This window comes from Emydura macquarii, unplaced genomic scaffold, assembly GCF_026122565.2.
Source record: "Emydura macquarii macquarii isolate MOO-44397 ecotype Brisbane River unplaced genomic scaffold, CSIRO-AGI_Emac_v2 contig_3044, whole genome shotgun sequence".
NCBI lineage: Eukaryota > Metazoa > Chordata > Testudines > Chelidae > Emydura > Emydura macquarii.
This window is the reverse complement of record NW_027133181.1, coordinates 2,759,838-3,048,195: the sequence shown is the minus strand read 5'-3', so window position 1 is coordinate 3,048,195 and position 288,358 is coordinate 2,759,838. Positions and strand designations below refer to the sequence as shown.

The 288,358-nt window shown below is 38.7% G+C and overlaps 2 long non-coding RNA genes across 2 annotated transcripts; both read left to right on the top strand.

The window, feature by feature from the left end:
• The first annotated feature begins 95,767 nt into the window (after positions 1–95,767).
• On the top strand, positions 95,768–224,191 carry LOC137141363 (uncharacterized). Its single transcript, XR_010916605.1, has 3 exons — positions 95,768–95,928; positions 199,383–199,435; positions 223,749–224,191. It is a non-coding gene; the product is annotated as an uncharacterized lncRNA (long non-coding RNA).
• Positions 224,192–273,069: 48,878 nt separating this feature from the next.
• On the top strand, positions 273,070–287,765 carry LOC137141346 (uncharacterized). Its single transcript, XR_010916594.1, has 3 exons — positions 273,070–273,111; positions 282,924–283,094; positions 287,634–287,765. It is a non-coding gene; the product is annotated as an uncharacterized lncRNA (long non-coding RNA).
• The last annotated feature ends 593 nt before the right edge of the window (positions 287,766–288,358 follow it).

Genomic DNA, 288,358 nt, shown 5'->3' with positions numbered 1-288,358 from the left:
ACCAAAAATTACATAAAGCCCACAGAGCAGAACCAGTTAGACTACTTAATAACATGCGCTTGTGGAGTATACTTAAATCACTTCAATAAGAGCCAGCATATAAAACAAATTAATTTTTCCAAACAGAGAAGTACAATACTTTTTGATTCCAAAGAAATTAAATTAACATGGACTGTAATATTTTCTTCTGAAGAAGCTAAGCTGACTGGCTTGACTATAATGTGCATGTTTGCTTTTATAAAATGTGTTTATTATCAAAGATTTGATTTTTCATTTTTACCTGTTTGACTTGTTGCCTTCTTTAGTGAATGACAGCTAGAAAGCAGTTACGAAACTACCAGCTGAAGTTTAATTTATAGCAGATCTTATTTGGAAAGAATCTACTTTTTTCAGAATATTGGGCCTCTTTGAAAACTGGTTTCTGGATCACCAGGTGTTAGTACAATGATATTATGGCCTAGGGGGGAAAAAGCATTGTGAATCCGAATCTGGGTCTGGGCCATTTCCTAGTTTCTTTTGCTCTAATATGTATGATTAACTCCATCAAATCACATCTGTATTTCTGCTTACAATTTTGCAGCAGAAGAAAATAATCTCTTGGATCTCAGCCAAATCAAAATTTTCATATTTGCCATTAATTTCCTCATAAAATATAGAAGACATCAATGAATTACTCCATAGTTTATCAGTAAACAATCTAGAAGAAATTATGACAGGAAGGGGTGGACGTCATGTTGGCTTGTATTTGGACACTCTGGAGAGAGGAACTCATTTAATAGCAAAACCTTTTCATCAGCAACTGATGGTCTTCTGTAAAATCTTGCATTATTTACTTTACTATTTTAACACAATATTTAACATTTTATTATGATCTAAAAGTTAAAATTTGAACAAGGCAGTCAATGTACAAAAGTAAATGCTACAGCTAATAAATACTGTTTAAATAAAATGGGGGGAAGGATGGGGAGAGAAAATTTTAATTTGCCTCATTGAGATACTGAAACTCTTCAAAAGTCCTATGTAATCAGTCAATCCAAAGGATCTTCTTAGCCCTTCGAATCAGAGATACATGATAAAAAAACCCCCAAAGTCTATCAAATGATTAAAGAAAATAATCGTAATTAATTGCAAGATTAAAAAAATTAATCACGATGAATCGCAGTTTTAGTTGCACTGCTAAACAATAATAGAATACCATTTCTTTAAATATTTTTGGAGATTTTCCACATTTTGTTTTCCACACTGAAATATATTGATTTAAATTACAACACAGAATACAAAGTGTACAGTGCTCACTTTATATTATAATTTTTATAACAAATATTTGCACTGTAAAAAAGAAACAAAAATAGTATTTTTCAATTCATCTCACACAAGTACTGTAGGGCAATCTCTTTATCGTGAAAATGAACTTATTAATGTAGATTTTTTTTTTGCTACATAACTGCACTCAAAAAACAAAACAATGTAAAACTTTAGCGCCTACAAGTCCCGTTAGTCCTACTTCTTGTTCAGTCAATTGCTAAGGTAGACAAACTTGTTTATATTTACAGACAAATTTGTTTATATTTGCCTACTTCTTATTTACAATGTCACCTGAAAGTGAGAACAGGTGTTTGCATGGCACTGTTGCAGCCAGTGTAGCAAGGCATTTACATGCCAGATATACTAAACATTCATATACCACCATTCCAGAGGACATGCTTCCATGCTAATGACTGGTTCTGATTGATAACGATCCAAAGCAGCGCAAGCTGATGCACATTCATTTTCATCATCTGAGTCAGATGCCACCAACAGAAAGTTGATTTTCTTTTTTGGTGGTTCAGGTTCTGTAGTTTCCGCATTGGAGTGTTGCTCTTTTAAGACTTCTGACAGCATGGTCCACACCTCACCCTCTCAAATTTTTGGAAGGCACTTCAGATTCTTAAACCTTGGGTCAAGTGCTATAGCTATATCTTTAGAAATTTTGTATTGGTACCTTCTTTGAGTTTTGTCAAATCTGCAGTGATAGAGTTCTTAAATCGAACAACATATGCTGGGTTGTCATCCGAGACTGCTATAAAATGAAATATATGGCAGAAGGTGGGTAAAACCATGGGGCAGGAGACATACAATTCTCCCCCAAAGAGTTCAGTCACAAATTTAATTAATGCATTCTTTTTTAACGAGCTTCATCAGTATGGAGGCATGTCCTCTGGAATGGTGGCCAAAGCATGAAGGGACATACAAATGTTTAGCATATCTCGCACATAAATACCTTGCAACGCCACAACAGAGTTATGTGAATGTCTTTTCTCACTTTCAGGTGATTATAAATAAAAAGTGAACAGCATTAGCTCTTGTAAATGTAAACAAATTTGTTTGTCTTAGTGATTTGCTGAACAAGAAGTAGGACTGAGGGGACTTATAGGCTCTAAAGTTTTACATTGTTTTGTTTTTGAGTGCAGTACTGTAGCAAAAAAAGTTCTATACTAGTAAATTGCACTTTCACGATAAAGGGATTACCCTACATTACACGTATGAGGTGAATTGAAAAATACTATTTATTTTGATTAATTTTTACCGTGTAAAGTTTTGTTATAAAAATAATATCAAGTGAGCACTGTACACTTTGTATTCTGTGTTGTAATTGAAATAAATATATTTGAAAAGGTAGAAAACCATCCAAAAATATGTATAATACATTTAAATTGATATTGTATTATTGTTTAACAGTGCCATTAATTGCGATTAATTTTTTTAATCGAGTTAATTTGTTTTGAGTTAATTGCTTGAGTTACCTGCGATTAATTGACGGTCCTAAAATCCCCCACAATTTTACTATATAGAGAGGAACTGAAAGTCGTCCCATCAATATTTTGGGAACAGAACTAAATAAAAAATTACAAATATTCATTTTGGAGTTCTGATTATTTCCCCCTTAATGACAGGTCTATGTAATGAACAGATTTTAAGTAGAGATGATCATGGATCCATGTACCCAGAGTCTTTGCATGCTTGATAGGTATTCATTCTTCTCTATGACTGCTGTTTTGACAAAGGAAATGTAGATTTCTTTACTTTTCAGAACATGTTCTAAGTGTTCCACCTGAAACGTATCTAGTTCGTGCTTAACCTTCTGGATGCAGACAGCCAAGCTTTATGCTCACCCCTACCCCATTTGATTCCACTGAAGCCACTACAGTTGTACAAGGTGTAAATCAGCACAGATTGGGGGCAGTAATCTGATTTTTTCAGTGCCACGTTAGTGAGACTCGCTTTTAGCAGGGGTTGGATGATATACGTTTGTAAACTGTATTGGTAATCTTAAGGGCTCCTCAGTTTGCTAATGCTTGTTAATAATGGTGGAAAAGATTGGAAAAAATCTCCCTGGTGTAGATAGGGTCTTATAACAGCCCTGCAAATTGTCCTGGAGACCGTCTGAATGCAGCAGCCTCTGCACTGGGTCTGCCCTCTCCTCAGGGACAAAAGCAGCTTCTGGACTTCCCAACCAAGGCAGAGAGAATGGTCTTTATGATGTCACCAAGGGGGCAGCTTCATAAAGCTTTGCTAAATTCTTTTCAGAAGATATTGAGCATTATTATTATTCTTTTATTTCTGATTTTATATTGTTGTAGCTCTTAAAGGCACTTAGCAAGATTGGCTGGGGAGTGGAGGGTTGGGCTCATTATATTAATAGAAAGATATCTATAATCAGAGAAGGGATCTTTCAATTGCTTAATTAAAAAAAAAATTCTGATTTCTCAAGCTAAGCAAACGAACTAGACCTCAATGAGGATTAACTCAGTGTCGTGTTTCAGACTTCAGTCTTTTTTTCCCCCTGTAACCATGTCCTAAACTGTGTTGGTAGAGTATTTTTTATAATGAGAAAAAGAGTATTTTATTTCACTTTCCAATAGCTCAGAAACAGCTGACTTTGCTCAAACTTCCCCTTTGGGTAGAAACCAAGAATGGAAAATCTCAGTCCAAAAGATGAAACTTTCAGAAAAATATGAATGACTATAAAAAGAAGTTACAATGGAGATTATTTTGCAAACTTAACTATAGTGGTTACTGCGAGGTGACAGTTTTCAAAGACACAAATAGGTGTTAGGCACCAAATTCCCAGTGACTTTCAGTGGGGGTTGGACTCCTAACTGCTCTTTGTGCCTTTGAAAATCTCCCCTTATACTTCCTCAATGTAATTTATTTATATTTCGTTTCCCTATTTGAACCATGACATCTAGATTTTCAAGAATCATGATGTTTGAAGAGAGATTCTTTTCCAAAAAGCCATGCAGGATTAAGATTGTTCCTATTGCAGTAATAAGAAATGTATTTCACTGATGAATAGACAGCTGATAATGGAAGCTATAAGTATGTATACAGCGGACTACCTAATTTGGAGCTAAATCTGTCTTGCTTTATTATACATGTGAGCAGTCTCCTTGATGTCAGAGGAAATTAGTGCAAGCTCAGCTTTTTTGATAATCAGATGCCTAACCATAGAATCATAGAATATTAGAGTTGGAAGGGATCTCAGGAGGTCATCTAGTCCAACCCCCTGCTCAAAGCAGGACTAACCTCAGCTATATCATCCCAGTCAGGGCTATGTCAAGCCTCAGCTTAAAAACCTCTAAAGATGGAGATTCCACCACCTCTCTAGGTAGCCCATTCCATTGTTTCACCACCCTCCTAGTAAAAAACCTTTTCCTAATGTCCAACCTAGACCTCCCCAACTGCAACTTGAGACCGTTGCTCCTTGTTCTTTCATCTGCCACCACTGAGAACAGTCTAGCCCCATCCTCCCTGGAACCCCCTTTCAGATAGTTAAAGGCCGCTATCAAATCCCCCCTCATTCTTCTCTTTTGCAGACTAAACAAGCCCAGTTCCCTCAGCCTCTCCTCATAAGTCCTGTGCTCCAGTGCCCTAATCATTTTTGTTGCTCTCCGCTGGACTCTCTCCAACTTTTCCACATCCTTTTTGTAGTGGGGGGCCCAAAACTGGACACAATACTCTAAATGCAGCCTCACCAATGCCGAATAGAGGGGAATAATCACTTCCCGTGACCTGCTGGCAATGCCCCTCCTAATGCAGCCCAATATGCTATTAGCCTTCTTGACAACCAGGGCACACTGCTGACTCCTATCCAGCTTCTTATCCACTGTTACCCCCAGGTCCTTTTCTGCAGAGCTGCTGCCTAGCTCATCGGTCCCCAGTCTATAGCTGTGCATGGGATTCTTCCTTCCTAAGTGGAGGACTCTGCACTTTTCTTTGTTGAACCTCATTAGATTTCTTTTGGCCCAATCCTCCAGTTTGTTTAGGTCACTCTGTATCCTATCCCTACCTTCCAGGGTATCTACCACTCCCCCCAGCTTAGTGTCATCCGCAAACTTGCTGAGGGTGCAATCTACCCCATCCTCCAGATCATTAATAAAGATGTTGAACAAAACTGGACCCAGGACCAACTCTGGGGAACTCCGCTTGTGACCGGTTGCCAGCTAGATATGGAGCCATTGATCACTACTCATTGAGCCCTGTGCTCTAGCCAGTTCTCTATCCATTTTATAGTCCATTCATCGAACCCATACTTCAACTTGCTGATAAGAATACTGTGAGAGGCAAAGCTTTTGATATTGTTAAAGTCAAGGTATATCACATCTACCGCCTTCCCTACATCCACAGAGCCAGTCACCTCATCATAGAAAGCAATCAGGTTTGTCAGGCATGACTTTCCCTTGGTGAATTCGTGTTGACTGTTCCCGATCACCTTCCTCTCTTCCAAGTGCCTTAAAATGGACCTTAAAACCTAACTTTACATACTAAGATTTAAAAATCTGGGCCATTTATTCCACGTTCACCCCACTTTCTCCATTTCACTTCAGTCTAATAAACTGGGACATGAACATTCTCCATTTTTGGTCTGTTAGAGCACTTTTAAGGAGTAAATAATACGACAGCACATAGTTGATATTTTAAAATCAGTAACGTTTTAAAATGTTTGTTTCCAAACAGCTTTTTTTTGGTTAAGGAGAACATAAATCCCAAATAATATTCCCTCTCCTCCCAAATTCTTGTATTTGAAAGTGTCATTTCTGTTAATCTACCAGTGCCTCAGGTATGAAGCAGGAAAGAAAAGGGCACAGATTGATTTGCTCTGATAAAATGATTTAAAATACAAAATGGAAGTATCAGAGGCCTTGTTTTATCATCAAATCTGAATAAAATTATGATAAATATGCAATAGATTCAACAGGGCATGATCATAATAATAGTTTAAATGACTGAACTGTATAAACAGTCTTTACTGTGTTTACTGTGCAGAATTCAGTTTTAGGTATACACTGTACACACGCTATATATGTTGATATTAAGAAGTACTTGGTAAAGGGGCTGGAGGAATACAGTAAGGACTGAAAGGAAAAAGGCCGTATTCCAGAGCCTTAGCGGATGTGAATTGATGTAATCCGTGGAGCTATGCCAATTTACACCAGCTGGGGATCTGGCCTCCTGGCTCTAGAACAGAGATCTGGACTTCGGAATCAAAAAATTATAGTGAATAAAGGAAAAGCACTCTCATGTGAACATAGGTATTTAAGGACCTTTGTAGGAGACAGAAAAAGGGAGGGCCTTGGAAATGCATCTTCTCTTTCTGTGTCAAGAACTCTTGGTTTTAGATTTCATTAATTTTTTTATGTAATACAATTTTTCACTAGAACAATATGCTTTTATTGCACTCTTGTTTTATTCCTTTGAAAAATGTATTTTGCATTTCTAAGTGTTGTGTGGCTTGTTGGATCTTCAGAACCTCTGTGGTTTTTATGACCTTGTAATCACTGCCTGCAACTCTGGTTCTGCCAGCTTCTAAGGGTAAAAAAATTCCTCTCCTTGTACCTTCATCACTCAGACAAAACCGGATATGATGTAGTCTGAGGTGCAAAGGAAAGTGTGTTCTGTTATTATCAGGTAACAGAAGTTTAGCAAGAATTTTTTTTTGAACAGCTAACAGTTAGAAATTCTGTGAAGCCTGTGTCTTGCAATTGGATCTGCACAAGCAGCTCTTTACAACCTTGGGGGAAGCCTCTGAAACACTACTGTATTAAAGCTTTAAATCAAGAGCCAGATTACGATATGTTTACTCATTTTAAGTTGCACCTTAGTCCACAAATAGTCCAGTAGACTTCAGTGAGACTATTTATTAAGGTATTAGTTAGAATGAATAAGGGTATCTAAGAGTCTGGCCTTAGATGCTACGCTTATTATGCTGTACAAATGAACTTCTGGTGAATTGTCTATATCAAATTAAACACAGCTCCTGTCTTACTACTTCCTAACATTCAATATTTTTTGTTTCAATAGCACATTTTTCATTAATAACTTATGAAGCTTAAACTGTTATTTCTTTATCAGTGAATGTATACATTTTCTTCTCAGCACAGAGAGACAAAAACTGTACACTGAATTAGAACTATCTAGGAAGCCCTTATCCCTACATACAACCTTTTGAGGTTTGTTTCCTGCAATGATATTAGCTGGGAGACGACTGGATTTAATCAATGACTGATATTCAGTCTCAATGCTATTTTTGTTCAGTACACTCACTGAATCTTTAAAGAGTCTTCTTTTGTTTTTTATTATAATGATTGTTTCCCTCTTTGGTTGTATGCATACAACCCATTGAAACACAGATGATTTATGGAACTGGGAACCTACCCAGAATGAAAGATCTATCTAGGTGATCTGCTTCCCCATATTCAACCCCAAAACAACTTTCTTGTGAAATGTTTGTTTAAAATATGATCACTATACTATGCACTATTTATCTGGATGAGACTCTTCACATGTCAATATCCCAAGATTAATACATGGATGTGCAGTGCCGTATGAAATAAATACTTGTTGCTATTCTCAAAAAGAAAAGAAAGTCATCTACTGACCTTATGTGAGGAAGAGAAGTGAGGCAAAAAGTACCTGGCCTAGAACAGATTGGGTGTTCCTACACCTTTGGCATTCTCAAAAGATGGTGTGGGTTGAGCTCTGTAGGATCACAGCCTTGAACTTTAGCTTGTGTTGTCCAAGAATTTTGAAATCACATGAGGGAAACTCCATGAAAGCAGGAGATAGGCCCACTGCAAAGAAAGCTCTACATCTATGGAACTCACTTCTACGAGAGCTCAGAGTGACCACAAATCTCAGCGCTAATGTAAAACACTTTGCTTTGACTTAACTTTTCCACACATCAGTAAATGATGATGCAACAGGTGCAGAGAAGGGTTACAAGGATGATTAGAGGCACTGAAAGTCTACCTTATAATCAAATCAAATCTCCCTTCAGCCTTTGTTTGCTTAGGCTAAACAATCCAAGCTCCTTGACTGTTTTCTATAAATACATCAGAGGAAGTGTATTATAAATAATTCCAGAGAGGGAGAGGAATTATTTAAATTAAGTGCCAATGTTGACACAAGAACAAATGGATATAAATTGGCTATCAACAAGTTTAGGCTTGAAATTAGATGAAGGCTTCTAGCTATCAGAGGAGTGAAGTTTTGGAACCTAACTGGTTCAAGACTGAGCTTGATAAGTTTATGAGGGGATGGTATGAGGAAACTGCCTATAATGGCATGGTGCCGATCTGCGACTGCCAGTAGCAAATATCCCCAACAGCCAGTGATGGGACACTAGATGGGGAGGGCTCTACGTTACTTCAGAGAATTCTTTCCCAGGTGCCTGCTGGTGCGTGTTACTGAAATGACCAGGATCTCACTGACCACCATATTTGGAGTTGGGAAGAAATTTTCTCTCAGTCAGATTGGTAGAGACCCTGGTATTTTTTTGCCCTCTGTAGCATGGAGCATGGGTCACTTGCAGGTTTAAACTAATGTAAATGGTGGATTATCTGTAACTCGATGTCTTTAAATCATGATTGGAGCACTTTAGTAAGTCAGCTAGAGGTTATGGGTCTATTACAGGAGTGGGTGGGTGAGTTCTGTGGCCTGCAATGTGCAGGAGGTCAGTCTAGATGATCATAATGGTCCCTTCTGATCTTAAAGTCTGTGAATCTATGATAAATAATAATAAAAGTCTACCTTTTTCAAAGAAGGATGCAGGGAACACTAGACTTTATAATCATGTGAGAAGGCACTCAGATGGCTACAAGCATGAAATAAAGTGCATGCTATTTTGTTTCAGTGTAAGTTGTCTTTCCTAAATATTAAATAAAAGGAAAAAGGCAAGAAAAGCACCTGTAGCTGTAACAGTTATTGGGAGTGTGCAGAAGGTCTGGAAGACATTGCCAGATTGCTAAAAGGGAAGCAAGAAGTGAAAATTGCTTTAGAAAACTTCCCTCTTCTCATTAACTTAAGGCTGAAGGACTCCTTTAACCCCAATTGTCTGACAGGAGTGCAGACTTCATTAGCAGCTGTAACTCTTTTCACCCATGGTAGGGAAATCCCACACTGGCATTGTGAGCACTTCAGTGTGCGCCCATAGGAATCTGGTTACGTTCCTTGGACTGCAAGTGTCAATCTTGATTACACATGCTGGAGGGTAGAGGCAGATTCTATCTCTTTTCTCATATATAAAATCAACATGCATGTATATATTTTAACTGGTGAAGCCATTATTGATGCTTAAAGTATACTCTAGTTTGTGTAGTTTAGAATTACATAGGATGTATGATGAATTTTAGATAGTGTTTTCCTTGAAATCTAGAATTCTGTTATGAGAAACTTTTTGTATTTGTATTCTATAATCTATTTCAAATGTGCTACAGGAAATAGTGTTATTTTAAAAATTGTTGCAGCAGACTGGGAAGTGTTAACATTCTAGTTGGAGATGAAGATGAAAAACTGATGAGACACAATATTTAAGACATTGAATATTTTCAATGTAAGCTAAAAAATCTGAAGGATAAAAACTATAAATTATCTAATGGTTCCAGTAAGTGTGTATAATATTTTTGTATATGGCTTGTTAAAATATTTTACACCGTCACATATAGGCTGTGAGAAAGTAAATGAAGTTATACTGATATACACCAGCTGAGGATCTGGCCTATATTTTCTTGTCTATAGATCATGTTTAGAAAAATGCAGCTTGCATTAGGTGCAGTCCTGCATTTCATAGAATCATAGAATCTTAGGGTTGGAAGGGACCTCAGGAGGTCATCTAGTCCAACCCCCTGCTCAAAGCAGGACTAACCTCAGCTAAATAATCCCAGTGAGGGTTTTGTCAAGCCACAGCTTAAAAACCTCTAAAGATGGAGATTCCACCACCACCTCCCTAGGTAACCCATTCCAGTGCTTCACCACCCTCCTAGTGAAAAACTTTTTCCTAATGTCCAACCTAGATCTCCCCCACTACAACATGAGACCATTGCTCCTTGTTCTGTCATCTGCCACCACCGAGAACAGTCTAGCCCCATCCTCCCTGGAACCTCTTTCAGGTAGTTAAAGGCTGCTATCAAATCTCCCCTCATTCTTCTCTTCTGTAGACTAAACAAGTCTAGTTCCCTCAGCCTCTCCTCATAAGTCTTGTGCTCCAGCCCCCAAATCATTTTTGTTGCCCTCCGCTGGACTCTCTCTAACTTCTCCACATCCTTTTTGTAGTGGGGGGCCCAAAACTTGACACAATATTCCAAATGCGGCCTCACCAATGCCGAATAGAGGGGAATAATCACTTCCCTTGATCTGCTGGCAATGCTCCTACTAATGCAGCCCAATATGCTGTTAGCCTTCTTGGCAACCAGGGCACACTGCTGACTCCTATCCAGCTTCTTATCCACTGTTACCCCCAGTTCCTTTTCTGCAGAACTGCTGCCGAGCTCATCGGTCTGCAGTCTGTAGCTGTGCATGGGATTCCTCCTTCCTAAGTTCAGGACTCTGCTCTTGTCCTTGTTAAACCTCATCAGATTTCTTTTGGCCCAATCCTCCAGTTTGTTTAGGTCCTTCTGTATCCTATCCCTACCTTCCAGGGAATCTACCACTCCCCCTAGCTTAGTGACATCCGCAAACTTGCTGAGGGTGCAATCTACCCCATCATCCAGATCATTAATGAAGATGTTGAACAAAACTGGACCCAGGACCGACCCCTGGGGTACTCCACTTGTGACCGGCTGCAGCTAGACATGAAGCCATGGATCACTACTCCTTGAGTCCTATGCTCTAGCCAGTTCTCTATCCATTTTATAGTCCATTCATCCAACCCATACTTCTTTAACTTGCTGATAAGAATACTGTGAGAGACCATATCAAAAGTTTTGCTAAAGTCAAGGCATTTCTTATCTGCTAGAATTTCTACTGTTTTTTTGGGTATACCGAGGTTGCAGGATCAAGAACACTATTAAACAAATTGGAATTAGGTGGGACCAGATGGTTTGCAAAATGTCTACAAAATGGTTTAGATAGCATGCTGAATTCTATAGGTACTAAAAGTGTCAAACTATCTACTTTCATTGATGAAAAAATTTCAAATATGTTCCTGTGCAAAGAAAAACTGCTTTTTTCTGGGACACAGTGAACCTCCTCTGTGGATAACTGACACTCTCCTCCTCCCATGTTCACGTCTTAGGCATTATAGGACACTGATATGTAATGCTTATTTTCTTGCAAAGACAGCTTATGTGATTTCTATTAATAGAGGATGTGTTTCTAGTTTTGGAATTAGGACTGTGGTTTTGGGGTTTTGTGAACAGGAAAAAAGACTTTGCAATCAAACAGTAAAAGCAGCCATTCTGCAAAGGTGTAAAGGCTGAATGCTGGTTTAGTGGAGACCTTGGAGAAAATGCAAAACTAGTTGGGCACATGAGAATCTTCCCCCTCTCCCCAAAAAAGAAATCACAGTACCAATAAATCATTTTAAAAAAGGGGGCAGATGATGTAAGATTTGGAAAGAATTAAGCTTACTAGACTCCAAAACAAGGATGACTGAAAATTTTCTAGTCCTTCAAAGTCAATGTCTGCCTGCACTGATAAAGCCCAGTACTATGTGTGTTTCTAGTAAAAGAATGTAATCTTTACTGAACTATATTTATAAGATCTTTGCTAGGTCACATTATGTTCTGAAAAGCACTCACTGCAGACACTGAGACAGAGCTGTGTACATTTGGCTTCCTACGTTGAAATTGTTTCAGTATCAGATTACTGCTTTGCAAATGAATAGCATTTTTTTGCTGTGGTCTTGTGGTCTAATATTAATACATTTTCAAAATGTAAACCTGATGGATTAGATCATTTTCCCTTGGTTTGTATCCCTAGGGACGGCTAACCTATGTTGCTTGTTTTAATTAAATTACCACATTTTCCATATGATTAAATGCCTGAATAATGAAGACTTGCAAGACTGAATTTTAATGCACCATAGATGAATATGAGCAACAGGGGGAAACATATGATTTTATTGTAGGTGAAATCTTTTGGTATCAAATATTTCACCTCCTCTTCTCAGATCAAATGAATGTTGCAGAACAGTAGAGTGCAAAACTGAATGTCAGTGGAGTTCAATGGATGGGAACAAATATCTCTGAAGGAAGCATTTTGGTTAACAGGAGAAAAATGGAAAATGTTCGTGTATTCTGGTGTTGTGCCAGGCAGCCTTTTAAATTTTAACATTGAGTGGTATGTGCAGTTGTGCTTTGCCTGTTACTTTCAAAGGCAAAAAATGAATACGTAGAGATTGGAATGGAACACATTAGAAAAACTACTGAACTTTAGTTGTGAAAAAAGTTGACATTGTGAAAATGTTTCCTGGGTATATTTTGTATTAGGTTTGAATGTGGGAGAACAGCTGCAGGTTTCGTTGCAAGAATGTAAGTGATAAGAGGCAGGCTTAGTTACCTGCAGTGAAATACAGCAACAAATACAGACCTGGTTGGTTTTGATGCTGACACAAATTTTTTATTTTATCCTGACTCATTTAAATGACTAGCTGCCTTAAAATTAAAAGGGTGCTAATGTAAACGAAGGATGAAATTAGAATATACAAAGAAAGAGGAATCAAGATGAGTCCCCTGCAGTAGCAGGCAAATGGGTATAGATCTAGTTAGAAACGCCCCTCCCCTCAAAATCACTATAATGTCATATAAGCCTATTCCTTCTGGCAGTTCAAAAATAGTATGGCCTCTCAAGGTCCTTTCCAGTCCTACATTTCTATGATTCTATGGTTATTTTCATTCACTACTTTCTGTTTTCATGACTCTTTACTACAAACAAAAAAACTTGTAGAGGGAAATGTGAATGCCTACTCATGTGTAAAGCAGATTTAAAAGAAAAAAGTTAACAGAAAAGGAGTGCTCAGGTGTTTATGCCATGCCAGATCTATACCTGAATTTATTTTGCAAGGCTCAAAAGTTGAACAATTGGAAAATCCATCAAGTAATGATGATAAAATAAAAATTCACTGTGGAAAACCAGAGTTCGTAGGGGAAATAAGTATTTTTGACAGTAATTTTTTAGCATCAAGCTCCCCATCTAGACCTGGATATCTAGGAGTTTTTTAAAATATTAAATATTAATTTGAAGGCATTTCATCCCATTTGGTTGTTCAGCAACTGCCCCTTTCTCATAACTTGTTTGACTTTGGAAAGTCTCAGGGCTTGATCCTATTACATTCAAGTTAATGGAAGTTTTCCCCAGTGACTTGAATGGAAGGAAGATCAAGTCCTATTTCTCTAACTTTGTAAAAAGTGATTTTTGAAGCTTCTGGGATATGTTGTTTCCTCTTTTTTTTCGTTGTTCTAATAGGATTGCTACAAGCAACATAGGTGCCCCTTGTCCTCCATAGATTCCAAGGCCAGAAAGAACCATTGTGATCATCTAGTCTGACCTCTTGAATAACACAGGCCATAGAATGTCTTCAAAATTATTCCTTTTGAACTAGAATATATTTCTTTAAAAAATTAATCTTAATTTAAAAACTACTGGTGATGGAGAATCCACCACAACTCTTGGTAAATTGTTCCAATCATTATTTGCTCTCACTATTAAAAACTTCTGCCTTATTTCCAGTCTGCATTCAAATTCCAGCTATTGGATCTTATTAAACCTTTATTTGTTAGCCTGAGGAACCCATTATCAAGTATTAGTTACTCATTCAGGTACTTGCAATCTGTGATCAAGTCACCCCTTAACCTTCTCTTTAATATAAATAGATTGAACTCCAGTAATCTAGTCCTTTGAACCCATCCCCTGTTTCCCTTTGCTTGTCTGCTGTGCAGCCTCATAGGTCTATTCTGTCAAGCGTCTCAATAAAGGTTTCCAAACTGAGCCTTTAAAAGTGTTGTTTAAGTGGAGAGCTTAGAGGGTTGGTGAAAACACAGAAGAGATACACAGAGGATGCTGTAATATTTGTCAAACCTGGAAGGCTTCATCATCGGGCAATTCAAATTGCCTCTACTAGCGAGTGAAGCAAGGCAAAACAGTTGAGGAATAGGGATTAGTGAACGAAATTAGTTAAAATAACTGACCCAACTTGTTGGCCAATAATTTGAATCTTACCTGAAGCTGAACTTTGTTTGAGGTTCACAAATTTGTTGAACTTCTCCTCTCACCACTGAAGGGATTGCATACCATCCGCTGGTATCTAATGGTTGTTAGTTATTGGACTAGACATACCAATTTTTGTTCTGTTATGGTATATTCTGTGAACACCACTTCCCATGCAATCTCCTATCGTTGACTATGTAGATGGCATCTGGTCCTGATGAAGCATCACCATCTCAACTCAACAGTGAAAAGCTGAATTTATTGTCTGACACCCTTCCCCGCACAGTAATTCAGGAGGCATGTGTGTGTGCGCAAAGAGGCTCTAGCTTACACAAGTTGTCAATGGTCTCAAGAGGCTAATACGGTTATCTGAGTTTAGTGGGGCACAGAGACACATTGGACATGACCCTCTTCCTTATCACATCTTTTACACCAGTTGTACATAGGGGTGGGCGCGGGGGTGTCCTTTTTTGGCCACTTACATGAGTTTTAGGGCTGCATTTCACAGGTGTTGCTGCACAAAATTGCCATAGCATACTCCAGTATCTGGGCCATTGCCTGTCTTCTCCCATCCTTCTCCATCATTGTAGACACCTCTGTCCACTCGATCACACAGACCTGCAATTTACCCTTCTATCCAGTTTGTCACCAAATCCAGTCTGCCCTCTGTGAAAAATGCTAAATTTGTCTACCCTTTACCACCACCTCAACTAAAACCCTTTTGGTCATGTTTTGCTATTTCACATCTCAGTTAATGTGATCTTCTCTTCAGGACCAGCTTTAGGGACAGGCAAACCAGGCGACCACCTCGTGTACCAGGATCGGGGGCGCTAGGCTCAGGGTGCTGTTTTTGTTAACGACAAAAGGGAAAATAGAATGTTTGAAGTAAAATGTTTCAGGTATTCCATGAAATGGGCTACAAACGCAATAAAATAAGGTATTGAAAAGTTTAACAAATGCAGGGGCACAGCCATTTGGTCTAAGGCCAGCCCTGCTTCTCTTCTCTGGCTTCTTTGATTCATCTTACCCCTGCTCCAGTTCTTAAATGCCTTCCATGGTACTCCCTTTTCTGAATTCCTCTGCCGACTTCCTCTCTCTTGTAGTAATTTCAATGTTTTCATTCTTGATTTTGAGGCAGTGCATAATTCCATGTAGCTCTCATTTACTCCTACCTTTATCTTGCTATCTACACTACCCCTATACCTTCCTCTGGAAAAACTTAATTCAGATCATCCTCTTTGGGCTTTCATCCCTGTTAACCCTTATGCTTTGAACTGAATTTTTCTTCTTCTATGCCAATTAAGCTGAAAAAAATCCCTTCTCAGAACTCACTTCTTCTGTGAGTTCTTTCAGCAATGACCAATATAGATATCCCATTAGCCTAGTATATATCATATATGTCTAATCAATCTGAACTAGTATGTCTGAACTAGTTTGTAAGTTGCTGGGGCAGGTACCAGTGTCTTCCTCCATACCTATACAATGCAATGCACACACAACTGCTATCTATAAATAACTGATACCCAACTTAATCACAACACATAAATGAACTAAAATAAAAAATGTATGCAACTTAAGTCCAAGAAAACAAATGAAAATGTTTGGCCAATAGTCAACAAGCATATTGTCCAGGGCAATATATAGGTGATGGATGATGATATGCAGCAGGTGTCAGGCTGCCTGTGCTGATCACCATTAGAATTATATTCACCTTCTTTGGTACCAGCATAATCAATGCTGCTCTTCTGCCTTTTTCTTTTTTTTAAAATTTGATCTGTGCCTCAGACATTCACTCAAGTCAGGGCTGATGCAGCGTGGAGAGATTCTATATCAGAAATTGGAACATACCAGCAATGAACCCATGCCTGGAACTATATGGTTAACTCTTTTACATGCATTGAAGTGCTGGGGTTGATAGACAAGGACATTTTTCATTTTCTGCATTCTTTTGCTATTATCAGGTTTGTTGGCCTGATTTCCCCCATTTTCTTGCTTTCTGTCTCTCTTTCCTCCTTACAATCTCTCATCCTACTTTCCTATCAAACAGAAAAGAGCTATTTGTTATAACTTTAAAAATAAACGTGAAACATGGAAAAATTACAGCTTATATATGAAAGGTAAATTGACATCATGTTACTGAAGTTGTCTAAGAACAGAATGACTTCCTTTAACATAAGCAACAGCCTAATATACACCATCTTTTTTTCTTTTTTTTTTTTTACTTTTTAAAACTATTGTCTCAGGGGAAAATCCAAAATATAAAGAAAGTTTTCAGTAATGTTCTTTCCTGATTTTTGTCCCACTGCATAAATAAGGGAATAACTAAACTACCACCGTGCTCAGGGGTGAATAAAATGCATATGTGAATTTTTATTAGCTTTCTACTTCAGAGATTTATTCCCTTACTTGTTTAAATATTTTGAGAAACATACTGCAACATTTAAACATGAAATGCATCCACATCACTCACTTCATATAGCTTTCCAGTTTCCGGTCTTCAAGGTTGAAACTGATGAAATTAAAAGTATACTAACTATGTAGTTTCTGCATTTCTGGACCGACCTCTGGATGCCGATTGAGCCATAGCAAAAGAACTTTGAATCAAAAGCGTTGTGCAGTTACATTTAATCAATGGACATGGTGCTACGCCCAGGCTTTCTGCACCTCCACAAAGCATCATGTAGCCCAACTTCAAACACACATTTTAAACATTCCTCTTGTCTTGTTGTTTGGGTTTTTTATGAATCTTGAAAGCAAGGATATTGATGTGTCTGTTCTTTCCCATGATTCATTTCCTGCTCTTGCCATGTTTATATTTATACTATCACTGACTCATTTGTTTTTATTTTGCATCACAGGATATTTTTTCAATATTGGGTGGAGGTGTGGGTATTAATGCACCCTTAACTGGTGACTGCTTCCCAATATATGAATAGCGTGCCAAATATGTACATACTCTGGGAACATAGTCATCCTTAATATGACTCCTGTCCCAAACAGAGGATTCAGTTTTGACCTTTCAGTATAAATATGCAAAAGGACCATAATCTGTTACTATGGTGAAAGCTCTAGTTTACAAACATTTATCCTTAATAATAAACTATCCTGAAGAAAAATAACAGAATATATATATGAAAGGTAAATTAAAGTCATGTTAATGAAGTTGCCTAAGAACAGAATCATTTCCTTTAATATAAGCAACAGCCTAATATATAACATTAGTCATTTTTTTTTTTACTCTTTAAAAGTATTTTGTCTCAGGGGACAGTTAGAAGTTGGTTGCCTAGTTGAGAAGGTCTTTAATTTCATTTAAAGTAAAAATTGTACTAGACCCCTCAGGAAGATGCTTTAAAATGGCTGCCAACTGGAGGGGGAGGTAGCTAGTGTAGGTTTTACTGTATTATATGGAGTAGGCTAGGCACACAAATGTAAATCCATTGATCTCAGTGGAGGGTGTAGCAGAATCTGTATATCTAACTCAACAGCTCTTTAGTTATAGTCAAATACTATACTCGTAAAGAGCCTAAGGCTTTATGCACCTTACATAGCCTTCTGTATGCAGCATTTCTTGGGCTTTTGCATCAGTAAAACTGGAGACCAGGCTGAAACTTTCAAGGACAAGTCAGGTCAATCTTCTATGTTAGAAAAATATCACTGCAATACATTCCTTGCTTTGCAGATAGGCATTGTGGAGTTGCTTGGTTGTGGAGAGAAGGGAGAATATGTACATGAGCTACTTTGTCCCAAACAGCCCTATAACTTACTCTTTCTGTCCCAGTTCCTTTGTCCCACTCCTCGCTGGAGGGGGCAGGAGGAGCTGCAGAGACAAGTTATGGCTGTGTTATCCTCTCTTTGGTTCCAAAGAAAGAAATAAGGGATTTTATTTTTGGTAGAAAAAAACTAACCTCTCCAACCTCTATTTGCTGTAATCTGTGTGAAGATGATGGTGGACAATCACTGAAAGCGGTGTAAAGAGTATGGGATTGGGCCCAAAGAAAGAGAAATGTTATCAAACTGTTCTATGTTAAACTCAACTATGGTCTTCAAACTACATGCACTTTATGCATAGAAAACATATGGTAAAAGAACATTAAGGTTGCATAGTTAAACATTCAAAAGTTAGGAAATGCCAGAATTTAGTTTGCCTGTGGAATCTTAATTTGCTACCTTTGTGAGTATGCATTAGGATAAAGTCTTTAATTATGTGATCACATCCTATTTTTTTCCACAGGACCTCTGCCTCTGGACTCTTGGTGCTCAATTAATGAGCAATTATTCAATATTTTGTTTTATCCTTTTGTTCAATGTGTGGCCCTAGGCCTTATTGACTGCATGCTATTCAAATCCTGCTCTGAAGACAGAATTACTAACTTCCTCTTGGGATTTTCTATGGTACTCATCAATAACTGAGTACTTCACAAATTTCAGTTGATTTATCTTAATGCCCCCTCCCCGTGAGATGAGGGGATATTATCCTCATTTTACGGAGGCGGAGAGAGATTAAGGTCAAAAGTGTCCATGAAGTGCCCAATCTGAGATTCCTAAAACCTGATCTTTCAGAGTTCTAAGCACTTTATATGTTCAAAGCACAGATCCATTGACTTCAGTAGCAGCTGTGAGTGTTTAGCACTTCTGCAAACCAGATCCCAGAGTCTCAAGTCAGGCATCCAGAAAATGGGGAACACACAATTAGTGATCACCTGAGAAAATTTATTTTACTTGACTTATATCACATGGGTTGATGAAGATGATGATGCAGCGTCATATTGGTTTGTCCCATGTGATTTGTTAGCAAGGTTGGAACCTTTAAATCCACTGCACAGACCTCTGCTGGTTGTGCTAATGAAGTAACTGATATCTGTAGTAGCTTGTTATTGTCTGGAGCCAGACCTAGAGGGGGATGAGATCACACTTGGCCAGTGGGTTTCACAGATATCTACTGACAGGAGAGGAATGGTGAGATTCAGGAATTTTGGGTTCTACTGCAGGCCCTGGAGGGCAATGCACTCTAGTGCTCATAGACCCTTCTGCCTCTTCCCCCTGCAGGTCTGCAAGATTGTTTCCTTTGCTCATCTACAGGGAAAGCTGTAAAATTACTTCATTTGATTTAGTATTCTGCCTTGTCTTGTTTTCTGATTTTTAAGTTTTATTTTTAAGCTTTCAGAAGTGGTAGAATTGTTCATGCTGCTTATTACAAGTAGCTTTGCACAGCACATAGTGGGCCAGATCCTCAACTGGTATAAATTGGTGCAGCTCCATTGAAATCAATGGAGCTACATCAACCTACATCAGTTAACAATTATGTCCCCATGTGTTTTAATATTCTATCAGTGCTTAGAAACTATGACTGTGTGCATTTAAAAAATCACTACAACCCTAACCTTCAAAAAAAAAAATTATATGTGGATAATTTTACTCTACAAAAGCAGTCCTGTTGAAGTGAATGGGACTACTTTTGTAATTAAAGCTAAGTATGTTTGTTTAGAAAGATCAGGGCACAAATAAATAGACAAGAAATCATCATATGGGGGCAGTGTAAATTCAGGGCTCAACATCACTGGTGGGAAACAGGTTAAATTAGTCTCTGCAGCGTGCTGTACGAAGTATGATTCCCAAATACATATATAATTTACTGTCTAAAATAAATCTTAACTAGTATTACTTGCTTTAGTGTTTTCTGCTGAAACATATATATTAAGGAGCAATACTTAGGTTATAAATGTTACTAGTTTTCAATAAAAGTTTTAAGTAATTAATTGGTATAATTATTTAATATACAATAACAATTTTATTTAATCTAATTTAAATACTTAGTTGGGAGACCTAATCTAAAGATTAAATTAAAGATTTATCCTAAAAGAGAGAGTGCTCTCTGAGCTTTGCAGATTTAAGAGATTACTGGGTAAGAGAAGATTATATTACTCTGCTCCCTAAGAGAGAGAACCTTACATGGAAAAAAAAACAAAAAACCCCAAGATGTAAAATGTGGCATGTTGTAAATGGGTGTGCTGAGAATACTGCCTTTCATCTTGTTGAAGGGTTCTTTCCATCTTTGCAGAGTACTCATGGAATTATGCATAGCTTTTTCCAAGTAAGCTTGTAAATGTTGGTGTTTGGATTAGCATCACTACGAGCAACTGGGACCCGAAATCTTGATTCAATTCTCAGCTCTGCCTCATGTTGCTTGTGTGACCTTGAACTAGGATTTTCATAGGAGCCTAAGGGAGTAAGGCACCCAATTCTCATTGGATTTTGTTCTAAGAATAAATTCATACCATATAAGTGAGGCATTCATATACTAAAATGATGGATGTTTCATAAGTACACAATTAGTATCTTTCTCATTTTTTGTATGTAAAAGGACCAAAGGAAAATGACAATATGGCATGTGTTGCTGAATGTTTCTTGGATTTTTCAGGGAATGCAGGGAACTTGGACATTAGGCAAGGAGTAATCCTGACGAGGGATTAAATAAAAACAAGAGGAAAGACATTCTGCTGAAACTAAGTGGAGACAATTACCTAAATTGAAACCCTGGAGTATATGCACATTTCCTGTCCCCACTGCCTAACTGAGAGAAGTGTTTGTGTGGTTGAGAATGGTGAAATGTCTCGTTGGCAGCCAGTAACAAATGGAGGGGTCGGTCCTGCGGCTGATTTTGTTCAATATCTTCATTAATAATCTGGAGGATGCAGTGGATTGCATCCTCAGCAAGTTTGCAGATGACAGTAAACTGGCGGCAGTGATAGATATACTGGAGGATAGGGACATGATACAGAGTGACCTAGACAAATTGGAGGATTGGGCCAAAATAAATCTGATAAGGTTCAACAAAGACAAGTGCAGAGTCCTGCAGGTAGGATGGAAGAATCCCATGCACAGCTGCAGGCTGGGGACCTGACTGGCTAGGCAGCAGTTCTGCAGAAAAGGGCCTGGGGGTTACAGAGAACAAGAATCTGGATATGAGTTAAAAGTGTGCCCTTATTTCCAAGAAGGCTAACGGCACATTGGGGTGCATTACTAGGAGCATTGCCAGCAGATAGACGGAAGAGAAGTGATTATTCCCCTCTATTCGGCACTGGTGAAGCCACATCTGGAGTACAGAAAGAATGTGGACAAATTGGAGAGAGTCCAGCGAAGGGTACAAAAATGATAAGGTGGCTGAAGCACATGACTTGTGAGGAAAGGCTGAGGGAACTGGGCTTGTTTAGTTTGCAGAAGAGAAAAATGAGGGGGGATTTGATAGAGGCCTTCAACTAACTAAAGGGGAGTTCCAGGTAGGATGGAACTAGGCTGTTTTCAGTGGTGGCAGATGACAAAATGAGGAGCAACGGTCTCAAATTGCAGTGGGAGAGGTCTAAGTTATATATTAGGAAAAACCTTTTCACTAATACGGTGGTGAAGCACTGAAATGGGTTACCTAAGGAGGTTGTGGAATCTCCATCCTTAGAGGTTTCTAAGGCCCGGCTTGATAAAGCTCTGGCTGGGATGATTTAGTTGGGGTTGACCCTGCTTTAAGCAGGGGGTTGGACTAGTTGACCTCCTGAGGTCCCTTCCAACCCCAATATTCTATGATTCTATGAAATGCCAGCTTTGTGCAGAGGGAAAACTGATCCAGCCAATTATTTTTCTGGTTGACGTGCTGGAGCAAACAAAAGTGGTTGCTGCCCAGTCTGCACGTTTTTTTTTTTTCAACAATGAAAGTGAAAGTTAGCAAATGTTAAGCAGCTGATAGTGTTTAAAAAACAAACAATCCCAATACACCGGCAAAAGTCAGTGATTCCAGACCCTGTTTTTGTTAAAAGTATGGCCTTATAAAAGTAAGGTTTATATTTTGTTGTTGTGTGCATTGCTCCTGGATTCAAGAACAAACATCTCATTGTTTCCTACCACAGTGCCCTCAAAATAATACTAACTGAATTGTAAATTTCTGGATGTTAATTAGAGATAGAAAATTATAATAGTACTCCAAAGATGCCTTCTATGTCCTAGCAGCAAAGGAAAAGATCTTTCCTAATGCCACTAGCCCTAAGCAGGTTGTCTGAAGCTTTAATGTAAAGAATAGGAGAAGCCTGAATTAAACAATAAACTTGAGAGGGAACAGTGACAGACAAAATAACTTGAATTAAATATGGCATATAATAAATACACTGGCTTATGGTATTTGGTTTTTCACTGAAAGACAAAGAACTGAGTGAGTGTGGGACAGCATCCTGAATATGTGCAGTTGGACATCTTTACAAAAGATGAATTGTCCTTTGAAAAATTATAAGGAACTGCAAGAAATCCAAGGGTCTGTAGCAGTTTGTAAGGGAGTAAATAAAGTAGTAATAGTATGGCTTTCTTATCTGATTCCCAAACCCTTCTGCTGGCCAAGACATTATTCAATACCATTACAAGTCATACAGTTTAAGTGTATTCTGAAAGAACTGGTCTTCTGTAGGAGAATCAGTGGATTTCGTGAGTTGGTACTGTTTGCCAGTACCATGCTATGGACAACACAAGAATTTCATTATCCTGGCTGAGTGCATGGGTGAGGGAATATTTGAAACCTGCACTGCTTCCATTATCTTGTTGGGAGATATCTTGGCTTTTTCTTTCTCCTTTTTCTTTTTCTTCCCCCTCCTTTTAAACAGCTGTCATCTTTATTTTTCCCCAGGTTTTCTTTCAACCAGCTTCCCTATCACCCTTCTTTCCAGAAAAAGGAAACGATCTGGAGAAAGAAAATAGCCAGGGATCTTTTTAGATATAGCCACTCAATAGTTTTGAACAGCTGCAATAATTGTCAAGCTATGGATCAGGGCCATGGATTACAACTTTTGCTATTCCATACATTTTTATTTTGGATCTACAGAGTGTTTGGCTCAATTAATTACTTCATCTTAAGGAAACACAGTCACCTTGAAAACCATGGGCAAAATCCAGATGCCCTTGTGGCATAATTGGGGACAGTTATTATGATTTTAATGGCGCTGCCACAAGTAAATTTGGCAAAAATCATTGTCTTTCTCTAATAGTGTTGCTAGCAACTCCTCAGACAGAGAAATTTCTTTTTAATGTTGGATTTGTCACTCTTCAATTTTACCATTTGCTTTCATAAATTAATTCCTATGTGCATTGAAGTGTAGTTTGATGCATCTTGTTACTTCCTGTTCATGCATCATTAGAGCTGGTTGGAAATTTTTCAACAATCCTGGGATGGGCTTCCAGGATGTGTAGATCCAGGGTAGCCCCACCATGTGTGATACCCCAGGTTGGGAACACCAGAGTTTCCAGAATCCTGGACTAGTGGTTTCCTCCTGCTGCCCAAGTCTAGTGTAAATGACAAAAATGTCAGTTGCTGAACCAGGCAACATATTTTGTTTCAGACACTACATGTTGGTGTTGCTGATTTTTTTTTTCTGTTGAGATGTCTAGTTTGTGAGAGATTTTCTTCCAATTCCAAATGAAACCAAATTTAAAAATATTGAAATTTGTTCTTGACCAGAAATCTTGAATTTCTGCTAGCTCTAATCATCATGTTCATGCACTACTTGGAGACAATATACACTCTCTCCCATTCATTCTATAGGAACTGCAGCTCTGGGTTAAGATAGAACTGGAAGAAACTTGCAGTAACTTAGGTGACTGTGTCCCTGAAAATCAGGAGTGTTCCTCTTTTCAAGGTTAGACTTGGGATCCTTGTTGATTTTACAAAAATGGTTATTTTGTATCAGTTATTGTAAATCCTGCAGGCTCCAGCCATTTGAATAAATAACATGCACATTCATGATCCACCCCAACCAGGAACTGTAATGTGTTGCCATTGGGTCCTCTCCCCATCTCCCATGATGAATCCCAGAGAACAATCACACTCCTTTCAGAATAAGTGTCTTCCTCAGCATCCAAATCCATCTGACACACCACCTACGCCATCCCTTTTGTCACCCTTCCTCCTACACCTACTCTTGTCCCAGTTTCATTTTCATTTCTTTTTTTACTGTAAATCTAGTTATCATAATTGTAAGATGCTGGACATTTCTAAACAGTCTGCGTCATTGCACCATCCCCAAAATACTATTGCAGAGTGACTGGCCAACAGCAATATAATGAAACAAAAAACTAATACTTTTATTTACACAGAAATCACTAAAACAGATTAAAGCAGTTGCTTTTGGTCTGTTCTGTTTTCAACAATCAATTTTTAAAAAATTGGGAATCCTAATACTTTTAGGAATTTATTATTTTTTTCTATGCAAAAATATAAAGACATCTTATGAAGCATGAGAAAGCTGAGGAATTTACTATGTGAGTGTTAATTTTAGTGGTCTTTGATGCTATTGAAATAGTTACAAGTTTTTCTTGTAGTGCGCTTATATGCTAAGATTCACATCCTTTAAAGTTAATTCAGTGCTTGCGAATACTACCAGAGTTACAAAACTGATAAAGTTCTTCACTTACACATGGAACAGGTAATGCAGTGGGAACTTCCTTGAACTTCCCTGCCAATAACAATGGACCTGGTAGAATCATCTGTTATGGTCACAGGGCTCACTCTCTATGGCCATTCAGTCCTCTTGCCAAAAGGATAGCTGGCTTGATCTTTCCCCGATACTGATAGAGCTCCCAAGACACTATTATCTCGGGACCTGATTCAAGAAAGTGTTCCTATTAAGAAAAGTACTTAAAGACATTCTTAAATACTCTCCATGTAGACCTAGATGCTGAACATAATAAAATAAGGATATAAGACATTAAAATATGAATCGGTTCTGTTCTTTCCAACTGACAATCAGCTGCTTGCCCTTCTTTGTTTGGATTTTGTTTAGTGTAGAAATCAGGGCTCCTGTTATTGTGAATAAGGTTTTTACTTTGAACTCTAATGTCAGCTGTGATTGTGACATTTGTGATGAGGCTATATATTGGCTAGAAACTTTGCCGGGTCCACTCACTCCATTTAGATATGCCACTAAATAGCTATTAAATGGTAAACACTTTGAGTGACAGCCTACCAGATCTGGTTGTGAACCACTAGAAGGTTCCATATATCCTAAGCTATTTTCTTCTCTCTGAGGAATATTGGATGCCAGATTGGAAAATATTAGAACAGAAAACAAAAAGAATTTTAAAAATTGTATATGGAAAAGACCTCTTGGGACATCTGATCCATCAGCCTTCCAGGGCAGGATTGTTCTCAAATGTAGTTTCTAGTGGCTTATCTAGTTTTGTTTTTACAAAAAGTCTATTAAAATGTTTAAACAGTTTAAACATTTTATTTTACCTTGAGTGCATATATATTGCCTTTATTTTACTTTGAGTGTGTATATATTGTCATGACTTTAGGAGATATTTTTTCCCCCATGCTATGAATAAATTATGAAAAAGACCAGATGCGTGCAAGCCAGAGCTGAACTAAAGAATTTGTGAAACCTAGGTTAACACTCATAACGGTACAACATATGGATGTTCCATTCCCCCTCCTTTTTTTCTAAAACTAAGCAATTTACTGAAAACTTCAGGAATATATTAATAACAGAATTAATACATGACCTTTATTACAAAACCTTTCCTTTTTGACAATCTAGCCATTCAGTGTAAGTCAACAATATACATCCACGCTAAAGTTAGTTTTATATCTTTTATATTTTTGTTCCTCTCCACATCTCCTCTTTTTTTTTTTTTTTCCCATAATCACAAGATGTGGAAAGATGTGAGGAAAACTCAGTATAACCCTTATATGGCTGTATATTTGACAATGATAGCATGCTAAAAATATTTACAAATGGCAATATTCTAATAAAGAAACATTAGGCCACTGTGTGAATATCCTTAATTTTTTAGCAAGGTAATTTGAGAAACTGCTGCTGGTCTTTGTGGCATTTAATAGATAGAAAGCTGTTTTTCAGTTTGAGGACACTTTTTACTAGAAACTCATAACTTACTCTAACAAAGTGGTTTTTTTTTCTTCTAGGCAGTAGAAAATCACAGCATAGTTAATTAAATTTTGTTTGCATTGGGTTCTTCTCTAAAATAAGTATATATGATTGTAGTTAGTTAATGAGTGACTGAACACAGGTGAAATGTAACTAACCATTTTGAAAGCTTGCAGAACACATACTAATTTTATGAAGAGCCAATAATGCAACAGTTTATGATGCTGTGCATGCAACTGTATTTCTCAGTTCGTACAGTATTTCTGTGTTTCTCAGGTACTTATGGCAAATTTCCCAAAAGAAGTCTTGAGTGCAGCTGTGAACATCCTTTTATGATTAATTGTTGGTTTTTTTTAAGTACAAATATAGGGCTAGGTCCTGCCCCTTACCAAGAAAAGATCTACTTAGACTTTTGAAACTTTCTAGTGGTTGTTGGTCCAGTTTTGATAAAAAAGTGAGGGCAATTTATGGTTTTGCAACAATATGTATGGATTTATGTGGTTTTGATGCAAACCCAGGTGATATTCAGCAGTTTTGACTGAAATATATTGAGTTCTTGATTTTTCTTTTAAAGCTTATTTGTTATAAATATGCTTGGATAGAAAGTGACATACCTGTGTGTGTGCCATTTTCAACTGCTGAATACTGACACAGCTCTCATTTGGAGTTTGTGAAAATTTTTACCAAGTGAGGAACTGTATCATCTGTGCTTATAGTCTAATCAAATTTACAATGCTAGGTCATGCTCTAAGTGTATCCACAAGCACCAATCTATGCTCTCTTGGGGAAAAAAAAAAAGAATATTAGGTTGATGCCTGATTTAACAAAATACTAAAATATTTTATGGTACTATAGATTACAGATTATAGATAGTACTTTTAGAAGTTCAGTTAGAAGTTTTTTATTGAAACAAAACTTTCAATGAAAAAATGGAAAACCTTTGTATTTCCCCCCATTTTCCAAACAGCTTTGCTATTTGCTACAAATTGTTTTATTGATTAACAATGCTTTAAGTGACTCGTGCTTCCTTCATCATGTATCTATTTTCTGAGAGAATTTATAATTAGACATAATTAAATTGTGCTGACACCTGGCGCATAGATTCTCAGACTACATACAAGATTATTTTTTAAAATCTAGAAGAAATTATATTTTAAAAATTAGAGTATGAAATGAAAGATACATGTCGGGCAATACAGGAACTGGAAATCCTTTAGCCACGGAATAGGTTCACCTGTTCAGGTGTAGTTTACAGATGTGGAGGAAGCTAAAAATAATACTGTTTCTGAGTCCTTAGCTTCTCTGAGACAGTCATCAATAGTGAGGGAAAACAACTTTATAGCAAAAATGCCTGAAATTCCAGATGTCCAAGACCCAGTCATTGCCAAATAAAACCTGTCATATTTTATTTCTCTAAACTATTTCTAAAATTCATTCTTTCTTTTCCATTTCTTTGGCTAAAGTACTTCTGTAGGGTTTGGTCATCTCCCAACTCATGCACTGCAACCACTTTTTTTTTCTTTAGTCTCCCAGATTCACACCTTACTCTCCTTCACTCTATCAAAAATGTTACCATTAATATAACCTTTCTCGCCTGCCACTTGGACCATGCCATTAGCCTCTAGTTTTCTTCCTCTTGCCTTCTGTAATGAGTTCAGGCTTATTGTTGTGACTTCAAGACCCTGTATATCTCACCTCTTACTTATGGCTCTGCTGTTCCAGCCTCCTCTTGCTCCTTTTGCTCTTTCAATACCTCCTGCTTCATTATTACGTTGGCTTCTTCCACTCTTATCTTTGTTTCTTCTTTTGGGCTGTCTGTTATAGATGCAACAATTTCCCTCCTTGGTTGCTATAAGATTGCATTCTTCATTGAACTCCTCCAAAAGACATAGTTCTTCTGTCACTCTTACCAATCACTATCCATCTCATTGAAAAATACTTGTTACACACTTATTTGATATTTTTTAAGGAGCAACATTATATGATAACTGTCATCCAGGGCATTTTGTTTCTGTATTTTCTTATCTATTCCTTCATTTAGGCACTGATTCAGCAAAGGTCTTATACATCTGCTTAAGGCTCATCCTTATTTAGTAAAGAACTTAACCACATACTTGAATGCTTTGCTAAACTGGGGCCTTAGATACTAACCTCTGTGGAGCAGGGATTCTCTCCCCCTCAACTCTCAGCAAATAACTGTATGCTTGTCATATGCCACCTAGCATTTTGTGGCACAAACACCCCATCAAATCACCAAGGTGAAAAATATTTAATGCTAACACATAAGAGGATGAAATTACCAATCATTTAAATGACCTTCATTAAAAAAAAAAAAAAGGATTAGTGGACCTTGCCTATCTTTTTAATGTGAGCAGATGGACTAACATGTCAATAAAGAGTATTGTTACCATGCAAAAAAAAACAAAAGTAGATGATATTCCCAATCTGAGATCAGTGTAAAACAACAACAACAAAAAAGTCATTCTTTTTCGGGTGTTTTCATACTGCTATTTTAAAAAGGTAACTTTCCTCCCCTCTCCCCCCAACCACATAAAACAAACTCTTCCCTCCTACAAAATAAAAATGGACAATGACAATAATGGCAGGGAATTAACTGACACTGAAGGAAGTAAGGGAATATGGAATTAAGGCTACCATTCTATCCCTACCATTTTGTGCTGGTGTTTCAGGGGCCACAGAACAGTATGCTATCTTCAAAATCACCTGCACTGCAATACTGATAAGTAACGGAATTGTGAGTGTCAGCCTTAAATCTGAATTTCCTTGCTGTGGTAGCCTGTTCTTTTATGTTCTACTTCACATGATGCTTTCTCTATATAGTTTACAAATATGGAGTATGTACTGTAAGTGTCTGTCTGCTTTTCTATATATATATGTATAATATTCTGGGTTGTTAATCTGACTGTACATGATAAATTTTGTAGGTACTTCATCAGCAATGTACTTTACAGTTATGAGAATTTGATGCTTTATAAAATGAAGATTTATCTAGTCAGCTGGATTAAAGAAAAGAGGTGGTTCAGTGCTCCCATGAGATCATTGCTGAAGAGCAGCTGAGAATCAAACATCTGATCAAAGCTGTTCTACAAGCATTTAAAAGTAGCTTTTCTTGGCTGTGTCGAAGAAAAATCTTTAAATGGATTTTTCAAGTTTTTTGCCATTCCCACCTGATCATTCTCAAATCTGGTAATTCATCCTTAACCAATGAGACAACATTATTCACAACAGGGATTTAATCAGAGAAGGCTTTCTCATGGCATTTCCTTTCTGCAGACATTTCCCAGTGCTGAGTATATTAACATTTTCAGAGCCCCTGGAAGCTGATGACTAGAATTTTTTGGTCTGCATGCAAACACTGGGGCAAAGCCTGCTTCAAGTGCTCAGCTGTAAACCTTCTCATGACTTTATTTAAAGTGAACCCAAATAAATGAATACATTAGAGAAATATGTTGAAGGAAAAGAAAAATGTTGTCATGCTTTCTGTGATCTTGTGTCCAGGAATTTGGTTTTAGCAGTGGCTTGCACAAACTATAAATGAGTAACCTAAATACAATCTGGATGTTTGAATAAAATAAACAAATGCTAAAAATAGCGGGGGACAAGTTTGTGAGCGTGGTTCTTTTGTTTTGCATTTTTTACACAATCTATATATGTAAAATTTGCATTTCTTGAATTTCATTGTGTGTATCTCCTTGGATAGTTCATGATTGTGGAATTTTCACTGGTGTTCCTAAATAGTTGTCTTAACATTAGAAGAAATTTGTGGTTGCACTTTAAACAGTCTAATAAATAAGGATTTAATTTAAATTTCATAGGGCAATTGTTGTATGTTCATTAAATTCCAGTGTTTATTAAAAGCACTTTGCTTTAGGTTTAACAGCTATATACTAGGTACAAATAAGTTTTTGTAATGTTTGGTATTTAAATAGCATAAAAGTACTGTAACTAGATATATTCATAAAGATTTAATTATAGGATTGTTTTGTATACCTCTACTACTAAGTGATTACTAAAATATACTTACAGAGGTTTAATAGCTGGGGATGTTTCTGCAAACCACACACCTACTATACAGTTAAGCTTCCATAAGTATTCTTAAAGTTTAAAACACAGTTTATTTCTCAAATAAGAAATATAAAGTCAGTTAGTGCATGATCTCTAAAGAGTAACTCTTCTCTGATGAACTTTACCTCAATACCTTCCTTCATTTTCACTGGTCTTTTCACATGACAGCTTTCTAAAAAACATATTTTTGATACGATTTGATGTAATCTAAACAAAAACTCCTCTGAGCCTTTAGATCTCTGCTGTTGCTTTGTTCACCACTTAGATTCTGATCCAGAAAACATTTAGTTGGGTGCATAACTTTGACACATAACAGTGAAGTTATTTACATGCCGTGAGGCTAGGGAATTGTACTTTTCCTTTTCAGATATTAAAATACTTCTTTTAAATCTTGAGTACCCTCTTCCATTATATTTGAATTCATCTTTATCAAAATGAGTCTTTCTCCTCATCCCCTATATATTCTCCTTGTGCTCTGTTTAACCTCAACTTTCAGAGCAGGGGATTTGAACTCCACTTTTTCACCACCTTTTCCATCACTTTGCCTTCCCAGATCTCCAAACCATCTCTTCCACCCCAGGGACTTAAGTTGTGGCTTCTTTCCAAGTGTTTGGCTTGATACAGAATTCTTAAGTGATGACATGAGATCCTGAGTTACTATAATATTTATAATGATACTCTCCAATATGTCTCAAGATGTCACACTTCAGTTCTACTGAGTGAAATGGAATTGCTGATTGCAGGACATCACATGATATATCACAGTACATTTAAAAGATAAATTGGAAAATAACAAATAATAAACCACTTGTGGGTGGAGGGAGCAGGTGGCAAGTCTGTGACAACAATAACATCTTCATTGCCACAATACATATATGGAAAAGATGGATGAATTGGATGACACTGAATTTATTAATTTTCATATAGATTCCATGTGATAAATTTTACTGATAGCCAGTTAATACATTTTAAAGTGCAACAAATCTTTATTTTATTGACTTGTAGGAGATAAGAACAGCAGGAAAATCAGTAACATTAAGCTAGATCATGGTTTTCTTTAACTTTTCATGTCATATACTTTTAGTTAGTTAAAAAAACACACTTTTATTTCACTTGGATAATTTCCTAAGGGTAAAGCTGTGTGTGCATGTGTGTATGTTTTAAGAAACTTCTAGATGTCTAGAAACCTCACCCTCACACAATTTTTCAAATTTGTTTAATTCGTTTGAAGTATTTTAGCATTTGCACATAGTTGTGGGTAACTTGTGATGTAAGAATATTCCCTTGCATGGTGTACAGCTGAGAGAACCACAAAGCAGAAGTGAACATTTTTGCAGTAGTAGTCAGGATCAGACATTTGAACAAACAAATGCATGGACAAAATATGTTTTGCCTGAGATGAAGTTTCTGTGCATGTACACAATCATTCATTTTGCATGCACAAATGGTGGCTGGTGCTCTACGTGTTGATTTTCAAGTATGAAAAATCTGTGTATTTATGTCAGGTGCCCTCCTTTGAAGATGTTGCCATACAATATGTATTTTAAATTTCTATACTTCATGTTTTTATTGTATTTTAAATTATATCAGAAAGTCTATAGTGAGTAATGCTAATCGACTAGCCCATGCTCCTCCTTCTGCTGTTTACCTGCTTTGACCAATGAAAGTGGTTAGTGAAGCAGTAGCTATTAGCCAAACAGTACACTCTATCATTTTGCACTTTGATCTGTTTTGGACATCCGAGAATATGTGTAACTCCCTTTAATGTTGACATGAGCTACATGTATCTAATAATGATAGGATTAGGGCATAAGCAAAAGAGTTCACTTCCAGTGTGATAATGTTGATTTATAGCCTTAGGAATTTGAGTGTTAGTTTGCAGATGAGGAGGTAAGGATTTAAAATCAATAACTTTTAATATTAAACACTTTCATCACTCTAGTGTTAAGTAATCATTATTTAAATCAGAAGAAGATGGCTATTCTTCTTGGTTTATGGGGGCTTTCCTATTACTGTCCGAGAAAAGAATGGTTAGCCATGAATTCTGTGCTGTTAATATTATCTGATGCTACGAAGTATTCTTATCTAAAATATGTGAAACCTCCACTTTTTGCTTCACTAATTTTGTATGGAAAAAACTGAAATAAAAATATCAAATTTGCAAAAACAAAAATCAGTTTAAAGAAATTTCATCACTAGGAATATGAAAGCAAGTTTGCACCAATATTTCCATTCTTAGGGGAAAAACAATGGGAAGTCTAGAATGGAAGACACAAAAGATAAAACTTCTCCTGAAAAGTGGTTGGAATGATTTGAGGATGTTAGTATTGAAAGACACACTCAAAGAATATGTTCTTTTAAAAGAAACCAAACTGAAGCTTCAAACAGCACTGGTAGTGTGAGAGAGTCTCTGAGAAATAGTAGGTTTGCCTTACAATGTTGCTGAGATACAGCTATGTACAGATTCATGTATCTCTTTCATCATGCTGGTAGAGTGGAATCATCTATAATGATAAGTCTGTTTATGATATTAGTCTTCCATCTCAGTTATTGGGAAGTCTTCAATGGGTACTCAGAGTGTGCCAACAGTTATCCATGCCATCATAATTTCAAGACTAGTTTTACTGCTATGTACTTCACATGTCCCACAGTCTCCGTTGGCCATCTGTTTTTTAATTTGTGTTTTTCAAAGTGTTGGTCACAATATATAAAATAGAGTGATTCATAATGAATAATCTAACTAATTTTACTGTATTGTATAATAGCTTTTGAAAAGATTGTGGAATTCTCAAATTTATGAATTTGAAATTATTTCTGGAATTTCTTTGGAGAACAACTATAGGTTGGCAGATTGTTCATAAATTGTGCATACTCACAATTCACCCTAGCCTTGTATATACTAGGAATTCTTTTTTGCATACATTCCTCGCCATTATTAACAATAGTTCTGGTTCACCAATGTTAGTAATGTTGGGAGCCCTAGTGTAGACAGCTTACCAACTGCTGCTGCTGCTGTTGTATTCAATACAATATTATCTAGCTGTTCAGAACAGGTCTAAATGACAAAGTGCTTTAAATGCCAGTGACACATCTACACTAAGACTGACAACATTGTTAACACCATTGAAATTGAGATGATAGCAACATTAGGAAATTCTTGCAAGATACTTTCTGTTTATTGCTTATTGTAAGCGGGCGGCACAGTCTGGCTGGGGCGTTGTGACCCTTCCTCAGTCCCAGGCTCTGAGGAAGGCCACAGCACCTCTGCTGAGGGGAATTAGCAGCCGGTTTAGGAGCCCACATCTCCAGCCTTCCTACCAGCAGGGTTCTTAGAGCAGTCTATGGGCTTAGGCATAGCAAGGCAATAGCAAACTTAGGCAGGGCAAGGCAGGTAGGCACGATGCCCTCTGGCCAGAAACCTAGAGGATGACTGTTATTCCCTGGGAGGCGATGGAGTCATCAGGGCTCCCGCCGCAACACACTGAAGGGGGGTTTCCCCCCTGACTCAGGCATATAGCCCCCTCCGGGTTGCTGGGGGAGTGGGTGAGAAGGCGTCCGGCGAGTCCCTCACCATCTACCGGCGGCAGGTCCAGAAACACCTAAAGGATCGTCTGCGGATGGTAGCTTCTCCAGGTCACATGGCCCCAGGGGTTCCTCCGGTCTGCTAGGGTCAGACAATGCCGGTGGGTCCTCCACGCCAGGCAGCTCTTCCAGGTCAGGACCGGCCTCAGGGGGTTTTTCCCATCCAGTGGGCGGAGTTGGCTTCTCCCAGTCACTAGGGTCAGGCAGCCCCCTCCAGTCTCTCGGGCCTGGCAGGTTCGGCAAGATCTGGAGGCTCCGGGTTGCAGGGCGTTTACGCCAAATAGCCGCAGGGCCTGGGTCAGGCCTAGGCTGCAGCCTCCGGGAAGACACGTCTGCCTCCAGCAGCAGCTTCCTCCTAACTGAGCTGCTGGGCCCGTCTTTTATACTTTCTGCCCTGGGCCTGACTCCACCCCTCTGCCCCTCTGAGTGGCTGGGCCAGCAGGGCCTGGTTCTGTCCAGCGGGGGCAGAGCGACCTTTTCTCAGGCCAAGGCTCTGAGGAGGGCCACAGGGTCTTGCTACACTTATCTATTATAAATCATATTATATTGATTTTATTCCTTGCCTGGATGACTTATGCAGCTAACCAACACAGAGCCAATTGTGAATTTTACAATCAAATATACAATTTGAATTTTGCAACTGTTCAAGCTAAAAAATTTTTTTGTCACTATTCATGTTAGAAAAGCTCTAACAGTCTAATATTCATGAAAAGTAAACATGAAAGAGTTGTAAATACTGACACAAAGTTCACTTTAACATTCAAATGAATATTTGCAAACTATTTTCCCACTCTTTGCCGATATCTTCCATAAAGTTGTAACTCCTCCAATTTATATCTCATCATGAGAATTATCTGTTGAGTCATGGTTGCTGTAAGTCCATGTGAATGAAATTTTTAAAGCTATCAGGAATCTCTCTGGAACTCTCTGCCTTCAGTACTCCACAATACTATGAGTTTGGCAAAATTCAGGGCAATGGTGTGGTTTTCTTTGATCAAGTTTTTGCATAATCTTGAGTAGTAATAGAAAATGTGGAATACCAGGCCCAGATCCAATAAAGCCCTTAAGCATGTACTTAACTTTATGTACATGAATAGTCTTCATGGTTGGGTTTGCATTCAAGTCATGGGAAAAATTCCCTAATGAGTAACAATAATACATGAATAGTTCCAGTACTCATTTGCATAAAGTTAAGCATGTGTGTAAGTGTTTGCAGAACAGAGAACTTAGTGGGCAAAGTATTATACTTTGTTGTTTTATAATTGACTGTTTCTGCAGATGTAAGGTCCCTAAGTGCTTCTATGATGAGAAAGATGGGGAAATATATATTTCTAAATAATAAAGTTGCAGCACATCAGAATACAGCTCAATACTGAGCAGACTAATAACTGGAAAGGTATCACACAAGGCATAAGCCTTCACCTATCAAATGGGCCCTCTTCCCCCCCCGAAAAAAAAATACAACTGGGGAGGAGGGAGGGAGAAGTAGAACAGAATATTTTCTTTTTTTTAAATTTAAATCCAGCCCATGTTATTCACAAGGCCACGTCTTGCAGAGTGTTCTACTGGGTAGGAAAAATATGCTATAGATGGAGATCAGTTCACAGAAATGGACTCATGCATTATCTCTGATCCACAGTAAAAATGGGGTTTAACTTAACAGAAGGTAATACAAGAAAATAGATAAGAACAATGACCTTTTGACTTTGTACTGTAAAGTTTATTATCTTGGCACTGTGACCTAGAAGTGTTTTTATTAGTACTTCCAATTAGTTTCCTAATATTACTGACAATTCCAGTTATGTTGCATTTTCTGGAACAGAAAACAACTACTTTTTCATATGTCTCCATATTTTTCAAATGGCAACATGAGTTCCAGATCCAGTTAGCATTAGATTTTGGTTGTTGATATTGATGAAATTTGAGGCATATGCTTATGACCCTAAAAAAAAAAAAAAAAAAGATATTTACATCCAGAAATACACAACACCTATATTTGTTCTAGAAAGCAAATAATACAGAATAATTGCCAAAAACAAAAAAACAAACAAACCCCGACCTGTACAGCTAATAAGAAAAAGCGATTTAAGATATTGGTAAGACAATAAAATACAAGATCTATCTGATAAATACCAATATTTTCTTTTTTAAAAAAGCTAAAAAATTACAAATGAGGTTTTTTTTTTGTTTTTTTGTTTACAAAGTTGTTTTCATCATAAGAAATGACTTGGCCATTTTTTAATATAGTCTTTCAAATTTTTTAATATAATCTTGTTACACATCCCTGATAGCTTTCGCTGACATCCAGCAAGTTCTGAAGTCCTGGAATTCTCTTGATGATAGTTTCCATAGTGCAGAGACCAAAAATATGCTAAATGCTTCCAGTGCTCCATCTCTAACGCAACAGTCTGCAACCAGATGATTCATATAAAGTTGCTTCCCAGAAGAGCACAGTCTAGTAGTGAAAAAAATTGTTTTTAATATCAGATGTTTTCATACCAAGCATCTGTTTTGAAATTGTCAATGTGCAGTAAAATGTCATGTTACAGAAAGTGCAAAGTATTTTAAAATAATTAGGAGTGAGTAAGCCAATTTAGAAAAAAGACAAACCCTCATCTCCTGGATCATGAGCCATGTCTCAGTATGAACAGTAAAGAAGAGTTGGAGTTGAAGTAACTACTTCTGTACCCAATGGTACTAAAAACTGATTTGAACTATAGAAATTAGCATGTGGCCTGGTATGTTGGGCCACACGCACAGCTGCATGTGCAATACCTGTCTCATAGGTGTCTGATTTTTCTATTTGCTAGGTAGCCCAGTGTGAGCCATATTTTCTGACTGAGGGAGTAGGGAGGAAGACGTTATACATGACACCATTTATAACATACTTGAGCTACTCCATGACTGAGTTACTTTTACAGTCTCCATTGGTTGGAAGATTGTGTTAGCTGGAATAAACTGGGCAAAGCTAATGCATGAAGGAGAGATACCCACCTCTCCTAGATTAGCCAATGTCCCAGTGATTGGGACACTCATATAGGCTGTGGGGACTCAAATTCAAATCCCTGCTCATAATGAATATTTAATAATTTATACAAAGTGGAACAGGGCCAGTATGAGATACTGAGAGCCCCACTCACCAATAGCTTTGGATATGTGAGTGATAGGTGCTGACTCTGTGGGTGCTCTGGGGCTCAAGCATCCGAGGGGAAAAAATAGGGCTGGCCACCACAAATAAGTTGTTTGGGGCTGGCTGCTGCCACAAATCAGCTATTCGGGCCTGTCTGCCACAAATCAGCTGTTTGGGGGGGGGCACCCCAAAGAACTGATTCATGCAGCAGCACCCAGAACAGCTGATTTGCACGGCAAGCTCTGTGGCCCCACTGTGGCTCTTGCCCTCTGCCTTGCCTCTTCCCCCAAGGTCTCCCCCCCGTCAACTCCCACTGGCAAAACCCAGAGTCACACGGCTGCTCTGCCTGATTCAGATGGGTGTCTCACTCACCAGAAATTCCATTATGGACATGAAAAACTTTTCCCTTGAAAGTTTTGTTAAAACTCACCCTTTCCTGCAAAAAGTTTGAGTTTTGATGAATCCCAATCTAGACGCCATTAATGACTGCTTCTTGGAGCAGCTAGTCCTGGAACCCACAGGAGAAGATGCAATTCTTGGTTTAGTCCTAAGTGGAGCACAGGATCTTGTCCAAGAGGTGAATATAGTTGAACCACTTGGTAATAGTGAGCATAATATAATTAAATGTAATATCCTTGTGGGGGGAAAGAGAATACCAAAGAAGCCCACCACAGTAGCATTTAACTTCAGAAAGGGGACCTACACAAAAATGAGGAAACTAGTTAAATGGAAATTAAAAGGTACAGTCACAAACGTCAAATGCTTGCAAGCTGCATGGAAACGTTTAAAAACACCATAATAGAAGCTCAAATTAAAAGTGCAACCCAAATTAAAAAAATATGGTAAGGTGACCAAAAAAGTGCAACCATGGCTACACAACAAAGTAGAAGAAACGGTAATAGGTAAAATGGTATCCTTTAAAGCCTACTGAGGAAAGTAAAGAGAGGCATAAACTGACAAGTGAAGTGTAAAAGTACAATAAGGCAGCCCTCCTACCCCTACCCCCCCCAAAATGTTTGAAGAGCAACTAGCCAAAGATTCAAAAAATAACAGCAAAAAATTAAAGTACATCAGAAACAGGAAGTCTGCCAAATAATCAGTGGGGCCACTGGATGATCAAGGTACTAAAGGAGCACTCAAGGAAGCTAAATTAGAATTCTTTGAGGGGGCCAACAAACATGCAGACAATGGTGATCCCGTGGATATAGTGTACTTGGACTTTCAGAAAGTCTTTTGACAAGGTCCATCTCCAAAGGCTCTCAAGGAAAATGAGCACTCATGGGATAAGAGGGAAGATCCTCTCATGGATCAATAACTAGTTAAAAGATAGGAGACAAAGGGTAGGAATAAATGGTCAGTTTTCAGAATGGAGAGAGATAAAACAGTGGTGTGCCCCAAGGATCTATCTAGACTGGGACCAGTGCTATTCAATATGCCCATAAATGAGTCTGGAAAAAGGGGAAAACAGTGAGGTGGCAAAATTTGCAGCAGATACAAAATTATTCAAGATAGTTAAGTCCAGAGCAGACAGTGAAGAGTTACAAAGGGATCTCACAAAACTGGGGGACTGGGCAGCAAAACAGCAGATGATAAATGCAAAGTAATGCACATTGGAAAACAATCCCACGTATATGTACAAAATGATGGGGTATCAATTAGCTGTTAACACTCAAGAAAGAGATCTTGTGGTCATAGTGGATAGTTCTCTGACAACATCCGCTCATGTGCAGCAGCAGTCAAAAAAACAAACTGTTATGAACCATTAGGAAAGAGATAGATAATAAGAAAGTAAATATCATATTGTCTCTTTATAAATCCATGGTATGCCCCCACCTCAAAACTGTGTGCAGATCTGATTGCCCCATCTCAAAAAAGATACATTAGAATTGGAAAAGGTACACAGAAGGGCAACAAAAATTATTAGGGGTATGGAACAAACTTCTATCCGTGCAGAGATTAAAAAAGACTGGGACTTTTCAGCTTGGAAAAGAGATGACTGAGGGGGGATATGGTAGAGGTCTATAAAATCATGAATGGTGTGGAAAAGTGAATAAGGAAGGGTTATTTACTCCTTCATGTAACACAAGAATCAGTGAATTCACACAAAGAAATTAATAGGCAACAGGTCTAAAATAAACAAAAGGAAGTACTTCTTCACACAGCGTACAGTTATCCCATGGAAGTCATTGCCAGGGGATGTTGTGAAGGCCAAAAGTATAACTGGGTTAAAAAAAATTAGATAAATTCATAGAAGATAGGTCCATCAATGGTGGGTAACTAAGATGGTCAGGGATGCAACTTTATGCTCTGGGTTGTGCCTAGTCTCTGATTGCCAGAAGGTGGAAGTGGACAACAGGGGAACGATCCCCTAATGATTACTTGTTCTGTTCATTCCCTTTGAAGCACCTGGCATTGGCCACTATTGGAAGACAGGATACTGAGCTAGATTGATCTTTGGTCTGACCCATTATAGCCATTCTTATACTCCAATTTTCTGCTGAAAAGCCATTTTGGTTGAAAAACTTCTGTCCAGCTCTACCAATAACTAAAAAACAAATAATCCCTAACTTTATTTTCTTTAAATATATTTTGTGGAAAAAAACAAACAAACTTTTTTTGGCTTTCGTTGCAGTGTCATATTTGTGGCTGGAATTATTTTAAATCCTCTCAGTTTAATGGCCATATTTTTTGCTGATATAAATTGGTGCAGCTCCATTGGCTTCAATAGAATTTTGCAGTGAATTTAGCTCTAATTGCCAAGAATATTCTTAGAGGGACACTGAAATAAACTCCTTTCAATTCCCAAGGCTGTTATACTCTCATGCTACTATAGCTAGGATGCCTCCAAAAGAAATGTTCAGAGTCAATAAGCCGGCATCTCCGTTTCCTCAATTAATGCCCAAGTAACCCCTCTGACATATTTCCAAATAACTTGCATGTAATTCTGGGATAGTTAATGTTTGTGTTTATGTGAATATCAATTATAGGCTGCCAAAGCTGATACAATTTATGGACTATCCTTCCTTGCTTACCCTTTTGTTTCTTAGATAATAACATAGTTATTATTATCACTTATGGTTTCTTGGGGGGAAAGTCTCATAAACTGCTACCTCCCTAATGAGGAATTTTTGGGAGTGGTGAGTAGGCCATTTTCCCTTCTGGTCTATCTTATGGGGCAGGGAATGCAATATATTTCTATCTCCAGCCAACCCCCCAACCCCACAGTTGCTGAGGTTCTGTTTCCATCACTTCCCTTTCTCCCCTTGTATTTCCCCCATCTTTGCTTTCTCTGTCTCTTACAATATTCTCTCTGCCCCTCTCTGAGTCTCCTCCATCTCTATCACCTATAAACGTACCCTAACTTCCTATTACTATTACCTATTACTTCCGTTGTCTTCTGTTTCCTTTGACTTCTGACCCATTTTTAGAACTCTGGCTTTTTATCCAAGCAGAATGGCTGAGTATATTTGCTAGATTTGATACAGTAGCGCAGAAACTGTGCTCTGTGGGAAGCTTGGCTGTTCACATGTTGTTGGCTCTCCTTCTTCATCTGCAGCTGCTAAATTGCATTAAAGGCAGCTAAAAATACATTAAATGTTTTCCTAATGGTACTTTCCTTGTAAGCAATTTCTGTAATTGGCAGTGGGATGTTATGTGATTGTATTTTGGGTGAATGGGAACAATTGTTAAAGTAGATTGCAACAGCAGGGAGAGCACTCTCTGCACCAGCCAATGAAGACAGTGCGTTGAGGGGGAACACTGCATACCCAAGACAGGGATAGGAGGGAGACCTTTTCCTCCTTTAAGATATGCTCCCTCCTGTTCTACCTTATCCTGGAATAGGAGGGAATATCATATAGTCTTGCCTGACAGGTCAGGTGGGAAACAAGACATTAGCTCCTATAATATATGATCGGCATTAGTAACATTTGAGACCTCCTGCAGGTGCATATTCAGAAATAGTTAGCAAGCATTGTCTTTTAGAATGACAGAATTAACAGCCTGCTGAGGAGAATTAAGGCAACCTTCTTTGAGCTGTTGTTCCATGCTGCCTGTTTGCAAACTCTGGAATATGCTCAGTGTCAGGAATTCTGAAAGTTTTCTTTGGAACCATAAATTCTAGATTTTAAAACATGAAAACTTAAAATCAACTTCAGATATAGATAGGGTTTGGATGGCTCATTTTCTTCCTCCCCATTGCCAAATTAAGCTCTGCTGAAACATACAATGTAGAAATAGGGATTGAATGGACAAATTAATCCAGAATAAAAAATGGCCTGAACTTTCGTCCCTGTTTTGAACTATCCAGTGTGCACTTTCTTTTTTTTATGTCTGAAGTCTATTTAGTTAGTTAATGTTCCACTCTTCTTCTCTCCTTACTTATTTTTGTGGCAGTCTGAAATTTCCTTGGTTCCTTGTTCCTGGGGAACATTGAAAACTGTTAAAATTACAAGCTATCACTTTAAGAGCAAGGGGATTCCAGACCCTGCTTGGTCCCAAGGGACTCTGTAGGGAAGCATGCAATCTCAGACTTCAGCAGCCTACAGCAAGAAGGGTAGAGTTGTGCCTCTCTGCCTGCTTTGTGTCTCTGTGTTTGTTAGTTTTTGTGTATTAGGCTTCTAGATTCTAAGAAATAAGGTAGTGTTGTGTTGAAAGATTCTTTTTATGCTTTTAACAAATGTACCTGTATATATGCTATGAACATAGCTTGCCTGGGAAATGTTATCTGTTCTAGACTGTTGCTAAAGTGATTGCCCCACTGTATGGAAAACTCAAAATGGATAGCAGTAGGCCCACTGCTGCCTACTCCTTCTGGAGGGAGGGTCACAAACTCATTATAGCTAGTCAGAATTTTTTTTTCAGCTTTCAACTGAAAAATAAAAAAAAACATTTTTCCAGCTCCTTCCCTCTTTTTCCCCTCCCCCTGAAGTGTTGGGGAAGTTTTGATTTTTTCCAATGAGAAATCAAAAACTTTGAGAAAAGTAGACACTTTCTGTGAAAATTTTTTGTTGAGTTAAACCACAGTTTTCCATCAGAAAAAAGTTTTGATGAAAAATTTTGAACTAGCCTTTCCTCTCCCTCCTAGCACAGTGAGAGTGAAACACTTTTGAACTCATGTTGCTGGGAGACTGTGGAGTCTTTCGCCTCCAAAGACTTCTGTGGACAATGGAATCTTGAAGGTTAGAGTTTGAATTTGACATGAAAGTTGATGTGGGGCCAGTGAAGGGACTTAGTGGGAGACTACATGGTTAAAGAAGTAGGACAAAGATGACAGAGCTACATTAATCCATAGTGTATCTTTGCTGGTTTCATATTGCTGACTTTCTTCACTTTCAGGCTTCAGTGATGTTCCTTCAAGGATAAATTTGGCCCTTTCGGATCTTGTTTTACCAAATGCCACTGAATAATCTTAATTAAGTCCTTGTTCTTCCAGCTGCTACTCCAAATCAGTGTCTGTCCTGGATAGCATTGTTGATGTCAAAGTAGTATATCAGGTTATAGAGAGAAATAAGCATCTTTATAAAGAAACACTCACTCTTCTCAAATGTTTTCTTGGGTAAAGTTATATGAGTACCTATTAAAGAGCAAGCATTTCCAGTGCCAGATGCAGGGTATATAAATAGCCAAACTCCACCTGGTGGGGGGCCTAAATATCTCCCTTGTTTTGTAGCAACAGCACAGGACCAAGGGTCAGGAAAGCTGGATTTTGTGCCCAGCTCTGCTGCTGACTTGTTGTGTGACCCTGGGTGTGTCACTTAACAGCTGTGTTGAAGTCAGTCACATGGAAGTTGTAATACTTCCTTTGCTCACAAGGGCATGAAGCTAAACTCACTAATGTTTGTAAAGTACTTTGAAATTCTTGAATGAAAGGTGCTATCAGTGCAGAATGACATATTATGTATTCCTACATAGCCAAACATGAATTAATCTGGACCTATTCAATCCACTTCTATTAGTAATCATTTAAGTACAGAAATCTATACTCAACATGAATCATAATCTCCCAGGCAGAACAATGTATAAACCAGTACCGGGGAGGTATAACTAGCTTGCATACCAGTTGATCTAGCTGGTTGTCTGTCAAGGTAGGAATGCATATTTATTTCTGTAAGAATCCACAAATCCTATGTCAGCAAACCTGACAGGTCGTCCTTGGATTTGCAATCTACAGCATGGCCTTACTCATATTAAATTCTCCTTATATTACAAGATACGAGTTCAGAGTGAGATCTGAACATTCTTACCACATGGAAAACATTTGAATGGAGAGATGGGAACCATTACTTTGTGAATGTATTTATTAACATGATAGCAAAAACCAGAACAATTGAACACATCGGGTCTCAGTTAAAGCTGCAATACACAGTTACATGGATTCATTGGTGTTGGTTTAATTATGGCCAAAAAGCTCATGAAGCTCGGTACTTTTGTTTCACTCTCTTGAAGGCACTTCTTCTTGTTCACTTGCTTCACTGTATTTTGAATAGTTGATTTTGTGCCAGCTGGATTTTTCTCTTTGCTTTCCTGCATCCAGGATGTAAACTACTTTGTTTGGCTGCTTAACACCAGGATTTGTAATAATAAATTGGTTTGTTGCACCAATAGGATTGAATCTGAAACTGAGCAAGATTTTCCAGGCTTTTCTTATGAATTTTGGTGAGAGCTGCCTTTCTTTGCAGAGTTTACAGGGCTCATCCATCATGAAAACGGAATTTTAGTTAACGCCTCCCTCAAACAATCTTATTTCTTTCATTAAGAATATTTTTAAAAATGGGATATTTACAACTTGCCGGCAGACCCCTTCCTGTAAGATATAAAACTATCTGCAGATGGGATTGTGAAATTATGCACACAAGCCCACTTGCTTCTGTTGATGTGTGATTACTTCTTTTCCCAGTTAAACAGAACAGAAATTGTTCCATGAAACCCAGATTGACCAAATTGCATGTTTCTAATAATAAAACTGAATTAACAAACAAAAACCTCATGTAGAGAAAGTATGCACCTGTAAAAAGAAATCACTTTTTATCCTGGCTAACATTAACCGTCCAGTTGGTAAAGCACTGAAAGCTCACTAGCTGCTTTCGCTGCAATATTTGCATATTGATTCTACAGGAATGTCACACATGGTATACATCTTAGTAAACGTCACTAGGACACACATTGAAGGCAATGGCTTTGACTAAGGTACAGAAAGAGAACTAGTCTTCTCAATAAGGCAGTATCGTTACCAGAGCCTGCCTGCCTTAGATTTTTGAAGGTGGCAGATACAATCATCACCCATTTTCTGCAGTAGGTTTTGGTGCTAGTTCAAATCTTTTATTATGTTCTGCTGCCTGGTGTCCCCCTTAGTGGTCTCAGCTACCTTTTATTTAGCTACTCGATACTCCATACATGAAGAAACATTTAAACAAACTAACAAACTTGCCCAATGAATTTTTACAGGGGAAAAAATGGTTTTCCAAAGGAAGGTAGTTATCAAAAAAAGTATGTTTGAGGAATTTATCGTAAACCAATGTATTCTTTGTGCATATTAGGTGCATTTTTAGTCGATGGCTCTTGCAACGTTTTTTATTTAGAGAATGTTAATAAAAATTTCAATACTTCAGAGACTGAAAAACTTACCAGTTTTCAAGGGTTTTTTTTGGTATACTTTGTGTTGCAAATCATTCCTACTTAGAGAATCCTTAATGAGTGATAATTCTCAAATGTATATATTAAGCACTCATGTTTCTACTGCATCAAAAGAAAACATTTTGGTTGAGATTAATTCAGTGTATCAATATAACAATGGATTGAAGTCAGATGACAGGTGTCAGTCAGTTCAGTTCTGTTTCTCTTCAGCGTGAAAATTTAAAAGGTTTTGCTAATGATTAATTGGGGTGGGCTTTGTCCACACTATGTCATAACACAGTGACATTACATCGCTATGTCACTGTACACATGATGTGTCCCTTACTTAGTGGTGTTAATTTTGACATTAAAGATTTTCTCTTGCTGCCTTTTTGGAGCATAGCTTTTACAAATGAAAGATGAGCGGAAAAAAGGTGGAATTAATTATTATTAAAACAAAGCAATTTTGGAAAAGTCATTTATAGAAAACATAAGCACTGACCACTCAGTTTAGTTAGGAACCTTCACTTAAACGAGTTATAAGGTGAAGCTAAGTAAAGTTAGCATATTCCATAGTTCAGCTGCAAGCATCAGTATTTATGAATGTGTCTTCAGCATGCTAAGTAGAAGCTTGAGAGATTTTCTGGCTTTTTATAGATTTTTTTGGTCTCACCCTAGTTATAGTCTAGGGCTTATTTCCAATAAATATACTTTGCAAATGTGGGCCAAATCTTCAAAAGTGCACATGCACAAATGCCCCTATGTTTGCACACATCAGGTGTTTGGGGTATGCATAGGTGTGCATGTGCCAAACTGGGACTTCCATATACACACCAGGGGATTTGTGTGCCTAAGTTGGGTGAATTCAAAACAGCATGTGCAATTTTGAAGATTGGTCCACAGAATCTTTAACACAATACACATAGACTTCATTGAGACTGTTCACATGAATGTGTTTGCAGGATTGGGCACTTCACAGTTCAGGCCAAATTCTGCCCTCAGATGTACATGGGCAGAAACTGCTGATTTCAGTGAAAACCATGTACGTATATCCAAGGGCAGAATTTGGCTCATAACCTTACATTGACTTCCTAAATCCTCTTCTGTATGCCATCTCCACTACACTGCAATGATGGAAAATGCGTAGCTGTTGACGCAGTGCTATGCTTTTTGGGGAGGTGGTTTTACTAAATTGACTTCCAGATCGATTGAGTGGGTCTTCACTTCCGCTCAATCGATCTGGATAAATTGATCGGACGGTGGCCAATTTGCCACCATCAGTGTATACATACCCTAGGTTAGACCACCTGAAAATGCCAAGGTCAGGGCAGGCTGCAAAAGGAGAGCAAATTCTCCCAGAACTAGTGGGCGACACTGAAGTCAGACTTCCCACCCAGTCACAAACAGTGCTTCTGATTCCCCACATTGGTTATCAAGAAGGTAAAACAAAATATACACTGCCCCCTTTACTGCCTTTCAGTCTCTAGCTCCCAATCAGCCACTATGTCCAGTAAAGAGAGAAGTTATTTAAAACTCTATACTCTTTACTAAAAAGGTTCTTCTGACCCTAGAGGGTCAGCCACAGTACCAGATCAATATAAGTTTGGATTTTACCCAAAATACCACACTGCCAGCAAATCCTTTATTAACTAAAATTAAAGGTTTATTACAAAAGGAAAGAAACAAACTATAAGAAAAATGTTAAATGATTAAAGCAATCACATAGATACAAATGATTTGAAAGCCCACATACATCAGGTTTTCAGTAGAACTGTAGAGTTTGAAGGCTTATATAGTCCCTCTACTGTACATCCAATACCTGGATGGGTCTCAGTCCTTTGTTTCACAACTACAGTTGCAGATGAGTTGATCCAGAGGTAGGTGATGACTGAAGACTAAAGACAATATGGATGTGGTGCAACTGCCTTTTATGTTTCTTGGCTTTTGCCATGCTGCTTGTGGAAATTTACAGAAATAAGATGAGGTCCAGGATCACATGAGTAAGTTCTGATGACTCATAATGTGTAGCCCCTGGGATCTTTCCCTGGTCTTATTGTACATTTGAGTTCCCTTAGTGGGCCATCAAGCAGCTTGTGCTGCAGCCATCCTATCTGGGATGTCACCCAGAAACACAGCAGAAGTTGAAATACAGATACATCAAACATATCCATAACTTTCAGTGCAAATATGACACATACACATAAGTAATATCATCATACTTAGCAAATTATAACCTTTCTAAGTACCGGACATGGCCTATCTTATATGAATTATTGTAATTTTGACATACTGATGTTAAATAATATCATAAATGGCCTTCCTAATTTAGCCAGAGTCACACATTTTCCGTAGAGAATATTTTTCTTAAAGGAATGATCTATTCCTTCTCAGATGAACTCATGGTATTCCTAATTTTTTTTAGAAAACATTTCAAATAGCTTATCTCCATCTGTTTAGCTGACTGGAAATTACTGTGGAATATATGGAATTATTTTTGCTAAAATGCCATTAATCAAGGAACATGTGAGAGACTGTATTCTTAATGCTACTGTGGAGCTGGAGCACAGCATGAAGGTGTGCAGTACGACTCAGATCTCAGGGACAGCAACCTTAGACTGGATAATTTAACAAGAATGAAGTAGCATTTGAACTGTGAGATGAAAGGATAGTTTTGTCACCATTCCCTTCTTGGATGCTTTCCTAGGACTCCCATCAAGGCCTCCAATTAATGCTATAAGTGTGTTTGGTTTTATGTGGTGTACCAAGACCTGCACTGGCCATTACCAACTTTCAGAAGTTAACAATTTGAGAAGAACAGAATAAGACAGTTACTAAAGATCAAAGTCAAAGATGAGTCCAAACCAGGATCCAGACTATAAGCAACGTCAAACTTTAACCAGGGATTGGGATGAGGGCAGCAGTGAGCGGGAGGTGGAGGACTGAAATCAAGAACCCAGCCAGGATCCAAATTTGGCAAGTAGGACCTAAGTATACAAAGGGCTGAACCAAAACTTGAACCACCACTTTCCACGTCTTGGGAGCTGAAATTTGTACATTAACTCAAATCCAAATTTGAGTTGGCTTGGTCCACCTCTAATTTCAATAAGGATTTCTGCAAGCTGGCAACAAATTCTTTACTACAATCAATAACTGTGGGAGACTTTTTATTAAATTTGCCAGAAAATAGAAAATATGCTTTTTATCAACGGATACCTTAGTTCTGGCATTAGAATAACTGCACAATTACAAACTGTCAGGAACTATATCACCGATTAATTGACTTCAAGATGGTTTGGTTTTTGTCTCATGTTCTCACTGCTGCCCTTCACATTTAATTTTATTTGGGATTAGAAATAAAGCATGGCATGCTGTCCATCTTCAAGGCTGTAGCTTTCTCTTTTCTATTAGTTTAATCTTTCAGCTTTGATTACCGTTTTTATATGAAATGCCATGGTGTGCAATTGTTTTTCTTCTAATCTTGTGCCTCTGCATTATAAATAGCTAATTTCTCCCTATATTTTTATACTTCACACATTGGAATCTTCTTTTTTGTTCATTAATGGTCCCAGGAATAGTCACAATTGAATTCATTTTTGTACAATCATTAACACAAGTAGTTTGATTGTGTCTATCACTCCATCAACCTGAAGTTGTCAATGAACTAAGATCTGACTCTACTACAGACGACTCAGATAAATGTTTAAATCTTTCTTTTCACCCACAATAAACCTGATGTATTGGCACCTGATGGCTGTGGTGTGAAGATATTCATCCTTATCTAATGATACTGTATTTTCCTACAAGGTGTTTTCATTTCATTGTGAGCCTAGTACTGCTTCAACTGAAGCCAATGACAAAGGTCCTGAAAGAGCTGAATGCAAAACAAGGCAACATTAACATATGTAGCACAGGTCTAGAAGCATTACTATAATGGTCAATTCCATCACCTTGTTGTGATTTCATATAATTTTGATCCTTTCTTTTAAGAAAGAAAAATCTAAGTAGGGTCTAGTGTAGTTTATATCATAGGATTACCTCTGAGATCTTGAATAAATAGCACTAGAGTCTGTATTTCAATTTTAAGTGTTTAACAAAGGATTAAGGGATTGTCTTATAAGCATGAGCTAAAGTATGTGAATTTACGTTTTCCTTTTTGTAGGCTAGTCCCTCTTAAAATTATACTCTGAACAATGGCTTAGTTTCTTGTGCCAATACTCTATTCCAAATACTGCGGCTTGGCAGCAGGCAGGTCTCAGATTTCAACCACATGTATTTCAAAAAAATCAAAAGATCCTTATTTGGCACTTCAATCACATATCTTTAAAAGCAGTGTTTGTGCGTCAGATTTAAATATAATTGAAACCAGGGAGTGCAAAAACTGAAACTTTTCTTCCAGGATGTTTCAACTTCAATTGATTCCAAAAACATTGAAGGCAACAGAATGGAAAACCGCATGCAGAATACTGCATTGACAATGCACATAGAACTTTAAATGGTATACATACACACAGTAACAGTGAATGGTAATAATACAATGGCCGGCAGGAAACTATACATATTTTTATCTTTCATTATCTTCTTGACCCTTTCATTTCAAAGTACTTTACAAATTATACAGGAATGACTTCACTCACCAATGAAGTGCAGCTGTCTATGGAGTGAAGTGAAGTGCAGTAGTTGTATAACAGTGCACAGCAATACTGCACAACAGTTTAGAGCAGGAAGTGGAATATGTATTCAATTGAAACTGCAGGGGAAATTTAGCTAGATAGGATGTACTTCAGACATATTACACCAGGAGGACAATGAGGTTAACATTTTTATTCTTGCAAAATGTCCCATTGCAACTTAATGCCATCAAGTCAAATTAGCTTTCATTTATATATGTATATGACATAAAGCATACAATATACAAGAAAGCACCTACATGTTACTCTAGACACCTTTCATAGATATTTGGAGAAAACAGTCTCACATCAGCAGTTAACCCTCTGCCGACACCTAACTAAAAACTTCCTCCTCCCAAGAAAAACTAAATATCATCCCTCCCTGTGTGGGATATAGTTCAAAAGAACTATATTCCCATCTTTTTGTTTGCATAAATACTAGAGCAGCAAGTGATGGGCTCTGAGAGTCTCACTGCATTCTTTGGTATTTCCGCAAGAAAGAGGGAGGCAAAGAGCAGCAGAAGTTACTGAAGGCCAAGCCAAATGACTTGGAAGGGCTGTTGAATACCCCCAAAGAATGAATATATTGGTTTTTTGAACAAATGAATGAGAACATCAGTAAGGGGCCTGTAGGAGACCAGACCAACCAACCAACACAGTCCTCTGCTAGGAATAAAGGGACTCTTTACTCACATACTCATGAGAATTTTTTAATGAAAACCTAAAATGGAAAGAAAAAAATTTCCCACTCGTTCACCCACCCATCCCTATGTAACTGAAATAAGCCAAATAATAAAAAACAAATTGGCAGATGTCACTTCAGGGATTGAGCTGATGCCAGTATAGGCCTTCCAAAATGTTCTTTTAAATGTTAATTTATTTTTATTGAAGCTTTCACTTGTCTGAAAAAAAAATTTAAAGCAATTGCAACTTCCAGAAAAGAAATGGTCGTGGCTGAATAAAAAAGAAAAAAATATTGTTGTGTAATAAATTCCTTGTCTTTATTTTGAACATAACTTCCTAATTAATGTATAGAGTGTTCCTCGTATTATTTAGGTATTGTTATAGATTGACTAGATCAGTAAAATCTCTCTTGATAGGTTTAATGTTGTCAGATAAAAAGTTCTTAATTCTTTCTGTGGAGATTTGGTACAAGTTCAGTATGGGTTTTTGACAAAGAGTTGCCTGTCTTCATATGAATCAGTTTTAGAATCAGAGAAGATTAGAGTTGGAAGGGATCTCAGGAGGTCATCTAGTCCAACCCCCCTGGTCAAAGCAGGACTAACCTCAGCTAAATCACCCCAGCTAGGGCTTTGTCAAGCCGCAGCTTAAAAACCTCTAAAGATGGAGATTCCACCACCTCCTTAGGTAACCCATTCCAGTGCTTCACCACCCTCCTAGTAAAAAATGTTTTCCTAATATCCAACCTAGACCTCTCCCACTACAACTTGAGACCTTTGCTTCTTGTTTTGTCATCTACTACCACCGAGAACAGCCTATCTCCATCCTCCCTGGAACCCCCTTTCAGGTAGTTAAAGGCTGCTATCAAATCCCCCCTCATTCTTCTCTTCTGAAGGCTAAACAAGCCTAATTCCCTCAGCCTCTCCTCATAAGTCTTGTGCTCCAGTCCCCTAATCATTTTTGTTGCTCTCTGCTGGACTCTCTCCAACTTGTTCTCTCCCACTGAATTCACCAAAATCGAACCGTCTGTCTTAACTTATAGAGCATGTGATAAAGTGAGAACACCTTCCAGTATTGCAAGAGAAATTGTCCATGTGATTAAAATAGGACCATGCATATCATTGTTGCTACCACTGTTATATAATTGCAACAAATCTTATACAAAGTATGACATAGCAATGGAAAAATTATGATTTGCTGAGTATGATTATCCTGTTTATATGAATGTATCATCTTTGTATCTTAAGTTATATGGTTAATCTTCCTGTGGAAGTTTTAGCCAGAATATGGGCAATGGCTGGTCCTTGAACTCAACAAAGCATGCAAGGACATGTGACTTGGTCATGTGACCCTGGACTCCATCTTGTTCCTGAAAATTTCCACAAGCAAAGACAAAGATCATCCACCCACATGGCAGAAAATATATAAGGCCCTGAAAAACCTCTCCATTTTGTCTTAATTTCCTGCTTCCCTTCTCTGGACTGGATTTCTAACAAGGAAGCTCTAAACAAGGATTGCTGACCCCCATGCTGTTTGGGTTACTTCTAGAGACTTTTACAAATTAACAGTTTTTTCCATTACTGCTACCAAACTGATCTTGAAAGAACTTTGCAATTTAGTTTATCATCTCTACTTTGAAACTGATTTAAGGACTTCATTCTCATTTGTATGTACGATAATCTTTTAAACAATATTCTCTCTTTTCTTTTTTAATAAATCTTAGTTTAGTTAATAAGCACTGGCTTTAAGCATATATTTGGGAAAGATCTGAAATATTTATTGACCTGGTTGATAATGTGTCCAGTCCTTTGGGATTAGTAGAACTTTTTTACATATGATGGACAAAGATTTTCAGTAATCTCTATCATATTTGATTTGGCTGTCTGGGTAGAATGGCTGTAAGGGAACTGTGCTTCTAAATAATCTGTGAGTTGATCAGAAGTTTTTTGTTGCTGACTTGGTATATCTTATGGAAGAAAAACAACCAGTATTGGGGGTCTTCCTGCCTTATTCTTTGCAGTTTTGCCTTGTTTAAGCTCTCAGTGTGGCTCCCCTAGAGGCTAACATCACACTAGGAAAAAGTGTTCAAGTCCTCTGAAGAGGTCAGGTGAAAAAAATCAGCAGCAATTCTCAGATAAGTCACAGGGAGCACACAGGTCTTTACACATGAACAGCAGGTCTGCATTACTACACCTGACATCAAATTAGAGGTCAAGGTGAATACCCCCAAGTGAGAAATATGTCTTTACTTCCAAATGGACAAGTCTCCTGTATTTCTCACTTTTTCTCATTGCAATCACTTCTTAGTTCCCACTATGTTGTACTTTATTTCTTTTTGTTACGTGTTCTTATATGTTTAAAAGCAGAGATAGGACCAAGCCACATTGGATCTGGGTCCCAAATTTGGGGATGGCGAGGGGGGAAAGAGTTTGTTTCATTTTGCATCCATCTTTAGCTAGATGCAGAGCTAGTACTGAGACACCACTGTAATGGGTATACTATAAATGCCAACAAGGAAATGGGGAGAATCTTCATTTTTATTTATGTAATGTGGTTAGGGGAGATCAGGTTTGACTTAGGTTTAGGTAAATATGAACTACTATACTCCTAATTTTCTCATCTTCCTGAGCAAAATTGTAGCGGTAAATATGGAATCCAGAGCACACAACTGGAACATAATAGCAGTTGTTTTTGTCAGAGCTGAATTGGATGACAAACTATTACTCAAGGCAAAGCAGCTCCCAAACAAAAAACAAGAAAACCAATGCATAACATGTAGATCTGGAGTTATCGATGAAAGGTATTAACGTGATCCTATCCCCACTGAAGTCAGTGGCAGAATTCACATTGCTTTCAAAGGAATAGGATCCAGGTCATTTATATTTCTGTCACATAATGGCTCCTAACAGTCATTTGATAACATTAAAGTTTATAGTTCAATAAACTGTGAAAATAGGATATTGCACTGTGGATTAAATTATATGAAGTATTACATAGCATTGATGCCATAGTCTATGAAATAATTTTGGTTAGACTATAATTATTCACTGTGAATTTATCACCACATGTTAGCTATTGGTACTCTATGCCAAGTTCCATAGGCAAGCTAATTGCTGTATCAGTAGCTATGCACACAAATGTTTGGTCTGGTTTTATTCTCAGTTCTTTCTTTGCATTTCTCATGTATATTGTTGTTTCTGTTCTATTACCCACAGTGGCAGCCTAGACAATACTCTGTCAGTAAGGGCAGACTTCCTTACAGCATGTGTGGGATCGGAAACCTGTTGCTGATCATTGTGTTTAAAGTTTTCCACTTGTGCTAGTCAGGCCCAATCCTGAAATCCAGAGATGAAGCTGTCATTGAAGTGGATGGGAGTTTTGACACTCTGTGACAGAAAGAGAGGTCTAGGATTTTTGGATTGAGCCATGGCAGAGTTATTTCTCCCAGGCTTTGTGTAATGACAGACCTATAGTTTGCTTATGAGACATACTGAAAGAGGGAGAAGAGTATGTTTGTTCCAGGGCATAAGACAACATTTAACCTTTGAGAATTAGAAGCAAATTTTCCATGTGGACAAATTCTCCCTTAACTGCCTACTGAAGAGTTTCTTGCACCTTTCTCTAAAGAAGCAGTACTGGCCACTGTTAGAGACAGAATATTGGATTAGTTGGACCACTGGTGTGATCTAGTATGGAAATTCCTATTGAAATGGAAGTGAAAGTAGGGTCATCCAATGCAGTGGAGGACATTTATCCTCTTGTGTGTCTTTGAGATTTTAATTTGGTAAAAAAGAATTAGAAATCTCTTGAAACTGGAATGGAAGAACTATATTATTGTGCTGGATCAGAGTTTAACTTTTTGCCCTATGACTCCTGCTTGGCTACAGATATCAGAAATCAGCACTCTTCCATTTGTACCTGGATTTAGTAATTTAGAGAATAATAATATAGGGATAGGTTATGACTAAGACATTGACATGTACATTTTCCAAGGTCAATACATGAAAAAGAATAGTAGAATACACTGTAAAGAATAAATTACCTGATAAAGAACTTCTCCTTTTTATGGATGTCACCTTGATTTTAGAAATTATGGCTAAACAACATTGCTTTCTGAATGCTGAAGAAGATGGCGGACCAATCTGACTGTTTTCTCTCTCTCTCTCTCTCTCTCTCTCTCTCTCTCACACACACACACACACACACACACACACACACACACACACGCACACACACACTTTCTCTCTCTACCATATCCACCGAGTGACTGAAACAACTGAGAAAAAAAATTGAAACCGTTCTGCAATTAATTTTATTTTAGCACAGAGCCAGGGACTAATAAAAACACTGTGAACCTCAGCCCAAGCCTTTTGGCATATTTCTATGCCCTTAGAGCATCTAGTATTATAAGATTGTCCAAAAACTCATTTTGGGTTCATTATGAATTCAGTTTGAAGAACTCCAAGACTCTCTAGATGAGACAAGTTATCCATTGACTCGTCCCAAAAGTCTCAGGTATTTGTAGTAAAAGCAAAATCTGTTGTTCAGTTCCTGATTTTAAAATGCCTCACAAAGAGCTTTTTTACTGCCTTTTTTATTACTGATAGGTGGAATAATATGGGCTCAGCATGTCCATGTATAAATGTAAAAGGTGGGTGAAAACTAAATTAGCTAAAAGGAGCTTACTAACTATACCTCCCTTCCTTTCCTTCTTACTGTTCAGTACTTAGTACCATGAATATCTAAATGCCATTTTTCAATTTCTATTAATTTCTTGCCGATTAATATGGCAACTCTGCTGACATGTAACTTATTCTAATAATAATAGATGCACCTCCAAAGACCATAATAGATGTATCATGTAACACTATTCTATTAATAGGCTATCCAGAATAAAAGCCTTAGTATGTGTGTATTTTGACAGAACTGTTTTAGTGAAACTATACTGGTAATTGCAACCTAGCCAAGAATTGAGTTCAAGTTATTTTTTGGAACAGGAAGTCTCTTTACATAGGGCCTCCTCTATTCTCCTCTATTACACCAATGCGATCTCAATGCAGTAAACGGGACACATTTCATAAGAACTGAACCTGGCTTAGAGTATCCAGATTTCTATGCAGTGCAATGATGATGAACTATATATCTTTCTTGTGAATACAGTGTATCAACTATAGGGGTTAGGAAAGCATTTACCTTAATCTGGTGAATCTTTGGTTGTGGAAAAATAAAGCTCAGTCATTTCAAAGCATGGAGCTATTAGGGAAAGAAAGAGAGGGGATTGCTACATAAAATAAGACATAAAGAAGTGGGCTGAAGCTCACGAAAGCTTATGCCTGCTGAAATTAAATTTGTTAGTCTTTAAAGTGCTACAGAACTCTCGTTGTTTTTGCTGTATACAGACTAACATGGCTACCCCTCTGGAACTCTTCTACATAAAATAAGTCTACACAGCATAGTAAATCCTGGGCTGACTGGGGTTTAATCCCAAATCCCCTATTGTCCATAAGCATATCTGACTCAGTTGGGCCAGAAAGCCCTCAAGACACAGAGTTATGGGTCCGATCTTGAGTCCGGCTGTGTCATGGGTCCAAGTCCAGGCATTTTACTCAGTATGGACTCAGCTCAAGGCCAGGCCACCAGACTCATGGCCGGAGAGTCTGACAGTGCTATTCCACAATCCCCTGGGCCGGTGCTTCGCCGTCCTTCCATCCCAAAACATGCCACCAATTCCCAGGAACTGGAAGCCATCTCCTGGTTCAAATGTAGCTGCTCAGCATTTAACCCTTCATTTCCACACAGACTGCTCAAAAAGAAACACAGTTAGCCCTTGTGTGTTAGCTATGGCCAATACTAACAAGAAATCCTACATCAAGCAAATTTGTAGCTGGTCAGATGAAGACAGCCAGATTCTGGTTAATCTCTGGTGCAAGCCAAGCAAGGCATTCAATACCACCAAGAGCTCAAGAAATAATCATGTCTACAAAGCTATATCAGAGTGGCTGGTGGCACTGGGGCTTGACCAGACCAGTGATCAATGCATAGAGTGAATTAAGCGGCTGAAAACTGACAACTGTAAAGTCAAGGATGCTAACAGCACCTCTGGGAGCTGCCTATATTCCTGCCTCTTTTATGAGGTATTCGACAATTGCTGAGAACTTTGTCGTACAACACAGAAGTAGTGCCGAGGTAGTCCTAGGCCCACAGGATTACTTCACTTTCCCACTGCCCTAAAAAGCTTTATGGTAGTGAAGCCTGTTGGTTGGTGAGATCCCCTGGCATGATATATTAGCATAAAGTGGTTCCCAGTTCTCCTGTGTGACTATCTGTACTAAGAAAAAACAACAAGAGTCATGTAGCAACTTAAAGATTAACAAATTTCTGCAGGCATAAGCTTTCATGGGCTACAACCCACTTCGTCAGATGCATGAAGTGGAAATCACAGATAGGAAGTGTGTATATATATACATCCAAGGGTAAGAAACAACAATGGGGAGGGCAAGTGCTAACAAAGTCAGTTCAGTTACAGTAGATCAGGCCTATTCACAACTGTTGATTAGAGGGTGAGAATGTATGAACAATGACAATTACTTCTTGTAATGAGATAACCATTCCAAGTCCCTATTCAGACCCAGTCTGATTGTGTCAAGTTTGCATATGAGTTCCAGCTCTGCAGTTTCTCGCTGAAGTCTGTTTTTGAAGTTTTTTTGTTGAAGTATGGCATCTTTCAAGTCAGCTACAGAGTTTCCTGGGAGATTGAAGTGCTCTCCTTCTGGCTTATGGATGTTACCATTTTTTATGTCTGATTTGTGTCCATTTATTCTTTTGCGTAGTGACAGTCCGGTTTGGCCAATGTACATGGCAGAGGGGCATTGCTGGCACATGATGGCATATATTATTATATTAGTAGATGTGCAGGTGAATGAGCTCCTGATAGTGTGGCTGATGTGGTTAGGACCTATGATGGTGTCACTAGAGTTGATGTGTGGGCAGAGTTGGCAATGGGGTTTATTGCAGGGATAAGTTTCTGTGTTAGTGTTCTTGTTGTATGGTGTATGGTTGCTGGTGAGTATTTGTACCTGCAACAAATACTGCTCAATCTTTACCATTGGCTCAGTGTGATACGGGTAATTTCTGTATAAAATTTTCATAAAAGTTTTGGTATTGTGCTGGAATGTGCTCCTAACAATGGGGTGCTGGAACAATTTATATATTGGGGGTGCTTAGAGTCATTGAACCAAACTGTAAACTCTGTGTATGATGGAAACTAGTCTGGGGGTCCATCACCTATGCCTGACATCCACTTCTTATGAATTTACCTTCTGATCGGTCTGATGCAATCTGTGTCTCTGAAGACATTGGTGTTTCTGATTGTTGGTTTTTTGGTACAGGTTCCTCTTGCTGCTCATGTGATTCTTCTGATTTAGATGTCTCTAGTGTATCTGTTGTTGGCATTGAACAGTCAGTCTCTGGTGTCATATATTATGTCTGTACCTTTCTCCTGTAAGTGTCTCAATACTACATGACTGTGGCTCTGGGTCTGTATCTTCCACCCTTGATAGTTGCCAATCTTATATTGTTTCCATGCATATTGAATCTCAATGATACAGATAGTGGCTTAGCTATCCAATCATAGTATTTCTTCTGTCTTTGCTATAGCTGCTTTAATCTGAGGTGAGCCCTCTGAGGTATTTTGGGTAGTAGTAGTATGTGAGGATGGAAGAGTAGTTTTCATCATCCTCCCCATAAGCAACTGTACAGGACAGTATTCCAGACATATCAATGGCTTGTTTCTCAACTCCAAAAGAGCTAAGTAGAGGTCTCTTCCTGATGCAGCTGTTTTTTGAAACATTGATTTTTATTGTCTGAATGGTCTTCTTGGCCATTCCATTAAATTGTGGATATCTAGAACTGGAGTGAGCGAATTTCACTCTCTAAGATCTCATGAAGTTACCTATTTCTCTGCTTGCAAATGGAACATGGTCACTCATTATGCCTTTAGAGATGCTATGTCTTGCAAATATAGTTTTCCATTTAGCAATAACAGGATGTGCTGACTTGTCTAGCAGATGCAGAATTTCTTGAAATTTGGAAAACTAGTCCCCTAGGAGTAGATATGAGTGGTTGCCGAAGTAACAAATGTCTGCAGCTATCTTGTGCCGTAGTAGATCAGGAATCTCAAAAGACCATAATGATTCATGTTGGTTACTTGGCCTTTGTTCCTGACTTACTCTGCATCCTTGTGTAATCTGTTCTATGTGGTGGGTTATACCTGGCTGGTGCACTATCTACCTAGCTCTTGCTTTGGTTCTCTGAATGACTTGGTGTGATTCCTGCAAATGGTTAAGCATTTCCTGCCTTCTATTGTTAGGAGTAATTATCTTGTCACCAGTCACTTACAAACCCTGTTGTAATGAAATAGTGTCTCTCACAGCCCAGTATGGCTGCCATCTGGGATTCACTTTTCGTCTTCTGTGTGGCCAGCCCTCACATACAATTTTGTGTAAGTCTTGCATTACAGGATCTTTCTGTGCATCCTCCAGTTTGCTTAACAAATCTGCATTAAGTATAGAGGTGGCCTCAACTACATGATGGCCTTTTTATCAGTGATTTCATCATCAGGGTCTATAATATGTTCCACTACAGCTCTTGATAATGTGTCTGCAATTAACGTCTTTACCAGGGATATGTGTGACTTTAAGATCATATTTCTGTAACTGAAGTAGCATGCGTTGTAGTCTGTCAGGTGCTTTTCCAAGAAGTTGGAGGATATTATCTCCAGGGGTTTATGATCAGACTACATCAATCTGTATTCCATATATATACACACAAGAATTAAATCTCTTTGTGGGAAACACAATAATGAGTAGTTCCTTTTGGTTTGGCCATAATTTTTTTCTACCTCTGTTAGAATTCATGATGTATATAAAACAGGGCCTTTGCTTTGTAGTAGATAAGCTGCTAAGCCATCTTTGGATACATCTGCTTGAGTAGTGGCTCTCTTGTTGGGATCATAGATTCTGAGTACCGCTACTTTCCCGAGCACTGTCTTTAGTTATTGAAGTGCCCTGTTATGTTCCCATGACTATTGCCAATTTAAGTATCATGTAGCAATTGTCTCAGTGGAACAATCAAAGATGCTTCACCTGGGATGTACAGTGCAAGGAATCTAATCATCCACAAGATCCTCTGTAATATCTTCTTGTCATGCAGAGGTTTCATGCTAGCTACGGCTTCAAACTTACTGTTATTTGGCCTGATTCCTTCCAATGAGAGAATGTCTCCCATGTATGTGATGTCTTTTACTTTGAATTAGATTTTATCTGGGTTGAACTTGCTCTGCTCTGCTTTAGCCCTTGCCATTACTTTCTTCAGTGTCTGATTGGGTTCTGCCTGAGCTGATGCTGCTGTTAACGTATTGGGTGCCATTATGTTGATACATGCAATACCCTCAAATATTTCATTATTTTGTTGCAGCACTTCGCTAACTGACTTGATTCCGAAAGGTAGACAGAGAAACTTATATCTATCTCGGAGTATATTGAAAGTGTGCCGTTCAGATGACCACCTCATCTAAGGTGACTTATCCATTTAAGATAGTGAATACGCTTTTACTGAATGTTTGCTGGTGTGAGGATGGAGCAGTGCTCTTATTATAGCCTTATTAAAGTTTCTGGGATCCAAACAAATTCTAATCTTGCCATTTTTCTTCTCAGTTATAGCCAACCCCACCTTTTCTTCTCTAACTGTCTCAGTGCATCTCTGACTCTGTCATTGCAAAGGGTATATTTCTGCAACTGCATATATGTGATGCTGCTTCCCAGAGAACTCTCTTAGTCCCCTGAAAACTTCTGGGTACTGTATGGTCAAGTCTTTTTTAGTGCGGGGTGCCATCATGTGCAGCATACCTATCCTGCACATTAGGTTTCGCTGGGTGAAAACTTCTCTACCTAACTTATAGATGCTTTAGTAACAAAGAATTGAAGACTGACATTAGCCTTGGCTGATGCTGCTGTTAAGTCGATTGTCCTTCAGAGTCTCTTCTGGAAGTGCCATATGCATCAGACTGTTTTGTCTGGATGGGAGCTGGTATCTTTTTCAAAAAGTGAAGTGGGTAAAACATTTCCTTCAGACCCAGTATCAAACTTAAACTTTTTATGTACATTCCTTATATATGGGGTAGAACATTAAGGTTCTGTTGAGTATACTATACTGTTTCTATTACCATGTGATGCTTTATCTACAAGAAGAGGTTGCTCATATTCTAGTTCAGCCAGAGACTTCTGGCTTTGTCTTCTGGGTAAGTTTGTTGCTCTGCACATAGAAGAAGTTTGTTGCTCTGCACATAATTTTCTGCATTTGACATGTTCCTCCAAAGGCTGGGCAGGCTCTGTGGGGGGCTCTTTCCATAGCACATGAACAGTTCTGTCGTGTGAGCAGTTCCCTGTAGGCTTTTCTGTGATTCTCGGGTACCTGGGCCCTCCCCATGCTGCTCTGAGTACTCTTTTGTGCAAGAGCCTGTATGAACTTGATCTCTATTTGTGTCTTTATGGCTTGTGAGGCTCTGCAAATGTCTACTACTTTTTGCAAGCCCAAATCAGGTTCTCTCAATAACCTTTCCTTTAGTCCTTTATCAGTGACTCTGAACATAATTTTGTCTCTGAGCGTGCCGTTTTCAGTATTTCTAACTCACAATTTTTTGCTTTTTGCCTTAGCTCTGTGACATATGAGTCTATCTGCTCTTCTCCCAGGTGTGAGTGAGACCACAACTGGTATTGTTCAAGGACCACATCTTTCTTAGAGCTGCAATAGTTTTTAAGTATTGTTAAGACCTCATCCAAAGTAGGTGCATTTTCAGTTGTTGCTATAAGAATGTGTTATACACACCCAGAGTGTCCTATCCCAGTACGTGCGATAAAATAGTTACTTTTATATTATCATCTTTTTTATCCTGAGGCTTTCATATAGTTCCTGAGGCTTTCATATAGATATAGAAGCATTGTTCCCATTGTGACACTGGTAAACTAGGTGCCAGCTCTTGCCAAGTCTGCAGGCATCAGCTGAGCATTGACAGATTCATGGCTGGAAACCAGACCAGCTCACTTGTATGTTAATATTGTTTGAGATAGATGCTGAAGTTGTAAGAATGTGTTTAGACTGTATAAAATGCTTGCAAGTTGCTGCATGCATTAATCTGATTTGTTATATCTGTATCCCATGCTATAAGGTAAATGTAAGTTGTGCTTTATAATTGTAAAAATTGTATAAATGCCAATTCTGAACTTGTGAACCTAGGCAGAAAAAGTGGTTCTCCAGCCTATCCAGAAGAACTATTGAGACTAAATGGATCATTGTGGAACATATCAACACAAAGGCTGGCTTAATGGCCCTTTTACATGCTTGAAGGTGCTATATGTGAGAAAGCACGTCCCACCAGCTTGAATTTTGTAAGAAGGAAATAAAGATAACTGACATGAAGATTTTTCATCTCTTTGCTCTTTGGCTCTCCAGGGTCAACCTGGGTTAGCTCCAAAAAACATTCTGCGCTGACAGATAACTATATCTCTGTCACCTTTTGAACCATAGACTGAACTCATATGTATATATGTTGTTGCCAGCTTTAAACTGTAAATAACTCTCATTTCTTTTTCCTAGTTAATAAATCCTTAATTAGTTTACCATAGGATTGGCTACCAGAATTGTCTTTAGTGTGAGATTTAAGGTACAAACTGATCTGGGGTAAGTGACTGGTCTCTTGGGACTGGGAACAATCTGAATATTTTGTGGTTTTTTGGTGTAAGTGGTCATTTATCACTAAGTCCAGCTTGCCTGGGTGGCAAGATAGACTGCAGTGCCCACGGGGACTATCTGTGATTCCATGGTAAGCCTCTGACAGGAGTTCACATTTGTTACAGGGTTGGTGAAATCTAATTATAGAACATACTGCCAGTTGGGGTGTCTGCCCTGCTTTTGACAGTCTGCCCTGAGGCAAGTACTCATGGTCGACACCCATCTCCTCCAATTCTCAGCAATACTACCAAGTAAAGATAAAGATAGGGTGTTCACATTTTTAAAAATACTGTTTTACTTTTGGTTTCACTTTTGTGCACTCACTGTGTCTCAGGAACTCCGTATCTTCTGTTGTTTCTTGTTGGTCTCTGAATTGCAGTTTCTTGTCTGTACATAACAGTTTGCACCATTTACTGATGAACTGTTCCCCTCACAAAAACAGCCACTTTCTTGCTTCATGTAGAACATGGTCACTTCTCATGCTGTGCTTTCTAGCACAGTCAGGCAGCTAAGAATCTTCTTTATGAGAGTACAGCAGCCTTTGTACTTTTCAAGAATCCAGAGTGAGAGCAGGGATAAACGTTTGAACCGCAACTCACTTTGTTTGAACCTCAACACACTCTGAGTGTGCCTGTATCACATGAGAGATTCCTGACACTGGGAAACCCACTAATGATTATGGATGACTAATTTTAAAGAGAGAGTACCTCAATATATTACAGTTACTAGTTAAAATAAGAGGCACAAAGTTTTCAGACAGGAATGTTATTTTCAAGTTGTGTCCCTTTAAATATTCTTCATTTTCTGTTATGTTTCAAGTCTCTTGTCTGCCTCAACTGAGTTTAATCAGTTACCACTCATACCACACATCCAGGACCTTCCAATCCTGCCAAACCATTCACATTCTGATACCACTGGAGCTCCTGAGGGTGTGAAGGAGCCACCCCCTGGTGCTGCTAGACAGGGATGAGAAGTGAGTATGTGCTGGGCCATGTGCCCTCAAAGAGATCTGGCTACTCTCTGATTCTGTTGAGTCTGTTCTTATAGAATGCTGGGGCATTCTTGAAGAGCATCTTAGCCAGGCTATCAAGCATTTTCATATATTCTCATGTCTTTGGTTTTGCACACCTAATTTACAGGACCTCTGACCTTCTAGAAAACCATAGTGTCTTTTACCAGTTGTAATGGTAGTGTGGTTCCTGGCGGCGATCACAATATCTGTGTGTACGTAGACGTCAGTGACTGGGCTAACTGCATCTGGTCCTTCTGGTCTCTTGTGTGCATCCCCCCACTCAGCCCTCAAACCAGCCACTTTCTCTTGGAATTGAATCACATGATACTCCCACTCCCAGACCGGTCCCTGGACTTCAGTACCGTGTGACCAACCAGGATTACTTCAGCAGACTCTCTTATCTTCAGTATCCACAGTTCTCTTCCCTTCCTGAGCAATAACAGTAATACCCAGTAATACCCTTCTTAAAGCAAAGTATTTAGAACCAAATCATTTTGGAGAAAACAGATTTTTAAAACAATAATCCAGTTTATATTCATGCCTGCCTCTCCCTAGGATTTATTTCAGACTCTGGCCTTATAGCCTTGCTCTGTGTCACTGTCCCCCTGAACAGACCTTGACAGTAGATTCTCCCCCTGCATCTCCTGAGAAAGATATTTTAACTGTTCATAATCCTTTGATCTGTTAGTTCCCAGCAGAACAGCTGCCATTGTAGCATGAGGCTTGGAATTACACCATTTGTCCTGTAACTGCCCCCTAATGTTCACTTGGAGATTGTTTATCTATAGTTATTGTGATGTTTTCCTGTTCGCCCCCCCACAGTCCCTAATTAAACGAGATCAATACATTCATGCAGAAATGTCTTAACCCAGCATACAATAACTTCACCTCATTGACCAGGTCACATACGGTGTTGATAAAATGATTACAGCTCCATATTCTTAGGGTTTACGAAGCCGCTCCATGTCCTTCATAATGGCATTTTATAAACACATATGAAAATGAGATCCCTGCCATGAGGAGTTGATAATCTGATTTTGAAAGACATTGTACAAAGATAAAGTAACAGATGGAAGAGTGAGTACACACTGTGCTAGAAGAGAGATGAGTATTGGCAGGCTTGGTGGAAGATAAGAGAATTAAAGAGGGATTTGCAAGTGGGTTGCTTGGAAAAATAATGTTGTAAACAACAACAACAACAAAAAGTGTTCTGACTTATTTTCGGAGATTTTTTCCAGAAGTATCCTCCTTTTGGAGCTGGTAGTTCAGGGAATTCCATAAAAGCAGAATGAGTCACACTTTTTTGGAGGAATGTAGCACTTTTGCATGTTTTTAGATTGCTTGGATGTGAATGGGTATCTGGGGATACAAGGTATTTGAGTACCATTCATTTCTAGTGTTGACTAAAATGTCTTGGTACAGTCAACATTAAAACAGAATGCAGAGAAATGAAAATAGATCTCTTTTCAAGCTGGATTCTCTCTAAATTTTAACTGTGCTCCATGCCATGGAAGCCTGTGCCAGCATGGGGGATCGCTGAAAACTTTGCTTCCACTTCACAGAAGACAAACATACTTTTGACTGAATGCAACCCTAAGCCCAATGTTTATACTGGAAATTAGGAAGGGAATTTAAATGGGAAATTTGGTAGAACTCCTACGTTTTTGTAGAGTAGTCCTTAGTGTCACTGTTTGAGAAACATATCTAGGGAAATGTGTTTTTGTAGTAACTAATATCTGTATTTAATTTTTATTGTGCTGTACCTGCGCACCTCTACTCTTGTTGCCTTTTTTGTCCCTCAATAGATATCATGAAAATGTAAGTGATTGGCTTCATGTCATACCTCCATTGAAGCTATTTGTTACTTGAAAAAATACAAGTTCAAAGGCAAATAAAAGTGACCAACTGCTGTGTTTTCTTTAGGGGGATGTAGATGGGTAGAGTGTTGAAACACATCTTAATTTACTAATTGTTACTACTGAATATTGCTTTGTGGTGTTGTGAGACATGAATGTGGCCTGTTTATTCCCTATGGAAATAGATTAGAGGATTGTGGATTATTCAATTTACCTCTCCATCTTTAGATGTTACTGTGGATATTGTCTGTGTGTGTTTATTGTAATTTACCTTATATATTATTAGAAACATTCTGTTTAGGCATCACATCATCCTGTGCTATGCTGAGGTAACATGAGAACATGATAGCACTTGCTATCTGGATCTGTACCACTATCTTCTGAAAAACAAACAAAAGACAAAGCAAGGTTTTGGTATCTCCTAGTTAAAACTTAGTGGAATTGAAAAAGAAACAAGAATTTGACGTGCTTTTAAGAAACAATACAAAGGCCAAATGCAGTCAAATGATACACAATAAACACTGGCCAAATGTCTGCCCACACTACAAAAGGTACCAAAAAAAAATAAAAAATTGCTATTTTCAGCTCAGTACAAATTTGAGGTGCCAAAAATCCCATTAAATAGACAGAAAGGAAAAAGTAATTATAACTGGATCTGAGCCCAGCAGACTAAAGGAACAAAAGCACTTATAACTGGAGATGGGCAGAAGAGGTGGTGTTCCAATCTGGATTAGATTTCAGGATAGAGTTCATGTCTGAGTCTTAATCAGGACTAGAGTTTTGCTTTGGGATTTACAGTACCTGAAATTCACAATCTATTCTTGCAAGGTTTCTGAACAAAATGGTGGACTATCACAAAATCAGTTTTTGAAATTTTTCAGCTACGTTTGAGGCAGCAATGGAAAGTAATACTGTTCTGTTTGCTGTAATCTGAACCAGAATCAAAACCATAAATCAGTTCAGTCTGGGGAGGAGAATCCAACCCTCCTCCCCCACTTGAAATATAAAGCATGGCTGAAAATAGCAGTATGGGTGTGGCACCATAGGCCTCAGCATAGGCAGTACAAGCACATCAGGGACGCTCAGTATTCACTCACATTGCTGAAGCCTGTGCTGCCTTAGACTGTTGTCTGGTACTGGGCATTTTGAAGTCCAAGAGCTAGCATGTATATTGGTACCAAGAGTGGTGTCATGAATTATCCCCAGAATCAAATATGAACCAACTGAGATTTACTGCAACATTGATATGAAATTTTCCCCTTATATTTGAGACAAAATGCTTGACCTTCTCTGATGTAAAAGCTTGGAATCCAGAACATTCTTCATGGATCTTTCGATGTCTGTAATGAAGAAGCACATTTCATTATGTAATGTTATTAGTAGCACCAGAAATGCCATATTAAAAATGTTGAATGACTCAGGAAAAGCATGAGGAAGTTACTTCACCATGTATAAGACACTTGGATATGTGTTTTTGGTTTTGCTTTCTTAATATCTAAACTGGCTTATAAACTGAGCCATTCAGTGCTTCAGTTTATTGAGTCAATTAGGCTTGTAAGACCCATTTTTCTTTTACTTTTATTAAATGACTACAAACAATAGTATGTTTGTTTATTTACAAATGTCTTAAATGGGTGGATAATTTTAACATATGTTAGAATAGACAAAATAAGACAAGTGGTTTTCTTTAATGTGAAATCCGGTGCTTGTGACAATATTGACGTATACTTGTATATTCACACAATACATGAGCAGTAGCAAAGTAGTATAGTTTTCCTCATTCTGCACCAGTTCCTGCACTAATTCCTGTACCTCCACCCTTACCTTCTCATCTTTAAAGACAATCTTTCAGGTATGTGAGGCTTGATGGCCTTTCTGATGACTTCCCGCAGGAGTGTTAATTCTGGTGAATTGGTCACCTGCCCACTAGGAATTGGACTAAAACTCATTTCACACAGACAACTGAACAGCTATTAGACTATTGCACTTATTCTTTATTTATACAGCACTTGTGCTAAGCGTTTTACAGAACAAATAAAATAAATGGTCTCAGCCCTGAGGAGTTGAAGGGCTAACTTTAGATATGACTCAGAGTGAGAGCAACAATGTGTATGTGTATGCGTGGGGAGGGAAGGAACGGAGAAAGGGAGGCTTGGGGTTACAATAATAATGAGATTATGTGGTTACTTAGATTCATTATGTGCATGTCTTGTTGGTACTGCTGCTTCATTTTAAAAAAAAACCCAACCATTTCTCAGTATTTCCGCCCCATATAATGAGTAGAGAGGGCATTTGACTTATGAGGGTTAGCATTAATGGGTCTTGTTTCAGAAAGTCTATTTGTGAAGATGAAAGTTGAAATGGAAAAGAGAGACAGGCCAGTGGTTGCAGAGGCATATTGGATCAGGGATTGGCAACTAGAATGTACTTGTATGCTGCAAGGAAGGAGTGAGAGGAGAGGGGATGGGATGGGCAGGACACATGGAGGGGTAATGGTAGATGATGATTGTGAAAATGTAAATTTCACTTCAAAAGTGACTAGTCATTTATGGGTGCTCAACCTGAGAGACCTTGAAAGAGTCTGACTTTGAGAAAGTCCTGAGCACATGCTCTCTGAAAACTGAGGCTCCACTAAGATGTTGCTTATTGGGTACCTAAAAAGTGAGGTACCCAAAATTGTCATTTAAAAAAATTAGCTTTAAAAGTTTCTTTAAAAGTGTAGTAGGAAACCAATCAAAAGAGCATGGGGAGGCATCTAGGCAAGACCTCAACAGTGAAACAGAGAAAATAGCTTTAGGTTTAGCTTTAGCTCTTTTCTTTATTATAGGAGGCACAGTTATTGTTAAGGTTGCCTGAAACTTTCCATTATAAGACATTGTTTCAGTTGCTTATAATTTTGCCAAATTTAAACTAATTGGGCTGACATTTTCCACGCTTGGTGTCTGTCTCAACTAGACAAGTTTTGGAAAATTTCAGCAAAAATGATTCGGCTGTTTTTCAGAAAAAGGTTATGGAATAAAAACAATAGATTATTTTGCTCCGGTTAAAAGGTTTGTACAATCATTTTCCCTCACGTTCTAAGTGCCGCCATATTTGGAGCAGGACCTTGAAATTTGATAAGGGGGTGTCCTGGTATCAGGGATATGTCTTTTATGAAAATCTGTCCAAATTTGGTTAAGTTATAAGCCTTTGATAATCTCAGCTCACACGTAATCAGTGGAGACTTTCTAGCTGCCAAACTATGATTCCATCTGTACTGAGCATGCACAATCCTCCACACACGACTAACCATGCTCCATCCCAGGGTTGCAGGGCCTGAGGAAGACGTTTCCTATAACTGCTCCTCCCAGCAGTCATGAGCAGTGTTAGGGTTGGGCACAAGAACTGCGAGCAGGAAGGCTGTCTCTTCTGTTCTCTCAGTGCGCCTGCTCTCAGCCCCCAGACAGTGAATAGGAGGAGGAAACAGCCTGATTGAAATGAACAGTGGGAAAGAGATGGTTTCCCCTCATCTTCTGTTCTATGGTGTTCATAACTAGACCATCTGAGTGTTTCACAGACATTAGCCAGTTTATCCCCATGAAGAGAGTGGTTTACAGACAGGGAACTGAGGCATGGTAGCATTATTGTCAAAAGTATACAGTAATTTTGGGTGCCCAATCTGAGATGCCTTTGGCCTGAATTTTGAGAGCACTTAGCATTTTATAGCACTTCATTTGGTCAGAGAATAGCTCTTGTTGACTTTAGTTGCAGTTGTTAGTTCTCAGCACTCCTACAAATCAGAACCCATGTGCCAAGTTGGGCACTCAGAAAATGAGAACGCAGTTAGTAGCCACCTGTGACAAGTTTGTTTTTAAGTGACTTGCCCAGCATCACATAACATGTTCTTTGTAATGCTTTTTAAAAATCTAATTCAAATAAAATTCCTACAGCATTTAACGAAAGTGACTCTCTGACTTTTGTTATATGATTGTCACATGACAGCAGTTATGTTAGGTCACTAATGTTTTGATCCTACTTACACTTGCAAAGAAAAGAGGTAAAAAGCCTTTATAACCCAGTATCAATCCTTTCCAGTCACATACATATTAAGGCTTTCTCACAGAAATACTTCTAGTGATGTGCCTGGATGGTTTGATTAAGCTTTTTTTTGTTTTCTTTTGTTCTGCAAATATTTCAATAAGTTTATACTTACCCTTCAAAATCAGGACATTTAAAACAATATATCTTTACTTGTTTGTAGTAATGTATCCGATTTATACGTGCAATTGCAATTGTGGGGAACTGAAACCTGTTTGCACTTATAAACCATGTTGCACGACATCCAGCATTAATATACGTATATGCAGGCTGTTTAAATTAAAACATGATAGTTGTTGATACTCTAGGCAGGACACAATATAAACAATATAACATTATATGGGATGAACAGCTCTGTTTTGTTCTGGCCAAAAAGAAAACAACTTGGGGATGGACTGTCGTTTTGCTGATTAGTTGCTGGCCATGTGTTGACTTCGTTGACACATTTTATAGAATGGTTGGTTTAATGAAGGACGGAATTGGGGGATAATTTATTCCGTGCCATGAGGTTAACCACAAGACTCTCAGAAATCACAGAGCTCACTGCTCCTGCAGATGTGCTGGAACTCTATTCTGTGACTGAATATTTTTCAGCGCTCTTTTTTTTCTCTCTTTTAATGCGAAGCATGCACCTATTCTATTGCCAAAAGGTTTAATAAAAAATAGATTTACTTTTGCCATTTCCAGAATCTTTATCCACCTTCCAGCAATTTAGATCAGCCAAAGTCAGAGTAATAAACCCAGAAAGCATGTAAACGTATGCTTTGCACATGACTGAGGGCAGGTCTACATTTAAAAGGCTGCAGCAGCACAGCTGCACCACTTTAGCACTTCAGTGAAGATGCTAATACACCGACAGGAGAGCTGCTCCCTACACCATAGCTAATGCCTCTCACAGAGGTGGATTAACTATGTTGATAGGAGAAGCCCTCCCATCAACATAGCGCTGTTTACCCAAGAGGTTAGTATAGTTAGTATAGTTTTTCACACCCCTGAGTGATATAGTTATAACCAATGTAAGTTTATAGTATAGACCTGGCCTGAGTTTTGATTTTGGGATATCTTCTAGGGCAACGGCTCCCAAACTTTTTGCAATGATGTGCTGCAGGGCGCTTCTGGCAGCCCTCTATTGTTAGAAAGTTTCACTGGTTCTACTTGGTTTTTAAACTGATTTTGGTTAAACGGATGTAAACCCCTCTGTTGACAGTCTTATTTCAGTTGAAGAGTGCCTTATTTTGGTATAACTTAAATCTGTTTCCAATTGAAACAAGCCTGGTTTAAATAAAAATAAGTGTATTCACACAGGGATTTGTGCAAGTTTAATTAAAGGGATTTGTATTCACACCTTTAGTTTCAACCAGTTCAACTTTTTTGTGTGGACAAGATGTAAGTATAATTTTCAGAAATAAAGTATGAATATTTCCAGCAAATGCACTATATAAACTTTCATTTTTCCCTACCTTGATTAGTTATTACAAAATATTTTAGTTTAAATGAAAAAATAAATGAACACATTTCCCTGTCCTTCACTCCTTCCTGGGGATACTTTCATCACTAGTTCTAGGGAAACTTTTATGGGAACCCTATATTAAAATATTGGAAGCCCATCACTGACTGCCCTTTTTGGGCAACTATACATGTTTGCCAGACTGAAGGCCATGATCCCAAGAGATGCTAAGCCTCCACAGTTCTTACTGAAGTCCCTAGGAACTTTGGATGCTTAGCAGAGCCTGAGATCGGGCTGTGCTTGCTACCTTTCATTCAACCCTGACAAGCTCACAGTTGACCTTAGGATGCTCCAACCACCAAGTAGCCTAAGCTTTGGGTTAGAGCCTACCAGCTCAGTGGAAAAGGGGGTGCAGGAGCTAGACTGCTACAGTAAGACCCTATATAAAGATTCAACATTAAAACAGGGAGGAGAACTTAGAGAACTTAGAGCTTGAAGTACTTGTTCTAATACTAAGGAGAACTTAGAGCAATGGTTCTCAAGCTTTCCAGACTACTGTACCCCTTTCAGGAGTCTGATTTGTCCTGTGTACCCCAAGTTTCACCTCACTTAAAGACTACTTGTTTACAAAAATCAGACATAAAAATACAAGTGTCATAGCACACTATTATTGAAAAATTGCTTTTTCTCATTTTTACCATATAATTATAAAATAAATCAATTGGAATATAAATATTGTACTTACATTTCAAAGTATTGTATGTAAAGGGGTATAAACAAGTCATTGTCTGTGTGAAATTTTAGTTTGTACTGACTTCACTAGTGCTTTTCACATTGCCTCTTGTAAAACTAGGTGAATATCTAAGTGAGTTGATGTACCCCCTGGAAGACCTCTGCGTGCCCCCAGGGGGTTGAGAATCACTGACTTAGAGAACTTAGAGCTTGAAGTACTAGTTCTAGCACAAATATCAGTTGTTCAAAACCAACTGTTCTAAGGCACGCTGATGTTTTGAAGATCTGCTCCAGTCTAACCTGAGAACAGAGGAGAAATGTGGTTCTACCACTTTTCGTGTCAAATTGTGAATGCAGATGTACAAATGCAATTCAAAGCTGGAAAAGGTGCTTTTTTCTTCTTATCTCTAATATACAGATGTAATGGACTCTCCCCTGCTGAGTTGGTATTTGCATGAACAGCCACCCTGCTTAGGTACTCAGCATGATAGAACTGCTTTGCCCAAATGATCCTTTGGCTGGTGTTGGGTTACAAAGCACTTTCGTGTTAAATGCGGGGTAACAAAATGTTGTTCCTCTTGTTGTATGAGGGCAGCAGAACTGTGCTTAGCCTGTTCTGATTGAAGGGTCACTGTCATCTGAACTGAACTGAACTGGTTAAGCAACGGGCTTGGATGCCAGAGTCCTGTGAAGGTTGATGGGGATTGGAACAGGTATTTCTGTCTGGAAGTGTGGGCTCTGCCTAAGAGACCAGGGCATGGTTTAAACCTCCCACTGTTCAAAGATAGAGCTAGTTAAGATTCCATTTTGTTTTGTTAAGTGCTCACTTAGAGCTGAACTCATCTACCGTGGGATAGCGCTCCTACCTGGCTCCAGCACGAGGTTCACCTACTAAGAGCTTACACTCACTAAGAGCTGAGAATCAGAGAGCTGGGTAGAATCTCAAGAGACCAACCCGCAGAGGTCATAGTGGAGAAACAGGTGCTGGCAAAAAGTGATGGTGTGCAGCAGCATGGCTGGCAGATCGGTTAGTAGAGTGACTGGCTGTCAGGACAACTAATGGAGCAACAAGTGGCCAGCAAGGTGGAGGGGTGAGCAGGGTGGTTGGCAGGGTGTCTGGACGGCAGAGAGAGCCAGGTGCCTTCTTTTTGCTTCCCCCCAACCAGGGTGGGAGGTGAACTCTGCAGCTGCATCTCTAGACTCTGGGTCTGCCTTGACTAAGGACAACACTTATGAGTGGTGTGCTGTGAAGGGAGGGGCCCATTAAAGGAACTTTTTGTTGGTGGATTTAAGAACCTGAAGCTGCCCCATTACTCTGGGGTTGTGTTTTGTTCATGGTTTTATGTGTGTGAATCCTGCTTGTGGCGTTTTCCCAAGTTAATGCCTGGTTATTTCCCCCTTTTCTTAAACGCCTCTTTTCTATACTCAGTCTCTGTGCTTGCAAGAGGGGAAGTATTGCCTCTAGAGGAGCCCAAAGGGTGGTGTATAATTGCCCCAGGTTACTGGGTGGGGGCTCAAGCTGCTTTTATGTTGTACTATTGAAAAGGAATCTCTAGGTATTGAACCCAGCCCTTGTTGCTGCCAACTCTGACTGGGAGAAGGCTTGCACATGTATATCATCAGTGCTATGAAATCCTTTTAAATTCATTGTTAGTCATATCACTATCAAGGCCAAAGACTCTTGGGTTTACAAAATTGGATCCTATTTGGGCACCTATATAATAAATCTCCTGCTTTTCAGAGGTCCTGGGAACTACATGGCACTTCTGAAAGTTAGGTAACTTATTTAGGAGTCTACTTTTGAACACCCAGGTTTGAAAATATTGATCTGGATCTCCTTTTGAATACTCTATCTTTGTCTGTTTTGGAATTATCCCAGGTGGCAAAAGTAATTCTATTGCCAGTTATGATTTGATTATGTTTAGAACATCTCCAAGTTTCCAGGAAAGAAATCATGAGTGGTTATAGAGTAGTTATGGTGGTACTATAATAAAATAAGAACCAATATATTAGAGTATTTCACTCAAAGAAATTAACAAAGGTATAGTAAAGGAAAATAAAACTTCCACTCTCTTAAAGTGTTCATGCCCAATGGAGAGAAGCCAGTGTGGTATCAAAGTGAAATAAGTTTTTTTTTAAATTAATCTTTCATTTGACTTTTAAAAATATTTAGTTTTAAAAAAACTATGGCCTGATTCTGCTTTCACTTATACCAGTGTAAATCCAGAGACGTAATCCAGTAACTCCAGATAAATCAATGGAATTACAGTGGTATAAAACCATTATGAGATCAGAATCAGACTCTGATTCCACAGAAGGTTAATAGTTCCATCTGGATGTGCAACCCACAAATAATGATTTAGGAATGTGCAGAAGGAAGCTTTGAATTTCGGAAGGCCAGTACAGTCAGATGATAGTACACTGCAAAGAAGGAGGAATTCCGAAGGATATTTTATTCAACTAAACTGACATTAAAATTGTGGTTATCTGACCAAAAGGTTAAAATGGAGTTGCATACTGCTAACTATAAAGAATGCCAACTGCCTGATTGTTGGTAAGATATTGTGTGCAGGAATGGAAACAAAATAAGGCTGCATCTGGATGCTCCGTCTGGTTACAAGCTGGATCTTGTAACACATTCAGCCAGGCAACCTTGTCTGTGCCCTTAACTTATTCAGCTTCACATTTCTTCTCTGCCTCATTGCTAGTCATTCCTGACCCAGCAGCTCAAGACATGCTCCCCATCAATACTTCCTGTTAGCAGTATTCAAAATGATCTATTAGCCCCTTCCAAAACACTCATGCTACTACATGCAGTGGTTCCGCTACTGGGGCATAAAGAAGAAATAAAATCAATTAAATAAACTTTCAGATCAAATCTATATGCCTTTCATTGCTTTTTAACAAGATACCTCTTCTGTGAATGATGTATGTTGGGTCACTTTCCATGAAGGGAATCTGCAATCACAACTACCTTACACAACACTGGTGTACTTTCAAATGTGTCCTTGATAAAATTGAAATAAAGCCATATTTTTCTTGTGTATGGGTGTTTGCCTTGCCCTTTAAATCTAATCAGGTGAGATGAAGCAACATTTTTACACCCAAAAGTTTATCAGTGGTCACTGAGCTTTCTTTCATAAATGTCTCATTCACAATAGGCATCCATCCTCACATATATGGATAAAGGTTCTACAATTGGCCCACTGTAGATATTCATCAGGAAAATCAGGAACCTTCAATATATTTCAAGAGGGACACTGAAAACCACTATTTAGTTTTGAAAATGTAAGTAGAGATATTTATGTAAAGGGAGACTTTTACAGCAGAAATCTGGGGCCAGAATGAAAGGGAAGTCTTCTGTTAAGATCTTGGCTGTTGTCTTCCATAATTCCATTTTAGAGCACCATGAGAAAAAACTCGTGGAATAGTGGGAACCTCTAAACTGGATTATTTTATCTCAAATCTAGGAGAGACTTTTATATTTCAAATATGGAAGAAAGTTGTCAAAGCATTACTTTTACTTGAGTACAATGTGGGGACAGCCTCTGATCCAAAGAGGAAAGTTGCTCAAAAGTAAGACTGTCAAGTTTACAGACAAAACAAAGAAACAATCATTGCCTTGGAGGGCATAATTTTGATTTGGATTTGGCACTGATATTATTTCTCCTAGCCCCACACTCCTGGGAAAAACATTCTACGGAAAGTCTATGGGGGTAAGTTCTGATTCAGCAAGGTGCTTAAGCATGTGAGCAGTCCCAGTGATTTCAAAGGGACATATATTCTTTCTTCTTTTCTTTATATTTAAATGAACATTTGCTATATGCACGAATTCTTTGTTATTCAGACATGGATCTGAATGCCTTTGAATTTTGGAAGAAGTTCTGGTCCAAATTCAAATTTTGTGGCTCAGGCCAGCCTCTTATTCTAAAATGATGTGATATTTCAGTGCTGTTTTGCAGAGGATTTAAAACCCTAACTCTAGATAGAGTTGGGAGTGCCAAATGTTTTGCATGATCAGTTCTCTTTACAAAATTTCTTCACCTTAATTCCAACACATTTAACATAGGTCAGAGGTATGACTCTGATTTCAGGCACAATGAAGGGCACACAAAACTCAGATAGAAGTGCTATAACGGTGGAATACACCATTCCATGTCAAACTGAAAACATATGGAGATGCATGGATATATATATTTTCCCCTTTTTCTTCTCAGTGAAGTGAAATGGTAGATGAAAAGGAAATGGAGTTAGACCTCATAGAGAACTTGAATCTGTTCCCACTGAAGTGAATGGGAGTTTTGCCTTTGACTTCAATGGGAGCAGGATCAACCCTGGAGTCTCCCTAAGAGAATGAATCACATTGACATTTGCATGGTACTGAGTAAATAGATTATGTCCAATGTCAGTTCTTTCCATATAATGTTATTTCCTTTTTGATCATCCCAGCAGGTGGTTTCAAGAAAGGAGAACTGCAGTTAAGACACTAATAGCCCAGAAATTGGTGTCTTGGCTTGATTAGAGGAAAAGGTTTTCCAAAGGTTGTGTGAGAGTTTCTAAAGTAGAAACTTTAATGGACCTTAACACACTTGATTCTTAATTGTTTCTGGCACAGGCCATCCATGATTGTTTTAATGTTGGAAATCAGTTACTTTAGTAATGTCCTAGCCTTAATCAAAACTCAGATTTTTTTACTCTATTTTGAGACTTTACAAGCAAAATGTTGCTTTGTGGTTACTTTTTATGACTGGTCTGTCCCCTATATATCCCATTCAGAAGTTCAGTGAAACAATAAATATATTTTGTTTGTGAAGTCAGCTGACCATGGTTAGGCAGGTAATGAGCTATGATTGTCATTTGGACTGTACCATTTTTCTCCCACCCTTTACTCTTAAAACCTCCCCATTCCTGCTATTCCTGCCAGCCTACCTCTATCCCTAATTTTAAAACTACAAGACACATAACTAACAAAACTATTCCAATAATCACCATGTTAATTTACTTGCATGTTATATTCATCCCCCCTTTCATCTGTTCCTCGTGTCTTTTAGTTTTAGTTTTCTGGGACAGGCACCATGATCTCTTCTGTGTTTACACTTTGCCCAGTGCAATGGGGTCCCAATCCTGATTCATTCCTTTAGGTGCTACTATATATACATGATTAATAATAACTAAAGTTCAGTGCAATATTGCTTATTATGTCTAAAAGAGGCCAAACTCCACACCAAATTACGTCCTGATTTAGAACACTGCGCAACTCCAATAAAATCATTGAGATTATGTGGGGGGTGTATAGTGGTCATAATTTGACCTAGGAGCCTTATTTTATTTTATTTTTACCTCCATATATAGTCCAAACCTACAGTTTTTCAATTCTGTTCAGAAAATGGCACTTTCTTTCTTAATAGATTTGCTCCTTGTGTGTACTCACTCATATCTATTTGCTTTGAGTCTAAAATAAGTTTTTACTTCCTTTTATTTCTCTTAGAACAGCAGAGGCAAAATAGCTGTGGGAGAGTGACTTGTATTCTATTCCTCCTTGTGCATTGTTTACAGAATTGTTTCATATGTGACCAGTAAGCACCATCAGTGCAAAACCAGGCATAAGGTGATGGAATTGCACAGATGGGACCAAGGTGTAATTTGTCCTGCAAACCCTTTATTACTATTGCTGATTCATGAGAAGAAAAGAACCTGCTTGATTTTAGTCAGAAAACACATCATAGAACACATTTGATATGGAAATCTTTGAGAGACAATAAATGCAGAACTCCACAATCCCTTTATTACACAACCACTTTTCAGAGTATAATTACATTTTGAGGCACACCTACGTACATTATTATTAGGGTTGAGTGTATGTATTGCCAAGATGTGAAATTAATTCCTACCATCCTCCTTTTCATTTCTGTTTGAGCAATGACAATTTTCCTTCACAGCTCTTCAGGCCCTAACTGAGATAGCTGTGCTGACAAAAACCACTAGCGTAGATGCATCTTATACCAGCAAAACTGTTTAGCTCCAGGAGGCTGGTATAAGGTCTACCAGCAAAAGCAAAATTTTACCAGTATAGGCTGCATCCACACCGTGAACACTTTGCCGGTAGAGTATACTAGGGTAGACATGGCTTCCCTTTCCTTCATTAGGAACTATGTTTCTGAACTACATGATCTTGTCTAAAGTTGGAAAATCTTTCAAAAATTTCCCACTGTTGCTAATAATATTGGAAGTTCTAATGTAGCCAGGGTTCCTTCAGCTGCCACTGTTATAAACACCCCATCATCTGTCCCTACTCAGAGCTGCTCTGGCTGACATAATGACGAACATGGTGACAGTAGCAGAAGCCTTGTTTACACTAGATCTCCCATCATTGCTAACACTGATGGAGCTTAACTGCTGTAAACCAAGGTAGGAAAGTTTTGAAAATGTTTTGAAAAAATTCCCTCGTGTAGTCAGGGCTTTTGTCTTTATTAGAACTATATAGCAAATTGTTTAAAGAACTTCAGCTTCAATCACTATGGGTGATTATTTTCCATAGTCTTTCATTCTTCTGAAAGTAATCCAGGCTATTTTGGCTCTATTTTCTCTCTTTTACATATGACTTCTTTTTATCTCAACTGTGCAGCTATTTGGGCTGATTGCATTCTCTCTTCCATTCCCACCCTCTTCCTTGCACTAAGCCAATATATTTTTAGTATGTGTCTGAGTACAGCTTTTGTTTTACTCACTACACTTTTAGCTCCACATTCTAGCTTTTACGGCTAAGTGCTTCTTTGACTTTGTAGGTCATGTCACATTTCACAAGGATATCTACAAATTGGAGGTGATTCAATTCCTCTCTGTTTAGGTTAACTCCCTTTTAATTTCATGCTAATGTCTGGAACATGTTATCTAGACTAGCCATGCTGAAGAGAGGCATTTCCCTTACCTAATACTTTTTAATTACTTGTTTTTGGCCATTCCACTGTTTCTTGGCATATTATGTCGGTCTCAGTTTTACAGATACGTATCAGGAGCTGAAGTATGACCTGGACAGATAAATTATTACCCATTCAATGTGGGTTCAAATGCTACCCTGCATTGTCTGAAATGACAGGTTTCTTAAATATGACAACTGTCCAGTCCATTGTATGGACACAGTAACTGAGACTATGTACATTTCTGTGAAATTCCTTGACACAAATTTTAAATGCCTGACTATTACACATTTTGTCCAAGCTACGTTTAACCTGAGATCTTCAGAGGAGATATTTTAATGCATTTCATTTCACTCACTGGTATCTAGCTCCTACCTTATATGCTTTTTATTGTGCATAATATTTAATTTAATTTAAGGGAAGAGAGGTCAGAAGGGAATACACATTATATATATTCAGTAACCCTGTATACAGTATATAACCATATAATTTAAAGTTATGATGGAAAAAATTTAAATGCGTATGTCATGGACATCTCCTGCAGGTGCAAAATCTGTCCAGAATAAAAGGTCCTTAAGAGATTTTTAGTAATGAATATAATGCCATTTCTCTTTTATGGTTGCAGATGTTAAGGGTGCAGTAAATTCACCAATCTCATGTGAATTTTTTAAAACATAGCATGATGTGTGTGTAGGCCAATTTAACCAATATATTTTTCTATTTCTTTTATCTTTATGTAATGGTCCACATGGGCAACATGAAATAAAAGATAATTGTACATTGTTGTAGTTCTGTGTAAACAAAGTTAAGAGAACAATGTGCAATACTATTTAAATTGTGTGTGTGTGTGTGGGGGGGGGGGGGGGGGGGGGTGGATCGGGGGCGGGAGGGTGCCAGGAATGCTTGACACCTTAAATCAATGCAGAAACTGAAATGGGTGTGCAATGGGGCAGCCCATTTATTCTGTGATGCATCTTTCCTAGAGCATACTGTATCTGTGTTAGGATCTGCCATCACCGCCAGCTAGAGCTGAGTGAATTTTTTTCAGTTTGGAGACTGAACCATAAAAGACAAGTGCAAAATACTAAACTTAAGAAGGAAAAATCAAATGCACAACTACAAAAGGGAGAATAACTGCCAAGGTAATAGTGCTGCTGAAAAGGATCTGGAGGTTATAGGGATTCACAGATTGAATATGAGTCAACAATGTGACGCAGCTGCAAAAGAGGCAAATATCATTCTGGGGTGTATTAACAGGAATGTCATATATAAGACATGGGAGGTAATTGTTCTGCTCTACTTGGCACTGGTGAGGCCTCAGCTGGAGGAGTATTGTGTCCTGTTTTGAGCACCTCACTTTAAGAAAGATGTGGATAAATTGGAGAGAATCCAGAGGAGAGCAACAAAAAATGGTAAAAAGGTTTAGAAAACCTGACCTATGAGGTTTTTCAACGGTTGAAAAACAATTAGGCATGTTTAGTCTTGAGAAAAGAAGGGAGTGGACATAAGTCCTTTAAAGAGGATGGTGATCAATTGTTCTTCGTGTCCACTGAGGATAGGACAAGAGGTAATGGGCTGATTGTGCAGCAAGAGAAATTTAGGTTAGATATTAGGAAAAACTTTCTAACTCTAAGGGAAGTTAAGTTTTGGAGCAGGCTTGCGAGGGATATAGTGGAATCCCCATTATTGGAGCTTTCTGAAGAATAAGTTGGACAAACACCTCTCAGGGGTGGCCTAGGTATAGTTAATCCTGCTTCAGGTGAATGGATGGACTAGATGACCTCTCAAGGTCGCTTCCAGCTCTATATTTCTATGATTTCTTCAAATGTACACATCAGAAGAATTGGTTATCATACTGTGTCAACTATTTTAAATAGGTAGCAATAGAAAATATTTTTAGTATGTCCTCAACTATGATAATTTTGGGACGAGGAAATGGTAAAGAATACTGAACTCAATGGGATATAAGTACTACTTATGTGAGTAAGTGTTAATCATTTGAGTAATTCATCTGTAAAAAAGGGGCCTGTTCCTTCATTTCCTTCAGTGGAAGCTGGATCAGGTAGAATATTAGCATTGCGTTGATGAAACAGTAAAATCCAAATTCTACCATTTCAGAATTGTGCTCCATAAACAGTAAATAACTCCAGACAGGTGTTCTATATTTCTCAGTAGTAAAGATGTGCTTGAAATCTGAAGTTAATGTGAAAGTAACTTGAAAATTTCATGCAGATTGTAACCAATTACAAACCTATCCAGAAAGAGATATAAAAGCTCCAAATGTTTTATTAAATACAATTAGCTAAGGCTACAAGTACACTAATAAAAATCCAGTTATGCATTTGAGTCTGAAGAATTTTTGAAGACTTTGTGAAAATAAGACAGGTGTCATTGATCCTTACAGCCCTATATGAATCTCTAACTTTATAGGCAATACTAAAACTTCACCAGTTAAAATAAAAATCTCAGAATGTGAAATACACGTGGTTTCAGTAATATTATAACTGTGAACTCATAAAAATGCAAGGTGATTGTTCAATAAAATCAATCATCATTCTTCATAAATTTTGCCAAGCTAAATTTAAAAAAGGGTATGTTCCTGAATATTGGCATATGTGAACAAAAGTCCCTTCATTTAAAAAAAAGTGAGGAAGAGATCTGGCAAACTATAAAACAATTATATTAATGTGGCATAATGCAAGTTTGGTGCTGTGGAAAGTCAGGCTAGATTGTGTGAAGGTCAATGTGAAATCAGATGTAGTTATTGAACAAGCAGGATTAGGAAAGAATAGACTATCAAAGAAGACACATTCAAAAAGAGGTTTTTGATTGAAAAGATGAGGACATTTGACTAGTTGCTGTGCAGTGATCTATTGATTACTGCAGTACATGTGGCTCTTTCTCTCTGATATGCAGTATGTATGGTTGATCCTTTTATGTGGGTTCCCAACTCATTAATAAAATTACGTTATAATCCAAAGCACAAAAGTCAGGAGTTAAAACTGCAAATAGAACCACCAACTGTTTGAGGATCAGAAAGAGTCATTAGTGAGGTCTGAATTTTTTTTTGTTTTTTTGCTGTTTACATTTAAATATATATTTTCCCCATGATGATAATGATTCTAGAATTAAATAACTGCTGTTAAGATTGTTGGCAAAATGAGGTACTGTGAAAGGAATCAGAAACGGGTAGTATTGGCTTAAATTTTCAAAAGTGATTATTGGTTTTAGGTAGCTAACTTGAGGCACATTACATGGCTCTAATTTTCAGAGGGCAGGTTCTCAGAGGACATTCAGTGAGCCTATGAAGCATAGGCTTCATTAGTCACTGGTATAGGCTAGCTTATTATAGGCAGAGCTGGTAGCCAGTTGGGGGAAAGGAAGATAGATCAAATGAGGACATGAGGGAGGGGGGGGGGGGGGGCAGAAAAGACTGGTACTAGCTGGGCAAACAGTTTGGGACAGTGGATGGGAGTAGGAGCTTATGTGTGTTTGGGAGACATTGAGATAGGATGAGGAGTTAGGGTAATGATACTGGAGGTTGGCTGACCAAGGGGACTGGAAACTAGGGTGCGGGGAAGACAGGGACTGACTAGGCAAAAAGACTGAGACTTGAATGATGATCTGGAGGTGGAGGGAGAGACAGGACTGACCCAGAAACAGCCTGAAGAGGATATGGGCAGAAGGAGTCATGCTTGAGGGGAGTTCAGGGACTAAGGGGTCTATATCCATTACAGCAGAATGTGGCCTTCAGAATCTGGAATGGAACTAAAGATTCTTGAATCTTGACATTCCTTTGCTTTGCAAACATCTGTGAAACCCACTGGCAAAATGTGTCTCATCCCCCTCCAGTGGTTGGTCTACACAGAGGCTGGCACTCTGCTACTGTTATCAATTACTCTGTTAGCTCTAGTAGCAGAGGTTTTGAGATGCTTGAGCTGAGCACCCACATCTATAACTGAAGTCAATTGGACCAGGGCTTTGAACAGATAATATGCTGTAAAATACTAAGTGTTCTGAAAAATCAGGCCCAAATTGGGCACCTAAAATTAGTGGATACTTGTCACCCTAATATAATCCCAATGCCAGAAGGCAAAGGGATCTCTACTATGTAACAGGGAGTCTCAGGTGGTCTGAACAGCTCAGTGCACCCTACATACTTTTGTCATGATATTTATTTAAAAGGTGACTTGTAGTATATCACTGGAAAACTAATAATTCACTGAGCATTAGTATTCTTGCATGATGTATGTTTGGTTAACATAAAGAATTATAAATATATGCTGGAAAAGTGTTCTTAAAATGTGTTTCAGAGCTAGGACTTAAGGCACCCTGCCCTAGACAAAGGAATGTGGTTCCTCCTGCTTGAATGTGTCTCCTGTGTAAACTAAGCAAGGAGAGACAATGGAAGTATATTTACATAACAGGTAAAGAAAGTCATCAAACTAGCAAGTAGGGGAGATAGCCACTTAATTATCACACCTGGGGGAGGAGACGGCAAAAATTAACATGGCATCAGCTCCCTGATAGACCTAGCAAGATGAGCTACTAGAAGGGTTTCCTGACTTTGAAAACAAAGATAATCTTTGGAGAATATGAGCAGGGAGAGCAAGCCATTTTGGCATCCTTCATCTGAGGAGATAAAGAAACCAAGAGCTTTGGGCTTGGTGTTGGATCCTGGCTCGGGACTAGCCAGCCAGGCTGAAAGAATGATTGAGGTGAGAAAACTACTTTAAACAAAATATTTTAGTTTGTTAAGTTAGATTTTAGTCTTAGAAGCATATTTTTACTTTTGTTTGTTTGTAACCATTTTTATCTCTGTGAGCAGACTGCAGGTGTGAGGTCTCTGAGCCAAAGCAGCACAGCACAGAAGCACCCAAGGTTACAGGGCAGGTGATGGCATAACTACTTACTGGTCTGGGTGAACTCCTAAAGTGTCACAATACTTTTGAGATTATTCTCTCTGTTATACTCTCAGTTCCCCATCTGTAAAATGTGAATCATAGCTCCTCACCTCACAGCAATGTGGTGAAGATAAATTAATTAATGTTTGTGAAGCACTTCTGTTATAGTGATGAGCCCCATAGAAAAGCCCATAAGGAAACTAATAATTCTGACTTCAGAGCAGGATTTGATTAGTGTAAGTAAGGTCTGGGGCTACACATTGAACAAAGAGAAGAAAACAAAATATTGAATAGCTGCTCATTAATTGAGCACGGAATCAGGCAGGGGTCCTGTGGAAAACTAGTATGTGATTGTGTCAGTAAAGATATATCTTAATGCATAAACGTAAGGGGGGGATAATAAAAGTTTCACAGGCAAACTTAATTCTGGCATACCTTAGTTTTGAGTGCTTGGCTTTGCAACCTTAATGGTTTTTAATGTAGTTTTTTGTGTGTACATTTTATGAAGGCCACATAATCAGAAAATCAGATTGATATTGTTGCAATCTTTTAAAACATGGTGCTGTCAGAGGAAGATGGTGATAACGTTATTAATACAAAAACCACAGAAGCGGTGTATCATTAACTGGTGATACAGTGAACATTCTTCAAAAGGGCAGCAATAAGAATCAGCAATATTCTCGCTTTGCCTTTGCTGTCCTTGAGAATCTTAAAAGTCAATTTACATTAGTTGTAGAGTAACAACCTCAAGTGGAGAGATGTGAGGAGGGGCAGAACTGAATAGTTTTTAAGCTTATTGGAAACTGAGGCAATTATATACATTTCCAAATCAATTTACTATCTCAGAAGATTTGAAAATGACATTGATAACAATGAAAGAGACAAAGAAATCCAAACTTTATATACTGATGATTAGAATCAGAGTTATTATTGGTTTCAGATCTTGGACAATAAACGAGGAGCATTTTCTTCAAATCCATTGTTTTGAGGTTTTTTGTTGTTTATATGTTTTGTATTTTTTAGAGCTATACCATCCAAGTAGAATATTCCAGAGGTTTGATATCTAGGAGGAATTAAATTGGTTAATATATATTAAGAAGCAATTTAATATGGAACCATAGCACTTAATTGAATAATAAACTCCTAAAATAATGAGCTCGCCTGCTGTTATTTAAATTTTCTACTATTTAATAACTCATCATTCTTAAAGTAAAGCATTTATAGAATATGTTTTTGATTATGAAAAATAAAATGGCAAAAAATAACAGATCTTAATGCATTGCTTTGCTTTATTTTTTCTGTATAGCCAATAGAGACGCTGAGCAACTGCAATGAAGGATTTAATTTCCCTACAGATAAAGGAGATGTTCAAAAGCACAGAGATGAGATGGGAATTTCTGTTATCTACTCATGTTGCAATATTATTTTTTGTAACTGCTGCTTCCAGAATGCAGTCCCTATGGAAATAATGTTATGCTGCAAAACAACTCTAATATGCCAGGGCTATTCTGACTTGCATAAAATTATCCCTTTCTGGAGATGGTATTCTTGGTAATTATATCAGAGCACGTTTGGCTAGTTACTAGTAAAACTGAGGGTGGGGAGAGGAGAGGGGGTTGGATGAGTGATTGTTTTACCAGAACTATGATGTGTGATAGATACATTGTACATTCCCAAAGAATTATATTTCCATTTGATTCTGGTGACCATTCTGTGCAACTCATTAAAAACCCCTTACATTTCCTTAAAGGAAAATCATGTCTCACCAATCTACTAGAATTCTTTGAGGGGGTCAATAAGAATGTGGACAAGGGTGATCCAGTCAATGTAGTGTATTTAGATTTTCAGAAAGCCTTTGACAAGGTCCCTCACCAAAGGCTCTTAAATGAAGTAAGCTGTCATGGGATAAGAGGGAAGGTCCTTTCATGGATCAGTAACTGGTTAAAAGATAGGAAACAAAAGGTAGGAATAAATGGTCAGTTTTCAGACTGGAGAGAGGTAAATAGTGGTGTCTCCCAGGGGTTTGTACTGGGACCAGGGCTGTTCAACATATTCATAAATGACCTGGAAAAAGGAGCAAACAGTGGGTGGCAAAATTTTTAGATGATAAAAAAACTACTCAAGATAGTTAAGTCCAAAGCAGACTGTAAAGAATTACAAAGGAATCTTACAAAACTGGATGACTGGGCAACAAAATGGCAGATGAAATTCAATGTTGATAAATGCAAAGTAATGCACATTGGAAAACATAATCCCAACTATTCATATAAAATTATGGGTTCTAAACTATCCGTTACCACTTAAGAAAGAGATCTTGGAGTCACTGTGGATAGTTCTCTGATAACAGCCACTCAATGTGCAGCAGCAGTAAAAAAAAATAACAGAATGTTGGGAATCATTAGAAAAAGGATAGATGATAAGACAGAAAATATTGTATTGTCTTTTTATAAATCCATGGTATGCCCACATTTTGAATGCTACATGCAGAGCTGGTTGCTCCATCTAAAAATGATATATTGGAATTGGAAAAGATACAGAAAATGGCAACAAAAATTATTAGGGGTATGGAACAGCTTCCATATGAGGAGAGAATAATAAAACCAGGACTTTTCAGCTTGGAAAAGAGAAGACTAAGGGGCGATATGACAGAGGTCTATAAAATCATGAATGGTGTGGAGAAAGTAAATAAGGAAGTATTATTTGCTTCTTCTCATAACACAAGAATTAGGGGTCACCAAATGAAATTATTTGGCAGCAGGTTTAAAGTGAACATAAGGAAGTATTTCTTCACACAATGCACAGTCAACCTGTGGAACTCTTTGCCAGAGGATGTTGTGAAAGCCAAGACTATAACAAGGTTAAAAAAGAACTGGATAAGTTCAAGAAGGATAGGCTATTAGCCAGGATGCTCTGAAGTGTCCTTAGCTTCTGTTTGCCAGAAGCTGGGAATGGACAACAGGGGATGGATCATTTGATGATTTGTTCATTCTCTCTGAAGTATCTGGCACTGGCCATTGGCAGAAGATAGGATACTAGTATAACCTAGTATGGTCGTTCTTATAGTCTTATGTAGCTTCTCACCTCTACTTAAATGATGGATTTCTGTGTAGGTCAGGTGCCTCATAGTGAAGAATGAGTGAAAATTGTGAAGTGGAAAGACAATAGAAGCACAGAAAAGATAATGTTGCTGTAATAGAATATTAAACTGTATTATACTCTTCAGCCACTAAGTGGTGTTGTGTGTAACGTACCTTATTTAAGCTAACTCCAGCCATACCTAGCCAAACATGACAGAATCTTATAATGTACACATCTGGTTTATCTCTCTGAGAAGAAAGCTCTTTGGCCAGTTCAACTCTGCTATAGAAGCCTGACCTGAGAGTAGCAGCCCTGCAATCTACTGTATACTAGGTATACATGACATGGTGTCAGAAGTAAATGAGTGCAAGAAGAGAACTGAAATAGAAGAAAAACAACAACAAAGGTTGCAAACAGAAGGAACAAAGGAACAAAATGGACAAGAGGGGAATAAAGCAACAAAGGTTGAAGAATCTCATCAACTGTTTATTGCCCAGAGAACTTTAGCTTTGACAAACTTTCACAATGGATAGACTACTGGAAGCAGTATTTTTCAAGATTTCAAATTGCTACACACTTCCATAAGGAAGCTGGAGATATACAGGTATGCTCTTTAATTCATGCTATGGGGAAAAAGTCAGAGCATATCTTTAAATGTTTTGACTGTATGGAAAACAGTCACAAAGATGACTATGAAAGAGGCCTAGCTATCTGATGCATATGTTATACATCAGAGAAATGTGATTTATGAAAAAGAATGTTTTCACCAACGAATTCAAGGGCCAGGGGTAAATCTCTAATGTTTTATAAAATCTCTGTATGCATTGGCTGAAAATTGTGATTTCTGGGAAAATGTGAAAATATCAGAGACAGGCTGGTTAACAGATAAAAATCTTTCACAGCAGATTTTAAAACAGACTTAATCCTAGGCACACCTTTTGAAATAGTAAAGCAGTCTGACCTGGTGAGACAGCAAAACCTAGAACAACTTGCCAAACCTGAAAAACAAGAAACTAGCCTAGCAGCTGTTAGCAGATGCAGCATGAGTGGTACAAGTAATTATCATAAGACCCCTGAGGCTAAAAGGGATAAATTTGATGTAAACACCATAGCTTTTCCACCTAAAAGCACAAGATGTGGAAAAATTCATAGCCCAAGAGGAGATGCACATCTAGCCAATGGCACAAGGTGTAATAAATTCACAAAATATGGACATTTTGCAGCTGTTTGTCATGCCTAGACTGTCAGGTAGTTGACTAATACTACAGACCATCAAGAGCCATTGTTTCTGGGGTCTATCAGGTGTGATGACAAGAGCCTGCCTGTAGAGTGAAACTGAATGTTCATGGAAAAACTATTCACTTTAAAATTGATTCAGGTGCAGATGTCACAGTCATCTCAGAAAGGATTTACAATTACCTTTAACTCATCCCAGAATTGAAGTAATCTGACACAGCTCTGACTAGCCCTGAAGGTGTTCTGAACAATCTATAAAGACAAAAGCTATGCATTCAGAGAGTTTGTGATCAAAGGATCAAAGACCAACAGCCTTCTCAGCTGCAGCATGGCAGCCATGATGGGACTAGTGAGAAAGGTTGAAAAACTCGATGGAATATTTGATGATATTGGACTTTTGAAAGGAGATCCAGTACAAGTAAACTCGGGACAATGGCAAACTATACAGTGTACAAACACCTCTACCAACCTACTGTGTACAAGGTGTACATGACAGTTCTGCATCTCAGGGAAAACTCCCACTGAATTCAATATGTGTATTATAAAACTTTAAAAAGCTGATGAGCTGCATAAAGTGATATTACCAATGAGTAGGCAGAGAGAAAGAACCCTCTTTAACAGACTGAGCAATTGCATGTGCTGGGGATAATGAAGGCCTGGTAGATGGCCTGTTCTGCTAACATAGGTCAACATAATCTCTTCTGCAATTCAGACGACTCAATGTTTTCATGTGTTTTCTATATTTAGTTAGCATAACCTTAGAAACAGCCTTAGCAGCACAGCCTTAGGAAATGTCATTGTTCAAGACTGAACAAATTTAATAAAGAAAAAATCTTTAGACAATACATCCCCCCTTTGTGATCAACATGTCTCTTTACTCTCTCTCTCTTTATAAAAACAAAGCTCAGTAGAAAACAAAATGTATCAAATTTCTACAGTTCTATTACCAGCTAGCCTGAGGGAACAGAGAATTCTTAAACTATCCCAGCCAGTCATTTCATCATAGCCCTCTGTGGAATAAGGGTCCTAGCTCCCATCCAGAGTATTGTCTGCAGATGCCCCAGGGATTAATATTTTTGGGGAGGTCACCCAGGACAATATTCAGTAACAAATGGGAAGGAAAAGATACCATTGTATCAGCCAGTAGCTGGTTGCTGCGTGAAGAGGCATCCTTAAGAAGGAAAACAAGTCCTCTCTCTTGGATAGTTTTGGAAGCTGGAGATAGATAGTTACATACTGCACCTTAAATGTGAGAAAAGTCTCTGATCATTTCAGTCTTGACCTTTGCTTGAATGTGGATGATGTTTCAGTAGATTTCAAGGTTGTTCTCAACCTTCTAAGGATACTGTTTATTTTCTCTGAAATACCATAGACAACAATTGGTGTTTTGGCTTGACCATGACACTCTGGTTCCTTGATCTGTATATGTGGGGGCATGACCTCTTATTAGCAAAATGAAAGGAAAAAATCTCCTTTTATAAGTGAGCCCTGAGCCTAGTGAAGGGTGAGTTTGATGGCTTTCGTGGTGGGAGATGGCAAAAAGGACTGGAGAGATTGAATTCTGCAAGATTTCCAGCATCCACAGGATATTGGGGGTGTGCTGGAGGTCTTGTGTGATTTGGCATTAGATTTGGAGCTGTGATAGGAGCCCTGGGCCACTTCCCATTTGTTAGTTTCCAGTTGCTGCTATGTAGGTGGACTGGCAGCTAAGTGAGCCAGTGGGACCATGCCTGGATGGCTTTACCTTGGAGCAATTCACTTTCATGGTGTCCCATGTGGAGCTGCTCATGAAAAATTCTGGGCCAAGATAATGTTGCTTCCCCTTCCTTGTGGGCCCTGGGACACTATAGTGGTGGGTATTAGGAATTCCTAGGGAGGAGAGGGCTGAACCCTATGGCCTGGACAGAGGCCTGCTGGGGAGTCCTGACTGCCTTGAGCTGTGGGCCCTGCCCAGGGGGCGCAGCTCACTGCCCTGCAAGATTTGAATTGGCAGTGGCAGCAGCTGTTGCATATGTGCACGGCTGGATTCAGCACAGCCAAACACTTCCCCAGGGGTGAGCCCAGTCTGTTCCCACTACCTGTGAGGCAGATTTTACCTGGTCAATTTGCCTTGTTGTACTAGTCTAGTCAGTTTGTGCTCTGTGCCCATCACTGCTCCAGTATGGAGGTGTGGAGACTGGCTGATCACCGTGGTCTGGGACTAGGTGTGACGCTCCCTGGCTTGGCTCTTGGTCCTGGTACAGAACCTTTTTTTATTTGAGCAAAGCACCAAATGCACATATCTTGCCTTGCTGGCTCTCAGTTCCTAGCTCCAAACCTAGGCACAACATAGAAACTGATTCTTCTGGAAGTGAAAATGGAAACCTTCGATGACTGGCAATAAGTAGTATGTCCAGTATTGATGGCCTGTTGGTAACTTTGTCCCTCTAGATGCGGTCAGCAAGACTGATATAATCAGAAACCTATTGAGGAGTGTTCATTCCACTCCAAATATAGACTCAAGGTCCTTTCTTCCAGCAGTTTAATTGTTTAAAGCCCTGCTTAGACTGATCTACTTTAGTTAGAGGTTTGCATACTTATGTAGTTACATTAGTGCAAACTTCCTTAATGTATTTAGGACTTTAGATTGTAGAGACTGCATCATGGTAGTTCTGTCTTGAAGATGGGAAATTTCCACTCCTAAGTATACTATGTTCATAACTTTCTATTGAGTTCTTAGGAACTCATCCATCAGTGTGCATAAATCCCACAGTTCCTAGGACACTTACATGGTAAAGGTTATAAAAGCTGCTTCCCGGTCCCTCCCACCTGGTGAAAAAATAGTGGGCCTGTCTCCTCTCTGTCTCTGCTCCCTCTCTAGAGTGCAGGAGTTTTTTGTCCATGATAATTCAGCCTTTGAAATGCTAATGTACAAGCTGTAGGAAGACTATTATCTGTGATTGGAAGACAGATGACTACTCCCACACCTTGCTGAGCCCCACCCCTCTCTAGGGAAGCCAAGACAATAGATCATCTTGCAGAAGGTGCTTGAAAAGCCAAAACATCCCTGTGAACTGTGCATTGAGAAAACACTGGTATGGGCTGTGAGGAGTAGGTTTGTATGTGATGCTGTGCAGAACTGAACTGGTTGTTAGCTTATTTTGGCTGGTGTAAGGTCTCAACAGAGATATTCTCACTCCTTCCCCTCCAGTGAACCCTTGCTTATAAAGCTAAACCTACTCTGCTTGTCGAGTAAGGCACCCTCTCTGCTCTAGAATCTCTGCCATGCTGGGAATGTGGATAAACACAGTAGTCTTTGATATACTTCTGTCCCTCAATGGACATGAGACTGAACCTTGTATCCAAAGCATGATGCAGCCTTCAGCTTTGCATGGCTGCAATCTGGTCTTGGGTAAATGGGAGACTCTGATGGTAGCTCCCCCGAATTCCATGTTCTAACTGGGGCCTGATTGCAAGGCAAGGCAAGCCAAAGTCTGGATTACAAGACTCTGCCTTAAATGGCTTTCAGTGTGTACATCTCCATCCTTACATACCAATCCTGCTTGAGTATATCAGTCAGTGCCAGTGCAAAATTATTCTAGGGGGATGGGTGTTTCATGGATCCACAGACTTGCTGCTCTGTGATTGCACCAGTCACTTGCTGGGTGAACTGAACACTCATTACCAGATTCCTGAATGGAGGAAAATGGCTCAACTTTGGAATTTCTTCCCTATCCCTCCTTGTGTGCCCTCAACTGGGCAGAAGGTGTGCAAATCAGGTGCAGAGATGAGCAGAGCCAGTCCAGGGATGGACTCCTACCTATTCCAGATGGTCCAAGCTTGGTGCAATGTGCACATTGTGCTCTGAACAGAGGCTTGTCTATCTCTTCCATTCTTCCTGAGAGGAACTGGAGTGCATTTAATTCCACTCTTGCTGAAATGATTTAAGGGTGGAACACCAGAGCTTATTCTGTCTCACATCTCACTCACTGCCCTGTGAAAGAGAGAGATTTCCCTTCATAACAAAGAGTACAGCTGCCCTTTACAGAGAAGGGAAGGAGTGACTCCTCCTACATGGAATCCTTAATATGACTAAGGCCATGCCTATGTCTAGAGATGTTAAACAATTAACACTTCTGAACAGAAATGGGCATGCGATGTTCATTTCACTGTCAAGCATGTGCCTGGGCTGTACAATGGAATAGCTGAAGCTCTCTCTACTGCAGGTCAACAGATTCCGAGCAGTAGCACCGGAGGCTAAAGAAATTCCTGAGCAGATGCCAGCTGTCCTGTGGAATCTTGGTTGCTAGAAGCAGTTTCCTCAGCCCGGAGAGCGCTTGCACCACTTACCTTTTTATCTGACAGAATGTGGGACTACTGAGGGCTTTGACCTATATCTGAACCCCAGATTGGTATCACTACTGCTAATCAGCTAGCCAGGGTGGCCTTTTAATGTAGGTCTGTGGGTCATCTGGACCCCTTTTAGGGATTCATAGTCCACAGGATGCTGGAGGGTTGGGGCCAGGCTGCCAGGACACAGAATGATGTCAGGAAGTCAATAATCTTGCAGGATCTTAGGCAATTAATTGAAGTTCTTCCTTGGGTCAGCTGTTTGGTTGGTGAGCTGTACTCATCAAAGCAGCCTTTCATCAAGAAGGCTTTCTTCAAGGCCTTCTGAGTCAGTGAGATGGTCCCTTCAGCCAAGGGAGACTCTCTGAGGCAGGTTCTTGAACTCCAGGAAGTGCAATGGGAAGGTGACTCTCTTCGGCTTATGGTCCTCAGATCAGAGACCAATCAAATTGGGGTTAGCAAGACTGTTGCTCTGCAAGGCTCTGGTGGGAAGGACATGTGTCCTGTATGGGCACTGCTGCCCTACATGGCTCAATAGCCACCCAGTGAGGTTCCATTGTTCCTGCATGGGTTCCTTCTGAACCAAATTTCAATTTCTGGGAGTTTTTAGGAAGGGGCTGTGTAGTGGTGCACCGCAGGGGCTTCTCTGCTCCCACCTCTTCTCTGCTCACAAACCACTCAGAGACCCCCCAGTTGAGCAATCATCAGTGCAGTTTATTTACAGCATGAATTTCCACCACCTTCTTACTATACGTGGGTTGGCCTAGTCTCAGGGACTTCTCAGCTTCTGCCAGCAGGCAGGAAGAGCCTCTGCTTGCCTTCCACTCTTTGGCTACCTCCCCTTACTTCCTTCGCCTGGGCCTGTATATAGCCTCTGGCTAATTAGGCTGACAGCTGCTTCCCATTCATCAATCAAGTACAGATTTCTCTAGCCAGCTCCTATTTACCTCGCTTAATTAGGGCTGGCGTGACAGAGGGTTGGCTAAGGAGTTGCTGCCCAGCACCCTGTCATAGGCTGTCATTCTTGGACTTGCCAATGGGAAAGTATGGCTCCCACATATAGGGGCTGCAATAGTAGCTACCCAGTTGGGTCTGGGGGCAGCAGAGGTCCAGACTATAGGACGCTGGTGACACGGGGCTTATAAATCCTAAATGTGGCTGCCTGAAGGGAGGCCAATACAGGTGGGGGTCTGCAGGGTTTGGCAAACTGTAGTCCACCCACAAGAAGTGGATAGGGCCTGGAGGAAGGCCAGCTGGCAAGTATTGACATGTCTGGAATTCTGAGGTGGCTTGGTTATTGGACACGGCTGCATAGCTCAGAGTATGGCTGAGCTTTATTGATAGGATGGAGTTCACCCCTCTGACATAGGTGTCAGTTTGTTCCTGGATTGTCATGGTTGGCTGAACTCCAAGGTGAACCACGTGAGGTGGGTTGGAGGCAGCCAAACTGATGCTGGTGCCTCCTTGTTGCAGATTCCCAGTGCAGAAACTTCTTGATTTAGGTTTCAGAGCCAAAAAGGTAACACAGTGGGCATCCTTATGAGAGCATTTCCTTATGAGATGAGGGCAACATGTGCACACCTCTTGGGGCAAATGGTGGGATGCTATCCTGGGGGAACTGTTCCACCAATGTGCTGTATGGCAGTGCTAGTTGCGGGTCGAGGTTCCCTCTTGCCTCAACTCCCAAAAGGGGGGGGGGGGTGTTAGCAGGCAGGTGGAGGTACCCAGAAAACCTCCTCATGTGATAGTTGGCTTCCCCTTGGAATACCCCAAGAACTGGCAAAGGATCAATGAGGTGTGACTGACTGCACTGGACTGTCCCCAGTGGGAACCTTGGATGCAATTTGACTAATAAAGACATAGCCTGGTTAAAACCCATGCTGCATAGCCTTGTCTTCTTCCATGCAGTGAGCATACCAAACATAATCCACAGCAACTGGTAAATCTCACTGGGATAATCATTTGCTTTTGTATTTAATGAAAAAACTTGTTCAGTTGCACACAGAATCAGTCTGAAAATAATATAGGCATGGGTGCTATTAGCTAAAATCTTTTTTTAAGTCATCCTCATTTCATTTGGTGAAAAACAAGGAGAGCAAATAGACATGTGGCCACCACTTGGTTGTGCAAATTGTAAGAAGTGAAAATAACTTGACAGAATGCCTGAAGGTTTTGTTTAGCCCATCACACATGGTCTCAATAACACTGTGAAACAACATTTCCCCCGCACCTCCCACTTCCCTATGAAATCTGCAAAGCATTTTTCAGATTAAACGTGCACTATTTTTCTTTCAAGTTTCAGGAGCAAGTGGCTGAGGAAAAAGTCATACTGAGCAATTTGGAAACAATCTGTGTCATCAACAAAAAGAGATGCTTGCTGCTTTGCAAGGGCACAGAAAGTATGCCAGCCATGCAGAGCTCTCCATAGCAAAAACTTCAGAGGAGCTAGATGTTTATTTGTGCTATACATTAGTCTTTTCCAGATCATTAAAGGGAGGAGGTTGGGTTTAAAAGTGCACTTGGAAGAGTGTAACAGTTTAGGTCATATTTTTTTAGAACATTGTCTGGGATTTGGAAATGACATTTGTCTGTTGATCCTAGATACTGAGCTTTCAGGAAGCAATGTGTAACACAGTGGGCATCTCCTTATGAGATAAGGGCAACTTGTCCATACCTTTGGGGGGCAAATACAAACTAGACGTTGGGACACTACCCTGGGGACAGACGTCCCACCAATGCGCCTTATGGCAATGCTGGCTTGGGGGTCGAGGTCCCCTCTTGCCTCAACTCCGAAAAGGGGGAGAGATTGTTAATAGGCAGAACCCCTGCACTATGTATGTGTAAAGAAAATAGATACATGACCTGTCTCCTATGCAGCTCTGTGAAGTCTCAGGGGTTTACTGCTTCATGCATAATCATAGAAGCTGTCAGTCTGTCACACTGGAGGAAAGTAAGTGGGCCTGTTTATTTTTTCTGATGGAGAATTGATGGTGACATGATAATCTTGGCAATCATTTTCATTTGTGGCTGAGAAATGAGTTACTCATCTTAAGCAAGGTTCCAGCACTGTACTGCGTCAGGGGCTGCCAGTAGAATTATGATTACACAGACAGAGCAGTGACTAAATAATCTTAGAAAAATGAACCAACAAAAATACCTCCAAACAAACAATACTTTATGGGTACCAAGCATCAAAAATATTTAAGAAGATACATACCATGTGGGCTGCACCTTCCTCTGACAGACACACATTGTATTTGAAATGAGACATATGATAAGCGTGATATGTTTGTTTATGCAAGACGGGCAGGCTTGTATGGGAGTGTCAGTTGCTTCTGTGTCTGTATTTAGCAAATCTGGTCAGTTTCCCCCTCTTCAGAAAGCATACACAAACACATACGCTATCTCAAGCATGAAGGACCCTGAGCACAACAGAACTGGTGTAGTGGGATGTGGATGGCCCACACATACGCTCTGTGATCCTCTGCATGCAAAAGAGTACGACTCTGCAAGGATTACCGATACTAAACCAGATTGGAAGGTCAGGGGACCAGGGTAGGAGAGGGTCAAGGAGGAGGAGCAGGGGTAATGCTAGCAGACACATTGCTGTATATGTTCTCTGGTCAAAACTCAGCACAGGAGGAACAGTAGGAGCAGTAGCTCCTCTTGACTTCAGGCTATAGTTGTGACTACAGAGTGGCTGTGCTATCAATCCCCAGACAGGAGTGGAGGGATTATTCTTTCTTCCAAACCCTGCAGAATTACCCAACATGTTCCATAGTTACTCAGAATATGCTCCGGGTTAAGGATTTTGCCCTTAGTGAGTGAATGAGAAGGTAATATGGCAGTAATTAGAAAGTTTGCTTATTAGCATCTGTTTTAGTGAGAGCTGTTTATTCTCTTTCCCAGCCAGGGAGAAAAGGGTAAGGAAGAGATTTAAAATGTAGAAGTTGTGACCAGAAAGAGAAGAAAGGGCAAAATTCCAACAAGGTGCTTTGACCTCAATCTGTTCTGAGTCTCTGTGTTGTGTTGAAGTTTGTTAGTATCCACTTATATTAGAGCACATTGTAATAGGGCAGCCTGCCACCCAGCCCTGTTCAATTAGGCCCACCCCTTTATACCTATACAGGTTGTTGGATTTAAGAGAAAGAAAGCTGAGCAGTTCAAAAGCTGTCGGTGAAGGAGAGCAGACAGGCTGCTTCTGCTTGGGGCGAGGAGCTGGGCTTGGTCCTGAGATAAAGGAGGACTATAGCCTGCTTGAGCCCTTGAGGGGAAAGTAGGCCTGACCCAGATGGCTGATTAGAAAAGAGCCATGGAGCCAGTTGCTAAGCAGGAAGACAAACCATTGTAGCTGGAATCCTACCTGAGAGGAAAGGGACTGAAGGATGAATCTGCTGGGCTTGGGATTCTTTTGTTAGGTATGCTTGTTGGCTTTGGACTAAGTGACTTTGTTATTTTTTAAAGTGGTTTACAGCCTGTAAATATCACACTCACCACAAGAGGACAAGGAAAATCTGTGATCTCTCTCTGTCTCTCACTCACACACTTTTAGGTGAAAGAAAAGGGTGAACCTTTAATACAACATTTGAGTAGGTACTAGGAACAGAACTGTGATGATATATCTCATTACACTAAAATTGAATATTTCTGCTATGGAACAGCTAAACAGTAAGACATTACATAATTGTTTTAACAGTTTATGGATTTTTTTTTATTGTGCCATTAGCATTTGGTTTTGTTATTACAATCAAATTTTTCATTACATGAATGATTATTGTAATTAAAAAAAATTACATAAACTAAATTTCCACAAAGCATCAGTTCATTTGCATCAGCAAAAATGAACTCAGGCTTGCTATATAGATCTGTAGGTGGTAGAAAAACCCAAACACTATATATTTATTTGAACCTTTGAAGAAATCCAGTTCAGAATCACTGAACTTCTCTCGAAGCATAGTCATAGCAGTCAGAATACACTGCTATGAAACCTTGTCACAAACATGCTTTGGCAGATGGGCAAAATAAGACTTCTTCAAATAGCACACATCTGATCTGAAAAAAGCTTTTTTGGTAAGAGAGGTGAATATAAAATACCAAGACAAATACTATGCTGAGTGCAGATCTTAGAAGCAAGGATTTAAAGTTGACTGGAGGACCACAGTTCTATTTCACAGCAACTTTTGAGATTTCAAAATTGTTTTTATTCTGTGTTGGAACAAAACCAAACTGTTTGAACATTTTCAGAAACATAGAATTGTGTCTGTTCAGAAAGGGTGTGTGTGAAGAATTCTTAGATAAGTGAATTGTGGAACAAATCAAATAAGTAACACATGAGCCAATCAGACTTCATAGCTGGAATGCATTAAATCAGAAACTCCTAGAACCAGAGAATACAGAGGCTTTAGATTCTTTGCTTGGTACTTTTTTGATATGCCATTCCTGAATATACCAATTTGTATTACCATTGATTTTAAAAAAACTGGAAGAATACAAGTGAGGCCAAAATGTAATTCGTTTTTCCTTATAACTCAGTATTGCCAACCCTAAACATTCAGAAATTGTAAGGAGGACTTAAAATGAGATCATAAAAAAATAATTATTGGGTTTCCTCTTCTGTTTTATATTTGAGCTATAGGATATACTCAGGTCACATTTTCAGGCTTTTGTTTGCAATCATCAGTGTTGAAAATTATTTTTGTACATTTTTTTTTCCGATTTTTTTCACATAAGCAGTTGACTCCCAGAGCTGGGGCTCTAAGGAAAACACCAAATGTTCAGACTTGTGATAAAATTGTGAGAGTTGGCAACACTGTGACTTAATGAATAAATATTAATATTTAAATGGTGTCAAGGTAGCACAACAGATGAAGCTGCAGAGGTTTATATTAGAACACCGTGAAGTATTCAAAATAAATAGAAGATCTTGATTTCTGCAGATCTCAAACTCCTTCTGACATATGGCAAAAGTCTGGTCTGCCTACTCAAAGCACTCTTTGGCAGAGACTGGTTATCCAATCTGAAAATATTTGCACACAATATGCTGATAACTTGGTTGTCATAACCAGGTTGTGTGGGGTCAGACCTAGTGGTCAGAGCAGCAGGTACTAAGGGGGGGTCAGAGTCCAAGACAGGCCAGAAGAAAAACAAAGAGTCAGGAGGCTGACAGGTCAGCAGCTGGAGTCTGAGATCTCTCACATGCAGGGTCTGAAGCAAGACAGATAGGGAGTCTGTACTGTTGTTTAGACAACTACTTGGCATGACTTTCTGGTTGGCTGGCAGCAGTACTTAAATTAGTGGGCTGTGAGAAGTTGCCACTGAGGTCTTGCTAGGTGGTACTTCCTGCTGGGCCTACCCTCACATGGTCCTCCTGCAGACACCTTATCTAACTCTCCGTGGTGATATGGCGGTAGCAGTAGTCCAGAATGCCTATGGTTCCAGGTTCTAGCCTTGTAGTTCTTACACAGGTGGATTCTGAATGCTTTCATGTATTCCTAAACAACACCATTTCATGTGCATCACGAAAATGAAACTCCTAGGAAAATAAATAGATCAAGAAAGAAGTAACTGCTGTAAGAACATGTAAAAACATTTTTCCTTCAGAGAAAGCATGTACAGAGTTTTGCCTCAATATGTCAGCAAACCAAATGTAGATCAAAAGTGATTCAAATACCCCAGAAGATTAACTTCACATGAAGCTAAATTATCCAACATCACACTAAAAATTATATATAACTACATCTTAGGCCAATTGTGATTGTTCGTATTAAAATAATGTCCTGCTGTTTCATGCTTCTTTCATTAAAACGTGACTTATTCATTGTGCTCCATATCCATATGTCACTTTGCAAAATGAATTTTTTCATAGAATCCAAGGTTCAGCATACATTTTTACCACTGAAGCCCGGAGATTTGAAGGCGTAGTCATAGACTTCCTAAATATTTCAAAGCAACATAGACAATGACAGAACTATGGGGAAAAAAGGACGCCTAAATGTTCTGTGAAATGGTTTCTGTGATTTCCATATCAATTGTCAGAAGCAATCAGTGTCCTAGACATGACTTTGAAATTAGTAAAGATGTTGATATTGCACTTCTAGAAATAGTTGCTGTGCTAGTTAAATTCCACATCTGGATTGCAATGTCACACGCTGTCTTGGACTAGACATTTCCAGTTAGAATAGTTTGTGACTGAATAAGCATTGTGGTTACTGTGACATTTCCCTCTAAAAGATTAATTTAAAACACTATGTACATGCTCCACAGGTCCACTTATTTTGTGGATTATAGCTATGATTTATTAGTGACATTGCCAGAAAGGGGGAAAGCTATGCAAAACTCTGAGTTGTGGACTGAAGTAAATAATATGTCATACTATTTAAACATCTGATAATGCAACCACAGAGAATATATAGAGGAAAGGAACTGGTAGATTGCTGAACATTTAGAAGCAGAAACCAAATAGTTTGGAGTGAGAAGAGGGTGGCAGATTTCTCTTCTCATCTTCTAATTCCACCCAGGTAAACAATTAAATCTTTGATCTAAAGCTCCACTTACCCTATGACTGTGTCTTCTCTACTATCTTATGAATAATTAGTGTACATAAAATGAAATTCACCTGGGATCTCTGCTGAAAATGACCAATGATACACCCATTGCCTACATATGCAGATACTCAAGTATCAGCATATTGACTTTTTTAGGACACGGTTTCTGTCCTCCTTATGTTGCAGCCACATACACCGAAACTGGTAAGAGATAGGGTAGCCAATCAGCTACTGGTGGAATGATGGAAAGTAAAAATGACTTTTGACTGAGAATCAAAAGCCACAAGGATTAACTGTTGCTCCTGGCTCTGCTTAGTGACTGCAGGAAAAGCTGCAGGTCCTGTGACATTTCCTTTTGCTGCATTTAGAGTTGCAGTCATGGCTCTAGATTTTTCTTTGCTGTTGCTATTTGCCCTTAATATTTATGATTTCATAGTGCATTTTAATTAAAGTTTGCCCCAATCATGACTATAACTACAGCTTGTCAAAAATACTAAAAAATTCACAAAGTGATTGAAGTTGTTCCCATTTTGCAGACCTTGAAATATAATATTTCCCCATATTTTTTTATTTCAAATGTTTGAAAGTTTTAATTTTGAGGATTTCTCCCCCTTTCTCTCTTTTTCCTCTTTTAGTATTTACAAGCAGTAAAATGAATAATGTCCATTTGGTTGGTTCCTCCTTCCCTACCCCCACATCTATTTTTTTCCATTTTTCACTTTGCAACTTATTAAAAATAGTTGAAGTTTTGAAAAATTAGAGTGGAAAAAGGAAAAACAAAAATGGACTCTTTCTTCCTTCCCCAAACTCTTATTCATTATTCATTCTACTGCATGTAATAGCAAAAAGGGAAAGAGGAGGAGAAATGGGAGGGAAAACAAACTTGTAGTTTTATCTTCTAAATTTTGGTTTTGGTGAAAAGACCAAACCTTGTCATGAACATTGTTTTTGATTTTGAAATCAAATGTTTTAAATGAAATGTTTTGCCCTGCTCTAATTACAATAGCATCTACTCCTGCCTGTTGGAGATTACATAGGGTTTTAGGGCAGTAATAGTTTGAGAACTCTTACTCTAATCCAGCAAAGCATTTAACCTGTGATCAGTCTAACAGGACTACGCACATGATTAAAATTAAGTATGTGTTCAAGTGCTTTGCTGGAATGGGGCTAAATTACTTAACATTTTGCAGGATCCAGCTCTTCCTCTGCTCAGACATGAGTGTCATGGAAAATTGTCCCTTTCTCACCAGGAGAGAAGGGACAATTCCAGCAGACTATTATAACTTATTTTTCCTAGTTTTTCTCAGTTGTTGCTTTTGGTCCCTGAATTTACATTCTTTCCAAACATATCTCTCCTTGAACTCTCCCTCTAAACATATAGCTAACTGCAAAACATATGCTCATTTATTTTTGACTGTGCACAGGTGAATGAATTTCTCTCTCTCCAGCTGTGCAGAAACCAAATGTCAGACTCAGTAACTTGATTTTATTTCTAATTGATATTCCAAAATGGCTTTTCCATAAGACTCTTCATTAAAAAGGAATAGCTGGAATGAAAAAAACCCCACTCATGTCTTTTCTATTAGGAACATTTTTTCACAGTTAACTCCAGCATATGTGTTGCTTTCCTGGAGCTCTGATAGGTTGCCTAGGTGTTTAAAGTGTGATAATGCTGGTCTGCATTTATAGGGGCTCATAAGAGGGATCCAGGAATAGATAAACATGACTGGGGATTTCCATCCCCTTAGCCAGCCGTTCAGAAAGCAGGAGAATTAAACAATAGTTTCAGTGTGTTTTAACAATAAAAAATTCCTGGACAACTGGACTTCAAATCTGCTTAGCCTGCAGTTAATTTTGGATATGGAAGATCCAAGCAATTTTTGGCTCTCTTGTTAGGTGGAACGCTGCAATCAATTATTGTTCAGTAATCAAGTTTTCTGATAGGAAAGATTGTGATGGAAAAAATGATTATTTTTTTAAAAAAGCTCAGAGTTTTTGTTTGCAAGATTCCATTGGGAAGTCTTTGCTCATCCTTGGCCAGTTAGGTAGGGTCTATGTTTTCAGCAAAACTTGCTTGCTCTCTTTGCCATATCCTTGCCTCATCATCTGGGAGGTGCAACTGCAAACCATTATTTTATACTTTCATGACTTCATGATAGTTGTTTGGCACATGATAGAAAAACAATAAATTTAAAGCTTTTAAATTTAAAAGCATTTTGCTTTTCTTAATCTTTGGTAGTTAGAACTATAGCAAAGTTTCTGAGGTTTTGGAGGATTTCTCCTTCTTTATGTTACTAGATGAGTTTTATATTTAAGGCCAAACATTTCAAATGTGGGTGCCAAAATCTAGAGGTACTGAGCTGATTTCAGTGGGAGAGAGGGGTGCTTACTGCCTGTGAAAATCATTTGCTGTAGGCTTTTGAAGGGCATTGGATTAGGTCCTTACTATGGATTTAGTTGCCTAAATTTAGGCACCCAAGTCTATGCCTTAAATAACTTGCCCAATACAATCTGAGTCTGAGAATAAAACAGTCTGACAATAAAGCTCAGGTCTGCTGATTCCCAGTCTTGTGCCTTAATTGCATGACCATCCTTCTCTCTCTCTCTCTCTCTCTCTCTAAAATGTAGTGGACCACATACAATATTTATGCCCATTGATCCATTGACTTCAAGTTGTCTTAAATATGTGTGAGAAAGCACAGTTTGGCCAAGTATGTACTTTCATGTTAAAGGAAAAATGTATTTGCTCTGGAATATATTCATGTTTACAAAGATGGGGCAGTAAAACACATAAAAATACTATTAGCAGCTTGAAATATTTGTCTTTTTTTTATTGTCCAGCAGCTCATCTAGAAAAGCACTCTGAGCTGGGTGGAATTTTATACTGACATTTGGAGCATTTGCCTCTTTCAAAATTAGTTGAAAGCATTGTGGGGAGGTGAAGGGTAGTAATAGGGAAAGAATGAGATTCTTCACATAAATATATGCCCCATATTCTAAAAGACCTCTTTACATTCCACACTTATACACTGTGCTTGATTAATAAGTGAAACTCCTAGGGACATCACATCAACACTGGTAGGGATTACTCTAGGGTGCCACTTATATAAAGAGGAAATGGAGGGCCCTTTCCTACCTGAGCCAAATCTCCCCTTGAATTAAATGTGAAACTTGGACAAGCAAGGAGACAGAATTGGGGGTAGGGAGGGACCTCTTTCTAACACTCTTGTTAAAGAAAAATTAACTCACAGGCAAGACTAATTCCTGACCCTCACTATCGCTTGTTCATGAAGAGATCCAAAGCTGCTCCTCATCCTCCAATATCAACTGGTTGTACAGATAAAACTGTGCAGTGCCAGATGTTTCTTTTCCTCAGTCCTTTTATCATCAATGTACCTGCTCTTCCTGGAACACGAGCCCAGGGTGAGAACTGAATGCTGATCAGGAGAACCCACTTCACTCTGTTTGACATAGGAGAGAATCATTCTGCTCAGGGTTTGGCATCCTACTCTGGTCATGTGTTTCAGGAAGATGAGGGAGTGCTGATAGTAAGAGGGATTAAAGGAAAGAAGCAGGCCAGTGGGGTGAAGTGCTCCCAGGTTGCCAGCAAGCAGTGAGGTGAAAGGGAAAAGGAACAACAGGGAATATGGGAAGGATGTGTCAAAGGCACAGAAAAACAAAGGGCAGGGGAAAGAAAATGAAAATGGGACAGTAATACAGCAGAAAGAACAGACTGAATACAGAACAAGCAGGAGGGAACAGAATTGGGGATGGTAGAGATCAAATCTGAAAAGAGAGTACTACAATGGAGAAATGAAGAAGAGCTTAAGCCCCTTTGGTATGTAAAAGAATATTATATTTTGGTCACACAGAAAGAAAAAGAGACTAAATTTAAAGGGAGAGAAGACAAGAAGTGGAGAGAGTGAGAACTGGAGTTGGAACCAGAGCAATGTAGAAGGGAATAAAGAAATGTAACCAGGGAAATAAACAACAGGAAAGGATGCCAATGACTTATAAGGGTAGTGGCTGTTATTTATTAATGTTTCCAGCTTTTATTATAATTCCCTGGAAGACATCCTATAACTCTACATTTTGGGAAGCATAGAGTGCAATATTCTGTGGGGAATTGAAGTATTATTGCTTTGTAGTGTTGCCGTTTGCTAAGAGGGATATGTGAAATTCCCAATTCAGTATATACACACATCCACTGAAGATATTTGCAATCATACAGATAGTCTGGAGAGCAGTATGGGTCTTTCATAGTTATATAATCCAATCCCAGAATTCACAGATGCAAAAAGGAATGGACAGTCAACGTTCAAATATAGCCATTCAGACAGTTTTCCACAAGAAGACTACTATCAGACTTTATATGGGACAGAATGAGTGACTAAAACTACAGTAATCTATTTCTTTTTCAGTGTGTGACATTAATTTAGCCAAAGCTTGGAGTGAAAAGCTGCAATCTTTTGCGGTAACACAATTTTAAACTATTGAACATCTGCCATAAGAAAGAATATGGACATTGGACATTTTGGGGTTTACTAAGCGTCCTGCAAAGGGCTAACAGGGAACACTGTACATTTTGAACTGGAATCCAGCCAGAAATATCTTTATCATAATGAACTGTTAAAGATGGTGCATCTCGGTTGAGGCCATTTGAAAAGCAACTTTCTGGAGGATGAAAGATAGAGTGAATCATAATGCTAACAAAGGATAAACTGATACTCACTACTGATAGACAGAAGCAGAACACTGACATTCTTGTCCAGGATTAACAGCTATCATCATGAAGAGCAATAGAAACATTTTGTTTTGCATTTGCAGCTTTCAGCATCAAACACAGAGGTTATATCTTCATGGACGAAACAGTGAGGGAGAGGTTTCAGTCAAGTTTGTGGAGTCTAGGCTACAATCTGGCCAGCAAACACATCTTCCGATGTGTTAGCCTACATCTTAATGGTGCTTCTCAGCCGTGTTAAACTAACTAGAGGAAGTAACATGACTGAAAAACAGAGAGAGACATAAAAACAGCCACTTAACTGCATGCTTGAAAAATGGTAGGTTGTCAAAGATGTCTCCTGTAATACTATTGAGACTCAGGAGTCACCTGATGGTTTACATTTATAGTCTTGCAAGTTCTGCTTAATTAACTATATAGGCAATTGGATTTTGGAGAAGTGCTCATTGCCAGTTGGGATGCAAATATTTGTAGAAGTTAAGTTTTACCTGCCAAGTTTGTTTCACTGCCTGAATATGCATGTTTGACTAGAATAATTTCTTATGACCAGCTGCTATGTGGAAAGATGTGTTTTATTAAAAATGTGTTTTTTCTGTGCTAAAATTGAAAGGTTAACATAGCTGAATTGATTTATTTTAATCCAAGATGTAAGGCTGCAGTATATGTTGAATGATAGTACTCTCTGTATCTTAGAACTGTATACTTTGAGAGATGATATTAAAGCTACAGTGCCTTGGTGCACCTGTGGCAGGTGATGAAGCCTCTGGAGAATGGTGATTTTGACTACCCCCTAAGCTCTATGGGTATGTCTAGACTGCAGTTAGACACCTGTGGCTGGCCCATGACATCTGGCTTGGGCTCACGGGGCTTGGGCTGCAGGGCTGTTTAGTTGTGGGGTAGATGTTTCGACTTCGGCTGTAGCGTGATCTCTGGGAACCTCCCACAGTCCTAGAGCCTGGGCTCCAGCCTGAGCCTGGATGTCTACACTGCAATTAAACAGATCCTTATCCTGAACCCCACGAGCCTGAGTCAGCTGGCATGTGCCAGTCGTGGATTTTTAATTGCAGTGTAGACATACCCTAAGTGAGCATATTCTCTGGCTACAATTAGCACACCTTTTTAAAGGACTCAGCATGCACCTCTAGCCAGTGGGCCTCTGTGTAGTGTGAAGCACAAGTAATAGAGCTAATCCTCCCTTTGTATTCAGAATATACAAACTCTAGGTCTCTTAATCAGTCCCTGCTGATTTATCCTCATAGTATTTTTAAAGCTTGTGTTTAATATATTTTGATTATAGTGCATGTCAATAAAATGGATTTTTTTTAAATGAAATCACTGGCCCTGATACGTTACTCTGTGTAAAATTCTTTTAAATGGGATGGATTTGTCCCTTTACCTGGACTGGTATTCAATGTCCAATGAATTTTGATAATTATTTGGTGTCTGATTATGCTTTTAAAAATGGATTTAAAGATGGATGCCATAAATGTTTAAAAATGCCATGCCACAGTAGCAGGTTTATATATTCATTTGATTGTTCATTTCTGATTTTTGGGAAAAATCTTCAAAATAATTTCCTATAAATCTCAGGAAATTGAAAAAAGAGGAAAATGGAAAGTGGGTTGCAATTTCTCCCAGTTGGCCATCGGTCAGTCTGGAGTGAGGCAGCTTTTTTGCCAGTCAGAATGCTGATAGTCAGTGAGCAAATTATCATACAAGCTATCCAGATGCCAGATGGAATAAAGTAAAGGTAACAATTATGCTGTTGATATTTAATATGTGATACATTTGATTATTTTAGATATATTGCATTAATATTGCTGTCCATAAATTGGGAACAGCTGTGGTTAAAATATCCTAGATTGCCAACACCAACTATCTGACTATGGAATTTCTGTGGTTAAATATTTGTTAGATAATATTTTGTTTCTCATGGTTAGTTATGCCTCCATAGCCAACATTGTGTGACTGTCACTTGGTCATGTCCGGTGGTATTGCAACAATTTTTATAGTGGAAATGCTGAAAGCCATTGAACAAAACAGTAAACCCTGTATATGATGGAAATCACTTTAAGCAAGGAGTGCTGCTTCACTCCCAGCACCCCTGGTCAGGTCTCTTATTTTCAATTTTAAAAACGGCTGTTCAGAAAGGGTTCACAGAGGTTCAGAAAGGGTTCAGAGAGCAACAATAATGATTTGCAGTCTGGAATACCTGACGTATAGTGAGAGACTAAAGAAAATAAATCTATTTATTTTAACAAAGAGAAGATTAAGAGGTAACTTTAACATGGTCTATAAGTACTTCCACAGGGAGAATATATAGAGTGCAAACTCAGGGAGCCTCTTTCAAACTTCTTAAAAACACTTTATTGCAAAATATAGCTTACCATTTACTGTTTTCACCTGAGAAAGCCCAATATATGCCCATGAAAGTCAACTGCTTTTAATTTCTGTTTTGTAAAATATGCCAATTTAAAAAACAAACAAACTAAATGAACAAAAAGAGCCAAAAAACCAAACAAAAACAAAAAAACCCCAACACCACAGAACTATCACTGTATAACACAACTATTTCCAGGGCAAGATTTCCCAAACCTCTTACTGATTTTTTTCATTTCTCTGCACACATGACTTTTGTCCTGGTTTGTTATGGTAAAACGTAAATGGGCAGATAATAATTTCAATGAAATCAGTCCCCATCCTTTTTTCCTCCACCGTTCTGAAGCACTTCAGTGTGTCTGTTAATAGATGAATATGCTATCTGAGTATGCAAACTGCATACGTAAAGGTTTTCCTATCCTTAAAATTTTTTTCTGGTCTCCAATCAAGAGGGAAAACTCAAAATATCTCAAGATTTTCATGAACTGGAAATGAAGAGAAAATTCAGGCCAATCAAAATGTTCTGTTTCAATAATTTCCAAATGAATTTTTGTATTTAAATTTTTTAAAATTGTTTTAGTTTAATTAGTTACATTTCAAAATGAAAAGACTTTCACAGTAAAAAAACTGGAATTTTTCATTTTGTAATTATTTTTCATCACTTTTGGAGTTATAGAATGATAGATGATTGGGAATGGAAGGGACCTCAGGAGGTCATCTAATGCAACCCCCTGCTCAAAGCAGGACCAACCTCAATTGAATCATTCCAGCTGGGGCTTTGTGAAGCTGCACCTTAAAAACCTCTAATAATGGAGATTCCATCACCTCCCTAGGTAACCCATTTCAGTGCTTCACCATGCTTCTAGTGAAAAAGTTTTTCCTAATATCTAACCTAGCCCCATTGCAACTTGAGACCATTGCTTCTTGTTCTGTCATCTGAGAACAGCCTAGCTCCATCCTCCCTGGAACCCCCTTTCATGTAGTTAAAGGCTGCTATCAAATCCCCCCTCACTCTTCTTTTCTGCAAACTAAACAAGCCCAGTTCCCTCAGCCTCTCCTCATAAGTCATGTGCTCCAGCCCCCTAATCATTTTCGTTGCCCTCTGCGAGACTCTCTCCAATTTGTCCACATCCTTCCTGCAGTGGGAAGCCCAAAACTGGACACACTACTCCAAATGTAGTGGAGTACTCACCAGTACCATATAGAGGGGAATAATTGTTTCCCTCGATCTCCTAGCAATGGTCCTCCTAATGCAGCCCAATATTACGTTAACCTTTTTGGCAACAAGGACACTCTGTTGACTCATATCCAGCATCTTGTCCACTGTAACTCCCAGGTCTTTTTCTGCAGAACTGTTGCCTAGTCAGTCCATCCCCAGTCCATAGCAGTGCATGGATTCTTCTGTCCCAAGTGCAAACTTGTCCTTGTTGAACCTCATCAGATTTCTTTTGGTTCAATCCTCCAATTTGTCTAGATCACTCTGTAACCTATCCCTACCTACCAGCGTATCTACCACTCCCCCTAGCTTAGCAAACTTGCTGAGGGTGCAATCCACCCCATCCTTCAGATCATTAATGAATATGTTGAACAAAACCAGCCCCAAGGCCAACCCCTGGGGCACTCTGCTTAATAACAGCTGCTAACTAGACATTGAGCCATTTATCACCACCATTTTAGCCTGATGATGTAGCCAGCTTTTTATCTACCATATAGTTCATTCATCCAACCCATACTTCTGTAACTTCCTGGCAACAATACTGTGGGAGACCAAATCAAAAGTTTTGCTAAAGTCAAGGTATATCATGTCCACCACTTTCCTCACATCCACAGAGCCAGTCATCTCATCATAGAAGACAATCAGGTTGGTCAGACATGACTTGCCCTTGGTGAATCCATGCTGACTGTTCCGGATCACCTTCCTCTCTTCCAAGTGCTTCAAAATGGATTCCTTGAGGACCTGCTTCATGATTCTTCCAGGGACTGAGATGAGGCTGATTGGTCTGTAATTCCCCATCTTCTCCTCTTTCCCTTTTTTTAAGATGGGCAATATATTTGCCTTTTTCCAATTGTCCAGGACTTCCCCAATCGCCATGAGTTTTCAAAGATAATGATCAATAGCTCTGCAATCACATCAGTCAACTCCCTCAGCATCCTTGGATGCATTGCATCTGGCCCCATGGACATTGTGCATGTCCAACCTTTCTAAATAGTCCTGAACCAGTTTGTTCACCACTGGGGGCTGCTCATCTCCTCATATTGTGCTGCACTGTTAGGAGGTTCATCAAAACAGAACTTATTTTGCAAACAGTTTTCGTTCAGAAGAATTGGCATTTTTTGACAAAAAATGTTTTTTCAAAAAATTCCCAAGCAGCTCTGTATCTGAGAACATTGAGATACCAAATTTCCATCCCCAGCTTTTAAGATGAGAATAAGCACAGGTGAATCTCTTTTATTTCCATCCCCAGCTTTTAAGATGAGAATAAGCACAGGTGAATCTCTTTTATGCTTAATGAAATTAGACTTGAGGTTCCAGTAGAAAGGGGGAAGAAGAGGATGACCCACAGCTTGTTACTGTGCCCTTCTCCTTGATGGGAGGGAGTGTGAAGAAAAAGAAAGTAGCATTTACCCAGACATCTCTCATTGGCCCTATGGGAGGAATGTGTGTAATATTTCCATCTCCAAGTATTTAAAATCATGATTCAGGCCTTGCAAAACCCTGAGATTTAAAATAATAATCATTAATAGTAAATGCGATGTTCTTTTTAATTACTTTCTGGGTTTTGAGCACTTAAAATTTATTTTTTTCTAGGGTTTTCTCTGCAACTGTGTGGTCTAGAAATTCAGTTTTTGAACTTCTTAAGTAATTATCTGATGCCAGGAGTGGCAGCATTAAGGAAAACATCAAATGTCAGAGAGGTGAAATAAAATGTTCAGAGCAGGCAACACAGTCAGCTTGGACATCTACTCCCTCCCTGACATCTCTGCACTGCAAGTGAAACCTGACTCCCCTCTTACTCTTGATGTGTTTAAAAGTGAAGGATTTGTAGTCTGTCTTTCACCCTTCACATCATCTTTAGAGTGACACGCAGTGTCCTGTTGCATGTTCTGATTTTGGGGGCGGAGGGTAGTAGAGGCAGAAAGTAAGTCCTCCATCCAAGGAACCCTAATCTCAAGGAAAATTCTCCTGAAAAAAGAACCTCATTGCATTAAGCAACAATGAAAGTGCAGAATTATTTATTGTATTCCTACTGTTTTGCATAGAGGAGCCCAGTGTATGTGTCTCAGGGGAAACTCCACCCTAGAGTTGAACTGCAAAAGGAGAATTTTAACTAACTAATGGTTTTTAAGGAGAGAAAATACAATAGAAACAGGATTTAATTCCACTTTGGCTGAACTCAGTAGCAAAATTCCTATTGACTTCAATTGGATCTGGAACTTTGCCTGAGAGAGAAACATCAGAGGAATGGGCACAGCCTCAGGGAAGAAAGAATATCAGACAGAAAATTAGGAAAGGCAGGGCAGAGAACAGTAGAGAACAAATGAGAGAAACTCAACAAAAGGTTTGGAAAATGCTTTTAATAGGAATAAAAGCTTGTATTTTAAAATATTGTTCGTATTACATGTAGATTGGTGGAATTGCTGATTCCACCAGCACTAATGAGAACACAAGCTTGTGTCCAGGGTCTCTTTAAATAAGGGAGTGAGTCTTTTCAGGATCTCCCTCCTTTACCTCCTGATGCTTTTCTTTTTTGAAATTCCCACATGTCCTTCCATACTGCGTTACTATTCCACCCCTTCAATCTGTGATAACAAGGCATTCTGGCTTCTCCTGGACTACTTTAGAGTTCTCAAACGAGAGTTAGCACTTTGTATACAGTTCTTTTCATCTTCAAAATCCTTTCCAGACATTAATTCATCCTCATTACACTCCTGTCAAATAGGTAAGTTAGTATAATGATGTATTTTACAAACAGGAAATCAGAGGCAGAAAGGTTAAGTGAGTTGTTCAGGCACAAAGACAGTAGGTATCAAGAGTTAGGGTTAGAACTCAATGGTATCTGATTCCCCCACCTGCATTCAGGTCACTAGACTATGCCCTTTACTCATCTAATGTTTACAATTTATTGTGATCAATTGCTCCCCAAATTCATTTTTCTCTCACTTTTAAATTCTCAATTGGTTTTAAACAAGTATGAATAGGCTTATGAGTAATTTGGCAAGGTTTTAAAAACTTCTCATTAAAGACAACCTTATTCATTTGAAGGGTTTTCTGGAAGTTCTCCCAGCTCTACTGAGACTATTTTAAGATTCTCATATAATATAAAGGATCGTGTAATTCTAATACTATACATCTTGCAATAGAACATACAGTGAGACTATGTTAAATTTAATAACCCCACCTGGAATCTCATGGGGAAATAATAAGGCAACAGTTACAAAAGACATATACTGAACTTTTAATTAATCTACATGCATATTAAGTAAAGCTCAATAAATTCAGATCTAATAAATGAAATATGGGGCTGGATGTATGAATAGTTATAGATTTACTGTAGTCTACTATTCTGTATAATTAGGGTCAACATTACGTTGTCATATACTGTACATACAGGAAAGATCTTCACTAATCTTTATAGAAAGAATGAAAATTCCTACCAGGGCAATGCATCAGGCAGCGGCACTCTTATTTCATTTTGTGTTTTTCAGTCTCACGCTTAATATTCAATATGTTTTAAGAGTTTGTCAAGGGGTGCCCAAAGATTGTGATGAACATTCTTTTATATCGTGGAGCTAAATCTAAAAAAATAATTAATGTTGAACCACTTGCAGAGCCTCAGTAAGTCTGTATTGGACATACACAAATGCCTACTGAATAATCACATCCATTGTTCTAAGACATCCGTTTCATTCCTACCCGAGAAGTGCTTAAGTTAGTACTGTAGTACCAATGCAGATCTTGCCTTACACAACAGAGAGAGAGACCACCAAAACTCCAGTAAGTTTTTAGAAGATTTCTTTTCTTTCTATGCATGCTTCAGATTTCACATATTTTAAGATTTTATTGCTTGTAAAGAGTAATCTGTAAAGCCTTTCCCCTTCTCCTCTCAGAAAAAAGTCTCTCTTGGTTACAAAGCCATTCTGCTATCTCAAACAACCCTTCATCCCCAGCAACTCCCCCCAACACACTTTAAATATAGCCTTGAATATCTGCCAGCTGCATACCCAGCCCTCACAGAGCAGTCTGCAGGGGAATTATCTTTCTGCCTTCACTTGGAAGCAGTGAGGAATAATCATGGGGCAGCAGAGGAAATTTCATATTTTGAGTTCTAACATTTAATTCAATCTCCGCTTTGCTCACTTGGCCCGATAGCTGATCCACCAAGAATTGCTCATGTAAGATATTTTGTAACTCTCTGTGGTTACCAGGAATCAAAATTGTATCTCAAGAGGCACAAGCTGAAGGTGGTTTATTCTATAAACTTCTCTAGGTCTCCAAATCAAACAACAACAAAAATTCTGGACTTATATACGGTAGTTTTGCTAGATCAGTAAAAAGGGTTTGGAGTGAGGAAACTGTTTTCCTTTCAGGATGTGGGGGAATTGAGTCATGGGGTGTGAAGGCAAAACAATTCCATGATACAGGCTATTAAGGAAAATTCATCTTAATGGAGGGAGACGATTCTAAACTGAACAGATATGTTGGTAATAATGGTGCTAGGTGAACTATACATAGGTAATAATGAACTTGAAAAGTATTGGCTTTTTTCCTGCTTGCAAATTATCTGTGAACAAACTATGATTTTAATTAATTTGTTTGTGGTTCAAAATGGTTCAACAAATATTTTATGAACATATTTCTGCCTCTGGGTTACTTGTGAATGATTTGCCATGGCACAATTTTTCTCCATTTAAATGAATAGAAATAAGCAAGCAGAGAGTTGATCCTTATATCTTCAACTGCTCAGCTATTCACTGTTTGATATTTGTGGTTTGTGACTGATATCCACCATAGGACCCATGCTACGATTTCTGTGCTGAATCACAGGAGGAGGCGGGAAATCAATGAGAATTCAAGATAGCCACCCTAGCAGTTTTGGTGACACCTCTCTTGTGAACACATTTGCACAAATATTCAGAAGCCTTATACTTTCCACAAACATTCTGGTGGGAAAAAAGGGTTTACAAACTATTCGTAGAATGTGGCAAAGACTGTTGACATGAATTTGATTTCTTTTTAATTATTCATCCACTTCTACTTATAACCTATTTTGAGTGTGGAGCTTGGGGAAAGGGAAAATCTTAGAATCATAGAAATGTAGGGCTGGAAAGGATCTTGAGAGTCCAGCCTGCTGCACTGAGGCAGTAAACCTACACCATCCCTGACAGATATTTGTCCAACCTGTTCTTAAAGACCTCCAATAATGGAGATTCCACAACCTCCTTGGGAAGCCTATATGAGAATGTAACTACCCTTATAGTTAGTTTTTCCTAACATCTAACCTAAATCTAACCTAAATCTTTGGTGCAAATTAAGTCCATTACTTCTGCCCGACTTTCATTGGACACGAAGAGCAGTTGATCACCATCCTCTTTATAACAGCCTTTAACATATCTGAAGACTGGTATCAGGTCCCCCCTTAGTCTTTTCTCAAGACTAAGCATGCTCAGGTTTTTTAACTTTTCTTCATAGGTCAGGCTTTCTAAACCTTTTATCATGTTTGTTGCACTCATCTGGATTTTCTCCAGTTTGTCCCCATCTTTCCTAAAGTATAACACCCAGAACTGGACACAGTTCTCTAGCTGAGACCTCAGCAGTGCTGAGTAGAGTGGAACAATTACACCTTGTGTCTTACATACAGCACTTCTGTTAATAAATCTCAGAAGGATATTAGCCTTTTTCACAACTGCATCACATTGTTGACTCATATTCATTTTCTGATCCGCTATGGTGCCCAATTTTCAGCAGTACTACCAGCTAGCCAGTTATTCCCCATTTTGTAGTTGTACATTTGATTTTTTCCTTCCTAAGTATAATGCTTGGCACTTGTCTTTATTGTCTAGTTGATTTCAACCAGTTCTTGAATTTGTCAAGGTCATTTTTATTATTGTATTCTTTTGAAAAAGATACATTGATTGTCAGTCCTGAGCTGAAAAATGTTTCTCTCCAATTTAGGGTGTCAATTGCCACTGTTGTCAAAGTTTGCATGAATAAGGTCTGCAGGATCCTTTGTTTTGAATGTATCTTCCTTACTTAAAACAAATGTGTGCAAAAATACTGATGAGATGAGTCACTCCTGGAACTCTCAGATGTGATTAGGGAGTATACACACACCTCAGGCCTATCAGGAACCTCCTGGGGAGAAGACACTTTGGTCCTGTGTACATTTGTATTAGCCCTGGTATTCGCTCCAGATGAATAATGCTCTGCAGTCTGGAGGTGCAGCCAACATACTCAGTTTGTTAACACCGAGCTGAATTAGGACACTCCTATTACCAGCAGCTGCTTGAATTATACACCAACCTCCAGTTTGTATGTGCAAGTGCACATAACTCTGCCAGGCCTTTGACAAGATGCCGTTATTGTTAAGTCTGCCTGGAGAGCTGTGACAAATGCAACCAACCTATTATATCTTCAGTTGAGTGATATCACATTTTCAGATAGGAAACAACATGCAGCACATACTCTTTTTGTATTCAGGGAAAGAATCCCACTTCTGTGGAATGCGGTGTGACACCATTGCTGATCACTCAACATCCCTTTATTATGGCAACTCATGCACTCCTGGACAAGAATGCTACTGGCTTTTTACCTTGTATGGATAATCAGTGCCACCAGGGAGCTGAGAACTATGTTCTGATAGAGTGGAATCATTGGTGGGAAAGAGAGTCTAACTTAGTCAGTAAATTCAGGAATCCATCACTGCACTTGCCTCCTTTTCCACTTTGAATGTAGATCCTCAGTCAGGCTCAACAAGCTACTCTCTGGCTTGTCCAGAGTTCCTGGAACTATTCACTGGCTTGGTTTCCTCCCCATGCTGTGACTGTCGGGCAGCATTACAGGCAATAACTCATATGATGGAAGAGTGCTTAATTGGACATCTGGAGGACGGTTTACAATACCTAGTCTCCCTTGATACAGAGGCCATAATCTGGTTATGGAACCTGGACGTTGAGCTCTGCACCTGCATATGAAAGGAACAGGAGGATCAGTCCTTTGGATAGTGCGGTATGCTTCACTTTCTGTGGGCAGTCAGATATTATGATGTGGGAGGGGAGGCATGACCTCACCATAGTCCCTTTCTGTGCTCTTTGAGACAAAGTGAATCCTTGGGGATCAGTTCCTGTGCTGCTTTGAATGCAAGGAGTGAGTTTGTTCCTGGATCTTGTGAGAAGTATAGAAGGGTTGGGAGAAAGATCTTTGCCCCTACAACAAGGGAAAGGAACAAACTGCCTAATACTACCTCCCTCCTATTACTGCTGTGAAAATCTGAACGTAACTAAAAGCAATTGAATGCTCTTCAGACTACCCAAATAGCAGCAGACACACAGTTTACTAGTAAGGTCTAATCTGTACTAATAGCCTTATAGAAATTAATGGAAAAGACTTATTAGGTCATCCAGTCCATCTTCCTGCCAGTGCAGGATTGTTCCCTACAGAGTAATTTCTACTGCTTTGTTCAGACTGCTTAAAGGACTCATGAGGTTTATGGCTTTGGCCTTTTGACAGTACATACTATGTTGAGCTTTCTGATTGTTTCAGGAGTATGAGTAAGAAGTAGATGGATTCCACATTCTCTAAGTGTCTGAAATTGGAACAGAAATGTAGCAAAATTACTTAGAATTAGGATTATGTAACATTTTAATTAAAACTGCTAACATATACAAGGACAAGGCTGAGCTCTAGCAGATGAAATTTTGCAGCTGACATTTTTTTGAACCACAGACTAGTGTTTGGCTTTTCTAGTAAATTGTACATAATTTTTAAGATAATGTAATCGTTAGTATTTCCTTGGTCTCTCTCATGTCTGTCTGTCTGTCCTGTCTCTCATCACTTTTTTGCCTTTCTTTCCATTTGGTCTTTAGATTATGACATATTTATATCTATCCCTCCTTTTGGACAGTATTATTATTTGATTTTCTTATCAACTCCCTTCTGGCCACCATAAACACATTTTCTTTCTCCCCACCCTCATCTTAGTTTTCTTCCATGTCTTTCTCTCTCTGACCATTTTACCCTCTGGATTCTTTTCCCTCCTACTTATTTCTCTGTGCCATCACTTTCTCTTCCTCAGGTTCAGCAAGGAATGGGTGTCTTTAAGGTTTACTACTCCATGTCCCAAGTGATGGACTCCCAGGAATGATGGGGTCTTCAAGGCTGCCTAGCTCATTCTTCCACCCCTTTGCTCTTTGGAACTGGCTTCCAGGGAGTATTGAAACCTTCAAGGTTAGCCAATTCACTCATCTGTTCCCACACCCTTTCATTTTCCCACTGCATGTTTCCTATAGTCCTCTCTCTCCACAATTACCCAACTTCTCCTCTCCCCATTCCAATCTCTTTCCCATCTTTTCCTGTATTCCTGGATCCTATTTCCCTGCACTCCTCCTTTTATTCTTTCTGATCTCTTTTCCCCATCCCACATTGCTCTCTGATATTTTGAAAATGACTTATTTATCCAATATTCATGTTTTTGAGGAGATTTACAGTTAGTGAATGTAAATGCTTAACATGTGAATGGATTACTGTACTGAATTGGGGAACACTTGCATCATTAGGCTGGAAAATTTGTGATTTTTTTCCCATTTTTCCTTGTTTTAAGCAAAGATTCCATTAATAAAGACAATAAATATAATAGTTAGGTTTTTTTTCCCCACTTAACATTTTTGGTGTTCGGTGCAATTTTCTTTTGGACTAACACACTATCTTCTCATTCTAACAAAGAAAACGATCTCACTGCAAATGAAATGACAGTATTCCAAGTCATGACAAAGAAGAGTCTGGCAGAAAAAACTAGGTGTTAACTGCTGCCAGGAAAGGGCTACTTAACTTGGCTATTGATACAGAGGCTTTTTCTTTCACAGCAATGTGAATAACTTGATAAATTAGTCAAAAAAAAAAAATCTTTCCTAATCTAGAGAGAGAGCACATCCATATGAAAAGAGGGGCATGAAAGAACAAAAAAGGAAACAATACCATAAAATATAAAATGAGAGATTCCAAGGCAGGACGTAAATATGGTGAAATATGTTGTAGCCACCTAGTTTACAAGTAACATCTGGAATGGAAACATTTGTTGATGTTCGTGTCCACTGTACTTACCGCCTGACCCTGCACCAATCAGGTTGAGCGAGAATGTTGTCCTTCTGCAGCAATAGAACCAAATACAGTGCCCACAGCCATAATTTCCATTATAATTACATATTATGATGTTACAGTGTGACATAAGCAGAAGTGAAGTAATTAAAATATAAGTTCTAAGGCCTTAGTCCTGCAATTTGCAATGCATGGATGGACTGCTGCACTCACAAGGTACCCCAGTGAAGTCACTGCAGCAGTCTGTCTGCATGGTGTAAATTGCGGGGCCTAAATTAGTTCCTTAAAGAGGGCCAAATTCACCCCCAGTGAAACTCTCCTGAAATCAAGCAACTTGGTGTATCCTAAACCTCTGAAACACAAAAACCAAAAGCAAGTTGTGATTATTCAGGTATTGGAGACCAGATATTTCTCTGCAGGTAAAATATCTCAATGTTGCAGTAGTTGTTTTTTCTGGAAACTAATTGGAGAGTCTGAGGTCTTTTTATTTTTAGCTCAGTTGACATGAAGCCCTAAAACCTTTTAAGAAACAACAAGCAGTGCTAATAAAATCTAAAGTTCTGGAAGCTGGCAAGATTTTAAGGTCCCCAAATGCCTATCCCAAAACAGTGTATAAACATACTGCTTTCTCCCTCCACCCCCTTCTTCTAAGCCCACAGGAAAAATTCCCCTCTTACCGAATGGGAATGAACAGATTGTATTACCAACAAAACACTATCATGCAAAATGGGTGCAAACTGTTGCCTATGTGGAAGGAGTTAAAGCAACACTCACATCCTGTCTTTGGTAAATGAAAAGATTATACTGGTTAATCCCACTATAAAGCATCTGTGCCTTCAGCAAAATATTTTCAAAACTGGTTGTAATTAGAGCCATAAGTCATTTTTAGTTTTGATGCTTATAGCAAAGAGGTAATCATGCTGCTGGATTACTACGTTTGAAAAAAATTAAGTATGAAAAAGCTTTATGGTTTGGCATGAATACTCCTAATTCTTGAGCATATAGGGTTTTATTACCTCACAGATTAATGAAATTTAATGTGACGAATGCCATACTGTGGTGACAGTGTAGCCTCTGTGTTCATGAAATGGCAATTTTTTCAGTAAAAACCCTAGCTTGGGCCTTTTGCTTTGTGTTTGCTGCAGATTTAAGCCAAAATGGCTTTTAAGGGGGAGTGGGGGGATATTGTTTTGATTAAAAGAAGCCAGAGATTAAATTAAAGGCGCAGTTCAGAAGTAGCTATTATATTTTTGGCAGAGACATTTCCTTCAAATTTTAGCTCTTATTTAGAAACTGCTACAATTTTTAATACTTGTATTCTTATCTGTAGGGAAAACGAGAGACATACTGGAAATGCACAAAAGCAGTGTTTAGGACCTATCGAAAGAAAAGAGCTTTCCTCTTAGGAATGTGGGAACATAGGCATTACTACAATGGATCAAACCAAGATGCATGTGGTTCTGTATTCTGTCTCTGACATTGGTCAGTACCAACTACACCAGAGGAAAGTGGAATAAGGGTTTCATCTTTGTTTCTAATAATTAGAGATTGATTTAAATCCTGAATCATGATGTTCATTCAATATCCCTTCTGCAAATGTTTTATTATGATAAATTATAACTATGAATACTCTTTATATCTATAAATATCCATTCTCTTTTTTAATCTCGTTAATCTTGGCTTCAGTGATGTCCTGTGGCAATGAGTTCCTCAGTCTAAATACGCATTTTGTAAAAATATTGTCTTTTATTAGTTTTCAATTCTCCATTTTTTATTTTAATTTAATGCCCCCTGTCTCTGGTGTTCTGTCGCAGGAAAAAATAGAAGTTCCTGATCTATTTTTCCTATAAAATTCTTTATATTATATATTTTAAGCATGTACCCTCTTATGTTTTGTCATAGCATTAGTAAAAATCAGCTCTTGATATTTCTTTATGTTACATGTACCATTAGTTATTGGTTTGATGGTAAAAAGATGTAAGTAGATACAATTTGAAGTGAACTAGTGAGCACATACATAGATGAGCAATGTGTGGTAATGAACCAGCTTTTGCTTTGAAGAACTTTTGGTAGCTTCATGGCTTCCTTAACTTTTCTGTATAGATAAATTTTATATTCTCAATTCAGGGAAAAGTCGGGAGTTCACAAGTACTATTTATACCTGTGTTTCTCCTGTCTCTAACTCAGGGTTAGAGTGTGCCTTTAGGATCAACTCTGGAACAGGACAGCAGCAGAGAAAGAACTGTGCATCAGAAGGATGATTCTGAAGCACCTAGGGGCATTGTATTACTGAGACATCTCCCTGAGGCACAATTCTGCCCATTTTGCCCTCGTTTTCCAGGGGAAAAGTAAGTTAGTTCACTCCTTGAAAGGGTAAAGCTCACCTTTGTGCCTGCCCAGCCATTCTGAGAAGGAGGCCATGAGCCATTTCAAGGCATTGCTGTTCATCCCTGAATTTTCTTAGAGGTGGCTCAGGAATATTTGGTGATTGATGCTACCAGGTGCTGTAGCAAAGTCCAACAAGATATGTATAGATTTACTTCTGATGTGTCTGGTCATAAGGACATTCTTCAGAGCAACAAAGGCTGTCTTAGTAGAGTATCCTGAAGAGATGCTTGACTGAGAGGGATCCAGGATTCTGGCAGCTGCCAGGTAATGTTGGAGGCTGTTGTTAGTTTATCAATTAGCTTGAGAGATTGGGAAGTGGTTTTGTGAATTCTCTAGTGTCAAGTGATGATTTCTTTAGTAGTGGTTGGAATATTGCATTCCTTATGTCTGTGATAGATTCTTCTTGTCAAAGGGGAGGTGCTCACAATCTTTCTTAATACGGTTCCCAAATCTACTGTCTTTTACTATCGGCAAAAGGCAGAGACATAGCTTGTGGCCCAAATTTGCACCAAAGTTTTCATGACTACTACTTGTATGGGTGGACTGAGTTCTTGGGAGAAGGGTTTTGTGTTTCTGGTCCATTTCTCATCTTGTTATTCTGGGTGAGGCTATTGTGAATGTCGGTGAACTTTTCTGACAGATAAATCAGTTTCTTGCAGTGGGTTTGAATGGAGGCAGTGTGACTTACAGTCCCTCTTGGAGTCTCTCTTCCTCGATGCAGAAGGTTCCACGGGCAAAATGACGAGCACTGTTCCATTGCACAGGGTACAATGGTTGGATGAGGCTAGGCAAAGGGCTGCAGAGACTAATAAAGCAACCTTAGGGTAGATCTACACTGCATGCTGCTTTTGGTGGAGTGTAGAATACATACTCCCTAGCACAGGTAAATAGGAGTTTAGCTGATGAGGCCAGGTTAGCCAAGTAGAGAAAAGACACATCTAAAAGGTGTGGATTTGTATGTGAGTACATACAGTACATGCTTTCTACTTGGCCCAAGCTGTACCTTCCCATCTCTGCTGCTATTTTTAGCAGTGTAGGGTCCAGGTGCCTCCCTGCTGCTGTAGCTTTTCCCCATGAGAGGAAAAGACTCCCCCAGTAGGAAAAGGCTCTGATGGGGTGAAGCATTGGGGAGAGGTTGCAAGTTTCCCAGTGCTGGAGCCCCTCCCCACTGCAGGCAGCAGAGGGGAGGGAACAGCAGGAAACGGAGAGAAGGAAGAGCAGAAAAAGGCTCCAGGAGCGAGGGAGAAGGCAGCAGGGGAAGGTTCAGCCTTTTCCTGCTGCATCCCCACTGCCAGAGCCTTTCCCGCAGCAGGTGTTTTCACTGCAGTGGGGAAGGGCTTTGGCAGTGGGGAGCTGCTGAAGACTTTCTCTGTTCCCTCCCCTCTACCAGAGCCTTTCACTGACACGTGTAGCTTACACACAGCGGTATGAATGCAGTCTGCTTTTCACTTGGGTGTATAGCTCTATGTACACTACATGCCAGAACCAGTAGGGTGTACTGTAGATGTAACCTTAGAGGAGTTTTTGGGTGTAGCATGGTGGCCTCAGGGTGGGGCAGGTGGCAAAGCGCTCTAATGTATGTTTCCATTCAATGTGTTCTACCTGTTTATTCAAATAAAACAATTTTACAGTCTGTAACCAGCTCCTCTATCCTCAATGAACCTGTAATTGATGGTAAAACTCATTTGATTCTTGCAATAAAAAAATGTCCTTAAAACAATCTTAAATCTTTAATCTTAAAACAAAAATTATCTGTTGCTTAGGGTGTGATGCACAACAAGGCTAAGGTGTTCCACATTTAGGTCATTTGTTCCACATTTTAGTGGCTTGTGTCTGTCACACATGGGTGGGATTGAAGGCTGAGAGTCGTGGCTGGTGGATATAAATCTACCTGAATACACCGGATATTGCCTCTTGAAGAGCAGAATTAATGTAGCATTAGGGATGCAGTAGTGGCCAGTGAATAGCTAGTCAGCCATTCTGTGTTCTGAGAGGGGAGGGAATTTTCCCAGGCACCCCTGGTGGTCACCAGCTGGTTCAGTGTTTTAAGTTTAGCTTTCATTGTTGATGTTTTCATTTTTAAAAATTTGGAATGTGTATTGAATTTTTCTGCTGCTTTGTATTGCTGAGCTAAATAATGATTTAGGAGAGCTAAAAACACTGGGTTTGTGTTTCATTAAGTAAATAGGCAAAACTGCACTATTTATTAGCAATTTTATAAAGAAGCCAAGCAATTAATGGGCATGAAGACAGCTATTTTCTCATGCCTTAAAGGTAGCTTCTCCAGATCAGAGTTGGCACATCTGCAGTTGAGACAGTGTTGTTTTACCTATTCAGTGGATAAACACACATCTTCATTTTCATTATACATTTCAGTTTTTCTTACAGAAAGCATTTGTGAAAAAGAGGAAAATTCAGACTAGTGTAGAACAGAAAAAAAAAATGAACCAAATCTCTCCACATTTATTTTGTCACTTATTTACATATGGACATAACAGTTATGGGAACCAGTGGTCAATGGCAATTTCGATGCAGATTAAAATGTTTTCTACCCATTTAAGAGTAATTTTCTAGATGATTGATGCTCTCAAAATTTATACTAACTGGCAACAAGAGAATTAAAGGGAACTTGTAAACAAAGGAAATGGAAAGTTTGGTTAAAGATATTATTGGCTAAGGCTTACTACCAGTCTACGTTTGTTTTGAGTTCTCAGTCAATTTGGAAATATAACTTTTTTTTTAATGCCTGGAAATAAAATAGAAAAACACTGAAAATTTCCTTTACATAGCAACATTGGAATTTAAGAGTCTGCAGTAGTATTTTGATATAAGCAGGGTCTGAATGAGTTCTCCCCTGACATCTAGTGATGAGCTGGGGAAGAGGACTTCAGGAGCTGACCTTGTTTGTATGGGCACACCCACCCTACGTAGGTGTCCAATATCATGTGGCTGCTTTTCCCAAATGATCACTTTTGGCTTGTGTTGGATAAAGGGTCACTTTGTTGTTGGAGGTAGAGGTACTAAAGAGTTGTTATCCTTGTGTGAATCAATGGCAGCACTCACTAGGCAGGGGACATGGGTGCCAGAGGCCAGTGGAGTTGAGAGATGTACCTGATGATGTACCTGATGATGTGGGCCCTGCCTAAGAGTCCCAGATGCCACTGACCCTTCCTCTCTCCACTGTGTAATAACAGAACTGATTAAGACTAATTGAGGGTCTTGTTACCTCACAGAGCTGAAATCACTGATAACCAGGTCTAAGCATCAGACTGGCTTTGGGACAGTGTCTCTGATGTAAGAGACTGCCCAATCTGCATTAGCAGTAAGGCTCCCCCACTAACAGCTGAAATCACTGAGAGCTGTGGTAAGTGGTGGGACCTCAAGACATTCTGGAGTGGCAAGTGTCTGGCTGGGCACTGGAGGAGCGGTGAATGGCCGGCAGGGCAGCCAGTAGACCAGCCAGCAGAGCAGAGTGGATCAGTGATCAGCTGGCAGAGGGTGGCTGGTGCGGTGGCCGGAGAGGTGGGGAGTCGGGGCATCTGGCAGGGCAGCTGGCAGAGTGGGGCAGTGGCCGGCTGGTGGGGTGGAGTGGCAAGTGGCCGGCAGGGCAGCGGCATGAGCAAGGTGCCTTCTCTCCCCCTCCTCCAGCCAGGGTGGGAGGTGAACTCCGCAGATGCGCCTCTGAACACTGGGTCTTCACTGACCAACAACGACAACTTTGAGTAGGGTGTAGGGAGAGGCACATTAAAGGAACTTTTGGTTGCTGTATTTAAGAACCTGAGGCAAAAGGACACTGCCCAATGAACTCTGGGGTGGGTGTTTTGCTCATGGTTTTATGCTTATGAATCTTGCTTGCAGTGTTTTCCCAAGTTTAATTCCAGGTTACTTTCCTCCTTTTAATAAAGATTTTTTTTCTTCACTCAGTCTCTGTGCTTGCGAGATGGGAAGTGTTGCCTCTAGAGGCACCCAAGGGATGGTGTGTAATTGTCCCAGGTTATTAGGTGAAGGCTCAAGCTGCTTTTGTATCGTATTGTTGAAATGAACCCCTAGATATTGAACCTGGCCCTTGTTGCTGCCGACTCCAACTGGCAGAAGGGTTACAGTGATAAATTTATGAGTAATAAATTGTTATTAGGAACCACTAGAGATTGAAAGATATATTTCAAAGATTGTGAAGGTCGGCTCTGCAAATGTATCTCGTTCTCTTAACATACAGAGGCTTAAATTCTGTAAGCTTCTCTGTGTGGGCAGACTCCTGAAGCAAGTCAGTCTTCATAGGTATGTCTATACTGCACCTCGGAACAATGGGAGTATAGACATTACATCTGCAATTGGCGCTTGGGCTTTGAAGTGTAGAGGATTTTGTAGGCTTGTAAGATCAAGTTCCAGCCAAGCTGCAACCTCCATATTGCTGTTTTTAGCAGGGTAGTTTAAACCCTCCTAATGCAAGTCTGTGTACCAAGGCTGGGAGGCTTGCTCCTCCAGCTGCAGTGAAGACATACCTCACATTAAGATTGGGGTCTAATATTTTATCTTAAAATTATTATAGTTGACAGAAAAAGTGGACACCTAACAGTACTTGAAAGCTAGAAATGCAGAGCACTGAGGAGAAAAATAGATAAAGATAGATCAAGATAAAATAACCTCTCTACTCCTACTCAAGATTCCCATTTATGCGTCTCAGTATCGCGTTAGTTTTTTTGACCACAGCAGCACATTGGGAGCTTTTGTTCAGCTGAGAATCTGCCACTACCTCCAAATCTTTTTTCAGAGTCACTGTTTCCCTGGATAGAGTCCTCTGTAAAGATGGCCAGCATTCTTTGTTCTCAGATGTGTAGATTAATAATAAGACTATTGAAATGCACACCATTTGCTTGCATCCAGTTTACCAAATGATCTAGATTGCTCTGAATCAGTTACCTGTCCTCTTCATTATTTACCACTTCCCCAAGTTTTCTGTCATCTGCAAACTTTTTCAGTGATTATTATGTGTTTTCTTCCAGGCCATTGATAAAGATGTTAAATAGTGTAGAGCCAAGAACTGATCCCTGAAGGACCCCATTGGAAACAGACCCACTCGATGATGATTCCTCATTTATAATATATAGCTACAAACATTTTGAGACTCTGAATTAGCCAGTTTTTAATCCATTTAAAATGTGTCGTGTTAATTTTCTATCATTTTAGTTTTTTAATCAAAATGTCATGCAGTACCAAGACTAACGCCTTACAGAAGTCCAAGTATATTATATTAGCACTATTACCTTTATCAACCAAACTTATACACTCATCCAAAAAAGATAGCAAGTTAGTTTGACAGGATCTATTTTCCATAAACACATGTTGATTTATTAAGTCCTATATCAGCCACTCCATTATGAAACCTGGTGTCAAGTTGACAGGCCTGTAGTTATCTGGGCCATATAGTTTACCCTTTTTAAAAATTAGCACAATCTTTTTTTTAGTCTTCTGGAACTTCCCTGGTGTTACAAGACTTATTGAAAATCAACATTAATGGTCCAGCCAACTCTTAAAAAACTCTGAAATGCAAGTTATCTTAACCTGATGATTTAAAAATGTCTAACTTTAGTAGCTTCTGTTTAATATCCTCAAGAGATACACCTGGAAAGGGCAGAGTGTTATCATCACCATAAGATGAGACTATATCACCTGTCTTTTTCCCAAATACAGAAGAGAAATATTTATTTAACACTTCTGCCTTTTCTGAATTATTACTGATAATTCTACCACTTCCATCTATTATGGACAATACCATTGTCGGGATTCTTTTTGTTCCTAATGTAATTTTAAAAAGCCTCTTTATTGTACTTAACTCTGCTTGCCATAGATATCTACTTGTGTCTTTTGATTCCCTTATCAATTTTCTACATTTCTTAGCTTCTGATTTATATTCATTACTATAAACTTTCCCTTTCTTCCATTTGTTGCATATTATTTTATTATGCCTTTTTTTGCAGCTTTCATTTCCCCTCTAAACTAGGTTGTCTTTTTTAACCATCACAGTCTTCTTCCTCAGTTGTGGCTTTTGTGGCATCCAGTAAAATGCTCTTAAATGATTCCCAATTATCATTCAAATTTTTCTGATTAAATTCTTCTTCCCAGCTGATTTGGTTCAGAATTGTTTTCAACATCATGAAACTGGCTCTATTAAAGCACCAAATATATATATCATGGTCTGGTCTTTATTCTGCTTGCACATTATATATGTGATCTAGTCAGGATTACTTGTAACCAAACTACCGTTAGCTTTTAATTCTGTGATCAGTTCCTCTTTATTTGTTTAGACATGATCTACTATAGAATTCCCTTGTGTTGTCAGCAACACTTTTTGAGTGAGAAAATCATCATCTATAACGTTTAGAAATTCCAAGAATGTTTTTGTACTGGCAGCATGAGACCTCCAGCATATGTCACTCAGATTGACATGATCATATAGTTTTTTGTCCTACACATTATAGATAGGTGCATGAGGTGGCAGTGATCCTGTTCCCTACTGTGATTTGGTGGTCTGTAGCAGATGTTAATTAGTATCGCATCTTGTGCTTTATCTGTTAGGACATTGATCCATAAACATTCACAATTTTTCTTCAAGTTATCAGTGACTCAGAAACAGGTGATACCATATTTGACAGAGTGCACCTTGCTCTCTCATTTTGCCCAGTTGATCCTTCCTAGATAACTTATAAGCAGTGATTTTTAACATTCCAGTAGTGTGAATCATCCCACCATGTTTCAGTAACACTAACAATTCCTCTTTTTACCCTTCCTTTTTGCTATTACTTTAATCCCTTCATGGACAATGGGTGAAGCTTCCCCTTGGGGAAGCTAGCTCCCCATCCTGCCTCTTCTGCCTATGGCCCTGCCCACACACCGCCCCTGCCCTGCCCCAAGCCCTACCCTCACCCATGCTTGGCCCACTCGCTGTGTGCATCCCTCGTTCCCCTCCTCCCCGCTTGCTCACCTCATCCCTCCTTTCTCCATCCCCCACTTGGTCCCCTCCCTCCTTGGTCCTCTCCCTGCTTGCCACATGCATCCCTCCTCTCCTTCCTCCCTCACCCCCCCTCTCTTGCACACCATCATTTCCCCAAGGCCCCCGGTGCTCACAATCTCCCCCTCTTCCCCAAGCTGATCTTATTTAATATGAACCATTCAGGTTCCTGGGCAGCTGAAGAGGCGGTATCTGCTACTCAGCTTCCCGGGTCCCTTGGACTCCCCAGGGAGATTACTAATGAACCCGGGAAGCTGAGAAGCAGATACCTCCTCCTGAGCCACACAGGAACCTGCATGGCACATAATAAATAAGCAAAAACTTCCAGCAGAAGTCCACTCCTAGCAGGGAGGGGAAGAGGCGGAGCCACCACAGCCCAGGTATCTGGCAGCGGGTCGTCAATGGCTGTGCTAAGGGAGGCTTAGTATATTAAACCCACCACCCATTAATCTCCTCCTGACTATTCTAGTCAGCCAGTCCCAAGGAGATTGGTTCCCCTTCCACTGAAGGGGAGACTATCCAAACTGTACTGCCCCCTCACCACACAGAAAGTGAACCAATGTTCCACAAAACCAAAGCCCTCCATCCTACACCACTTACCTAGCCAGTGATTCACTTTGCGTCCGCTGCCTTCTATCTTCCTTTGCTCTTGGGACAGGAAGGATCTCAGCGATGATTGATTGGACATTCTTTTTCTTCAGCACTCCCTGCTATTTGTGAGATATCCTGTGACACAGTGTCATTAGTGCCCGAAATGAACCATGACTAATGGATTCTTGATCATAGATTTCAGAAGTCTATCCTGTTTTAGACCGATGTTTCATATGTTGGTTCTGGGAAGGCAGCACACCATCCTGTTGTTCACCTGTCCCCAGCAGAATGTTATTTTGAATTTTCTGAGTATTGTATCTCCAACAAGGATCATCTGTTTTCCTTGGATGGTTGGAGAACTCTTTGAGGGTAAGATTGATTTTCTTACAGGTTGGGCCACGCTGCCATCCACCTGTCTGTCCTGTACATCTCTCTGTTCCCTTCAACCTGCTGAGTTCTGAGAGGTATCTTCCATATTTTGCACGTTGAGGACCTGGTGTCGATTTGAAGTTTCTAGCTGTGTGGAATTCCTCCTGCTTCTCTTCTCTCAGATAAGTTGCCTGTACTAGCAATCAAAGTAGCTGTTGAGGTGGTGAATTATGACCCTTATGTATCAACTAAGTCCTACATTGCAGATTCTATGTCTTCTGAAGTCAGCAGCTAGCTTTAGCCAAGACTGCACTATAAAATATTGTTCATAATATTTTTAAAATTATTTTTTATCAATGTATACATATTTTGAGCATTCCGTTTATAAAAAAATGTTAAATGACAGTCTCAATTCTTTATCCCCAATAAAGCTTTCTCTTAATTTCTCAGTGAATGTAATTAAGCTTATCCAAAGTTAGTGGGCTTGGGAGAGTGTTTAAAAATGAATGAGAGTTACTTGCCATGCCACATGTCTTTTTCCAAAGTTCCTACTATTCTTGCTAAATTGCATAATTCATATTCAGCCTTTTTGTCATCCCTTCTATACATGGAAGTGTGAAAAATACAAATGAATGCCAAGAGAAAGGTGGCACAGAATGGTACTTTTTCACTTTGGGGCTGATGTAATATGGTATGCTGTCACAAATTGGAAGTTTTTTTCCATCAAGAGGTTTCAGCAATGGTTACACATCATTTCAGGTGTATTGTAATAAATGCCTTCAATACCCGAGGATATTATAAACCAAACATATTGGGCTCTGTCCTGTTATCTATATAAGGCATTTACCCACTAATATCTACATAACCACCAAATGTTGCTATTTAATTAGCACTGTTTGTGTCCAAAGGTGAATTTCTTTCTCTGTAGAATCCAAAATGTTTGTTTTTTTCAATATCTTTTAAAATTTTCTACTGTCTCTTACCTCTACCTTCCTGGTTCTTGTCTCACATTATTTCCATTGGCTACCAGCTAAGGAAAGATGATGGTGCTAGGGAAGATTTTAGTGGTCTTGGCTCCATCTGCTTCTGTGGGACCAAGTTTGGATCCTGGCAATTATTGAGACTGAATTTTGGGCGTTTCTGTCTTAGGGTATGTCTGCTGTTGCTCTGGAGGTCTGATTTCCATCTTGGGTAGACATACATGAGGTACTTTCGATTGAGCTAGTACATTACAAATTGCAGCTTAATTGCAGGGGCAAGGACATCGGGACAGACTAGCCATCCCAAATACAATCCTGTCTGCAATGCTGGATATGTATAAACTTGTCTGAAAGCCTTTCCTATCACCTGCACCACTCCGGTTACACTGCTAGCTTTAGCATGCTAGCTCAATCAAAGCTAGCACAGGTATGTGTACCCAAGATGGAAATGACACCTGCAGCTCCAGTGCAGAAGCACCACACGGCATCTCATTTTGTTGAGAATGGAAATAACAGGCAATTGCAAAAACAGTTGGAAAGTGAAGTTTCATATTCGATTTGTATTTATGCTGACATTAAAAGGCAATTTCAGCTACCATTCTGTAGTTTAAGAGCTTGATTGGGGCTTTCAATGATATGGAAGGGCTCTGATGCAATAGCAGGTCTCAGAGACACTGCATAGTAGAGTAGCCACTAATACACCCTTTCAGAGTATTGAGCGTGCACTTCCCCTTCTGTTGGCTGGTGCAGAAGGGAGCAGAGTCATAGGCCATGACACTGCTGTGTTTGGGTAGTCTGCTGGAGGCACTATGACTCTTGCATTCTGGGAGCACAGAATCTGTGATCGTGTTTTCCCTTTGTACAGCAGAATGGGCAAAAGTGACTTGTTCCCTTCCCTCTACCCACCTGTATCTACAGTTGGGGACAAGCAGCATCTGTCCTTTAGTTTTGTATTGTATTGACTATTGTATTGACTATTGCTCTCTTAGAAGTCTGAAAAGATCCCTTGCAGATTTTGTTCTTTGCTTTTTAGAAAACACAAATTTCTTCCTTTTGCTTCACCTAAAATGCCCTGTTCAAAAAGTTCCTTATTTTTTTTAAAAAAAAAATTTAAAACCTTTTAAAAAAGGTGAAAATGCCTGTTTGTTGTGTTTATTGTTTGTGTGTTGGGTTGCGTATTTGTGTTTTGTCTGAAAGAAGAAATGTGCAAAGAACTAGCAATCAAAAACCAAAAACTAGAAGCACTTAGAACAGAAAAATGGCAGCAAGTAGAGAATGATGAATATGTCCAAAAGTAAGATAATTTAACAACCTACATAGATTTCTAAGGGAAAAGAGCAAGTGGAAGATATGGCAGCTTTCACTAGGCAGCTCTTATTACTGAATGGAAAGAAACTGTGCTGATTCATAGCATTTTTGAATCAGTCAGGACCTTGGGCTGGGAGGCCACTGATGAATGGAATGGGCAAAGCAGAATATAAATACTTTTCCCCAATATCCTAAATAATTATATTTAAATAAATTAGCTTATTCTTATTTTGTGAATGTTAAAATAGCCCTTTCCAAATACGAAATGGCAAATCAGAAACAAATTTTTGAAAATTTCATCTTATCTTTTTTATTTATTAGACCTGGAGATGCCCTGGAGATGAAAATTCTATTCAATGGCAACTTTCAAGGTTTTGAAATTTGTTTTCATTATGCATTGGAACAAAATTAAACCTTTTTGAGCCTTTTCACATAAATGGAATTGTTTCAGACTGAAACCTCAGTTTTTCAATTTTGAAAGTTGTGGCTGTATGTGCATAGGTGAAGCCTAGTGGCTATGGCCTTCACCTGGGACATGAAAGACCCAGGCTCAAGTCTGTTCTCTGCCTGATTCAGAGCAGAGATTGCTCTGAATCAGGCAGAGGAGGGATTTGATCCTGGGTCTTCCGCATCCCTGACCAGGGCTCCAACCACCGGGCAACAGAAGAGAGCGAGAGTCTTTCTCCCCATCTCTCAAAACCTTACCCACAGAAACTTAACATGTAGTCTCAGCAAAACATTTCAACTTCGACAAAACAGCATATTTCACCAAAAATGTATTTAATCTAAAATGTTCCAACTAACTCCATTATGTATTATTGACCCAAGAGGGTGCCAAGTATTTAAAAAAAAAAAAAAAAAAGTAAAGACACAATCCTTGCCCTAGATGTCTTACAGTCTAAGGCCTTGATGCTGGTGTGCCTTTTTATTCCAGGATCAGGGCCCACACACAAACTTGACACAAGTGAGAGATGTCAACAGACAAATGGTGAGGACAAGGAGAGGAGGGACAGGGTTGCGATAATATCATACTTTCATCATGTACATATCCTGGTGGCTACGTTACATCTGAGTTTGTTCATTTTGTTTTTTTACCATCTCATTTTCTGTAGACAAGGCAGCAGAAGTGATTTTTAGGAAGAATTAGAAGGGGAGGGAAGGTGGCTTGGGACAGTAAGGTTGGGGAGGGCATCCCAAACATTTGAGGCAGCATGGAAAGACACTTCAGAAATATTAAGAAGTAATTATGCTCACCATGACTTTAGTTGTGTTTTTCCAACCTCATCCAACTTTTAAAATATTTAGCATCTAGGGTCTGATCTTTCTTGTGATCTAAAACTTCTGTTGCATTCATTGGCAGTTTTGGGTGTGAAATGAATGCATGTTTGGGTTGGTATTAAGCAACTGAGAGCAGGATCACTGATGTTACATGTGAAAGAGGAAATGATGCAGTGCATTTTGAATGGCATTGTTTTATTTATGTCACATGTGACTTCCATTAACTCAACTTGTAATGTTAAGAATCACATCAGTTTTTGATCCATATCTACTGCAGCATGTGTACAAGCCCTCTTTATGCTTCAATGACTTCTTGCTACTAAACATCACTTTCATTGTTTTATCTGATCTGAATTAATTTGAACAAGAATCGGGTCTTTATCACACGACAAAAGTGTTTTTCTGACGTTGAAAGAAATTCAGTTAGGCTTTCTAGCAAGAGTTCTTGCTGTAAGCAGACATTGCCTCCTCATTTCTTTGCTTTGGACTAAAGATCTTCTAGACTGAATGACATGCTTCAGTCCATTCTCTGAGCTGGTGACTGAATTAAGATGTGTTGATGAATATTAATTTCTTCTACAAAAAGCTCTGAGACTTAAACTTTCCTGTTGTCTGCTTGTTCCATCGAATAATGGAAGATTCTGGTGGTTTCCTTCAAAGTGGGTATATTGGCAATTGGATTTGACAGGCATATTTCACACAGCATGTGGTTAAAAACTTATTTTATCATTTCTGGACTGCAACAAAGATGCCTTAGCTATTTTGACTGCACATATTGATACCGTAAACTCCTTTTGAGGCTATCCTATGGCTTATTTGTAATAAGCTGATGTTACTTTATTAGTAGCTGCAGTTTTCTCCACAAGCATGAAGTTTGTTGACACTTGTTTTACTGCTGACATTTCTTTCCGTGTTCAATAAACTGCTATGGAATTTCACTAGTGAAATGTTATGGCAGCCTGACTGAAATGTCATCCTGTCTTCATTTCCCTGCAGATTTTGTGGGCTTAAGTAGGCACCTCAATAAGCTTTTGATACTTGTCAGATAATGTAATTTCACAATGTTATTACATGCATGTTTCAACAGGGACTTCTCATAACAAACTGTTTGGGGATTGCTTGCATTTTTGGGAGCATTTTAAAAATACGTCAAAAACTATAAAATAAACACAAATTTATGGGAAGTAGAATTAAGTTATTTTTACTATGTGATTTTGGACCGGAGCTGTTTTGGCTAAAGAGTATTTTTCCGATCTCAGTTTATGTACTAGAGATTTACTTATGTGAAAAATAGTTTCTGATGGAAATATTCTCTACCTACCCACTTTGCAGACAGATGCCCTTTTCACAAGATCTCTTATTAATGGTTAAGTAAGCCAGTCCTTTGCTGGCGGGTGTTTGTTTGTTTTCCTCTTCCACTGGGCAGTCCCAGTGGATCTCTCTTCCAACTTGAGGCCTAACCATATTTAAATGACATATGCAAAGTAATTCATAATTGAAAATACCTTTTGAGGCCCAAAGCGTAAAAATATTATACTTCCATCCTTTGAGGTAAGTTGTGTTATTTAATTAAACTTTTCTCCATAAAAATGCATTCAAGACTGTTTTACGCTTTACCCCCATTTTAATCATACTGGCTGAAATTAGAGATAAATGCTAAAGTGCTGTGTTCTGCATTCAGTCTATTATCAAATAATTTTTACTTAAATGTGGACATAAGGGTTGATATACTGCGATAAAAAGGAAACAAGCTGTGGTTTGCATGCAACATTACTTACTAATCTGAACAAGATACTGAATGAAATAACAGAAATATCACCAAAAAGTGAAAGCAACTGACTGACTATATGTAATGAACCTGGAAAGAGCAGAGGCCACCTTAATTTACTAAAAGGTTACTAAATATTACCCTTATATCATGCTCCCTGGGTAGACTGCCCATATTGAGACCTTTTCCCAGTTCTCCAGGTTCTCCCATTCCAAGTGGCAGGCCTGTGCCTGCACTCCTCTTTGGTTTACACTCCTAGTTGCCAGCCATGTTACTTAGCCAGCTCAATGAGTGTGACACCTTCAAGAGCTTTCCTCCAGGAGCCTGAGGACAGTAACAGTGTGTAATGAAACAGAAGCAGCTCCTTCCAAACGGAGTATGATTTATTTTGCCAAACGGTATGTAGTGCTTAGGGAAGTGGATTTAAAATAAAAAGAACTACAAGCATATTGTCATATCCATATCTGGCATTCCCCTTGAGTCCTTGGGTAGACATGACTGAGCCCCAATGCCCCTCCATTCTCTCAGGGTACCAAGTTATCGCTTGCTGCAGACCTCTCACTCACTCACAATTTCTGTGTCAGCCTGCGGCTGCTTACAGCTTCCCCATCCCCTTCTGTAGGACAGATCATTTAACAGATTAGTGTCTTTTCATCTCCAGACTCTCAGCCTAGTTAAACAGTCTTATCACCAATGTTGGGGTTGAGGAGTTCCACTTCACAGCTATAAACCCGCTATGTTTTGAGGAGATGCTCCTTATCTTGGATGTGGTTTTATCTTTCCTGCCTTGTTTCTTTAACAACCTCCTTTCAGCTAACTGGGCATTCAGGCAGGGTAATAACACAGATATGCTACGAGGCATATGGTATTTAGAAAAATAATTCAAATATTTCACAGTTCTCCACAGTTCTCTCACTACTCTGCCATCTAAAGCTGCCGCTATGCTGGCAAAAATGGACCTGTAATTTGCCACCAGTGTAACCCCACTGGTGGTGGCAGTGGTGAAAGCTGTTGTGTAGATAAAGCTCAGATGCTTTGTGATACCAATTCATCTAATCCTTGGTCAGTGTTCTACTATAGTTGTCACTGGTGTTGCTGCACGTGTGGTGAATTGTGGGTCTAGTTTTCCATCTGAAAAATGTAGACTAGTGTTAGTGGGGTCATGCCACTCAATAAGCTGCCAAAGTTTAAAAATCATTTACCCTTTGAGGGGCAAATGAAATCTGTAATGGAAATATATCCAGCATTATCTGCTACAGACATGGAGGTCATAGCCTACATTAATTTAGTCAGAATATTTATCTTCTAAATTATATTTCTCAGATTTTAATCTTATTTATGATATTTTTATGATTGAAGATATTTAATCCCTGCTTTTTATTAATCTAGACTGGTCTATAGTGATTTTCTTTGTTCTGGATTTATTGTTCAGTCCTTCAGATGATATATATTTGGACACAGACCAGGGTATCTGAATTGTTCTTTCTCCATTTCTGATCCCTTCCATAGATGATTTCTTTCCTGTATCCCCTCGGCAAATGCTCCTCTCTTTTATAGGGTGTGTAAGGAAGCAAAATATGCAGGAAGATCCTGAGAGAGGCAGTTGGGAAAGAACAGTGACTCTGCTGCATGCTGTCTTTGGGTTCAGATACCACTGAGGCCCCATCATTACAATTCAGCATGGTAGGTCCACCTAGACTCTGGAGGGTGTAGGTGGAGTTGAGGAACATTCAGATTCCATCGTGGTTCTTGCGTCAAGATGAATTTCTGATTAGAACAGGTTTCCAAGTTACTGATGATAGTATAGCATATCCACTGCACATTCCATGAAAGGGACAAATCTTGTTCTAGTCCCCTGCCACCTCCCCACATCTGCCCATTGCAATAATCAGGAGGAAATTCAGTACACTGGACTTCCAGAGTTTCCTGGACCCTATGTATTTTTTTCTTGCATAAAAGGGTATGATTCCAGGCTACTCACTCCTACTCTGGATCTTGGTTCTCTGCTTAGCTCCCTTCTCCCTAATGCAAGCACTGCAGCCATGTTGGCCTCATGCCAGAAGGACTCCAAATGGCAAATACTTTGATGTTCTTGCGGCCATTGAACACAATGTATTTAGGTGAAATGTGCCTGTGAGGAGCTGAATTATCCTCATGCAGTATCAGGCTTGTTATAAGAAGAAAAAGGTGGGAGGTAAACAGTCTTTTATTATTAGGAAGGCCTCACACTTCCCAGCTTTCTTTAAAAGAAAAAGGAAATTCTCTTCTTGCTACTTATGCTAGTTCCAAGCATTCAAAACAGCTGCCTTTTCACCTTTTTTTATTACAGTTCATTATAGGGTGGCAGAAAAGTAGAAGGTTCTAGGCACGTAGGGAAAAAAACCTGTTTTTCTAAAAAATATAATATTTTATTGAATATTAATACAATAAAACATATTTGGTCAAAATAGATTCATATTTTAAAGTATAAACATTATAGAAGAAGCTCATATTTCCCTATCACAATAGGGTCTCAATGTGATTGGTCCTCTAGACACTACTATAGTACAAATAATAATTAATAATAATACAGCATAGTATCAGGTCGGGTCTTAAAGTTGAGTCCCCAAAGTGACCTTTGGTCATGGCATTTTTATTCCAGTTAACACTTTGGACTTCCAGCTCCCTCAGTATGTTGCTAGTGCAGACTTTCCTGCAAATTTGATAAAGTATGGTATGTATCTGCCAACGTTCTGCTAGAGTCTGATCCATTCTTTCTCTCTTTTCCCTAGGCTTTCTTCCCTCTAGCTCCACTTTTCTGTTCTTTGAGCGTTCTCATCGGTCATGGCAATATCCTCTCAGTTCTCTTCTCTCTATACCTGCTTATTCTCTCACATTTCAGTTTGGGCTTCTCCACAATTTAACTTAATTTTTTGCTTCAGGCTCTCTCTCTCATTTCTCTTCTGCCTCTTTTTACTTATTCTCTCTTTGAAGACATCCCTCACTTCTATCCTCCCTATCTTTTTCCTTTTTCTATTACTTCCTTCTGCCTACTCCAGTGTTTCTTCTTCCCTCTTCAGATCCTAGTTTCTGCTTAGAGACCGCTCACTGACATTCTATACTTGTTCTTTTGCTTAACTCAGCCCTTCCCATGGTACATTTCTGAATCAAATTCAGTCATGACTCAACAGAAGATACCTCCTGGAAGCCTCAGAATGATGCTGATGTTATTGCTTATGTACTAGAGAAGGCTTGAAATTTGCTATTCAGATGCCACCTCCCATTTCAAATTCATTGTTCAGAGCCTGCGAGTGCACATTTTAACCAGGGTGCCTCTTACCTCTTTCATTGCGTTCTTCCGTGGTAGCTGCTATGCTGCTGATGTTCCATTGGGATTGCCTTTCACATTATTAATATGTTTGGATATATAGGCCAAAATTTGCGAACTTGTTTGCTAAAAGTTAGGCACCTAAATACATAGTTAGCATCCTAATATAACTCTCCTGATTTTCACAGGTGCTGAGTACCCATACTTCCCAGCAAAATTAATGGGAGCTGCTCAATACCTTAAAAAAAAAATAGGCCAAAACTTACTTAGGTGGCTAAACATTGGGAGACATTCCTAACATGAGGCACCCACATTTGAATATTTGACCATAGCACATGCAGCACAGCAGATGTATTTCACTACTGCCATAGATTATGAGGTGAGAAGTGACCACAGTGATCTAGTCTAACCACCTATAAAACACAGGCCATAGAACTTCCCTGACTTAGTTCCCGTTTGATGTAGAACATATCTTTTAGAAAAAACATACAAATCTTGATTTAAAAATTCCCAGGGGAGTCCACCACAGCACTTCATTAATTATCTTTACTATTAAAAATTTGCACCTTCTTTCCAATTTAAATTTGTCTAAGTTCAACTTCCAGCCATTGGGTTTTGTTATACCTTTGTTCTTAGAATGAAGATCCCGTTATCAAACTTTTGTTCCCCATGTAGATACTTATAGCTGTGATCAAGTTCTGTTTTAACCTTCTCTTTGTTAAACTGAATAGATTTAACTCCTCGAGTCTATAACTATAAGGCGTGTTGTCCAACCCTTTATTATTCTCATGGCTTTTCTCTGAGCCTTCCCCAATTTATCAACATCCTGTTTGATTTGTGAACACCAAATTCCAATATCAGTCATACCAGTGGCAAATACAGAGGTAATTTAACCTCACTACTCCTACTTGAGATTCCCCTGTTTACACATAAAAGGATCAGATTAACCCTTTTGGCCACAGCATTGCATTGGTTCAGCTGATTATCTACTATGACTTACAAACCTTTTTCAGAGTCACTGCTTTCCAAGATATAATATGCATTCCGTAAAGTATGGCCTTCATTCTTTGTTCCTAGAAGTATAACTTTGCATTTGGCTGTATTAAAAATATATATTTGTTTTTTTTGTGCCCAGTTTACAAATCTGTCCAGATCACTCTGTATCATTCCCCCAATCTTTGTGTCATTTGTAAACTTTATCAGTAATGATTTTGTTTTCTTCCATGTCAAAGATAAAAATGTTAATTGGCGTAGGGCCAAGAACTGATCCTTTAGGGACAAGAAACATCCCAGTCAATGATTCTCCATTGACAATTATATTTTGGGACCTCTCACTTAGCCATTTTATAATCAGTTTAATGGGTGTCATGCTAATTTTGTATTGCTCTAGTAGTTTAATGAAAATGTTGTAAGGTAGCAAGTCAAATACCTTACAGAAATCTAAGTATATTACATCAGCACTATTACCTTTATCAGCCAAATTTGTAATCTTATTAAAAAAAAAAAAAAAAAGTCAAGTTAGTTGGACAGGATTATCCATAAAACCATGTTGATTGGCATTAATTATATTAACTTCCTTTAGTTCTTTATTAATCATGTCCCATATCAGCTGCTCTAATATCTTGCCCATAATTGATGTCAGGCTGACAGGCCTATAATTATCTGAATCATCCTGTTTAAACTTTTAAAATGTTGTCAGAACATTAGCTTTCTTCCAGTCCTCTGAAACTTCTTCAGTATTCCAAGTTTTATTGCAAATCAACATTAGCAGTCTAGCAAGATCTTTGGCCAGCTATTTTAAAACTCTTGGATGCAAATTATCTGGACCTGCTGATTTAAAAATGTCTAATTTTAGTAGCTGCTGTTTAACATCCTCAGAAGTTAGTATAAGAATGGAATGTATTTATCATTTATATGATATGACTACATGATCTGTCTTTTCCCCAAATACAGAACAGAAATATTTATTGAACTGCTGCCTTTTCTGCATTATTATGGACAAATCCACCATTTTTAGTTGCCAATGGATCAATACCATTGTTATAATTCTTTTTGGTCCCAATATACGTAAAAATATCTGTATTTTCCTTAGCTCTACTGGCCATAGATATCTTCATGTGACATTTTACTTTCCTTGTAAATTTTCTGTCATTCATAGCTTCTGACTTATATTCATTACTATAAACTTTTCCTTTCTTCCACTTGTTCTATATTATTTTTATAGCAGCCTTCACTTGCCGTCTAAGCCATGTTGTTTTTTTAACCAGTGCACACTTCTTTCTTGAATGTGGGATTGTGACTATTTGGTCATCCAGTAAAATGTTCTTAAACAATTCCCAATAACCATTCACATTTTTCTGTTTAAATTCTCTCTGCCAACCAATTTGAATCATAATTGTTTTCAGCTTTGTGAAATTGGGCCTTTTAAAGCACCGAGTATGTATATTACTGCTTTGGACGTTATTCTGTTTGCACATAACAAATATGATAAAGTTACAATCTCTTGTACTTAAGCCACCACTAATTTTTAGGTCTGTGATCAATTCCTCTTTAGCTGTCAAGATGAGGTCTAATAAAATATTCTCCAGGTCAGATGCAATCCTTTTTGAGTTAAAAATTAACATCTATAGCATTTGGAAATTCCAAGGATGTTTTAGAACTGGCAGCATGAGACCTCCAGCATATGTTACTCAGAGTTAAGTCACCTGTGATCACACAGCTTTTCCCCTACACATTTCAGATATGTGATTCAGGAGCCAGTCATCCTGTTCTCTTGAGTGATTTGGTAGTACCCAGCTAGTACCCATCTTGTGCTTTATCTGTTAGGACATTGATGTATATGCATTCAAGATCATTTTCTTATGAATTGTTAGTGACTTAGAATAGTTAATGCCATTTTTTACCCTCTGCCCCCTTTTCCCACCTCAGTACTTCCTAAGTAAGTTATAGCCACTGATTTTAATAGTCCAATCATAGAAGTCATTCCACCAGGTTTTGGGAATACCAAATATATTGACTTTTGCTCATAAATGAGCAATTCCATTTCTTCTTGTTTGTTACTCTAGCTCCTAATGTTTGTGTATAGGAAGTTACATAAAATTCCTTCTTTTCTAGTCTGGTGAATACTTCCTTATAAATGACTGGTCCTTCTTGAAGATGTAATCCTGGTCCAGATCATCCTCTTCTGTAGTAAAATCCCTGGGATGAAGCTCCAGCCCCATCAGGATCCCCTTGCCTCCTGCACAGATCCCTGGACTTTGAGGAGAGGCCTGAAAGTGGGTTAGAGGATGGCGTTGATTCCCTACCCACGCAGGAGGGACCCCTCCATGTGCAGATCTTGTGGGCATTATCTGTGCACTTGCTAGGTGGTAAGCTTCTCCTGCAACTTGCTAAGCACCCTGAAATCTCATAGAAACCCAGACCCAGAGTTAGTAAACCCTACCAGAAGCCAAGGATTAAAACTCTAGAGGATAATGCTTCTAAATTTTTACCTCTGTAGACATCTCAGGTCAAAGGCTGAAGAACTACTACTATAAGGGAGTCATTGTTTTATTATTTTGACTAACACACTACAGACTACATACAAAAATAGAAACTGTGAAGTATCTGCCAATGTTTCTTGTTGAAATGACTCCCCTTTAAAGAAAATATTTGGTTGGCTATAAAAACATCACCTGATTAGGTAGAAATTTGGCAAAAAACATCTGGAAAGTAAATGAGAATCTTTGAGATCAATATCAGTTTGCAAGTGTGGATGCCATCAATTTTACAGAATGGTGGGAGTCTTAGAACCTCAAAGAGGAAGGAAGATTAATTATGGTGGAAATAAACCAGCTTAGGAAAAATCATAAAAGTGTCATGAGTTAGGTCTGATCAAAAACACACTGATGAGAATATTGGCAAAAGAAAAGAAAGAGCAAGATTTATAGTGTCTATCAGGCAACTGAGTTTGTTCTGAATCATTTAGCTTTCCATGGGTTGAAAAGTATTGGAATAAAACATTTACTTACTATGCAGAAACAGAAGGAGCACACAGTCATTATGCTGATTTAGTCATGTACGTAGTCAAGAGAAGAGGAAAATCAAATATTTTGCCTGAAAAGCATAGCTTGTTGGACTACATGATTGACTACTGTTATCACTGAACATTGACAGTATAGGATATATCAAAGAAACGATAGTTATGGAACACCAATCATGACATCAGCTGATTTCAGTTCCAAAAGTAACTTACGTGTCCGAAAGGTATATCCAACATAAATCCTGGGAAACTAGTCTCTCAATGTAGTGTCTAGGTGCTAGTATGATTATTATCATACCAAAATAGGAAAAACATTATAAGTAACCTATTTCACTGAAAAAGACTGGTGTTATAAAGCTTGAAACAATGTCTCTGAGAGATTTGAACTGTCCAATTCACATAAATGAGTTGTTTACTTAAAGTGCTAATTGTGACAATTTTGAAAGGTTAACATTGCTGAATATTTCAGTGCTGATCATTTTTAAAGAAACACCCATCTTATGCACTTTATCCAGTGTGGTAGAGTTTATTTGTCATTTAGAAGAATAATGTTGCAAGTTTTAAAGATTCCAGTAATCCTAACCAATAATTGAATACGCTTTTCAATATTTTCCTTTAAATATTTTAGGAGTGAAAGGAGGTGAGAAGATTGGAGGGTTGGAAGATCTCCAAGGGAATAGGGGTAATGGAAAAATCTCCAGCGAATATAAAATCATACGACATATTTTGAAATACCTTTTTACTTAAAGGGGCACTATGAACTAACTTAAGTCTAAAAGTTGATCTTTATAATTATTTAACATTTTAAAAATCCATCACTTTGTTACCAAAATATATTTTAAAAAAAAACCAATGGGATTGTTTATATGTGAACAACCTTTCAATACTTTTGCTAATGTTCTGTCAAGACAGTCAGTCATCAGAGGAAGCATAAAATAAACCTGATTCTAAGAATTGTAATAATATTACTGATGGAATCATCAAGGTTGTTGGTGATCAGGAAGGAAGGTGGATGGATTGGCTGGTGTGATATAAAGAAACTAAAGGAAAAAAACAGTTAAGAAAGAAATACTAGTTTCAAATATCTGAATGCATAATAGAAAATAATGTGTAAGCAAAGCTAAAAATAAATAAATAAATGAGTATTTAAATATTTGGGGCTTAATCCAAAAGCCCACTAAAATCAATATTGACTTCAATGATCTTTGGATCAGGCTGTTAGTCTGAAATGATAAAAATGGTTTAATTTTTTTAAAGTTAAAATTATTTTGAAAAATTCATTGTTTTTTTAGCCAAACAGAGCCATTTGTGGTTTTGGGGTTTGTGATTCACAGTTTATGGGACTGTGGAATACTTTTTGTTTTCTGAGATTTTGCTGTTTATAAGATTTTCAAGATACTCAAACTTAAACAAATAATTTATTTTTCTTCCTTTCAAGTAAACATTACTCAGTTTTACTACCAGACAATAACATATAAGACTGGGGAAAAAATCAACACCACAAAATCATATGTACAAGTACGAACGACACTTGTTTCAACACTGCTGGTGTACATAATAGTGTGCAGAAAGTCCAGCATCAGCACTGCAAAAACATTACACCCATAAAACATTAAAAAACAAACTAAAATCCAGATGCTATTCATATTACAAGTGGAAGGTTTTCAGATACCATGATAATGGGTGTGGTATAAAAACCTGATTAGAATAAATTGAGAAAATTCTGAATGTTAAAGTTTTGATAATCATATAATCACACACACTTTTTTAAACAATATCTAAGATATCTAATCAACCCTATAAACTCCTGTCCCCACACAATCATCCTAACCAAGTCAGCCCCACTACTAACTCACAGGGACTAAAATAAGGTAACATCTGCAGTGAAAAGATGCTAGAGAATATAATAAAAAAATCTGTTGTTACCTAAATTTAGTATTATCAGAATCTGGGGAAAATTATGGCTGAGAAGCTACTAAGGCAAGAACAAAGTCTAGTGCTAAAGAGACAATAACTGATGCCAGGCTAAAAGCATATTTATCTGCAGATGATTCAAATCTGAATAATAATTCAGAAAATGGCTTTCTAAAAATGGAAACCATTGCCATATTAAAATTCACATGGAAGTTAGAAAACTGTGGGGTCCTGCAGAGATCTGTTCTTGGCACAACACTATTTAACATTTTTATCAATGAATCTTGAAGAAAACATAAAATCATCTCTGATAAAGTTTGCAGATGACACAAAAATTGGGGGAAGGGGGTAAATAATGATGAGGATCGGTCACTGATACAGAGTGATCTGGATTGCTTGGTAAGCTGGGTGCAAGCAAACAATATGTGCCTTAATATGGCTAAATGTAAATATATACATCCAGGAACAAAGAATGTAGGCTATATGGGAGACTCCATATATAATGGGAGACTCTATGCTGGGAAGCAGGGACTGTGAAAAAAATATTTGAAGGTGGTGGTGGATAATCAGCTGAACAACAGCTCTGTGTGATACTGTGGCCAAAAAAGCTAATGAGATCCTGGGATGCATAAACGGGAATCTTGAGTAGGAGTATAGAAGATCTCAAGATCATTATTGTTCAAAATCCCATTCTGAATTTCACAGCTCAGGCTCATTGGTAATGTAAACGATCATATCTCTCATTTTGAGCTTGTTGCTTCAAGGTAAGTAATTAGGTTTGGGCATTTATATTATATTGAAACCTCTTTTTTTAAGAATCAAATGCAGCTTTTCAGTGTTTCAGGGATTTCCAGCAATAAATCATTTTTAAAATAATGAATTATCTTGCATATATCCAGTACACTTCAAGTCACATTGTTTAAAATCATTACCATAAAATAGCATGAAAATGATGAAAATACAAATAGCAGAAATATCCTGAAAAAAAATTTAATCATCGAATTTGGTTTAAAAAACTGCATGACTTGTCTGATGGTATGGCGTTTAAGATAACAAGTGACTTTATCTTTATTCATATAAAGCTTCAGTAGGTTTCAATAAGTGTTTTTCCCCCCTGATTATAGGACTGGGTTTTACAAAAATTAGAGTAATAGCTATTATCATCATCATAATTATGCTGTATTTTGAGCATATTTGAGTGATTGCAAGTTTTCTTTGGATTTGCCCCCATTAGGAGTTAATTCTGGCCTTGAAGCACCACTAGGGAATAAACTTGAATTCTTTGCGTGCTCAGAATTCTCTTTCATCAGAAGCCATAGCCCAAATTCAGTCCTGGTGTAAGAGGATGCAACCTTTTCAAAGTCACTTGGGTTGCATTTGGTTACATTACATTACATCTCCCTAACACTTTACTAATGTTAATAAAAGTCACATGTACACAGTTTTAGAAAACGGAGAGACTCCCTCATTAAGAATAAATCTCAGGATTATTCCTATAAAGATTATTGGAAACTATGCATCTCTCATTGTCCAGTGAAGTGAAACTTGCTTTGGAAAAAACCTCATTTTGAATTTTCACGTCTGATCATTTTTGTGGCTTCTACTCTATGTGCAGTTTAATAGATGTTGTGGTCAAAACAATATATATTTGACTGTTACCCTGCATATTTCTAAGTTTATAAAACTTTAGCTGGTGTCTTTCTGTGTAATATTTCTTATTTATGGTTTAACATGCAAAACAATCATTGGGGAACCGGAACATTTCCTATTATCTGGCTGTTGTTTGTGATGACGTATGAAAACAAAAAACGTCTTGATTTTTAAAAGCTAAGGCAATCATAATGATAATAAAATCTTATTTTGACTAGTAATGGTATGGAATGAAATTCATCAGGATATTGTCATGTAATCAGGATTACTCTATCTTTTCTGGGAAGGGATAATTTTTCATCTAACAACTGTATTCTACAATTTTTGCACAGGATCTGTTTTGTCACAAATAGGCTACTTAGAAATGGAAAAAAGCATGGCTACTTCTGAATATGGGCCCCTAACCAAAGTCCACATTTTCTAGTTAGTTTGAGTATCCTTCTACATAGGACAAACTAATAATCATGAGCAGAATTTCCTTTTATTTTCTTTCAAGAAATATGTATTAATTTAAAGTCTATTAGTGTGGCTGCTAAGGTGTCCCTTGATCCAGTACCTCTCCTCTTACTCCCTTCATTTGGTAGATTTCTCATTTTGTGTTTGTAATCTCTGAAAGTTAAGACCTCTTTAGGAATTTAGGACTGGAAGATCCAAGAAGTAGGTGAAGGGAGTGGTCTTTCTGGCTCTCACTTGGAGACTGAAATAATTTACTTTTCTTTAAAGATCTGTTCTGAAAGGATATGCACTTTAGTACCATGAGATCAGCCATCAGCACTATCACAATAATACTGTTATAGCAGAAGTCATTAGATGGTGCTGTTGCACATACTATTACAAGTTGTTTTCCTTAATGAGCGAGCAAGATTTTAGTTTTTGAAGAAATGCTATATTTTCGGTTTTGTTATGCATTTGAGAGAAGCTGTGGCAGGCAGCAGAGAATTTGCTCTTTGTTTAATCTCAACATTTGGAGGCATTTCTCCAACAGTATAGCTTCCTGGGAACTATGAATGGTGTGTGGGCTGAGATTTCTGGAAGAAGGGCTTGCCTGAGTGCTGTTTGTCAGCTCCTCTGCTCCAGGAGTACGGTTTAAATAAAGCAAATTACACTCAGACTCCTATTCACTTATTTTTTCCTCCACTAGGAAGCTACCTACAAGGCCACAAATTCTGCATCCACTTAGCTGAAGGTGACTGTGGTGTCAGAAGAAGGGGGGAAAGTAACATAGTTTTAGATACAGCCTTTTAAAAAATTGACTAATAAAAATCAGATTTCACATTTCTATTAGTCAAAAATAGTCAAGCTAACCTGAAGTTTGAAGATATTTCCATTTTAATTTGTATTTGGGGGGGCCTTGGCAACTCTTTATACTTTTTGTTAGTTTTTTTTGTGCTGATTTTGCTATTTCTTTTGTTTTTGAGGCCTTCTTGGCTTTTACATTTTTTTTGTTTATGTTTTATTAATTTTATTTTTTACAGAGCTCAGAGCCTATGGGTTTATACCTTAGAACACTTTTTTAAAATAAAAAAATGTATTTTTATTCATTTGGATGCCAATTTTCAGGCTGGAATAACTTTTTTCAGATGAATAAGTTATTGAAAAAGTTTAGCTATTGAAATATTGTAATACATTGATGCTAGCCACAGCTTATTAAAAATATACATGTCATTTAAAGGACCAGTAATTTATTTTTTACCTGAGGTGAATAATATCACACTACTGTTCTGCTATTGGACCATCACTTATGCTTTAATGTATCATTGGTCAGGGTTAAGTGCCCCTGGCAGTACAAGTTCGAATTTCCTTTCAGTAAAGAAGGACTTACTTTCAATTTTCAAACGATCAACGTTTAAACGTTTCAATGTTCAAACGATCAAACGATTTTCAAACCAGATAAGTGTGAAACAAACAAGTTTAAAATACCTGTAGAGCAAGATAAGATTTATACCTCCCGACTCTGTGTGTGTGTGTGTGTGTGTGGGAGGGGGGGACTGATGAGGTGGCAGTAGTAAAATCTGTAAGAAATATAACTTTTGAAACAAAACATTGGTAAGGGAAGTTAGTATTTATTTTCCTTCTGTACATTTAAAATGTAGTCGAAATGTGTGTGTCTGAGAAATATGGGAACAGCAGGTAAGATAGTCATTGAAGACAGTTAAGACTGAAATTGAAAACAGTCCACAGCAGGTGGTATTGGGTCACTGAGAAATGCTGTCCTACACCGTGGAACATGGATTTTTCCTTATCTCGGTGGATTAAATCTGTCATTGGAAAAACTGGCTGATTTATCCAAAATTTGACCAAATTCAAAAATTTCCTTTCGTTGGTAATGGGTAATATGTCAACATTTCTGATGGTGTAGTGGGGCCAGAATGCATTCCAGCATTTATACAGAAACAAAATGATGTTCTCTGCACAGTGTGACCTCGCACACATTGTACATGTGATGTCATGTTGATGGGGGTGGGCCACTGGTATTTGAAAAAATCAGGACTGCATTTCTGAATAAATGAGGATCTTATACTTCTAGGTTTGATTAGTGCAATACCCCTGAACCCAAGGATAAATTAGCAAGCCCTGAAAATACTCTGATTCAGAATGTGGCAGCACAACTGCTAAAACAGGAGGCAGAATTACATCGCTCTGTTAATCTGGTGTCTGTGCTGGCTCTCCTTGGATGCCCCATGAAGTTTGCATTTCCCAGAAACACTAGCTCTGTCTACGATAAGATTCAGACATATGAAACCTAGATGTTTTTGGTAGATGGACCACAGCAATGGGATGCCCTTCCTCAAGAGATCAGAATGACTTCACATTTCACAGTCATCAGGTCTATCCACAAAGCCCATTTCCTTGTCTGAGATTTCTATAAAATGAGGATTATATTTTTTTTTTAATCAGTGGTTCAAGCTGTGACAACTTTTCCTCCTCATTTTCCACATTCCATTCCAACTACTACAAAGTATTCATCCTGGTCCAAATTCTCCTCTCAGGAACAGTGTAACTGAGAGGATAATTTGTCAGTTTGTGTTTGGAGTGACATGGCTGGAACCCATTTCAAGCATTCATAGAAAAATATCTTGATGGCGGGTTTGGGATGAATGGACAGAGAGGTAGAACTAATGCCAGGCAGGTTCTGGAGGACACTTACAAAAATCCCTGAATGTTTCTCCATTAGCCATTGCCAAAAGCATGCTAAAGGCTTTAGCTAAATCATATCTCTTTGTTTCTCATCTGTTTAAAAAGAATGTGAAACCTGCAAAACACATAGTGTCCAGTAAGTTTATTTCTAATGGAAAATTAATTTGTTGGCTCAGATGATCTGCTATAATTTACAGCTAGCTTGTCAGTTTAGAGTCAGCCCCAGCTAAGGGGTGATGTGTAGATCTACAGCCCTTGGAGCACAGCAGGGAATGAATTGTGAAATAGAGAATCACAGTTCTCTCTAGTTCCACTCTTGCTCCAGGAACGAAAGATCAGTAGACCAGTAGTAGATTGTGTCACCCTCCAAGCTTAGTTCACTCTGAGATAGAGTCCAGGATCTGTCCCCCATGCCTGCATCCTCCCTGCCCCATTCACTGAGGGAGAGACATACACTCCTCTCCTCCTTCTGTGCTTTGTCCCACATTTAAAGGTAGTCCACACAAGACAGTAAGGGTACATCTCTTTTATCCTTTACATGGATAGTATAGGACAAGCCGTGATCTTATCCTTATACGTATAACCATTAAGAACTCTAGGCACTATGGAGCAAATATTAATAATCTTATATGAAGATGTATATTCTCTCTGTTGCCAGGATTTACGAGGCATGAATCATAAAGTAACATTGAACAGAATTAGTAAAAGCACTTGAACAGTATGTTTCCCATAAAATAATTACATTCCTGAAATATTTGCATCTTCTCTTTCACTGCTGCTAAAACATACACTGTTTTGCTTTAACACCTGACTGCCTTTCATGCACTACTTATGTTCCCAGCGGGGATGAAAAACACAGCCTTTTGTCCAAGAATTTTGCTTACTCCTCATTTCCATCTTCAAATTTAAATAGCCCCAAAGAGCCTGAAACTTTAAAAAGAAAACATCAACTTGTTTTCAGAAGAAGTAGAATATGTGCCCCCTCCTTACCTTTTCCTACATCCAGTTCTCCTCTGCCACGCCACACAATCTCAGCTGATGTTGGTTCCTTGGCCCATTAGTAGCAGATGGTTCTAGCTACATATGAACCCAAACAGCACGGCCAGTGCTCAATCACTTTGAATTTGCCTGCAGCTAGCACTAACAGTCCTGTCCTGGGGGCCATTTTATCTAGCATGTCTATATGCAGCCTGTGTGCAAGCGTTACATACTGCATTCAGCTGGCTGTAGCATTTTGGCATTAGCTTGCAAAGCTATTTCAAATCTTCCTTTTCCAACCATCCACATTTTCCTCCAACTGAGAAAGGTGGGACCCAGTTTTTAGTTCTGTGTGAGCTCATCTGAGTTGGAAAGATGGATGTATGACACATTTGTGTCTTCCTGTATTCTCAGGCAGGCCAGGGGCCTACGTGGCCCCTGTTTTAAATTAGAATTGAGGGCCTGCTCTAATTTACTACAAAAAGGTTGTCGTGCATCTGAAAATGACCAGAGTTTAGTGGTGCTTTAGCCACACCTCTGAACTCCTGCCACTGTATGCCAGAGGCAGTGTGTGGTGAATGTGCGACATCAGCTGTTCTTCTGATGCTGTGCCACCAGGGGAATCCCTGGTGTCCAGAACTGCCATCTTTACAAACCCTTTATGTTGCTCTGTAGGGCAACAGATAATTGGGACTTGATCACGGTCATTCTTGTTTTTGCTGGAGGATCGTAAAATTGTAGTGGGATCTTTCTGAGGCTTCAAATGAAAGAGCAATGGGAGGAATCAAAAGTCTCCTCCAACTGTTTGTTAGATGTTTGAGTTTAAAAGGTTTTAAAAATGAAAAAAGAACAAAAAACCAAAGGGCTACTCTGCCTTGTGCTACTTCAACTGTGGAAGCAAAGTTAAACCTGTCTTGAGGATTCCCTTGGTGTGAGACTGCTATAGCAGATCCCGTGACATCTCCCTGCAGGTGCTGGTGTAGCAGCCATGGTTGGGTTAAAGGGAATGTGGATGGAATGTCACTGCCCATATGCAATCTCTGCCTGGTAGAACAGTTCCTGCAGGCATATGACATCAGAAGTAATGTGCAATAGCCGCAAGGCTGCTCTGCTTTGCTGTGGGGACTGTAGCCAGCACAGAATGTCCCTGAGACCATTGAACCACAAAGGTAGCATAAAATCACTTTGCCACTCCTGTTGTTCCTCAAATGTGCCTCACGTTGCTCTGGCACAGCACAGGATCTGGCCCAAACAATTTAAGCAGCCTGACTAAAAATCCCTCCCCCACCTCAATTGATCAGGTTTCACTCACATGTTACTGTCACAGTCCCTGGGTAGGCTGCTCTTGCTGAAAACATCTTCCAGTCCCTCAAATGCACCCCTTTCAAGTGGCAGGTCCACGTTTTCAATCCAACCACTCTCTAAGTGGTTTGCTGGGTTACACCCTCCTGGTTGCCAACCATGTTATTTAGCAGGCCCAATGGAGCTGGCACCTGTAGGAGTCTATGCTTACACATATTTCCAATGATACAGAAATAGCTTCTTCTTCAAAACAAAGCGGGATGTGTTTGGCCTAAAATGTATACAGCAGGGCGAGAAGTGGATTTAAAATGACAGCGAGATCTACACACCCATTTTCTCACCTAAGCTTAACCTCTCTAGCTATAGCTCAGGAGAGTCTGGGTTATTCCTCATCTCTGAGTGGAGACAAAAAGTCTACACTGCTTCCTCAGTCTCTAAGGATATGTCTATACTGCAGCTGGGTTGGCAAAGCTTGGATAGGCAAACATACACTAGCTCTGCTCTGGAGCACCTGCTAAAAATAGCAGTACAGCTGGGGCATCCCAGGTAGCCACCTGAGTAGGTACCCAGGGGGCCAGGCGGGCTTGTCCTCAGGGGGGTAACTGAGCTGCCAGTCATGCTGCCCCCAGATACACTGCTATTTTTAGTGCACTACTTGCTAGTATGTGTCTGTCTACTGAAGCTGGGAAGCATGCAGCTGCAGTGTAGATGTAGTCTGAGATTCAGTCTGTCACCCTTTTCACTGGCACATCCAGGGCCACCTCACTCCACTCACCTCCAAACCCCTCCCTTTCTTCCAGAGACACCTTCTTAACTGGTCAAGGTCTTTTGATCTTTTTGGGTCTCTGACTTGGCAATACAAATTACCTGTTAATTTTGCTGGGGCCTGGAAGTAGCATCTCCTAGTAATGGTCCCTTTGTTCTCTTAGCTGCTTTGAAGGTGTGTACCTCAAACTATTTGATCTTAGTCCTTGTTTTGTTGCCTGTTTAGGTCAATCCTCAGGTCCAGTCTGATTTAACTCTTTGAGTTCAAGTAGGTAGCAATACAAAATTGAACAGGGAAACCAAGTCACAGATAATATTCATAAGAAATAATAGATGTCTCCCAGTTCATCACACTAACTCTTCACAAACATTGAAAGTTCTGCAGTCATTTATAGTCTTCCAGGAGAAACAGCTACACAAGATGTGAATTCCTAATGAAAATGCAAGCTGCTTTTAAACAAAACTAAATAAAACTATTCTGGCCATTTTCATTTATAATAAGAAGCAAAGTAGGCTACACATAAATCACATGCACAGTCTTGTAATCTTTCAATCCTTATCTTCTAGGTTCAATAGCTGCTAGCACTTCTATTCTTTGGTACCTTCGTCTCTCATTTATTTCTCAGAGCAAGATGGTTGCTCAGTATGAGCATATGTTGATTTGCATATTTAAATTAGTGAGTATACAATAAATTATATGATAAATCGGCAAGAAAATCCAGAGAAGCATAATCAAGCTTGAGTGAGACCTCAGGGGACAGATGTAGGGCTGGACCCATGATCCTTAGGATTCAATATACATGGTCTTGGTAGTGCATGGTTGCTAGGGGACAGCCAAGCTCTGGTAGATGGATAAGGATTTCTTGGGCAGCTGGGGCTTAGCTACAGCTAACACAGTACATAGATTCTATGGTGGAAGGCTACTAATTTTCATTACAAAGGTCAGGAACCTGAATGATGGAAGATTACTCACACAAGGACCTATTTTGTAGAGTATATTAGATGTAGACTGCTGGGAGGAACCTTTCTGAATTCAGAATTCGATCCAGCAATTTAAAACTTACCATATTTATGTGAGTTAATTTTTCCATCCCAAATGTTTTACCTGGCCCTAACTAGGAACTTATTGAAAGTCAAAATAATGCCACAGACACACATCTGTACAATATACAGAACAACCCATCAGAGAAGGAGTTTGTACATTGGGTGTGCTTGCAAAAGGCATAGAAAGGGGAAAATAATGCTGACAGAGCTAGTTGGGCTTGCTTGGTAAAGAAACACAATGATAGTAGGACGAGGAGCTCTGCCTTTTTTTTTTTTTTTTTTCTCCCTGAAAGGCCCAAGGCAGGAGACCCTGGGATGCCTGGATGTGGATCAAATCATCTGACTAGAATTTTCAGTTCCATTGGTGTTCAGTTTCACTCATCCCAACAATACAGTACCTCACACAGCTCCAGCTTTGGCCCTACTTGCAAAGAGAGCTGTGCTTATTTTTCACAGGCTTAAGAAGTACACCTGGAAATGAGAAAACACAGAAGGGTGAGGACAACCACTTACTGAGTAATTTTGGTTAAAAGAAAGCTTTGCTTTTTCCACACAGTTTTTGGAAGAATAGCATGAAACACAGAGACAGATATCAACTGAATAAACTTGAGGCTATTTGAACCTTAAGCACACAAAAAGTAACCAAAATGTCCTCTCAAGTTTAAATAGTGCTTTGGTATAAGGAAGATTTTTCCAGGGCGTTTTAGCAGGTAGCACAACTGCAAAGTTGCTCTGGCAGCCACACTTCCCCAGAGAATGAGAAGGAATGGCTTTTGGAACCGGGCACCCCTTGATAAATTACATGTAAACCTCATCAGTGATTTTTACTGCCAGCAGAAAGTTTTTAAATATCCACTGACTGAACCTCTAAGACAGTAAAGTAAGTATGCATCAGATTTGGGTTTCAAAAGTGCTGATATTCACATTTAACCCAAACAGGCTTAATCCAATCTTGAAAAATTAATATAGTGCAAAATTTTTTCTTCTGAGGTAATGTCTTTTCAGAGGTTATTTTTTACATGCAGATCATCAGATACTAACTAATGCATCCTGCCACAATAGCAGAATGAATGTCTGCACCCTAAAGAAATGTTTTGTGCCAGGTACTGTATGGTATCTGTCCTGTGTCTTTCTTTCTTTTCTTTTCTGTGTTGCAAGTTATTCCTCTCCCTTTTCAGACATGAAATATGAATGCTCAGAAAAGAAGAGGCGGTACTTAATAAACATAATCCATGGGATTTGTAGCCAAAGTAAATAAAGTAGAATAATTGCCACCACAGGCATCTTACCATAGATCTGCCTCTTATTGATGACGTTATTAAACTGCTATAAATGTTTTAGACTGCTGCTGGATATGAACCCCCACCACCCCAAACTCCTCAGCTGCTGTCTGTCACTACAGGCTATTAAGTTTATCATTTAGCAAAATCAGACAGTGCAGGAAGCAGGCTGAACACTAATGTTAACCTCTAATAGGTTTTAAACAGCTATTAAAAAATGTAGACTGCAGTGGGATAGGAAAACTAGTTTACCTTAAATAAAATAAAAGAGGACATGTTGACCTGATTTACTTAACTGTAGCTATTATGTGGTCTTCAGGGAGGAAGTTGGGGCACCAAAGTTTATGCAGGCAGGGAATATGTAATTTACCTCTCTACGTACAAATGATGTAAAAGTTCTCTAGGTGCTGTACTTTGTATCATAGGTGTTAATGCAAACGACACTATGACTACTGGTTATGCAGATTACTTCTGGAATGACAGTAGAGCTGTACAAAAATAAAGCAATCCCAAGCATGTTACATCTGACTTATTTGCTTCTGCATTTATATTTCATGTAATTTTAAAATTGAGGCAAAATAAGATTTATACTTGCTAGGCAAATTTTAGGGTAATGAAAATAGATCATCTGTCATCTTGGGAGTTTCCCATATTGCCTGAGTTGACCTGAGGTTTTACAGGGCTCTATATGGAGACATATGCATAACCCAATACTGCTTCCTTCATGTTTCCCTCCAAATTTCTCCCAGCACTCTCTTCATGCCAGCTTTCAAAATGGATCTAGCTACTGAAGTTTTACAAAAAAAGTGCTCACCCAATGTGGAGGGGTTTCATAGACAGTGGGGTGCAAAGAGGGATGTAGGAGAGTCAGGAAAAGGTCAGGGGAGTATATTGAAAGCATAGAATTATTCAACTGAAGGAAGGGCTGTTTCAGTTTCTTATGGCTGGCCCTGCATAATGTAGCAAAGTATGTTGATTTAAAGATATAGGTATATAAAACAGGTGTGAATTGAATGTTTTATGAAAAACAATAAAGGTCCATTGAGCAGAGCATCACAAACTCCCCATGCTGCCCCATTGCCATGAATGATCTTGGAGCCCCTACCTGCCACCCCCAGGGATTTGTGAGGATAGATCACTGTGTTTGGCTTCTCTTTTGAGACTGCCAGAAAGGGAGCTAATTGTGAGGGCAATTTTTTGGTGGACATTTTCCCATTGGGAACTGGACTGAGGCCACATAATTAATTGAGCAGACATTAGATGGTAACGACCATTTCAGTCATGAAAACAGGCTAGATTTGACCTTGTGAGCTAGAGATGAAAGGCTGTACAGTATACATCTGATTATCAAGTCTCTAGAGCCATGCCCTATTTAGATAGTTTTAAGCTTTCTAAGGGCATCATTTTCCATGATTCCATTTTTACCTGCACAATTTGTCTGCACTGTGGGCACAAAAATTTCACCTGTACATTTTGCACTATCTTAGAAACAAAGGCTACCTAGAGGGAGCTGGTAAGGCTTTTAGATTGACTGGCTGATATCTACCCAAGTCATCAAAGTTTCTGAACCGATGTTGCTGATTGAGAGAAGTATCTCTATTGCTTGTATAGATTTTATTAACTCTTTCAATAAACTAAAATAAAATCAAGAAAACATCATCAAACTAACTTACTATTAATACTAAATGAAATTAATAATATAAAGCATTTCAGCTCTCAAAATGATATAAAATCAAGGTCAAATCAATGTTAGTCTCCACACTGGATTAGAATTAAATAATCAAAGGAGTTGAATAATCAAATCAATCCTAAAAATAATCAATCTTTATAAATTCTAAAGAGGATTCTATTTACTCCTTCACATAATACAAGAACCAGGGATAACCCAATGAAATTAATAGGCAGCAGGTTTAAAACAAGCAAAAGAAAGTACTTCGCACAACACACAGTCAACCTGTGGAACTCCTTGCCAGGGGATGTTGTGAAGGTCAAAACTATAATGGGGTTAAAAAAAATTAGATAAATTCATGGAGGATAGGTCTTTCAATGACTAATAGCCAAGATGATCAGGGATGCAACTCCATGCTGTGTGTCTCTATTCTCTGACTGCAAAAGCTGAGAGTGGACGATGGTATGGATCACTCGATGGTTGCCTGTTCTGTTCATTCCCTCTGAAGCACCTGGCATTGGTCATCATTGGAAGACAGGATAATAGGCTAGATGGAGTATTGATCTGACCCAGTATGGCTATTCTTATGTTCTTAAGAAGTTAGCTGTTCATTTGTTTATAAATCCTCACTAAAGAATGTTACTGAAATCAACCAAATCTATAACTTGGAGCTGATTAAATGTTTTAATACTAAAACCAAATGGTTATCTAATTACTGAATCCCAACCTAAGAGTTAGTTATAAAGCTTTCCTCTAAGAATGCTATTCTTGAATTGTGGCTATATCTTTTCTCTCCCACACAACGGAGATATTCCAAAATAAACTTTAACAGAACACACTTGATAGCAGAATTCTGTACATCTTGCTTATCAGAAATTATAGGTGACAATTTCAAGTCTTTCACATAGATTAGAGAACTTGTTCTAATAAATAGTTTTATGAAACAATATTTAATGCCTTTTAGATTTAATGAACTTTATTTCTGATACTTTTCCCATGTGGGCTTTATGGGTGCCAATATATACATACATACACAAAACCACACTTTCACACTCTAATATTAGAAATAATATTAGAGAACTTCACTTATTTCAACTTGGCGTGTCTCTGTGCAACATCTTTGGATAAATCTGGTGTGAGGCTGACTTTGGAACCATGCAGCTTAGTCCAGTCAGGTTCAAATGAGGTAATCTTTAACTAGTGTCAGTTTGGGGGGGAAAAACATTTAAATCGGCAATTTAAAAAATATTCAATGATATACTGAGCACAGAGACTTTGTCTGTGACCTCCCAAAATCTAAACTATCTGGATACATGAGCACTTTTGAAGAAGCTGGCATGATCGTCTCTAGGTGAAGGGGTCTTGAGATGACATAGTGTTGTCTGTATTAAAAACAAAACAAAACCCAAAAGCCCCCAACCAAACAAACAAACAAACCAACTGTAACCTAAAAGCCTATTTCATTTCACCAAAAGTGAAAATGTGGCTAAGTTACTTAACACAAATTACTGCAAAAACTTGGGAAGTTTCTGGAGTGATAATTCCAAAAACAGTTTTCCATTTTGTCCAAAAATATTATGAAATAAACTCCAAGCATTTTGAATAATTCAACTTCTGATATCTCTATATCCAGTTGTTGGATATTTACAACACAGTCTAGAAATAGATCTACCATGACATACTGGACAAATACTATAATTATTAGACATTTTTATTATTAAATGTACCATGTGGTTTGAGTAAATATTTCATAAAATATCTGATGTCTAGTATGGCCCTACTTTGACACAGATTTATTTGTGAAGTCAAATGAATATTAAAAAACAGCTTTTATCTTTTTGGTGACTTTAAAAAAAAAGTTTTTAATCAGTGCTAATTGTTATCGAGTTCCTTTGGGGATTGAGATATTCCCACTGTTATCTTGGGCAACTATTCAAGCATCCTGAAAATTATCTGTTTTGGAAATACAAGAAAAGAGAGAGTTTTTTCATAGATATATTAGGGGAGGAAGATGGAATAGAGTAGAATTATATCTTTTGCCAGAATTCTGACATTTGTAAAGTCACTTAGGTGACTAACAGTCATTTTGGGTATCTAAGTCCAACATTTAGGCTCCATGGGCATTCATAAAACCACCACTCAACTACTGCCTAATCCTGTAGGTGCCTATATTTCCACCACTGTCTAAGGCCTGGTCTTCATTTCAAAATTAGGTTGACATAAGTGCCATGCATCGACTTAGTTGTGCATGTATCTACCCTTAAATGTACATTAAAGTCCTGGACCAGCAAAGTAGTTAAACAAATGATGAAAATCAACATGTGAGTAGTTGGTTTCAATGAAACTACTCATGTGCTTAAAGTTAAATGCATATTTAAATATTTTGTTGGATTGGAGCCCGAGATTTTTTTTTTTCCTTTTTATGGCATCAGTGAAAAGCAAAACCTTGCTAGTTTCATATCAGTATTAAATATGAAAGTTCTTACTTCTCTACCATTTACCCAGTACAAGATTCTGAAAACAAACAACACTTTCATATTCATATTTAAATTTAGTGTCAGTTCTCTCAGCAGCATACATAATCTATACATTATTTAAAAAAAAAAAAAAAAAAAAGACAGCATAAAATTTGATTAGGTTTGTCTCAGCAAGAATCACTTACCAAAGTCATCTTTCTGGAGACCAACCTTTCACTGATGGTGAATGGAGAAGGCCAAGGTTATAATTCTTTGTCCCTATGGCATTTATTTCTGCAGTCCCTGGATGATCAATTCACATTAATTTCTTTGACACACAACTCGCTCACTCAAACACGAAGTCGCTGCCATCAGATCAATCTTTCTGGATTGATTGAATGGTCAGTGTAGACCCGCTCAATCAATCAGGAAGTCGACACTAGTAAACCACCTCCTCAAGTGGTGCAGTGCAGTGATGAAGGCGCGCAGAAGAGAAGCACAGCAGTCGACAGGAGTTATGCAAGCTACTCTGCGTAGCTTGCGTAACTCCTGTTGACTGCCACCGAATCTCCAGGTAAGTGTAAACCAGGGTGAAACTAATCAACCTATTTCTTCCACAAACTGTGAAGGAAGAAAAAGAAAGAGATTGTTATTTCTGTTTTTAAATGCATTCTACAGTAGCTTAGTAGAAGAAGGGGCATACAAATACTTAGATTGATTTCTGTCAGATCACATTCTATAGTTAATATTACAAGGAAGTTTACAGTCTAAACCCAAATGAGGCCCCCTTCTAAAATCCATTGGAAATATCATATTGGTTTCAGATTTGGTAGGTTAGACTTGAGGCCAAGGTAGAATTTTTCCATAAAATGTGAAGTGAACTGCATATGGGGCTCATGGTTGACTGAGTGTTTTATGATACCCTAATATAGAGGTGTTCATCAGAGTTTAAAATGTTCAATCGGGGTGTGCGTGTCTGTGTATGTGTGTGTATTTTAATTTGTAGTAACATGAAAATCAGGAAGCATCAGAGTGGAGAAAAACATTTTGTTTAATGAATTCCTCTGGCTGAAGTCTAGTGCGCAAAGCACCAAAGTTTAGTTGACTAAATTCTAATTTCAAAAGTCACTAACTTTTGAATGTGGAATGTTGCTACAGACTATCTACAACAATTAACATAATATAGCATATGAAAGGATGGTTGGATCAGGCATCCTGTCTTGTGGACCTTCTTTGGTTTGCAGGAACAGGACTGCTCTCCAGCAGACGATTTAAAAAGAAGCAATGCTATGATAATTCTCTCACCCCTCAAAAATATTGTTAAAGAGAAGTTAGGGCTGGTAATACTTGTAAGGCATAGTATCCTTCAAGAACTTTAAAGTTTAAAATAAAAAGAAATAGCCAAACAAATATTAAAAACCCAGGTAATGCAATGTTAACGGTGACTTCTCAAGACTTCTTAAGCCAGATACCCAAACTAATTTCACTTTGCCCTATAGTGATGCCCTGAGAAAATTAGAAATTCAGACTAGTTTATTTATCCATTACAATTTTATCTGATCAGTGACTACAAAAATTGGAATCACTGTCTTAATCATTCAGTATCATATCTGTTTCTACATAGAGGCCAGTTCACTACTGATATTGCCACTGCCTGGTATTGTTGGAGGCTCAGTACAATTTGAATTGCTTGACCACTGTCCTACAGGCCTAGCATAGCTTCAATTGCTGGCTTGGCTATTCTGACCCCTGTAGCATGACATCTTTCAATTGTCAGAGATGAATAGGACTACTAATAGGTGTCTCAGTTTCTGCATGCCATGGCACATAATAAGACAAAATACAGATACTGTGTGCTTGCAGCTGCACGTAGATGACGGTGATGGGAACAATAAATTATCCTTGAACATCTAGTGGTACACTGTTTCATTGCCAAGGGGCATACTTTTACTCCGCCCTTCTTATCACCAGATGTTGTTTTGATGACCCCAATTATCATGGTGAGAATGGAATGTAGTTAAGGGTGAAAACCCAATGTAGGTAATTAGCATATATGATAATGAGTAGAGCGAGAATTAGGTGAAGGCTGTTTATGGAAGGGTATAAGAAGTCACCACGTAGACAAAGGGGTGCATTCCATCAACACCTGACTCTGCAGGAGGTGCTGGTGGTTGAACCAGAGGATCCACTGACTCCCTGGCAGGGCCCTTGAAGAAAGCCATTCCTGTATATAGCCTTTTGAGTGATTGCTTAGCTCTCCAGGCTTAGTGAGTATGATATATTGTAGTTAATTTTAGGCTTTGTATCTAATTAGTATATTTATAGAAAACCTTGCACATTAAACCTTATTGATCTGCAAATTGGGCGTACCGTGTCTCACTGGTATCCACACTGATCACAAAGTGTCCAGAACCAACAGGTATTGCCACTGCTTGTTTATGTCTGTCTTTGGATAGGATTGATAACAATTGATTGATAGCAATACTATTCCCTCTCTGTGTGTGCTAATATTCCCAGCTTTTCCTTCTGAGAAATAGTTAACAATGGACTAGCATTTTTTGTTGCTGACCTGGAACTGTACAATGTGTTTTATGTGTAATGAATGTAAAAGTGACTACTTTTGGATTTTCTGTAGGTTGCAAAAAGATCAGTTCTCATCAGTGCAGTTTGGAGAAAAATCTATAATGAAGTGAAATATGGAGGGGAGAATATTCAGAATTCAAGCCCTTCACTATTTCCATTTTTATCTTCACTTTCATTGCTGAAGTGTTTCAATGATTTTTTTCCTAAAAGGATATGTTGGGTGTCCTTTCAGGAAAAATACACATAACTGACAGAGTGAACAATTTATGTCACTCATAAGTCTGCTAAATGCTGAGAGTTTTGAGTGTCCTTCACTGTCAATACACTTTTAATGAATACTGTCTATAGTTCTTTGATGAAAGGAACTGTTTTAATGAATACTATCTACAGTTCCCTTTCAAAGAACATAATAACATCTTACCCCAAATAGATGCTGACAGCAGGTGTCCGTCATTAGTGAAACAATAATAATAATATCTTTTTCACTGTTTATTAAGGACTAGTGAGTGCAACAACTTTCCTCGTGCTAGGCAAGCTAAGCATATAAACAGACTAAAAGCATGTTTTCTCAGGTTTGTAGTTAAATTTCAGATAAGCCTCATGCTTACCTATATTTCACCTCCCATTCTGTTTGCTGTATCTAACATAATTATTGTCTTTGTAAATTCTAAGAGAATGCACTTTTAAGTCATGCATGAAGGGCTTATTGGAAAAATGGTATAAGTATTTATGTTTTAGATCCATGAAAGATGAATTGCAAAGCAAAAAATAATAATTGAGTTAATCCCAGAAATATGTATAGATTGTTCCTGTTAGTCAAATTGGGCAAGATATTCATGTTAATGTTAGATTACCTTTTCAAAATTCTTTTGCCCCTCTAAAATCTTCTGGCACTTGCTACACTAAAGGCATCCCATATATTAATCTCAGTTTTACCATGGGGTGCATGGGTTACTGAGTCTCCATATGTGAATATGGCAAATTTCTGTTAGCAAGGGCACACATCCTGCCAACACAAAGATGCCAGGATGAGAGGAAGTTTGAAGTTTTCCTCCAGCAAGCTTAAGTGACCCATTTTCATGAGTAAGCTAAAGGATCCTGAATTTGGATTCTGCAAATCTGTCAGATTTAGTGGTCAATCCAAACTTCTCCATGTTGAAACATTATGAAAAAGCTATAGAATCATAGACTCTAAAGTCAGAAGGGACCGTCATGATCATCTAGTCTGACCTCCTGCACATTGTAGGCCACAGAACCTTACCCACCCACTCATCTGTAATAGACCCACAAACTTTGGCTGAGTTACTGAAGTCCTTAAATCGTGTTTTAAAGATTTCAAATTACAGAGAATCTGCCATTTACACTAGTTTAAACCACTCCTAGGAAGCCTTGGACAGGTCAGATTTCCTTTTTCTCTTTGAATATTGTTGTGGAATCCTGAGTAGGAACTGGAGGGTAATTGGCATCCTTGAACCTACTTGGTTGCAGCAGCCACCAGAGCCCTTTTACAATTTCCCCAGAAGTAAACAACACTTACTCATCTACATTTCAGGGGTGTCGTGAGGATCAATGGTTAATATCTATGCAATGTTTTGCATATCTAAAACACTATATAAATAACCATTCTTATTAAGCTGTCATGCAGGTGATGGAGTCACTTTAATCAGATCTTACTCTTTATCCAGCTATTTTTTAATTGGTGACAGAGAAAATATATTTTTCTTTCTCATATAAACTATAAAGCAAACAGCAGTGGCCCCTGGAATTACATCAGTATCAGGTTGTCTTACTGGTGATGTTCTGTGTATCACTAGCTTGTAAATGTTGTTTTACATTTTCACCCCAAAATTATGTCTCTGAGCAGCTGTTTAATCAATTCCAATTACACATAACTATGTAACTTAATATGTCCAAGCCCCCCCTCAGCCCACAAAAGGCTATAAAAGCCAGGTTTACTGAAGAATACCATAAACAAGAAGTAGTGAAAGGTGCATGAAACTTGAGATTCTGGCTAGACACTAGAAAAGATGCTGGAACTTTGTTTGGTAATGAACTTGTAGACTGAGATTAGCAGACCCGTTTCCCAGCCACTCTGAGAAAGGAAGCTTATTTAGACATTGGGATTGTTACGGTTGTACAAATAAAAACATGGGTTAGTGACAGGAAAAATAGCTTTGTATGACTAATGAGCTAAATGCTAGAAATATCTATGAAAAGAGGGGCTATTACTTTCTGTTACCTCATTTGCTCTGCCTGTATTTGTTAAAATGTTAATTAAATCTGGATGTGTTGCTCCAATAGTCTCGCCAGATATAAGAGCACAGTAAGCCTTTCTCCAGAACAGAACAACTGAAGCCAAAAGTTCCATTTAATGCAAAAAGGCTTCTTCCTTTGGGCAACATGAGGTCAGAACACAATATCAGCAAAAATGTAATACCTGAAGTTTGATCTCTTTTCAGTGTCTGTAAATATGCTAATGAGTGGCCAAAAACCTCTTTCATTCAAATTAACATAGAGGGATCTGGTATCTGCCAAAAATAATATACTAATTTATGACTAGAAATGGTTGAAAATAAGAATTTCCATTCCATAGGATATTCTGATATTTCAACATTTGTTTTTGTCCTGAACTGGAATCAAAAGTCAAAATATTGCCATTTCTTGGAACAAAAAGTTCTGAGACTTCAATGTTCCCAAATCAGTACATTTAATTGTGGCTCAATTTGACATTGAACTATGGAAGTTGTTCTTTTGTTACCTCATGCTCCCATTCTCCTATATGGGCTGGGCTCCCCAGCTGGACGACTTCTCCCATGATGCACCACAAGTCATGAGACTACAATGGTACATCATGGTGGTTCATTCAGAGGGCAGACAGCAATGCATCATGGGTTGATGTAATCCAGTCAGGGAGCCCTGCACATAGGGGAAGAGGGGGACATAAGGTATCTGAACTATAATTCCCATGTGACATTGTGGCATCTCAAGCAGAGAAAGATTAATGTTGAACTGACCCAAAATTTTGCTTAAGCAATAATTGGTCTGAAACAAAATATTTAATTTCAATTATCCATCAGGAAAATGAAAATATTTTGGCACAATCTAAATTTTCCTAGGGAAACCACATTTTCTGTAAAAACAAAACAAAACAAAAACAAAAACTTATACAGAAAATTCCCAACAGCTCCACTTATGACATGTTATTCGCTTAGGTCAGTGGCAGGTGGCAGAGATGGTGTGGTCAAAACAGAAATGATCTGAAGCCATCTTTGTGGCTGGCATGTTGGTGGAGCTGTGAAAGCAGACAGATTTACTCCATGTCAGGGAAAGGAAAAGGGATGTGGGAGATGAAGGCTATATGTACTGGTATATACAACTCATCTTTTCGTGTCCCTTGATGTAGCAGGTCAACAACAGAGAGCTATCCCATGCATAATGTTTTGTGATTCTTCCCCACTTTCCATGCTTGCAGATGTAGCAGCTACATGATGGCATGCATGGTACAGTACCACCTCTTGGCCTTCTCAATCTCTTGTCATATTAGCTTGCTGTACAGTTCTTCACCTTGCAATAAGAAGTTGTCAAAAATCAATGGCCCCAAATTTTTACACGTACACACATTACAGTATTCTTAGGGCTACACTTTCTTTCTTTCTTTTGACCATATTCTAAAATTAACCTCTGGATTTGGAGCTGTATGATCCCTAGCCAAAAAATATGTTTTGCAGTCTGGATAAGATAATCCAGCCCTGAGATGTCATAGTAGAAATAGTGCACTTGCCTTTTGTATGCAATTTGTTGAATCAAATTTTGGCTCATGTCACACTTTGAAAATGAATTTGGTCTTATCACACACTTGTCACATGATTATTGATTGCTGCTCAAAGAAAACCTTGCACTGGAATAATCAGAGGTTTGTGGCTCAAGTCAGCGCTGAATCACATCCACTACTTGATTTGTAATGGAACCATTCCTCTGGCTCCAGAACTATTTGTTTTTTAATGAGTAATGAAGTCAATGAATATGGGCCAATTTACACCAGCTGAAGATCTTCCCTGTAGATTTTTTCTTTACCTAGAAAGGAAACAGATATACTGGGGAATGGGAGAACTTGTTTTGCTAGATCTAGAATCTACTAAAAATATGGGTTCTGGATTTGAATTAATTGGTTTATACTGGGCATACAGTAGTAATACAGTCAGCCTGACCCTGCATTGCTTTTGCATCAAAAACACTCACTGAAAATATTTTGGATGTAAAAGAATGCAGGATCAGGCCTACTATAGCTTCAGCAATTCTAAGATCAGTCTTTTGCAATATGAGGGGACTACATGTAGGATGTCTGTTGAGATATAATTTTTATATATATACATTCATATGTGTGTGTATTTGTAGTTGAGTATTATACACAGATACTTTTATGTATGTGTACAAAATATATATAACTTACACACAGACATAAAGCATTGTTTGTAAATGCTGAGGTGCAGAAGTGATATAACAGTATTTTCACTACAGGCAGTTTTATCACATCACTGTACATCAAATTTCAAAAACAAGTGCTAATGTTGAAACTGGCTATTAACCAAAGCTGTCAAATTAAGTGTTCCCATCTGCAGTGATAAATGGAGAGTACATAACTGTAAATCATGGCTTATGAAAAATAAGTCATTGACATCTGGCAATAACATCTGGTTTTATATTTGATGCTCCAAAGCAAATGGGGTTTGTACTTCCAGGTTTTTTTTAAACTTAGTTTTCAAGATCATTTATTTCTGAATCATGTAGCTAATTAATATAATGCAGGTATAACAAATTGGACCAAAGATTGCATTTCACAGTGATCACCCAAGGTGCATTAATATCAGTGGTTTACATCTCCATATTAGACAGTGGTAAATGAGTTCCAGCCAGGATCAGTGGGATGGTTTATATTATCGCTTGTCCCATTCTCACCATAACAATACTGTATTCTCACTCAGTGCTGAGTTCTGTATGGGAGAGAGAATGTTAAGTCTGATATTTTTATCACCTCCATTGCTACTTCAGTTCTGTGTAGGAAGTTAAATGCGGTAATCAGGCTTCTGTCAGAAAATCCCTCAGTTGTCTTTGGGAGATTTCTCAGTTAACAGGACTCCTTTGGACTCTATTTTTCTGCTCTCTACTGCCAAGCAAGTTTAAATTACAAGTGGAAAAAAAGAAGTTTCATTTCTACAGGATGTTAGCAGTGTTTCCCAGGTGAAAATTTTTCTCTTCCAATTTATGGAAATATTCTATCTGCTGACTTAAGATTCAGAAATTGGGCCCTAATTCTGCAAAAACTTGCATATGCAACTTTATTCCTGGGAGTACTACCATTGACTATACAAGTAAAAATGTTTTTACACCTGCACAGGTGTTTGCACTTATTCAAAGTAGTTTACAAATATTACTTAGTCCATGCACAACACCTGTGAGATTGGTAAATTTATTCACATTCCCATTTTACAGATGGAGAAACTGAGATCCAGAGGGTTGCTGTGCTTAGTTTCTGCAGAATATTGTTATCACTGGTATTACAGTAATGCTCAAAGGCCCCATTCAGGATCTGCACCACAGAGTTCTGGTACAAATACATAGTGAGAGATAGTTCCTACCCTGAGGAGCTTACCCACTAACAAAACAAGAAACAGCAGGATAAAATATACAAGCATTATAGGATGCTTAGGACAATGAAAGACACGTGTTTTCAGTTCCATTTCCTTCCCCCTGGTCATCAGCAAATAAAGGGATATATGGAAGAATCAAAATATAAGCAATACTAATATACATCAGTTAGATAGAATTTTTTTTTTAAATATTACTACAAATGAAGCATACAGTCATCAATTCCACATCATGAGGGATATTTGCATTCAATCTAACCATTAATAGTTGTCTGATTTCTTGTAGGTGTCTGAGAAGCAGAGGGTCTTAGAAATTTAAAGGAGGAGAGGGAGCCTTACGAATCAGGTCAGGGAGGGCATTCTAAGCTTAAGGGGCAGTACAGATGGGAGAGAAATAGCGCTTTCAAAACATTTCTCTCTCCATGATCCTAAATTCTTTGATTCTTGTACAAAATACTCCTGTTTTAAAGCAGGGGGAGGGAAGGGAATTGCTGGAGGTCTGCTAAAATGTAGATTAAAACAGTGGATTTGATGTGGTCTGCTGCAGGGAAGAAGGCTGTGAAAAGACTGTGAAGGGAGGTCTCTCTACCCCAATGCTTGACACTCCTTAGCCATGGGAGCTGGTTTGCTGGTGGAAGGAGGATGAGGCAGAAAAGGATTTGGCTTGTGGGTTGATGCCTACACAGATCCACCAGTTAAAAATTCCCAAACTTTCAATGGGATTATTCATAGTAGTAAATACCATGGTAATACTTGGTAATAAGTGTTTGCAGGATCAGGCCCAAAGAGTACAAAGTTTTTAGTGGTGAGAGTATATGGGTTCCTTGAAAATCTTATGTTCAGTATGGTACACATGCATACTATACACTACTATTTGCCTCTTATAACCTTTAAACATTTTTTCAAGTTTCTTTCTATGAATATGCTCCATATATCTAACATATCCCAATATCTACCCAAAGAAGTTCAAATATTGGTAGTTGGTGCCAAAGTGATAAGTAAATGAGTTGATTCTTGCATTGAGTCAGGAAGTGGTGCAAATTATGGATGAAGCAAGTTCATTTAGCATACTTTATCCATATAGTTCCCTCGATTTTTGGGTATATATTTGATCATATAAATAGATTGTCATATGAACAAGGCCTTGGTTGGTATTAAGTTTTAATTACAAACCAATTTAGAAAGTCCATCTGATCTCTTGGTACCAGCTTTGTGGGTGAATGCAGAGAAGAAGTGTTGAGAAAAATCTGCACACCAAGAAAAAAAGTCAGATTCATCAATGCCTGGTTTAAAAAAAAAATCCAAATCTGAGAGGTTAGCAGTATTTCCACTCAACATTACACTTCTGCTAAGAATGATTTATGTCTTTCTAGTTTTCCAGTGACTATGCTGCCCTCTTATTTACTTTTATATTTTGGCTTCTTCAGTGCACCTAAATGCAGGCTGGAAAAAAAGGGATGGCTTCATGGGGCTTAACAAGACAAATGCTCTGTTGTGCTGCCAGCAGTTCTGAATAGCAGATACTCAGTTTCCCAGCTGTATGAAATATATACATTTTATTTTACAGTACACAAGGAGAAATTTTTCATAGCTCTGCAGACAGACCAATTAAAGCACAGTTTAGACTTACTGGGTCAAGGACAGAGGTTACATGTTACTGTCAAAGACTTACTTGGACTGACAAAGGCACTTCCTGAAGTTTCATTTCTATTTAGAATGTAAAATCTTCCCCTCCACAAGTTTAAACTATTTTTTTTTCCATTTACCATGGTAATTACTTAAGATGAACTTTTAAAAATACCTCAGAACATAAGAATTGGCATATTGTATCAGGTAACTGGATGGTCTAGTCCAGTGTCCTGTCTCCTGCTGTACAGATGCTTCAGAAAAAAAGTGCAAGAAATACCTTAACTCTATGGAGGTTATTCCATTATTTCTTAATCCCCTTCAGTCAGAGGTTGGTTTATGCCTTGCGGCAGGTGGGTTTATTGCCCTTCCTATTTAAAAAAAATTCTATTAAATGTAACTGGATGTTCTCATTATCTATTTAAATTTCCAGGGCTTTTTGAAAGATCAACTCTGCTAGGTAAAGGAGAATCTCAAAGCATTCATATTGTTAAATTGTTCTGCCTCCCTGAAAGATGTTACTAGTTCCTCTAGAGCAACACCTTTCAAGGAAATTCTCGAAGGGGTACAAGTATATCTGAGGTTGCCACTGTTACTTCTCTTTTCAATGGAATGCTTTTACCTTCAAGCCCAGAAACACAATATAGCAACTGATCAGTAGCTGCTTTCTCTTCTTCCCATCTTGAGAGAAAAATCTATTCCACCTAACAAAAGAGAAAATCCATTTTGATTGATATAATCCATTTAGAAATGCCATACCTATATTTTGTCTTAGTGCTGGTTAAAAGAATAGCCAGGATTGAAATCCTAACTTGCATTTGAAGTACAGAACTGATGTCACTAGCCAAATTCTTTTGCTACCTGAGGAATTATATTTCACATACATGTCAAGAACTTCCTAACACTGCCTCCCCCTCAATTCTGGGTCAGATTTTCCATTCCTTATTTATCTCAACAATCCCTTCTTCACACTCTGTTCTTTAATCCTAAAGTATAGTAGTCAATAAAAATCCAAGCAACCTTGTTTACTTGTTACTCAACTACTGTACAGATGACACAATGAGAAATACATTATTTTCAGTAGTAATCTATCCTTCCCCTCCTCCCCATTTAATCTAACAGACCATATGTTTACTTCTCTTTTAAGTAAATCCAAGTATATTTCAGAATAAAAGAAAAGGAGGTTGTTAAGATATAGGATCATGGCTTTATTTTCAAATTGGAATAGTACAAAAAATGATAACCACAATAGATTTAATCTGTCTGCAGAGGAATTTATTCTAGAGGAATAAAAGATTAGAATGAGTTTTTTGTTGGTTTTTTTTAGGTTTGATTTTAAATCTCTTTTGAAGAAGTAATTATCTGGCTGCTGTGCATAGTTGAATATAACTGAATAGCTACTGTTTAAGTTTTCAAATTGCTGAGGGATTACAATTTATTTATTGTTTTCATTAAATGATGCATATTTGTTTTATTGTGATAATGAATTATTTGCTTGACTTTAATGAAAGCCTGTGCGAATCTTAATTATTTCTAGAGTTGTGTGCGGAAGGTGAAACCATTGCAGTTGTTTGCAGCCAAGGATTGACCTGAAATCTGTTGAGGCCCAGGCTAGTGATTTAAAATGCAACACCCATCCTTCATAAAATGGGAGAGGGTTTAGTCGTCTATCTCAATAGTTCAGATGCTCATATTATCCCAAGGGGAAAAAAAGTATCGAGGCATGTACTTCCTGACTGTGATGTATTCTACATACACTAGCTGGAATAACCAACATAAGCTATTTTAGCTGCATAATTGCACTGACTCTGACCAAGTGTCACTTTTATACATCAAAAAATAAATTCAGAAAATCAAATGCAAAATCTAGATCTCGTTGTTGTCTTAGAGAAGTAAAAGTAGTTAATAAAGGGGATATAAGGTTAAGTATCAAGGTACAGTTATGAAAGTGACTATGCTAGTTACAGGACATAGCGCCTGCTATGGAAGTGACATGATAATATTCTACTCGTGGTAAGCTTCTGAGCATGGCCAATGTGAGCTGGATTTTTCCAAAAACCTGACCAGAGTCTGACTGAGCTGACTGGATATACAATTAATAAAGTGCCGTACTTTCTTTCCAACCTGCCTGGCACCTTAGTACGCATTAAGCATTGCAAAAACTTCTGAAATGAGGTGCCACATTGAGAAAGATAACAAAGCCAACATTTTCCAATGTTAAATATTATGCTCCAAAGGCACTTCTAAATATATCCAGTATCATTTTAAATGGCTAAAGAAACAGCAGTTAAGGTTTTAACATTTATTATTAGTTCAGCTATTATTTGAGTGCACATCAAACTCATTGGTCCTGAAGGGAACTAAACTATTAACACTTTTTATTTTGATGTGAATGAAAATAATACATTCATTATATGACATGTAAGATTTGCATAGTATGCTAATTTTAACCAGATTGAGAAGCATTGGTCTGTTAGGTAAAGTATTTTCCATTAGACTATACATTTTTCATGGCTGGGACCAGGTCTTCTTTTGTGTTTGAAAAGAATGGGTTTCAGTTCTGACTGAGGACTTCGGGCATGGCCACAATGAAAATAAATAATAAAACTCTCCATCTATTTTACTTTATTTTTTTAACCCTTACATTTAATATGTTTCTTTCAGTCATCTTTTATACCACCCATCTTATTTACATCTGTAACCTATTCTAAATATTCTGAGTCAGATTGTCCCCTTTGCCAAAATATGCTCAGCTCTGAAGAGAAGAGGGAACTTTCAAGAAAATAGTTCCATCCCTAATTCTCAGACTGTGCATGTCCTGGTAGTAATATAAATTAGAGCAGCCTAGGGCCTACCTTAAATTACAACAGCTGCCCATGGCCATTAAGGGTCAATATACCAGCCGAGAAGTAGTGTACTGGATCTCTACACCATTGTCAGCACACTCAGAGCTTGACATGCTCCCTGTACCAGAAGGGCATGAAACTGGCATATATGGTGGTTGGAAATTTTCAAAAAAATATTTGTTGATCAGAAAATGCCAGTTCTTTGATATCAAAAGTGTTTGCAGAAAAGGATTGGTTTTGACAAATTTCCCATTTAGATTTTTTTATTGAAAAAAAATATTTGAAATTGTTGAAATGTTTTGTTTATATATTTTGAAATGAAAAACTCACTTTTTGGGGGGTCAAAATGACTTTGTTTTGAAATGTAAGCTATAGTATGTATAGTAAAGTATAGTTTAAAAATATAAAAGGTCAAATTTTGAAATATGATGTTTCAAAATGATTACAACAAAACATTTCAATTGATCCTAATAAAATTTTCTCTTGGATTTTCTGTTTGCAAACATTTTTGAGATTTTTGATTTTTTTGTATCATTTTAGGATGGAACAAATTTTCAAAATCTCAAGAATTCTTGTGGGACAAACCTTTTCCCCATCCAGCTCTGACTGGTTTTACTGGCTTTATACCAGTGCAGCTGGATTCCCCATTCCACTATTTGTTCTGAGCAAAGGGGATGGAACAGTAGCTGAGAGTCTGGGATGCTGTATGTGAAAATCCATCTTGCATGCTCATTGTTTTCTCTTTTTCACATAGCCATGGGTACTTCACCTGCTTGCCCTGAACTTTTCCCTTAACATTTGATATATAGTTTGTTTATATTTATAACCCTCCCTGGGGTGTAGAAAAGTGAATCAGCTCAACTGCAAAAAACAAAAACAAAAAAACAAAAAACAAAAAAAACCAACCAAACAAAAAAATCCCAACAAACCAAAACAAAAAAACCCCAAAACAAACTCAAGAAACCTCATTCCCACCCCCTGAAAAAAAACAAAAAAGAAAACTTGAAAATTTCCCTTTTGGATTCAATTGGAAAGTTGCAGTTTTTACTCTTATTAAAAATACTCTGTAGGGAAGAATCCTGCACCTTCAATAGTAGACTATATGTCTTAATGTATATCTTTTCCTTCCCCAACTTCCACTGTTCTGTGATTCCAGTTTGTTAGGTCTTTTAGGCCTTACATTTTTACCAAACCAGAGAGAAAATATTTATGAAAATGATAAATTATTATTATTATTATTTTATTATAAAAAGCATTAAATTCTGTGAGATTTAGTGTCCCCTATCTATTGTTGTAGAAAGTTATTATTTCTATTACACCAACCTCAAAGCTCCAATGGAGATTGGGGTCCCATTGTGTGTTAGGCACTGTACAAATACTTACTAAGAGATGGTTCCTTCCCAGAAGAACTTACAATTAAAACAGACATGGTAAAGGTTGGGTGAGGAAACAAAGGTGCAGAAAGATTAAATTACTTGCTCAATGTCACCCCCAAGATAGTGGCAGATCCAGGAATAGTAACCTGTCTCCCAGTCCAGTGCTATATCCTCTTGGCTATGCTGCGTCCCTGTAGTCAACATATTGCAGAAGTGGGCCCTGAATGTTTAAGAGTGTAGGCTTATAGCTTTGAATGATCAATCAGCAACAGAATAAGGGAGCAAGATGTGTGCACACCCAAAGCAGGCTAAGTGGGAGTTAATTGTTGAGTGGGCAAACTAAAAAAATTGAGGCTAGCGGCAGACAGAATGTATAATCTTAGAACATCCAAAACGTTAGCCTAGAAGTGAATGGGAGGCTGCAGAGGGGTGGTCTCAGAATGGCAGAGTGTTCACGGAAGAAGCAACAACTGCTCTAAAGTATGGTTACTGGAAGATCCAAGGCAGTCAGAATTACAACATATAGGTTAATATATATATTAAGTGCATGTTGATTTCTGCTTTAGAAGAAAGGGTGAAGGGTTTTGGCTTTGAATGGCTGAAAGCACTGAAAGAAGATACAGAAAGCTGTGCTTACGGAGTTTTAAGTGCGTTGACTGTGTGATTATTCAGTTAGAAACAGAACCTAAAATGAAATGGAATTGGATATAGCTTGGAAATAGAGATAATTGGAAAACTAAAAATAAACTTCAGAATAGTTTTTGGAATTTCCAAAACCATTTTCATTTTGATGTTTTCAAAAAGTACTTAACAATCTCTTTCTGTAGTTAATATATCTGTTTTATATTTTACCTAAAATAGGGTGTTTTGGTTGAAGTGCTTGGGAAATCTCAGCTCAGTTTACAAAGGTTAGTGTATGTCCTCTCCACGTTGAGGGAGGGGCAGACTGGGTAATGAATTTACATTGGCCAGGCTTCTGACCAGTGCAAGATGGCACATTTCTGGGGTGCAAGGCTGGAGAGCTGTGGGGAATTGGCTGAAGCCTCTCTATTGTTGGTTTATTGAGTGGCTGGGAAAAGCAATCACGTAACTCAGCTGGGTGTGTTCCTGCCTGTGAATGTCTGTGTCAGTGCAGTACCTTCCAAAGGTTTGTGACTTGACACAGCATCATAGTGTGAGAGGCAGCCCTCTCCCTCTCCTGGTGAGACAGTGGGCTCAGTGGTCCCACAGCCCAGGCTGCGGAGTAACCCATCACACAGAGGTCTTTTCATCTCTGTCTGTTAATCCAGATCCCCATTTGTAAAATAGATATAATACTCATCACTCACAAGGAGGTTTTGATTCAGAGGCAAATTAATGATTGTTAAATGTGTTGAGATTCTCAGATCTAAGGTGCTAAATAACGGCTGAGATTCATTAATAAAATAAATGTTTTACTGGTCTCGTTTTAGACTTGTTTTTTATCTTCTTCACAGGAAAATACATATTTTGGTATCACATTCTGCCCTGCAAAAGAGATTGGAACAATGAGTCAAAATATGAATCCTGGAGATTTTAATTAGAAACCTGTAGAGAAAAACGACATATTTCAAAAGACTAGTTTCTTCTTTTGAAGATCCAATTTACATTGGTACAGAACAGGCAAACTAGTTATTGCATAAGTGGGATATGAGAAAAATAGAATGGTTGTGAAGCATCCATTTCAGTTCTCAGAATGTTTGCATTTACGGGGTAAGCTAAAGTGAGGACAGCTATTTACTGTATATATAATGGCAAGACCCCGTTTTGTGCCACAGTCATTGTGCAATGCATTGTGCAGTGCAATGACTAAATGAAGAAAATGCATGAGTAGAAAAACCCAAAATATTTAGAAATAACCTCTAAAATAACATGAAATTGGGGTTGATGTTCTTGCTCTTTAAAGTGAACACTGGATTGCCACTGGCTTTTTTGTTTATATTTTAATTAAAAAAATAGATGGTTTTCAAAGTAATGAAGCATTTTTTTGTTTTAGTATAAAAGGGTTCATGGCCAGAGACAGCCTACAGTGCACAGTGCAAGACTCCTTTCTTCACCATTTTCCCAAAGAATAAAGTTACATTTCCACTAACACAATTGAATTAATTTGACCTCAGTGTTCTGAAGCTCTAATCACGATGGTGTATTTTTTCAGCACTATTCATAAGGATTATAGAGTTCCATACAATTAGTAATAATAGTAATTTGCTCTTTATAATGTCTTTCATCAAGAGGTTTTAGATCCCTTTAAAAACATTAATACATAAAGCTCCACACCACCCTGCTGAGGTATGAGAATTGTAATCCCACTTTACAAGTATGCGATGTGCATTTTTGAAAATGACCTCTAATTTTGGATGTCTCCATTTTTGGATGCCCGTTTGAAACAAAGGGAGCCTGATTTTCAATGGTGCTAAAGTCTCTCAGCTAATGGGAGCTCTGGGTGCTCACCTGTTCAGAAATCAATCTCTAGACGGCAGATTTTCAAAGGAGCTCAGCTATCATTTAGGCACCTTAAATATACGGCCAGGTTTCCAAAAAATCTCAGCACACTGATTTCAGTGAGAACTTCCAGATATTGATAATTTCTGAAAATCTGACCTAAATTTAGATGTCTAAATGTGTACTTGGCTCCTTTGTGTATCTGGATCCATGTATCTAAATGTTGGCATCCAAAGTCAGAGGTTTCATTTAAGAATTTGTCCCTATGTGACTCATTCAAGGCCACTATGAATTAATGTAAAAGCTGAAGATGGAACACAGACCTCCTGATCCCATACACTCACCATGATATCACACTTTCCCTTTGAAACCAGCTAAAGCTCAGAAAGAGCCCAAAATATTCAGCAAAAGAAGAACATCTCAAATGTAGAATTTTAAATGGTTATTCAAATAAAAGGAAGGAAGTTCCCTGCACTAAATTCTTTTAGAAAGGACTGTGAAACAGAAATAAAATAAAGGCATAACGACATCTAATCTCACAAAAGAAACAGCATGTCCAGAATTTGCTTCAATTTTCTCTCAAGAATTTCCAGCTAGTTGAAATCCTTTCCCTGCCATTCATCCTTTTCCAATATTGCATTTCTGAAACCAGTTTTTGAATTCCTAGTTAAGAGAGATTTCATTATTCTCAGTCATAACAAGAAGTCTTTTTTCTTCATTGTTTATCTGATGTAATGCTCAATTCCCAAAAAACAGCTGTCTATCACTAGGGTAAAGGCTTGTGTGGGGAAAGCAAATTTTATTGCAGACTTCTAATCTTCTCTCTTTTGATATTTACACTGTTCAGATATAGGTAGGTAGTATTTATTTCCACACACTAGTCATCATTTAGCTACATTCTTCATTTTTTGGTTTGAAAAAAATCTCTCCTCAGAAATTAGTCTCTTCAGCACCTCAGTTATTATGATTGATCTCTGATTTCTCTCTTTCTGCTACTGAGGCTTCCAAGGAACAAACGTGGTATTCCTGGTGCCATTGAACTAGAGCTAAATAAAAAGGGAGTATGACCTTCCTATTGATCAGACTACTTATGCAACTGGATTGGGCTCCCATTGTGCTAGGTGCTATATAGAAAATGTCAGCCCCTGCCCTTATCTATAGTTCATTTTAAACACAGATGAGTTTTGTGCCTCCTTTCCATTGAAACAATTTTTTGGGTTAATTCACCACCACTATATTCACTAGCATTTGTCTTGACTGAATATATTTTATATATATTGTCCTTATTTTTAACATCTTTGAACCTATCCTAACTTTAACTTTACCCTATATCTACACTATATTCTGGGAAAAGAATGTGGTGCCTCTTGTAGCGAATACAATGTTTGTAAATGTCCAAAAACTATTGGCTCAAAGTGTGCGTGGTAATAGCTACAAAGTGCTGCTTTAATTTGCAAATATAGTGAATTCACATCCTTTAATGGTTAGACTTTAAAACATTTTTTTCCATCAGTACAATCAATAATTTCTTATTTTTAAGAAGAAAAATAATTATAATTAATGCTGATCCAAAACCATTCACAGATAAAAATGCCTACTCAGAGGAAAAATATCAGTGTTAGAAAGATGTTTTTATCTTTGAAAAATATCTTTAAAAAAGATTGGCCATTTAAATGAAATAAATCACATTAAGTTAGCTGCTTAGTGCTAATTTGTCATTTTCTTTTAGGGTTTGTAACCTAACACATGACAGCTTTCAACCAGAGAGAAAGAACTAAGACAAGTCTAATTTTGTCTAATTTTAATTGACTGCTTAAATGGCTTACTCTTTTCTAATGTGGATCTTTTTATAGTTATCACTTATTTCAAACACTTGGCTCTTTGTTCAGTGGGCACACTCAATAATATTTCATTTGTTAGCGATATTAACAATACCAGCAGTATTCCCCATTTTAAATATAGGGAACGTCACAGGAAGTGGAATGAACTTTAAAGTGTGCCTCTTATAAATACCTTAAATTAATTAGATAGCCCTTTATAAGGCTGAACTGTTCATCTCTTAACTTGTTTATAGAGTTGTAGTCATGTTGGTCCTAGTATATTAGAGACACAAGGTGGATGAAATAATATCTTTTATTGGACCAACTTCTGTTGGCAAAAGAGACAAGTTTTTGACCTATACAGCACTCATGAAGTTCTTGAGAGCTTGTTTCTTTTGCCAACAGATGTCACCTCATCGACTGTGTCTCTTAGCTTGCTATTTTACCTATGAAATGATTTGGTTCATGTATAGATCTTGCCATTCACACACAGGTAAAACAATTATATTTACAAATCAAATATTGGAGTGCAAATCTACAAATGTATATATGTGAGGTGCTCAGATAATGCTGGGTTGAAGTACAAGTTAAACAGACTGACGTGACACTTCTGGTTTTGAATTTTTTGCTCCATTATGGGGTTTAGGATACATTTATATGTTGAGGAATCAACTTTTAAACCTCTTCAGTGGAGTCAATGTGACAATTTTGGCCTCTGTAACTTGAGATTATAAACGATGTCATGCGTACTAAAGCTCTTCACCTATTGACTTTTTTAGATGCCTCTGCAACTGTTTTTCTGTGTCCCTTTTGTAGGGTCATTATCCTGCATTTGGCCCTTGTCCGTTCAGAGATATGGGAAAGGTATTAAGGTAGCATGGAAAATTGCTTCACCTCCTTGCCCTAGAAGATAGTCTTGGTCAGATCATTTGTGTAGTGCTGTGAAGGAACTCCTGTTGTGGTGGTAATGGCTACACTTTTTGTTATCTGGCATTAGTTTTTGTGAGTATAAATACTCACTTTAGCTCTCCCCAAAGGATATAAATATCCTTGTACAGACTTGGTAAATGAGCCATAGAGAACGGGGAAGGAATCAAATCAAGTGAAATAATCTTAGTGGCTGCTGTGAACTCCCAATAGGGGTGTATACAAGAAATAGTTTGAATGAGCTGTCCTGTGGAGGTGTAAATGTCTTATCTCTATATGCCAGCTATAGTTGAGGCTCTTAATGTTTAAGATGAAACAGTTCCCTGTTGGTTTGCTTTGTCAGGGAACTGACCTCATTTTATTATTTCATCTTTTTTTTTTTTAAAGAAATGTTTAGAAATACTCATTTTACTTCATGTAGGGAAGTTTTAATCACTCTTCAAAGTTTATAATATTCTGAGACACAAGCTTAGCTCCTTGTTGAGAGGCCCGAGGTATTTTCATTGCCATGGAGATGGGAAGAATACAAGAGGGTTATACTGAAAACTATCAAATAATCTGTGAATGTTTCAGCCCTCCAACTGTTCCCTGTCCCCTCCCTTTGCCTCCTTCAATGATGCCATTGCAATTGTATCAGGCACTTTTGTTTATATAAAAATAGTGAAAATAGACCCCTGATCTCTGCATTCCAAGGGTGTCAGTCTCACTTCCTGAAGTTATTTCTCATTCCTCACAAATATTTTTATAGATTTTTGAGTCCTCTGTCTACAGTTTTACTCCATAAGCTGAGAAGAGTATGATTGTACTATGCATGGAAACACATAAAAACTTCATGTTGTTAAACTGGAAAAAATGAAGCAAATGTAAACAAGCATATTTGTTAATTATTGCCATTATTTTGGTGTCATGCATGTGTATTTGTGTGTATATATATGTATGTGTGAATACATATGTACATACTGCTCTGTGAAACGCATAGAATAGATTAATGACTCAAAACTATCTTTTATTTTCCACAAGCTACAGCATATTAAATAAAGTGAGATAGTATTTGGCAAGCAGCAAGCATTTCTTCATGCCCTGGTTATTTAAAAATTTGCATTATCCCTTTGGCACATGATAATATCCTGTGGTTAGTGGTTTTAAACACGATATAATTTTTTTCACAATTTTTCCAGTGTCCTAAACATACATTTGCCATCTACAATCACCTGCCAAAAGGCCGTTTACTCTCCCCCACTCCCCTCCGTGATTTCAATAGTTGGATTTGAGGGATGTAGTATAAAAATGAGACTGAATTTTAATTGATCCAAGAGGCCATCCATAATGGCCCACCAATGTATTTGTGAGCTACACACAGTGCTATGCTTCTGATGTATGAGTTTTGAAAAGAAAGCTTTATTCATATACCCTACTGCAGTAGGTGTTCTTAGGTCTGGGCAGTCTTTAATAGGAGTTTAATGTGACAGCTAAATGTAAGAGAGAAAAGGTGGGTGAAGTATAATATTTTATTGGACCAATTTCTATTGTTTCTCTAATATCCTGGGAGCAACTCAGCTACAACAATACTGCATAGAACAACTAAATTTAAGATTTTTTAAGAGTCATGTGTGCCTTTCATTAAATGTTCTACCAGCCCTTAAAGTACAGCTGCATGAGAAGAAAATAAGTGAAGTCCTATAGATTGTAAGCTTTTTGAGTCGGGGGCTATCATTTTATTCTCTGTTTGTACACAAGTTAGCACAATGGGGACTTGGACCATGACCGAGGCTTGTAGCAATGCCACATTATAACAACTATAGTATGAAATATAACGTTCCCTGCAGGCAGTGGTGGCCATGGCTCCAGGCTGGAGAGGTGCTGAGCAGAGCTGTTTGAAATTTTTCTGTTGAAAAATTTTGGTGAAAATGTAAATTTAGCAACACAAAAATGTTTCTTGAATTTCTGTTGGTTTCACTGAATTGTTTTGGCTGAAAAAAACTTTAAATGATCTGGGAAACTGAAATGATTCATTCTGACATTTTTAAAACAATGTTTTGATTTTTTTGTTCAAGATGACTTTTTGGTTAGAAATTTCTTTCATTTTACATAAAAATAATTAAAAAACTTATTTAAGTGCTCAAAATTGAAATTAAATGTTTCATTTTGGATTGAACAAAATGTTTAGTTTGACTAAAACCATTTTTTTTTTACTTTTCAGTTCACCTAAAATTTCAAAGTAATTTTGGTTTTGGTTCAATCTGAAGCTATTTTTTTTTTCAATTTTCCAGAATTGCCAGCAAACCAAAATATTTGTTATTTGCACAGATCTAATACTGAGCGCCCTCAACTCCTGTCACTTCCCTTTCATAGCATTGGGGTTTGAGGGCTCTCCACAACATAGAAGAGACTCAGTGCCTCATACATGCTTAATTTGTTCCAGGGCTTGCCAGGGCTGAGCCCCGGCACTTCTAGGCTTGCTGCGTCAGTTATGAATGTAAAAAAATTGCTTGAGCCATGGCACCTAATTGCTTGAGCCCCAGCATATCTTTTATTACAAATTAAGCACTGGCCTTATAGGATGTATAGACTAGAACAGGGGTGTCAAACATCCAGCCCGTGGGCCAGATACGGCTCACCAACCTTTTTGGTTCAGTCCCTGGTGGCAACGCGCACTGCCACGACATCTTGTGGCATTGTGATCTCTGGCAGCTTCGCGCACTGATGCGAGATGTCGCAGTGTTGCGCACTGCCGCCAGAGAGTACAATACTGTGAGATGACATGACAGCGTGCGACGCCACCAGAGAGTACAACGCTGCGAGATCTCACGACAGCGCGCAACGCTGCCAGAGAGTACAATGCTGTGAGATATCATGGTGTCACGTGCTGCCACGAGATCTGTGTACTCTGACGGCAGCGCGTGGAGCATTGTGTGCAAGACACACAGCACTCCAAAAGGCAGGAGAGGGATAGTGTGGTCTTGAGGCATCCCGCAGTACTATAATTCTAAATCATTGATCAATTCTTTTAATCGTAAAATAGTAGTAGTTGTAGAAATGAATTTACTGCAGTTTTTATATTGCTGATATCTAGCAAATAAAATATAATAGTACATAAAAATGGTTGTGCGTAGTATTTCAATTTATGGTATGTATGGCCCACTTGAAGTACATTTAATTCAAATCTGGCCCGCCATAGCAAATGAGTTTGATGCCCTGGACTAGAAGGTTTGCAGTGCTGTTTATTTGCAGAGGATCATGCATACTTTCAATGATGCATAAATAACAATGATGAAAACAATTTGGAACTGACTTTTTCATTGGAAACATGTCACTTTCTCTTTTTATTGTTTGTAAACACACTTACACAGAAGACTAATCCCTGAAGCACTTGTTTTCAATCCATTTAAAAGCTTTATCACACAACATTAACAATCATTAGCACCAGCTGACACCAAAAAGTTTAACATAATAATCTATATTCATTATTCATGTAGGGATAGTATAAAGGGAAATTGTGTTAAATAGGCATTAAGGAGTTTACTTCTTGGTGCAAGAAAAAATTAAGACACTCTGCAGAGAAACAGATAATGCTCCTGTTTAACTCTCTAGTCTTCTCTTAGTTTCTTTTTCACCAAGTCCCTGTGTACTACATTTTTATAGCCTTTAATTGAAGCCACATCTACACAGACTGGGAAGACAGACACGAATTGCCAGGCAGTGCCAATTGCTCTCTTGCAATCTCTCCTCCCTCTTCCTAGTGGCAGCAGCTTAGTCCTGCAATGTTACAGTACTAAGTATAGCTGGGAAAATAACAGATGTTTTGGTTCACAGACAACTGTGAAAAGTTGAATAAAAATTGTTCCAGGTCAAATGAAACATTTTGTTTTTGATTTTGATTTTTGTTACATTTTTTAGTTTTTAAAATAAAGTCAAATGGAGTTTAAAACAAAATGTTGTTTCAAACTGAAACAAATTTAAATGTTTTATTTAGACAATTGCAAAATTTGGATTTTTTCCCAGATTTGTTGGGGTTTTTTTCTCCCCAAAACAATTTGGCAAAACCAACAAGAATTCACAGTATCGCCAAATCTTCATTTTCCAACAAAAAAGAAAATGTTGCACAATTCTACTGAGTCTAATCTGTCCCAGTCACCTCAGGAGACTGTAAAAGAGTGAGGCAGAACCCTCTCCAATATCCCTGTACCTTAACTAGTCTTATCAGGGAGTACTTGAACTAGCAGACAATATGTTCAGGGTGTGGGTGGGGGAACATGGTCATCTCTTCCCTTGGCAGAAATGAGACAAAATATATTTGCAATGAACATAAAGGAAATTTTTTATTGAGGCTTGTGATGGGGTTTTCACCTCACACCAGCCTTGAAAGTGTTAAGCTGATAAAGGGCCAGTTAGTGAGATCAGACTAACCCTCTCATGGGTGGCCTGAGAAGCCCTGATTGAAGGATAAAGCTCAGCTGAGCCAGGTGTGGGCTGACCTGCAGAAAGCCAGAAAGCTGGTAAAAGAAATGGCTGCAATGAAGAAGTCTGTAGCCACCCTTTGTGAATTAGAGAGGGAAGGAGGGAACCAAGGGAAAAGAGTAGAACTCTGGGAGCCTGTCCCTGAGGGAAGGACATACTCAAAAGAGAGAAGGGTGGAGAAGAAAGCCTGTGTAAGATGGGTAGGAAACAGCCCAGGGTGAGAGCAGCCAGGCTGGGGACTGAACAGATCATGACTGTGCATTGTAGGTCTCTGAGCTGGATCGTGATGCAGTGGCTGGGCCTAGGTTCCCTTACCAGTCACTGATGGAGTGGCATTGCCTGGACAATGGGTCCAGTGAGACTCTATACCCTGGAAAGGGAAACCACATAGTGACTCAGACCTCCAGCCAGGTCACTAAGAGGAAACTGCAACTCCTGCAGTCAGAGAGGACAATGGGTTGGGAGACTGCAAGTGGAGGCTTTGGACCTGAAAGAGAGGTAATCCTCAAAGTAGCCAAGTGGAGGCACCACCTGAGGTCAGTGAGTGCCCTGTGACAAGGCTGCTAGATACAGAGCCACTGGAGTTCTCCTTGGCTCTCTACCTTTCAATGGACCACTTCCTTAGATGGTGTATATTTGTGTACATTGAAGTTGATGGAGCTTTGCTGGTTTTCACCAGCTGGGGATCTGGCCCAATATGTTGTGCTGACTTTAACATCAGAGAGTTTCCCTAATTCGTCTTAGGATAGGGCTACTGACTACACTACAGTCAGTTGAATAAAGATGGTTAAGACAGTTGTGGATGAGGTCTCTGGTTATGACAGTATATACAGTTTGAATAGCATAGAGAACTGGAAACTAGGAGGAGCAGAAAAGAGCATCCTGAATTTATTGTGACATAATATGGAATGATTTGTTATGGGTCATATGAGTGGTTCATTAATTTTGAGTCTCTGGAGAATGGCTTACTATGGCTCTCATTTTTTGTTTTTAGTTCTATCCTTTTCCACTCTTTCCCAATCCAGGGATGAATTTTTTACATTCCCACCTTGATGCATCACTTGTTCTTCCTATTGCTTGTTTTCTCTGGATCTAAATCCTGCTTCACAATGGATTTTTCTAAGATGCTTAGATGAAGATATTAATAAACAGCCACTCTAATTCTTGAAGTTTTTACTATTTTAGAAGGGTAGCCTTGCCCATTCATGCTACACTTCTTTAAATTTAAGAACAAACCCTCTCCTTTCCCACATAAGATTTATTTCTTTTCACTTCCACTGGACTAAAAATTTCCCTTATATATTTCAGATTCTACTTTTCCAGAGAAGAAAGCTAGCACTTCTTCACTTCATCAAATAAAGATAGTTTACATACTTGTAATAATATGGACATGTTCATTTAAATGAAGTCATTCTTAATTTTACACGTAAGACAGGCCAAATGGAATAGGTAAAATGTTAATTAAAGAAAGAGAATGAAAACTTGGAATCGGTTTCAACTTCCCGTCAGCTACAGAAATGATTGAGAATTATTCCACATTAAAGTGGGAGAAGTGTTATTTTAAAAATCTGAACTGGATCCTGTCTTTCACATGGATCATTTCCTATTGAAAGGAAGTAGCAGGAGAAGTAGTTTTGTAAAAAGAAATTGGTCGCTAAAGCCAATTACTCTCAGCATAGTTTTGGGATGAAGAAAATGAGGCTTTTAAAAACAGTGGATGCTAAATGAAGATTAGTGTTTAAAAAGGAATGTTAGCTGTTCTACAGCTCAGTAGCAGCAGAACTCAGCACTGGAATATGTTTCCATATAATTACTTGTACTTTTACAGCATGGAAAAGCATGTTAGGTGTTTAGCACAACAAATATACAGGCATGGTGAAAAATCTTGGTCCCATTGAAGTCAATGGGCATTTTGCCACTACTTCAGTTCTATTTCACCCATAATCCTTGCCCCAAAGATTTTTTACAATCTCATTTTAGATATGATTTCATGACTGAAGGAATGAAATAAGGAAATTAGAATAGTAACAAGATCTCACAGCTATTGAGTGTAAACATATGCACATTTTGATTACTCAATTAAAATTACATGACCAGTTTGTGTGGTCATGCTGGGGAGCAGTTCCATGCAGGCTTAGGAAGAGTAGTCCTGTTGGCATCATAGTAGAGAGTATCAAGAGAGGTGAAGTTCACATCTGAGCTAGACCAAGCAGTTTATGCTTGGTTTTTCTTTCACAGAAATGTCTAATGATTTTGGACTCCTACTAAACTCTTTGTTTCAGTAATACGTTGCAGCAGGTTAACTATATAAGATAAGATAAACAGTCCATTCATTACTGGTCCATTCATTATTTTACACATCACTTTTAACCATTGTTTAGTTAATAAAGCTCACAAATTTGTGCCATTAACTTGTATCGCTTCAAATGTGTAACGTTTTTCAGCTCTCACCCTCACTGTATAATAGGAATTACACAGAAGTTTGAAATTTAGGAGGGATCTGCATTAATTTTTTTCTAGTCAGGAGAAAATAAAACATGACAAATTGTCTGTGGGTAGAACAACAGCCTTGCTTATTTTTTGCAATGAGTTCATCAAGACAGGATGACTGGGTCAATGCAAAGTATTAGAAAGCAAGAAAATGTAAAATTCAGTTAAGGAGCAGCAAGCCAAATAGTTAACTGAATCTATAGGGATAGTTTTTGGAGGAAGCACCAGGTTTTGAAAGCCTGGTGAAGAACAAAACTATTGAGTTTCTTTAGTTTTGAAACAACTTCATATTGACAAAAAAAAAGTCATATGAGCTATGTAAAAATAACACAGGGCTAGAAAAATATCCATGTAGTAGTTTACAGACAATGAAACAGTAGCCCGTGCTTCTATAAATGCCTGACAATTCAAAGTGGATACATAGACGACAGCACTACTTGCCTTGGTCTATTAAATCCCAGCTTCTTGAAGGCAAATTAATTTTGTTTGTTCCTTGAGTGGAATCTAAAAGTTATAACTTGAAAGACAATTTTGGCTTCTTTTCTATTTTCAATTATTGAAATTTTCATAAAGTCTTTTGTGTTTATGTATTAGTGATGTTGGAAGGCTTTTTTTTTTTTTTTTAAAGTGGCCACAATGGAAGTTGACATTTACCTTTTGTAATAATTATTAATTAGCATTAATATTGCCTTTTAGATCATACTTTTAATTAGAGTGTTTTTAACGTTTGATTTCTGACTTTGTTGATGGCTCTGCATTAAAAGGATTACCAATACTATATTCCTCTGCTTCATTAGAAGTGATGGAGAAATGCATTACTTCATTAGTTACAAAAATGAATGATCAGTCTGGCCAATTATCTATATTTATAGAACTCTGGGAATATGTGTAAAGTAATTTAGGAAGGTTAACTTCCAAGAATGACATCGCTTCTCATTGTCTTTGAGCAGTATGGACATTGTGGACCAGATTCACTACTATGCTCAGCTGATTTGTGCTGCTGCATTGATATAAAGCAACCATAAACCTGTTTAAGCAGCCATGAAGTCTGGGTCTATGACTATTTTGCATCACTGGGGAAGCACAAACCAGATGACATGTGTTGATGAAACTAGTCCAGTTTGAGCAGAAATATCCCCTACCATGTTCCGCATTGATTCAAATAATACTTATTTATGGTGAATTTAGGAATTCAATGGCAGAATCAAAATGCAGTATCTGTTGTTCAGTACTTGAATAGACTTGTTGAAGTATCCATGATTCCATGTGATCTGTGATATTTACTATTAAACATTGAAGAAAATAAATTCTCAAGATTCTAGGTTGACAGATAGAAGCAACTTATTCAAGATTTATTCAAAAGCTGAGTTTCCCAGATTGTTCTCTGGGGTAACCAAACTCTAGCTGTGAGATAAATTTATGGAGTGAATGGTACGATGGGACAGCCTAATTAACTGATTAACTGATCTTTGACTAGTAGGGGCAAATATGCCCAGTGGCCTGTGATGGGATGTTAGATTGGGTGGGTTATAAGTTACTACAGAGAATTCTTTCTGGGTGTCTGCATGATCAGTCTTGCCCACATGCTCAGGGTTTACTTGATTGCCATATTTAGGGTCAGGAGGGAATTTTCCCCAGGGCAGATTGGCAGAGGCCCTGGGGTTTTTTTTTGCCTTTCTCTACAGCACGGGGCACGGTCACTTGCTGGTGGATTCTCTAGTGGATTCTTTATAGCTTGAAATCTTTAAACCATTATTGGAAGACTTCAATAACTCAGTCATAGGTTAGGGGTCTATTACAGGAGTGGGTGGATGAGGATCTGTGGCCTGCATTGTGCAGGAGGTCAGACTAGATGATCATAATGTTCCCTTCTGTCCTTAAAATCTATGATTCTCTAATAAGAGGATGACTGTAGAAACAGAGTCAGGTGCTTTACATGTTATTGCAGATCCCATTATGCCACTTGTTCTACTCCTGTTGTGACATTAGTTATAGTCTTCATAACTTATGGAACTGTTTGAATAATATGATGGTGTGTGTGTATTGTCCAGAGTTATGTGACATGTGGCAGACTTGTCCCCTTTCATGGTTTCATGACAAGTGAAAATATTTTCTTGCTTAGAATGCTTCATTAAAAGGAAAGGCAGGTTTTATTGCAGGTGGAAAGTAATCACCTGACTCTCAAAATGAGATTGCTGCTGTTGCTTACAGAAGTACTGGAATATTTTTGATACATAAAATAATAAAAATTAGAGATGGGAAAAATATTCATTCATCCAATCCATCCTCTTGAAAATTTAGGTGATTCCTGTCAGTATTTGCTTAAGTGGTTAAGTGATGCAGCCTAATTTGAAATGACCCAAGCAAATGACTCTTATTGGCTTTGAGACATAGAAAATGTTTCCTGATATAATGTTACTATAATTTACAAGAACTCTACTAAATGATATTAACTAATTCAAGGTGCTAAGTCAACAGATTTTCTGTAGTTGCTCAGCAACATATATAGTGATGGCATAAATTACCAACTCCATCTATGGAGGTAAAAGACTCTTTTTCCAGATATAGGGAAGACAGATTACTTTTCTCCCCAGAATTAGAGGGAGACAGAGACCCTATTGTGTCTCAGAAGGAGTCCCACTCCCTACTACTGCCTGCACACCTGCAGTGAAGGGAGAGTAGTGGCATATGGAATCACAATCTGGTTACTGGTCTGTCCCCCTGCTCAGGGCTTGTGAGAAAGCCACAGATAGGCCCATAATTAGTGGATTGAAGGTGTTGATTAAAAAGAACTATGTATCTATAAATGGTAACATAATGACAAATAGAACAGTTTACAGCTATCTGAAGATTCTGAATGCCACGGAGTGAGATGAAATTATTTAAGGTGCTACAGGGGGATATATGGGTTGAGTAGGAAAATGTGAGTGGCATATGATGAATATAACCCTAGGAGTTGGCCCCAGCAGGCTGAGGAGTAATCTCCCATAGGAAGGGGCAGCATCCCCATCACTGTGCAAAACTACACTGGACTTAACACCAGACTGAATGTAACAATCTAGGGAATAATCCTACATTAGCAGAGATGGACTGTACAAACTAATGGGGCTTCTCCATTTCTTACTTCCATAAATTCCGCTGAAGTGGAGACAGCTGGATGGACTCAAAAACAGAGTTTTTTAAGCCATATTCATGCCCAAGTGTTCTTCCTTCAGTGAGATGTTGTAAAACATAAGTACATTATGAGGGGCAGAATTTCACCTTGTACTAACATCCTGGATCTGCTTAGTCAAAGCCATTGAACAATGACTAGAATGACCAACATTTGTTTTGGCAGCTGAAGTGGCTTGCTACATCTGTCATTCATCTCCCAGAAATCCACAAACTACAAAATTGAGACAATATGTAAAAGAAGTGATGTGTGCAAACCTACTGTCCTTGCTGTATTTTATTAGTAAAACAATATTATTAATGACTTTCCACCTGGTTCTAAGTCTGTGTGGGTAAAGAAAGTCACTTCACCTATCTCTGTCTGGGATCACTTTTCCTCCCAAAGCCCATACCTGGGAAGTTACCCCGAAGGCAGGGACTAAAACAGATTCCTTGCCTTGGAAAGTCATTTTTGAATCCGAGAACATTAGACTATGCAGCTGCATGTTTCTTGGGATGTCTACACTGCAATTAGACACCTGCAGGTGGCCCATGCTAGCTAAGTTGACCTCGAGCTTAAGGGGCTGTTTAATTGCCGTGTATATGTTCAGGCTCAGGCTCCTATAGTGCACCTCAACTAGATCTTTGAGCTGTGTAACAGTTTGTCTAAGGAATGTGTATACTTTATTTTCCCTTACCACAAACAAATATCAGAATTTTCCATGAAGCTTTATTTTCTCCCAAGAATAGTCAAATGAAAACAATGCTACAAACTAACTTATCCAGAGTTTTACTGGCTCTGTTTTGCTAGTCTATTCTAGCTCCTTCTCAAATCTTCCTTAAATATAACAGTTAATGAACTAATCCAGACATTGGGCTGCTATGTCCTGATTTAACGCCTGACATATGAATGATAGCAATATTCTCACTGGCACATGACAATGCCACTCCCTGCCCTAGCCATGCCCTTCAAATTTGACCTGTGATCAAAACTACAAAAAAAGCTTTTGAAAACATTGGTGGGGAGGAAATAAAGGCTAAAACACAAAGAAAATCAGTGCATGTGACTCATATGAGAGTGATCTTTCATACCAGGTTTGAACTAGGTTTTGGAGGTCCATGAGTACAGGAGGAGAAGTATTGCCTAATGCAAGCTGCTAATTTTTCTGCAGTTTTTTCTTCAATTGGTGCCACCCACTGTATGGGAGCTGTGCTCCTGAAACACAGAACCTTTCAAAGGTTTGGTTCAGTGATTCTTGAGGCTGTACTCCATTAAGCTCAGGGCCCAGCTGAATTAAGCAGTCTGCACAGCCCCTGGCCCTAGTTTTGAAAGCATTGGCCACTACTAATGAAATGGTATAAAAGACGGCAGAGCTAACCTTTTATTTTTCTATCTTGGATTGAGTTCTATTTAGCAATGACAAGAAATTTCTATCAGGTTCCCTCCATACCATCCTTTCATGGCTCCCATAAAGGAATGAATACAAGAGCAGAGCTGTTACCCATTCAGTTTTCAGCTCTGTTAGCTTTCAATACCAGAAATGTATTTAAAACTGGATAAGGTTTGTTAACTCTAATATAGCACTGTCACTCATCCTGATCCAAAAGAATAAAACTATATATGTGATAGGATTAGCAATTCAAATGAAACCATTTTGTTTCTTGAAAATAGGCTGCTGTGGAGAGAAAAGATTGTATAAAGGATCACATTAACCTACAGCAATAATATTATAGCAGCACTGTTCATGACACTATAGTTTAGATTGTTCAAGCCATTTCATTTATAATCCTTTCCACTCCTCCCCTCCCTTGACCTGCATGGTTTACAATTTTCTGGTTATTTGGCCTTAAAATTACACTCAAGTTAAAACTTAGGGGATTGTATAAGGTCTCAGACAAAAAGCACATTTGTTGGTGAAATTCTGCTGACCCCTACTCCATAGTCTGTATCAATGCAAATAATTGTAGTTCTGTTCATATTTTCCAAAAACATTAATTTTCTTTAGGAAAGAGGTTGCATATACATGCTCACAGTCCGATAGTTCTGACTGACTTAATTTTACAAGGGATTTGCCCACTTAGCTTACATGTGCTGCAGCAACACTGACATAATGTTAAGGGATCTGAAGGTGGGAGTGCAAAGTATTAGAAAATCTGTCAACACATATTTACATATTGTGCTAAATTACATTGGTCCCATAGAAATTGTCATGGTCCATGTGTCAAGTGCCTGATCCCCATTTTGTGGAGGTAATTGCTGGAACAATTCTGTTGTTATCTGCGAGTACAACTAATGATTACTCAAGAAGAGATTTTTTTCCCAAAGAGACAACTAGTACTCAACTGCCTTCTATGCTTTTGCAAAATCTCCCACTATTGAGGTAGTACTCAAAAGGCTCAGCCACTTGGTAATCTAATTTCCTGGTTTGTAAGCAGATAGGGTACATACACATTTGAATGAAATTTCCCCTGTAAATAATTGTGGGGTCAAAATTGTTCTGACACAATTCTATCTTCACAGTACGGAGATCCAGTTAAAGTATGGAGCCCAAAGTGTCAGTCCTAACATTAAGGGTCAGTTTCAAATAGTGCTATCCCTGCATCTCAGTTATAAAACTTGTAATATTAAACATCAGTGAAGAACTAAGTGCTCTTGGGCAATTGAATAGGGCAAGATTGTTCCCCAAACCAGCCCTTCTCAACTTTTCAACAAAGGGAAGTTTCATTTGAAAAGATGCTCATAAGAGAAACTCAGAGCTTCACCTGCTGAATAATATAATTTCATAGGTCCCTAAAATATGGAAGAAGATCTGCAGTCTTCCTAAAAAATCTTTTTCCTTGTAGTGAAAGGCTTAGCTAAGTGTCTTCCGCCTCTCTACCTCCATGTCATGGGTCTATTTAAAGAACCATGGATGGTATTTTTTTAAACAGTGATTGCTGCATTCAAGGAAAGGAGACGTCCCTTTTGGTAATGGTTAGTGTCTCCAGTCAGGGAGTGGTCTGGGAGGCAGGTGAGAAATTTAAGATATCTGATCTATTGACAGACTTGAAATAATTTGCTGAGGCATACTTTTTACTTATGTCAATGATGGGAAAATGCCAGACTATTTACTTTTCTATACAAAAGGATTTTCAGTGAATAGCCGAAAACATTGGCTTCAAGAGGTCTGTCTCCTTGTGTGAATATGTCAGTGGGAGTTTTGGGTGTATAAGGAGAATAGACCTCATAGGAGTTTAGATGAGAGGAATTGAATTTTAAAACTAGCCTTTCACTTGAAGGTAGAGGATCTGTTTCAGTGTCTTTATTTCTGCAGACCAAAATACAGCATGTGAAAATGGAATGAAAATATTTTTTAATTTTAACCTGTTAGTTACCTGGGTAGTCTTCGTATGTGTAAACTTCGAGATTGAGCAAAATAAACACTAGGGCTTGAATGTTGTGTATGCTTGCCAGATCTGCATGTATGATATAATCCTGGAGAGACCCTACATTCCACTTCATGGTTAAAGAGTTTTCTGTAAAAATCCAGAAGGAATTAGAATAGATCTCATCATTATAGTTACGTCAGTCAGCCTGCTTCCTAAGGGAAAGTACTTTAGGAACCTACTGCTGATACAATAATGTATCACAGGAAGGGAAAATGACACAAAGATTTATTTTTACTTTAATGCTCATAAAGGGCTACTCCTGCATTACGTGTGCTCCCAAGGCTCTCATTGACATCTGTGAGTTTGAGGGGTGCAAGGAATACAGGATCAAGCTCTAAAGGTTTTTTGCTATAAATGTTTTCCCCTCATTTTAATTTTTTAAAAATATACTTGCAGGGCTTTTATACACTTGCATTGCCAAGAATATTTCAGGCTGTTTTTATGAAAATAAATAGTTAATTTACTATATAATGTAATATTGAATGTATATTTTGTCATACTGTCTGGTCTGTATAATAGAACCCACACGCACTTCCTACTTTGTATCCTGTTATCCTATGTTAAGTATAGGAGAAAAGCTATAAGATAGAACTCTGACTAATTAACTAATGACTTTTTTTTTCAGTCTATATGTTTACATGACCCTATTAATGTCCCCTTATAATTACAGATGATGGAAATCTTACACTGGTGTTCGAATCCCACCTTCTCATATCTGAATTGCATAAATGGATTTAGCAACCCATGTTTTACGAAAAAACACTAGCTTTGTGTAGGACTGGTATTTTAAACTTAAATTTCCTATTATGAACATAGTATATCCTTTATTATGTCCACTTCAGTTTCCTTATTAGACTTTTTTATTTTCAGAAAATAATAACAAAAATCTTTTTCTAAATTTTTATTTTCAAGTACCTTACCTACTACTCTTACAGCGTACAGACCAACTCATATAGGCCTCACTTCTGTCTACTCACTTTGCATAGTACCTTACTCCAAAAATAGAGCCTTTTGTACTTGGTACTCCCTATTTATCTTTTAAATAGAGAAACAAAAGGGAAGTAGCGAAAAAGAGAATTTGAACCTCATGATGTAGAAAGGACAACTTCTATCTTCCCAACTGAAAGGCAAAATATTTCATTATAAATGATATGTACTACCACTACCACTACCACTAGTGTTTCCAAGCTAGAGTGGGGCTCTGTACAAACAGAGTCAGAGACACAGGCTGCTCCAAAGAGGCTACAATCTGAATAGGCAAGACAAACAACTGAAGGATTATCATCGTTTTATTGGGAGGAATAAGAGGCACGGAGGATTATGTACTTTACCCAAGACCTCAGAGAGTCTGTGATAGAGCCAGGAATGGAACCCAAATGGCTCGTAGCCTAGTCTAGTGTCTCAACCACAAGACCAGCCTTTCTTTCTTTTGGCTTTGTAGGCCTGTTTCCTTCTATATCTGATTAGAAGCTTTAGCAGGTGAACGAAGTGGGGGAAAAACATGAAACGTTTCAGATCATTAATCAATAAAGATTTGAAATACATTCTACAGTTCAAAATAAAATATTTTAAAAATATTTCCTCCATTTGTCTCCTACAAAAGGTAATGGCAATAAAGACCGTTTTCTTTATCTGGAGGACTGAGATTCCCTTGTAGGAAACACATGCACAAAAGTACATCCCCATTTGTGTTTTCTTATGTCATCTCACTTGCTAGTGTAACTAGCTGGTGTAAAAGGCACACACAAATGAATACTTCCACATGCAATTGTAGTAAATGTGTGTAAATGCAGACCTTAGCAAGGAGTACAGAAAAAATCCCTATTTTTATATGTTAATGATGCTATCAACTGTTGTACATGGAAGAGGAATCCTGAATTCAGAACTTTAAAAATATAATACTGAACAGACTAGCTAAGTAGCTGCCAAGTATGCGGGGCATAGTGCTTATCTATTTCCACTCCAAACCATTGGAATAAAGATCATGTGCCATATTCAGAAATAGTGTAGATCTCCAATTTATGGCAGCACAGCTAAAATGGATGAAAGCTTCAGTCAGGGATTCTTTTGTTAGCAAGCCATTTGTGCCCCAGGCACATTAGCGCAAGGTTTTCTCACTCAGAAATACTGATGGTCATCGCTCCACTTCCTACAGTTAGGTGTGGCAAGTGTTCACACAAGGCTTTAATGGAGTTTAATACATCTACATCAAATTCACACTTTCAGTTGATTTGGATTAATTTCCCTGCATGTCCCATCTATATAAGCCCTAAAGTAGAAGTAAAGCAAAACAAACTGCACCTTGAAATGGTAATGGACAATCTTGACTGCCATCATGTCTCTGTTTTAAAAGATATTAATTAGCTTTCTCTACCAACTGTTCTCAGGCTGTGGCTATATTTCCTTACAGCTGGCTTTTGCCCTAAGCTTTAGAATAGCAAATTTCTGCCTCTCACCACGTACTATCTAGAAGCGCTTAAGAGTGTGACATATGTTATCTTATGGAGCATCAAGGTTGCTGAACACCTAATTTAAATGGATGGGATCACACATAAGTGTCAGGCTGCTAGCCCTTCCTGAGGTCTATCCAGACAACACTTATTTCTGAGCTGAAGTGAGAGAGAGCAGCCCTGGCTCGATATGTCAGAAGTATACCCTCCATTACACTTTAGACAGCTTCTGAGCCTCCCATGAGTGCTGCTGAGCAATGGTGCTCAGCAATTCTAAACCTCTCCTCCCATTGCTCCCTACCTTGCAAGGTGAAGTTGATGAATAAAATCTACAGGAGGTCTGGATTCCATCTAAAAATACAAAACTTGCACATGCCCTTAAATAGATGAGAAATCCCACATGGCTCAGAGGATGTTGCTTCAGTCACTATTCCTACAGGGCCAGACATCTTTTATCTATAAATACCTATTCAGTAAAGTAAATCAGTTGTAAATATCAAATGATTTACCATTTTGAATAAATCTTGAATTTTGTGAGAAGCACTACTGAAAGAATGTCTAATAACTTCACTCTCCTATAGGAAAATACTTCTATCTAGCATATGACCCAGCAGCTGTTTTAAGGAGTTCCCTTGTGGCTGGGCTGCTTTCATCCTTTAGAATTTACTTTAAATGGTAAATCAAACTTGCCATCATTTTGCAAATGTCAATGCAATCTTTCAAATTTTGCTTATGGCATATGCTTACAAGACTATAAATTCTTAAATCTGGCAACATACCAACCTTTGCTTATTTCATTATACAAGGTAGAATTTTTTGGTATAATTTTCTGTACTTTTCTGATTGTATTGACTCAGAAATTGAATGTTTCAGAAGAATTGGACACAGGTGACTGGTTTCCAGTTGAGGTTAGTAGTGGCCAAACATATTTGATCATTTGTGAGCTTTTTGATGACCTATACAATACTGTAGACCTATTAGCAATTCTGATCTCATTTACACAAGTATAAATCAGAAATAACTATGGAAATCAGTAGACTTACTCTGGGTTCAGGCTACCACATTATAAGTGTGGATGGTTTCAACCAAAAGGCCAGGGTGTGAAGACTGAATTTGCCACTTGCTCTTAGGAATGATGCCTTCAAATCAGAGTTGTAGAACATTGGGTGGGAGACACTTGGAAGATTTCAGTTGCACTTCAGGTGCTAAATTTGTTCAGTGGATAGTTATATAACTTCAATTTCTATTCATGTGACTCTGGCATATTTTTCTAAAAACAACAGAATGTTTACCTAGCATATTTTAACTGTAAATCTCTCTGGTTACTTTAAAATATATTAAGAAAGCATAATTTATGTACCTTTTCCCACTAATCAGGGAAAAGTAAAATAAAGAAAAATGTGTCTCTTCTCCCCCCTAAATTTCTTGAAGTTAAAAACGTGAAAATAAATTAAACTAATTTGCTTGCATAATTCCATTTAATCTTCTGATTAGAATAATGTAAAGCTCACAAAGGAAAGACAGACTGATATAAATGAAGTCTAACAGCTCCTGAAAGAGAATGAGAAAGGACAGAATTCTGCTAACACACATATAGTAACTTTATACATGTGAGTAGTCGCAGTGGACTGGATGGGACTACTCATGTGCATAAAGTTACTCATATTTCCATCACATTTAACACACACTTTCTGGTATTCATCCCATGATATCCTTTGTTCATCTCAAGGAGGCTTATCTTGATGGGATCAGACTGTCAACCTGATATGACTAATCCTAAACAAATCAGCTCCTTGACTTTGGAATGATCTCCCACTTGACATTAGAAAAGACAGTGATGGTTGGTGGTCTTTAGGTATGCTTGTGCACTCAGAAAGGAATAGTAGGCTTTAAGTTGGAGAAAACCTATTGATAATTCCCTCCTGTGAAGCTCATTGTAGAGAAGATCTCGATACACACAAGAGACCTAAACCATTTTTTTGGGTCCCAGAGCTACAACAACTTTAATCGAACAGTTGTATTTTGGAACAGCATGCTGGGAATAGACATACACATGAGGAGAGCAAGCATCTTATTTTCCTTCAGAGGTCTATTTTTGTTCTTTACTGCTTGTAATAATTAAGAACAGGTTTACCAATGCAGAGTGTGCCACCATGGAGACATGGTTTGGTTAGGGATCATCAAACTGTTTAAAATTTAACATTTTCATGTTCAATTTTGTCTGTGCGGTAACATTATTGTTCTATGTGTGTTTGAAATAGATATTTCTATGGTGTCCCTTAAGTTTCACTGTATGAAACAGCAGAAACTAGTATTGTTAGACAGACTAGAACATAAAGTTATATATATGAGGATAAAACCCCAGAAAGTCAGACACTGAGGGTTAAAAGTTAATGAAAGAGTAAAATGTAGTCAAAGTCAGAATGACTCCTGAGTCAGTATGACATTTTTTGACAACACATGAGACAGTTACTTCATGCTCCTCTGTTCATGCAAATTTAATTTAATTTAAAAAATCAGCTCACAGAAAGGCTAATTGAATGAAAATATGCTAGGGGATGTTTTCAATGTTTGTTTTTTAATAAAAGTTTTTTTTGTGCTGATGGTTTATTTTCTTTTCTGAATCTATAGCATGTGGCAATGCAAGTTTTCTATGCTAGATAGTTTTGTTACTTGTCTAACAAGTAACTCTCTCTCTCATATAGAGTACTTTGCATGTGCATGCCCCACAGTTTAATTCGGCTGAAGAATTGATATGATGTAGGTCTATTTAATTTGAAGGTTCATATAACAAGTTTGCCATCCATGCAGTTTTGTTATTATCTGGAAGGAAAGTTTTGACAAATGAAATTGTCTATCCACCACTGAAAAATTCAGACATTCCTTTTAACTATATGGAGAAACCTTATGGGCTCAGCTGCAAAACTGACCATCCAAAGCAAATAATGGAGACTTGGCTGCATACCATGCTCTCCAACCTCAACTAAGACATTAATAGGAAAAAGAGCTTATTATTCTTATACATTCCCTTATGGAATGGTGCTATAGTATTTAATAGAAAATGATAACCCTTCTGTATGATTTTTGAACCATCCTATAACATTGATTAAAGAATTGACTGCCTGTTCTAGAATTCTAGAAGATGATTTTTAAAAACCTATAGAAAAGTTGTTGGATGTGATAATTCTATAGATTTTACAGTAATTACTTTACATCCCTAATAAGTGTCTTAACAATATCAGATTAATCCATATTACCTTCTGAATGATTTTTCCTTAATGTTTAAAGGCCACAGGTGAAATCCTGGCTCTATTGAAGTTAATGACAAAACTTCATTGACTTCAATGGAGTCAGGATTTCACCCCAACTTTATTTGTCTTTATTTGGTTGTGTTTGATTTTTAGGTTTCCTGTACTGAAGACTACATAAGCTATTCATTGTGAGGGACCTATATCACTGGGCCAAAATTCCGATCTCAGTTACCTCAGTGCAACTGCAACATAGAGTGACTCTAATATACTGAGAGTAGATTTTGGCCCATTATAATTAGATTATGGTTGATTAGGGATTAGTTTCTTGTAGCTGAGAATGGGGTCTATCCAAAGCTTTGTGTGCTGATGTGATGTCAGATCTATCTAGGTTTGATATTATGTATAGCTCCATGATATTTGAGCACCTGATACTTTGTTGCTAAATGCTAACACTAAAGAGTAGAGCATGAACATTTTTTTCTGATTTTTTTGTCCAAATTTGGTTTGACACAAATAGTCTGATTAGATTTACTGATGAAAATGATATATCATTATTATTTAATAGTCTCAATACTGCATAGCCTGTTTATCATACCTGCGAGTGATTTCAAACATTACAAACTACGGACTGTTCTGGTTTTTAGAACTTGGGCCCGCAGTTGATCAGAGTGTGTGTGTACTGTGGTGGGGTATACAAACTCCATACTGGAGAACAAGGGGTTAAAGAGCTGCGCTGGGCTCAGCCAGTGCCGCCCACCATGCCTGCAGGCATGCTCAGAGACTGAAGGATGAGTTTAAAAGGGGAGCAGAACAGCTCACTTGTTGGCAGACCTGAGAAGAGAAAAGATCCTCAGTTCCTGAGGCAAGTGTTGACTGAAGGAAGGAGCTTCCCAGATGACTGCTGTCTGAAGGCCATTCCCTGCAGGAAAGGAGGGCCAGATTTTGATGCACCATGAGACGGAGTCATTTCCCTCTATTTCCTATCAATGCATCTTATTTGTATTAATTCCCCTTGCTTTTTGTTCATGGCCTTCCCCGGAAGGAGAGAGACTTCAAAGTGATCTGGCCAGAGAGCCAAGTTTCAGGAAGAGGCAGATCACCACAGAGGCGCAGTGGTCGTTGGCAGTGGACACCCAGTGGGGAGAGAGCCTCTGTACCATGCCTGGCCACAAGGAGGTGCCAGCAGTGAGTCAATCTCTTTATAGTGCATACAATGATGCTCTGACCCAGAAGCAATCACTGTAGACATTCTGGTTGACTTTAAAATTTCCAAGGGTATTACCATTTTTATACACAAAGACATTTTTTTTTTCATTTTTCTTTGTTTTGCATACATCTGTTTCCACACATAACTCTTGCAAGCACCATTTTGTTTGCTAGTTTGAGAATCTGACCATTCTTTGTTATATATGCCTGAGTTCTCTGCAAATAGTATCTATATCCCACATAATGTTTTTCATTAATCCATCACTTGCATAAATACATGTACTATTGTAACTCAGTAGACTACTGTAAGTAAGTAAGGTGTACAAATTTGGGTGGTGAGTTGAGGGTGCATTTCTCAGGTGTTAAAATACTGCTGAATAAGGGCAACCTGTCCACATTTGTAAACTAAATTAGCACTTCATTGTGTCCCAGACCTCCACTGTTTTTAATAGTATGTCTCAAACAGCCTGCTATGTGGAGAAAGGCTGCATTAGATAGGTTAACACAGCACATAGTGTGAGTTTATATCCTCTTGAGTTGTTTTAGCTGAGGTCTGAAATATTGCAAACTGAACTTTTGGGGAAAATAGCAATAACAGTAATAAACATTCCACAAAAAATCAGACTCATGCTGTAGTTCACAGATCACTGCCAAGGACAAACAGCCGACTCTCTGCATATCCGTAGAAGAGCTCTGCAACAAGCATCATGTTGGCAGAGAGACAGGCCACTGAGCTCTGGTCTCCTTGGTCTCCTTGATCAGTTAAAGGATTTGTCGAAGACAGTTTTCCCATCAGACTCCCTAGAGCAGCAGAGCTTTCAAAGAGGATGTCTGTTCTAATCTCCATCAAGTGGCGAACCATTCTTTTGCAGCTCTGTTCAGGAGAGAGGAAATCTAAAGCACAATTTACTCATTGAACAGCTTGCAATTAAAGATGCCAGAATTCATCTCTACAGGCAGCAACTCCATAAGATGCAATGGTTTTCTCCATCTTTGCAGTGCTGCACTATGTAGAAATAAATTTGGAGCTTCACTGCAGGAACAGGAAACATTTTAGTTATGGCCCCTACTACTCACTCTGTCAGTCTGTTCCAATCCACACCTGAGCTGCCTCAAGTTGTTCTACAGAGACTCTTCTCTAGCAAGCTAGCTCTTCCTAGCCTGTAAGCATTAACTTTAAAATTTAATTTTTTTCACTTGCAATGAAGCACAAGGATAAAATGTGTGCAAAACATTATGCCAATTTGTCGTGAACTTATTCTAAACATGATTCTACAGCTCCATAGCCTCTCTCTCTCTCTCTCTTTTTTTTTAATAAAGTCAAGCGTGAGAGTCACAGCTTGTGGGTCTGAAAGAAGAAGTTAACATGGTGAGCGATCCTCAGAAGTGCTTTTATAAAAGTTCAAAAGAGAGAAAACAAGTTAGTAGAGTTACTCTGGATTTATACCAGTGCATCTGAGAACTGAATCTGTCTTATCTACCTCAAACAAGTCCTTGGGAAGTGGATGCTACTCTTTCTACTTAGGGCTGTGTGTTCTGGTTAGGAGTTAGTTATAGGAAAGGGAAAATCAGGTTTGGAGGTGTTTGGCTAAGGTTCCCTGTATTTTTAAAGCATTTTTCTCTCTTACTGCACTCTGCACTAAGTAATAGAAAAGAAGTATGTAACATATCAGTTTAGAATCTGTTTTACTTACCAAGTAAAGTACCTTTTCATTGTATGCATTACTTCTTTAATAATTTATTTAACTTCTGTGCACTCATTTGTCATCTATGTGTGAGACAGATAAGTTCCATCTTCCAGAGGCTAGAGACCAAGTGATCTACTTAATCAAAAGAACAGGCTTGGAGACTGACCTTAACTCTTTGGGGAAGTAATTAGCATTGGGTGGCAGCAAAAATGACAGACGATGAGAGTTGCATTTAGCCATAACCTAGCTAGAGTAGCTCCATCTGGCACCAGTCAGGGAGCAAGGAACACTTGCAGGAGACAGAATTAATAATAATAATAAATAAAAAAGAAACCAGTAAGTAAGTAAGTCAACTTATCACTCATATCCTTTCATTCCTTTTTGATATAGGTTTTCCATCTCAGATGTGCATACCTGTACCCCAGCCCAGCAAGTTATTCCAGGCAGGAAGACCTCCATGAAGTGAATGGGGCTCTACGTGGGCACAGGTGTCTGCCCATGGGGAGTAACTTGCAGGATCAAGGTCCTATATAAAATCTTTCAGCTTCAGCAAATGAATGATCCTACTTGTACAATTTCTCTGTCACTCTAGCAGCCCTGTATACTGGCTCTGTGTGATACCTGTGCAACATTGTGTTCATAGTGCCAATTGAAACACCTCTTACCCCATCTTTCTACAACTTGCAGACAGGAGCCAGGGAGGAAAGAGGGAAAACGAAATTGAAATGTATAAAATAATTTTTTAAAATAACTTTCAGAGGCTTCTAAGTTGCTTTTATAGGGGTGGTATTTTTGGCTGTGTACTGAATATTGTGTGTCCGCATATACTATACTACAAAGCACAATGCAGCCATGAGCAAATAACACTGTCTATGCTCTCTGCACTCTGGGCAATGAGTTATTTCAACATTTAAATTCATTATTTTGTTTGATGGTGTTATTTTGGGGAAGCAGGTTTGACTAAATAGATTTGTATTTTGGATGCTGTGTGATGGTGCAGTTTTTACAGAAGGGCTAGGAGCCCTGACATCTGGACTGTATTCCTGATTCTAGCACTGACATACTGTGTGACCTTACTTTATACATCTCCGTACCTCAGTTTCCCCAACTGTAAAATCCTTGAGGTCTAATTAATGTTTGAAAAGTTGAGATACTCAAAATGTTCTACAGAAATGCTAGGTATTATATTTATTGGTCTAACCTTTTAGTTCTTATTTTCTAAGCATGTTGTACTACAATTTCATTTCACTACATCACGCAAGTTACAAAACAATTTTGTAATTTTTAATCTTTTCTCCCATGTTTTATATTGTGGCAAAGTCTCTTGTTTCCTGCCTGCTGTCATGACTCCCTAGTAATGACAATGCAGCGGAAGAACTCAAACACCATGAAAACTAGCCAGAACACCAGAGAGAGAGCGAGGCCATAGCTCAAGTTTCTCTGGGTACATCTACACTGCAACAAAACAACCTTGGTATGGTCGTGGCAGGCCCAGATCAGCTAAATCGAGCTCACCGGTACTGGGATGCGGGGACTATAAAATTGCAGTGTGGACATTTGGGCCCAGACTGGAATCCAACCTCGAAGACCATACAAAAGAGGATGGTCTCAAAGCCTGGGCTCTAGCCTGAGCCCAAATGTCTACCCAGCAGAGCCAGCAGATCATCAATTAAGTCTTATAGCAACAGAAGCACAGTGCCTGCTCAATGGGTTCTACATGCACAGTGTACTTCCTGTACTGCTCCTTACTCCAATCCACTCCTGTTCCATCTCCGGCCCTAGTCTCTAACTTCCGGCTCTGACCGCTGGCTTGTCTCCTGACCATGACTCCAGTTCTGTTCTGACTTTTGGCTCTGACCATTGATTTGTTTCCTGTCCATAACCCTGGTTCCACTGCCTGACTCTGTTCCACCATTAGGCCTAATTCTTCCTCCTACCACTAAGATGTACTACCTACACCCTGGTGTATGACAACGAGTGGCATGATGTGGCTAATAAGTTCTTTGGCTGCTACTGCTTTTTGTGAACAACAGCCTCTGAGCTCCCTTCAAATGCAAGCTGAAACACCAATGTGCTAGACTGTGCAGCTGGTTAGAGGTGTATATGTTTCTGCCACCACCTGTAGAACATGCCACGTGTCACTTGACTTTGACAGTACTATGGTGGTAAGAATGTGGTATGCATAAAAGCATGAGTTGATTTTTTTATTTTTCAATGCTTTCCTTTTGTGTCCTGCTTATGGCTCTATTTCTTTATTCCTCTTTTTGCTCCGGCAGTGCTGCTGAATATTGATGAGACAATACTTTTCCCATCCACATTCATTTTTAAGGTAAGTTCTTCAGGTTTAGTTCCCCACTAAACTATACATTTTGGTGGAAGTAATGGATCACATTACTCATTTTCCTGTGGGAATTTTAGTGGTACCCTTGCGTAGCTGAACAGGTTGGTGATTTCTGTCCTGGTCCACTTCTAATTAGAACATATAGCTGTAGCCCTGCTTTCTGTTTTAGTCCTGCCTTCCAACCTTTTACTGCCAGAATCTGGAGAACAGGCTGTAAAACATTAAATATGGGAAAGCTGGGAAATGTAACGCACTATAAATGTATGAAGGTAGGAGCTCAAATATGTGTGGACATAAAGATTTTATTTCTGTACATAAGGTTTAGATGAAGACTCTTCAGTATAAATCTCTGCTTTCAAAGTGAATTATCAGTTTTCAGAGGGAAGAAAGGTAAGACTGACTATTATGAGGTATAACATTACACTTTAAGAAAACCTCATAGGAAAATAATAAATAAGTGCACAAAACAAAGCAAAAAAGAATTATTAAAAAAAATTAAAACCAAAATACATTCTGGGATGACTGTTCTGAACTAGTTATGCAAGAGTCATCTTTATGCAATCAAACTGTCAAGCGACAGCTGGGAGCTCTTCATTTAAACTCCATTATGCCCCATATTTGAAATCTTTATTTGGCTCCTAATGGGCTTTGCCAAGGTGATGATGGCTGGGGCAAAAGAAGAGGTGTCAGTTCATTAGAAAAAATGCTACAGGGGGTTGAATGCATTTAGCAACTCTGGGCTGATGCATTTAAATATTGTGTTACTTTCCAGTTTAATGTATTTGAATCTAGGGCCTGGTCTACACTTACCTTCAAATTTGGCAGCAGCCAATGGGAGTTACGCAAGCTAAGCAGAGTAGCTTGCGTAACTCCCATCAACTTCATAACTCCTCTTCTACACTGTATCTTCACTGTGCTGAGCCACTTAAGGGGGTCATTTTAACGGGTCGACTTCCAGATCAATTGAGCAGGTCTTCACTGACTGCTCAGTCGATCCAGATAGATAGATCTGACAGCAGCAAATTTGGCGCTGTCAGTGAAGACGTACCAGAAACAATATAGGAAAGCTTTTTGAGTAACTTTTAAGAATGAAAATTTAAAATAAAAAGATTAGAGTAAAAGAAGACAAATTGCAGCCTCTGGGTCAATTCCTGCTTAATTTACTCAAACAAATAGTCTAAGTGGGACAGATAATTTTATCAATCTCCTAATATCTCTGGAACTAGAGTCAGGGAGTTATATCTCTCAAAGATATTTCACTAACTCAGATTTGCTTGGTCAGTTATATGAAATGGATAACTACAATCGGAGGTTTAACTCCTTAATACTGATTCTCTGAATCCTTGCTACTGGGGTGAATCTTGAAGAAAGGTCTTGCAGGTTAATAAAAATCCTACTGGTATCAGTGGAAACTTCTACTTAATGACTGATGGTATAAAATAGCTTGTTGACTTTCATGGGCCTACTCCAAAGAGTTAAGGTGAACAAGATTTGGACTTAAGTATATAAGACCTTCTATTTTCTAATGTATACTTAACTAATATTACCATGAGTTGGGTGGACTTGCATTGAAACTGCATTAACTGAAGAAAGTAGGTGTGAATATGATAAACATGAATATTCTAATTGCCAGTCCTCTCCTTTTGTGAGGCAGCTTTTTATGCCTGAGTAGAAAATATCTATTTCAAGGAGGGGAATAAAGATGTATAGGTATTAGATATATTGTTTGTTAGGTTTTTCAATATGCAAATATTTTATCTAAAGTCCTCTTGTCTTCTCTTGAGCAAGATGATCAGAATGCTCTGTGTCCAAGGCAAGCTGACCAATATATCACTGCCATACTGAAGAGAGAAGCAACAGGCAAAGGAAAGGAAGCAAGAAATATTAAACTGATCAGAGTTAATATCCAGAAGAAATGTGATTTACTTCATATAAAAATTCTCTTGTCAAGGAGGGCAGCTATTTCTTAAAATAAAGTCATAAAATCAAAAAATGTAAGTCATAAAATCAGTTGTGGTCTAAGTTGGAGACAGAAGGTTAAGGATCTCCCAAAGACATTTGCTAACTCAATATTGCTTAGCCAGCTGTCTGAAATGGATGTTTGTGGTGAGTTGGGTTAGTACTCAATACTGATGCTCTGAATTGTTGGCACTGGGGTGGATCTTGAAGACGGGTCCCGAAGACTAATAAAGATCCCATGGACAGAATTTTAATAAATGATTTCTGCATCTAGCTGTTACTGGTATTCAGGGACATATTAAAATTATTGCTTAGGAAAGACCTATTACATGTATTTGACTTCTATGACCTCCTCAGAGAATGGACTCTGCAATGTGCTGAGTGACTTTTTTTCAATATACTTTTATGAGGTTCTCTGTTATGAACACTGTCTTATATAGGTTTACTCGATTTTTGGCCCTCACAACAGGCTTGTAAATTACCTTCCGCTACACAGTGGACTGTGAAATACCTCCCAGAAGTCCAGAGTATAAAAGAAATGAAGATAGAGCCAGGTGCTTTTGGTATTAGGCTGTGGTTATTGCATTTACCCTGCTTCTTTATGTTATCAGACCTTTTAACTTATTTGACTCCTTTTCCCAAATTCTATCTTTCATGAATATTGCTGTTAAATGTAATTTCTTCTTCACAAATCCTGGCTCATTCAGTTGTTTTGCTGACACTACTTGCCTTCTAAATTTCCCAAATCAGTGTTCTTGTATTAACATTTTCTAGCCTCCGTTCCAGAAAGCTTACCATTGTCAATGCAAATGGAAGAAACAGTAAGTGACAAAAAGTGTCTGTGTTTGGATTACCCATTGAAACTTATTTGATGCAACTATGTCAGATAAATTACTTATGATTAATAATATGTCTGATTTTACAACAGACCTAACATTGAACTTTCTACAGAAAAATATCTCATAGAAAACTTTCCCTTGTGCTCTGGAAGATTTCAAAATTAGATATTACAGTCACTCCAAATAAATAAATATCTGATCACTGTGATATATCTGTGCTTTGACTAATCATGTCCTATTAAGCAAATTACAAAGCTAGAAAGAGCTCTGTGCATAAATATTTCTTTATCAGCCTGCTAAGATTAAACAAAAGTACCAGATTCTGATTGCTCTAATTGTGTGGTGCTACAGCCAAGCTCTGAAGTGTACATCCACTAGATGGCAATAACATATAGGGAAGCCCTTCCTGGTGCTTAGCTCCTGGTGTGTCTCGCAAAACTCAACAGTTCTAAATTGTAAAAATGGATCTGTGCTTGTGTTTAAAATGATAGATTTTAAATTGAAACCATTGTAGGATTTTATTTAATAGTTTTGACTAGAGTAAGGACACACTTTTACTGGAAAGCACATCATTCAGTGGTGACTGGTTACTAGCTTAAAGTGGTTTTTATTTGAAAATATTTAGACAGAATAAATCAAAGAGAACTTCACTGTTGCCTACATGTTCTCTGATTAACTAAAATGTTTGCTACTGCCTCTGCCATGATTCTTGTGATCCCAAGGCTGCAATTACTAGACACAGAAAGGAACCATGAAATCTGTGGATGGATTTTAATTTGTATCATAGCTCTGTGGGAGAAATGCTGCGGTGAAGCCCAGACAGGGTGCTGTAGGCATTCCTCCACAAACACTGTGGTTAGAATAATTAGATTTTTGCCCATGTCTCCATTTTCTATGAAGAACACATGCATAATCATTTGATTTTTGGCCATATATGCTTACCTGAGTTTAGATTTACTGTAATAGATGAAGCGCAGATACTTCCTTCCCCAGGAATTCCTCTGCAATCAGTTGATTGCTGTTATGTTTTCCATACAGAAAGAGCAACCATATGCTTCCTTAATTTAAAATAAGTATCTTTAGACCAGAAGACAGCACCAAGAAATAACAAAAGTAAAGTCTCCATTTGAGATGACAGTGCAGATGTCTCTTTTGAATAGGTTGTAACAATTAGATCTCTCAAAATAGGTGTTTGCATACAGCAGGGTTCTTAGATTACTGCAGAGTTTTCAGAAGTTTAAAGGCAGGGTGCACATAAAAAGGCATAACAATTTCATAGCTGAATACACCTCAGTTGTTTGCACAAATAATCATTTATTTATAGAGCACCATTATTAAATGTATGAAGCGCCTATCATCCTATTGCTGGTTGGCAGTTGGCATTCTGTGGAAAAACAGAGGGAGGTGACATACCTACTATTATGAATAGTCCACACTTCTTGCATAGACAAGACATCATTTTAAAGGATAATGCACAAAATGTATCTTCATAGTAAACAGCAGAATTTTCAATTTATCTAGATTTTCAATTTATGAAGGACTGTAGTGAACCTGTTGTGATCTCAGTCTGTGGTTCATGGAAGCAGAAGTATTCTGAACCAGATATCTAGGTGACTAAGAGTCTGAAGATAGTAGGAGCCTTTCCATTTATTTAATGGGCTTTGGATCAGGTCCTAAGTCAGACACTAGTATTTACCTTGATTTTACAGCTCTTTCACAATGTTTTTGGTTTGCCAGTCATGCTTACGATGTAGCTTGAGCTATATTTTGTTTTAAACACAATGTAAGTGACAAGTAGGAAAAGCTTTCATATTAACATAGTCCTCTTCAAACAGCATTGTATTAACGCAGAATAGGAACCTTTTAGTTCATACCTGCAGCTTCCACACGGGGGAGTTACAATGCAGCACTTTGGTGCGCATTGTTATTTATACCCCATAATCTGAACTGCATGGCAGGGTAGACATGCTTTTAGACTGCAATATCATTAATTTGTTGATGACACTCAGCTCTATATCTTATTTTCATCAACCCGAGATTCTGCAGTCTCATTCTCCCAGGGTCAAATTCTGATCTGGTACTATATTGAATTCAGTGGAAATGCTCCCACTTATACTAGGGTTGAATTTGGTCTCTAGTGCCCAACAAAGATAAAGATCTAGATAAGTGTGAACTGTCTGACTCAACATGGCAGTGATGCTTGTTGGAAAGGAGAAAGCATTTGGAAGAATGGGTAGAGTTGGGAGTTCATTCATCCCTGTTGCAACTAGCAACTTAGCAGTTTTGAGGACATGTGACTGATTTCATTTCTAAATACAAAAATTGTATCAATTCTAGATTAGCTTCTACGGAGTTTAAGACAACATAATTTTGTGAATTGTGTTTCTTTTACTTAATATAATTTCTCTGTATAGTCGTAATTTTTTAAATTACATCTCAAGTACATCTGGACTGTGGTTTGGGAATGTCATACAGCCAGCTTATCCCATAGTAATGATAAAACCTATGCACTCCAAGAATTGTGAAGAAGGAAGTGTGGTTGGAACCTACTCCATTCAGGATTCTTGGTCAAAAGAAACATAGCCTTTCCCATAAAATATTACCCTTATAGGAGCACAGTTTTCAGGGAGCCTGGGAAACTCCCAGTGACCATGAACAAGAAATGAATTCAAGTGCTTATGGTGACATTGCCAAAAAGATATTAGCATAAGCAAGTACACGATAATCTGAGGAGTTCTAAGCCTTTTTATGCTGTGAGCGCATTTTTCACCATAAAGTTTTGGAGTATTAGCTTTCTTTTAAATCAATCCTTTCTCCTGAAATTTCAAGTAGCTGCAGTAAGCATAGTGTTTTTCATCATCTGCAGCTATTCAGGAAGCTGTGATCATTCCTTCATAATGCAGAGTTTGTGATTGGTCATCCATACCTGTCATGTCCAGGCTACACTCTAATTAAAACTGATCTACTTGGAAGATACAACTATTGCAGAACAATTTACCTCTTCTGAGAACAGATAATGCCTGTGCTCTAGTCTCTGTATTGCTTTCCTATTCATATCCAGTTCAAGCTGTTGATGATTATCTTTGAATTGTAGTATGTCTGGGATGTGTTATTTAAGGTACAACCTCTTACCCCATGCTCAGTTGTGTTATTTGAAATCATCAGTCTGCTCCTGAGGTAAATCCTCCAGGGTTGAGTGCAGAGTTTTCACATTTGAAGGCCTCCCAACTTAGGAATTTTCTCTCTTTGGCAGTCCACCAGCACCCAGGTCTAATGAGCTTCAGACATTTTCACTGGGATTAGCTTTTTGTCTCCTTTTAAAAATTTCTGTTTTAGCTTACGCATTTTTCATTTCCTGACAATGAGAAGAAAATAATAAATAAATACTTTGGGTGTTTATGGCACCTTCCTTCTGAGGATCTCAAAATGCTTGTTCTTTAATATTATTAATTTATGTAGTGTGTCTTTTCCTCGCACTCACTCCCATCCCCAAGTTTTGTAAATAATCATCTAGCTGCTACAGCCGTGTTGAAGATATTTATTAATCAGTAAAGAAGTAAAAGTAAAATTTATATTAGGGGTATAATAAGTTTTAGAAAGGCTTAATAAATGAGTAATACTTGTGTTAATGGTATAATCAATTGCTAAAGTGTGTAATAGTTCAATAGGTTGCTTATTAATCATAGCATATAACCATCTACCACACCTTCTACTCATATGCTCATAGCTATTTGTAATACATATCTGCTACATTCTTGTAACATCTATTAATAATTAATCCTTTGTAACCGATTTATATCTATAGCCTTAACACAAAATATGAGTGAAATGGTATACAGGTTAGAGTACCTGTACACTAAGGAGATAGATGAATTATCTGAGGAAAATATAACCTCCCTGACGCATGTATAAAAATCAGAACCTAAACTGAACTTTAGAGTTTTATCGTTATTGCTGTTTGGTGAAATCTGGATAAATGTCTCTTTCCACTCTTAGTGGGTGATGTTTACAAACAACTGCTACACCTTATCTCTCACACACTTTTTATCTGTGGACATGTCTCCCTCTGTGAGAGGCCAAGATAGCTTCTCTAGCACTGGATAGTCTCATGGGGCCATTTAAGAAGCTTGTATCTTCCTTTCTCATTCCTCTTAAGGTTGGTTTCTGGCCAGTCCTCCCCACTTGTTCTTTTGGGTGTTGTCTTCAATACTATCGCTGAATTATGCTGAAGATTTCAGTTAACTAACACAGAGCTGGTCCTGGTTGAACAGGCTTTACTCACAATGAGCAGGCCTGATGCTGGACACAACTTGTCCTGGTCTACCTTGACCATGAAATAGTGGTCAGCCTCATGCTAGCTCTGTCAGTCCTTCTAGGATCATGAGCAGCCACAATAGAAATGTATAGTGAAGACCAGCCTTGAGGAATGGGGATTGGTATCCCTCCATTTTTCTGTAGCCAGATCCAGAAATGCTTGCTGGATCCTGCTGCTTTCTACATCCAGGTCCCTTTAGAACTTTGATGTGTGCTGGATTTGAGGGCGCTCTTCAAGGGCAGTGAGGAGCTGTGACACACAAAAGCCCCAATTAATCCTAAATCTAAATCTTGAATGGATCCAGAACTGATCATCTGGGGAGGTTAGAATTTTTTTTAATGTTCCTCCCATACCAATATTTTTCATTTTTATGTCTCACATTTCTGGGATCCAGCCAGAATTAGAAACAGAACTGCCAAAGTGTGACAAAATTCTACTCCAATTTTATAAACTCAAGAAGTTCAGATCGGTATCCTGATATCTTGTGGACATATCCAAACTGGAAGGACTCCCCAGTCAACAAATTTAGCATGTTTCAGTATACTGCATATGTTGCTGTAAAGGGAAGAGTCTTACTGAAGATATCTACTAAACCTCCCAAAATGTGCAGGTATAGAATTTGTCACTACAGAAACTTTGAGTCTGTAAGAAGCTCTCAGTACTTGGAGAGATTTTACTTGTGGCGCAAATTGTGCCTCATCCCTTGCAGGACAGAAGGTGCTGTACACAGTTGAAAGAATGGTGATTTCTACATTGCAGGAACTCTATCGCTAGTTTCTCTCGACTATAATCTGGGCAGAGACGGGGATTGTAGTAAGGCAAGGACAGGTTAGGGAGGGTAAAGGGACATACCCAATGGATAACAGACTATGCAGATCCATTAGCCAAACTCAGCTTGCGGCACAGGAGGAATGGGGACATACAGAAAAACTGAAGAGCCTAATGCAGTCCTGAGACAGCAGTAGTGACTGTGGGATATACTGAGGCTGCTCCTGTCAACCACTGCAGAAGCCCACAGGCCCTCTATGCCCATTTACTCAGGCTTGGTGGTGCAGCAATAAGAAGTAGTAATTAGTGTTTGCGTAAGGCATTCCACCCTACAATGGAGAATTAAGTAAGACAATCCTGTTAATGTTTGGAGTAAAATGAGGGGATGATTGAGGCATCTCAGGCACTCGTATGTTTACCCTGAAAACATCACCTTTCCTTAGTTAAGCAGAGCTTAAGGAAAAGTTTATCACAACTTGCGAGCCACATCACCCTCTCTTATTGTTATGCTTATGAAAATAAAGAAAAATAATAGAACAAGTCACAGATTCTTAGGAGACTGTGGATCTTGAAGTCTGTCACTGTAGGAAGGATGCAGCAGCTTCTAGGAAAACTCCATTCCCTCTCCTGCTGCAGTTTTGAAATTCATACTACACTTATATGCTGAGCCAGGGGTGTGATTTCTAACTTAAGTAGACATACTTGTGCTAGCTCCGATCATGCTAGCACACTAAAAATAATAGTGTGGCCACTGTCGCATATGCAGCAGTGAGTGGCGGCACAGGCTAGCCACTCCGCATACATACCCACAGGGCCTGGGAGGCTTCCTTTTCAGGATGGCTAGCCTGCGCCACTGCTTGTAGCTGCCAGTGCTCCCATGGGTACTATGTAGATGTAGCCTAAGCATGTTTTAATTGGAGACATTGGATTTTCTTCTTTAATAATTATTTTATAATAGCACTGGACAAGTACACATGAAGATGAAATCTCTGTCCTGAAGAGCACGTTTTTACAGTAAAAATCTTTTTTTTCCACCCTTTAAAATACAGGAAAACTATTGCATCCTTCAAGTATTCTTCTTAAATTACAAACTCTCTGGGGCAGAGATTGTTTCTGCATCTGTGTTTGAATAGTACCTACCACAATGGCCTTGTTTCTGATGAGAGCCTTAGAGTGCTATTGCAATGTAAATATTATTTAATATGTTTTGTAGCCTTTTAAGTGTTTGAAAGCACATAGTCCCTGGCCTCATTCCCTCAAAAAATCAGTCAAGATTCTTTTTATTTCCATGACTACACAACTTGTGGTTTTTATTTAATTAATGTGCATAATGGGGGAGAGAGATTGTATCTTCATTGTGTCCAAGGGAATAAGAGAGAAGGCCATGTGCATTCCAACAGTTGAAGTGAGAGCCTCCTTATATGGCCACTGCCCTTTGTAGAAAAAGTTCCTATTTCACAAATATAATCTCATCAGAAAGTTATATTTGACTATTTGATGACACTCTAGGAACAGGTCCTTTTAACTAATTGTGTTCAGTTAAGTGCACAAATGAACTCAAGACAAGGATGTGTACTTTTTTGAGTTACATCTGACACAATCTGACAGCCCAAACCACTGCAGCTACCTTGCCAAGGATTGGGCAAAAGATGTCAAGGAACTATGGATTAAACCCATGGATATCTCCAATTCATCCTTTGTTTTCATGCTGTTTAAAAACAAATTGATGGACTCAGTAGATCTGCTCTCATTTCCACCATGAAAATCCAGAGTAGGTTGACCAGATGTCATGATTTTATAGGTACAGTCCCAATAGTTGGGGCTATTTCTTATACAGGTGCCTGTTACCCCCCATTCTCTGTCCCAATTTTTCACACTCGCTATGTGGTCACCCTAATCCAGAGTAACTCTATTGACTTCACTGAAATTTCAGTGAAGTTACAGATGTGTAACAGGGAGCAGAATTTAGCCCTACATTTGAGTAATGTCATAATTGTGATTCAAAATCGAGGAAAAAAATTCATTAGACCCCTGACTATCCAAAAAATCATGAAAAACCCCAGGATAATCAGAAGTTCAGGTATTCAGGGAAGCTGGTCAACAGTCTTTGAAGTCTCAGCTCAAGGTTTAGGGAGCTTGATTCCAGACTTCAAAGACTACTAACTGACTCCCGAGATTATTGTCAGTCATCTGGGATCCCCAAGGACATCTGGGTCAACAGGAGGTGGCAGGAACTGCACTTCAGGCCTTTAGTGCTTAAGCGTATAAGTCTTTATGCACTGGTCAGACTTCAGCACATAAAGATTTAAACTTGACTTTCAGCATTCACACATCTGACTTTGACCATCAGCAGCTGTGGGAAGATCTAGAAAATGACAAGTGATTTTTTTTCCTAACCTGACATTATTATTAACTGAGAATGTACCTCAGCCCAGACTCCTCTCAGAATGCAGCTGCAACAAATGATCCTTACACTGGGAAACTGCAAATATGTCAAAACCAAAGATAAATATCCACGAGTTTCTATAGCAGCAGCAGCAGCAACAACACTGCAAGGAAGACCCACTAACATTCAGAACCACTTAAAGTGGAAACTTATAGAGGAGTCAGTAGAGCATATATTTTTTCTAAGGCCTTTACTTGCCAGAGTTTGACTGAATTTTACTGTAGCCTTGAAGTTACTGAATCAGAAAGCACTCCCATACTCACAGAAGGTCCCTACGGTCTTAAAGCTACATGTGTCAATATGAAAAACTCTAATCAGTGCTCTATTTTGAAAAGCCTTATATAGATAAAACTTCACATGTAGGGCCTGATTGATGAGTGCCCAAGAAGCCATCTTATATCCTTTGTGGTTTCCATGAAGGACCAGAAACAGACTGGGGGCATGCAGATTGCTTGAAGGGGAAACTGGAAGGCAGTTGAAATATCTGGGTGAGCCATGAAGAAGATACAGTTTTCATCTTTTCCTTGCATGGAAGGTATTGTGTCTGAGCTAAACAAGCACAGTCCCTTCAAGAACTTCTCCAGGGGCAGCATGACTGCATCTTTCCTCCAACTCTGAACTGTAGGTAGAATTTAGTATCAAGAAAAATACTCAGCTCGTAAATTACTTGTAATTTTTAGTTTTTAGAGTTTGTTATGATAAGTCATGATGAAGACCAGTGAACTAAGCAGTACAGAGAAAGATGAGGATTACACCAGTGCAGTTCTGTCTCCCGAAAGCAGAAACCAGGCTCTCCGAGCCACGTGTGCCAGTAGCACCTGAAGGTAGGTAGCAGTTGTGGGGAAGGTGTGATGTGAGTTTGTGTAGAATTCAAGTCTGGTCAGAAAGTGTTTTGTTCAGCTTCAGCCCCATAAGTGACAGGGCTTTTACCATCTGCATTCTGAATTAAGGCAAGAGAGGCCTCAATAGACAAGATTCTGAAGAAATCAGGAAGAATAGATATTTCAAGGGCTAAATGAACAGAAAAGTATTTAAGTGGTTCTGAAGGAGTTTAAGCAGACTTACTTTTTGCAGTGAATAATAAATATATGCACTAATTTGCCAGATAAGTTCATATTCACACCTTTCCCTTTTGGAGCACCTTCTATTTGAGGATCTCAAGTCACTTTTACAAACATTAATGAATGACATGTCACAAAAATTCTGTATCAGTATTATGGTGATGTTATCTACATTTTGAGATTTTGTAAATCATAGCCAGTATATGGTATTATTTGTCATTAAGGGAAAGGAAACTCTTTTCTTTTCTTCCCTCTATTTGTATTATCCTTTATTCTATATATGAGGATTAAAACTATATATGGAAATTGCTGTTTGTTTTGGTCTGCTCTGGACAGCCCAGTTTGAAACTTTCTTTTGCCTAGACAGTAGGTGCCAGAATCAGATAACAATTAAAGCCTACTTTGTTATAATCAGAGTGGATTTTAATAATATTTGTGCTCTAGGGAGGTATCGTAAACTATACTTATCCACATTTTACAGGTGGGGAACCTAAGGCAGGTGGCTGAAATGACTTGCAAAAGTCACACAGCAAGATAATGACATCTCGGAATAGAAACTACGTAAGGCTGGGATGAATTCTCCATTATTTGAAGTCTTTAAATAAAGAGTGCCTATAGCATATCTTTTGGAAAGACATCCAAAACAGAAGTTATGGGCTTGATGCAAAAATTACAGGGTGAGATTCTATGGTCTGTGTTACGCAAATGGTGAAAGTAGATGATCATAATGATCCCTTCTGGCCTTATAGCTTAAGAATCTCTTGATTCCCACACCCGTGATATAACCACTAGACCGTTTTTCCATTCTAAATGTATGTTCAAGGAGTTTTATAAAGGAGTAAAGGTTTTGGATAAAATAAACTATGCTGGACAGAAAGGGGCAGACATGGAAGGATTTTCTACTTATCTTCTTTGGTCTTGAACAAGTACACAGTGAAAATTAGCAGAGACTTGCAGGAAATAGTGTGAGCATTTGCAAAAATTTATGAAAACTAGCAAAAACCTGCAAAAATCTTCCTGAAAGTCCAAACTACTTTTTCAGCAAACAAAACACAAATTTATAGCTTGTAGAGACAAGTGAGAGGAAGATTTATGGACCACACATACCATGGTCTCTTCTGAATACAATGTGGTTAAATAATATTCCTTTCTGTAATTCTGAATGCGAAGAGGATAAAGAAATGGATACATTAGAATTTGGGAATAGGTAACTGAAAGAGGAGACTGAAGGAAATAAACGCTTAATGTAGACTGAAGAGGCCAGATCTTCAGTTGGTGTAAATTACCATAGTTCCTTTATAAAACTGTCACTGTTTTTTTCAGTGTGACTATGTAGATTTACACTAGTCAGCATCTGGACCAAAAATGATAAACAAAACTCAACGTGAAAGCTATGACCTTGATATCTGAGATATATTTCCATAATAACCCAATAGGAGCCCATTCAACAGCTGTGTGGCTCAGACTTTAAGAAAAACAAGACTGGGCCAGATAAACAAACCTATCACTCGCATTTAACTTGGCATTTCATTATGGTTCTCTCCTATGCTCCCAAAAGTCGCTGTGCTTGAACAAAAATAGGAACCATAGAGGAAAATGTATAACCCAAGATATTGAAATGACAACAGGTGAATGACTCACCAATTACAGGTCAAAAGGAAACGATTTAATTAAAAAATGAACTGACCACAACATTCCACCAACAGTACATCATGCAAATGAGTGGCCACAAGTATATGCAGCGCTTGAGGGCTTACTTTAATAAAACATTAAAAGAATTAAAAAATAAAAGAGCAGAAATAAATCTTCCATACTAAACTCCATCACAAACTAGCAATGATTTTCAAACTAGGAATCCTACAGATATATAGCAATACTAAAGAAATACCTTAGTTAAATAAACACATCAAACTGACTAGAAACAGAGTAAACATTCCCATGAACTGTATCTCAGATTACAAGTTGTATGGGGCAATTTCTTCCCTGCTTTCAAAGGAGGTTCACGAAGGATGCATTTGACCCAGCAAGCATTTATTGTATCCTTGCTTGTGAAGAAATTGACCATATAAAGGTTGTAGTTAACAGACTGCAGTTCATAAGGCAACATTTTCTAATCTGGCCTCCCAAATTATGTCTATGATTTCAATAGCTGGGTATTTACATGCACAAATCAGTTCACTGGATATCTAACTTTGCCTGACTGCATGTGCATATGTGGGTATTGCGCATGATAAACTGTAGATGTAAATTCAGAGACTGCCTGAAAATTAGCCCTTAGAAATTAGAGATGGGAGCTGGTTATCCCACCCCATTTCCTTTCGGATTTGTTGGAGATAGCACAGACCACTCTACTTCCCAGAATGGAAATCAGCTTACAATTTATGTACTTCTTAAATCTTTTGCCTTGGCTCTTTCACTAGCCGTTTTTAGGTCCTTGTTGATGTTTTGAATGTTTAATACCCTCTTCCCTTGCTGGAGCTTATTAGTGTATCCCTTTCTGAGGACCTTCTGTGCCATACCCAGGCCTGAAGCTTGAAAGAAAAAGGTCAAAGGAATGTGAAGACTGCAGCTGATACAAGAATTGTCTCACTCCAACTTTCCCAGGAAAAAAGGAAATTGGAGAAAGAGAACAGTTAGCAAAACAGTCAACATCTGGAGATGGCTTCTTGAAAAGGTGCCTAGGAAACCTTTGCTTTTCTGTAGAAAGATATTGAAAACTTCATCAAGAAAGCACAGTTGAAGAGACTTAGAGTAATTCTCAGCTTGCAGAATGAAGCTCCCTCAGCGAATAAAACTGAAATTCGACTTGAGAAGATTACGTTGATATGCTGCCAAGAAGACAGTCTCTCTGGTCCACAGCAAAGGAAATAAACTTCTTGATTCTAATTCAAAGAGCGGCAGTTCTGAGGCAAAAAATTGGGAGCAGGTCTGATAACTACCTCATCAGTAATCAAAGGGAATTTACAAGACAAAGATTCCTATTCTGTTATCTTCCTTCTGGAAGCAATGAGTAGTAGGGAAGGTGACTTTGAAGGGTAGTAAATCCAGAGGAAGAAGATAACAAAATTTTGCTTGAAGAGGGGAAACTCATGTTCCAGGAAGGAGAAAAAGACCTTACACATCAACCTATAATAGTAGTCTGACTATATCATCCTGTCTGAAGTTATTCTTCATGGACATTTTTGCCTGTCAAAAATATCTTCCTTGCACCATGCCAGTCAGAATGGAATTTGCAGAAAGAGAGATGTTCTAGGGAACTAAATTGAAGGTGTGGTCCCCAAAATTCAGGTTTTTTTGTTGCTCCTTTGGCTTGTCAAGTGGAATCTGGGAACAGATTTTTAATGGTGTGTTCAATGAATGAGAAATATGTTAAACTTTTAATAAAATCCCTTAAAAAATTAACTGACTTCTGAACGCAAGGCAGGTAGTTGGCCAGATTCTCATGAAGCCAATGGAGCCATACCAATTTACACTACTCAGGATGTGGCCCCATACTGTTTGGAATTAAAAGTCATAGGAATTTGCAGGTGTTACATTAGTCAAAAGAAAAACAAATAAAAAGACAACTACCAGCAGCTGGATTTGAAGGCAAAGCAGGGAAAACAATCTGTTGAATGTGAAGGATTTCTCACTGGGATAAAAATCCATTTTCAGCTAAACATTGCATCTTTGTGAGCCTGAGCAAAGTTAGTTTTTGTTAACAAATAGTGAGCTACTAGAAAGAGATCAGATAACTAACTGTGTTGCAGAATTCAGCAACAGTCTGCAAAGTACAGAGAAAAAAATATTAACTTTTCGTTGAAGCTGGGAGTCAAATTAAAGCAGAAAAGTTTGAATGAGAAAAGGACAATTTCTGAGACCCAGAAGGTGGTCTGGGTAAAATAGGCAGTATAGCTTTATTGTATCTTGTTTAACTTGGAGTTTTTAAATGACTACTCTTTTTCTTAGTTGTTCCTTTTCATGGCTCACATCTTTACACAATTGTCTCTTTCTGAATTGGCTTATTTTGTACACATTTTAACTGTTTTTGAGAAGATAGTTTATACAAGCCAATACATTTTCCTTGAAAGCCCTGTTGCTCATCTAGGGAGAGCCTAGATTGGTATTCATTGAGGATAAAGCGGAGTGGGGGAAGAAATGGCTATGTACAAGAAAGCTGAATCGGGATGAGGAAGAGATCCCTCACCTCCCTGCCTCAAAATGGCATGAGATTAGCTATTCCTTAAAACTGCAGGCTAAATTGACCCTGACCCCTACACAATACATATGATATAGGAGGAGAACACAGAATAGGCCTGGCATGCAAGAGAAGGAGACAGTCAATTGTACATTCCACACTGCCCTCTACTGCACTAATTGGCACAACCTAGCACTGCAAGAAGTTTGTGGTGTCCTGATATGACCATTCAAACTTCATTGGGTGCCCATGGAAGATCCACGAGTACTAATAAAATAAACCCATTTTATCAAATGTAGCCATGGATATTGTGGTCATCATTTTCCTTCAGTTATAAATAAGGAAAAAAACTCCTGCAACACCTCCCCTCCTCTTGAAGGTCTCTGAAGTCTGTATTACTAGCATTTTTCATTCTTGCTGGTTCACCTTGAAACTGAATAAGTAGATTAGACTACTGCCTGTACAGTTTTACTGAAGGCAAATCCATGCCTTAGGTTTAATATTGTTCTATTAGCAGAGATGCTGCAGATAACAGCTTGGGCATTCTCACAACTCTTGTATGAAGTTTCAGTAAACTACCATTAAGTGTTGAGGTTCTTAAGTTACAATAATATAGTGGTCTGAAAGGGACTTGCCATTATTACAGAAGCTATGATGAAGCCTTAAGCATGAATCTTTACTGGAGATATAAATCTATGATACCCTTACTCACACTGAATTAAGGGTGACCAGAAAACAAGATTTTTATTTAATGAAAAAATCTGAAATTTCACACATTTTTCCTATTCTGCGTTGAAAAATCATAGAATCATTGAAATGCAGGGCTTGAGAGGTAATTTATTCCAGTCCCTTCCTTTGCTGAGGCAGGATCAAATCTACCTAGAGAATCCCTGACTGGTGTTTGTCTAACCTCTTCTTAAGAAACCTCCAACAATGGGGATTTCAAAATCTCCTTTGGAAACCTATTCCAGTGCTTAACTATCCTTATAGTTATTTGCAGTGTTGTAGCCATGCTGGTTCCAGGATATTAGAGAGACAAGGTACATGACATAATATCTTTTTATTGGATCAACTCTCACCAACAGACATAGGTTTAATAAAATATATTACCTCACCCACCTTGTCTTTCTAATATCCTTATAGTTAGAAAGTTTTCCCTAATATCAAAAGTAAATCTCCTTTCCTGCCGCGTAATCCAATTACTTCTTGTCTTGCCTTCAACGGCTATGAAGAACAACTGATCATCATCCTCTTTTGTAACAGCCCTTAACAAATTTGAAGACTATTATCAATTCCCCTCTGAGTCTTCTTTTCTCAAGACTAAACGTGCTCAGGTTTTTTTGACCTTTCCTCATATGTCAGGTTTTCTAAACCTTTTATCATTTTGGTTGCTGTGCTCTGAACTCTCTCCAATTTATCCACATCTTTCTTAAAATGTGATGCCCAGAGCTGGACACAGTACTCCAGCTGAGGTTTCATCAGTGCTGAGTAGAGACAATTACTTCTTGTGTCTTACATGTGACATTCCTGTTAATATGCTTTAGAATGATATTAGGCTTTTTTTCAGCTGCACCACTTTATTGGTTCAAATTTAATTTGTAATTCCCAATAACTCCCAGCTCCTTTTCAGCGGCTCTACTGACTAGCCAGTTATTCCCCATTTTGCAGTAGGACATTTGATTTTTCCTTCCTAAGTGTAGTAATTTGCACTTGTCTTTATTGAATTTCATCTTGTTGTTTTCAGACTAATTCTCCAATTTATCAATTCTTTTGAATTCTAATACTGTTCTCCAAAGTGCATGCAATCCCTCCCTCCCAGCGTGGTGTAATCTGCAGATTTTATAAGCATACTCTCCACTCCATTATTCAAGCCATGATTGAAAATATTGAATAATACCAGACCCAGGACAGACCCTGCAGGACCCCACTTGATATATCCTCCCTGTTTGAAAGTGAACCATTGATAACTACCTTTTGAGTACAGTTTTTCAGGCAGTTATGTACCAACCTTATAGTAAATTCATCTAAACCACAATTCCCTAGTTTGCTTATGAGAATGTTATGTGGGATTGCATCATAAGCCTTGATAAAATCATGTCTACTGCTTCCCCCCATGACATTAAGCACCCCAGTATTCACACCTCCCATACTATTACAATGATGCACAAAATATGCCTTTTCAGGTATCATCTAAAAACTAATAGCACACTGATCATTAATAAAAACAACGAGAGTCCTGGAGCACCTTAAAGATTAACAAATTTCTGTGGGCATAAGCTTTCGTGGGCTGCAACCCACTTGGTCAGATGCATGAAGTGGAAACCACAGATAGGAGGTATATCATAGAATCATAGAATTGGAAGGGACCTCAGGAGGTCATCTAGTCCAACCCCCTGCTCAAAGCAGGACTAACCTCAGCTAAATAATCCCAGTGAGTGTTTTGTAAAGCAGCATCTTAAAAGCCTCTAAAGATGGAGATTTCACCACCTCTCTAGGTAACCCATTCCAGTGCTTCACCACCCTCCTAGTGAAAAACATTTTCCTAATGTCCAACCTTGATCTCATCCACTGCAATTTGAGACCTTTGCTCCTTGTTCTGTCATCTGCCACCACACAGAACAGCCTAGCTCCATCCTCCCTGGAACCCCCTTTCAGGTAGTTAAAGGCTGCTATCAAATCTTCCCTCATTCTTCTCTTCTGCAGACTAAACAAGCCTAGTTCCCTCAGCCTCTCCTCATAAGTCTTGTGCTCCAGTCCCCTAACCATTTTTATTGCCCTCCACTGGACTCTCTCCAACTTGTCCACATCCTTTTTGTAATGGGGGGCCCAAAACTGGACACAATACTCCAAATGTGGCCTCACTAATGCTGAATAGAGGGGAATAATCACTTCCCGAGATCTGCTGGCAATGCTCCTACTAATGCAGCCCAACATGCTATTAGCCTTCTTGGCAACCAGGGCACACTGCTGACTCATATCCAGCTTCTTATGACTGTATATATACATCCAAGGGTGGGAAATATTATTAATATCATTGTATGAATGTGCTAACCTTATATGTGAAGTAATGAATTCTTTGTATAATGTTACTAGAACAAGTTTAGGAAGACAGCCTTTCTTGAACTTGAGAGGCAGAGAATTACTGTGGCTCCTGCACCCCACAGAGTCTCCAGGAGGCCTTCTTAACTTTGAAAACAAAGACAATTCTCTGGGAATATAAAAGACAGAAAGAGACTCCAACTTAGATGATGAGGGAAACCAGCACCTTGTACTTCTGTGGAAGATCATGACCCACAGTCAGCCAGCCTTGCTGGACCGAGGATAGTTGGTGAGTGAAAACATCTTAAACAAAGACTTTGCCTTGCCAGACTAAGTTTTAGATTTTTTAGATGTGTATTTTTATTTGCTTGTAACCATATCTATCTTTATTTCTTTTACCTGGTATCACTTAACCTATGTCCTCTTGTTAATAAACTTGTTTATTTTAATCTAAACCATACCAGTGCTGTGTTTTAAATGAAGTAATTGTTAACTCCACTTATTGTGGCAAGCTGCTGTGTATTGTCTCTTTAAGGGGCAAACAAACCCTATTATTTCTCTGTGTAATCCAGGAAAGGAGTGGATACTTCAGGACAGTTGGTTTGGGGGAAATTTGGGACTGGAAATGTATTTGGGCCATAATGCAAGGTATAACTAGGTGGAAACTAGGGTTGACTATTGTGTTATGGCAGGTTGCTGGGGTCAGAAGCAATGAACCAACAGCACGGTGATACTCAGGATACTGCATGCTTGTCTGCTGGTGTCCAGGCTGTGAACCACAGCTGCAGAGCATTTAAGGCACTGAGGGTTACATAGCAGGTGGTGTCATTGTCAGGGCCCATGGGCCTCAAACATGGGTCCAAGGAGCACCTGGGATTTGTCACACTCCAGTCTTCCACACAGAAGCTCACAGAAAGCAGCAGAAACCTGGGTCCATAAAGCCCACCTGGGGCACAAACCCTGCCCCGATGCTCTGATTGGCAGAGATCCAAGGTTTCTGATTGGATCACAGCCTTATTTAAGCCAGAGGAAGAACCAGAAAGTTGTCTGCATAACTGGGCTTCACCTTGCCATGGTCTACTGTTTACTTATGCCAAACCCAAATAATCAGGCACCAAGCAAGGGGGTTCTTTCAATAGTCATGGGAGAAGCAATTCTCCACCCCACCTCAGCTGTCTCACAGTTGCAGCCTCTGATTTGCCTGTGTTCCATGTCTGTGTTAGAATTCAGCCAGGGGATCCACTGGCCTTCAGATCCTGATCTCCAGTATCCTGACTCTACCTGATCCTTGGGACTGCATCTTGGTTCCTGTCCTCTGGTTTTGTTGCCGAGTCCTGACCTCCCTGTAGCCTGACTTGGCCTGACTCTTGATGATTGACTATTGATCCCAGCCCTCTGGTTTGTGCCTTGATTCTGATCTACTGGTGTTCCAACCTTGCCTGATTCCTGGTAAATGGCCCCCAGCCCCATGGCCTGATGCCAGGCTGCCCAGGTCCTATCCTTGAGAGCCACAACCCCTCCCTGTTTTGGATTGCATGTCAAAAGATTACCTCCACCCCCAATCCACTAGGACAGTGACATTGTGGGGACCATCCAGACCTAGTTTCCCTGCTCCCAAGGTTCTAGCCCACGGCATTTCCTAGAAGAACCAGGGACACACGGGTCCCTGCAGATTCTGGGCCACAGCACCTCTTAGCTGTGCCACAGACACTCAGCATTATCTCAGTTTCCCTGGTGAAGATGAATAGCAAGTTTGCCCCCTGGACCACTGGTCTGCCTGTGGCGGGCTTGTACATGAGCTCTCTGAGTTTAACTCTGGTGCATCACTACAAAAATAACACATCAGGAAAAATAGCTTTCCACATTCCCATTCAGAATCCCAGAAGAACCTTTAGGTTCCACAATGACTCAAGCTACAGGTAGAATGATGGGGTCCATCATTTGTCTGCTAGCTGTTGATCAGGCACATCCTTATGTCCTTTCTCCTAGATCCCATGTACGTGACTTGACCTGCTTCTAAATTACTTTAAGCTATTTGTTCTGGTCAGCTGGTCTTGCTGCAGCTCTGCCTGCTCACTGTTGTGCCTGACCACCAGCTCCATCCATCTCACCTCCACAAGCAGCCTTTTCCACTCCAGCCTCCATAGCTCTGCACCTCTTGCCATTACCACTACCTCTGTGCAATCATCTGGACTACCATCTGCTTGGTCTCCTTCTGGCCCCTGGTTTGGAGCGGATGCCTCATCCTGTCTCACAGCATGTGAGCATTTCTAGCTCCGATTTCTACTGAGCAGCAGCTGAGAGACCATGCAGTGCACTCAGCTCTTCTAGCTGTTTCTTGGTGAGTTTAGCATGCATTTCTTTGCTCAACCTGCCTTTTCTGCTACTGAGTATTTTCTTCTGCCTGGGAGGGGGCAACAACACAGACTGCCATTTGTAAACATGTCGGAACAAACAACCAAACAAGCTCCTTTTAGCACACAGTATGTCTATACTCTCCTGGAGTACTTTTATTTTTATGGTCGTATCCTAAAGCAGTCTAGCGTGAGTCAAACGTTTTGTGTTTTACATGAATGGAAAATGTCCCATTCTCCCCCCTTAACTTTTCATTCTGACTTCTAAAGCCTCAGACGTTCTGGCCAAATAGACTTGCACTATCAGCATATCAGTGTAGAATTTGCCGTTCCATTTTTAGCCTCCCTGTTTATAGATTCTATTATTGAGAACTGTTCTAACATACATGAAAGCACAATTTGCCCAAATGAGACACTGTAAGGGTAGAATGTTATGTGGAGTCATCTCTCTATCCTCCCACCTCACCATCCCCTGTGGTGATACATTGAGTGCTAGTGAAGCTGTGATAGGCAATGCACGTTCCCACACTGTTGTGCCAGCACAGTTTGTTCTTTTTCCATGTGTGTTTCCCTAGACAGGCTTCATGGAGTCTGCTCATTGTAGCATAGTAGAAAATGTTTTAGTCTAGACAGTTTTATTTCTTCACAAGTGAGCTGTAGCAAGGCGCTGTGGCCATCCTCGGAACCTGGGCCCAAGGAAGGGTCGCTCTGCCTCCGCTGGACAGAACCAGCCCCTGCAGGCACAGCCACCCGGAAGCAGAGGGGTGGAGCCAGGCCCAGGGCTGGCAGTATAAAAGACAGGCCCAGCAGCTCAGTTAGGGGACGGCTGCCACAGGAGGCAGATGCATCTTCATGGAGGCTGCAGCCTAGGCCTGATCCAGGCCCCGCAGCTGTGTGGCAGAGATGCCCTGCTGACTGGAGCCTTCAACCCTGGCTGGATCTGCCCGGCCCGAGTGACTGGAGGGAGCTGCCTGACCCGGTTGACCAAGTAGGGCTGCCCGGCCCGGAGAACTGGAGAGGGCCCCTGTTGACTGGGAAGGGCCGCTGGACCCTCCTAGCTTGGAAAAGCTAACACCGCCCGCTGGATGGAAAAAACCGCCGGAGCCTGGCCCTGACCTGGAAGAGCTGCCTGGCGTGGAGGACCCACCGGTGTGGACTAGCCCTACCAGACTGGAGGAACCCCTGGGACCCTGCGACCTGGAGGAATTACCCCTTGCCGATGACCCTTAGGTATTCCTGGACCTGCTGCCAGTCGATGGTGAGGGATTCACCGGACGCCCGCTCACCATCTCCCCCAGTGACCCTGAGGGGGACACATGGATGCAGGTACCCTGGGATTGGGTGGGAGGAAGTGGCCCAGGGATGGCCATAGCCAGTGGCCTGAGTCAGGGGCGAAACCCCTCCGTCAGCGTGTTGTGGCGGGAGCCCCACTGACTCAGTGGAGACAGGTGGGCCTGTGTCCCCCTCCCCAGCCACTCCGGGAGAACATGCTCTCCCTTACCGCTACTGAAAGTGGCACCACTGCTTGCCTGCCCGCCCTGCCGAAGGGCCGGGGCGATAGACTGCGTAAACATCCCGCCTGTGGGAAGGCCAGGCTATAGACTCCTAAACCGGCTGCTAATTCCCTGAGCAGAGTGCTGTGATCTTCCTCGGAGCTGGGGTCCGAGGAAGGGTCACAACGCCCCAGCCGGACTGTGCTGACCGCTTCTACATGAGCATATAACAAGATGATTGTTTTTTTAAAATTTCATTCCTTCAATTAGTTTCTGGAAGTATTTATTTAGTGGAACCAAAGCAAACCATTTCTTTTCTCATTTAATAATTTTTTTACCTGAAACAGCACAGGATTTATTAAATTGAATCTTTTCATTACATTATTATAATGAGAAAAGTTTATTGTAGTACATAGGGTTACAAAGCACTTTCTTAGAAATATTTTAAATGATCCATTTAGTTTCCAGAGCTGCTCCTTCAGCTTCCTCCAATGATAGTCATTGCTAACCTGTCTAATAATGATAAGATAGGCCTCTGTTGCTCTCATGGACCTCTCCTATGCATTGATCTTTAGTTGTTGCAGCTGTCTCTTCTGGGACCTTCCTATGTTTCATAGATTATAAAGTCCTAACATACCATTAGGATGATCTAGTCTGATCTTCTGCATAACACAGGCCATAGAATTCAAAATGTAAAAGTGAGAATTTTCACATCACATGTGAGTCATCCTGGGATTTGATAACCTGGATAGGTTTCTCATGCAAAATTCCACTATTCCACTAAGTCACTGCACTGTCCCTGCTTGACCAAACTCCCTTTGTGGAGAGGACAGAATTAATTTATGGTCTCTTAGTTGGGGCTACAAAATTACCCTGATCCATAACAGCTCATTCCACTGATTACAATGGGAAATTGGCTCAGAAATTAGATCAGAATATGATCCTTATCTCATAACTGCATTTTGTAGAAATAAATCATCAGGTGATGTAAGTAAATGGAGTTATTCCAGTTTACAACAGCTGAGAATCTGCCTTATTCTTACTAAGCGACTATTGATTTCAGAATCACTCAGTAGGGTGGAGGAAGGTGTGGAAAAGATGCAGAGCACATTTAGAATCACCACCATTTCTGGCCTTATTAATTTGTCCATTTGTACATGTGATTACCTAATGTAAGTGCACAAGTGGGTCTCCAAATTATGTGAACATCTGGCCACTGAAGTGTCATCATTAGTTTTCATCTCAATGGAATATTCATGTTTAATATGACAGTTTATCTCTTTCAAAGAGCATGTCTGATGTGGATTTCCAGACCTGTAGTTCTCAATAGTGGTAGTCTGATGCAAGCTGTAGTTTAGACAGAACTCAGCGATTGTATTGTTGTCATCGAATCCTGCTCAGAATATAGTGGATGCCTTGGTTTACACTACAGTTTGCGCTGTTATTGCAACTGCCGTAGCTCTATCCATTGGGAAATACAGGTTTGAAAGATCCCACTCTATATAAAGCCTTATAGCTGCCATATCTGGGTGTCTAAAAGAAAGCTATATCATTTCGTGTTCAGAAGGTTCTCTTCACAGCCACAGATACTTAATATTTGTGTTTGAAGCTGGCAAAATCTGATTATTTTGGCAGAAAGGGTTAATGTAACTCCATTGAGTCAGAACTGGCTCATGGGCTGGGTATTGGACATCTCTGCTGTAGGCAATACCTAGTAAATTAGAGCTCATTCTTCCTATGCTTGGGTCTAAACTAATTCTAAAGCTCTCCAAAGGTTTATCCACCTAGATGTCAATTATGGGCAGTAACCTGCCAAATCACTACACTTTCTTCTTGCGTGTCTCTTTCAGAGAAGGAAGCTGTGGCAATAGTTACTCCAGACAGACTGATGGCAGACTTGAAGATCACCAACAATGAAAATGAAAGAAATAGGACTGCTGAAAAGAAGTGGAATATTACTTTAAAACAAAAGAATTATTTTTTAAAAGTTATTTATTACAAAAGCGAAGATTTAAATAGCACCGTGAAGGTATAGCTAATTCCTCTTGTTCTGACAGTTTAAAATAAATAAATCATATCAGAGACAATAATTCAACAATTGGACACAGTACTTTCTAGTAGCATTATAACAGAGATAAGGCTCAGTGTGTGAGGGGACAAGACCAAATCAAAATCCTGGTTCTGAACAACTCTGAAATTAAGGAAAACTGTGAAATCCAGATCTAAATAATGTATTCAGGTTTGGTCCTTTTTCTGTTTTCGATTTGTCCATTAAATGATTGATCTTTATGAAGATGTTCACTATTTCTAATTGATGTAGTATTTTGCTCTTTTGATTTTTGTATGAAGAATTAAGAAAGCAATCTGTGCAAGTGATTATTATTATTATTTAAGTCACATGGTATGGTTTCTATTTCCTGATTGGATACCTTATTTTAAAGAAGAGCAATACCTGAAGAAACTGGTATTTGTACAAATTCTTGTAGGGTGTGAGTGGACAGCATAGCAGGAACAGAAGAGAAACAGGGCTAGGAAATTTTAGGACATATAAAATCTTTTCCTGTCTCTTGCAAATGAAATAGCTTTTATACTTGGCTACATTCCTGGGTACCAGATTTTAAAATAGCTGGGTTCTTTTCTGACTGAAGAAGAGAAAGATACAAACTAGACCTATTAGCTATCTTGCAGACTTAACATTTAATTTTCTCTTGTCAAATTTGTACCGTCATTACTGTACATATAGGATGGCCAAGCAAGCACTCCTAAGATGAATATGTAAATTTACTTATTTGGACACAAATGGTTTGTGTACCAATATTGTATTCATAACAATAAAAGTTCATTCCCAGTCATTTACGTGCACCAAAAAAGATTGCACAAATGTTCATGGAAAAGGAAACAAATTGATTCTTGATAAACATTACAGGTGGGATTTTCAGAAGTGCTTAGTGTTGATCTGAAGTCAGTGAAGTTTTATCATGGGCTTCAGTGAGAACAGAGTTACATCAGTGCTGAACATGTTGTAAAATTAACATTACCATAGAGATAATAAGATCTGATTTGCCCTTATCTGAGCTTGTAAAACTGAAAATGTTGTTGTCGAATGGAACAACATCCATTCATTTTTTTTCATAATTTTGCCTTCCTGTAGCCAGGAGGGGTGGTCCCCCTCTGAGCAGGACCCAGAGAGGGAGCCAGACCCACCCTGGCTGATAGAGCCCCCAAGGGGAAACCCTGGCCGGAAGCAGGTGGGCAGGGCCAGGCCTTTAAAGGCCACAGGGTCCCCACCTGACTGGAAGCAGGGGTGCGGAGCCAGGCCTTTAAAAGCCAGGCCTGTCAGCTCAGTCAAGGGAAGACGGCTGAGGGGGAAGGACGCTTCTCCTCCTCCTCCTGAGCTCCCAGCTAAGGCCGGGCTGGAGAGCCACGCTGAGAGGGAGCAGCCGGCCTTAACCCCAGCCTGGGGATCCACGGAGGCCTCACCCGAGTTCCCCGCTGCCTGGGAGCCGGAAGAAGGCCCATCGGGGTTCCCTGCTGCTGGTGAGCCCGAGGAGAACCCCCCTGAGACACCCGTGGCCTGGGAGCTGGAGGCGGGCCCGCTGGAGCAGTACAGAGCCTGGGACCCAGAGAACTTACCAGCCCTGCCCGCGGCCTGGGGGCCCGAGGACCTGGAAGAGCTGCCCTCCAAGGATGAGCCCATGGAGCTGCCAGAGCTGCCATCCGTGGATGAGGAGGGCCTAGCGGGACTACCACGCCCCAGCGACCCAGAGGAGGCAGGTACGGGGGGTTTCGGGGAGGAAGAAGCCCAGGGGTAGCCACAAGTTAGTGGCTGAGTCAGGGGCAACCCAGGCGGTGTGTTGCGGCTGGAGCCCCGCCGACCCCGTGGCAAACGCCTTTGCCACTGCCAGGGCCCTGGGCTGGGACGCAGTGGAGACGGGCGGGCCTGCGTCCCCCTTCCCTAACAACCCTGAGAAAGCCTCACCCGCCATACCTGCCTGAGGGCCTGGCCTTAGACTGCTTACCCAGCCAGCCCTGCCTGAGGGCCTGGCCTTAGACTGCTAACCTAGCCCGGAACGGGGGCTCAAGACTACTCCCGGTGAGAGGTAGCCGGGAGGGGTGGTCCCCCTCTGAGGAAGACCCAGAAAGGGAGAAACCCGGACGCTGCTCCCCGCTTTCAGGGGCGCATCCACACTTCCCCTTTTACTAACTATTTTTCAGAGGAAAGGATAATCTTATTTGCTCTTTCTGAACAGGTCAACTTCATTTTGATTACTGCTGCTTTTGCCTTCCTTAAACAGTTCCAAAAACTATATAAATGAACAAATACATCTGAGATTGAGAGAAATCTTCCATCAGATGGGGTAAAAAAAAAGATGTTAAGGAACCCAATCTTCATGGAACTTGTTTCCTTTATAGCAGATCAGGATTTATTCATCACTGTTTGAGCTATGTTTTTTTAGGAGCAGAGATCCTTTTGCAATAATAGGGTGTCAAACATGACATAAGGCACAACCTATCATGCTTCCTTTTGTATTGTGCTATGACCTCATTCAGGCTTTAAGACAGTCTCTCCAAACCACATTATGACAGGAAAATACATTTCTTCGAACAGAAGCATGAAGTTACAAAATGGAGTTGACATGTACTTATTTTTTTGGAGTCACTACCTTTGTGCTAGATGAGGTGACAGATAGTTCATCCTAAGAAAGCTTTCCTGAAGCTTTGTGAGTAACTAAGCCTAAACTGAACAGTTTTTGCTATTTAAGATAGTTGTATTCAGTAAGAACTATATATTACAAATAAATCAAGTAAGAAAAATGTTCTGTTACTACTATTTCTCATAAAGTAAAAACTGATTATAATGATCCAGTTGAAAAAAAAAATTCCAGCTACAATCTTTGGTTCTATGATCTCTGTGGCCATCTAAATAGTGGTGATGTGCATTTGCTGAAACTGCATGCACACTTACGATGCTGACTAACATTTGTATAATGACTGACAAATATAGATATTTCATTCAAGTATCCCAAAGCACATGATTAACTTTTATGCAATCACTTTGTGTTCTGGGTGGGATTTTCCAAAGCACCTACATGAGCAAGAAGTAGAAATGCCATTGGCTTCTTCCATGGAAGTCAATTGAAGAAGTCCAACTTCTTCAGTGGAAGTGCTCCAAGTCCCTTAAGTGTCTTTGAAATGTTTTCCCTCTCTCTACCACTGTCACTCAAATAACTACCACCTCTGAGGTGGAGGGCAGCAGCAGAGCACAGAGCTACACTATACAGCATTGCTGGAGAGATGGTGAAAAATGCTCAACATAAGAATTCTAGGAACTATGAGCTACATAACTCAAGTCACATTACAGCATTATCTTCTGATAACTAGGCAGTTAACTCCTGTCATACTATTTCTTAAGGCTTCAACAGCTGCACTGGTTCCTAACTTTCCATATGTGGAGGAGTATGAAATCCTGTGGCAGCTCAGCAGTTGAGTTGCATGATTTTCAATTGGCAGGTCTTTGTGAACGGAACAGACGAATTGCTGGGAGTGTGTAAGCTTGCAGAGGTGTTTCCCATGGAGTACGAAGTGCATTTCTGCAGCTCTAGTTGAGGTGGATTTTGATGTGGTAAGCAGAGTCCTGTTTGTTCGTGTGTGTCTTTATGCAATGATAAGATACTGGCAGCAGTTATCTTGCAGTGAGCTAAAAGTGAGTGTGGCTGGAAGACTGGTTCTCGAGCAGTTTGTTTCATGGACAATAAGATTTATAATCTGAAAAGTGGTAAGGTAAGGCCATTGACTAGACTTCCCAGTATTTAATGGTCTGTCAAAGGAGGAAGGATCTACATATCTACAGATGTAGCAGGGGAAAAGAGGTGTTAAAAATTGTTGGTGGTTAGCAGTGTGGTAACAGTCTGACAACAACACTGGCAGAGAAGTCTTTGGAGGATCCAACTCCTACTTTTGAAGAAGATTTTTCCCCACGTTATCCTTGTAACACTTTTTGGGTTTACAAGTAGGAGTAAAAGTTTGTGTGACTTGAGAATATATATATATATATATATATATATATATATATATATATATATATATATATATATATATATAATCTGACTAATTACTTTGTGCTCTAGACATCTCTGAGGTACATAGTGAGACTAAGGAATTTGCAAACAGTGTTGAATATCTTGTTTCGTTTTGCTGTACGATTCAATCCAGTATTAGTCTGAGAGCTTTTACAGATAAGAGATTGCTTGTCTAAATCAAGTGCTTAAATTATTCCAAATGTTACTCAATGAATGACAGCTCCTCTGAGAGAGATTTTAAAAATAGTAGTTACAAAAATTAAAATTGGCAATGAGATGGGGTTTACAGTGGAAGGGATGTTTCAAGTATAAGCCAGGTTAGTGGCTAAGTTGTCAGAACTATAGCTTTCTCCTGTTGAATTAGGTGTTTCCAAGAAAGAAACCAAATTATAACTGGAAGCCTTAAGACACAGCATGATTAAGTCAAGGATATAAATATATAGACGTATGAAAATTAAGGATATGGGCAAGTTTCCTTAGAGCTCATGTTAAAACATGCAGTCCAGTCAACAGAGCTCTAGAGAGAGGTTTTTTGCTGCAGTTACAGTATGTCTGTAACAGGGTTCAGTTATTGTGCTAACTGTGTACTAGGGATCTGCAAAAAATATCTCTAGATTTGCAGGAGAAAAATAAAATCAATGCAATCTGCTTCACATAACTGTCTGCAGTCAACAATAAAATGTCTGTAATGGGGATAATTTCTTTCCATATGGAAAAAATATAGGTTTTCTGTATATTTGTTATGTTTACTTAAAATTTATTGCACATTTAAACCATAGATCTCCCTGTATAAGATACTGTATATTAAAATGGTACAACATTGGCCAATTTTCATAATATTTCAAGTATGTGGTACAAAAAATGATTTCTAAGTATCATTCAAAATTGACCAGTTGTAGAATATTTTAAAGGTATTTATATATTGTCCAAAGTATTTTAAAGAACCATCTATTTTTGAGACACACATACCAAAAACATATGGGTTTTTTCCCACCCACCTGTGGAAGCTCTGACTTGATTTGGTCCACGCTAACCATATGTTTTGTCACTATGCTTTGCATAGTAGTGTTGTCTCATTGTCTATGGGTCAGTTTCAACTTTGTGTTGCTCTGGTGATGCAAAGTAGCTGTATACTTAGTTTAGCCAAAATAAGATGGTTTTATGCTATTTTGTGTTGCCAGATAAGTGCAAAGCAGCCTGAACTTACTGGTGAACATGGCTTTATCTCTTCTTTGTGCACTCAAACAGATTTAGCTTTTTTATGTACAGTGAGTTGCTCTGAGTAACACTAGATTAGAATTCTACACATCACTGTCTTCTTTCCTGAGATATGAAGCCAACAATGGTCAGAGTTGACAACTGTTTTATTTTATATTGGTATTTGGGCCAAATTTTATCTTTGCAGGTAGAACTCAAGTCCCATAGATGTGAATGGGAGCAATCCACATGCTTCGATGGAGGAATTTGTTTCTTGGATTTTGTGCATTTCAGCTCTACTACTGAATCACTGAGTGACTCTGGGTAAGTCATGGAGTCACTATGTGCTTCAGTGTCCCCATATCTGACATGAGATAATACTACTCATCTCAGAAGAATATCGTAATGCTGAATTCATTAGTATAAGTAAAAGGTTTAGCTTTCATCAGATGAAAGGTGCTATACATTTACAGTGCATACAGTATTAACGGAATAGAAACATTTAGAGTTGGACACAATTTTCATTTTGAAAGAAGCAGTATTTTTTGTATTGCAATCTGTGTCTTCGGATAATCTTAGAATCATAGAAATGCAAAGCTAGAAAGGACCTCAAGAGGTCATCTACTCTACCCCATCCCTTGCATTGAGGCAGGATTAATGAATGATGATTTGCACTTCCATAACATCTACACTTTGAGCATCTCAAAGCATTTTACATAAGTGAATGAAATCTCATAACATCTCTGAGCTATGGAAGATCTATTATCCCCACTCCACAGATTCCCAGGCATAGAGAGGTTAAGTTATTTGCATGAAGTTTGCAGGAAATTTCTGAGAAAGCTGGGAACGGAACCCAGATATTTTGGCACCTAGTCCTCTAGCCTAATCACAGGGCTAACCTTTCTGGTTTAACAAGTGAGTAATTGTGGTTTTGTTAAAATTTTCAGAATTAAACATTTTGAAAGGTTATGTTGCTCTTTCCCTTTATTGAGGTAACAACCTTAAATGGCTCTAGAGGTGGGATAATAGTAATCTTTTCTTCATTTAGTTTAAAATAAACAATTAACTTCTGAGGTAGGTGTGGCAAGTTTCTTGAGTTTCTTGAGTGAGGTTCTTTCCACTGACGTGAGGTAGGTGCTTCACTTCTCCACCTTGCTGCATAGTCAAGGTCACTCTTCAACTTCTCTCCCCCTGATTGAGGAAGGTTCTTCGGACCAATGTCCTGTCCCCCATCCAGGCATATTTCCTTCAAAAATCTGGATGTCAATCAGAAATTATTCCTTTTGAGCCATTAGGCTTCTTTTGGGATTTTCTGCTGGGGCAGCGCTAGTTCTCAACTGCTTACCCTGACATTGTTCCCCAGAGTCATTCTGTGAGACAGAGTCCTAGATTACTCCTGGGGAAGGGAGAGATCTGAGTGACAACATACTGGATGCTGTTTGGAACTGCTTCAGAAAGGTGCTCCCTCCCTCAGGAAGCGTAACTGCTTCTGTGTTTTACAGCGGTGGAGCCTCTGTGGTCTCTTGTGGCCAAGGACAGGCACAGCTTTGTTCTTTTCCTACAAATCTAATTACTTAGGGATACATTAGATTGTGAACATACTTTGAAATATTTTCCTTGCTGAATTTTATATTTCCTTTCCATTAAAGGGTTAAACTATTTTCAAAAATCACCCACAGAAACTCCTCATCTACTGTGACTTTATACAAAAAAGCTAATAATAGAATTATAAAAAAAAAATGAAGAACTCTATCAAATAATATACACAGATGTATACCATGGTAAAGTTTTTGGAGAGTGTTGCGCACAACTTCCTGGTGCAAGTGCTGGAAGAACCTACTACGGGTCATGCTCCTCTTGACCTGCTGCTCACAAACAGGGAAGAATTGGTAGGGGAAGGAGACGTGGGTGGCAACCTGGGAAGCCGTGCCAGGAGATGGTCGAGTTCAGGATCCTGACAAAAGGAAAAAAAGAGAACAGCAGGATACAGGTCCTGGACTTCAGAAAACTAGACTTTGACACCCTCAGGGGCTGATGGGCAGGATCCCCTGGGAGGCTAATATGAGGGGGAAAGGAGTCCAAGAGAGTTGGCTGTATTTTAAAGAAACCTTATTGAGGGCACAGGAACAAACCATCCTGATGTGCAGAAAGAATAGTAAATATGGCAGACGACCAGCTTGGCTTAAAGAAATCTTCGGTGAGCTTAAACACAAAAAGGAAGCTTACAAGAAGTGGAAGCTTGGTCAGATGACTAGATAGGAGGACAAAAATACTGCTTGAGCATGCAGGAGTGAAAGCAGGAAGGCCAAATCATAACTGGAGTTACAGCTAGCAAGGGACATGAAGGGTAACAGGAAGGTTTCTACAGGTATGTTAGTAACAAGAAAGTGGATCAGGGAAAGTGTGGGCCCCTTACAGAATGGGTGCAACAACCTAGTGACAGATGATGTGGAAAAAGCTGACGTATTCAATGCTTTTTTTGCCTCTGTTTTCACAGACAAGGTTCAGCTCCCAGACTACAGCACTGGGCAGCACAGAATGGGGAGGAGGTGAGCAGCCTCTGTGCTGAAAGAACAGGTTCAGTACTATTTAGAAAGACTGGACATGCACGAGTCCATGAGGCCGGATGCATTGCATCTGAGAATTCTGAGGGAGTTGGCTGATGTGATTGCAGACCCATTGGCCATTATATTTGAAAACTCGTGGCGACTGAGGGAGGTCCTGGATGATTAGAACAAGGCAAATATAGTGCCCATCTTCAAAAAAGTGAAGAAGGAGGATCCAGGCAACTACAGACTGGTCAGCTTCACCTCAGTCCCTGGAAAAATCATGAAGCAGGTCCTCAGGAATGCATTTTGAAGCACTTGAAAGAGGAAGGTGATCAGGAACAGTCAGCATGGATTCACCAAGGGCTAGTTATGTCTGACCAACCTGATTGCCTTCTATGATGAGATGACTGAAATGATGTGGGGAAAGAGGTGGACTTGATATATCTTGACTTTATCAAAGCTTTTGATATGGTCTCCCACAGTATTCTTATCAGCAAGTTAAAGAAGTATGGATTCGATGAATGGACTATAAGGTAGATAGAAAGCTGGACTGATCATCAGACTCAATGGGTAGTGACCAATGGCTTGATGTCTAGTTGGCAGCCGATAACAAGCGGAATGCCCCAGGAGTTAGTGCTGGGGCCAGTTTTGTTCAGCATTTTCATTAATGATCTGGAGGATGGGGTGGATTGCACCTTCAGCAAGTTTGCAGATGACACTAAGCTGGGGGGAGTGGTAGATATGCTGGAGGTCAGTGATAGGATACAGAATGACCTAGACAAATTAGAGGATTGGGACAAAAGAAATCTGATGAGGTTAAACAAGGACAAGTGCAGAGTTCTGCACTTAGGACGGAAGAATCCCATGCACTGCTATAGACTGGGGACTGACTGAGTAGGCAGCAATTTGGCAGAAAAGGACCTGGGGGTTACAATGGACAAGAATATGGATACGAATCAAGTGTGCCCTTATTGTCAGGAAGGCTAATGGCATATTGGGCTGCATTAGTAGGAGTATTGCCAGCAGATAGAAGGAATTGATTATTCCCTTTTATTCGGCATGAAAAAGGTTAATTTTTTTTTTTAAAGGAGCAAAAGGCAAGTATAGATATTGTATCTACCAAATCAGCGTGGTAGTATTTGGAGAAAAAGGTGTGTTTTAATATTTTAAATTGCATAACCCAGTGGTTCTTAGCCAGGGGAACGCATACCCTTGGGTGTATGCAGAGGACTTCCATGGGGTACATCAACTCATCTAGATATTTGCCTGTATTACAACTGGCTACATAAAAAGCACTAGCAAATCAGTACAAACTAAAATTTCATACAGACAATGACTTGTTTATACTGTTCTACATACTATACACTGAAATGTAAGTACAATATTTATATTACAATTAGTTTATTTTATAATTATATGGTAAAAACACTTTCATATTTTATGTCTGATTTTGTAAGCAAGTAGTTTTTAAGTGAGGTAAAACTTGGGGGCATGCATGAAAGGGTACAGTAGTCCGGAAAGGTTGAGAGACACTGGCATAAGCATTTGGAGTCCCTATAAAATTGTCTAACAAATTGACACGTTTGCTCAGAAGCTGGGAGTGGACAGCAGAGGATGGATCACTTGATTGCCTGTCATGTATATTCCCTCTGAAGCACCTGGCATTTTGGCCACTGTCGGAAGACAAGATAGTGGGCTAGATGGACTATTGGTCTGATCTAGTATGGCGGTTCTTATGTTTGTTGATTTTGGAGGAGATGCAATAATTGTTTTGAAAAAATGTCTGTCTCTGTTCCTTAGGTAATTAAAGGACAATAATTTAGATAAGCAAAACTGCAAGACCAAAAATCATTTTGCTAGACACCAGACACTTCAATTACATTTCTGAAAATGATATTCATTTTCATGTATAGTTTTGGATATTATTGACCCTACTTGCTCAACTTTATAAAGAAACTTCAGTCAGGCCCTTCAAAGGCAGAAACTTGAATATGCAAAATTATTTACGGCTGGGTATAATTATGGACACAAATAGTGGTATATAGATGATGACAAATTAACCAATTGCTGGGCACAGTCAGGTGTTATAATTAGAATGTAATCCTCTATCATTTGCATCTGCAGTTAACTGAATGTACAATTAATTGGAGTGCAAACCTAGAGGCTATCTTTAGAAACGTGGCTAAGAAAGTGGATCCTTTGAAAATCTAGCCCAAATAAGTTTGGACAAGATAGTAACAAATGATGTCCAAAATGATGTCCAAAATTTAAACTAGACTGCAAATGCTAAATGCTATTAATGTTTTACCAAGTTGAATTAGAGTGGTTAACTTTAAGAGAAGAAATTATGCACCTCTTTAGTCCTTGGCCTTGGTGAGGACCAGACACTGAGATTCAGAAACAGTGATGCCTTTTCTACCCATCATAATCCAGGAACAACTAGAAGTTGGAGGACTAGAACAATTCTCATGAGAATATCAGTCCAATTATTCGTTCAAAGAGCTTCAGGATAAATTTCAGGCCAAAATGAACCCCCAAAGGTTTTAAAAGTTCATAAAAAATTGTCTATTTCTCAAGCTTCTTCTAGTTGTCCTGCGTGACAGTTTAATTTGTCCTCTGATCAGCATTGCTTGTGATTGCCTGAGGAACTATGCTACAACATGTCTCTGCCGACATATAATACAACTACAACATACTGTAATCTCCTGCAGGATGATAGTGTGATACAAAAGCCATAGATGGAATATTTTGAAATCTGATTCTGGTTATTCCAAGAGACATAGCAATAGGTTTGGAGACCAAACTTGTAAACACTCACTAAAGTTGTACTGGTACATGCAGTTTTGTTCCTAGTTAGTGTGAGTTGTGAGACAGACAAGAAGAAACTCGAATGGAATGTTGAACAGAAATGATGATTAGCTCTCAAATGGGCAAGGAGTTGCTATAAAATCTGTCACAATTTTACCTTTTATTTTGCTAACTAAATATAGGTTAGGCACAGTCATGTCCATTAGTAACTACTGTCTTCCCCTCATGTAAGCACACAACTAGTTTAACAGAGCTTCCTGAGAAGAGCATGATGTATCCAAAACACACAAGTCCCCATCCAGCTTCCTGTCTGTAGGTAATGCTGCAGTCATTTTGGATTAGCGATAAACGGTCATGAAATTGGAAACAGGTTCTCCCAGCTTCACACAATAATCTGCAAAAATATGAATACTTGTACCCAGAAAGTGTGATTCCAATTCAAACATCATAAAATAATATACAGGGCATGCTTAACTGCATGCAGGGCCATAAGAACATATTAAATGACATTGCCAGATGCCAAAGACAAATATGCTTTCAGCATTCAACTGTATAGAAATTTGGAGACTGCCTTAACTTAAACTACTGAGAGTGCTTTATTTTTTGTAAAATTATTTTTTACCTCTGTAATTTTTTGCCTTCCAGTTGTGTTACCATACCACTTGTACCTGCCAAAGGTTATGCCACATTATCATTTGTGGCTGGAAAAGTCCTGATAAGGACTGGACAGAAGACCATTTTTTTTGAGTGACTTTACTCATTTCCCTGGAGGCTCTAAGCCTGCCTTCCCCCTAACCCCCTTCTCCCCGCCCCCCAGAAGTGTAGAACTCCAGGGATGTTGGGGAAGTTGCCATCAGGATGAATACAACATGTATTTTTTTTAAAAACAGGCTTTGCAAGGGCATTACCACCCAGAAGCACTCTGCTGAATGTTTTTGATCATTTTTGCAGCATAGATGTGTATTGGTGGGGAGGTGGGTATACACTAGTCTTTGGTCCTTCATAGAGCTACTGTAGTTTCTACAAAGTACTACTGGGATCATAAAATCAGATTACACAAACACTGAACACAAGCCCTGTGCAGCTTTCAAGAAAAACACAGGCACAGTGAGTGACTTATGCTATTCATTATTCTAAAGATTTGGTACATGAAACTTTATTCAAATTCAAAATCTGAGCTAAATAAATATGACATAATTTAATGATGCAAGAAACAAAGGAAATAATCTGAGAAATCACTTATTCTGGGTATCTCATCAGAAGCTGTGGGGTGTGTGTGGTCATTTGCCAGCACATAAATCTATAACTGGAACACATTTGAGTAGCCCAACTGGAAAAACTGATATCTTTTGCCCATGTTTGAGAGATATTGAGGATGTGAAAGTTCAGTGCTAGCACACAAGGCATTTGCACTCTTATAATAAAAATAATTTTGAAAAAATCCAGATGAAATGACCGAACTAGCCCAACAACTGTTTTGCAGAATAAATTTTCCTTAGCTTTGAAATGAATTAAGAACTCAAAAACTCTTACTGATTTCAGTAAGCTTGGATTTGGCCCTCAATGTGGAAAATGTTTAAATATCTATTGTGATGGTGATTGTTGAGATAATGGTAAAATCTGTCCCAATCAGAAATGAATTGAGACACCCAAAAACATAAATTGTGCAGTGACTTTCAGTTTAAAGCAAACAAACAGTCATTGTGAATGTGGGTTGGATTGGAACTAGAGACCTAGAAATGGCACTTTCTATATTAACATCACTGACACTCCTGCTTCTGTCTGGGAGCCTTGGCTGGCTAGACCTAGAAGAAGTAGTCATTGAAGTATATCCCATTGTTCTATGCAGAGTTGTTCAAAACTCAGAATTTCCATTTCACAGAAAATTCTGACACTTCAACATTTATTTTCATTCTGAATCAGAACAAAAAGTCAAAATTTTCTGCAAAACGAAATTATAAAAGTTCGTTTCAGGTTAATTGAATCATAGTTTTTAGATAAAAGTGTTTGTTTTGATTTTGATTGTATTTTAAAATTAATTTTAAAACTTTTTTAAAACGTTAGGATTTAGATGGTCCCATGGATGAATCAGGATTTGAGAGAAAAACATTCTATTAGAAAATGTTCAGCCAGCTCTAGTTCTACATTATCTGTGAAAGTGGACAACTGAAGATATTACACATGGATTTCACAAAAAGAAAAAGCAAATCTTTAATTATGACTGATGTTTGTTCCAGGTGGCCAGAAGTCATCCATGGGATAATTTTTGCTGCTAAGATGTTTGTTGCATATGGGTTAACTGAACAAATCGTTTCTCTTAGTGGCCCTATGCCTGTGGCAAGGGGTTGGGAAAGGATGGCATAGAGCTGGCTGTGCTACCTTTATGCCAGGGAACTCCTCAGCTGTTCTTTAGGGCATCTTTAAGGTCACTGCCACTCTGGATGCATCTTTCTATGGGAAAGGATCTGGCCCAAAGTGAAGTGGACAAGTCCATTTGCACATCCAGAATTCCAAAGTAGTGCAAATTATGTTACTTTGGTACTTACCCTTATTCCAACTAATTTTCTCCCAACGTACTACATATGCCACCAGAAAAACACTACTGATGAATTTATCCCTCTGGATTTCAATTTGAGAAACACTTTTTTTTAAATTTGGCCAACCTCAAATTCCCCTTGAGAAGTGAAAAAACGAAAAACTTAAGCCCCTAAAATATTTTTAATAAGATCCTGTTGAACACCATCTATTTTAGTTCACTCCATCTGTCATTGTTTGTTTAAGCTGGTTTCTCTGCTTGCGCACAGTTCAGTATGTAGCATGGCCCACTGAGAAGAAGGAAACAGGGTAAGTTTTGTACATTATTTGGTACATTATTTTGCTCTAAAACATGGAACAACTCCTCCTCCTCCTATTTTGATGGTAATCTCAGAACTCTGATACCAAGGAGTGAAAATATTTTTCCCATCCAACCTTCTGGATAACTTCCAGGTAGTTGTGTTGACAGCTTTGAAGTTGCCTCTTGGTTTATCATATGCTGATATAGTCCAGACCCATATTCTTCAGCTTTATTTTTGATACTGGGGGATATTTAAATGCAACATGGCTCAAATCCCATATTAGAACTTTATTCATTTATTGCACGGTGTTAGTGTCAAAATAATAGAGTTTTAACTGCATGCATAAACTGCATATTTGTCACAGACATTGATTGGTCTTTAGGTCATCCACAACCTGATATGACAGTTGCTTGTCTACTAAGGAACGAATTTTGGCTACTGTAAAGGTCTATATTTGAGATCAGAATTAATTAATAAAAGTCAAAATTCTGTTGGACTTAAGCAAGCCTCTGTTTTTGCACCCACAATTCTGACTACAAAGAATTATGGATATGAAATTGCATAAAAAACCCTGTAGCAGGCTCGCACTGGCCCCCCCTGCGGCTCAGGTCCTCTGTCCCACAAACCGCACACAGATCGCAGCTTTATGCTCCTACTGGTGCTCTTTATTTACCGGCTTTTCCCACCACCAACTATTTTACAAGTACAGTCCAGGTTCAGGGGCCACACAGTGTCAGACTGACTCAGGGCAGCTCCCCTCCAACTGAGGCTTCATCCTCTTAGGCTGACCACATGCCCTTTCCTTCTCCTACTGCTTCTTCTACCTCCCTGCTGTGAGTCTCTGGTGAACCCCCCTTGAGCTGGAGCCTTTATAGGGCCGGTCTAATGAGCATAACCGCTGCTCCCTGTTAGACCAGTCCCCACAGACTCACTCAGCTGGCTCCACTCCCCCTTTGATTAGGGTTCCAGGGGCAGAGGGCTGACTCAATCTTCAGTTCTCAGCCAGCACCCTGTCACACACCCACAAAATTTTTCACCCCCAGATAGGGCCGCTTGAACCTGAGGTACTTGGAAGTCCAATAGCCACGCTTTGTGGATACAATATTGTGCCCACAAGTCATAGTTACTAAAATAGAGGATAGCTTTTGAAAATCTGTTCCTCATGAATTACTTAAGTAACGTAACTACTTTTTTTCCTTCTAATTCATAAATTCAGTCCCGCAAGAGATTTTTTTCTCTCTGTGCAATATGAAGAAACCAATTTATTTTATAGTCTCTAATTTCATAGTCACAAATGGTTATGGAATGATGTGGAGAGCCTGTGAATCAACTGGCAAATCCTCATGTTCAAAACATAGTTAGGTACTTATGACACCCAACAATTTAGTATCTGAGAACCTCACAAATGTTTATAGAGCGATCATCACAACAAACCTGTTAAATAGGAAAATATTATTATACTCATTTTAAAAGTAGAGAATTGAGGCAAAGAGAGACTAACAGACTTGCCCTGTTCATTGCCTTAATCACTAATCCATTCTTCCTCCTCATACAGAAGCAGTGGCAGAAGCCCATAGTACAATTTCCAGTCATATTTCAAAGTAGAAACACATTTTAATAGGGTGTCCTACCTAAATTACTTTCTGATTCTCTATTTTTGTAGAAGTGGAACATTCTGGGTAATTTCCAATGTGAGTTCTTCCCAGTACTCATCTGATTGCAGGTCATCTCTTCCAAAATGGACTCAAATAGCATATATATGTCTTTGTGGGATATACTAGACTTTTTATGCAATCCTTTTCCTTTTATGCAACCTTTTTGTTCTACTCCTTACCCTATTTACATGTTCAGACAAAATCTGTTTACCTACATTTCAGTCTATTTATTAGTAAAGCAATTTATCTTTGCAAGGATAATAAGAAATTCTCCTAACATTTAGATCTCTGGATTTTGCTGCCATTCAAACTCCCTCCCAGAACGTCAGTTTAAATAGGTAGGTGACTTGTTTTAATGACACTTATATGTTAATTGCTCATTGAGTTGCATGGTTGTTATTGAGGGAATCATTTAATCTGCGGCTTCTTCATTACCAGTGAAGTTGTATTTGAAGAAAAAAATGAAAGAAGCAGATTGACTCTTAAAAGTCCAGGTTGAGTTTGCAGGGCAGCCACTAAAAACAAATGTAAACTAAGCAAATTTGATGTGGCTTCAACAAGATGAAGGATTTATGAAGCCACAGATTAGAACCACACTGTAAATGCAACAGCATGCAGTTGACTCAACACTGCTTGGGAAATTACTTTAACTAAAATTCTGTGCTGATTTTCATTCCCTGCAATCCCTCTGACATCATGTGGTTCATGGTGTAAGTTGCTTGCATGTAGTGTAAGTCAGAGCAGAATTAAATCCTTTCGGACAGTCTGGTTTCCTTTACACTGGTGAAAATATGTGCTTCAATGGACTTAGAACCAAATTCAGAAGTGATGTATAAGGTGAGGTAAGTCAAATTCCTTGTACTTATGTCCCCTTACTCTCAATCTCCATTATACTTGCTCAGGTGCACGGAGATGTATTTACTCACTGTACTGACATGTAATGAAGTCTCAATTAATGTAACTTCAGAAACATGTAACTTAATGTAGGATGGGGCCTGCGCTATGATAGCCTACACCTCGTTCTGGCTCCTCAGATTGTAAATTACAATAATTTAAACTCTATTATATGCAGGTATGACAGGCGTACATAAATCTAAATGACTGTGGTCCTTACTTGGAATTTACACTAGTGTATTTGAGAGCACAATCTACCCCTCCATCTTTAATGTGGAACTGTTAGAGACCATGATACCAAAGACAGTGATCTCAAATGAATCTCTCTGCTTTGTTTGGCTCTTGCTGAAAGGGCAAGCATGGAGCTCCTTTCCGGAACAGAGAAATGTCAAGATCCCCATATGCACAGGAGTGACATGTTTAAATGTATAGGGAATCCTGGAGCGGAAGGAGTGCAGAGTTTAATATTTGTTAGCATCTCTCTGGAGAAGAATGTTATTCATTAATAACACAAATTCAAACTGACTGCAGGAGTAAGAATTGTTTTTGAGATCTGAGCTGAGAAGAGTTTACCCTTAGTGATTATTATTCTCAGATCTGCCTGTTAGCTTGAGTCTTGGCAGGAGGTCAGGGTACATCTTGGAGAACTTAAGGTTTAGTTTTATACTTGTAGGCTTAACCGGATTTAACGCTACGTTTGTGAGGTCCAAATACTCAATGCTGCTTCCCAGCAGAAGCTGGTGAATGAAAGAAGACAGTAAAACATTTGACTGAGTGATCAGTTTAAAAAGTAGAGAGGTTTCTTGTTTGTGCAACTTGCTGTAATTGTATGATTCCTGTAAACCAAACTTTAATTCCTTTGTTCTGGGTTCTGTAATTTCTCAAGGAATTTTAACCCTCCTTTTTCTGGATGACCTTTAAACTGACCTCAAACTTTCCCAAAGGAAAAAAACCCAGTATATCCTAAACCTCTTTGGAAGGGTTAGTTATGAGTTACTAGAAATGACCTGTTATTACTATGCCAGTGAATAAAATGTCACAAGTAATTCTGGCAGAGCTAAAGAAAAAATTAATTGAAGGGCCAATCAGTGGAAGTCAGAAAAGCTTCATCTGTTTCTAATATGGTATATATTCTCCAATTCAGATTGTATTTCACACATAAAGATATATACTCTGAAGCATATACATCTTTCTAGTATTACATATGGTTCTACCCTTTTATGGGCCTGCATAATACATTTTGATCAACGATGAAAGCTATCAAGATTTACATTTAACTGGAAATTGCACTGGCAATTCATGTTTGGAATGAACTGGAATGTTCTTAAAAAGGGTTATATGAAGAGCTAGTAAAGAAAAATATTACAAAAGCAATTTTGCAACTGGCAACATGTGACTGTGTATTTATGAATCCCGAAGCTGCACATTACCTGGAGTTTCAGCAGCAACAGCATTCCCTATCGTCAGAAATGGCCATTCATAATTTAAGAACGTGTAAATATGGAACACTCCCTGCATACAGGCTGCTCTTGGGAGCAAAAGAATCTACATCTTAACAATGAATTCTAGTTACTGTAATTGTTTGTGGTGAATTTTAATAGAATCAAAGAGCCAAAGTACAACTGCCCTCTGGCAGAAACAGCCTTATTACAATAGGCTGCTCTACGCCTGCAAATTGTTTACTGGCAAATGACATCATCTGCTATTTATACAATCCTCATCCTCTTTTCTCTTTCTTTATAAAATTCCAGTGGTCTCTGACTCTTTTATTTTATTTTTTTTTTATGATCCTCTGAAGTGACATTTCTGGTTAAGGCTAACGTAGAAAGACAGACTTTCCTGAGAAGGAACGTTCTTACCAGATTATATCTTTTTAATTCTTTTTCTGCCTATCATGTAACTAAAGCTGCTACCTATATCAGGAAATGCATTTTTTTAAAAAAAGGAATAAAGTATGAAGACAGTCTTCTCATGATTACATCCACTAGCAACCCTACTAGCTTTAGAAAGGTCGCATGAGGAGAATTCCGCCCCTGCCATATATGAGTATTATATGGAGGAAGGGAAAAATGAGCAAAGGGAAATTTTATGCTGAACGTCAGGCATCATTTCTTAACAATGTGATCTTTTAAAACATAGAATAATCTCTCGAGGAAAGTGGTGGGAGCTCTCATGCTTGAGTCATTAATCTGCACCGGACAAACCTCGAGAAACACAGCATGGAACAAACTAGCATTGGCAAAGATATGAACTAGGTAACCTGATGGGGCTTTTCCATCCCTAATTTCTATGGAAGACAAATAGAGAGGTTCATAACTTTATGAGGCAATATTAGTAGCATGTTCAAAAGAGCACAGCTCCCATTAAGACACCTAAGTGTGAAGTGACCAATAAATTACACCTCATCGTGCCTACAAAACTTCTTGCACTCCATGGCAGAGGCCTTCCTTCAGAAAAGTCAGTGTTTTACCTGCTACCCTCTCTGATGTTAGCCTCCCCAGTACAATCTTTTAAACTCCTAACAGGACTCCATAGGCAGGGCTGACCTAGACCAAATGGAACCCAGATGAGGACCGTTCCACCCCCATCTATTTGTTAAATTTCCTATGTTCCCTTTTGTCACTAACAACAAAAATAGCACCTAAAGCCCAGCGCCCCTCAAGCCCAGCACCCTAGGTTGTCACCTGGGTCTCCTGTCCCTAAATCCAGCCCTTCCAATAGGAACTCTACTGACTGGAGATTCTCCACTGAGTATTAGTGGACTCTCCAGCCACACCAACTGTGTTGCCTGTCCAGAAAACACCACCCACTTTTGGTTGCCCAACCTACTCACACCCTCAGGGCTGTTCTGAGCTACAGCAGCTTGTAATATCCCCATAGGCATTCTTAGGTCAGTCACCAGTTGCTGGTACTCTGGCCACATCCTCTTCTGCTCGTACCATACCACAGTGCTTCCCTCACACAAGGAAAGGTTCCATGATGGGAGGCATAGAGGAAACTAAGAATGAATTTTTTGCCTTGCCAGAAAAACTAAGCAAGCATAGAAATGAAATAAGAGCAAACAAACAAAAAAAGAACATGATTGTAGGGAACTGCTGGTGAGAAGGGAGAGGAAGAAGAGGTATTTAGTCACTGTAAATCCTTGTTAGTTCTAGAATCTTGCCAGATCTGAGCCTATTTATAAAATAATAGTCCTCAAACAGTTTTAAGATATCATGGGATGGAGGAGACTCTCATTGCAGACTTTGGTTCACATAATGTCAAGAGCTTCCTGAAATTATCTGCCGATCTAGTGAGGCTGTTGTCTCTCCAGATGGGAGATGAATAACAGTTGTTTGAGTTTGTAACCTGTCCTAGTGGCTGTTTGAAAGATGTACGCAGCTGCTATGGCCATACATATTGTCACCAAGGACTTTACTCCCCTGGGCTAAATTTCACCAATTGTGAGTCCTAGCTGCTACCTAATGTCTTTCTGAACTGGCCTAGCACAGCCCCCCCACCAATAATGTTTACCTGGACATGTCTAACCGAGTTTGCCTTCATACACTTAATGTAGGTGGTGGAGGATGACCTATTTTTTGTCATAGTTATATTTAACTGTATTGGAATTATGGATCAAAAATCCAAGCCCGGATCTGAAGAACCTCTGTGCACAGCTCTGATTTATTGTATCTTTCCATTAAAAAAAAATCATTGATAGGTAACAGAACTGTGACTTTAGGCTGTTCTAACCAAAAATCTTTTGATGGTTTGTTTGGGCGAATGGGGATAGAGAAAAAGATGCAATGATTCTTTGACGTGCTTGCATTTAGAATTTATGCGGTACTCAGATACCATGGTAATATGCATGGTATAAATAAGTTGAGGGAAAATTTTGGGGTGAGAGGAGTTCTAGAAATTCTATTTATAGGACTGTGACTTCTTTGTCTGAAGATGGCTTTTGTAACCATTACCGAGTTTCTCATTCTCCTGTCGTCTTTAAAGGAACCAGACTGAATTTTCATCCTCACATTCTCACCAGTTAAAGGTTTCTATCTTGACAATTTTAAGCACTGTATAAACAGTATGTTCTATCAGAAAAATTCCAAGTAGGTCAGGTCTCCCTATTTATTTTTGTTCCTTCCTGCTTTTGATAGAGAAAGCATCCTTGCTGTTGTCCTAGCAAATGAACCCCAGCCGAATGAAATGCAGCCAATGAAAGTGGGGTAGAATGTTTGCCTCATTTGGAATACAGACTGCTCATTTTTCACATGCAAGACAAAAATATTCCTCCTCTGTCACATGGACCCTCTGCTGTTTGCTAAAATAACCAGCTGAAATCCTGCCTCCTCTCAAAGATTTGTGTTACACCCTTCATCCTGAAAGGTCTTTTTAGGTCCTCTGTACACGCTGTAACAGTAATGTGTCCGTAACACAACTGCTGCTAAACCCATTCCCTTATGGTCCTTAATACTGATACAAGGTATTTGAGTTGCATCAGGTGTCCTAGACCTTACAATAGTGTTACATTTATAAGGAGGAAGGGAAAAAATCTAGTAATCAACAGGTGTTTTTTTCAAGGTAATTATATCAAAAGTAAATAATTAGTTATCCCTGGAGGTAACATAACATAATTTTAGTATAACTATTTATCAAAAGACTGAAAATCACCAGGGGCAGCATGGCAGAAATGATGATGATTCCATTTCTTTTCATACCCTGTATATGGAGATTTGATTAGCAGCTGATGTCATTCTCATCAGAGATTTTTTTTTTTAACTACAGCTGATCTGCAATCAGAGAATACTACTTGAAAGGGTGGTAGTCCCTTGTAAAATCTAAACCTGTTTTATGATCTAAACTGTCTTTGGCATTAGCAATAGAGAAACTATAAACTGTTTTTAGTGAAACAATGTGCCAGATTCATTCTTGGGGGGGAATTAATTGAGGCTGAAAGGGTTTAAATGAAAAGTGGGATAGTAAAGAAATGTGGAGGTTTTTCTCAAGATATGTAGGATCAGATTTTAAAGGGAGTGGCCTTTAGATTCAGATTTTTTTCTCTATGATGTAACTGGTACTCATTTGAAACAGTATTTGAAATGAAAAGAAAAAACAAAAGAAATTTAGAAGTAGCATGAAAGAAAAGCAGCACTTGTAATCAGAGGAACAATGGAAAGTTATAATTTAGTATTAGCATAGACTCTGTGTGCTATAGATTTTCTGAGAGTCACATTTGAGATCCAAGTAGAATTCTCCCTGGATCTGGGCTAGCCTGATTCACACTGAATTGAACTACAGTGAAATCTTTGTCCTGCAATTACTTAAAGGATTGACAACAAATGGTCTTTTAATGATAGTGGTCTTTTAACAAAGGTGGCGAAGCATTTTGCTTGGATAGCTGACTGGAATCCCACACAAGATGAAATCATATTTACTAGATAAAAATTGTTTATTTATAGAACATTTATTTATTATAAAACATTTCAAATTCAAATACTTAACTGTCTTTTTATTAAATACTTAAGATGAACAAGATAGAAGGCCATTTGTAGCTGAAACGCTGTTCTGACTGACAGTTGCTCTAGACACAGATGACATACATAAGTAAAGTGTATTATATTGAACTGCTGTCTGGTGTTTCATTATAAAAACTTACAGCAGTACATAGATCTCTGTAAAGTGAAGTGTCTTCTATGAAAAAAACCACTCTGTGTACAGTATATACAATGTATGCCTTATGACTATTTAATTAGTTCAGCTGTTTCTTCTGGGACCAGTTCTGAGTGGTCTCTGGTTGCTTTGGATGGGTAAAACAGATAATGACACAGGTTAAAATGTTTGGGGATGTTCTGGAATGGCTGTGTGGGGCAGGATGCTACTAAATACAGGATTTTTAACACTGATCTCACTATGCTTGAACTGCACTAAATCGCTTTATATTGCACCAATAGACGGGAAGGAAGACAAGAATGTAAATAAGATCAGTTATGTAGATTAGCCACTTGCATGGCTTCATGATTCTGGGTTAGTTATCAGTTTTTTGCAATATTCCCTGCATAATTCAATAGTCATCATTAGCTGACTAACTCCTTGTAGGCATCACAATAAATGGGGTATTGAGATAGGATTTGAGATATCCTCCAGTTGAAGGAGAAGAGGATGTATTGACTTTTATAGATTTCTTCAGGAAGGATGTTACATGCATAAGATCTGCAGAATAGAAACCGTGGAGATGTTTGTGGGAGAAGCTGACAGGTGGATGTTCGAAGGTGGCACCAGTGGCAGAGCAGAGGGTTTGAGAAGATTGGGATAAATGGAAAACAAAGATCCTGCAAAGATTTATGCACATGCTTAATTTTATATACTGTAAGTTGTCCCATTGACTTCATTGAGACTTATAGTAAGTAAAGTTAAGCACATTAAAAAGCTATTGCAGGATCAGGGCCTTAAGGAAGAACAAGTGAAGGCTTAATGGTCACCGCATTAGCTCAGATATACCCCCCTATGCATTCACACATCTTAATTTATTTAACTCAAAATAGCAAATGTAATGTTTTAGGAAAAAGAAAAAGAACTCTGGAAGAGTAAGAAAAGATCTCACTCTCCCTTTCCTGTGAAATAATCATTCAAAATCCAAATAAATAGCAAATAATAATTGTGAATAAATCTGAGATGGTATAAATTGTGCTGGGAAATCACCATACCCGGTATACCTTGTTAGGTAATCTACCACAATATTATGATATTCCAATATGTCAAGTATCTTACTCACTTATTTAAAGACTATGTGCAAATATAAAAATTCTAGAATGATTTATTAATGTTAGCCATAAAAGTGAATGGTAAGGTGCTATGTCCAATGTATTTGGGTTTTAGAAAGGGGGGACAGTGGAGGCTGGTGCAGCTCCAGGAGTCCATTGGATTCATGGCAATAGTGCTAGCTGGGGACAAGGAGGATGATCTGGGGTCACAAGGCTGCCACCACCAGTACTCTTATGACACAGAAGTAGGAAAGTACTGTTGGGGTAGGGTGCCTCCACAATTGGGTACTCACAGCTAAACCAATAGCCCTGAAAGACATGACGGAAAAGGCTAACATATTTAGATAGGGTTGCCTCAGGCTAGTCCTTTTTTTTCCTGGAACAATTGCTACTGCCAGCATGTGGTGTCACAGCTACAGTCATTGCAATGTAAGGATGCACCAGTAGCCACCATTGTGGTTGTAAGCAGGCTTAACAATCTTCAGTATATCCATGTGATGTACAGTTAGGAGAAATCACAAAGTTCCTTGTCCTAACCTCAAAGTTTTTACTTTCTCTAGGACCTGAAGAAGCAGAGAACATTGTGTTAGGTAATCTGTAGCAGCCAAATACATTATTCCTAACTTATTTTATGAGCCAGCTCTGTAAAATGTTACCACTCTGCTCTAACGATAGCAATTGGTTTTATGTCTCCTCATGAGACGGGACCTTGTCCTACAACCTGGATCATCTCACTCTTTCCATTGAAGAAGTGAGTTTCCAAACAGCCTGACTCAGACTAAGAATTGTAGACCATATTTATAATTGAATCTGCAGCTTGTGAAACCCCATTCTTGGAAGGTTGGCCTGCCATTTTCCTTGGCCAACAGGGCCTCAATTAGAGGATAAGAGTCAGAATACAGTTTTGTCATTTACTCCTTCACTGATGGTATTTAGGATCTGTGAGAAAACCGATAGAGAAGTGACACAAGTCAAAATTCTGCTCTTGGTCTCAGTAGGTTAAACTCCATTGACTCCAGGAAGATAAATCACTAAATTTTATTATAAAAAATAGAATAGGAAAGACAGATGGAAAGTGTTGTATAAATTGGATTGTTAAAAGGAATAAGGGGCCAGATTGTGATCTTCGTTATACCAGTGAAAATACAGAGTAGTTTCACAGAAATCAGAGGAGCTATTCTGAATTTATTGCAGTATAAAGTGTTCAGTTATAGGAGATGAAAATAGATGCAGATTGTTAGATTAGGGCTAGTTTGGCAGAGCATACTAGGTGGAATATGCTTCACCCTCTGAAAAAGTGTAGTAGCAGATGGCTGAATTTTTTTGGAGCTCCAGTTGAGGTAATGTGGCTCAATACCAATGTCAGGGATGCCTGACTGGCATGAGGCATGTCTTAGTAACTGAGGGGCGTGTGGAAACAAAGTTTACAGAGGTTCAATAATTAGGGGAGTAGCTAGGAGGTTGGAGACCTGGATTCAAATCCCTACTCTGTCACTGACTTTCTGTATGATGTTGGGCAATTCACCAGTTTCTCTGCTCCCCATCTTTAAAATGTGGATAATAGCACTTCCCTACGTCACAACATCTCATGAAGATATATACATTCAAGATTGTGAGACACTCAGATGGTACAGTAATAGGTGCTAACTATCTAAGATAGATTTTAACTGTGAGGAAAGGAGGAATCTTTGCTTTGTTTTAGTGTTTAAACTTTAAACCTAAAGTTAGGGAAGGAGTAGCCATTATCACACACATAAGGATAAATAAACATCAGCCCTGTCATCTAGAGAGAGCTCAACTATTACAATCTATGGGATAGGTACAGAGTTTGTTGTCTTTCAGCTGGCCAAAGTGCTCTTTTTGGGAAAGTGTGTATGTGTGTTGGGGGAAAAACAGTTTATTACATTTTTCTTATCTAGTATTTTATCTACGGCTGTCTGACCAATTGGGAACTGTTGTGCCCTGAATGAGGAGGGAAAATGATACTGCTGGAAAAAAATGATGTAGTGAGGAGAAATGCTCTCAGCTGGAGAGCCAAGCTGAGAATGACAGACCACAGACTCCTCCAGAGTCTTCAGCCAATGATATCATTACATTCCTGTGCTGTAACCCTGCAGTGAAGACTACTGAATAATACAGAAATAATGAACATTATACAGATAACACACTTTTAAAAGAGAACTACTATATAGTGACACTGCACATTTAGAAATACAGTAGTAGCACAAACATTTTCGTTCATATTTTTTGGCAGAATCTCACTTTGCTCATTATTATTATCTTAGGGTTCTGCCTCTTTCTTGTTGTCATAGGAATTGCTCTTCATAAATAAAGAAATGCTATGTGGTTTCTGGGAAACAAAAGTAATATTCAGTATCATAATGCAAAAATTAATTTCTAAGATGTTCTAAGTGTTTTTCAGGTGGAACACTGAGGCACAGAATTGTGAAACATTTCTGAAGCTCCGACAATAAGACTGTTAAAGTTGGTAGGAGAACGCAGGTCTCCTGGCTCTAGTTGTGTGCTCATCTACTGGACCAGGGTTTGTCCTTTATCTCTCCTTTTCTCAACACCTTAGCTGTAGCACTTCAGCTTCTTGCTTGTTTACAGTGAGAACTTCCACATTTAATGTTATGGGTTATATGGATTCAAATCTATTATATTGGGTCATCCAAGATAGCTGAAATTTATACCTGGATCATGGGAAAGCTTAAATGCATAATTGATAGGACAGTTTGCATGCCTAAGTCTTTGCAGGACTGGCAGGTAAGGTGGGTGGCAAGTTGAATTCACTTTGGAAAGTTCTCGCTGAATGGAGACGTTGTCTTGCCCCTGATTCAGCTGTGTTGCAGGACACGTTCCCATAAGAAAGATCTCAATCTGGGACTATTAACAGAGTGAGGTTTTGGAAAATCTGAAACTCAGTCCAGAATCCTTCACAGCAACATGAGAGACATAATTTAAAATGTACAAGTCTCACTCCAAATGGGCGAATGAACAGAACATCCGCACATCATACCTTTATGTCCTAGTTTGCTGGGAGCTCTTTTAATCAATACACAGACTTGATATTGTGAAATGGCATTCAACTGCCCTTTATGGGTATTTATGCAGTTGTAACTAAGCTACCCAAAGCCCCAGCCCACCATGCACTCTGATGAGTGTAAAATTTGGGAGTGATTATTTGGCAGTTGTTCCAAGTCCTGTTTAAAAATCTAGATAGAATCCTCTAAGGACATTACATAGGCATACCTAGGTACACATTTCCACAGTTCAGACAGCAAGTGGCCCTGAAACTGCTGCCGTGTTTGGTCTCTTGGCAATAGGTCTCATGAGCAATACTTCCCCTTCCTGCTTCCCAACAAACTAACTGAATTGGGAACTCCTCTCCTCCATTTTTAAAATACAATTTACAAGCACAATACATTTTAATATGAGTTAACAATGTGATGCAGTTGTGGAAGAGGCTAATATTCTCAGGTTTATTGACAGGAATGTTGTATGTAGGATACCAGAGGTAATTGTCCCACTCTACTTGGCACTGGCGAGGCCTCAGCTGAAGCACTGTCTCTAGTGCAGGGCTCCACACTTCAAGAAAGATGTGGACAAATTGGAGAGAGTCCAGAGGAGAGCAACAAAAATGATGAAAGGTTTAGAAAAGCTGACTTATGAGGAAAGGTTAAAAAAAAACCCCAAAACCTGAGGATTTTTAGTTTTGAGAAAAGAAGACTGAAAGGAGCCCTGATAAGTCTTCAGATACATTAAGGTCTCTTATAAAGAGGATGGTGATCAATTGTTCTTCATGTCCATTGAAGGTCGGACAAGTAGTAATTGGCTTGAACTGTAGCAAGGGAGATTTAGGTTTGATATTAGGAAAAACTTTCTAACTATAGTGCCTTGCATGTTGATGAGTTCCAGAGGGGTAGTAAATTTATTTGTTAGTCTTTAAGGTGCCACAGGACTCTCGTTGTTTTTCTAACTATAAGGATAGTTAAGCACTGGAAGTTAAGAACTTCCAAAGGAGGTTGTAAAATCCCCTTCACTGGAGATTTTTAAAGAAGAGGTTAGATAAACACTGCTCAGGAGTGGTCTAGGTATATGTGGTCCTGCTCCAGCAGGGGGAGAGGAGCTGTGCTAAATGACCTCTCAATGTCCCTTCCAGCCCTACTTTTCTTTGATTTCATGGCCGACAACTGAGCTAGAGTTGAGTATGAACTTAAGATACAGTGCTGAGGAGACCAATAAGGGGTCAGCCTTGACAAAATGATGAAGGGGGTTGAAGAAGTTAAGACTGGATATGTGGCTAGGTGGGCTACCACTGGCCTCACCAGTGCCAAATAGAGTGGGACAATTACCTATGGTATCCTACATACAACACTCCTGTTAATACACCTGAGAATATTGGATACTGGATACTGTGGTTAGGTGGTACATAGGAAAACGAAGTCAGGGAGGATTGATTTTGGATAAACAAAGATCAAAAGGTAAATGTGTGTTAGAGTTCAGCCCATGTAGTATCATTATTTGTTTTGACTGAATTAGCACTTCTTGACTCCATTTGATAAGTCTTTAATCTTGATTAACCTTATAATACTTGGAATAAACTTCTGTTTTAATTTGTTTTGTAACTTTTTAATCTTTCAACAGGACAAACGTTCTGCAGATGTCATCAAAAAATCCTGTACTATTGCTTAGTGCAGTGGTTCCCAACCCATGGCCTGGGGGCCAAAAGTGGCCTGCGGGGTCTTTCAAAGTGGCCCGCGCTCCCCTCCTCCTGGCTGCAGAAGGGAGTTACTGCCTAAGGACCCAGGCGGACTGGTCCCCTCTCCCTGGCTATAGCAGGGAGCACGGCAAAGTGCTCCACCTGGGTCCCTACGTGCTGGGGTCCCTGCTGCAACCAAGGGGACGGGAGATTAGAGGGCAGGCAGCCTCCTTGCTGAACTCCTTCTGTCTGGCTGCAGTGGGGAGGCTGCTTGCGGAGACTGGTGGCTCTTCAGGGTTGTAAAAATGATATCTGTGGCCTGCGAACCAAAAAGGTTGGGAACCACTGGCTTAGTGAAAGGGCACTAATTTTTTTCCTGAAGCAGTTCAGTAAATAGAAGTAGAGTAGCTTCAATTTGTGCCATGGTAGTGATGAAGATATCAGTAATATTTAATAATTTCCTAATAATAATTCTTAATAAAGAAATAATAAAGAAATAATCACCATGAAAATGTTAATATTTTTCACAATTACACAGTGGTAACTGATGCACAGCTACTGTTCATTATATGAGTTGTACGTGGAGATTGTGGCAACTTTGGTATGACTTTGTGATAACAGATTTTCAAATAATGACCTTTTAATAATAATAACAAGCTCCTACATAGCACATTTCATCAGTAGATTTTAAAGTGCTTTACAAAGGAGGTCAGTATCCTTATCCCCTCAGCACAATCAGGAATACAAACTAGATCTTCTGAGCCCCAGTCTAGTGCTCTAACCTTTAGGAAATACTGCCTCTCACTGAAAGCAGTTAAATCAATGGGAGTTGGTGCATAGTCACTACTGAAAATACTACTATGTGCTTATCTGCATGGTTAGGTGCACAGTTAAGAATCTGTCCGAAACTACCTAAGTCACTTTTGAAAATGGGACTTGGGCTCTCAAGTCACGCAGAGCCTTTTGAATATTTTACCTCTACTCTAGTAATTCTAGTAGCTCTAGTAACCAAACATTATTAGGTTTGAAGCAGAAATTATTGGATGAAATTCTGCAGGAGGTCAGACAAAATCATCATAGTAATCTTATCTGACTTGAAAATCTATGGACCTGCAGAACTATGTAGCCAGCAATACCTGAGATTTCTTAGAAAACTTTTTCAACCTTATATCCAAAGCTTCCTTTTCACTTTTTTTCCCACCTTGCTCTTCTGTAGCTATTCAGCACTACTGACTTACTTTTCAGAAAGCAAATGCAAATCCACTTTGAGACTCCACAAAAGAATAGAAGGAGGTGTGTGATAATGACTTCTGCAGAGAGTAAAGGGAGAAGAATGACATCCATTAAGTATCTTTAACATGAAACAATGTAGCAACCAGTTTAGAAATGGTGCTATTGGAAACCCTCTCTGGGCTTTTCAGTCATAGTTATACAATGAATCAATGTCACCATTTGACATTTGAGTTTGTAGGTTTCAATTAAACTCCTGGGTTAGTGACGTTACCTACTTAATTATTTTAAAACAGGGTTATTAATTTCACTGTCTCAGTGAATTAAACTATGTAATAATTAACTAGATAAATAATTTCATATATCCACCCACATTTTTCTCATTCCTCCAACGTATCTCTTTCTTCTGTCTCAGCCATGGAGATAATTTTGCAGTTACTGTACTTTCAAGCAACCCCAACTAGTACAATATATCTTGGTAATAGAATATTTTTCCCCCCAGTAACTCTAATTTAAACTGCATTTGAGCTACTAACTGAATTTCATGTTTGGTAATAAATGACCACAGCTCATAAAATTTAATCTTAGAAAATGAAGAGCCTGATTCTCATCTCACTTTGGTGCTCACATACCATGGTGATGAGCCTGGAATAAATAATGATTCATGTTTATTACTTTTGTGGAAAAATAAGGAGGCTTCTCGGCATGAATTCTGCTCTCACTTAAACTGGTGTGAATCAGAAATTATTCGAGGGAGTTACCTTATTGCAAAAGTAGTATAAATCAGACCAAATTAAGGTCAATTTTATCACTTGTCAGAAATCCCCAATACAGTGAAGAATGGATCAAAAGTGGGTCACTAGTGGTTGTGATGAATTATATTCTCTTCACTTTTATTGTGAAAATCATTGCAGGAAAATTAGGAGTTTCTGCTCCAACTCTTTCTAAAACTAAACATATTTGTTTTCTTTTTTACTCAACCACAAGATGCAGTGGTTTGACAGAAGAAAATGCAGATGAAATGGTGCAAATTCCATTTTCAATTGAAATCAGTGGGAATCTTTCCATTAACTTCTTGGGGAGCTTGATTGAGCTATTAGCCATGTGCAGGAAAAGGAAAATATGAAGAGTGACTGCAACCCATCTTTGGTTTGAAATTTAACCTTTCTGAATAGGCGAATGGAAAAAGGACAGGGAGAATCCGCTCCCTCCTAACAGATAATTCCAGGAAGACAGGTAGCTTGTAAAAGAGTAACAAAAAAAGAGAAAATAAAGAAGCAGAGTATTAATATTTTGACAATAATAGTTAAATAGAAGTATGTACATTAGTACTGTACAATACTAGTCTCTGTATAAAACATTCATTCCACCCATGCAAAAACAACGAGAGTTCTTTGGCACTTTAAAGACTAACAAATTTAATATTTGCAGACATAAGCTTTCGAGAGACTTCAACTCTATTACTGCATCTGAAGAAGAGAGCTGAAGTCTCTCGAAAGCTTATGTCTGCAAATATTAAATTTGTTAGTCTTTTAAAGTGCCACAGAACTCTCGTTGTTTTTGCTGTATACAGACTAACATGGCTACCCCTCTGGAACTATTCCACCCATGGTTAATTATGTATTTTATTAAATAATATTGTGGAGAGCATTAGGAAGATTGTGGTATCAAAGAGCAATGAAAGTATTTTATCCATACACTAATCCACTGAAAGGATAGGGATTTTGAGAAGCAACATGGATTATTAGTGTATTAAGTATGTGTCTAATAGTTGGAAATGCATGCTTAGTCTTGGATTTGCTCCTGACACGCTATGTGGTGATAGATGAGTCGTTTAACCTGCCCATGTCTTTCACTCCCCCACCCCCATCTATAAAATGGCAAAAATAACCCATTTACTTTACAGGGGCATGGTGGGATTAATTAAATACTGCTTGAAAATATCAAGTTCTACTTAAATGTTATTGCTTTGCTGCTTTTAGGCTGGCTTCTGCCATGCATTTGTGCACACAATTGCCAATGAAGTCAGTTGGAATTTAGTCTGCACAGGGACTTCAGGAGTGGGTGAATCACTACTTACCTACAATGACAATTTGATGTTCCTTGCTGTCATTCTGGTAAGTATCAGCAAAAGAAGGTGGCTTTTTCAGGAAATGTATTACAGGTGAGACTATGTGAAGTTTGATAGTTTCCTGCATAGATTAAGGGAAGAAGGAACTATTTTACCTTACAGGCAGAACACAGACCATAGAATTTCACACAGTAATTTGTCTCATGTCTATCTTGCGATTGAGTTACAGAATATCTTTTAGAAAGCAATCCAATCTTAATTTTAAAACTTCAAGACCATATCCTTTGGTAGATTCTTCTAACACTTATTTATCCTCTCTTTTGTGTCTTATTTTTAACCTGAATTTATGAAGCTTCAATTTCCATCATTAGATCAGATTATGCCTTTGTCTGCCAAATTAAAGAGTCCTTTACTATCAGAAATCTCCTTTTCTTATAGGTACTTATATCTCATGATCATATCTATCTCTTGGATAGACTAAATAGATTGAGTTTCTTAAATCTCACTATAAGGTGGTTTTCCAAACTTTCAGTGATTCTTATAGCTTCTTTCCTAGTTGTCTATATCTTTTTTAAAATGTGGACATCCTAACTGGACACAGTAATAGACTATTAATGGTCTGACTAATCCTGTAGACAAATGTAATACCATGTCCCTGTTACTACTGGATATTACCTCTACTTTTATGTCCAACAATTGCATTAGCCCTCTTAGTGATATAATTGCACTGGAAGCTCATGTTCAGTTGGTAAGCCACACTGACCCAAGTTCTTATCAGAGTTTCTGCTTTCCAAAGTTCAGTCCCCACTCTTGTAAATGTGACCTATATTCTTTATTCCTATATGTATGACCTTGTATTTGACAGAATTAAAATGCACATTGCTCAGATGAGCCCTGCTTACCAAATTGTAGCATACTGCATGGAATGTGGAGGGAGGAGCACAAGTTACAGGGGGGAAGAATTTAACAAAGGCACCAGGAAACCAGTTTGTGTTTACATGGCTTGAATGCTGGCTATAGTTGCAGCATCTCTTAATAAAGAACTAATTTAGTTTTAGAAATATGGAGTCCTCGTGTTATTTTCCAGGATGTTGTACATGAAATAAAGGATCCAGATTATTTTGAGGAGTTAACCTGACCTTATAATTATTTACCAGTTCACCAAGTTTTGTGTCATCTATAAACTTTATCAGCAATAGATCTGGCTGAAATGAATTCAGGGAAAAAAACTTCTCACAGAAAAATGTGTTAAAATTTTAACAAAAATTTAGAGTTTTGTATTCAGGAGTATAGAGGGGGAAAATCAAATTGACATGTTGAAGAGTGCACTTTGGATTGAAAATATTGAAATTTTCCATTTTTATATGTCTGGTTTGAAACTTTTCAGAAATTTCCTTTTTCAGAAAAAAATTTGATATTTTGTGTAAGTTTATTGAAAGTGCCTCAAGGGCCAGATTTTTTAAAGACATTGCAATGGAAGTTAGGTGCATAGCTGCCTAGAGAGATTTAGAAAATCACTTATCTACATCTTCAGGAACACAAATACCTTTGAAAATCTGACCCTAAGTGACTTAGTAGCCAAAGTCCTAAGCAAGTATGCCTAAGCCAAAGTATGCCTAAGCATCTTGTCTGAAAGTGGTAGGCACTCTTGAAAATAGTACCTTTCAACTTATTGTTCTGATTTAGAATGGAAATTAATTTTGCACTCTTAATTTCCTGCTAAAGGAATATTCTGTTTTTTATATGATTTCAACAGAAAACTGTAAACTGGCCCAGTTTTGCCTCATTTTATATTTCACTGCAACAGTTTGTCCAGTTTTAGTTAGAATGTTTGATGTCAATAGAGAGCTGTTTTCATCCCCATCTTCCTGACCTCTGAGTTTTTATGTTACACAAATTTAGAATCCTTTGGATTTACTTGCTTTCTTTGACTCACGTCCACTTGCTATAATGTACTTTGTACCCCACTAAGTACACATGGCATCACTGAAGTTAATGGGAAAGTTGCCATTGACTTCAATTGAACCAGGATTTCACCTATTATCTCTAAATTTGGTCCACCGAGGAAATCTGTAGGATTACACAGATCTGATTGAAGGCAAAATTTGGCTTGCAGAGACTGCATGTAAAGAAGACTAAGGGACTTTATGTGGTGTAACACTCAGGCCAAGAGAACACAAGAGAAGTTTAGCAAGAAAAACAATTATCAGTACAATTAATCAAATGATCACTGAATAGGCATTGTTGAATGCAGAGAAATTTTTGTTTAGTAACTTACTGGGATGTCATCTCCATTTCAGTTATCCAGAGGCTCAATGCTGGAACCCATTGCAAGTGGTGCCTGCTTGGTTGGGGTCTGGCAGTTCTTTGGTAGACCTTTCATCATCTCACTAAGTTTTAATAATAATACTGAAGTCCCTTTCCCTGCCTCTGCCCCACACATCCCAATTATTGTTGGCAAGCAAGACTGTACTTTGGTATGAAAGAAGAAAAAGGATTAATTTCCATCATTGTGTCAGTTCCTCAGTTGATGTTAATTGGCATAATATTATTGAAGGCAACTACACCATTTTCTTTTGACTCCCTAACATGGCTTCTATGCTGGAGTTGCTATCATCCACCACTGGTGTGCAGTCACAAGTCCAATCTTCCACAACTGTTCAGAAGCCCTAATATTGTTTGATACTAGCTTCCTATCTGTAGAACAGAACAATGACTTTTTTAAAGGAAAATAATATTTGTTTGTTTTAGTCAGAACTTTCTAGAAGAACAAATACACAGAGTGTACTAGACTAGTAAAGGAGTTAGCGTACTTTGACCCTATGAATGGTGTGACCCAGAGAGCCCCTCAATGCCAACTGGCAGAGGGCACACTATACACTATCTCACATCAAGCCTGACACACTCCTTGTCCCAGGTCACTGTTGTCATCATATGTATCTAAAAGGTAAGGTGTCATAGGCAAACAAGTAACATGTTGGTCATTAATATTGCATGATGTATGTATGGGCAGCATAAAAATAATTATAGATGTGTGCTGGAAATACGTTGTTCGCAGGTATTTGGTATGCAGTGAATAAGCCCAGCTGTCCTAGACAAAGGAGTGTTGTTTCACCTGATTGACTATGTCTTTGACATAAACTGAGCAAGGCAAGGCTAGAAACAATGGAAGTACATTTACATATAAGGTAGACAAAGCCCTCAAGCTAGTAAGTGAAGGAAATGAACATTTAATGATCACAATGGGGGAGGAGACTGTGCCCCCAGGAAGTTTTCCTGGCTCTTGAAACAGAGACAACGGACTTCAGGAAATATAAGCAAAAACAGAAAGCCATTTTGGCATCCATCACCTGAGGGACCCAGGAGGTCAGAGCTCTTGAAATCTGAGAAAATTGGAGCCTTTAACCAACAGGGTTGAGACCTCTGGGAACTGACTGTAGATGAAAAACCTGCTTTGACAAAGATTGTAACTTACTGAAGTAAGTTTAATCATGAAAAAGTGTGTTTGTAACCTTTCATATTTCTTTTACTCTTACTTAAAATTACACAAACCTATGTTCTTTGTTAATAAACTTAGTTTTGTAATAAAAAAAGAATATCTCAGTGTTGTTACATTGAAGTGTAAGTCTTCAGCCAACCTAACAGACTATTGTCAGCTCTGTCTCTTTGGAGGCAGTGAACTTATTAACTTCTGTGAGTGTCCTGTGAAAGTGACTGGACACTACAGGAAGACTTCTCTAGAGAACTTGGGAAGTGGGGTTTGTTACCTGCAAGGCAAGGTTTGGACTGGCACAGTGAAGAGTTTGCTGACAAGGCAAACAAGCTGGCATGTCGGGGGCCTGACGTGTAGTTTAGCAGTAGCACAGTTCGCTCCTGCTGAAGCAGATTGGAAACACACCGGCTCACAGTTCTGAATGACCTGAGCAAGATGTCACAAATGGAATGATAGGCTTAAAAACAAAAACATCAAAATATCACAAGAACTCACTCAACTGCATATAACTCTGGGCTCTTATTACTACAGAGGTGAAAAATGAAACCTTATTGCATCTTGTAATCAAATACAAAACCTTGGGTCCCTAAGCCACAGTGCAGTTAACTGCCTCTGGGGATACTGATTTTATCTTCTTGGAGATAAAAGTAAATCCATGTATTAAGTGCAGTAATTCTTTCATACGTTTGATTACTGGACATACCCATTTCTATTTGGGTCATGAATATTCTTTATTGTTTTTCCCACTTGTGGGTTTCTTTTAATCTTTTACAGGTATCTGATAAATGATCAACAGTTTGGAGGCTCTGTTCCCTTAGGCAATCAGCCTAACCTTGAGCCTACAGGTGTCACATATATTCAGTGCCTTTGGAATTTTTTCCAGTCATTTTTATCTTGTATCATCAATCTGGAAACAACTATTGTGTTTTGTTTCATCTCAAGGAACATCTGGAATAGTTGTACACATTTAGTCTTCTTTGTTGAAAGGATCTTTTTTATTTGGTCTCATGCCATTTTTCTTACTTCACATACCTTACTTTGCTACCTATTTTCACTTAAACCTATCAGCTTGGGAATTTGTAGAGTGAATCCATGGCCTGCTATCAAATAATGTTTCTTTGAACAATTGCTATTTAAGCAGCCTTTCATCTGTAAGTCTTCCTTAATGTCTAAGAGATGTTTGACACCTTAATTCTAAATGAGTAAATAAACCAAACACCCCTGATCTTTGCTGAATAACTGTGTGTGTTGACCAGAATCTGAACACTGGGCCAAATTCAAACATTCTCCTATAGGGCTGACAAACCACATGCACCAAAAAATACAAAGTAAACTGCTGAAAAACTGATTGGAAACTCTGCATTCTCTTGTTGAGACAAGGGATTTAGTTTCACTGTTAAGTGTGTAGATTCTAGAAAAGATATTCAGGGAAACAAAGGATACATTTTTTCTTCTTTTTGGATGGTGTCAGCTCCCTGGCTTTTTGCTATTATGTACATAGACCTTATTATCTGTCCTTTTGTAATTTGACTGAGATGTCATTATATTTGTCTTTGAACAAGATACAGATTTGCTGTTCACCAATACTTTGTACATATATCTTTGGTGTATGAATAGTAGAAGGTTTCATCATTTTGGACACTCATGGAAACAGAAAACTTAAATTTTCTATCACTTTTGGCTATTTATTTAAATATATTTTCTTTCAACCCTAATATTAAAACATGCTCATCTATGCAAATGGCTGGGTGTATTTCTGTAGGGGAATTCCACCTCCTTCTGAAGCATTTCATAGTGGCCACTGCAGAAATATTCTTCTCCAATATGACAATTCCTCTATAAAATAGGAGTCTTCATTTGAACTGCACATCTGCAACAAGAGCAGGAGTTGGAAATCTGAGCAAGCACTACCTTAAGAGTTCCAATCCTCTGAGGTGCTGACCATCTCCGTAAGATGCTGTCTGCTCTCAAATCCCATTACAGTCAACAGGAGATAAGGACTCTTCATGCCTGGCAGGATCAGCCGTGCTTTGGAGTTTGGAGTTTGCCTGTCTGTGTATTCAGCTGGCTAGATGATATGTGTAGTCAGAAATCTCCATATATTATGTTATTGTACATCCCAGATATTTCTGCTGTCAGTGGAAGGTAAAACAATGTCTGATTGTCTGGACTGAAACTGTAAAAGTAGCTAACCAAAAGAAAGAAAAATGGACTTTAAAATGAATTTCTCTTCTTTTTTTTTTCTAAATTAACTTTGATTTTTAAAGTCCCATCCTTTTCCATGTAAACTTTCTTTCAAAATATTGGCCTTTTCTCCCCTTTTTTTTGTACTCCAGCCATTTTATTGCTGTAGCAATTTAATAAATAAAGGAAAAAGAGACAAGTTGCACAGCAGGTTTAATTCAAACTTTGATTAGTAGCCAGATGGCAGTGCAGCATGTAGGTGACCTTGGGGCTCCAGCTCCCTAGGGTGATAGAGACAGTGGATATATCCTGAGGGTACAAAACCACCTTCAAATAGGAACAGGGAGAACTTAAGACTAATAATGAAAAATACAGCTGAACCAATGAAGGGGAGAGAAAAATCCAATCAGGAACTACTGCTCTTTGTGGATTTTTAAGTTCTTTTAAAAAATTATTGATATAAGTTGAATTTAGAGTTGAACCAAAAACCCCATATTTGAACACCTTCAAGTAGGTGGAAGTTAGAGAGGAATCAATAAATTTCACAGCTGGCTCCTATCTGTATGGGATCCTATCTGTTGGGTTAAACCAACCCCTGGATCAATACCCCCCTCCCCTGAATTTGGATAGTTTTGACAGCTGTTTTTGAATGCCCAGCTCTGAATATATGAGTTTGTAAGAAAACTTTGTCATTGAATTTCATTTAATCCTTCCCCCCACCGCCCAAACACTCCGATAGAATCCACAAAAACATGTAGATCCATATACTGTTTGATATCTATCAACAGAGGAGTTGTGTAGGTGGATTTAGAACAGCATATGTTCTTCAAAGAATAAAACATGCACATTATTTGCCAATCGTAGTTAAAATAAATTGCAAAACTCCCACTAAGTTCACATGATCTTTAACAGCTTTGATTACTTATACATATCTGCAATAACCAAAACCTTTCCAATATTAAATCTTATGAACCATTAGCCTCAGTTCTAGCAGTGTCCACATGTGAAAGAAAGTACTGACATGGAAGCAAATGTCCTATCCCTAGATCCTTCATTTCAACAGTGTAGGGTAAATTTTCAGAAGGATGGCAGCCATATTACAGGGTTAGTTTGCATTTTGCTCCCACAAGTGGATTATAGAAACCAATCAGATTGTTAATGATTCAGCTACTCAGCTTTGTAAACAAACAAAAAACATAACAAAAACATGGACACCAATTGTACACACAAACAGAGTGGGCCTCAGATTGGTTAAAAATATACCTTTGTTTATCTTTCTCTGATTAGCATTGTTCCAATGGTCTTATTAGGAATGGGTGCTGACTAAACTCAGCAATTTGTACTTACCCAAGCTCTGGATCCAAATTTTGTGGTTTGAGACCACTTCTAGTTCTTATCCATAAATTGGGTACTCAGCAGTACAGATGGTCTTCATAATTGCACTTTCATGTAGTAGCTGGTTCCTGACTTCACACTGCCCCCAATCTTTTATTACAAGATTATTTGCTTCAGAATGTGATGGGTTGGATTGACACTAAAGTTTTTATTACCCAGTTTAATGAGATCTATTTAAACAGAGGTGAATTACACATTTTGAGTACTTTGCCATTGTAGGAATGCTAAGAAAACAAGAAGCCAAGAAGCTGATACTGAGATTGGGTCCTTGTCATTCTTATATATATAGCTTCCTGTACACCTGTAATAAAACAAACAGACACTTAGGGCTGCAAAAAACATATGGGTAGACAAGACACAGCAACTGAGAGGGTGATAGTAGCTTCTTGCAATACAAATATATTCCTCCACAAAAAGAAACCTTATTAACTTAAAGTTAAGGCCACTCACAACAACAAAACGCTTATAAAGCAAAGTTATGGTGACAAACACAACTAGCACAATGCCATTTTCCAACTAACTGTCCATCACTATCACAATAGTCAGTCATTAGCAACATCAAAATACTATTGTCCAGTGCACATTTCAAAGAACTGATGGTGCCTCTAAAGAAGAAACGAGACTTCCTAAAAACTGATATTGAGAATAGCCAAAAGTATACTCTAATTTTCTCTCTCGCTCTGTCTCTCTCATTATTGCCACAAAGGAATGGGAAGTTTAAAATTCACAAATACAAGTTAAATATAAGAGATGGCCCAACCCAAAATCCTAGTTCTAAATATACTTTTACATTGAGAATGGGTTTGAAATCCAATTCAGATTCATATTTTGCATGTCAGGCCTATCATCATCAACTACACAGACTCTTCTCTCACAAATGCGAGCCTGCCATTTTGCTTGAAGAATCCCTGCTTAAATCAATAGACGTTTTAAGTGTGAACCAATGGCAGGATTGGACTATTATAGTATTGTAGGCAGAAAGGTGAAAATGTGGCTACAGTTTTACCATATTTGATTTTTTTTTGTGTGTGTGTGTGTGGCACATTGGCTGGAGCCAGTCTGATGAAGACGCAAGAAGTTTCAGACCTCAAATTTCAGCAATGCCTGACTGGCTGCTTTCCCCACTTGCCTGCCTCCTGGGGAACAGCAGCCATCAGGAGCACTGCAGGGCTCTCCACATTCTCAGGAGCCAAGAGGACTTTTTGGGTAAAGGAAGGAGGAGAGGGTGCACTTAGTAACATTCTCACAGGAGAAGAGGGTGAAGTAGTGAGCAGAAAGAGCCCAGCAGGTCTTCTTCCCCTTGTGAAAATGGATCAGTCTGCCTTCTGCTTCCCCCTAGCTCTGCAACTCCAGGCTTTGGAAAGCAGGGAGAGGGTGAAGAGCCCCTGGGGCTGCAGGTGGAGGAGAGGTGTGGCTGGGGGGACAAAACTGATGTGGTGGGGCAGAACTGATGAGGGGTGGGGGCACAGAATTAATGAATTAGAATTTTGGGGCTTAGGAGAAGCGGGAAGCTTGGGCATCATCAGACATCCAGGCACATGATGGCATATATATAACATTAGTGGATGTTCAGGTGAATGAGCCCCTTATGGTGTGATTGATGTGGTTAGGACCAATGATGCTGTCACTAGAGTCGATGTGTGGGCAGAGCTGGCAATGGGGTTTGTTGCAGGGATAGGTTCCTGGGTTGGACTTTTTGTAGGGTGTATGGTTGTTGTTGAGTATTTGCTTCAGGTTGGGGAGCTGTCTGTTGCCAGCTTTGCCAGCTTTTGCATTAAGGAGGGCTGGCAATGGTAGTAGATATAAAGGGAAGGGGAGATGTTAAAGAACCTATATAGGAGATCCGTGAATCAGCAGCAAAACTAGTATAAAAACCTCAAGGGTTCCTGGCTTCCAGCCTTAAACTCAAGTCATCGAAACATAGTGGCCTTTTATCTAATACCAGCTCTCAAAGAATGGTACTGTCCAGATAGACTGTGCATAATTTTTAAAATGTTTCACTAGTGATCCATACAAATAAAATCTTTCCGTGTCTCCCTACAAATCAACATCTGTCTTATAAATAGCACCATTAGCTGAGATTAGCTGAGATATGTGAAACGACTGCCAATTGCCAATGCAAAAAGAGATAAAGAAACCTCAGAAAAGGTTACCTCTAAACTGTGCAATCCCCGACGCAATCTCTGAAATTAGTAACCCTACTGTCCCAACTTTGGAGGCTCCAATACCCATTCTTAATCAACAAACAGGTCTGAGCTTAGGAAGAAAAAAACCAAAAAAACAGCAGAGACAGAGAGGAAAACAGTTTGGCTGCTGAAACATGATAGAATGCACTAAACTCTAATGCATGAGGCACTGTGTGTATTGTATAATACTGTCAGTGAGGGAAGGAGGCACACAGTCTTAAGCTATGCTGATTACTTCACTTGCCCCTGAACCTTTTCAGTGAGCCATCCATTTGTTAAGATCCACAGACTGAATCTTTTGAAGCTGGATCTTTTGTTCTTTTCAAGATTCACATCCCCGAGTGACAGAAGTTATGCTGACATAACCTGCAGTATAGACAAGCCCTCATTTTTTCATTTTGTTATGTTGTTTCTAATCAATGTTTGATACATTTTCTTTGACCCAGACAACGTTTTTTCCAGTTTTTCATTTTTGATGAGAAAAACTGAAAAAATTAACTCGTCCTTCAAAACAAACCAAGAGGGGTTTTTTGTATGTTTTTGGGTTTTATTTTGTATTTTGGCCACCGAATCAAAAACATCAATTATTTGCTCAACGCTAATTACAGACACATTTTCTTGCTATTAACTTCATTTTGATGAAAAATAATGTTTTAATTGAAACCTCTGTTGTGAATAATGTCACAAGCATGCAGAGTCACATTCTGCCTCCTGGTTTCCCTGGTGCGCACTGGTTAGGGTACTGGGAAGTTTTGTTCTTTTCTGTTCTCTTGTATGTGTTGGGGTGTTATGGGGTTGTGAAACCCCACACTGGACAACATGGGGTTAATGAGCTAATATGGGCTCAGGTGGCTGTGAGAAATGTCAGGATGTTGTGCAAAATTAAGCACTCGGGACTTTTTCAAGGGGAAAAGGCAGTATGCTGCATTTATTGACAGAAACTAAAATAATAACTAACTTAAACCTACACATACACACACACACACACACACACACGCGCCCAAACATACCAGAAAGCGTTCTATAGTTATATATAGCTACCAGTCCTGATTGTGGCTTAAGATCGTAGCTAGGGTTCGTTGCTGGAGTTCGTGGCTCGTGGCAGCTACCTGGCCAGGGAAGCTGGGCACGAGGAGAGCAGGGTCCTTGTCGGGCACGCACCGACGCTCTTCTTTAGATGATATGTAGAACGCTGTTTTTCCCCCCAAAGCCTTGAAATCTCACCCAGTCTTTTATAGGTTTTTCAGTTCTGCTGTGTCACGTCGCTTCTCTGTGACCCTTGATTGCTGGTACAATAGCAGACGTGACTTTCAGCTTGTTCTTTGATGTCTTTGATTAAGTTTGATTAAGTTTTTCTGGGGTGGATCCTTCTTTGCTTTTTGGGGCTATGTTCACACTCTTCAGCCTAGGATGGACTTCACACTTCATCAGGACAACTTCATCAAGACAAGCTGGCAGTTTGGGTCTGACTCACACACACATACACCCTCCATTCATACCTTGTTCAGATAACTATTTTATTCATCTAAAGGTTTAGAAAGGGTTTGACACAAGATGGAGTACATGGGGTCAAAATGGGGTTTTTACACAAGATGGAGTACATAGGTCAAAATGGGGTTTTACATTCACAATATGGAGTATGACTGAGAGAAGTTCAAATGTTACATGATATCAATAATAACCATATAGAGGTTGACACAAATAAGGGTATGAATTAAAAGATATGAATTAATCTACAGGGTTACAATTACAATTAAAAGCTATGAATTAAGCTGCAGGGTTACAATTACAATTTTATTCCTACATTATCCCCCTTTTGACCCTTCACCTCACATGTGGTGAATGGGTCACATTTTACTGAAACAATATTCGTTAGCCAGGAGGGTGGCCAGTGGAAGGGAGACGACATTCATTACAATTTATGTAATTGTTTTAAGGCAATATATTGAGATAGAATATGAGCTTGTGGTTTTAACCTTGAATACATTCTTTTCATCAACACATTACAATTAACATTACCACTATTAAAGCAAAGAGAATAACAATAGGATGTAACATAATTTTTAAAAATGATGACCAGGAGGGGTATATAGCTATACTGCGGGTGTCTTCTTGGTTGCGGGTAGTTGTGGTCAGGTGGCTAATTTATTCATTCTTTTGCATTAATTTGTACAGAGTTGTCCAATTAATTCCCAATGAAAAATTAAAACATAGAACATTACTTGCTTCTAACCCATCGATTGTTTTATCTTCATGAGAGGGAAAGTAATATGTTAGTCTTGGAGTTTTTAACATAGTTACATTGCACATACATTGTTGCACAGGGGGCTCTGAGATATATTTGTCTTGCCAAACAATTTTTTCTAACCCAATTACACAAACACAAGTTTTTTCATCATAGTACACCTTTGCAGTATCATTATTTAACTCGTCCCAATAACAAGTTGCCAAACTCTTATGTTGTAATGAACAGGGTTCTTCTAATATTGATAAGGTAGGGCATATCCATTGTTGTGGGGTCCACCTTAAACATGAACGATGATCTATAATGTCTCCTTGGTTATTTAGATAGGTCCCTGCCAATCGAGGGACCCAGATATGTTTGCCCTGGAGAATTGGGAGGGCTTTGAATGGCCACAAGATAGCCCTGTGACTGTGGGGCTGTGCCCTGATTACTTGTATAGATATATGCCCTGTAAGAGTGGATGTATATACTTTGGAGTTTAGCACATTATACCATCCAGGAACATAGGATGACACCCACGGTTGTAATCTGTTACAGGTCCAGTGTGGGTGCTTACTTCAAATACACAATCATGATCACTGGGTGTAATATTTACTCATACTTGTAATGTGATTAGCTGAATTGGTCCATGCAGCATGTTATTATATACAGGTATTATTTCAATTTGGTTCCACGTGGTGAAATTAAACCACTGGATTCCCCAATGCGCATTGGTTGTTTTTATAATGATAAATTGCACTAGTAGCCCCAGAAATGGTGTCCACATCTCTGCTGCTGACGTCCACCTAAAGAGAAAGAAACGCTTGCGCTGGAGAAATGTCTTTGTTAGTAGGTTACTGTACCGAGACTGTCCATAAGGATGTGTGGAGGGTGATCCAGGTATGAATGCTTAGCTTCCTGTAGCTACCGGAGATTTTATGAAATTCAGCTTCTTATGGGGATACCTGAAACATGCTCAAGTAAACATTGTATCTGACATGATGTATCTGACACGCATTATCATGATTCTGCCATACTGATGTCACCCAATATACAAAATGTCCCCCCACTCAAGCTAGCCTGTGTGACACCCCCAACGTGAGACTGGTGTAGAAAGGAGCAACCGGAGCTCCTGAATAAACCTCAGGTTCCCTCTTTATCCAGACAGCGTGACACCCCACCACGCAAAACTGATGCAGAAAGGGGTGCATCATAAGAACTTTCCCTCTTCAGTTTTTAACATGTTTCAAGGCTTTTACATAATATCAGGCACACAGCACATTTTTACATTTCTCGCACTAACAACAAACTAACTACAAGACTTAACAATGTCACACATATCATTAGCAAAATCATGTTTAGCTAAAACAGGCTTTTTCCTTGCAAGGTTCATCATGGAGGTAAAAATTTTTTTTTGTTTTTTTTTTTTTTTTTTTTTTTTTTTTACAGTTATAATAGTTTAGTTAGCTCAATGGTGACACATACTTCACCACTGGTTGTTCTGTTACCTTTACATCACCCTACTGCTCAGACTAGGCTTTGGGCCCCCACTCTGGCCCCCTCCAAAGAAACATTTTTTTGTTGAGCCCTAACAGATTCATTCCACATGTGGCTCCAATGCAGAGCCATCCAGGCACACCCAACTTACTTTCAGCTGGCCACACCCGAGAGGAATTCTTCTTGTAAACAGCTATGGGTGGATCTTTTCCCCCCCTGTCAGGCAGGTAGTATGCATCAACACCCCCACTAGTTAGTTCACTAGTTCCCAGATGCTTAACTGCTATCCCTTTCCAGACTGGACTAGGTTTTAAAGAGATATCAACCATTTTCACTAGCATCTCATAAACAGGGTTCTCATGTTCTTCCATTGCTAATCTCTGACTCCACATAGCATCAGATGTACCTGAGTCCATTAAGAGACTACAAGATACATCCAAAGCATTCAGAGGGGAGAGTTTGTCTGCCACCCCCTGTTTTTCCCAGAGATCAACAGCACATCTGTTCTGCTGTGTAGCTTTAGGTGCCCAGTCTTTTTTCTGAAACTGAGGCACTATCTGTTCACCTACAGAGCTAACAGCCTGGAGACATTCAGGTTCCAACACCATTGTTTCCCCACTATAATGATTAAGCACAGCCACTTTGTTACAGGGCTGTTTAAGCTTTCTAATAATCTTCACCCCATCTGGAACCTTTTCCAAGGTATCCAAACTGGACTTTTTTATAACAGAGTCAGTGAATCCATCCACATTTGGAAAACTTTGGCAGTTAGAAACTGAACCACTTTTCCCAACATCTAAGCTGTTGCTTGCTACAGGCAATGACTCATCCTGAGCTGGCTTAATCAATTCACTTTCACACCCTTTAGTTGCAGAAAACTGCTTGCAAAAGCCAGCAGGAGGTTTTATTCCTTCAGGAGCAGTTTTAGGCAACAAATCATTTTTCACAGAAATTCCTCCCCTATCCTTTTCATCCAGGGCCTGCTCCAAAGAAACATTTCCCTGATCCCCAACAGACTCTTTCTGGGTTTCTGTTAAGTCCAGGACCAGATCTGATACCACTGGCACCCCCTTAACTTGCATAAACTGAGAAGCACACCCTGTCTGCTCTTTAGACAGATGATTGGAGCTAAACTCTCTCTCTGCAGACAAACTGCTATTCTTAACCTTCCAACTATTTGAAATTTCCCCCTTTTTGTCCCAGTCCATATGGCTGTTCCCAGCCAAACTTTTGGAGACCGGGGTGGCTTTCCCCATGGGCAAGCTATTGCCCTCAACAGACACGGGCTTAGGAACCTTTCCTTCCTGGATCTCAGTTGAATCCAGACCCACAACTGATAAATCTTTCACCAGCATAAGTTGAACAGTACTTTCTGCCTCCTCCACAGACAGTACTCTGGGGATTACTTCCCCCCAGCAGATACACTGCTACTTGTAACACTCAAACAATTTGAGGTTTCTTTTTCTAAATGCTCATTTTCCTCTGAGAGGTTATTTTTCTCTTTTCCTTGAGTTCTAGATTCTCTCAACATATCTTTAAGAATTTCCAATTGGTTCTGTAAGCCTGCAGCCAAGGCTTTCCATTTTTCAGTTTCCTGGCCAGATTTCTGGACTTCTTTTTGGAGGGAAGAAATATCTTCCTGAAAATCAGTCAGGCGAATGTAGGCATCATTACAGGCTTCCCATAAAAGCCAGATTGCTGCTGCATCTTTTTTTGTGGGACTTGTGGGTTTATATACTAGGAGGTATTGAGCCAATTTATCCTCCAGATCAGCTATAGTATGGACATCAGACAAAACTTGCTGAGTCCAGGGACTGTGTCCAAATTTTTCTAAAGTAGTGTGGAACGGGGTTATTTCTTTGACAAAGTTTAATTTTTGGATCTCTTCTTTAGAAGAGTCCTTAGGGGTTTGCCTACGCTTAAACATAGTGCTATCACTAAATATAATGCTCTCAATAGAACCGGGATCCTAAACCTGGTCCTAAATCCGGCTATTCTACAACCGGTGGTGTGTAAACCAATATTTTATTTCACAACTTTCTGCCCAGTGGCAATAAATTTTTCAATAAAGCTGGTATACTAAACCAGGCTTTAATTCCCGCTATTCTACAACCGGTGGTAACACACCAAATATTAAATAGTTATTTCTCAATAGAGCAGGTATTCTAAACCTGGCTCTAACTCCGGCTATCCCTACAACCGGTGGTGGCACACCAAGTATCAAGCGCTTATCTTATACTTTTATAACTGCAGCAATACTTCACTCACTCTCAATCTCTCTCACTTTCCCCCCCCCTTCGCATTCTCCACCAATAATGTTGTGCAAAATTAAGCACTCGGGACTTTTTCAAGGGGAAAAGGCAGTATGCTGCATTTATTGACAGAAACTAAAATAATAACTAACTTAAACCTACACATACACACACACACACACACACACACACACGCGCCCAAACATACCAGAAAGCGTTCTATAGTTATATATAGCTACCAGTCCTGATTGTGGCTTGAGATCGTAGCTAGGGTTCGTTGCTGGAGTTCGTGGCTCGTGGCAGCTACCTGGCCAGGGAAGCTGGGCACGAGGAGAGCAGGGTCCTTGTCGGGCACGCACCGACGCTCTTCTTTAGATGATATGTAGAACGCTGTTTTTCCCCCCAAAGCCTTGAAATCTCACCCAGTCTTTTATAGGTTTTTCAGTTCTGCTGTGTCACGTCGCTTCTCTGTGACCCTTGATTGCTGGTACAATAGCAGACGTGACTTTCAGCTTGTTCTTTGATGTCTTTGATTAAGTTTGATTAAGTTTTTCTGGGGTGGATCCTTCTTTGCTTTTTGGGGCTATGTTCACACTCTTCAGCCTAGGATGGACTTCACACTTCATCAGGACAACTTCATCAGGACAAGCTGGCAGTTTGGGTCTGACTCACACACACATACACCCTCCATTCATACCTTGTTCAGATAACTATCTTATTCATCTAAAGGTTTAGAAAGGGTTTGACACAAGATGGAGTACATAGGGTCAAAATGGGGTTTTTACACAAGATGGAGTACATAGGTCAAAATGGGGTTTTACATTCACAATATGGAGTATGACTGAGAGAAGTTCAAATGTTACATGATATCAATAATAACCATATAGAGGTTGACACAAATAAGGGTATGAATTAAAAGATATGAATTAATCTACAGGGTTACAATTACAATTAAAAGCTATGAATTAAGCTGCAGGGTTACAATTACAATTTTATTCCTACAAGGACTGGAGGTAGGAGCTTAAGAGGGCAAGCCCCAGCTCAGGTGATGGCAGACCAGAAAGGAGAACAGACCTTCAGCACTCAGATCCTTAAGATAGGAACTACCCAGCTACCCTGGAGCAAGGGAAGATCAGATGTTGATGTACCCTGGGAGGGAACCGTTTCCCTCTCTTACTTGTGAACTCAGTTTATTTGCATTAATTCCTCTTGTTTTTTGTTTGTTGACTACCCTGGTAGGGGAGAGATTTTAAAGTCACCTAGCCGGTGGGCCAAGTCCCTGAACGAGGCAGACCACTGCAGACCCAGAGCAACCAGCAGTAGGAGATAGCTGATGGGAAGAATGCTGCTGTGTCACATCAGGCATACGGAGATGCTAGCGGAGAGTTATGTCCTCCTCCCACTCTCTTGTTCAGCTACCCTTGGTATGTGTAGCCCACACTGGAGAGGTGGATCATTCCACCATCCTGTTCCCCAGTGAAGACACACAGGATCAGCCACAATACGACTTCAGGTGTGGGGTGCCTCTGCAAGATTAATAGAATAATAACAACACAGCTCCAAGTGTTACTTTTGAGACTCATTCTATGACTCAGCAAAACATGTTTTAAAATATTTCTCAACTAAATTCAAATAGCAACTGCACTTGAGGAAACTGTGATATGCTCAAGAACATTGTCATGACCAGAAACAAGAGGCTAACTACAAATCATTACGAATTAATTACTCAGCTTTACACTATAGCCTGCATGCCAGAGAGTAAGCTTCTGAAAACTTCCTTCTGCTGTGATTCTTTAGAAGCAGGGATTACTAAAGGCAGTTGCGAACAAACTCCCTTTCAGAAAGATTTATGATTTAGTTATAAGCCCCCTTTCCCAATTGTTCTAGTAACCCTGTGCAAAAATGCATCTTGTAAAAAGCTAATCTTGCCCTCTTTTTAAGGGGCATATTTGAAAACCTATTGGCAAACAGGTCTCAGCAATGAACTTTTTTTTCCAAGCAGGGGAAGCATTTCTGCTTTTAAATAATGTTAACAGCTGTGTGTAAAGCCACACAGTGACTATGTCATCTTTGATCATTCAGTGAAATCAGATTTCATTGTTAATAAAACTTGGTATTTGGGATAGACTATTTTGGAGGTGGTTATGAGGAAACTCTAATATTAGATGTGTAATCAGGAGTCAATAGCTTTTTGTGTTTAATAGAATCATTTAGCATATATAATTTACTCCAATAAGAAAAGCTGAATGCTCACTTCATTCCTTGCTACAGCTCCTATTGATGTCAATGGTAAAACTCCCATTGACTTCAGTAATTCAGAATCAGTTCTATTAACTATTGGCCAAATACTGGAGTACCAGATGTGTAGGTATGAAAAAGCTGTGTTGGCTACACAAGTAGGCAAAAGAAGTAGTTCCCATATTCCGGGCAAGTGTGCATTTCCTGCCTGTTGTAAAGGAGATATCTGTTGAACTCAACAGTTCACTGTATAGGAGGAGTGAGGGTGGTCTAAGGTTGCTACCAGTCAATCTGTGCACACTATCCCTAAAGAGCATTGTGCCCAGCCCCAATACATGTTGAATAAAATCACCAACCCCCACACACTTTCAGTTTGGTGCCAATCATCTTGGGTTGTCTAACAACAAAAGGGAGCTATTGGCACCTAATAATACATTAGAGAAGAACTCTTGCTCTTGAGACAACAGTTGTGTTGTGTATTAAGTATTGGCTAAATTCCCCACTTGAACACCTTAAATACTGAAGGTGGTATAAATTCATATTGGTGGTACAGAGCAGAGACTGCTAATTTATGAGTAAAAGGGCATGCTCTAAGTCACAATTCATTCTCTAGTTTGCTCTTGGGGCACTGTATCTATGCACCATCCCTTGCTCTGGACAAATTGAAAAGTTACAATCTAGCCCTGCATAAGTCACCCTTAAGGTAGTGAGATGAGAATGGTGATGAGGAGTTCACTCCACACTGGCCCTTAAGAGGTTAATATAGAGTCAGAAGGGGGCCAATTAACTAGACAGGCCACAGCTGAGGGGAATCAAGTGGCTTAAGTAATCCTCTGAGTGAATGAGGGAGCCCAGCTGAAGTGCTGAGGGGGAGCCAAATGGGCTGAGTTTATACAGGCAGGAAGCTGGTAGTAGAGAAGCTGTAAGAAAGCAGTATGTAGCTACTTCATGGAGAAGGGAGGTTTGTCTGGGGCTATAGAGGTAAGTAGCCTATAGCTGTTCTTGAGGAGGAAGAAGTTATGAGGCTGGCAATCCTGGGTGGTGAGTGATAGACGCTGAAGAAAGAGCTCAGGGAAAAGTAGTGAAGCCCGGGAAGGAATAGACATTGACTGAAAAATGTACAGAATTTCTAATAATTTGAAAAGAGGTAATGACTGTCTGGATGGTAATAGAAAAGCAGTAATGACTGTCTGCAACTACGTGGCTCTTTCTATTGAGAGTTTTTCATCCTGAGTGGTTATACATCTGTGACTCATAAAATGTATGACAGTTATTGTTGTACAATAGTAATTACATTTGTTGGTGATAAAATACTGGGCATCAGATGACTCTACAAGGCAGATAGTAAGCCGAAAGAGTGAACCAGGCCTGGAATTCAGTTGCGCTAGAGACTATACAAATTTAGCGGTTTCTATCCTAAATAGCTTATGATACAGAGGCCTAATCCCATTAAGTTTTAAGCATGTGTGTAACTTTCTCTCATTGATGTAGTCTTGTTGTCTTGTCTACTACTGATATGCCATTAGTAGAATGCAAACATAAGCTCAAAATAACTTTGAAACTGCAATTTCACTGGAAACTTCTAAATACCCTTTGACCTTTCTGTGCCTAGGGTAGCCACCTGAAAATGCCAAGGTCAGGGCAGGCTGCAAAAGGAGAGCAGATCTAACACCGGTGGATCAGACTTCCCAACCAGCTACAAACTGTGCTTCTGATTCCCCAGATGGCTTATCAAGAAGCCAGTACACACAGCCCCCTTTACTGCATTTCAGTCTCCAGCCCCCAATCAGACACTAGGTCTAGTAAAGAGACCAGTTATTTAAACTCTATGCTCTTTACCAAAAAGGTTCCTCCTGACCCCAAAGGGTCAGCCACGGAACCAGATCAATATAAGTTTGGATCTTACCCAAAATACCACGCTGCCAGCCAATCCTCTAGTAACTAAAGGTTTATTATAAAAGAAAGAAACAAACAAACTACAAGAGAAATGTTAAAGGATTAAAGTAATCAGATACATACAAATGATTGAAAAGTCCATATATATCATGTTTCTAGAAGGATTGTGGAGTTTACAGGCTTGTATAGTCCCTCTGATATCTCAGTCTGCTTCAGTTGCAGATGACTTGATCCAGCGGTAGATAGGTGGCTGAAGCTGAACAGGATTGAAGACAAGATGGATCCCAGGCCTCTGCCTTTTTATGTCCTCTGGCACTTGCCATGCTGCTTATGGAATTTCACAGAATCCAAAATGGAGTCCAGAGTCACATGAGCAAGTCCTGGTGACTCATCAGGTATATCCCTGGCTTCTTCCCCTGGGTCCCTTGTACCTATCAATTTCTTCATGGGCCATCAAGCAGGCTTTTGTTCTGCAGCCATTCTGTCTGGGGTGTGACCCAGACAGCACAATTTGAAATACAGATATATCAAATATATCCATAACTTCCATTACACATATAACACATAAACATCATCTTACTTAACACTTTATAGCCTTTCTAACAATACCCGACATGGCATATCTTACATTAATTACTATGATTTTGACATACTGATGTCAAACAATATACTAAATGCCCCAACCCCCATCCAGCCAGCATGACACCCCCAACGCAAGACTGGTGTAGAAAGGAGTAATCAGAGTACACCTCAAGGGCGCCCCTTATCCAGCCAGTGTGACACCCTTTTATTGAAATTTAAAAGGAAAACAAATTTGAAATACTTAAATTTCCCACAAAAGTCTGGGGGTTTTTGACCAACTTTAGTGCTAATCCCAGGATCGGAGGAGTGCTAGGGTAACCTTTACCCACCACCTTTTTAGCCCCATCCCCCACTCTAGTCCTATGCTGAGCCCAGATTGGCCATACCTAAGGATTAGGGCCCCTGTGGAATTATTGAGGATCAGGGTCCAAGTAAGAAAACATGAAAAAGAACTGAAGTGTTTGAGGTTTTAACTGTGGGGTACAATAAATAACAGTTGATAAAGCCTTAAATCAGCACAACACATCTTTTCCTCATTTTTTTTTATCACTCCCTTTCCTGTTTCTGTTTCAATTGTTTCTGAAGAAGGCTCCATGGGCTTCCCCATCCTTTCTATATTATTTTAAACATTTTCATCATAAATTGAAGGTAAACATTTAGATCTTTTTACTCCTCCACAATTAAAATTTGTTAACAAACATTTCCTAATATCAGCAACTTTTGTGAAAGTTAGAAAGGGTGATTAAAAGCCAGTTTGTCTTAGTTGTGTGTGTGATCTTATCAGACCGGTTTTTCATTTCCAGATGTCATGGTTTAATGTGGTGTAAATGATACTCATTACCAGATGGTAAAGAAACAGCTTCAGGGTAGTATATGCTATTTAATTCTGCACATCTAGTGTCTATTAAAAAAGACTGGTCAGTGAAGTGTCTGAATTTTACAATGTACAGTTGGGAACGGAAGCCCTGAACTGACTTAGTGCACACTACGTGAGATGCAGCCCCCTTTTTATAGACAACAAACACCAGACCACCAATAAAATTATTCAAAATAAGACTGAGTGGTGATCATAATACTGCTATTATCATAACAAGGATAACTGAACATAAACAAAGGGTCAAATTCAGTTCACATTTACACTGCAGCATAGTATCTCTACTGAAAGTAGGGGATTTATTCTGGGTTTTCACAGGTTCAGTTGACAGCAGAATTTGGTCCTAGCATTCCTGTACTGACATAGCACTTGCTGGGAAGAACAAAGGAAATTCAGCACATATTAAAAGAACCTTTCACTGGACACTAAGGGCTTAATGAATTTTGCTTTCAGATAATGGTTTGCAATTTTGACTAGTCAAAGGGAGTTACATGCACATACCTAAAGGCAGAACTGAGCTCTTCTAAGTATTACCTGCCTCCTAACAGCATCCCTACACATTCCCTTGGAAACGGTCACTGAGTCAGAAAATATGGCATATTTAAGCAAAACATTATTTCAAATGCCCTAACTTTGGAAAATCCTATATTTTCCATAGAAATGAAAACATCAAGGTGCACTATTTAGCTTGGTGAACGAGACAATTGATTTGATGTTCAGAAAGCACCCCCAGGGCCAAATTCAAAACTAGTGTAAGCAGGTACAATGTCATTGCAATTCATGAAGCTGCATCCACTTAAACCAGATTTGAAGCTGATCCTCCAAGTTTAGTAGGGGCTTAGGCCCCTCTTCCTAAGAGCACTCCGGCTGTGTAGTGCAGCTCTACTGGTCTTTAAAGCAGGCAAATCCTGCTGGGGGAATCCTCAGGTGGCAGAGAACTCCCTTCGGGCCAGGTGGCTCCCTGGAACAGGGGACTCTCCAGCAGGCCTAGGGCAATCAGAGCAGTTTCTGACCCTTCTTCTCCCACAGCGGTCAGTGCTATGGACGAGTTTGGAGCAAATGTAGAGTGTTATCCCCTGTTAACATTTGATCCTTTAAGAACCATAACATGGGGCATGAGTTAAAGCATCCTCCAGGCTGTTCCAACCTATGTTGGGGATGGGGGTATAGGTCAAGGAGTGGTAACTGGCTCACTGAAAGTCGTCCTAGTGCTAATTTCAGATCTAATGTGCTCATTACCCTCTGGTAAGAAGAGGAACCAGGGGTTCTGGATATAATCAACATTTTTAAGGATATATTATGTGGAAAACTTAACTGATACAAAGTCTGTGGTAGAATCCACATGTTAATATAAACTCACTACCTTTCTAAGATATATGAAGTGTAGTTCATTATACCATATTTGCACCTTTGTATCATTTGATAGAATTTGTATTTCTGATTTTTTCCCTTATAAGTCATACTTTTGCATATTGTCTTGAGAAGAAGAAAAATGTTTTTTTTTAATAGTGAGTCACTAGTTTCAGCCCTCAGGGTAAATGGCACAAAATTCTCAAATGCTTCCATGCCTTTGTTTTTCTGCTAATTGCTGTTTCCTAACCTACTGATCTCCCTAATGTTCAGTGATGATTCTCCTCTGGTTTTTTTTTTTTTTTTTTTTTTTTTCTGTTCACCATCTGAGCTTTTTTTGTGGAAATGTGAGAGACAGTGGAAAGGAAGGAGCAACAGAGACAAAGTGAAGCTTCATTTAGGGTGCTAATAGACTTTTTTTTTTAGTGATTTATCCAGTACAGGAGACAAACTAAAGGGGCTGTCTATACTCAAAGCACTGCAGCTGTAGTGCTTAGTGAAGATGCTACCTATGATGATGGGAGGGTTTCTCTGGTCAGGGTAGGTACACCACCTTCCCAAGAGATGATAGCTATCTTCATTAGAGAAGACCTCACAACAACATAGCACTGTCTACACCAGGGTTAGGTTGGTGTAACTGTCGCTCAGGGATGTAGACTTTCCACACTCCTGAGCAATGTTGTTATATCAACATAAGTTCCTAGGGTGGACCAAACCTAGGTGACAGATACTAATTGCAAATCTAGAAAGGAATAGCTGACATGACAGCCCAGCTGACTGAGGATGTGACCCAGTATAACGATTTGCACTAACTCTAATGGGAGTTAGATCAAACCCTGAATTAACGAGAGAGACTGAGGACAGCAATTATGTGAAATGTGGACCAGGCAGGAAGATGACTGGACAGAAGACAGTTCTTATCAGCTGATCTGCTGTAAAGGTGCATACAAATAGAGAGTGGGGCTGACTGTGTTTCATAGGGTGCAAAAAGATGCAGGAAAATTAGTCTGCCTTCAGAAGGAAAAGATAATGTGCCACTGATCTGATCTCTATATTGTGACAGATTTTCAGAACTGTTATGAGAGGGGAAAATGTATAGGTTTAGGCAGCTATAATTAGTATGCTACTGGAACTCTGTGGAATAGCTACAATAAATTCAGAGTAATAGAAGTGATTATTAGGGTAAGGAGGATTTGATCTGAAAGTGATCTGTTGAAGGTCAGTAATTTGAAGGTATATATTAATCAGCCACATAAGTAAATATGTTCCTCTCCTTGTTCAGCATTGTTGTGAGCCATTTTACAAAAGCTGCATCTGGACGTAGACACATTTGTAATATGATACAATAGTGAGCCAGGAAAGGCAAACTGAAAAATGTTTGCTGAAGACTAAATATTTAGTGGGAGCAATTTATAATGTAGCAACATTGGTTTATTTCATTACTTTGCAGAAACATTTCCACAGATGTCACCGTCATCTTATTTTTGACACTCCCCTTCACCAGGTGTAACTGATTTCTTCTTTTTTTTTTAACATGGGCAGTGGGTAGTGAAGTTCCCACTCCCTATCCTAGAAACCTACTGAATGATATGCCTTAATGCTACCTTTCCTATGAATGGTCAGCTATCTTCCCTCTACTGCCTGGCTCCTGAGCTAAATGGAACTTGGCTGGCTCCAAGAATTTGGACCAGGAATATGTTTACACAAATACTTGAGCTACCTTAAGGTGCTTGTCAAGGACAGTGAAACTCCAGCTTGTGCCAAATGCAACAGGTGGTCTCACCTAATGGGTCTTGGATGCAAGTTATCTGGACTTGCTGATTTGAAAACATCTGTCTTTAGCAGTTTCTATTCTACAACCTACAGAAATACTAGTGGAATGGAAAGAGTGTTATATGCTGAGGTTACATCTGTTTTTTTCCTAAATACAGAACAGAAACACATAGTCAATACTTCTATTTTCTGCATTATTGATGAGTTTATAATTTCCATCTAGTAATGGACCATTGTCTGGGATTGTCCTATCATTGTCAGGATTCTTTTTGTTGCTAATATATTATAAAAACTCCTTACTGTGCATAATTCTGCTGGCCATATATTTTTCCTTGTGTCCCTTTGGTTCTCTTATCAATTTTCTACAGTTTCTAGCTTCTGATTTGTATTAATTACTATCAAACTTTCCCTTTCTTTCATTTGTTATGTAATTTTCTTATTAGCTGCCTTCACATCCTGTTCAAACAAGGTCACTTTTTAACCATACAGCTGTCTTCCTTTCTGTAGCTTTTGGGGCACCTGGTAAAATGTTCTTTAATGATTCCCAATTATCATTCACATTCTTCTGATTACGTTCTTCTTCCAAGCCAACTTGGCTAAAAATTGTTTTTACCTTTGTGAAACTAGACCCTTTAACATGCTGTGTGTGTGTCTTATATATATATATATATATTTAAAAAGACCTGGTCTAGACATTATTCTGCTTACACATTATAAATGTGATCACATCATGATCACTTGTACCCAAGCTACCACTAATTTTTTAGTTCTGTAATCAGTTCCTCTTTATCTGTTAGGACAAGGTCTAATAAAGAATCCCCCAGTGTTGGTTGCAACATTATGTGAGTTACAAAATTGTCATCTATAATGTTTAGCAGGTCCTATGATGTTTTTGGTACTGGCAGCATGAGACATCCCTCATGTCACTCTATTGAAGTCTCCCATGGTCAGTTTTTTCTACACATGATGGGTGCAGGAGAAGATGGTCATGCTGTTTCCTACTGTGATTTGATGGTCTTCCACAGACACCAACTAATACCCCATGTGGTATTTTTATCTATTAGGACATTGACCCATAAGCAGTTCAAGATCATTGTCTTCCACGTTAAAAGTACACTTGTAGCATGACCCTGAGAGAAAGCTAAGAGAGAGGGCTTTAGGTAGAGTGCTGGCTGGAAAGAGGCTTGGAATTGTGTGCAAGGAAACTGTCTTGCTGTTTGATTCCTACCATCTTCAAGGAAACAGAACTTAGTGCACAGTCTTTGTAAATAGGCATGTCGAGGAAATTCTCACTCCATCAATTTCTTCTCCAACAGGAAAAAAACCCTTCAAACCCCCAAATATTGGTTAGCTGCTCCAGTAAAGAGGGATAACATTATTTTAATTACTTAAATTAAATACAAGTAGAGGCAGTATAACACCAAATACTTAAATAGGTTGTGTTCTTTTTCTGGATGGAGATTAAGTTCATTTACATGCATCCCCATTATGAATTTCAACCTGTAAAACATATCAATTTTAAAATTGCAAAACTGATGGCCCCTTTCCTCTGAGCAACAATTTTATATTCCCCTGTTGCCTCTTCATGTCTGGTGAATGTAGTGGGCTCCTTTCCTGTGTATCTTTGCATTTCAGGACTAATAATTTTAAATCACTTTTTATTTTTCTAGCCATAAATATATCGCAGCATAGAAAATGCAAAGTCATAGAATAAAATGCACATTGCAACTGGAACTGATAGACAGTACATTAATTAGATCCTTCCTCCAATCTTAAGGTTCAGTTGTGTTTTCATAAAGGAAGGAGCATTACATGAGCATTACAACTAAATATACGTCTGTTATTAGGCGTTGGGGGGCAGATTCTTGAAACTCCTATTTTCTATTCTAATTCCTAAAAGTAAACTGGATAGAGAATTTAGTGTGGAGGGGTGCTTTAGAAATCATTCATCTATTGTAAACATGTGGGAGGATGCTGTACAAACATTAAAGTAGCTCTAATCACTCTGCACCAGAAGAAGCAGTTACTCTTCCCACCCCCTCCCACCTGGGTGGGGGAGGGAGGGGGAGAAAAAACCCTGAAGGGAAGAGAAGTAATCCAAAAAAAAGAGAGAATATGAAAAACAGGTTCAAGATGCAATAGAAGGATAACCAAAGAGGAAGACTAATGGACAGCCTTAGGGAAGAAGTTCCACAAAAGGGTTGTTAACAGAGGGACCAGCTGTAGTAGGAGTCTCAGGACTGAAAAGAATGGCCATGCAAGACCAACTCTAATGATGGAAGGTTATTCAAGATCAGGCCTGAATTATAAAGGGCAATATATACCATTAGTTGAATCTGTTGGCTACAGGAGCCAATCACAATTTTGCAACACAGGTTGCAGTGTTTTTCTTCCCTATGAAAAGAATAAGAAGGCACTCACATTCTACAACTGCTGCTCTCCAGATAAATATACCATACTAAATGAAAGGCAAAACAAGGCCAACACAATAGATGAATTCTTAGCAACTTCTGATAATCATAACAAAACTGCTCTCTGATAAATAAACACAAGCTATGTGGTTAATCCTTGTGCTACACACATGTAGACATCAGAAGAGATTGAATCCATAACCCTTGGATTGTAAACTGTAGTTTACTAATAACTGAGGTAGAGGAAAACTTCCTCTAGCTCTTGATGGTAGGACTTCTAACATTTCTGTGGGATAGCTAGTAGAGGATGAAATAATCAAATACAAAACTAGTGCCTGAGCGCTTGAAGTGAGAGCATTTTGCCATTGATTTAAATGGGACCAGCATTATCCTTTATCATAACATTTTACAGCTGGTGACACTCCAGGACTGAAAAACCCTGCACCATATAATATGTGCTGAGACATCCTCAAACCCAGAGTGTTCTTAAACAACAAAAAAACCCGACAATCACCATTATTTTTCCCACACACCATACTTCTGTAGTATTGATTGCTAAGTTACATTGTAGCCACTAAATTTACTCTGTACAGATGTAGTAAGCTTATTCATCTTTCTGTTGGACCAGATGTTCCTCAACCACAGGTCAGTCATAAGACTTAGAGGGTATCAATCCATATTAGTACAGTAATTTACTAACTCATCAGTAGCAGGAGCTTTGATGTCCTACTGTCCGCTGTGCCTTTTTAGATACATTATGAGGGAAGCAAATCCATCTGCCTCCTCTGTGGAGGGAGAGGGTGCTACCTGCACCACCGTGAATGTTCACCAAGAGGTTGGGGTGCTTTTGGATTCTGACCAGGTGTTTTACACTAGCTGCTCATGGGGTATCTCTGCAACATGTTCTGGGGTAGGAAGAACAGCAAGCAGGGGTGCGCCAAGGAGACACAAGCCAGTCAGACGGGATCTACCATTATGCACATCCACTAACCATTGACTTCTGTAGACTGGGTCCTCAGGAGCAGCTGTAGCTTCAGGGCTGCACTATCATTTGCAGCTTGTAGTGGAACACCTACCTTTGCAGAACCCCCACATGGCAAGTCTGGCTACTTGTTCTTGCCACAGAGGGAAAATAGTAAAACGTATTTCCAGGCTTGCTAATTCTGCACAGCCAAAGGAATGGCAGTGCAGCAGCAGAATCTGCAAAAACTGTATGACCTTTTGAAGGCAGTGAGACAGGATTTATCCATACAATTGTCATGAATCTTAATGAAAGTCACTTGGCTAAATGCCTCACAAGGTCTTTGAAAAGGTTGGGGTATGAATATGGCACCAGTGTATATACTTAGAAGATACTGGAATGAGACTGGTAGAAAAATCAGAGGGAGAAAGCCAGAAGGAAAATGGGATGAAACTAACTCTGATCAAGCAATTGCAGAAGGAGAGAATGCAAAGCTCTGTGGCATTTTTGCCAGTTCCTTTGTGATGGCCATTTTATTCCCTTTCTAGTATTTGCAAAAATCATCAAATGATTGGTATCTTTCCTGTATGGGAAAAGGTGAAAATTCTTCAGCATACCCGAGTCAAGATTGGAAGGATATCTGACTAAAATCACTTGGTGAGGTTCTGTGGCCTCTGTTATGCAGGAAGTCAGGTTAGATATTCAAAATGGTTCCTTCTGGCCTTTAAAAATCTATTGTCCAATGGATGTTTTTAAATCCATGTTTGAGGCAACTATGGTTGCTCTGATTCCCTTGATACTGGGAAGCAATCGTAGTTGTATTTTTCATGAAAGCCAGAAGAAAATTTTTTTAAAAATTAAAGTAAAGAATTCTATTTCCCTCTTGACTAAAAACCAGGGCTAACTGAAAATATCCTAGTTAATATTTATAATGTTCTCCCCTCAGGTGGAATAGCTATTACAAAGGACAACTTTACTCTGGGAATATTAGTGGTTTCCCTATGGAGTTCATCACAGAGCAAGGTGGACAAAGTCCCCGGAGGAAAATGGATGAATCAAATGGAAGTTGGAGTCGTGATTTTGTTTGATATCTATGACCTTGAACCAGAACTTTAGTGTATGTAGACAAAAATATCAAGTGGATAAATATACTAGGTGTCTTAAATATTTTTTCCAGTATTTATCTTAAGTGCCATAATTTATTGCTCCTAAATTAAACTTGGCGGATATTATCTTTCTCTGAAAAGTGACCTATGTAGAGAAAATATCATACAGTATTTAATTTTAAAATATACATAGTGGGGAAACGACATAAGGCATCTTAATCAGAACTGAAATAATATTCTTTTGACTAAGACCTGGATAAAGTGAAGCATGTGTGTAACTATTCCATGTGAGTTGTCATTACAATTTACACATCCAGATATTCTTAGCCAGGAATGAATGCCCACGTTGCCTGGGGAAGCACTGCTGCTACTACCATTTAAAATGTGATATTGTTCACTGTAAGATTCTTTTAGAGTAAATCTAGCATCTACGTATACATTAAGTTTGTGCATGACACAAAGCTGGGTGAATGCCCCAGCTCTGTATTTCCAACCTTCTGTGTCTTTCAATCTGGCATTCAGATCCCCTCAGCCATAGGGAATAGGAACTGCTATCTTGTGAAGGTTAGATTCTGGTCACACCACCAGAGAGGTGTGTCCTCTTTGAATTTGCACTACTGTAACCCTTTTCTGATAAAATTTCATTTTCATGCTTGCTGTCATCAAACTCCTTCAAAATTACTGCTCTACCACACCCTAGAGAGTATAATACACATTCACTCTCCTATTAATACACTGAAGCTTAATCTCTCTGTAGACTGATAATGGTTTAATTTTGGTGTATCCAGTAAATCCTGAAACTAGGAAATTCATACTGAGGGAAAAAAAAGAAAATATCTTAAGAGATTCATGCACAACTAAATTATTTATAAAGGGTACTTAGGCAGAACTTGCAAAATTTGCACTAAAGCAAATGTATATTTGTGTGCTCAAAATAGGCAATTGCCTTGGCCATCTTATCAATGTCAAGGGCCCTCTAACTGTTTGCTGATGTATGCAATGGCCTCTTTTAAGAAATGTATACCTCCCTAGATATGAAGAAAATGTTGTTGATCTGAAAAAACATCCTCATGAAATTTTTAGATTCAAATAAAATGGGATCCTGATCCAAACCACTGATCTAAATTTGATTTTTCAAAGTGAAATCACATCCTGTTCTAGTTAACTTCTAGTATGCTGAAAGTGTAATGGAGGTATTTATTTTGGTGCTGTTTGAAAGATGAGCCATCTAAGTTTAAACTACGCTGTGTGGTATCCATGCAGTAGTGTTTCCAGTCAGCTGGTTTACAGTTTTTAATTTTTTGCACAACTTTTGTTGAGCTGCCAGAAATGCTTGCAGGGTTCAAACTGTCCTTGGCAGTCAGTGGTAGTGTTTGTTTATATAGTAAAATAAAAGCTCACTCACCAGGCAAACAATGTGGTAAATAAGATGCTTAAGAAAATACCCTTCTTTGTGGCCCTAGACTTTCCAACATTTCCAGACTCAAAATTCAATTTTGTCTGAAATAAAAATAGCACTTTATGGGATGTTATACAAGACATTTTTATGCTTCCGTAGATCTTATAAATGAAGACAAATCAGGTATCTGCAAACTAGATGATTCTGTCCTAAAGTGATTGTTCCAGATCTCATAGGTGGGAAAACAATGTTTGTTTAATAAGGAAGCACAATGCATAAGGACTTCAAGTATGTATTACCTACTGTATGACATAGTCAAAAGGCTAGGTACCATCAACTCTTTTTTGGCTTACCTCTGTGAAAATCCTCAAACTCATTCAATCAAGGACAATTATTGCACCATTTGCTTGTGTTTTTGCCATATGACAGACCTCTGGGCTTATTAAGCATTGCAGTTCATCCTGATTGCTACCAAGTAATCCTTTGCAGACTTGTAAATCAAAACTGGCTGATTTTCAGCAGCATGATTGTCATGTTTTTCAAAATTTTCTAATTAAAACTGCATGAGCGTGCAGTTAAAAAGAAGTTTTCCTACACTAAAAATTAAGTAAATTTTGGAGCCTGAGCAAAAATGAGATTCTTTTGTATTTGCTTTTCTTTCTTTTTTTTTTTTTTTAAAGTGAGTTTTTGGTATTTTCAGACTGTTTCCTACATTTGTCTTTGAAACCCTCTCTCATGGTTGACTTAGCAGCATCAGCTTTATGAGCAATGCTATTTGGCTGGACCTTTTTAAACTATGCTACAAGTGTAGGTACGCTAGTGGATATTGCTGTTTATACACTTAGCTAAATGTTTTTTAAAACATTATATAAAGTGATCTGTGCTAAAAAATATTTCTTAAAGCTTAAAAACCCATCAGACAAGACTCTTCTTTATGAAATAGATGAACCTCTACAAGCTGAATCCAGGGAGAAATTAAAGTTTCATACAGTTGAAGGGGCAGGAAAACAAAATTACTGTGAATAACTGTAGATTAACTCTTTGCTTGCCTAATGTGTTTCTATAAAAGAGTTGACACTTTTTTTATCTCGGTCCCACTGGAGCTGCCACAGTGAGGATATCTTCTGGGTATTTGGTAAACCTTAGAGACCCTGAGGGACCTGGTTTGAATTTTGACTCTGGTCGTGTGCAGACGTACATTATTCCATTCACTAGTTTAGTAAACCGCTGCCAATTAGTAGCATTCACTTTAATGTTGGGTTGCTATTTGGCAGACACACAAATCTCAAAACAAAATATAAATCACTTCAAATTGCTCCACCAGGTCTCAAATTTGGTCTTCAGAGTAATAAAGAAATGAATGCATGATATATGGGGTGGCTCCCCTTCTTTCTCCTGCTGAAATGACTATCTGAACTATCAGATGGCTAAAGGTAAAATTCAGAACCACAGGACCCCAGAAATTAGAGAGACACAATAGCCATTACCATCTCCCTGACCATGCAAGACGTCACATGAGCATTTCCTTTGGGCTGGCTCTCACTTACCGAGCGATTCGGCAGCAGTCAACGGGAGTTATGCAAACTACGCAGAGTCGTTTGCATAACTGACGTCAACTGCTCTGCTTCCCTTCTGCGCGCTGTTCTCACTGTGCTGAGCCGACGGGAACAGCATTCCCGTCGGCTCAGCGCTACGCTACTTCAGGGGGTGGACTTACTCAGTCGACTTCCTGATTGATTGAGCAGGTCCCACTGACCGCTCAATTGGTCAAGAAAGACTGATCTGCTGGCGGCGATTTTTGCCACCGTCAGTCTGAACATAGCCTTTGTGTGTAGCAGTTGCAACGCGGTCAAGAAAAACCTGATTTCTTAATTGTGAGCCTGATGGAGATATGAAGGAATCTGTGTGTGGGAGAGGTTTAAAATGAGTGTGAGATTTTTTTTTTTTTTTTTAACATATCCTGGATGAATTGGCTTCATGAAATGCTAAACATAGCATGTGTTAGCACATCAAAATAAAATGTGGGTTCCTTAAAATCAGCCCATCCCTCTCTCTCTCCCACTTCTTTGCCTTCAACTTTCCTGCTTACAAGATACATTAACAATAATATTCTTGCCTTTGGCTCAAATTCTGCTGTTCATCATTGTTTCGCTGGCAGTGTTGGCAGAATAAACACTGAGCAAGGAGTATGGGATACAGCTCAGAAAAGCAGTATGAACCAATGGCTGGGTGATTGAACACAGGGAATCTGGGATTTCTTCCCAGCTCTGCCATTGACTTACTATGTGATCTGGGGCCAATCACTCGGGCAAGGACTCCACCACTCGGCCTCCTGTGTCTTGTCTATTTAGATTGTAAACTCTTTGGGGTTCTTATTATTATCCTTGTGGTAGCATCTAGGAGCCCAAGTCATGATCTGGGCCTCATTGTGCTAGGCTCTATGTATGCACAGAACGACACTTTTTCCCCAAAGACTTCCTATGAGTTTGCATAGTGCATATCAAAATGGGAGCCTGAGCTCAGGTACATGCTACTTTATTGCAACTAAAAATAAAATATGAATTAAAATGAATCAACAGGAAGCAGACACCTGGCTTGGAAAACTTCAGTCCACATGGCTTAATTTTGGCAGAGTTATAAATAACTGAAAACAGAATAGTTTAATAGAGTGTGCTGGGCAACTTGACCCCTAATTGTCACTACCTGCATTACATATAATATGCTATATACAATATGTAGGAGGGAAAAATACTGGATATTTAGTGTAGGCAACTGACACGATCAGACTGAAATTGTAAAGGCATTATATTAAAAAAAAAAATCTTCCTTTGCACATTCAAGTACGATGTGTTCATAAGTGCAAGAGCAATGGGGGGAAAAGTGATGTTTCCTTTACTTATTAATGACCGAGATCAGGTTTCAAGCCATCATTTGCAAATAGTAAGAGAGACATCAGGAAACAATCAGATCAGGTTTATCATGACAATTTTGCAATGTCAAATTGTACAATTAAAAAAAAAAAAAAAAAAAGTATTTTCAAAGCTTTCATTGTATATACGTATCTAATCAGTAACTCAGAACTTTATAGTTTGAATGAGCTGTTAGTTAGGAAATGAGTACTGTGATCTGGTCCCTTTTACTCTTTCCACAGATTTGGCTCATTCCTGAGTCCACGATAATCCAGATATTGAAACTGAAAGAAGGCCTTTCTGATGAGTCTGTGTAAAGCATCAGTTTTTGATTATGTGTAATCAGCACTGTATTATTCATAAACTGACCTGACAAATGTAATTGACCGGAAATCACTTGATTCTAAATAAAGGTGTCTCAGAAGAAGAGGATAATATTTTGTTTGATTACTTGGTCTCTTTGACATTTTTCAGCCCCCCAAAAAGTGAAGAATAAGTATGGTTCCAATTGTATTGAATGAAATAAACTTTAAAAATGTCTATGTCATATCTATGAAATAGCTGGTTAAGAGTAGTAACTCCCAATTTGAACCTGAATCAGCAATTACTTGAGAAAAGTGTGCTTTATTGCTTTTAAATCACTTTCTGAAGTCCTACTCTAAGGATTAATAAGATGGGTTACATAGACATGTCTGACTTGAGAACAATTAAGTTTTACTAAGATCCTATGAGCTCAGTAGAAAGAGAATCAAATGCACCAGGATGATTAGAATTTCAAAATCTTACATCAGAGATTACAGTGAAAATACCTTAGTGGTTTAAATTGTTGAAAAATAAAAACCATGGTAATAACATCTAAAGTTGATGTAATGATTACAGTTTCTAGTTTGAAGGTGAATATTTTGTGACGCATTAAACTTTTATTTTAAAAAGCAAATGAAGAGGCATATAAAAAAGGGCAGACTTA